The 288,358-nt window shown below is 42.0% G+C and overlaps 2 protein-coding genes and 1 non-coding gene across 5 annotated transcripts; 1 reads left to right on the forward strand and 2 right to left on the reverse strand.

Moving 5' to 3' along the window:
• Positions 1 to 35,010: 35,010 nt before the first annotated feature.
• On the reverse strand, positions 35,011 to 117,830 carry LOC126475329 (transcription factor IIIA-like). 3 transcript variants are annotated; one of them, XR_007586703.1, is made up of 9 exons: positions 117,480 to 117,692; positions 116,524 to 116,857; positions 114,990 to 115,102; positions 114,743 to 114,916; positions 113,659 to 113,813; positions 98,207 to 98,330; positions 95,645 to 95,750; positions 59,123 to 59,249; positions 35,255 to 35,392 (listed from the first exon to the last, which is right to left on the reverse strand). XR_007586703.1 is itself a non-coding variant. In XM_050103116.1 (8 exons), the coding sequence occupies exons 2-8, from the start codon at positions 116,755 to 116,757 to the stop codon at positions 35,156 to 35,158; spliced, it is 1,143 nt and encodes a 380-aa protein (XP_049959073.1). In that variant the 5' UTR covers positions 116,758 to 116,857; positions 117,709 to 117,830; the 3' UTR covers positions 35,011 to 35,155. The 3 variants fall into 3 exon arrangements, 2 of the variants coding, with proteins under 2 accessions (XP_049959073.1, XP_049959072.1); XM_050103116.1 differs by lacking the exons at positions 59,123 to 59,249; positions 117,480 to 117,692 and adding an exon at positions 117,709 to 117,830 and having other exon boundaries at positions 35,011 to 35,392; XM_050103115.1 differs by lacking the exon at positions 59,123 to 59,249 and having other exon boundaries at positions 35,011 to 35,392; positions 117,480 to 117,693.
• Positions 117,831 to 118,259: 429 nt separating this feature from the next.
• On the forward strand, positions 118,260 to 224,096 carry LOC126475330 (mitochondrial amidoxime reducing component 2). Its single transcript, XM_050103117.1, has 7 exons — positions 118,260 to 118,408; positions 178,459 to 178,734; positions 204,814 to 204,990; positions 205,477 to 205,675; positions 213,979 to 214,196; positions 219,083 to 219,157; positions 223,619 to 224,096. Exons 2-7 carry the CDS (start codon positions 178,460 to 178,462, stop codon positions 223,743 to 223,745), a joined length of 1,071 nt encoding a protein of 356 aa, XP_049959074.1. The 5' UTR covers positions 118,260 to 118,408; position 178,459; the 3' UTR covers positions 223,746 to 224,096.
• Trnat-ugu (transfer RNA threonine (anticodon UGU)) lies at positions 211,350 to 211,424 on the reverse strand. Its single transcript has one exon. It is a non-coding gene; the product is annotated as a tRNA-Thr (tRNA).
• Positions 224,097 to 288,358: the final 64,262 nt, after the last annotated feature.

The following is a 288,358-nucleotide window of genomic DNA, read 5'->3' on the forward strand; positions in this document are numbered from 1 at the left end:
TCCATTTGTGTCTCAATCGTATTATATGAGAGAAGTTTTTCTAAACTGAAATTAATAAAAAAATTGTCCCCGCTCTACGATGAATCAGAAATGACTAGCCAACTTTCCACTTTATCAGCTGAAAGAAAAGTTTCAAATGAAATAGATTTCAACGATGTTACTGAGAATTTCAGTGAAATAAAGGCATGATGATGTGTAGAATAATAATACCAATAATAACTACTGTCTCGTACTAAAGTTACAAAACAAACTGATATTACAACCGTTCAGGCTTTGTTTGTAGACAAACAAAATAGAAGGTAATTTGTTTATTCGGTTCTTTATTATTTCTTTGCAATCTACTTGATGGTTACTGCGCTAACTGTAGTGCTTGGTGTCGTCGTCTTCTTCCCCCCCCCCCCCCTCCCCACATCCGCCACACACTGTTGTCAAAAAGATTTTTTTCCCACGCATTTAAGTTTACCTTTGCATTAGCAAGTTGACCTGAGTTGTCTAACGAGGAACAGATGGAGCCTGAACAGCTTTATCGTGTGTTCCCTTTTTTCTGGCGAGTTAATTCCATTGATTATGAAGACAGAGTGAGCCTAAATAACCGTCTTCAGTTCCTAACAATTACAAACAATCTGTAACCACAAAGGGAAACCTAAATAAAATAGATAACCGTCATTCCCACTCAGGCTCGAGTCTAGAGGTGGGGGTGGAAGGGGGGGGGGGCAAACCAGGGTATCTGCCCCGGGCGAGAATTTCAGGGGCCCCAAATTCATATTCTTAAAAGAAAAAAAAAGTCTTTACACAAAGTGCCTAGCATCCAGCGCACGTTGGTTTATCGATTATTCATGTTATTTTGAAACGCATCCCAGCCGGTTTTTGAACACATTCTAAGTTGATTTCTGATCGAATCAAAAGTTGATTTTTGGATGTGTGCATAGTCTTTATGAAGTCTATGCCAGTGAAATCTCCGTCGCATCTAGAAATAAAAAACTTCCCCACAGCCAAAAGGGGACAGGGCTATATAAGTTGAGCTGAATAAACCCTCACAGGTGAATGCCTATCACTTTCTGATTGCGTGGTTGATTGGGTGTGCGAATGATCAGCGTTGTAATGATTATTAGTGAAATCCATAAATTCAGACTACCAGAGTGGAAATAAACAACAGAAATAATAGGTAAGAAAGATTACATATTATCTTCTTGATGTAACCAAGAAAATGAAATTTTGATAGAAAATTGTTTGAAAGATCTCTGCACTACCAAAGGTACAGTCACCGGTTAGCAGCCACTTTAAGCTCTATTCTCGAAATATCACGGAAAACGCCTTGTACGAACACATAATAACACCTAACTGGAGAATAAACGCGGTATAACTGTACCTGTGGCTCTGGCAGGGTTAGTGGATGTAACTGGGGAATAAGTTTTGACAATGGCAGGAATAGCTACCAAGCTAGTGATGACAATATTGTTTATTAGAGAGAGGAAGGAGAAGAAAGAGGGACATGACACAAGTTATATGAAAGAATATGACGATTCCAAATTTACACAAAAATTTCGTACTACTATCTTTCAATCCCATGATCATTGAGAAATCGGAGCGTATGAATGAATTGTGAAACTATTTCCCAACATAAAACGTTTTGCATGTAGTAGGTGTAATAGGCATTTGATATTGGTACTTCCTGAATTATGTTCTGACTTGTTATTTATGTAAATGATGTACATAAAAATGAGCAATTGTGCTGAAACAGTCTCGCTTATTTTGACGTGTGCTACAACAACTTCTATATTAGACAGGCCTATTTCTTTTTATCTAGCAGACAGTGACAAAATAGACGTAATCAAATCGAGAAACCACACCAGTCTTGGGTACTACTCGTATAAACAGCGAACAGCATCAAAGGTAGCCCTTAATAGGTTGAACCGTTTTTATTTTATGCTGCACGTAGTTTTGAAAATGTTTCTCAAGAAAAACTTGTTTAAAGTTCAGTGCAATCTTTTGGATGTATTTTTAATTCAGTCTGCATGAATATATATTTTTGATGCCGCTGAATACAAAATAGATAATTCAATATGGCGGATCAAAAATCATGTTTTGACCGAAAAAAGATTCGTTACTTGTGTTTAGTCCATAATTCCAGCACCGTATAGCAATGCTTCCTCTAACTCGGATTGTACCTGGAGAGCATATCCCCAGTTCTTCTTGGCGAGAAAAGCCGATCTGGCTGAGCTGGATATGCTGCGTTCCGTAGCCTGCACACGTTGTTTACCTTGTTCGGCGAATATGTTTGCATGCATACTCCAGTGTAAATCATCTTGTGAATGTGTGTCCCAGCACGACAACTCTTCTACCTGAGCCGGGCTTTCCAGCTGAGAGCGCCCCACGGAATCCATGACACTGCTTCGAACAATGGGCTGTAGAAACTTGTAACACACGGATCAAAAACTTTTTCGACCCAAAATTCTAGACACCTGAACCTGTCGAAAAGTCGAATTTCCGATCACTTTGAATGGAAACCTGGCCTTAAGTTGCGTTTGCCCTTGTATGCCTAGTCAATGTGCATCTGTGCTTGCCTCAAAAGCAAGTAGAGGCAAATGTATACAGGGTGGTCCATTGATAGTGACCGGGCCAAATATCTCAAGAAATAAGCATCAAACAAAAAAATTACAAAGAACGAAACTCGTCTAGCTTGAAGGGGGAAACCTGATGGCGCTATGGTTGGCTCTCTAGATGGCGCTGCTACAGGTCAAACGGATATCAATTGCGTTTTTTAAAATAGGAACCCCCATGTTTTATTACATATTCGTGTATTACATAAAGAAATATGAATGTTTTAGTCGGACCACCTTTTTCGCTTTGTGACAGATGGCGCTGTAATAGTCACAAACGTAGAAGTACGCAGCATCACGTAACATTCCGCCAGTGCAGACGGTATTTGCTTCGCGATACATTACCCGTGTTAAAATGGACCGTTTACCAATTGCGGAAAAGGTCAATATCGTGTTGATGTATGGCTTTCGTGATCAAAATGCCCAACGGGCATGTGGTATGTATGCTGCTCGGTATCCTGGGCATCATCCAATGTGTCCGGACCGTTCGCCAGATAGTTACGTTATTTAAGGAAACCAGAAGTGTTCAGCCACCATCTCCGGCGGTACTCCGCAAGGATACCGCCCTTCAATTGTGCCATTCCATCACTAATCGAAGCGCTAGGTTTCAGGTGCCAGCCAGCCAGCCAGCCAGCCAGCCAGCCAGCCAGCGGTCCAGCCAAGAAGCAGCAGCAGCAGCAGTCGTCCCGGCCAGCGGCAGTGGTTCCGGCCAGCAGCAGCGGTCCAGCCGACAGCAGCCAGCCAGCCAGCCCGCCCTCCAGCAGCAGCAGCAGCCAGCCAGCCAGCCCTCCAGCAGCAGCCAGCCAGCCCTCTAGCAGCAGCAGCGGTCCATCCAGCAGGCCTTCCAGCAGCAGCAGCAGCACCGGCAGCGGCCCCGTCCACGGCAGCAGCAGCATTCCTGCCACCCGTCATCGAGTCAGCGCCAGCGCCAGCAGTGTGGGACTCTGGTCTTCGTCCGTCTTCATCTTCCTCCGTCTTCGTCTTCATCCGTCATCGTCTGTCCCCAGCTTTTGTCCTTTCTTTTTCATTCTGTGCGGTTTTGCTTCCCCCTGTCGTCATGTCTGCCCCCACCACCACTAGCACCACTACCACCACAGCCATAGTTTATACTTCCCCCTCCGCCGCCATCACCACCATAACATGGTGTGCCCAGTCACATCCCCCTCCTTCCATCCCACCTCTTCTCACTCTCCCTTCGCCCTCGCTCTTTGTCGCCCCCTCTCCAGCTTCTTCCTCCCGGTCCTCTCCCTCTGATCCTTTCCCCCCACTCCCCCAGCCTGTCACTGCAGCTCCAGCTAGGGTGGTGGCCCGTCGGGCCACTGTCCATGCCCAACTCTCCCTATCGCCTTCGCCATCACCGCCGCCACCGTCACCGTCGCCGTCGCCTTCACCGTCACCATCTCTGGCGCCGACTGCTGCGTCCATGCTGGGACCTGTCCCTTCCCACCACCTCCCTATAGCCCCCGTCCCTCATATCACCACCCGCCCTTCTGCCGCCGTTAAACGCCCTAGTGGCACCACCACCCCCTCCGCTCCCAAAAAGGCCCCGCCCCGTCCTCCTTCCCCCCCGCAGGGTGCCATGGATGTCTCCCCACCTGGCCCTGCTCCCTCCGCCTCCTCCTCCTCCTCCTCCCCCACCTCTTTATACAAATACCTCCTCTCCCGTCCCGATCCTTCCCTTCTTGAGGCTCGGAATCTCTCCCTCCTCCTCCGCCAACACTTCTCTGGTGCCCCCATCTCTCTCCTCACTCCCAGACGGGATTCCGTTCTCATCTCCTCCCCCAGCCCAACCCTCCATACTGCCATCCTCTCCCGCCTCCCCATCACCCGTTTTGGCCCCAACGCCTCCCTCACCCCTGCTCCTTCTCCATCTCCTACCCCCCCAACTCCAACCCCTGCATCGCCCACCGACCCTCACCGCCGTGATCACTCGGCTCAGTCCATCAATCACGGAGGAGGAGGTGTTGGCAGAGCTCAAGGTGCATCCCACGCTGGACGTGCGAGCGGTCCACCGCATTTTCAACTCGGCCGGCCCCACCCGCCTTATGCGGGTTTTCTCTGAGGACGCCCCCTCCATTGACCGTCTCCTGAAGGAGGGTGCCCTCCTCTTCAACCAGCGCTACAAGGTCGACCCCTCTCGTTCCCCTCCTCAATCCCTGTGCTGCCAGAGGTGTCTGCGCTATAACGCACACCCAACAGCTGAGTGCCACGAGGCTCCCACCTGCCCACATTGTGGGAAAGCGCACTTCCTCCAGCAGTGCCCTAACCTTCAATCCCCTCCATCCTGCAATACCTGCAATCTCCCCAACAGCTGAGTGCCGCGAGGCCCCCACCTGCCCACATTGTAGGAAAGCGCACTTCCTCCAGCAGTGCCCTAACCTTCAATCCCCTCCCTCCTGCAATACCTGCAATCTCCCCCATCCCACCTACTCCCAAAAGTGTAAACTCCGACCCCCTCCGACCCTTCCTGAACTCACCGTACCTGTCCGTCCTCTGGACGCCCCCACCCCTCCTGGCAATTCCCTTCGTCCCTCCCCCACACCGCTAAGGACATCATCAGGTTCCTCACCATCGTCCTTCAGAATGTTCATCCCATTCAGCGCCCCCACACCCTCCAACAGATCTCCCTCGCCGCCCGTTCCATTTTCCAACTCAAAATGCACGCCACCTACTCCAACAACCAGGCCCATTTCACCTTCTCCCATCTTGACACCCTCGTCTAAATCCCTGTCATGGCGCGACAGCAACGTATCCTTTTCAACAATATCCGCTCCCTTCCCGCCAACAAGAACCTCTTCCTGCACACCCTTGCCACCCACCATGTGGATGCCTTCCTCCTCAATGAAACCTTCCTCCAACCCCACCACTCCATCCACACTTCGCCCTATCTCCTCCACCGCTCCGATAATCCCCTCCCAATTGCGCGTGGCGGAGTTGCCATTGGTCACCACCGCCAGATCCCCGTTCGGCTCCAACCTCTCCTTCCCGACCCCACCGAACACCTGATCCTTAGTCTCTTTTTCCCCGGCCTTACCATTACCTGCGCCACCATCTATGTCCGCCCCAACACCCCTGTTCCCTTCGACTGCCTCTCCCACATTGACCGCACCTTCTCCTCCTACGTGATCGCCGCCGACCTCAATATCCACAGTCGTTCCGCTGCCCAGTTACGGCTGTGGCACTGGTTCCTCTCCTTCCTTCAAGGCGACCTCATCCCCATCCCCCAGCACACCCGTCCCAAATCCAACTCCACTCCCGATGTTATGCTCTCCTCCCTCAACCTCCTTGGCCGCATAGCGGTGGATGTCCTGGAGCCTATTGGTAGCGACCATCTCCCTGTCCTCCTCACCGTATCAGACGGTCGTCGCCCCCGCCCCGACCCTCGTAATGATCCTCCCCATAAATACGTCCATGACTATTCCCGTGCCAACTGGAATGCCTACCGGGATACCCTCTCCACCCGGGTCAGTAGCCACCCTTTCACCTACCACAACCCCGACAATGTCACGCATGCTGCCTCCTTTCTCCAGCAGACCTTGTCTGAGGCCGTGGAGGCCCACGTCCCTACTGTCGCCATCCAGCCCCACCATCCTACCTTACCCCCACAGGCCGTCCTCGTCGTCCGTGAATCCCGCCGTCTCTACCGTGCCTTCCTCCGCACGCGTGACCCGGACACACTATGACGCCACCGGCAACTCTAGCGACACATTCGTAATTTGCTCGCGGCTAAGAAACGCAGGGAGTGGCGACAGACATGCACTCGTTTAAATGCTACCCTAACTATCAACTCGTCCAAGTTCTGGTTAGCCTTCCGTCGCCTTACCAGAACTAAACCCTCCCCATACTATCCTCTTCTTCATGATGATCACCCCTTCCCTGACACCCTTAGTAAGGCCAATCACTTTGCCTCCTACCTCTCCAATGTATTTTCCATCCCCGATGATCCCCAGTTCGATTACTCCCTCTTCCTGGATATCCGCGATTGAACTGACACCTCTGTCCCTCCCCTCGCTCCTGGTTTCCAGTACTTGGACAACATTGCACACACGGAACTCAATGCCCCTATCACTACACAGGATCTCATTGCTACACTCCGCACCAAACGCAACTCCGCTCCTGGTCACGATCGTGTCACCTACCGTCACCTTCGTGAAGCTCCTGTCTCTTTCCTCTCCACCCTGGCCAGGCTCTACAATGTAGTCCTGTCCACTGGTTACTACTCCGACCTGTGGAAAACTTCCCGTATACTCATGTTCCTTAAACCTGGCAAACCGCCGTCCGCCGTCTCCTCATACCGTCCCATCAGCCTTACCTCGGTCTTCAGCGAGGTCCTGGAATCTATCCTCACCCGACGCACCCACCAGCATCTCTGCCAGCACCGCCTCCTTCCCGTTATGCAGTGTGGCTTTCGGCCGTCCTTCTCTTCCGACGACCTTCTCCTTCACCTCACCCATCTCCTTTCCGACCAGCTTAATTCCCGTCACTCCGCAATATTCCTCTCCCTGGACCTCGAACATGCATATGACCGCATATGGCATTCCGGTCTCCTCTTCAAGCTCCAAACCTTCGCCCTTCCCATTAACTATGTCCATCTGATCAGCTCCTTTCTCTCCCGCCGTCCTTCCTATGTCACCATCCATAACACAGATTCCTACATCTTTTTCCCCTCCGCCGGTGTGCCCCAAGGCTCTGTCCTCTCCCCCCTTCTGTACCTTTTGTACACGGCGGACATGCCACCGTCGTCACCCCCCGTCCACCTTCTCCAGTTTGCCGATGACACCGCCTTCCTTGCCCTTGCCCCACCCTACAGCGCTCCCAACACCTTCTCCACTCCCATCTTGACCGGTTCACCGCTTGGTGCAACCAGTGGTTGCTCAAGGTCAATCCCTCCAAAACCCAGGCGATCATTGTAGACAAAATCACCCCTTCCTTCCGCCTCCTTGATTTCTATATCACCATCTATGGCCGTCCTATCGCCCTCACTCCCACCCTTTAGTACCTTGGTGTCACCCTCGACCGTCGCCTCTCCTGGACTCCCCACCTACGGACAATCCAAGCCAAGGCACGCTCCCGACTCAGTCTCCTCAAGCTCCTCTCCAGCCGTACGTGGGGTCTGGACCCCTCCACCATCCTCCACACCTATAAATCCCTCATTCGGCCTATCCTTTGTTACGCCCATCCGGCTTGGATCTCCGCCCCCCCTACCTTTTATAAATCCCTCCAAATCCTTCAAAGCCATGCTCTCCGCCTCGCCTATCGCATCCGTCTCCCCTCCCCCACGCGGATCCTGTACGATCTCATCCCCTTCCCCCACCTCCTCCTTTTCCTTGAAAGGATACGGATCCTGTACACCTCCCGTAAACTCGATCCTCCTCACCCACTAGTCTCCCCGATCCTCTCCAACCCCCGCCCGCTGCCGCGCCTGTATTCCCACATCCCACCCAGTCTCCATCTCTCCACCCTCCATACCCTCTCCCAAGGTGGCTTCCGTCAGATCCCCCTCCCTGATGATGTCCTCCTCCCCTCCATCTACCCCTCCTATCAACTTTGACCCTGCCCCACCCCCCACTTCCGGTGTCCTTTCCTTTAGGCACCCTCCCTCCCTTCTCTTCCCTTCCCTTCTCTTTCCTTTTCCCCCGTCCCCTCCCTCCACCCCTCTTCCCCCGGGCTTCCCCTCCCGCTTCCTCCCTCCCCCTAACTCCCCTGCCCGTGGCATCTCTGCTCTCCCCTCTCGCTCTCCCACTCCCCTTCCTCCTCCTCCTCCTCTCTTGGCAGGTCCCCGGACTCGCACACGCATAGTGAACATTCGCGCGCCGGAGATCATCGCCATCAGTGTCTCGTGTGTGTGCCTTTGTTTTGTGTTTAGCGTTCTTTCGCAGTTACACCTCCACTGTTCACATGTGCCGTCGCAGTCCTCCGTGTTATGTGCTTCGTGTCAAGTGTTAGTGCTTTTATCGTCCAGCGTGAACGGCTTCATGTTTATTGTTTTTTGTCTCTATCTTTTTTGCCCGCCATTTTCATTGTATTGTCTGTGTCACCTATATATCATATGATTGTACCACTTAAGGCTGAAGAGCGGCGTAATATGCTGCTGACAGCCCGCCTGTATGAGGTGCTTAAAATTACAATAAAGAAGAAAAAAAGTTCAGCCACATGTGAAACGTCAACCACGACCTGCAACAAATCATGATGCCCAAGTAGGTGTTTTAGCTGCTGTCGCGGCTAATCGGCACATCAGTAGCAGACACATTGCGCGAGGACCGGGAATCTCAAAAACGTTGGTGTTGAGAATTATACATCAACATCGATTGCACCCGTACCATATTTCTATGCACCAGGAATTGCATAGCGACGACTTTGAACGTCATGTACAGTTCTGCCACTGGGCACAAGGGTAATGACGGGACGATGACTGATTTTTTCCACACGTTCTATTTAGCGTCGAAGCATCATTCACCAACAGCAGTAAAGTAAACCGGCATAATACGCACTACCGGGCAACGGAAAATCCAAGATGGTTGCGACAAGTGGAACATCAGCGACCTTGGCGGGTTAATGTACGGTGCGGCATTATGGGAGGAAGGATAATTGGCCCCCATTTTATCAATGTCCATCTAAATGGTGCTATGTATGCTGATTTCCTACATAATGTTGTACCGATGTTATTACAAGATGTTTCACAGCATGACAGAATGACGATGTACTTCCACCTTGATGGAGGTCCGGCACATAGCCCGCGTGCGGTTGAAGCGGTATTGAATAGCATATTTCTTGACAGGTGGATTGGTCGTCGAAGCACGTTCACCGGATCTGACAACCCCGGATTTCTTTCTGTGGAGAAGTTGAAGGATATTTGCTATCGTGATCCACCAACAACGCCTGACAACATGTGTCAGCGCATTGTTAATGCATGTGCGAACATTACGGAAGGCGAGCTACTTGCTGTTGAGAGGAATGTCGTTAGGCCTACACGTATTGCCAAATGCATTGAGATTGATGGACATCATTTTGAGCATTTATTGCATTAATGTGGTATTTACAAGTAATCACGATGTAACAGCATGCATTCTCAGAAATGATAAGTTCACTAAGGTACATGTATCACATTGGAACAACCAAAATAAAAAGTTCAAACGTACCTACGTTCTGTATTTTAATTTAAAAAACCTACCTGTTACCAACTGTTCATCTAAAATTGTGAGCCAAATTGTGAGCCATATGTTTGTGACTATTACAGCGCCATCTGTCACAAAGCGAAAAAAGTGGCCGAATTAAACCTTCATATTTCATTATGTACTACACGAATATGTAATAAAAAATGGGGGTTTCTATTTAAAAAAAACGCAGTCGATATCCGTTTGACCTATGGCAGCGCCATCTAGAGGGCTAACCATAGCGCCATCTGGTTTCCCCCTTCAAGCTAGACAAGTTTCGTTCTTTGTAGTTTTTTCGTTCGACGCTTATTTCGTGAGATATTTGGCCTGGCCACGATCAATGGACCACCCTGTATATTGGTGCATGCCTCTTTTTCAATATGTTCACAAGAGTGATCCCATTCACACCTACAGAGGAACACGCACGCTATTTACAGTGATCAAGGTGCAGCTGCAGGTTAAATGCACCTGTGTGGCCGGGCTGCAGGAGGCAGCCAAGTGTGCAGGCAGTGTATAGCCAACGAGGCTGCAGCATAAACCTGGCCTGTCTACAGACAGGCTGAGGACCATCTAACACTACTTACAAGGTGTGGTGAGCGTACTGTAAGACCTTCAGTACACACACCATCAGATTATTTGACTTGTCGCTCTAACGATGTAGGCGAGTGTCAGCAATATGTCTCGTGGTCTTATCGTGGCATGTTTATCTTCTGCCGTTAGGTCAGACGATAGAAATGCCACTTGCACACTTAGAGTAGCAGAGTGACAGTGACCAAACTTGACAATCTGAAGTTCCTTTGGTATTGGTACGTTAATCTTATTCTCACATATATCTCTTATACTGGACAAAAGTGTCTATACATTTGTCTTCATGGCTATGTACAGGAATATGGTAATCTTGTTAGGCGCAAACTGAAACTTGACTATAGACTGGTACAGACAAATGTAGAACTCGTACAGACTGGTGCAGACAAATGCAGACTGACTGATCGGAGGGCTGTACACTCGTTATAATACCTCGCGTGTTCATGTATCACTGCACGAGTGTGATCCGCGAGGAGAAAAGGTTCTACGTTAGCAGCAATCTCATTGGCTGCGTTACATATTAATACGTGGATCGGCGGAAGCAGAATTTGGTCTGTCTCTATGGCAGCATCATCTCGTAGTGCGGAGACGGACGAGCGCTGCGCCTGCGCTGTTGTGCTTAGCAGGGCGCCTCCGGCTCCAAAAGCCCATATAGATGATGTTTCATTGAATGGTTTGCATGCTGACACTTGTTGATCTGCAGCAATTTGCTGAAGGATTGCACTTCTGTCACACTGAGTGATTCTCTTCAGTGTCTTTGTCCCGTTCTTGCAGGATCTTTTTCCAGCCACAGCGATGTCGGAGATTTGATGTTATACCAGATTCCCGATATTCATGGTACACTCGTGAAATGGCCATACGGGAAAATCCCCACTTCATCGTTACCTCGCAGATGCTGTGTCGCATCACTCGTGTGCTGACTATAACACCACGTTCAAACTCACTTAAATCTTGATGACTTGCCGTTGTAGCAGCAGTAACAACAACTGCGCCAGACACTTGTCTTACATAAGCGTTGCCAACTGCAACGCCATGCTCTGCCTGTTTACATATCATCTGTATTTGAATGCGCATGCCTATACCAGTTTCTCTGGCACTTCAGTGTATCCGCTCTCGCCGACACAAACCATTTATGAAACAAAGCAGCTCATAAAGGAAACAGGGTGGTATCGATACATCAAGGGCCCAATAGCCACACCTCTTCTTCAACACGTATTCTTCAGAAGAATGAACAGCCCTGGATCTATGGCTTTCCGAACCGAGGCAAAACTTGATAGTGGAGCCCCCCCCCCCTCCTCCCCCTCGCACGTTTGAGGTGGACGTCAAAAATTGAGAAAAAATCGATTTTTCAAATATATGCTCATTTTATAGCGTGCATCTTTCTGAAGAGTATGATATATAAAACATATATATTCGAGGAAATATAAGTCATATTGTTCGGTCTTAAGTCTGCCAATATACAGTACTACGCATCTTCACACAGCATTCTTCCATCGTACATCACTGTATCTCGCTCTGTGAAATTCAAATGTGTATATTTTGTAATGGATGCCATCAAAGCTATATTTATGACAGTGGAAATTAAAATGTCCTGTGGAGTCTCTCCTGCTCCCAGTCGGCCAGATTGACATATTAGTCCCCTTGAAAAAATCTTACAATGACTACTGGGTGGGATTATTTGTGTGAGAGAGAATAAGAACTCTTCAGAAAATTTGCACTCTCTATTGCCTGTTAGCCAATAACTTGCTCTTTTGTGTGAGGTAAAATTAAATATGGGAAACATAAAACCAGTAAAGACAAGACACAAGCAAGACAGTACACATTTCTTCAACCCTTAGGTCCCACCTTTTTTTCTATCTAATCTTGCTACAGCTTTACACAGCGAGCTTTCCTTTCTGTGAAAGAATCTATTATCTCATCAAAGTTCGTCAAGCGTTTTGCTGCATGAAAAATCAAAATGTTCAACCTATTAATGTCTACCTTTGAGCACCAAAAAGTAAACATTTTTCTTGGGAGCTTATACGTATAACATATGAAATTTGTTAATATTAACAATTTTTTGTAAAGTCATAAAGAGTGAAACAAACCCTCCAAAAAAGAACTCAGAATTCGCACCATATCGTTAAATTTAAGATTACTTCATTGTGGTTAGGTACAAGCTCACATAAATTTAATGTTGTATCGACTGATGCTATCCATCTTTGATTCCAAATAACCTCTGAGGCCTGAGGGGCTACAACGCACGCATTCTGCGTACCTCAAACTTGCAAACCGATGATCAAACCGTAACTACGGCGCCATTTTCTTGTGTAGAAGATCGATCATAATCCCTAAAGAGATCCCCTCTTTGTCTTTTCACTGTTTCAAAAAAAATTTCCAAAACTTTGCCCATTTTTTGCTCATTTGAATGAGAATGTGGCCTTAAGCATGTAAATTACTATTACCAGAGCGTAGAAGTTGAACATTATAAATACTGGATTTTTTCGTCAGTAATTACATCTATATAATTAAATTTTACAGAATGTACGCTACAAATATGTCAGTTTCCAAGCATTTGTCAGTTTCCAAGCAGAGCAGGGTTCTCGTTTTGCCACCCCAGGCCTCCGACAGACCTATTCTGCCACTGTTGTTAAATCAACAATTCAGTAAATTAAGTACACATTTCACGCTTCATAGACTCAGTGACTGATATCAGATCACGCGACCCAATCATTTTCCTATTCTTTCGGTGCATCTGCTGCTATTGCTACAAGGGAAGTCGTGTCAACCGGAAGAATCAATTACCGTTTAGTGCATCACAAGACAAAAAATACGACCCGACGAAACCAGAAACTCGAACAAATGTATTAGGATGTACTATTAGGATGTACTAAAAACTGGATTTCAGTCTGAAGACTGTTTCACTTTTATTCCTTATAAGCAGACAATTTTTTTGAAGCAAGGGTTCGTTAAAAGCGAGAAGGAATAACATTGTTCTTATGGGAGTTTCAAGAGCACCGACAGAAAAATTCGTTAAAAGCTGTATTTCCTTAAAAGCGGATTTGTTAATTTGGGGTTTTAATGAATAAGAAATGCCGAAGTCCTGCATATCATGGTAATAATAGGACTGCTGAGTTTGTCAAATAATAATAATCACAGATACATATTATAAATAGTATCCATCATATTACAATTCTTTATTCCATTATGATGGATTCATATAGTATTAGTCATAAATGCATATTACTTCAAAATGTGAAACTATTATTTGCATATGAAATTATTTGAATGCAAACGATATGGTAGAACCTTCAACACAGAAGCTATCACTGGAATGCTCATGTATCTGAAGTAACCACAGTCAAGTATTGCAAAGTATTTCTACCAAGTAAAAATGTTAATCAATCAATGTTTACATAGAACAAACTAAAATATGTTGAATTTAGAGAGATACATGTCAAGGTTTGATGTTAATAAATGCGAGGACTAGGACTGAATTATTCTTTTAAAATACATAATAATACAAGAGTAGTATACTTCTCATATGCAGCATATTGTAACGGTGACAACATGACAAAACCTGTTCTTTACTGAATACCTTTCTAAACATTTGTGTTCCATTAAATTCATTACTTTTTCAGAAATTATTTTATAATGACAGAACTTTTTGCACATCATCAGAGAACATAATCTCCTCACATATTTTCTACTTTAAAATTGGTTCTCTGGTTTAATTTCATTTTGAGCAACCCCCTAACAATTTAATAAAATCTCTTCTCCAAGAAATTTAACACTTAATTCCAGTGTACCAAAATTTATCTGTATATGACCAAGTGCTCACCTCTTATAGTTTTCAAACTTACATGTGGTCTCAAAAATCTCCTAACTGTCAGACTTTCACAGTAAAATGCACTTCAGATAAAACACAAAAGTTGTTAAAGTTTGAAATCTCACCTTAGTATTCTCTTCTCATAACAAAATCCTTATATATAAACTTGTAGCCTTCTGCAGGTGAAAAATACGTCCACAACCTGCCTTACAATTGAAATAAATGGTTGTAGCTCTGCCATAAGTTGCATTGACATGCATCTTTTTTTAATTTCTTAATGGTGACTAGTTTTGGACACCTGTGTCCATTTTCAAACCATCTGTAAGTGTGACAAATACAGGCGATAGCCCATGTACAAAAACTGTCCCTGTAGTGGTCAAAGCAGTACTATGCCCAACTCAGCAAAAATACAACACACAGGACGAACATCAGAGAACTCTTTATTTATGTCTGTCTTATGTGGTGTATTTTACTGTTGTTGAACTGGCCATAGTACTGTTGGTCACTGCACAAGCAGTTCTTGTACACAGGCAATCACCTGTATTAAGGACAGTTTGGAAATGGACACATGTGTCTGAAATTAATCACCATCAAGAAATTTTAAAAAAAAATGTACGTCTCAAAGCAACTTATGATGGAGCTACAACCATTTATTTCAAAATCCTTATTAATGCTTCCATTAAAATGACCATATTCCATTGCTGACTACAGATCTTGAAAATGACAGTGGTGAACAAACAAGTCTGATTTCCTTCCTTTTCACTTACAAATATAGCACAATAGTTTCCTAAATACACTCCTGGAAATTGAAATAAGAACACCGTGAATTCATTGTCCCAGGAAGGGGAAACTTTATTGACACATTCCTGGGGTCAGATACATCACATGATCACACTGACAGAACCACAGGCACATAGACACAGGCAACAGAGCATGCACAATGTCGGCACTAGTACAGTGTATATCCACCTTTCGCAGCAATGCAGGCTGCTATTCCCCCATGGAGACGATCGTAGAGATGCTGGATGTAGTCCTGTGGAACGGCTTGCCATGCCATTTCCACCTGGCGCCTCAGTTGGACCAGCGTTCGTGCTGGACGTGCAGACCGCGTGAGACGACGCTTCATCCAGTCCCAAACATGCTCAATGGGGGACAGATCCGGAGATCTTGCTGGCCAGGGTAGTTGACTTACACCTTCTAGAGCACGTTGGGTGGCACGGGATACATGCGGACGTGCATTGTCCTGTTGGAACAGCAAGTTCCCTTGCCGGTCTAGGAATGGTAGAACGATGGGTTCGATGACGGTTTGGATGCACCGTGCACTATTCAGTGTCCCCTCGACGATCACCAGTGGTGTACGGCCAGTGTAGGAGATCGCTCCCCACACCATGTTGCCGGGTGTTGGCCCTGTGTGCCTCGCTCGTATGCAGTCCTGATTGTGGCGCTCACCTGCACGGCGCCAAACACGCATGCGACCATCATTGGCACCAAGGCAGAAGCGACTCTCATCGCTGAAGACGACACGTCTCCATTCGTCCCTCCATTCACACCTGTCGCGACACCACTGGAGGCGGGCTGCACGATGTTGGGGCGTGAGCGGAAGATGGCCTAACGGTGTGCAGGACCGTAGCCCAGCTTCATGGAGACGGTTGCGAATGGTCCTCGCCGATACCCCAGGAGCAACAGTGTCCCTAATTTGCTGGGAAGTGGCGGTGCGGTCCCCTACGGCACTGCGTAGGATCCTACGGTCTTGGCGTGCATCCGTGCGTCGCTGCGGTCCGGTCCCAGGTCGACGGGCACGTGCACCTTCCGCCGACCACTGGCGACAACATCGATGTACTGTGGAGACCTCACGCCCCACGTGTTGAGCAATTCGGCAGTACGTCCACCCGGCCTCCCGCATGCCCACTATACGCCCTCGCTCAAAGTCCGTCAACTGCACATACGGTTCACGTCCACGCTGTCGCGGCATGCTACCAGTGTTAAAGACTGCGATGGAGCTCCGTATGCCACGGCAAACTGGCTGACACTGACGGCGGCGGTGCACAAATGCTGCGCAGCTAGCGCCATTCGACGGCCAACACCGCGGTTCCTGGTGTGTCCGCTGTGCCGTGCGTGTGATCATTGCTTGTACAGCCCTCTCGCAGTGTCCGGAGCAAGTATGGTGGGTCTGACACACCGGTGTCAATGTGTTCTTTTTTCCATTTCCAGGAGTGTAGATCGAAGAATTTATGTTTATGCAATCTCCATAAAACCGGGCACCACAGAAAGTTGAATTATATCTAATGTCATTAGTTGCAAAAAGATCTTTCCCCTAAAGCAGCCAAATAACATAGCTTCTCAAATGCAATTCTTCTTCACTGAGCAAGCATAAATATAAACATATCTTTCAATCATAGCAGTGAAAAGTACCTTTAGTGCAACCATGTTTCAAATATTCTCAGATTCAACCAATTAGACTCAAACTACATTGCAGAAGCATAAGAAACTTTTTCCCTCTTCGGGAAATAATAGATTATTCATTGATAGTGCTGTGAAACTATACTTGAAAAACTCTAGTACATGTACACCTAGCATCCAATGAATAAGGATAGCATGAAAGTAGAAGATAACTTGAAAGACTTGCAGAATAGTCAGAGAATGAATGGGGCTCTGGAAACAGAATTTTTTTAAGCAAAATACATGTTAGCTCACGGCTCTGTGTTCACCAGTCACATAGTATACAAATGGGCATATAACCACCTGGAGTCCTTGAAGTGATCGTGTAGATAAATCACCATTATTTTCGAAATCATCTGCTTCTTCTTTTTACGTAAATTTGTTTCACTGCATTTGTTTTGAATTGACATTACACATACACATTGTTAGTGCAGGTGTGATTTCAAGGCTGCTAGAGTGTGTATGAACAGTTAGCAGACATTTTACATCAGTGTAAAATTGTCTCTTAAAAGGCTGAAACAGTTAACAATGACTCTGTAGCCAAGCTATATGTAACTATGTACAGTCTCAGCGAGAGTAAGCAAAATCCAAGGAATAAAGAGCACTGATGCTGCAGCATCATCTGTGGCAGCACGCCCAATTCCACTTGACAAGCCCAATGACAACAAACAGCAGATGGCGGCAAATGACTATGATGTGTCATTACATTAGCCCCTATGGTGGAAGCAAAGCACCATCTCTGAAACATGCAGCAAAACGCATATGCCATCCAAGCTGGTTGTGCATGCTGTTTGTGGAATTAAGTCGAATAGCTGTTGAGCTTGCAGTTGCAGTCATGTGAGGTCGTGGTTGCAGTACTGGCACGGATATATGAAGCTGTTCTCTTGAAACACTGGCCAGTCAAAATTGTATGACAGATGTATGCTAGTTTGAAATGGTCAGTGAAGAGTTGTGGTCTTGCCATTGATGGAAGTATCTAATGTCCATGCACTTCTTTGTAACGCACTGTGTGAGCTTGTGTATGGAGTTTGTGGAGAAGATTTCACACTGTCTGTTCATTGTGTTACCTGTGAACAGTTGCCCCCGTCGTGCTACACGTAACAGGTTGTTGTACAGTGTCTGCAACCTTGATGGAGATGAAAACAAGAGATGCGCTCACACAAGTGATGTAGAAAGTCTGGCTAATCATGCAAAGTGGACTGCAGAGAATCAGTGTTGTTAAATTTGCCCAGAAGCCGTGTTGGTTCGCCAAGAACCAGTTCTGCCGATGAAATGTCTGGTTTATACGCATTTATAGACCAAGTAACACAATCGGTAGAGCAGTTGCCCAAGTTGTGTCCTGGAACATGAGAGCAGCTTTGAGCAAACAGTACGACTGCTTTAACAGACCATTGCTTGCTGGGTTGTAACGTGCAGTTTTATGGTGGACGTACCCGCAGAAAATTGCAATGTTGGTGTATGGCTCTGATTCACTTTGTTATGTGCTATGAGCAACCAAATCTTGATAACCATGTGTACATGAAAGCGGAGGCTAATGTTTCCATGGAGATGTTGCCCAATGGTAGTGCCTCCGGCCATTGAGTGAAATGATCTATGATAGTCAATAGGTATTGCTGAGCATCCGCTGGATGTGACGGACCCACTGCGCTGAGATATACATGCACGAAATGTGAGACTATGTCGGAGAATTTGCCCACTGGTGCAAGTATGTGATGAGACACTTTGCTGTATTTGCGTGGCATACAGGTGCTCATCCTCTAGTGGCAGTCCTCCTCCATTCCCAATCAGACAAAGTGCTTAAACTGCACGTGGAACATCACATTGACTCTCTGATATGAAGCAAGTTCTGTAAATTGTCAAAATCTTACTTGCGAAACTGAGCAACCAGGAATGACCGGTATCTTCCATTCAAGATGTCACGATATATTTTAACATCTGCACCAGGGATGCAAATGAATTGCAACTTTAATGCTGAGCTGGTACCTTTCAGGATAGTGTGAAGGTCTAGGTCAGTCCATTGCACCTGGGCAACTGCATTGAAAGCAATGGGGCTCAAAACGCTGTTGACTCATGAAAGGCAGTTGGCTATCATTTTGTCCATACCACAGATGTGGCTGATTTTGGCAGCAAACTGCATGATAAATTCCAGATTATTATATTATCGTGATGAACAGTTGCTGCTATTTCACTTGAATGCATTGATTAACAGTTTATGGTCCACACAGACAGTGAAATCTCTCGTTTCTGTGACCAAAAATGGATGATGGCTTCATGCATGGCGAGACGTTATCGGCTGTAAGTACTCCACTTTCGTTGTGACAGCAACAGTTTATGAGAATAAAAGGCTAACATTTGCCACGAATCATCTGCTTGTTGTTGTAATACTGCACCTATAGCTGTTAGGTTGGCATCAACAACTATTGCTAAGGCTGCTTCAAGTGTAGGATGTGTCAGGAGTGCAGGGTTTGTCAACTTTGTCAAATGGCATCAAAAGTGGAGCTCATGGCCTCAGCTCACTGCACCGCAGAGTTTCCCTTAACATTTGGACTAGAATATGCTGCAGTTAACACTTCTTGTAGTTCTGCTGCCTGCAGTGGATGCCAGTGATAAAAATTTAGCATCCTTAGAAACTGACATTGCTCCTTGACAGGGCTTAGCTTCTGTATTCTGATCTGACTCCGACCGGTCCTCACCGGTGGCCAACCCAGTTACTGCTCACACTTACGCTAACCCCTCACCTGTAGTCGAGTGGGAGGTCGCCCCAGGGCGAAGCAGGTGGCAAAAGACTTCCCAGGCGGCAGCACGTAAGGCCTCCCCAGTTTTTCTGACAAACAGGTTCCAGGTGCTGTCTGTGGCCGACATTGTCGCTGAGCCAGATGCTGTCGCCTGTCCTGTTTCAGAGGAAACCACTCAGCCTGCAAGATCCAGGAAATCGAAGAGGGTGGAATTATTGGTAGTTGGGAGCTCCAACGGTAGGCGCATTATGGGGCCCCTTAGGGACTTGGCTGACAAGAAGGGTAAGAAAACCAATGTGCACTCCATGAGGATACTGGGTGGAATCATTCCAGATGTAGAAAGGGTCCTCCCAGATGCCATGAAGAGCACAGGGTGCAGCCAACTGCAGGTGGTTCCTCACGTTGGTACCAATGATATGTATTACTTTGGATCTGAAGAGATTCTTTCTGGTTTCGAGCAGCTAACAGAAGTGGCAAAGGCTGCCAGTCTTGCTTGCAAGATGAAAGCAGAGCTGACCATTTGTAGCTTAGTCGACAGGGCCAATTGCGGACCTCTGGTATAGAGCCAAGTGGAGTCCCTGAATCAGAGGCTCAGACGGTTCTGCGACCGTGTAGGCTGCAGATTCCTCGACTTGCCCCAAAGGGTGGTTGGGTTTCGTGCTCCATTGAATAGGTCAGGTGTTCACTATACGCAGGAGGCGGCTACACAGGTAGCAGGGACTGTGTGGCGTGGACTGGACGGCTTTTTAGGTTAGAGTGTCTCGGAAAAACACAAGAAGGGCTTCAGTCACATAGGGAGCAGGCTGAACACAGGAAGAACGTAGAGACAGGATCATTGGTATAACAGTTGTAAATTGTCGTAGCTGGGTTGGGAAAGTACCAGAGCTCTAAGCGCTAATAGAAAGCACTCATGCTCAAGTTGTTAAAGGCACTGAAAGCTGGCTAAAGCTGGATATGAGCTCAGCCGAAATTTTTGCGAAGAACCTAATGGTGTTCCGAAAGGATAGGCTAAACAAGGTTGGCGGTGACGTGTTTGTTTGCTGTCAGAAGTAGTTTAACTTGTCGCGAAATTGAAGTAGATACTTCCTGTGAGTTAATATGGGCAGACGTCATTGTTGGCAACCGGAGTAAAATAATAATTGGATCCTTTTACCGACCTCCCAATTCAGATGATACAGTTGCTGAAAGGTTCAAAGAAAACTTGAGTTTGATTTCAAACACGTACCCGACTCATACGATAATAGTTGGTGGTGACTTTAATTTACCCTCGATATGTTGGCGGAAATACATGTTTAATTTCGGAGGTACGCATGAAATATCATCCGAAATTGTGCGATTTGGTGCCTACTCGATACTGTAGGGACATTCGTGCTTTTATTAATATGCACAATATTATGCAGCACCTGCTTCGGAGCTCCAGGGGACCTAGTTAGAGCAGTAAATCGGCATAATAAAGATATGTAATTACAGTCCTTCTCTTGCATCAGTTTGCACCGTTACAGTTGTGCTATGACGAAACCCAGTTGTACTCACACGTCACCCTGTTCACTAATCGGGAATTCGTCACATCTGGCATAAACTGGCAGTACACCAGGAAATCCGCACCAATGGTTAGCTCTGAGACATCACTGACATTTAAGTCCCAGATCAAAGCATGGCAACATCATATATTCAATTCTACATGCTGAGTATGTCGATACTGTGGAACTGTTTTAGCAACCGACAAGCAGAAAGTTTTCAGTGGGCAACAGCGATGCACCAAGGTCAATGACAGTATCCTCAAATTGGAACCTGTATCTACTAGACGTTTTAGTCCTCACCTGTCACAAATAAATAGGAGCTGTGATTCTGTCCACCAGCTGAGTGCACCTAAGATCAACTGTTGCTGGCATTTGAGAACAAACACAGACTTGTGCACTTGTGTGCCTGTTTGCCAAACTTTCAATGATACCGACGTACAGATCGTTCTGGGTTAGAAGACGAGATGTTATTCGAGGATTTGCTCCTGGATCTGCGCAATAACATCATCCGTCCTTGCTGAGCATTTGTTGGATGTGGTCTTCTCATGAAATGGCTACTCTTCGGATGAGCTCAGATTTCAGTTTCCTATAACGTTTCTGCCACAGGCATTGCAGTTGTAATATCTTGAACTTCCTCGGTATATTGATGGTCAAGTTGGCTCGCTACCAAGAAAAACTTCATTGAATCATTGGTAATTCCTACATAATGAAAATTACATTACGGGACTGTGGGGCAAGAATAGTGGCAAACATATGACTAATCACGATTCTCTGGATTCTTCTTGCATCTTGTAATTGTCATCTTGCATACTTCTTTAAACTTGGATCACTACAGGGTCACCAGTTTATGTGCACCTGTGATTAGGACTGCTTGACTTTGTTAGGTGTGTTATCTTGTAAGTCTGCTAGCATGTGTCAGTTTATCCACTCTCTGAATTATGTAGAACAATAACTTTATTTATGAGAAAAGTGAACAAATGCATTCAGCTCATTTATAAACAGTTAGGCACCGTTCATATCAAGGCGATATAAGATAAGTGATACATCATAAGAGATAAGTGATACATTGTAAAAGACATACGATACGTGAAATGCACGGACAGATACTTGAAATCTAAAGGGAGGTGACAGAAAATGTTCACAGCGGTGCAACATTTCGGAAATGACATATCTCCCCCACTGCCACTTGCTGGTCTTTGCTGCGATTAGTAGCGTGCAATATTTCGAGCTGTTAACATGATGGGAAGAAGAGAAGACAATTCTGTACTTATTTCATTAATTTATTGAAAGCTCATCAGTGCATCTGAAATTATTCCATTGCCACATACAGTAAGGGCCAAAATGCGTGAAGCTGTTGAGGCCAATACTGCCGAAATTTCAGCACTAAAAAAGTCTGTGTCTGAATACGAGAAAAAGGCACGAGAGTTGGAAGTGAAACTATCTGCCGCAACAGACGTGCTAGAACAGTACCAAAGGCGAAATAGTCTACAACTGTTTGGAGTAGCAGAAAATAAGAAAGAAGACACAGACAACCTGCTTATAGAGGTTGCGCATGAAAAATTAGGTGTTGAAGTGACCAAGGCAGACATTGACAGGAGCCATCGGGTGGGACGAAAACTACCAGGTGCTACCAAACCTCGTCCAATAATAATTAAATTTGTCTCGTACCGAAAAAGGGCAGAGATCTTTACCCAGAAGAAGTAGTTAGCAAGGACAGGACTTACAATAAGGGAAGATCTGACACACGAACGGCTAAAGATTTTAAACAGTGCCATATCCCATTTCGGTCTTCAGAATGTGTGGACTCAGGATGGCAGAGTAATCATTAAGACAGCAGCTGGAAAGAAGACAGTCACAAACATGACAGAACTGAATAGTATTAAGTGAAGCTACTCGAGCCAAAAGTGCAAACTTAACACCATTTGCAAATTGTAACAGCCCCATACTCAGATATAGTCTTGTAATTGTATTAACTTTTTAATTATACCCATATTTGTAACTTTCTACTAATTGTTTTTGTAACTGCATTAACTTTTCACTATTTTTTTGTGTCTGTAGCTCTAACCATTACTTAATTTTAGTTACTGCTAATACTTTTTTCATTTTCTCAGTTTATTCTCTTCCATTCTGTAATAGTTCTATTGCAATTATTAGTCTCTCCTTTAGTTCATTAATCACCCATCTCTTCGGTTTAAATTGTTCATAACAAAAATCATCATCAATATCACTTTAGCAAATTTCAATCTAATTGTAACTTCCTACGATAATCACTACCAGTATCACTTTAGTAAATTTCAATTTAATTCTAGCTTCCTACGATAATCTATTAATTATTAAGCTTACTTCTCTCTGCTGGCAGCATCGGCCTCTTAAATAACTCCCCTTTCCCTTATCTCCACCCTAACCTGTTTCGAATACGCTAATTACATTTCTCCTCTTACGACATAGGATACACAGTGACACACAGCCGTCACTATTTTGGTCATATTCTCCTTGCACCGAATACCACTACTCCATTTTCTATACTCGCGCAACCTCAGGAAATCTCTTGCAGTCGCCTTTCTTTCGGCACTCGCGGAGTCACAAACAGGGCGCACAAAATCTCGGACACCCCTGTGTTATGTCACTTGGCGGAAGCACCGGCCAGTGCCCCTCGCGGCAGGTAGTGTCTAACAAAGGGACAAACCAGTCTGCCACCCTACTTCAGGCTGCTCAGCGGAACGCGTCAGAGCTTTTAGCAGCTCACTGCAACATCCAGTCTTTACCTACACATTACGAAGAACTTAGCCTCCTCTTCAACCAACTAAACTACCACGTAATCCTCTTATCCTAAACGTGGTTGAAACCACACATATCCTCTGCATCTATTCATCTCCCAGGGTACACATTTCTTAGGGCAGACAGATCAAAAAAGCGAGGTGGCGGGGTCGGCGCATATATACGAACAGATCTCAAAACGAAAGTTTTATGTACGTCAAATCCTGCTGAAGAAAAAGAGGCTGAATTGATGTTCATTGAAATAAATAAACAAAGTCGGAAATTCTTGACTGGCGTCGTGTACAAGCCGCTAAAAATAAACTCAATAAGTTCCTTCCAATCGGAATTACATTCACTTCAGTGTCAATACGAACATGTCATCGTAATGGGTGACTTGAACATAGACCTGCTAAGAGACACTCCCTCCGCAATAAACCTAAGAAGACTGTTTAGTTGCAATAGCATGAACATCTTCCATTACAACCTACACATCATACGGCGCACAGTCATACTCTTATAGACGTAATCGCAACAAAACAGACTAACAAAGTAAGAGATGTTGGTCAAACATCGGCCCCTGGCCTCTCAGCACACGATGTGATATTCCTGGCCTACTCTGTTCAGCCCCCAAGGATCAAATCGCGTTACATAACTTGTAGGAACATGAAACGTATTGACCCTGACGCTCTAACAGCCGATTGCTTAGAAATTTCATGGCATCAAATAATCAGAGAACCTACAATCGACGGCAAAATTAATGAACTTGGTGATAAACTCACTGCCCTATATGACAAACATGCACCTGTGCGCACAATCCGTGTAAGAAAATCTCCTGCTCCATGGCTGACAGCTGAATTACGTCAAATGATGACTAATAGGGATGCTGCCCACAGGCGTTTCAAGGCAGATCCGAAAGCCGAGCGTTTCAAAGAATATAGAAAGCTACGGAACAGAGTGAAACAATGCATTCGCAATGCTAAAATCAGGCACGCTCGCTCCCTTGTATGCAGCGATCTGACGCCCACGACTCAATGGAAGAATCTCCGTAGCTTGGGGATCGGAAAGGCAAAATCGGAAACTACTTTTCATGTGTCAGCTAACGAATTAAATGAATTCTTCTCTGCACCTCTGAATACCAGCACGGCTGATAATTACCGTCCACAAGAATCCCCAAACAGGATAACTAACAACGATACCTTCCATCTAAAACATGTAACAACAAACACGGCAAGAAAAGCAACAATGAGAATCTCTTCTGATGCAATAGGCAACGACAGTATTGGTATAACCATGATTAAGAATGCTGCCGATATCTTAGTACCTGTCTTAACTGACATATTTAATTTTTCCCTCGTGAACGGAATATACCCCACTGCATGGAAAAGAAGCATAATTCGACCCATCCCTAAGATCGAAAACCCGCAACTGCTTAGTGATTACTGACCAATTAGCATACTGCCTGCTGTTTCCAAAGCACTTGAATATATTGTTCATGACCAAATCACTGAACACTTGCATGAATTCAGCCTATATGAAAAATTTCAATCCGGTTTCTGCAAACATCACAGCACATACACTGCTCTAATTAAAGTAACTGATGACCTGAAATATACCATCGACAATCTAAAGGCAACAATATTGACGCTACTGGACTTCAGCAAAGCTTTTGACACTGTTAACTTTGACATATTGCTCAGAAAAATGCAACAGCTTAATTTCTCTGATAGTGCAATGAGATGGTTTGAAAGCTACTTAAAAGACAGACAGCAATGTGTTGTCTGCGTAAATGAAAAATCTTCCTGGAAACATGTTTCCTCGGGAGTGCCACAAGGATCAGTCTTAGGACCACTTTTGTTTTCTTTATATGTCAACGATATTTCGTCGGTTCTGTCCTCCTGTAAATATCATTTCTATGCCGATGACCTCCAGCTCTACCTAAGTGTCAGACCTGAAGATGTAAACACTGCAATCGCTCAGATGAATGATGATCTGTCTTCAGTAGTGACATGGGCGAAAAACCTGGGGCTTAAACTAAATGCAAAAAAGACGCAAGTAATCTTAATGGCCCATCAGAAATTAATAAGTTCAGATTTCCGCGAACGGCTACCTCCTATTCTGCTCGACAGTACTCCAATGCCATATCAGAAAACAGTGAAGAACTTGGGTGTAACTTTGGATGAGCATCTCAACTGGGCGGAGAATACAGTCGCAGTGTGCCGAAAGACGTCTGCTTGTCTCTATGCTCTCAAAAAGTTTCGGAACATATTTCCACAGGACTTGAAATGCCAGCTCGTGCAAGCACTCGTTCTACCGAACCTCCACTATTGTGATGTGATTCAACAAGGCACGAGTAGTGAAAACAAAAGACGGCTAGAGCTAACCATGAACGCCTGTGCGCGTTACACCTGCAACATTCACCGATATGATCATGTTAGTGCTTCATACTCCGAGCTAGGGTGGCTGCGGCCGGACAAATTGCATGACTACCACACTCTATGTCTACTTCACTGACTCCTCGTCGCGCCAGCACCCCAGTATCTTGCTTCAGAGATTAAAAACCTGTCATGCCATCATAATCGAAACACGAGGTCACTCTTATTTGGTATCCTAACAGTGCCCATTCACAAAACAAAAACTTTTGCAAACTCCTTCTCAGTTGCCGCTGTCCGCCTCTGGAACAAACTGCCCCTTACCTTGCGCAAAATTCAATCTCCTGCTGCTTTTAAGAAGAATTTGAAGCATTTCTCACTATGATCCTCGTAAAGTTCTCCACAAAATTAATGTACCAGGCCAATCCTCTCATCTGTCAAATAGCAAAGCTAGCGTCTCCTATCTTGCTCCTGAGATGCCTTCCTCTTCATCTGTCTCTATTAGCCACACAATCTTATTTTCCTTTATATTTCCTTAATTATGTTTCATCATGTCTCTCTATTCTTCTCCTCCCTTCACCATGAGTCTCCCTCATACTCCCCGCTGCCAGCACTATCTAAAATTTGTCTTTTCAATAATGTCTAATTATAACAGTACTTATGATCTACGAATATAAACTCTATATGTAGTTATTTTTCCAGGTGTACCTTTCTAATTGTTTATTTCACTTTTTGTACTAGATGTAGTTTAACATGTCTACTAAAACATATGAATGTAAAGTAAGTAGAATGCCTGGTTAGATGTAAGAGAGGGCCTGATTGCCCTAATCTTGCCAGGTTAAATAAACCAATAAATAAATACAGTAAGAGTGATGTGATGAGTACCACATGGAGGAAAATTTCATCAGAAATAAAAGACAAAGGTAAGTGGATTTGCTTATTTATTTATTTATTATGTAAAAGACAAGTATGTAATTAAATTGTAATATTATTAACTCATATTGTAAAAATTTTGAAATGCTCTCACAAAATAAGTAATTCAGTTATATTTCAAAGATTAATTATAATTTAATTTAACATAATTGTCATTTACAAAAATGCTGCTTCAAATTAAATTTTCATTAACTAGATAAATTTAAGAATTTAACATTATGTTAAATTAACAAATGGTGCTCTATAATGAAGTAGGCCCAACTGTTTTATTTTAAATTTTCATATTTTTTTATGTTAATTTGAACTGTTTACAGGTATATAAAGAATTTGTTGTACTAAATGGCTGGATCTTGTAAACTTAAGCATCTCCATTGTGTAGGGATTGCACCAGCTGGTTTCAGGAAGTATTCACCTATTTATTTTGTAAGCGATTTTCTTCCTTCAAATTGTTGCTTTGACTGAACGCACTGTTATCTGGTAATGCTGGTATCATGGCACACTTATTAAATTGTTGTGGAAAATATGGTTGCCCTTCTCGTCAGCGTATAAAATTATGAAGCACGCATGCTGCCTTAATAGTCTGCACAGTGTTACTTTTGCTGGTATAAATTGGTTGGTCAAATAGACAAAATTTTGAAGTTAGCATTCCAAAGCTGCATTTCACACTTTTTCTGCCTCTTGCCAGTCGAAAGTTGAATGTTCTTCTTGCATCATTTAAAACTCTTTTTGGAAAGACCCACATTATATTATGCTGGAGAGGGAATGCTTCATCTGCCACAAAGTAGGACCGAAAAGGATTGTCATTTGCCTCTCCTGGCAAGGGAGTTGCTTTGGGTAATCTCAATTTATTACTGTGCAATAATTCTCTGAGTGTTGATTTGCGGAACACAGCACAGTCACTATTCCATCCGTAGTCTCCAACTTCTATTGCGGTGGACATTCTATCTGCGTCAGACAAAGCCATTAGAACTATTGAAAAGAATCCTTTATAATTATAGTTTGTGGACCCAGTATTTGGGGAACACTGAATGTGGAAATGTTTCCCATTGAGGGAACCAATACAGTTAGGTAAATTCCATAACTCATAACATTTTGATATTTGCTTCCAAGTTTCCTCAATTGTAAGTGAGAACATATAGCAGCACAAGTCAAATGAACAATGTAACTGACAGTTGATTTACATCTGTAAAATTGCAAGGAAAGATCCTGAAAACTGCTTCCAGTAGATACCTGAAAAAGTTACCAAAATTGTGTGTCTTCATTTTCAACAAGTTTGACACTACAATAAAAACGAAATAAGAACTATAACGTATATATTAACAAAATTGAGGGTTTTAAATCATAAATAGTCGGATAAGTCTCACTGTGTTTTCATATGTATAAACAACATTGTTTTTTCATTTTATTAAACAACATTTTTAAGTAAATCCCACTGATGTTTACTTTTTAAAATCTTGTTTCAGGAAAGAACTGTTGAGAGCGATGGAAGAATATCAGAATAGCACATGTGCATTCGCTGAGACCACCAAAGTCTGGTGCTAGCCAGAATTAAAAGAAAACTTATTACTTGACTAAGCATTTAGCTTTTCTGCAATTTTTTTTGAAAGGGGGAAAATATGTCTGGCAATCCTCACGTTGAAGATACAGCAGTAGAGGAGTGCAATATTTCTCAAAACGATGAAAGCGACATTTGTTGAAGAGGATAAAGCTTCTTCTATGCAATTACTTGAAAAACCCGCTCGTAAAAACTCAAGTGAAGCACACAAAAAATGAAAGAGACATGAAAAACTGTGTTAATAAAACTGACCAAGATGCTGAACAGCATTTTCTTCTTTCTCTTTTACCTGATATGAAAAATCTTAACATGCATCGGAGGGAGATTTTCAAAATACAAACACTGTCTCTTTTACATAAGTTGTTGGAAGAGGACGAATAAGGGAATGTAGAATCCAATGTTTCAGTTGGTTCCGGTCCTTCTACTTGGAGTTCGTCACCCCATCATGACATCTTACAAACTCAGCCTAACATGAGCAATATTGCAACGACTTCGGGATTCAATCTCATTATCTCACTGCTACAAGAAAGTGAAACTAATTGGGACAATTTGTAAAATATTATAAACCATTATAAAAATAAAACTGCTCAATTTCATTAATAATACTGTTTACATATATTTCTATTTACCTTATACTAATCAGAACTTTTTCATCTGGAAAAATAGCCTTCCTGAAGTGTGTATCTTTATTTCGGAGGGTTTGTGACACCAGGCACTTCAGGAAATAGAAGTTTTCACGATTTATCTGATAAAACTCCCAGAGATTTGATTCACGTAGAGACAGCTCTTGAGAAACAACAGCTGAGATGTGGTACACGTTGGTAATATTGTAGGGACGTACCCAGTATTTCCTTTTTCTCATCCTACACCTGAACCAATAAGCCACTATGTCGTCTTCCTCACTTGAGCTCATATCTGTAACTGAAGTAGCGAGACTTGCGTTCACACCACATATTGCCCATGTCACGCCGATATATCGCTCGCCGTCATGAACCTTCCTAGCATTATATTTCTTACTACATATCATTTATCTTATGTTGCCTTAGTATGAATGACGCCTTAGGAGACTTTTACATCAGTATAGAACTGACTCAAAACACTGAAACAGTTAACGATGTATTAGTAGTCAGTCTATATGTAACTATGTAAGTTTCTCCGAGAGTAAGCACAAAGCAAGGAATAAAGAGCACCGCTACTGCAACAAAATCTGTAGTGTCACGTGCAATCCCAGTTGACAAACATGACGACAACAAACAGCAGATGATGATGATGAGTCACTACAGCATCAAAAAACTACAAAAATGGATTGGAGGATGCCTTCAACTACGTAGCTACTATTCAGTTTTGCACCTCAGAAATCCATACCACTTTTAGTTTCCCACCGTTAACATTCTTTGATTTTTTTTATTCTGTAAGACAAATTAACATTTTCATTGCAGTTTACATTTGAAATAACATTCTCTTTTATAGTGAGAGTTAAGTTTACAAATCCCACAGTACCTTAAGTTGAAAATTGTTCCATTTATACATTTGCCAAAGGTTTGCATTTACTTAAATATTTTCCTTTTGGATCTAATTTCTGGTATTTTAATTTCTTTTCAGTAGATTTATTTCTACTTTTGTTGACATTTGAAACTACGGGTACAACATTGATACTATGTCTAATTTCATTTGTGACATACGTAACAGTTTGTTGACAAACATCCACTGTTGCCAACCCTTCTACATTGCAAATTAAATTCTTGGTATCTTCCAACAAAATTTCATTCTCTATAATATGAATATTTTCAACTTTTATTTATTTGATCTAATTCTACATTTACAATATTATTTTCGACAACACTACCCTGTGCATCCAAGTGTTTCTGCTCTGGCTTTACCGCATGTTCTTTTTCTAATTCTGCAACATGATTGTTGAGGTTTTGATATCTCATTTCTCAAACTATTTACTTTATTGTTAACAGTATCAAATTTACAGCCCAATCACTGTCCTAACTGTTGATGCCTCATTTTTTTAACTGTTTGCTATAAACTGTTATTTAGTTTGTTGTTCCCTTGAATTTTACAACCCAAGACTTTATTCTGATTACTTAAATCATTCCTTTGTTTGTCCATTTTTTTCGTCAAAAAGCTTCGTGAGTTAACAGAATAAATTACTATAAAAATGGCATACAAACTGATAAGGTTAAAAACTGATTAGGTTCTTCAGTCTTATTTCTCATATTGAACACTTTTTCCTACCACACCAATTAAGTGATGTTTGGTTTGTGGGGCACTCAAATGCACAGTCATCAGAGCCCAAACACACCAATTAAAAAAATAAATAAAACATTAACTAAAAAATCCACAGTTCTTCATCGTGGGCAAAAAAGATACCTACTGTAGTACTTACATTTTCTATGTGCAGTAGCAGACACAGTTGTCTTCTAACGAGTTACAGTAATCATTTTTAGCGAAACACTGCTACGGGGGTAACACATACAGAATACATTGCCAAGCCTTCCAAAATCTCTCGTGGGCAATCTGGCAGAGTTTGAGACTGAAATGAACTATTTGTTAGGAAACTCCTAACTCACTGAAGATTATCTTCATACAGACTATTATAATCGATGTTTTATTTTGGATTATACAATGAAGTGTCAAAAGTCATGGGATAGTGACATGCACATATTCAGATTGAATTATTATTATGTTTAGAAGATATAAAAGCGCAGTGCATCGGCAGAGCTATTATTTGTACTCAGGTAATTCACATAGAAAGTTTTCTGATGTGTGATTATGGCAGCATGACGGGAATGAACTAAATTTGAACACAGAATTCTTGATGGAGCAAGACTCATGTGGCATTCCATTTCAGAAATTGTAAGCAAATTCAGTGTCAAGAGTGTGCTGAGAATACCGAATTTCAGGCATCACATCTCGCCATGGACAATGCAGTGGCCAATGGCCTCCACCTAATGACCGAATGCAGCAGCGTTTGCACACAGTTGTCAGCACTAACTGACAAGTGAAACTGCGTGAAATCACTACCAAAATCAATGTGGGACTTAACGACTGTTTCTGTAAGAGTGGCGCAGCGAAATTTGGCATTCATGGGCTATAGTAGCAGGTGACTAATGCAAATTCCTTTGCAAACAGCACATCATCTGTAGTCTCTCTCTCCTGCACTTGTTACCATACTGGCTGGCTGTACGTGACATGAAAACCACAGCCTTGGTAAGAGCTGATGGTAGCGTTCCAGTGCTGCACAGACCCCATGAAGCAATGGACCCAAGTTGTCAACAAGGCAGTGTGCCACCTGGTGGTGGCTCTGTAATGGTGTGTTTACTTGGAATGGACTGGGTCCTCTGGTACAACTCAACCGATTGTTGTCTGGAAATGATTATGTTCAGCTATTTGGAGACCATTTGCACCCATTCACGTACTTCATGTTTCCACACAATGATGGAATTGTTATGGATGACAATGCGCAATGTTAATGAAACTCAATTGTTTTGCAACTTGCGTGAAAAAGTCTGGATAATTTAAGTGAATGGTTTGGGCAACCAGACTGCCCAACATGAATCCCATCAAACATGCATGGGACATAATTGGGAGGTCGGTTCATGCACAAAATCTTGAACTGGCAACATAGCTCAATATTTCTGCAAGGAGCTTCTAACGACTTTTTGCATCCATGCCATGTTAAGCTGCTGCACTATGCCCGGCATAAGGAGTGCTGTCAGGATATTAGGAGATACCTCATGACCTCTGTCACTTCTGTGTAATTATTATTCCCATTGTAATCAGATTTTAATAACATTTTTGTGTTTGACTTACTTCTACGCTTCAGAGACCCCTCTCTGTGGGAATGCAATTCATCTGAGGAAAACTCCTATTTAAGGTAAAGACTATTTGTCCCCCCTGTGATTCATTAAGGGGAGTACATACGTCCTATACCCACAGTGTTAAATTTGCAATATTGATGACCCATTATCTCAGAACCTGTGACAGATAGAGATCTGAAATTTTTGGGATTTATAGTACCACTCCTTATCTGATTACTAAACCAGAATCAAAATGTACAGAGAAATAATTAGCTGGTTATGATTTTTTAAAAATGTGGCTCAATATTTTCTTTTAAAAGTCCATTAGATGTAGAGATTTTTTTGGGAGGTTCAGTAGCTGCAGTATACTAAGTGGTAACATAGTGTAAAATTAGAGATATGTATCTGTAATAGTTCCTGAGATACTGGGGCAAATAATTTTAAAAATGCCATTTCTGGCAAATCAAGTTCAAACATTTTGATATTAACTTACACATGGAGGCATGCAAGCTTCTAGAAACAGGCATGCCCATAATCAGCATTATCTGGATCCTGTTCTTGTCTATCCTGCAAACCTGGAAGCTTCCTTCTTTTCCTGCCTCTTGCTTCTTTAGTCATTTCCTCTGCTGCACGCTGGGCTTTCATGATCCTAAGTCAATCCATTCGCTGAAAGGCTTTCAGTGTGTAGGCACCTGGAGTGATATCAAGTTCCTCTAGTACCCCAATTCTTCCTTTTATACCATCATTAAACATTATCACAGCATCACAAACACCCAAGCATAGAGTTTTCCTTCCTACAAAGACATTTTTTGGTATATGTGTCCAAATTACATTATTGAAAGACTCATTCGGGTTTTGTGTTGGATCATGGACACATTTGGAAAGAAGGTCAGGATGAACTAATTCTCTATATGTTGGTTTAATAGCTTCCATCACTGCAGGTGGTATGTTATTTTTGTGCCTAAATTGTTCCTCGCTACCCGCTGCCTGAGCTTTGTGGTACTTGCACCATGAATCAGCACCAGGTGGACAAAGACCATGTATAGGTGTATCATCAGTGGAAGATTTGTGGAAGAATGTAGCCCACACTGCTCGTTTCATCCCTTGTAGGTCATGTGTATTGTTTCTTACTGCCATTCCATAATAATGCTGGAGTTCATCAATGTTTTTGTCTGTAAGTCTTCCTTTAGCATTTAGAGTCTTTCCATCTCATAACGTCTCTTTTCTCCTTTTGTCTACTTCAATTTTCGGAGATGTGTTCCTGTCCGTTTTTGAATGTGGCCCACACATTCAATCTTAACAATCTGCTTATTACCATAAGGTTGGCTTTCCACTAATGATTTGTAAGCTTTTGAATCACCATCCCCCAAGTACTCAGTGTAACACACACCTCTCTCCTGTTGTGAATGTCTGAACATAGAAACAACTGCAGTAGCCTCCATACCCCCACTAGTTCCCTAATAATTCTTAGCACAATTTGTTTTATGTCTTTCACTTGTTTCATCAACTGATTTACACTGATGACAGTATGTAGTTAGCACTTCAACGTCTAAAACTTTACCTGTGTCAACACTAGTGACAGTTCCAACTGCATTTTTTGATGTGTGACCCCTCTTCTGCCATGTGCCATCAACTGCCACAGATAAGTCTGTTGTGTTATTTAATTCTACTGCTTCTTTAGCAGCAGCTTTCATAGAAGCAACAGCAACAGATTTGACACATTCACCAATTACTTCTGTGTACTTACTTGATCTGGTTGGTGGGTTTGGCAAGTTCAGCGTTGCACATAATACTTCAGCTGCAGTCAATCCTTTCCAAATGCACCTCATTCCATACAGGAATCTAACATTGCTCTCAAACAAGTTATTCTTGCACTTTTCGGAAGTCCAAAATGATGTCGAGAGCCTGCAAACTTCGCACTGAATATCAAGTTTGTTAGCCAGTCCAGTCCTTGCAGATGAGTCCTCAAGAGATGCTAATTTGCCCACCACAAACCTTACATGCCACAGCATCTTGCAAAACTTGTCCTAACACACTCAAATCTAAAAGAACATAACCTAAACTACTTTGATCTTTGCCAATAAATAAATCCTCATGGTCTCCAAGTTTCCTCTCCAAAGCACTAGTAAGCGTGTCCTTATCATGGGTATGTGAAAAACCAATTTCAGGATCAACACTGGATTCAGATTTTGTGATATGCTGATTTCCATGGAAACATCGCTTCTTAAAACAACCCTCTCTTTTCGCCATGTTGAAAAGAGGTATAAGAGTGTAGAATAACACACCAAACCACAAAGTTTTTGGTTCAAAACTTATGAAACACGACAACCACAAAGTAAATAAACAAAATGCATGTGCTATACCGCCATTTCTGTTTACACAGTGCATCCAACCTCTTAACACAAACATTAACATGATTTCAAGGAATAAATAGCTGAAAACCACAGCCTTCTAGATTGAATAGTTCAAGAGATAGAGATACTTAGGCAAGTCAGTGCAGAATGACCAGATAGTTTTACACACACACTATTAACTTTGAAATGATAAAAACTACACTTTCAATTGGAATTTTTCGACAAATAATGCATCAAATTATTCAGGAGAGATCAAATATTAATAAGAGATAATAATCCGAAAATGTCACTTTTTGACCAATTCCGCCATACGTACTCCCCTTAAGATGGGACTGACTGTTATGTAAGCAACAGGTATATCATTCAGATATCAAATGACTAGCACAACACCGACATAAGGTACCATTACTTTACTTCCTTATTTCACGATGTTACAAACATTTGTAAATACGGGTGCTTTACACTACTTGAATGACAATACAGTTCCAAGAATCATTATTACTAATGTTAATCAGACCTCTACAGGTAGAAAATAAATCTTTAACTATTGCAGGTAGGAATGTTATCGGAGGTAGCTGGAGCATTAAGCTCGCATGTTAATAGTCTTCCCTCCACCAGGTCCCTTTCCTCAGAAAATTCTAAGCGAAGACCAGAGAGCTTCACAGCCATCGATCTCTTATGGCGACCTACATCACAACGTTTCTTTCGTGGCCTTTTCCGTTTGGTTGGCATTGGTCCTTTTGGATTGTGCAGCTTAAGGTGAGCCCGCAGAGTAGTCTGAAGCAAAAATACAAAATTCACAAAATATGAACTGTCATGTTAGAGCTCTACAAAACTAGCAATGTATGTTTTGATTCACATCATGCATATGCAATAAGTTATCACCAGGACCTTAAACTGTTATGTACAAGATGTCGCAACTAACCAACAGGAAGAATATGATTAACAGTTGTGAAGTTATAGGTACTCATATTATGAACAGAGAAATAGAGAATTTAATTCTTACCATTTCAAGAAGCAAAGATATCTCTACAATTTAGACAAACTTGCCGAAAGTTTAGCTCATGGAAAACAAAAGCCAAAACAATGGCTCATAATAGTACACACACCAGACTACACATCATATCCATTTCCCTGCTGCATTCTTTATATTTTATTATATAATTACCACTTTATGGTAAAGCATATGACTGCAGCATGCTGCTGAAATGGAACAAACTAGTTTGTTTAAAACAATATTAATGAAAAACATGAAATAAGAACTGAGTTTAACAAAAATTACATTCTTACTCTACCACTGAAACAGTTACTAGCATTGTCCTACACGACTAAAGCATTTAGCTCCGCAAAACGGAATATTTTAAAAATACGATCAGAAGACATGCACTTCTGTTTTCAGTTAACCAAGTAAACACCATACAATCAAACATCACTCAAGATACCTACAATGAAATTTACCTCCTTCATAAAATAGGGAGTGAAGTCAATAACGGCAATCTTCCTTTACCTTTTACACATAAACCAAACATAATTTCTCTCTCTGCAAAGTCTGTGAAGTACCGCTATTGTCTCAGTCTTCCTCATGTCAAGATCGTCCATATAATTTTCGTATCATTATTATCCATTTGCCATAAGCTGGCATGTCATCTTCAAGTTGCTTAAGTAAATGAAACCCATTTTTTTAATTAAAACTAGTGTAGATACTTTTTTTTCATGGATAAAACAGTTCAACTTTTGAATACTTAAAACCAAAATAATTAATATGCTGCAGGCCAATGAGTAATGTTTCAGATACCCCTTGAAGCCTTTTGCAGTAGCATAACTAGATAAAACAAAATTGATTTTCAAACCTTATCAACTGAGATAAAATTTTAGATTTTTATAGCTCTTGTTGCCATCATCCTTTTCAAAGTGGGACAAGTTACGCTACCTCTTATGAGTGTAAAGGTGTCAGGTAACTTCTCTTCCCACCAACCTTTAACTGTCAAACATTTTTCTCTCTTTCTGTTGGGCGCCCAAAACTGCCCCCCCCCCCCCCCCAACTCCCTCCCTCGAAAGTGCTATTTTAAGTGTTATCTCTGTTCACCGCAGACATTTTTGACTCACGATCGAATCGTGGCTGTTACTTTTATAATAGAATCTCAATATATAGTTGCCTGGATCAAGATCCTTGTCACCCCAAATAACATTCTGTAGGTATACTCTAGACAACGTTCTGCCATGGCTGTCTTGTTTAGTCCACTTCGTTTTATATGGCGCCTGTATGCAGCGAAGTGCTCAGTGACTGTGCAGATGGCGAGTGAAAACCTTAATGCTTTTTAAATAAAATGAACATTTACACCTTTACTCTTCATTTCTACACAATTATTTCCCAACATAGTCACCATGGTAACGAACACATTTCTCCTCGTAAGTGACTAGTTTGTTGATTCCGTCAACTGTAGAATTGATTTTGTTGATGGAGCCACAACCTCTCCTCTGCTTGAACTCATCACTGTCAAAGTGAAGTCCTCGAAGGTGTTCCTTAAGTTTTGCAAACAGATGAAAGTAGGATGGAGCCAAGTTGGGACGTATGGATGATGATCGATGACAATGAACCCCAGGCATATGACTGCTGTAGATGTCACATGACTGCTGTCGATGTTGCAGCACTAGTGTGTAGTCTGGCACTGTCATGCTGAAGGAGATTGTGCTCTTGTGTGGACAAACTCATGGAATTCATGCTTTCAGTTTTCTGAGGTTCTCGCAGTACCTTGGCACGAATTCCAAATGCGCCACACCTTGAACATCCCAGAAAACTGTGAGCATGAGTTTGCCTACTGATTGCATGATCTTGACCTTTTTTTGGCATTGGTTATCCTTTGTGGTGGAATTCCAATGGTGCACTGATGTTGCTACAATGACAACCATATACACCTTTCATTCTTCTACGAATTCAATGACATTTTCTGTAGGTAGAAACTCAGCTACAGCACACCTTTTTTCACAAATAGACAGTTATATTATACAATGCCACGTTACACACTACAATTGGGAGCTCACTAACAGCGTAGGGTTGCAACGTGCATCAGCAAAGTGGGAGAGTTAATAAAGTAATATGCATGACATACAATACACCAGGTACCAACAACAGAATAAAAACTTCGGAGGCATTACCTTCCAGCACACTCTCATAGCCACCATAAAATCTGCATTAATGGACCCACTGTTAAGGAAATCCCACTTTTAAGCAATATTTCCATCAGTCCCAGCAAAACTTCCATAAGAACAATTTTATTCCTCCCCAGTTTTACATAAATTCTGTTTTCAAGAAATAAACTTGAAATATTCTACAAATTAAAATCCAATTTTTATGCAGTTTCTAATATGTCTAATGTGTGTCACATTTATGTTGGTTTCACACAGATTGAACATACAGCTTGTTGTGTGATTGCAGTATATTGAAATATATTTTTGTTGGTTGACATATACCTAGATTGCAGTTTTTTGTTCGATAACTAATTCCCTCGTAGTGACACCAGAAATGAAGTGAATGAATTAAGAGATTTTGTCCTGCCCAACATGGAGGTTTGGTTATGTGATCAGACATCACAGTGACTGAGTGCTATCAAATTTATCAGTTTTACTTTTTTGGAGTTGGGGCCTGCAAACAGAGAAAGCTTACAATTCAGCAAAAGCCGACTATCATTCACGATGTAGAAGGCAATCTTAATATAAAACTTTCTGACATGTACAAAATATTTTTTAAAATGGTTTCAAGGAATGAGAAATGGCAACAGCCTTACTATAAGCGGAAACGTACTGCAAGATGACTTGTGAAAGTGCCCTAAACGATAGGTGATAAAAATTTCAGTGTGTCGAACGGCTGGTCAGATCACTAAAAAAAGTTATATTTTAGAGCGTAATGGAGAAAATGAGGCTGTGGACATAAAATGTGTAAACTATTGGAAAAACATTGTACTGTCATGATTAATATAAAGTTATGAGCCCATATATATTTTCAACACAGATGGAATTGGTGTCTTATAATTTACTTCCTGCAAAAGCATATCCCCTCCAGGGAGAAAAATGCCATGGAGATAAAAAAAAAAGAAGAAAGAATGACTGCATAGCTGCGTGATGGAAGGGAAATGTTTGTTGCCTCCACTAAGAGCAAAATTTAGAACTGTCATGTGTTTCAAAAATATTATAACACTGGCTTGTATTTAAAAAGTACAACAGCAATGCCTGAATGATTTCAGAAATCTTTACATGGTATCACAATAATTTAGATGACAAGATGGGAGCAACAGGAAGGAAAATAATACTTATCATCCACTCCACTGATACCCCGTACATACGAAGGAAACACCAAATCTGAGGGACGTAAAGGTTGTGTTCCTTCCTCTGAACAGCACAAGCCATCTGCAGCCTCCAGACCTAGGCATAATACCTTCTGTTAAAGCCAATACAGAGTTGCAGCTGTGCAAAAGTCAATTAAATTTCTTGTGTGGAATGAAGTGATTAAGACTGAACAATGCAAATTTTGTTTCAGCCTGGAACTGTGCAACAAGACTGACTGTGTGCAGTTGTTTCACAGTTGGTAAATCAGTTGCTGTTGAAGATGCCCTTCTTGCAAAAGAAGAATGCAACATTCCAGGACTGTTTCTTGTGCCGACTATGTTCGCCCTGAGATGAATGTAACTGAGATGTGTGAAGGAACATGGAGACACAGGAGGGGGCTGCGAAAGTGGTGACAACAATGAAGAAGAAGAAGAAGAAGAAGAAGAAGAAGAAGAAGAAGAAGAAGAAATGGAGGAGGAGGAGAGGAGATGTTGCATCAAGTTTTGTAGCTGCTGGACCAGGAACTGACAAATCAGAAACTACTTTTTCTCTTTTAATGCAGACAAATCAATTCTAATTAATATCAACCAACTGGAGCAACAACTCTTCTTCATAAAAAATATTAAAGGATGTGTTCTGTGAAATTGTGTGTGTGTGTGTGTGTGTGTGTGTGTGTGTGTGTGTGTGTGTGATGTGTTTTTGCTGCATGGCCTCACTTGCACTGTGTTTCTAGGGTGTTAGGTGCGGTGACTTCCGTATGTTGCACTGGGTTTCATCACCCTGTGCAGTTGCTCTGAGTTTTTCATTTTAAAGCTCCTCTAGAAATGAGTTATTGCTCAGACAAATACACAGGTACATCAATATCGTTTCATGGCTAAATGTTACATCTTTCCTGTAGTTTTAGAAGCCTATGACAAAACCAACATGTCACTTTGGATTCACCTCAGTAACTTAGTGTTCTTTCTTTCTTACTCTTTCACAACATCAGTTGTCCTCCATATATTCATCATTGTAACAACTCTACAAAAGGATGAAGCTATCTGCAATACTGCTTTTACACATCAGCAGTCGTTGGGAACCACAGCAGTAACTTTTGCACTACTCATTTGTTGCTTCCGTTTTGGATGTCTTTGATAATTTTATGTATGATTTGTTTCATTTACTATGTCAAACTGAATGCTTGAGGGCAGATTTCCTGCCTGTGAGTCGACACACTGGGTAAACACTGACTGTGGCACATCTCCATCCAGTTTAACACCCTGTCAAACGGTTTCTTTAATTTTTATTAACTTCCTGTGCATTCGCAATGGACAACTGTCTGCCAAAACACTCTAGAAATGGAAAATTTAAACCCTTCTTGTTTGTTTGTGATGCACAGTAACTTTTCTGCAAGCAAATTTCCAGGGAAGACTGGAGGACTCTTTGGAAGTTTGGCATTATATCCTATGATTATAAACCAAATAAAATTTCTCTATGTGACTTCCAAAACAAGACAATCAAGGTTTCCAAACACTACTTTTTGTTGGTGTTCAAATAATATTGGTGTATTGGGAAAAGGCAATTATACATAAATTTTGTTTCAGTGACACACTAAACACTGTGCTTTTAATTCTTGTACTTCACGTACTAAATAGATATTAGAGCATCTGAAATTTGTAAAGTTTTTTTTTGTTTGTGATTGCAGTAATTCATCTGAGACACTTCAAAGTCAGAATCTCAAAGTGCTTGAACATTTTTCACATCTTCTGTATGTATTTCTCATCCTTCTTTTGGATCCACACTTTGGACCGACCACTATCAAAGTTAAAAAAATATTTTTATTTTGTTTTTCTTTTCTTTTTTGTTTTGTTTTTCATTTAGCTGTAGAGACATGTCAATGTAATGTCATCCTTCCCATGCAGTTATCTGTGGTTAATAATTTTTTTAATTATATGATAAGCCTCAAAACACTGCACAATGCACAGTGGTATATTGCATGTTCTGCTTTTGTAGGTTGTTTCTCAATGCACTTTCTGTTTTGAACAATTAGTGCATCTATGTGTTGGCATACCCTTCTTTGAGTGATTACTCTCTGTAACACTTATAAAATTCTCCAAGGTAAATCATAGAGGATTCTTATTGTCAAAGTGCCTTCCATTGCTTTCCACTTTTCTGTGGAATTTCTCTTACCAGAGAATTGCTATGGCATTTTTTTGTCCTGTTACTGCTCGATGGAGAGCATGAGAATTTAAAAAGCACAGGTTGACGACATGGAACCTTTTATACCACTTCAAAGTCTTCTGCACTGATTCAGCTGAACTCGATAGCATATCAGTACAGTCAAATGTTCCCATACTCAGATTATATACTGTAACACACTGAAAAAGAGAGAGAGAGAGAGAGAGAGAGAGAGAGAGAGAGAGAGAAGAAGAAGAAGAAAACTCAGTCTTCTACATCTGAAAAATGTCTGCAGTTTCAGAAGTGATTACAGCCACACTTCTCTTTATCATATCACTTCAGGGCAAGTGTTATATTAGTGGAATTAAAACAGAGTTTCTCCTCTTCTCAGTTTGTCCCGTAGTTTTGGCATATTGTGCCTGGTCCTGCAAAAAGTACAAAATGTGGCCATTCTGTGGTTACAAAGGTCCAGAGTCAAATACCAATTTTAATGTAAAGAGTATGTCTTGGTTTCAAATATGGTTTCATGTGTTTTGCCCCTATGACACCAAGTTTCACCAAATTGTACTATCCAATTTCTGTGGTTGTAGCTCTATACACAACAAAATCTAAGACATAACCAATCTGGCAGCCACACAGCACAAATGTTTTTATTCCAAATCAATTTCTTTCCTTTAAACAACAATAAGCTTTTGTCAATGCAGAGCTTTTGATGCAGATAAATCACACTCTGGGACATTCTGAGAACTTTATCTACAATATTTCTAATTTTGTGTAACCTGTATCCTTTGTTGCTGGGAGCATTGTTGCAAAAGTGAAGCATTTTCAAGATTAAAAGGAAACTGTCTCTGTGCATAATTTCGCTGGAAACTGAAATTTTCAGACTTTTCCACATGAGCCACAAGCAGACAAATAGCAATGAAGGAATGGAATTTCTCATATCCCATTTCTTTCCAGCTTGACATTCGAGAACACACAGATTTTGGCGTATTTGCCTTGGTGTATAAATAACATCTGTGCGTTTTATCTGCAACAGATTTTATTAAATTTTCTATTGAAAATATCAGGAAAAATAATAAAATGCTGAAATTTTGCTCTAATCCACACTTGCATTATGAAGCTGAATTGTCGAACGCATGCACAAATGCACGAAAATCACTCTCCTTCCAGTCACGCACATCTCTAAAGCATCCACTTGTTCCAAATATTTTGCTTTCACCATCAGAAACTTCAGATTCTGAACAACTTTCATCTCTTGTAGAAAGAGGCTGATGTTTTGCATCAGATGACGTACACAGTTCAGGTCTTTTGAGCAGTAATCACTTTCTGAGTGTTCCTTCTCGCAATCGTTTCCAATTAGAATCTCCAAGATTTCCTTCTCTGTACAACCATAATGGCATGCCATTTTCTTTGTCAGAAATACAGGTGAAAACAGCAACACAAATAAGAGCACAGCAGCATGTGCACACAGGCCGAATGTTTGGCAGGTAAAGTGCCTTGCAAGTTAACAAATCCAGAACAGGACGTCTGGCAGCACAAACGATTCAGCAAGGTGTTTGTAAACACATCTAGAGCACCTTACAGATGGTGCATGTAAATATGTCCATAGGGATTGGGGACACTAGCAGCTGCACGTGTTAATACGCCTAGAGCAGTATGAGGGTTAATAAAAACCCCTGTTTAAGGAAGAAACATTTAGGCCACCACAAGTTCACTAAAAAGGGGTTTTCCTGTGTGTTCCATGCTACATGCTCCAGCCATTACTTTCTTCAATAACTGGCAACAATGGGGTAAGCACCACACCAGACCACTGTTTCCGCTTCTAATTTTCCTACAAACATTTGTACACTCAGATGAATACTGCTGCCCTTCTTAAAATATTACTTACCGCATCCGTCTTTTGCCACCCATTACGAGCACTGCAGTAGGAAAGTGCCCTCACCATACTTTAACATGAAAATCGATAATGTAAGTTCTACACACACCCTAAAGCACATGCTACACATAGACATTATATGGTGACACTACTAGCTGGAGCATCCCACAGATACCTGCTTCTTGACACTGTGCATTGCCCCAACATCCACCTTCTTATGCACATGCTACTATAGCATATTCAAAGCGGTAGCTTGGCCTCCATCCCTACTATACATTTGATGTTGCGAGTGTACACTGTTAATACGATTCACGAACTGCTGCAGAGCAGCTTCTACCCAACATACAAAATTGTTTTGTCACACTTAATTGTAAGTGTACTGTGATGAACATTATGAAATGAAAGATGGCACTGTGGTGGGCTCTCCACTGTTGCTGGCCATGTGAATTTCTTTATGGCACATTTCAAGGAACAAGCTTTCAACTGTGTGATCTTAGGCTTTTCGGCAAATTAACTGTTTGTACTGTTCTCGGGGTCTCCTGCCAGGTGCAGTCATTTTCAAACCATGATATTTCGACAGCGTTCCTTGCCGTCATCTTCAGGTGATACATGCAGACAGAGTGTCTCCGCTGAATCTCCTCCCCTTTATACCCTGATCGCTCCCCACCCCTTCCCCCGCGTCATGCCGCACGCAGCGCTGCGTGGAGTGGTGGCAGGGAGGGGCGGGCTGCTGGCCGTGAACTGTGGACCATCAGATGTCTTGTGGCCTTCGTCGGGCTTGGAAGTCGCTTTGGGTCGGCACTGAACTTTTAGTTGGATGAGTGCTGGGTCTCAGGCTTTGCTGAGGTTTAACCCGGCGTTGAACCTCGAGGTGCTGCACCCCCAGGGCTCTATGGGTTACCAAAGGTGCACCAAAAGGATGTTCCTTTGCACCCTATCGTCAGCAACATAGGCGCTCCAATATACCAGCTCGCCAAATATTTAACGGCGGAATTAAGCCCTCACATCGGGAAATGTCAGCATCACATCACTCCACGCAGCGTGTGGCATGATGCGGGGGAAGGGGTGGGGAGCGATCAGAGTATAAAGGGGAGGAGATTCAGCGGAGACGCTCAGGCTGCAGGTATCAGCTGAAGATGACAAGGAACGCTGTTGAAATATCATGGTTTGAAAACGACTGCACCCAGCTGGAGACCCAAGAACAGTGCAAACAAGCTTTCAACTCTTCACTGCTTTGGCCACTTTTTTTTTGTCAAGTATGCTTATTATATTGTTAATATCACTTCACAATGAATTAGTATACGGCTACATATTGGGATCCTATTATAAAAAAATTAAAAAACAACTAAGTTTCAATCACGGAGCAGTAAATTCAACTGAGAAGAGGTGTCCCCCTAGTAGGGTGCGGGGAGGTGGGCTTTGGACAGCAAACAGAAACAGTGGAAAATCCCTGACCATTACAATCACTGGCAACAGCTGTTTAAATTATGACTTTGGCCTTTCATACATGCTACAATTATTACACCTGTGGCAGACTGCTTGCTTAATATTCCTCCTCTTGCATAATCCAAACTACCTCTGGAATGTTCTGCACCCTGGCACCTAGCATGTGTAAATGGTACATATTGCCTTTCCCGTCAGTCTGAAGTCTAAGCTCCTGAGGACGATGGCAACGATAGCTATTGAAAATCTGATAATTTTTTCACAACTGGTGTGACTTTAAAAAAGAACATCTTACTCAATGTTTGAGATGGTTTGATTACTTGTGAGCCTTGTCATGTATACATTTGTTTTATGTTTGAACAATTACACTGACAAAAACAGAAAGTGTTGTACCTTGAAAACTTCAACCGAATGCTACCTAACCGACACTCCAGTATTCCCAAGCTTGTGGCATATGTTGGTCACAATTTCACCCTTGTGCGAACACAAAAAGAAAGGAGGGTTGCTCCAACTGGCTGTGATGAATAAACTGATAATAGCAGGTGATAACTGGGCGGACGTTACAGGCAGATCACCACCATGAACTGTCAGTAACAGATTACTGGAACCTGGGTTGAGGTCTCAAGTTGTGATGTGTTATTTGCTACTGACACCAAACCACAGGCAACAGAGATTTCGATGGTGTAGAGCGAGAGTCAAGTGGAACATTGCATGGCAGCGATTCCTGAGACCCATATATCTCCAAATTCTGGAATCACTGTCTGGGGACCTAGATATGACAACTTGACTGATTTTATAATTACTGAAGGAGTCTGAATGCTTACTAATATGTGGCAGGTATGGTAAACCCTGTTGTCATACCTTCATGACCAAGCTACTAAATGGTATATTCCAGTACAATTGTGCGAAACCCTACACAACAGTACATGCCACAAACACCTTAAGAAATGACATTGCTGGTGATGGATTGGAGTTGACCTCGTGGCTAAAGATAATGTGTACATGTCACACCAGCGTCAGAGGGCTTTCCTCTTGTCACTACTGCTGCTGTTCTCCCCTTGCTAAATGCCACTATCATTTGTTGCAGCACAGGAATCCAGGATTCATTTTAGTTCAGGCTTTCCTCTTTCTTGCTGAAGCTCCGGCACATTTGTGGCTTCTCTGAAAAACTTTTTATGACATAGTCAGTCTCACACAGCACGTGCTCCACCACGGCTGATTTCTCCACCTGCAATATCATTTATTTTCAGTGATCCTGGTGTTGATGGCTTGTCCAGTCTCTTCCACAGACGTTTCTACACATATAGGATACATGATATATTCCCGACATTTCAAGTGTCCCTTTTGTTTTTTGCTGATTTGATAATCTTGGTCAGCTTGTACATAGTCCTTACACTGTACCTGTGCAATATATGGCTGATTCTGTCTATCATCCTGGGGACATATGGCAGAAAGGCCATACCCGACATTCCTTCTTTTCAACTGTCACTGTGCTGAGTCTCAGATTTTGTGACACTTCTTACGCAACTGCTGGGTGCATCCACTGCTCCTCAGGACACTCCAGATATTGCTTCCCCAGTCCGTGGTGCTGCAGCTCAAATTTTCATCTTGTGTGTATTACAAGGGTATTAATTATTCCTCTTTTCTGGGTTGAGTAATGATTTTACAGTTTCTGCAGGTGTCAGTCCACATGCGTTGGGTTACGACACACACTATGTCCCTGGTTCTCACCATTCCTCACAACCATCACATCTAGAAAAGGTAGCTGTTGGTCCTTTTCTACCTCCGTAATAGATTTTATTTCGAAATGGAGACCATTCAGGTTTCTTAGGAAGTCACCAAGCTGCACCTCACTGTGGTCCCAGACATCGAGTAGCTCTGACATTCCTCTGTTACAGCTTAGATTACCAAGGTGCTAAGTACAGTGCCTATCTTGTGAAGTGCACTGGAACTGTGAAGAAATTGGCCACCAATGAACTAAGTGGAGTATCCCTGGGCAATACCTTACAGCCCTACATAGAAATCAACATTTCACATGAAGTTGCTAGTGTTAAGATTAAAAAGCTTGGTGGTGATGTGCTAGAAATAGAACCTGATGCTCCAGAAAAATCATTGAGTGGCACTCTGAAAAACAAGGAAACACCACCAAAGCTTAGCAGTACGCAGTTGAGTCCAAGTTTTAGTTTATTCAACTTCTCAATGAAATCTCCTGAGTCTCTTATGTATGGTCAGTCTTTTCCACTGCTGAAGCAAAGGAAGAGGATATTAATGTCAACGCCCCGTCGACAACAAGGTCATCAGAGATAGAGCAGAAGCTCGGATTAGGGATGGGTGGGGAAGAAAATCAGCTGTGTCTTTTCAAAGGAGCCATCCCGGCATTTGCCTTAAGTGAGCTGAAGCAGAGGGACCAGGTGTTTTGCCAGTATAGATGTGCTGGTTTTGAGAAACAGAGAGATACAAGATGCGACACAGAGTAGCAGTACGTACTTTAACAGTTGCATTAGAAACTATTATGAAACCCTAACACTTGCAAAGTGTCACTTCAGAAGAGCAATCCACTGGACAGAATTGACCATATCTTGAGCAAACAAATTTCCCAAGAAGATCTAAGAATGTGACAGATCAACAAAGGACAAAAGGAGCACACTTGGAATGTCTGGAATATACTACATATCCTGTAAATGTGAAAAAGTTTATATGGGAATGACTGGGCAATTAATCAACACCACGATCATTGAACATGAATGATACTGCAGGGTGGGACAGGTGGAGAAATCAGCCTTGGTGGAGTACATGCTGCGCGAGACTAACTGCATAATAAAATTCACTGACATGGAAGTTCTTGCTGCTGAGTAGAGCTATGTCATGTCTGCTTGTTCAGAGAAGCCACAGAAATCCACTAATATGACAAAACCTTCAGCAAGAAAGAGGAAAGAATCATTACATGGGTCCTGGATTTTCACACTGCAACGAATGACTGTTGCAGGTAGCAAGGGGAGAACAACAGCGGCAGTGGCCAGGGAAAGCCCTTACAAGGGAATGGTCCAAAACAACATGTTGAAATGTGCCCTGAAAATTTTTATATCGGAAGGATACACCAAAAGAAAGTCCCTCTCATAATATCAACTGCTAAGACACACTGCAGGTATTTTAGAAAAAAGAAAAAAAAAAAAAAAAAATGTTGAAACCTGCTAAATTCGTAGTTCACCAGTGGAAGGTCAATTCTACACCCCCTACCAGAGCTGTAGCATGGCAGACATATATCCTTTGTTGATGGAGGCACATCAACAAACAGATAACATCACTAGGCATGATCGTAATTTGTAAAGCGAATTACGAGTTTCGTTGCTAGTTTTCTTTGAAAAAATTGTCCGCAGTAATTGTTCACTCTAATCTGCTACACATTTAGTATTCACAATAATCACCAGTTGCTTTTGCAGTAGCATAAATGTTAACAATTGAGACTGAATTAATATTCACTGTGTTTAATGCTTAATGCTAAGCAAATGAGCAAAACTAGTTTTGCTTCGTAAAATCTGATTATGAACTCTACAAATGGAAGACAGACTTACACAAAGTAATAAAATGAAACATGCAAAACTGTGAAAGCAATACTATTCGAAAAATTTACTGCACAGTGTGGCCACAAAGTACCTTTACTTCTATTAATAACCAACATAACCCCCAAACATGAATGAATAACATGAAAAACAGTTCGTGTGGAGTTTTCTTAAGATATGAATCATGTAGGGTTGCTCATCAGAGGCAATGCATCTTTACAAATGGAGATCTACGAGATTGGACCTTCCGAATTACAACTTAAGTGAACATTGCTGATTTCAAGTCGTCTTCAACCTGGTTAATGAGATTCAAGAAATCATACAGTCTAGGAAGTTGCAAAACAACAAAATTTACTTCAAGTAAAACTGTAGAGGAAATTCCATTAACTCGTAGCTGACATGAAGATGAAGCTTGCTGTTATCCTCACATCTGCTGTGCCTAGTGTCGATCAGTCAGGTTTCACGAAAGAACTTTGAGCAAACCACACTTTCTCATTTAGAGGTTTGAGAGGGGGGGGGGGGGGGGGGGGCTCAAACAAACCACAGTCTGATGTGCAACTGATTAATGGTACAACACTTTCATATACAACAATGACAATGGAAAGTATGAGTGGGTTACTGTTTCTGCTTTATATCTGTCTCCACGGGCATCATGACACATTACAACATAAAAAAAGAGAGAGTTTTAGAAGCAAAAGTCTTATAATCGACATCACAATCTGGAAAATAGGAAAGAATAATTTATAACATGTGATTCGAAACAGTTTCCAACCAGTTGCACACATTAATTAATTGCTTTTGCTGCCACTCTTGGCCTTGACATGACGATATCTTTCTTTCAGGATGAAGATGAAAAGACGGTTGATATAATTCGGATTCCACATGACTTTCGATAATGAAGTTTCTCGACTTTGGAAATTACTTTTAACGAAATTTTCAGACAGTACAATTTACAATAGTTCCACATCATTTGGGTTTATAAGAAAAACAGTGTTCTTAAATTTTAGTCATTTGTGCTTTATCAGTTTACATTGGCAAATTTTATGAATTTCTATAAGTATGTTCGGTATGCACCACAATAAGCAAAGCAATGGTTGCGACTATTTCTTACTCCACCATAATTCTATCTCAACAAAGCTAGTAATTACTGCTACATGTCTGAAAGCATTAATTTTTATTTTGTCAGGTGTGAAGCATAAGATTGGTTGGTTAGTTTAAAAGGGGAGGAAAGGAACCAAACTGCGAGGCCATTGGTCCCTTGTTCCCAGGGGAACAATTACCCAAGGGAAGGCAGAAACCAAAGGCTATGCACGGCACATTAACAGGAGAAAGGAAGAACCAGAAGACCAAGGGCAGGACAACAAATACTACAGTGGACAAAACAGGACAAGAAAACCACAGAGGTGCAAGAAACGGGGAGACGAGATAAAAAACAAGAAATCAGATTACCATGGCTGGCTGACCATGAGAATAAAAAAGGAGAAGCCAGTCAATCTGCAACAAATTAAAACCTCCACACTAAAAGCCCTAGAGTGAAGGACACAGAGGGACAAAGGACGTGCGCTGTAACTCAGATTAACTGATAAAACCCACCCTCACGAATAAAACGCAAACTAAAGCTGCTGCTGAGGCATTGTCGCCCAACACCGCAAGTAGGGTGCTGGGAAAGTTAAAAGTCCGCCACAGAGTGGCTAAAACTGGGCAGTCCAGAAAGAGGACAACGACTGTCATTTGGGAACCACAACGGCACAGAGGTAGGTTCTCGCAACAGAGGATAACCATGTGTGAGCCACATATGGCCAATGCGGAGCCGACAAAGGACAACCAATTTCCTGCGAGAAGCCCGCAGGGAAGACTTCCACACATCCACAGTCTCCTTAATGATATGGAGTTTGTTGTGCATACTGTTATGCCACTCTGTCTCCCAAAGCCGAAAAACCTTGCGGCGTTAAGACAGAGCACAGGTCAGTTTCAGAGATGCCAATCTCCAGGAGTGGTTTCTGCACAGCCTGTTTGGCCTGCCTGTCAGCAAGTTCATTACCTGGGATTCTGATGTGTCCTGCGGTCCACACAAACACCACTAAACGACTGGACTGTTCCAGGGCAGAGATAGCCTCCTGGATGTTCACTACCAAAGAATGGTGAGGGTAGCACTGGTCGATAGCTTGTAAGCTGCTCAGGGAGTCCAAACAGAGAAGGAACGACTCACCAGAACAGGAATATATATACTGAGGTGGACGAGATATGGCCACAAGCTCTGCAGTGAACACACCGCAGCCAGCATGCAAGGAATGCTGTTCAATATGGCCTCTCTGGACACAGGCGAAGCCAACATTGCCATCAGCCAACGACTACTCGCTGTAAACAACTCCAGGGTCCCAGAACATGTCAAGAATCGAGACGAAATGACAGCAGATAGTAGCGGGGTAACAGAGTCCTTAGGGCCACGAAAAAGGTCCAGACGAAGCTTCAGCCAAGGTGTACACCATGGAGGTGTACGTGAATGGACCTCAAGTACAGGTGGTAAACGGAAGGACTCCAGTTCGCATAGAAGGGATCGAATGCGAAACACAATCGTGAGCCCTGACCTGGGCCGCTGATGTGGGAGATGAACTTCTGAAGGTGCGAAAAGGAGACGGTAATTTGGATGCTGAAGAGAACTACGAATCTGTGCAACATAACTGGTGAGCAGTTGCGCACGTTGGATCCGCAATGGAGGGACTCCTGCCTCCACTGGGACACTGATCACGGGACTCGTTCTAAAAGCTCCCGTAGCTAGGCGAACGCCACAATGGTGCACTGGGTCGAGTAAACGCAATGCTGAGGGCGCCGCCGAACTGTAAAGCACGCTCCCATAATCAAGGCAGGCGTAGAGCTGCAGCAGCGTAGAGCGATCTGCACCCCAGTTGGTGTTGCTCAGGCAGCAGAGAGCACTGGGGTGCTGACAGCACTCCCACTTAAGCTGACGAAGGTGAGGTAGCCAAGTCAACAGTGAATGGATTATCATTAAGATAAAGTTTAGGTTCCGGATGAACAGTACGACGCCTACAGAAGTGCATGACAGAAGACTTCGCAGCTGAAAACCGGAGGCCATGGGCTAGAGCCCATGACTGCGCATTGTGAATGGCTCCCTGTAGGTGCCACTAAGCAACACCAGTACTGGAGAAGCAACATGAAATGCAGAAGTCATCCGCATACAGAGAAGGGGAGACCGACGGTCCTACAGCTGCTGCTAGGCCATTATTGGCCACTAAAAATAGAGATACACTCAATACAGAGCCCTGTGGAACACCATTCTCCTGAAAATAGGGGGGGGGGGGGGGAACTATGGGAGGCACCATCTTGGACACAGAAAGTATGGAGCTACAAGAAGTTTTGGATAAAAATTGGGAGGGGGACCCGGAGACCTCACTCGTACAATGTGGCAAGGATATGTCGTTACCAGGTCATGTCGTATGCTTTACATAAGTAAAATTGGCAACCAGGTGATGACATCTGGAAAAGGCAGTTCGGATGGCAGACTTGAGGGACACAAGATTATTAGTGGTAGAGCGACCCTGGTGGAAGCCACTCTGACATGGAGCCAGTAGGCCACATGACTCCAATCCAACTGCCGACACACCATATCTTCCAGCAGCTTACAGACAACGTTGGTGAGACTGATGAGCTGACAGCTATCCACATGAAATGGATTTTTACTGGGTTTTAGCACTGGAATGATGCAATGGAAAGACGCCATCGTACCAGATCCGGTTGAAAATGATGATGAGATACCACTTGTAGTCAGATGAGAGATGATTAATCATCTGACTGTGGATCCGATCTGACCCAGGAGCAGTGTCAGGGCAATGTCCAAGGGCACTGCAGAGCTCCCACACTCTAAACGGGGCGTTATAGGGTTCACTGTGGCGTGTATTGAATGAGAGGACTTTCTCTTCCACCAGTCGTTTGAGAGTGCGAAAGGCTGGGGGGTAATACTCCAACGCAGAGGCTCGAGCATAGTGCTCAGCAAACTGCTCGACAATCGCGTTTCCATCCGTAGAGAGCACGCCATTGATGTTAATGCCATGGACACCTGTTGGGGTCTGGTACCCATAAAGACATCTGATCTTCGTCCAGACTTGGGAAGGTGACGTATGGCACCAAATGGTCGACACACACTTCTCCCAACACACCTGTTTCCGTCATTTTATAAGCAGACAAACGCGGGCACAGAGCAGCTTAAATGCTGTTAGGTGCTCGAGGGAAGAGTGCCGCTTATGTCGCTGTAGAGCTCGTCGACACTCTTTATTTGCCTGAGCAACTTCTGGCGACCACCATGGGACTGTCATTTGCCAGGGACACCCTAGAGAATGAGGGATCATGTTTTCCCCCGCAAAAATTATCGTTTAAGTGACCTCTTCAAACACAACATCGATGGCACCATGTGGGGGAGATTCAACGGTGACAGCAGAGGTGAAGGCTACACAGTCTGCCTTGTTTAAAGCCCATCTGGGTAGGCGTCCATGGGCATTACACCGGGAGAGTGACAGAAAGATGGGGAAGTGGTCACTACCAAACAGGTCATCATGTGCTCTCCAGTGGATAGATACTTGAAGTCCTGGGCTGCAAATCAATGGACAAGTAACTACCATGGAGTCACACTGAAATGTGTGGGGGGGCTCCAGCATTTGAGAGGCAGAGGTCTAGTTGGGACAGTAAATTTTCAACATATCTCCACAGCCAGTAAGCATGGTGCTACCCCACAAGAGGTTATGGTAGTTAAAATCTTCCAAAAGTAGGAAAGGTTTAGGGAGTTGATCAGTCAGTGCAGCCAATACATTCAGGGGTACCGGACCATCTGGAGGGAGATATACATCGCAGACAGTTATTTTCTGCGTCGTCGGTATCTTAACAGCCACAGCTTCTAGAGGGGTTTGAAAGGGCACAGGTTTACAGCATACTGAGTTCAGGACAGACACAAACTCCACCTGACACTATTGTATTCACTACGGTTCTTGTAATATCCCTTATAGATGCGGAGGGCAGGGGTCCACATTGCTGGGAACCATATTTCCAGGAGGGCAATGCAGAAAGCAGGTGTAAAGCTTAACAGTTGTCGTAGCTGGATAAAACCACCGCAATTCTACAGGATGATGATGTGTTCATGAGACTGGGAAGACATGAAACACTCAATGAGGCTGTCTACGCCTTAGGGTCACCGACTTATTTCCTGAACAGGCTATATCCATTGTTTCTGAGGGTCTGGGGAGATCTAGGTCCCCAGCGGATGCCAGAATCTTCACTGCATCTTCAGACGCAGAGCTTGTAGGCAGTGGTGGTGTGGGTGCCACCGCAATTCCCTTGATCTGGGGGTCTTCTTTCTCGGTTTCTCTGGCTAGGAGGGCTTCACTGATTCAGTTTCCGGGACTGAGGATGATCATGAAGCTCTACGACCAGCTGCTTTTGAGCACTTCAGCCACTGGCGGGTGTCATCTTTCCCACTAGCAGAAACCTAGGAATGGTGTGACCCAAGGGACCCTTTCCTAGTCAGAGGAGCCGAAGAAAACTTACGCTTCTCTGGCTGAGAAGTGGGGACAGGTGTCCCCAATGGTTGGGGGTCCAGTGCTCCTGAGGTAGGTGGTGCCGGAGCAACAGGAAAGGAAGTGCTCCCCAACGTCTAGGGGGCAGGTGTAGTCTTCCAACTCTGAGAGCTGATTGGAACTCGTGCAACTGATGGGGCTACAACTGTTCTCATAGCGGCAGCATAAGAGGAGGTCATAGCCACAGGATGTAGGCGTTCAAATTTCCTCTTGGCCTCAGTGTAGGTCAGTCAGTCCACAGTCTTTTATTTCATGATTTTCGTTTCTAGCTGTAAAATCCTGTGGTCTGCTGGGCAAAAGGAATGATGCTCTCCGCAGTTGACACAGATGGGAGGCGGGGAACATGGAGTATTGGGATGGGATGGACATCCACAATCTTGACATGTGATGCTGGAAGTACAGCGGGAAGACACATGGTCGAACTTCCAGCACTTAAAGCACTGCATTGGAGGAGGAACATATGGCTTTACATCATATGAGTAGACCATCACCTTGACCTTCTCAGGTAATGTGTCACCCTCAAAGGCCAAAATGAAGGCAACCTGATTCTCTCTCAAACCCAATGGATGCGCCAGACGAAATGAACTCCTCGTTGCCCTAAGTTGGCACAGCTCGTTGTCAGACTGCAAAAGAAGGTCCCTGTGAAATATGATACCCTGGAACATATTTAAGCTCTTATGGGGCGTGATGGTTACAGAAACATCCCCCAGTTTGTTACAAGAGAGTAATGTCTATGACTGGGCAGAGGATGCTTTTTTTTATCAAGACTAACCCTGACCGCATTTTGGGCAAGCCCTCCACCTCCCCAAACTTGTCATCTAAATGCTCTACAAAAATCTGAGGCTTCATTGAGGCAAAGGAGTCCCTATCAGCTGTCGTATATACGATGTGCCGGGACAGATAAGGTTCGCTGCCATCCTTAGACTGGCATTCCTCCAATGGTGTGGCCAGGGAGGGGAATGATTTAGGATCATAATTCCTTGCATTGTACTGAGACTTGGAAAGCTTAGAAACTGCTGGCGTTTCATCACCAGCAAATGAAGATGTGGTACACTTCAACACGCATCATCCGCTCTGATGCTACCCACTCCGACCAGTGGCCCTCCCCACGGGCACCACCCAGCTGCAGCAAAGGCCAGCTGGGAGGATGGCCATTGCCAGAGTCCCGATGCCCCATGGTGACGGGCATCTACACCTTGGCATACGTTGGGACTTAACAGCGCAGGCACCAGCACAGCAATCGCTGTGTAGTCAGGGGGCCTACAACCAACAGGGTACATGGCAGCCCCACCACAATGGACTGGCTACCATGCTGGATATGAGGTGCAAAGAATTCCATGGTCGTCGTCGGCACAGAAAACTACACTGCATAGTGGGTGGAGGAAATCGCACCCAGGAAGGTGCCCTGGCTCAAGAGATGGAGGATGAGCGGGACTGCAAAGCCACGATGAGAAAGTGGGCTAAAGATCTCAATGCATGATGGACACGATGCACCACGTAAGGCGCCCTTCCCCAATTGGCTCCCTCTTCGGGAAAAATTTGAGAAATGGAGGTCAAACCCTACAGGGGACCATCACATACAAGCCAAAACATGTGAGACTCCTTTTAGTTGCCTCTTATGACAGGCAGGAATAGCTCAGGGCTATTCTAACCCCTGGTCCCGCAGGGACAGTGCTGTAAGGAAAATGTTTGTTTTTGTCTTTCAAATGACACTTCACTTTACTGTGACAACTGTGAGGACTAAACAAGGAACATTTTCATTGTTACTAAAATATACATTATTCAAAAATTATTGTAAGAACTGTGCTACAGGACTTGTAATAAAATTAAAGACATGACTGATGCAAGTAGTCTGCACTGTAATGTCAAACACTGCCTTGATATGCTTTCTTCTGTTAGTTACTTTTGTCCAAATTACACATGCAACAATTTAGCTGTCGATACGAACTGCCTCTTTCCAAAACAGCAATGATATGTGACATTTTTTGTACAGTTCAGGTGCTTCAAATTTGCTTGTGTCACTCTGGATATTAGCACTATGCACTGCTATGCACTCTTCAAAGCCAATCACATACTAGGCAGGAAGGGCCATACAAACCTGTCATTAAGTGGTTCTTTGTATAACAAGAATGAGCAACTTCACACACACACACACACACACACACACACACACACACACACACACACAGACACAAGATTCTGTTCTGACAGTACATTTCTTTCGTTGTATTCTTCCTGCATAAAAATTTCTGGGGGGGGGGGGGGGGGGGGGGTGGTTTCAACATGTCTGACTGGACCATTCCCTTGTCAGATGTTAGTGCAATAGGTACACACAATCTCTGGCAGCAAGCTCGACACCAGTCCACCACCAACAACGGAGCATGAAGCTTTGACAAAGCCAGCCACTTGTGCTGGTTCAAAAATGGTTCAAATGGCTCTGAGCACTATGGGACTTAACATCTATGGTCATCAGTCCCCCAGAACTTAGAACTACTTAAACCTAACTAACCTAAGACATCACACAACACCCAGTCATCACGAGGCAGAGAAGATCCCTGACCCCGCCGGGAATCGAACCCGGGAACCCGGGCGTGGGAAGCGAGAATGCTACCGCACGACCACGAGCTGCGGACACTTGTGCTGGCTGAAGAACCTTAGGCAAAAGGAAATGGATAATATGTCAAAAAGTGTCCACAAAAGCCTCCACAATTTTGTCTTTGAGGAATGTTTGGAACCACAATTGGCCTGCCTAGTCCAAGGATTTGTCACTAAGAACTGATACAACATGTATTTCTGGCATGACAAGAAATTCCTCGGGATGATGTTTGGAGACTCTCTGCTTCCTTACCATGAAGAATACAACAGTGTATATGTTCCAGGGAGGAGCAGTAACACTTTGTACTGATGATGGCAGGCATCAGTTGCGAATGGAATGAAAGTTTAGGCATTTAATACACATTATGCGATTAACATCTTGACAAAGTTTGATAAATATCAGATTGGTCTTCAGTTAGTTATGTTATTTGTTCCATACATCATTAGAATTATTCTTCTATCGAAATGATGTGTAACAAGCCAGTTTACAGTGTATGAGTAATTGACCAGTGTTAACATTAATGAGCAAATTATTTTTTTTATCCTACTCATGCAACTAAACTTAAAAGAACAATTTTTCCCCCATGGTGCAACATTATTCGTATCAACTTATTATTCTCATTCTTCTACAGTGTATTGTGTACTATTTTTGCTACTTCCTTCAATGATTCTCACTTAACAGTATGGAGCAAGTTTTGCATGAAAAGGTAGTATATTCATTACACCGCATTGCCGTGTGTCTGTACCAATATGTTAGCAGCATATTCTCTCTCTGCAGTAAACTAGCTTTTACATACAAAACAACTCGTGAAAAGTATAGCTCGTAACAGTTTATGTGGAAAAAGCTTCTTTCTTTTCTATTCATCCACAGCTTCAGAACAAAACTCGTTTCAAATGTTCTTGCACTTCACTGTGATGTGTACATCAAAATGCTAACCACAATTATAGTGAAACCATGAAAATGTTACTCAACATTGGCAACATAAGAAAAAACAAGCTTCCTTCTCAAACGACTTGTAAAAATGTTCATTTGGAATTTATGAATTGTTGGATATTCCAAAATTCATTGTTAAAATTTGTGAATTCTTATGGTTCGTCTATGTTACAAGCACTTTTCATATACTGGGAAATGACAAAAGAAATAACCAAAGTTGACAGACACATCTCACAATGTTGTGTGTATAAACACAAGAGGTCTCTGATGAAACATACAGAAAGCTAATACATTTTGTAAATTTTTCTTCTTCACTGGACAGAGCTTTTTTTCACCCCTGGCTGGCCTTTAGGCCTAGAATGTGAAGGATGAGATGACTTGGTCACTGATCTGAAAGTCTTCTGCATTCAATTTGAATGACTGTTCTGTTTATGATACATTGCCTAACACAAAAGTACTAGATTCGGTATCTTCGAAACTGAACGTATCAGCGATAAAATACAGGAAGCAATAGGTTCTTTACAATTTGAACAAAAACAAGACTACAGTTATAAAGAGTTGAAGGATTTCAGTGACTTGTATAGTGTGCAAATTGCTATGAAAACCAAAGACAAATCTCAAAAGAAAATTAAAGTTCAAGGAGAAAAAACAAAAATGTTGTGGTTAGCCGACGACACTGTAATTCCACCAGTGACAGCCGAGGACTTTGAATGCCAGTTGAACAGAAAGGATAGGTTTTAGATGAGATGACCACCAATGAAAGTAAAACGAGGGTAATGGAATGTAATCAAAGTAAATCACTGAGCGAGATGTGCATAGTGGACTCGCCTTCGGGAGGAGGACGGCTCAAACTGATCCCTTCTGGCCATCCAGTTTTAGGTTATTTGTGATTACCTTAAATAACCTCAAGAAAATGCCATAACAGTTCCTTTTGCACATTCTTGGAACATTCTGAGCTTGTGTTCCATCTCTAAAGATCTATACGTTAATGGGATATTAAATCCTATCTTTCATCTTTCCTCCCTTTTCAAAGTAAAGTGAATGTACAGATGAAGAACAGACTAGCATGGACAGTTGCATCAAATCAGTCTTTCAACTGAAGACGAAATCATCTTGTAAAAAGTATCTACGTTGCTTGAGGTAGTATCAGCAATATAGCTTTATTTCAATGCAGTTTGTAACTTTTTTTTATCTGAAAATTTAATAATTTATATATTATCACCAATAGGTTGCAAACATGTTATGATTCCTTCATGAGGTTTCATATTTTTCACAACACTATTCTTGGAGCTTTTGCATGTCCGCACTCTGGACATAACACTAATAAGAAGGTTGTCTTATAACCCTGGTCTCCAACAAAGAGCGTTCAGAAAACTAGGTTATTCATCAACAAACGCAGATTAATCTCAAGGGAAAAAAAAGACACCAATCAACTAATCAGTCAGGAGCAGGTATGCATGTTATTCATTTTGGTCATCAGATAACAAGAAAGGAAGGATGATTACAGTTTAACATCCTATCGATGATGAAGTTATCAGAGACACAGTAAAAGCTCAATTTGGGGAGGGTAATGAGCCGAACTCTTTCAAAGGAACCTTGCTAGTGTTCACTCTAAGAGTTGCAAGGAAATAATCGAAAACCTACATGTTGATTGCCGTCAGAAGATTTGGGCCACAATACTCCCGAATAAAAATGCAGCGTCTTAGTGATGCACTGCATCATTCAGTGATATTAGACAACAAACTGGCTTCTGAAAACATACACGCAAACTATGCTCAGTAAGCAGATGTCCTATCCTTTTAATGTTTGTCTTGATATAGACCATTTCTCATCAGTCAAACACAACTCTAACAATACTTAACAATTACGATAACAGTACTCCTTAAAAATTAATTAAAAAAGTGCTTAACCCTTGTGCTAACACACAATCCATCAATTATTCATATCAGCATATTAAATATGGCCTAAAACAATATATAATGCCAACAACATGTGGTTTTTCCTATCAGAAAAGGAAATTTGTTATTAACCACATACCATGCATCTGGACTTCGGTGATCTCACGGGAACCGGCAGTGTCGCATGGTTATATTGTGGCCACAAATATCTTAACTGTCAAATTCTTGTCTGTAAAAATGTAGGCCATCACCATTTTTCACACCATCTAGTTAACATAAAAGTGATTTAGTACTATACAAAACAAAATTGTAGATAAAAATAGCAATAAATAATAAACATACAGACATAAACTGATCAACCAAAATATCAAACATCTGTGTAATAGCATGGCGATACTCCTTTGGCATTATGAGCAATTAGCTATGACACAGATTTTAAGAGTGCTTTACTATGTGGTTGAAAGAACATAATGCTGAATCTTCACACAAAGGTCAAAACATGTAACAGAGTATTGGCAAGTTTTCACCAATAGGCTTCAATATTGTATTCACTAACATTCAGAGTGTGTGTGAAGAGGTTGGGAATACTATATGCTGCTTACTATGCTTCTGAATACTTATGCCTTCCCCAGCATTTTAATACAGTCCGCATGATGAATGTTTTACACTATTGAATGTAATATGTATGTCCAAATCCTTCACATCCACTACCAGTTTCTGTGTGGTTAGAACAATTCCAGCAGTCTTGCCATTTCTGTGTCTCTATAAGCCACTTTTGAATGGCAGGGGAGTGTTTGGCTTTATTTAAATGTTGGCACCTGAGAACAAAGCCACACAAATACAGCGCCATCTATGGATTGTTTATAAAGCTATAGAAATCACTGTTTTTGTTTGGTAGTTATAAGGCTGTGAGTGAAAGCAAACAACAATGGCTTTGAAAACTGTTGCTCCCACTAGTTCTAAAGTTTGTGCTGTAATTTAATGTTTGCATCTGGTATGGTCTAGGGCTGCTTAATCTTGTCAGTAGTTTGCCTACAAAGGGTACTCAATATTTTAATTATCACCTAAAAATATAAAGTTACATTTTTTTATTTATGCTGGTACATGTTTGCAAAAAATGGCTCTGAGCACTATGCGACTTAACTTCCGAGGTCATCAGTCACCTAGAACTTAGAACTAGTTAAACCTAACTAACCTAAGGACATCACACACATCCATGCCCGAGGCAGGATTCGAACCTGCGACTGTAGCGGTCGCTCGGTTCCAGACTGCAGCGCCTAGAACTGCACGGCCACTCCGGCCGGTTACGTGTTTGCAGTCCTGGTACACAGTAAAATCTCTGAGCCATAGTACTGTAACACGCAATTACAGGAGAGAAAACAAACAGAACAGCCCACTGATGAAGTTGATCATACTCTGATGATTTATTTTCAGAGCAGTGGAAATATTGCAGAAGTATCAGGTCAATACAGATGGCTACAGGCATCACCTGGATTGCCCTGACGCATATACAACATTTTGCCTGCTGTGAATACCTGCGGGGTACTCCATTTTATCAATGGTTGGTGCTATTTTGTTTTGGCTCATCTAGTAGCATGTTACAGTACTATGGCTCAGAGACTTCAGTGTGTACCAGGACTGCAGTCATGTACCAGCATAAAAAAAAAATAAATTATGTAACTTTATTTTTTGAAGTGATAACTGAAACTATGACTACCTCTTTGATCCAGTATACAGACTGATGAAACTGTAAGACAAATGGACCTAAAACTATAATCTGATGAATTACTGGTGTTCCGACTGCTCCATCAGCTACATGATTTTACATTTAACAACTTCTACTCTACATAAATTTTACAGAAAAGCTCTGAAGTGTGTGCAAAATGGGTACCAAAGAAGACCAAAGAGTGTGAACTGGGTGAGAACTTTTTACCACTGTTGAGAAGATGAGAAAGATGAGGTTTTGACACACACACACACACACACACACACACACACACACACACACACACACACACACACACAGTGCTGCCTGAATGCAAAATGCTGATACTTGCAACACTGTGATGACTGAAAGCACAATGCTGGGACTGCAGTTTCACGATAGCCAGGGATGAAGGGTCATGTCAGATGGAGTGGGATGGGAAGAAAAGATAAGTGGGGAGCAGAAGGGAGAGTTGAAGAAGGGAGGCAAAACCTTGGAGAGAGGCAGCAGATGTGTGAGATAAGAATACAGGAAGAGGAGGAGGAGGAGGAGGTGGTGGTGGTGGTGGTGGTGGTTTGTGGGGGCACTCAACATCAAGGTCATCAGTGCCCGGACATGTTCCCAATGTTTCCAGTTTCAATCTCGCCACTTCCCGTATGATGATGAGGACAACACAGACACTCAGTCCCAGGGCGGAGAAAATCACCGATCCAGCCGGGAATTGAATCCTGGACCCCGTGATCCAGAGCCAGCAACGCTAGCCACTAGACTCCGAGCTGCGGATGGAATACAGTAGGGAGAAGCAGCAGATGTATGGAAGAACCAGCAAGTGCATGAGGTAAGAATGAGATGTCTTGGCACTAGAACTGGTGAGTTTGTATAGCACATAATGACGACGACATGGAGGAGTGGGTTAGGACTGGATGACAAAACAGAGGAAACAAAGACTGTTGGGAAGAGGGTGTGGGCGTAGGGGGTGCGTGGGACTAAGGCCAGGAGGACTATGGGAATGATCGATGTGCTGCAAGGGTAACTCCCATCTACACAGTTCAGGAAGTCTGCTGCTGAAGTGAAGAATCCAGATGGAACGCATTTTGAAGCAACCATTTAAGACCACATTTATTACACTGCCCAGCAACCCACACCACATCCAGGTCCATCCATATACCACGACCACTACCACCCCCTGTCTGTTAAAGAGATTTGTGCAAGACCTGTACCATCATCACTCTAGTGCAACTTACTCTTGTGTCACCACAAGCTTATCCTATCCCATCATAGACAAGACCACCTTTGAAAACAGCCACGTCATGCAACAGTTCTGCTGCAATTTCTGCATAGCATTTCAAATGGACATGACCACTGACCAACTCTCCACCAGAATGAATGGCCACACCAAACTGTAGCCAAAAACACAGTTGACCATCCAGTGGCAGAACATGCTGGTGGGCACAACATGCTTGGTTTTAATGGCTGTTGCACCCACACCATCTTAGTCACAGTTTCTACCTTTTCTGTTCTAACAGCTGCTTCCAACCCACCCCCACTCATCGTCGTCATCCTGCACTGCATAAACTCACCAGTTCCAGCACCTGTGTATCACATTCCTATCCTGTTGTGATGTATCATGCAGTGTAACTTGCTATGACAGTGCGAGAGAGAGAGAGAGAGAGAGAGAGAGAGAGAGAGACAGACACACAAAAATATTGCATAGCAATCTGATTGCTATGCAAAAGAGCCCTATAGAATATTTCTCCGTACTTTGGTTATCACTTTCAGCTCAACACGCTATCTGCAGCAGCTGGAGCAGATTTCTACAACAGCGGAAGCATGTAATCGCTATCAGTTTCACACATCGCCCTGTGTACGCTGTATGTATTTACCCACAACAGTGAACATACAGTTACTCACACACATAGAAAGACAATACAAGGTGGTGTGGGAAACATTTCAGTATAAAGGTCCTGTAGAGCTAAATAGTAATTAGCCTAGTAGCAGTAGTAAACAAATTTATTTTTTTTTTTCAAAGGAGCCTTTATACTGTGCACCTGCTGCCTTACTGCAGGCCATCAGACACAAATTCCCAACTTTCCCTTCCATTCTCCACCTCCTTTTTCACCTTCCCCCACTACCTGACAACTCCTTACCCTAATTGTGTGTGTGTGTGTGTGTGTGTAAGGGTTGGGTAGGGCGGGGCGGAAGTTCACACGCATGCTTGAAAGGGGATTGGTCCAAATGCTAGCGATGTTTTCATTCTTCTTTGTGCACTTGTTGGCACTCCATATGTCTGCTATTTGGTAAGTTGTTATCTTTATCACTTAATTATTTACATTCTGCTAGAACTTTCCATTCCATACCTATGAAATTGAGACATTTCATCCAATACTGTCACTATGGGAAACTGTCCTTCCAAACACCCCACTACACACTCTGCAGACATGTGAGATAACAGAACTATTTCTCTATGGCTTTGATATCTGTTTTGGCATACTTCAAACTGCATGGCCTAAGAATATTCATTCTGAAATAAGAGGAACTCACAATGTTCTGGGTAACCACTGCACATAACGATAAGTACAAGCAAAATGTTCAAGCTGACTGAAATACTGCATTAATGATTTATTTTAGAAAGTAACTGGAGAAGCTAAAAAATAAAAATTAACAATCAAATACACAGATGTTACACATAAAAACTTTAAGAGATAGTAAAAAGAAGGTAACTTAACATATAAATACTGTACAGCTGACCTGAAAAATGAAATCATGTGGATGCAAAGAACACATGTGGCAACAAAACAATCATTTTCAGTATTTAATCAATTATTTCTCAAAACATTAACCCTTTTTTAGCTGCTTGTTTAAACTTTGGGCCACAATATCAGTTGACTGGAGTATTCCATGGTTTTCGTGTTTAATTCATAGCTTTATGAGTGACTTAATTATTTCAATTTTGTTATATGTGTACTTGTCTTATTTTTAGGCCAAACTGAGTGACTCTGGCGAAACTGCTCTTACAATCAGCTGTGTCCACTTGTTAATACCAAATTAAATTTTTATTAAATAAAAAAGAATCTGTGTGAGCATGGGTGTTCTCACTTAAATACACTCCTGGAAATTGAAATAAGAACACCGTGAATTCATTGTCCCAGGAAGGGGAAACTTTATTGACACATTCCTGGGGTCAGATACATCACATGATCACACTGACAACCACAGGCACATAGACACAGGCAACAGAGCATGCACAATGTCGGCACTAGTACAGTGTATATCCACCTTTCGCAGCAATGCAGGCTGCTATTCTCCCATGGAGACGATCGTAGAGATGCTGGATGTAGTCCTGTGGAACGGCTTGCCATGCCATTTCCACCTGGCGCCTCAGTTGGACCAGCGTTCGTGCTGGACGTGCAGACCGCGTGAGACGACGCTTCATCCAGTCCCAAACATGCTCAATGCGGGACAGATCCGGAGATCTTGCTGGCCAGGGTAGTTGACTTACACCTTCTAGAGCACATTGGATGGCACGGGATACATGCGGACGTGCATTGTCCTGTTGGAACAGCAAGTTCCCTTGCCGGTCTAGGAATGGTAGAACGATGGGTTCGATGACGGTTTGGATGTACCGTGCACTATTCAGTGTCCCCTCGACGATCACCAGTGGTGTACGGCCAGTGTAGGAGATCGCTCCCCACACCATGATGCCGGGTGTTGGCCCTGTGTGCCTCGGTCGTATGCAGTCCTGATTGTGGCGCTCACCTGCACGGCGCCAAACACGCATACGACCATCATTGGCACCAAGGCAGAAGCGACTCTCATCGCTGAAGACGACACGTCTCCATTCGTCCCTCCATTCACGCCTGTCGCGACACCACTGGAGGCGGGCTGCACGATGTTGGGGCGTGAGCGGAAGACGGCCTAACGGTGTGCGGGACCGTAGCCCAGCTTCATGGAGACGGTTGCGAATGGTCCTCGCCGATACCCCAGGAGCAACAGTGTCCCTAATTTGCTGGGAAGTGGCGGTGCGGTCCCCTACGGCACTGCGTAGGATCCTACGGTCTTGGCGTGCATCCGTGCGTCGCTGCGGTCCGGTCCCAGGTCGACGGGCACGTGCACCTTCCGCCGACCACTGGCGACAACATCAATGTACTGTGGAGACCTCACGCCCCACGTGTTGAGCAATTCGGCGGTACGTCCACCCGGCCTCTCGCATGCCCACTATACGCCCTCGCTCAAAGTCCGTCAACTGCACATACGGTTCACGTCCACGCTGTCGCGGCATGCTACCAGTGTTAAAGACTGCGATGGAGCTCCGTATGCCACGGCAAACTGGCTGACACCGACGGCGGCGGTGCACAAATGCTGCACAGCTAGCGCCATTCGACGGCCAACACCGCGGTTCCTGGTGTGTCCGCTGTGCCGTGCGTGTGATCATTGCTTGTACAGCCCTCTCGCAGTGTCCGGAGCAAGTATGGTGGGTCTGACACACCGGTGTCAATGTGTTCTTTTTTCCATTTCCAGGAGTGTATATTGAGTTACTGTCAGGTGAGACAATGACCGAACATAGGTTTATACCAATTGTGTTCACTTGTTCCCTAAATCTTGTTCCTAAGTTTGTGTCTGGGTAACATATATCCACACAAAGAAAACAATTTTTTTTGGGTTTAATAATTCTGAAAGAAGATTTTGCACATTCTTTTAACATTCTTCATAAATCCAACAAATTTAACTGCATCGTACCTCCTGAAACGACAAAGCTCAAAAGGAATGTAACTTTTGGTTATGTATTAATACGGCAACTAACTACACACTTGATATCAAAATCACCAAGCCACAACAGTCAACGGAAAAATTGCAGAGTAATAGTTATGAATTCATTATAGTTACAAATTGGTTGGAAATAAAATAAAATCAAGAGTCGTGTGACAATGACCAAAGTACACAGTTTCTTATTTTATCATATACAAAGCAAAAGGGGGGAATGTACAATAACAGTGTAGGAAAAGACAGATTCCTACATGTCCTAAAGAAGACACATTAAGTTGCAGACAGGTACAACTAAATGACACTTATACAAAGCCCTCAGCCGCAGCATCCATCAGCAACCCCCCCCCCCCACCCCCCCCCACACACACCATTCATACACACAAGCAACCACACCTCATGCACACATGACTGTCAACTCCAGCATCTAGGGTCAGAATGCAACTACCACATGGCAAACATGCAGCAATCTGGAAGGGGTGGGGTAGTAGTGTATGGGTCGTGAGAGTGACGAATGCTGTCTGGCGGAGTGTGCATGGACTAGGACGCCAAGAAGTGCAGCATCAGGAGGATGTGAGGCATGGAAGTGCAGAAATGAGAGGCGAAAAATAAGACGAGTGGGGAAAGGTGGGTGGGTGCGCTGGCAGAGGGCAGTACATAAACAGAATTGGGGACGAGAATGAGGAGGAGATGACAGCACAAAGGGGGTGGAAACTGTTGAGTGGATAGTGTGGGGACAGTATGTTACTGTAGGGCAAAGTAGACAACCCTGTAGCACAACATGCAGCTAAACATAACATACTTTATTTCAATGGCAGCTTAGCTGCCCGAGCCATATGGATCCTTCATTCCACCGCCAACTTTTCTGAACTGCGCAGATGTGAGTTATTCTTACAACACATTCTCCGCTCCTGTAATTATCCTAGCCTCAACCTATGGTAACATACTGTCCCCACACCCTTCACCCAACAGTCCCCACACCCTCTGTAATATCACCTCCTCCCCATTCTCATCTCCCAACCTTTTTATTTGCTGCCCTCTGCCAACGTGCCCAACCATCTTTCCCTGCTCCTCTTCCTTTTAGGTCCTTTTTTCCCCACCTCCCTGCCCCACAACCTCCTGATGCTGCACTTATTGACATACTAATTGCTGCACACTCCCCACCTGTCCACTATTATCCCTCCCATTCCCTGTCCCTTCCACATTGCTGCTTGCCTCCCATGTGACGGCTGCATTCTGTCCCAAGATACTAGAGTAGGTAGTCATGTGTATGAGGTGTGCTTGCTTGTGTGCATTTGTATTTTGCTGATGGAGGCTGCGGCCAAAGGCTTTATGTAAGTGTCTTAATTGTGACTGTCCGCAACGGAGTTTATCTTCTTTATGGTAAGTAGCAGTCTGTGTTCTCCTACATTTTTTATATTTCTACCTGGAGTTTTACATACAATTAAGTTTCACATTGCAGAGAATGTTAAAATCCCAGATGTTTAACCCTTTTTGAAATGTCATCAATTATTTCCCACATCTGGTGCCTATAAAACAGTGTATGGTGACTATTAGCTGAGGTACTCTAGACAGATAGGTAAATGAACACCCTGTAGAACAGATGTCAAGTTGCAGAAAGGCACAACAAAAAGACTACAACACAATTAGCTTTCGGCCAACAAGGCCTTTGTCAAAGTTAGACAACATACACATACACATGTACACACTCATGCTAATGCAACTCACACATGTGACCACATTCTCTGGCAGCTGTAGCCAGACTGCAAGCAGCAGGACATCATAGGAGAGGCAATCCGGTGGGGTAAGGAGGAGGCTGGGGCGGGGGCAGGGAGGGAAGGGGGAGGGATAGCAGGATAGGGATGGGGGACAGTAAAGTGCTGCCGGGGAGTGAGCAAGGATGAAGTGGAGAGTGAGGCAGCTAGGAGCAGTCGGGAGGTTAGACGGAGGGTGGGGGAGAGAGGCGGAGTTTAGCAGCAAATAAGAGATGTAAAATGACTGGGTGCATTGGTGGAAAAGAGGGCTGTGTAGTGCTGGAATGGGAACAGGGAAGGTGCTAGTGGGTTAGGACAGTGACTAACAAAGGTTGAGACCAGAACGGTTATGGGAATATTGAATATATTGCAGAGAGAGTTCACATATATGCAATTCAGAAAAGCTGGTGTTGGGGGGGAAGGATCCAGTTGGCACAGGCTGTAAAGCAGTCACTGAAATGAAGAACATCGTCTTGGGCAGCACGCTCAGCAACAGGGTGGTCATTCATGCGGACAGACAGCTTATTGGTTGCCATGCCCACATAGAATGCAGCACCATGGTTGCAGCTTAGCTTGTACATCACTGACTAGTTTCACAGGTAGTCCTGCCTTTGATGGGATAGATGAGGTTTGTAACAGAACTGGTGTAGGTGGTGATGGTAGGATGTATGGGACAGGTCTTGCATCTAGGCCTATTAGAGTGATATGAGCCATGGGGTACAGGGTTGGGAGTAGGGGTGGTGTAGGGATGGATGAGGATATTGTGTAGGTTTGGTGGGCGTTGGAATACCAGAGTAATTACGAGCTGTAAAGGAATGGGTGAGACCCTTGGTATTTTTTGAGAGGGACTGCTCATCACTACAGATGTGGTGGTCGTAGGTGGCTCTGCTGTATGGAAGGGAGTTCTTGGTATGGTATGGGTAGCAGCTGTTGAAGTTGAGGTATTGCCGGTGGTTGGTAGGTTTGATATGGACAGAGGTGCTGATACAGCCATCTCTGCAGTGGAGGGCAACAATGAGGAAGGTGGTTTGATGTGTTGAGTAGACCTGGTTAAGTGAATGGGGGAGAACATATCGACGTTCTGGAGGAATATAGACAGGTTGTCCTCACCCTTGATCTAGATCATGAAGATGTCATCAATTAGTCTAACCCAGGTGTGGAGTTTGGGATTCTGGGTGTTTAGGAAGGACTCCTATTGATGGCCCATGAACAGGTTGGCATCTGATGGTGGCAGGTGGGTGCCCATTGCCGTACCCCGGATCTGTTTGTAGGTAATGCCTTCAAAGGAAAAGTAATTGTGAGCGAAGATATACAGGGTTATTACAAATGATTGAAGCGATTTCACAGTTCTACAATAACTTAATTATTTGAGATATTTTCACAATGCTTTGCACACATACAAAAACTCAAAAAGTTTTTTTAGGCATTCACAAATGTACGCTATGGGCCCATTTAGTGATTCGGCAGACATCAAGCCGATAATCAAGTTCCTCCCACACTCGGCGCAGCATGTCCCCATCAATGAGTTCGAAAGCATTGTTGATGCGAGCTCGCAGTTCTGGCACGTTTCTTGGTAGAGGAGGTTTAAACACTGAATCTTTCACATAACCCCACAGAAAGAAATCGCATGGGGTTAAGTCGGGAGAGCGTGGAGGCCATGACATGAATTGCTGATCGTGATCTCCACCACGACCGATCCAACGGTTTTCCAATCTCCTGTTCAAGAAATGCCGAACATCATGATGGAAGTACGGTGGAGCACCATCCTGTTGAAAGATGAAGTCGGCGCTGTCGGTCTCCAGTTGTGGCATGAGCCAATTTTCCAGCATGTCCAGATACACGTGTCCTGTAACGTTTTTTTCGCAGAAGAAAAAGGGGCCGTAAACTTTAAACCGTGAGATTGCACAAAGCACGTTAACTTTTGGTGAATTGCGAATTTGCTGCACGAATGAGTGAGGATTCTCTACCGCCCAGATTCGCACATTGTGTCTGTTCACTTCACCATTAAGAAAAAAATGTTGCTTCATCACTGAAAACAAGTTTCGCACTGAACGCATCCTCTTCCATGAGCTGTTGCAACCGCGCCAAAAATTCAAAGCGTTTGACTTTGTCATCGGGTGTCAGGGCTTGTAGCAATTGTAAACGGTAAGGCTTCTGCTTTAGCCTTTTCGGTAAGATTTTCCAAACCGTCGGCTGTGGTACGTTTAGCTCCCTGCTTGCTTTATTTGTCGACTTCCGCGGGCTACACGTGAAACTTGCCCGCACGCGTTCAACCGTTTCTTCGCTCACTGCAGGCCGACCGTTGATTTCCCCTTACAGAGGCATCCAGAAGCTTTAAACTGCGCATACCATCGCCGAATGGAGTTATCACTTGGTGGATCTTTGTTGAACTTCGTCCTGAAGTGTCGTTGCACTGTTATGACTGACTGATGTGAGTGCATTTCAAGCACGACATACGCTTTCTCGGCTCCTGTCGCCGTTTTATCTCACTGCGCTCTCGAGCACTCTGGCGGCAGAAACCTGAAGTGCGGCTTCAGCCAAACAAAACTTTATGAGTTTTTCTACGTATCTGTAGTGTGTCGTGACCATATGTCAATGAATGGAGCTACAGTGAATTTATGAAATCGCTTCAATCATTTGTAGTAGCCCTGTAGTTGGTCATGGTGACTAGGAAGGAGGTGGTTGGTTTGGAATCCGTCACGCATTGGGAAAGGTAGTGTTCAATAGCAGTAACGCCATGGGTATTGGGGATGTTAGTGTAAAGGGAAGTGGCATCAATAGCAAAGAGCAGGGCACCGTGTGGTAAAGGGACAGGAACTGTAGAGAGACTGTGGAGGAAATGGTTGGTATCATTTATTTAGGAGGGCAGGTTACGGGTAAAAGGTTGAAGGTTTTGGGATACAAAAGCAGAGATTCTCTTAGCGTGGGCACAGTAACTTGCCAAAATGGGGCATACGGATGTTTGGGTTTACGGACTTTAGGAAGCACGTAGAAGGTAGGAGTGCTGGGAGGTGAGGAGAGAGATGGACTCGTGGGAGAGGTTCTGGATGGGCCATGACCAACTATATCTTCATCCACAATTATTTTTCCTTTGGAGGCATTAACTAAAAACAAATCTGGGGTACAGCTATGGGCACCGTGCTATGCAAACTTATTCATGGGCCATCTAGAGGAATCCTTCCTAAACACCCAGAATCCCAAATGCCTCATCTGGTTCAGATTCAATGATGACATCTTCATGATATCGATCGAGGGCGAGGGCATCCTATCCACATTCCTCCAGAATCTCGACACCTTTTCCCCCATCTGGTCCTACTGAACCCAACCAAGTCACCTTCCTCGATGTTGACTTCCACCACGAAGATGGTTGTATCAGTATTCTGTCCATGTCAAACCTACCAACCACCTGCAATAACTTCACTTTGACAGGTGCCACCCATTCCACACCAGAAAGTCCCTTCCATACAGCTGAGCCACCTGTTGCCATCACATCTGTAGTGACAAGCGATCTCTTTCGAAATATACCAAGGGTCTCATGAGGCCTTTACAGATCGTAATTACCCTCCCAACCTTGTACAAAAACATCTCCAATGCCTTATCTTTCCAGTCTCCCAACAACTCCCAAAGCACCACTGTCTGGCCACAGAGGAGCATTCTCCTTGTGACTCAGTACCACCCTGGACTGGGATAACTGAATTACATTCTCCACCAGGGAATTATCTCATTGTGCCCTAAAATCAGAATCCTTCCTACTCCTACAACAGCGGTATTCCACAGCCCAACGACCCGACACAATACCGTCATCCATCCCTCTACAACTCCAGCTGCCAATCCCTTGCCTCATAGCTCATATCCCTGTAATATACCTAGATGCAAGACCTGTCCCATCCATCCTCACCACCACCACCACCACCACCACCACCACCACCACCACCACCACCACCACCACCTATTCCAGTCTGGTCACAAACAACACCCATCCCATCATAGGCAAGGTTACCTGTGAAATAAGTCATGTGATTTACAAATAAAGCTGCAATCACAGTGCTGCATTCTACATGGGCAAGACAACCAACAAGCTGTCTGTCCACATTTATGGCCACCTACAAACTGTGGCCAAGAAATAACTGGACCACCCTGTTACTGAGCACGCCACCCAAACGAACGTCCTGCATTTCAATGACTGCTTCACAGCCATCTGGATCCTTTTCACCAACTACAGCTTACCCACTAGACCCTTCCTTGTTCCCATTCCAGTACTACACAGCCCTCTATTCCACCAACGCACAAAGTCTTTTTACTTCTCTCCTTTTGGCTAAACCCCCCCCCCCCCCCTCTGCTGCTTCTTTTTTTCTTTTCCTTTTTCTTCTTACCCGTCCTCCATCTAACCTGTATGCTCCCAGCAGCACTGTAATATCACCCACCCCTTCCCTGGTATCTCTCCCCCTCTCCACCCCAGCCTCCTCATTATCCCCACTAGTTGCCTCTCCCATAATGTCCTGCTGCTCGCAGTCTGGTTCCAGCTGCCAGAGACTGTGGTCATGAGTATGTGCGAGTTGCATTTCCGTGAGTGTGTGTATCTTGTATAATTTGGACAAAGGCCTTGTTGGCCGAAAGCTAATTGTGTGACAGTCTCTTTGTTTTGCCTTTCTGCTACTCAGTCTCTCTGCTGTATGGTGGGTAGCAACTATCCTTTTCATTATTATTATTATTCTGTTACATTCCATCCTGGATTTTCTGTTGTTTAATTTAGCCTGATGGCTTTTCTTCCATCCCAACACAGGGCTGTTTTACTTTGTTACTATTTTCTAATGCATTACTAAGTGTCCTTCCTTCTCTCTCTTCTTTTCTGTGTATCTCTTGTCACCTCACAAACTGCACTGCATGTTCTACTAATGAGCCACACTGTATCAATCATCTTGGCCACACACAACAGACCACAAGACCATGCCGATTGTTCATGAAGCATCATTTGTCCCATATTAGACATGCCAATATTATTAATCCTACGCCTTCATATAGATCACTCTCTTGGTGTCACCTATGTGTGTTTTCGTATGTTTTTTCCAGCACCCTTCCTGTGCCAGAAGAACTTTTATCTCATGCTAACAACCCTTCCCCACCCCCATTACTTCCCCCCTCTATTCCAGTTCCCACCCACTAATTTTGCCAAACCAAGCTCTTCTGCTGTCCCCCCATTAGTCACTTACCCACCCACAGGCCTGCAACACACATTACACATATTTTTGTTTTTCATTTAATCTCTTTGTGACATCACACCAATTTCAGTTGGTTTTTACCTTTCACTATTTGCCTACTCCCTAAGATTTCATCCTTTTCCCCCTTATTTCATCCTTTTTTTTCCTTTTGTATTTCTTCCCACGTGTTTGAGTGTATTTTTGCAAATTTTTTCATATGTAATTCTACAGCATTTACATATTTTTTCCACCATCATGGATCCTTGCTCCTTCTGTCTGTATCAACACAGAAAAGTTTCCTTGTCCCTAGCCAGAACCCAGTGCCACATACTGTTTCTGCATCGTTGCTTGGCTTAAGGAATCTCCCCCCCCCCCCCCCCCCCCAAATGACCTTACCATCAAATAACCAATCTCTGGCTGCCACTCTTCCTTCCACAATGACCTCCATCTGTTTAGATTCCGCCAAACCTTAGCCCTCACCAACATAGTCCTGTAAAACCATATCAATCAGTCCCAAACCTCCTTGCAATACCTTCTCTCCATTATTAAAATTCTCCTGCTATGCAATCCCAAATTCCTGGATCCCATAACACACACAAACTCTTGCCCTCCAGGAACTAGAGCAACATGCACAATGCCACCTCAAAAAACTCTCCAACCTGCTCACTTCCTAGTCCTACCTTGGACTACCACTGTCCACCACCTCTACAACAACCTCCAAACTTCCTCCTCGTCCCCTCAGAGCTGACACACCCTGTCTCGCAGACTTAAATTCATCCACCTATAAACACTGCCACAGTGACCCCATTCCAGAAATCCAGCACGATCTCGTCTCTACTCAACCACTAGGGTCATCCCCAAACCTCTTGCTGGAGTCTCTCTCTTTCCACACCCATACCATTACACGCACTCCGACCTTCTACATGCTTCCTAAAAGTCCATAAACCCTACCACCCAGGATGCCCCATTGTGGCCAGTTACTGTGCTCCCACTGAGAATCTCTGCTCTCTTAGACCAACACCTTCAGCCTATTACTCGCAACCTACCCTCCTACATAAAAGATACCATCCATTTCCTCTACTGAATCTCCACAGTTCCTATCCCTTTACCACAAGGTGCCATGCTCTTCACTATTGATGCCACCTCCATTTACACTAACACCCCCAATGCCATGGCCTTACTGCCATTGAATAATTCTTTTGCCAATGCCCGACAGATTACAAAGGCCAACGAAGGAAAAACTTTTTTGCTGAAAATACCTTATTCTTATATTTTTCAGGGTGGGAAATCCAAATACGATACTTAAAAAACTGTATCACCCACCATTACTTCGCATTTTACAGTTAAATTTATTAAATTAAGCCATTTTTAAAGAATTTAACAGCTTTTATATAGTTAAAGTAATTTAAAAAGGAGGTGTAATGAATGTAGATGATGTTGGTAGCACTGCTGAAAAAACATTTGCTGGCAAAAAAGGTCAATTCTATTTTTGCATTAATAGATGATGTTTTGTTTACTGTCAACCTAACCTCACTTTCCTGTTTCCTGTACATACGCTCAGTACAATGTCTAATCGTGGTTGTAAAAACTCGCTGACAGTTTCTGTTATATTTGTGCTGAATTTGTGATTAAAAAACACCAAAGAAACATTACAGACTTTGTGAAAAAGGTTTAGTTATCATACTTTGGATCTAAAGTTGGTGATCAAGATAAATCTTGGGCGCCACATAACATATGTTATGTGTGTGTTGAAGATCTGAGAAAACCGTCCAAAAAGGAGGAAAAACCCTTTAGATTTTCTGTTCCTATGATATGGAGGCAGCCAAGAAATCATTCCGATGATTGCTACTTTTGCAGTGTTGATATTACTGGTCATAATTCGGAAAACATGAAGGTAATAAGCTACCCCAACCTTCTGTCCACCATCTGACCAGTAGGGCATGGTGTAGATTTGCTGGTTCCTGAACCACCAGATGATTTAAATTCTATTCCACAGAAGTATTTTCTGATGTACAATCTGATTTAGATGAACCAGATGATGATGATGATGAATTCTATGGTAATACAGGAAGTCTGAGCCCAAATTCTTTACTCAGACCGAGCTTAATGATTTGGTTAAGGATCTGGGCTTAACGAAAGAAAAAGGTGAATTGCTTTGCTCTAGATTAAAAGAAAAGAACTTATTGGCAGTCGGAACCAGCATATACATGTATAGAAGAGAGAGAGAGAGAGAGAGAGAGAGAGAGAGAGAGAGAGAGAGAGAGAGCAGCAATTTTCCAAGTTTTTTCAACAGGAAGGTGATTTAGTGTACTGCTCAGACAATCCCAGTCTGACGAATGAGTTTGGTATTGAATACTAATGGTTCAAATGGCTCTGAGCACTATGGGACTCAACTGCTGAGGTCATTAGTCCCCTAGAACTTAGAACTAGTTAAACCTAACTAACCTAAGGACATCACAAACATCCATGCCCGAGGCAGGATTCGAACCTGTGACCGTAGCGGTCTTGCGGTTCCAGACTGCAGCGCCTTTAACCGCACGGCCACTTCGGCCGGCTATTGAATACAAAAAGGACGACTAGAGGCTGTTTATTGATTCATTCAAAACTGGTTTAAAGGCGGTTTTATTACACAATGGTAACATGTATGCATCTATACCTGTTGGACATTCTGCACATATGAAAGAAAGCTATGAAAACCTAGAAATAGTGCTAAATAAAATATGCTATTCTGCTCATGGTTGGATGATATGTGGCAATCTAAAATCAACATGCATGCTACTTGGTCAGCAAGGTCGCTTTATTCAAATTTCCATGTTTCTTGGGTGAATGGGACAGTAGTGCTAGGGATCAACACTGGTGCAGAAAGAACGGGCCTGTGAGGGAGTCTTTAAAACCTGGTGAGAAGAACATTCTACGCAAAAACCTTGTAGATCCAAAAAAAAGTACTACTACCATCTTTACATATAAAGTTATGTCTAATGAAACAGTTCGTAAAGGCTTTGTCTAAAGATGGGCCATGTTTTAAGTATCTCTGCCAAATGTTTCCACACCTTTCAAAAGCTAAACTAAAAGAAGGTGTCTTTGTTGGACCTGACATTAGAAAACTGATGTTTGAGGTTAACTTTGAATTCACAATGACCTTAAATGAGAAAGAAGCACGGGTATCGTTCAAGTAAGTCATGACATAGTTCTTAGGACATGAAAAAGACCTAGAACATGTTTCTATTATAGCTAGAATGTTAAAAAAGTTTCAAACTTTGGGATGTTTAATGAGCCTAAGAGTTCATGTTTCAAACAGTCACCTTGTGGACAATATGAGATATGATAGTGAGGAGCAAGGAGAGCGTTTTCACCAGGACACTAAACTGATGGAAAAACGCTACCAAGGCTGCTGAAACAACAACATGATGGGGGACTACTGTTGGTCACTTCACTGACAAGTTCAGCAAATAACTCATCATAGAAAAATTATATATAAAATCAAAGATTTCCCCTCTCCTTCCCTCTTTCCTGATGAGGCAACAGTTTGTTGCGAAAGCTTGAATTTTGTGTGTATGTTTGTGTTTGTTTGTGTGTCTATCGACCTGCCAGCGCTTTCGTTCGGTAAGTCACCTCATCTTTGATTTTATATATAATTTTTCCCACGTGGACTGTTTCCTTCTATTATATTGTCATCATAGAAAAAGCTACACAAGACGCTTCAAAGAAAAAAGAGAAAGAAACCAATTCCAGCTGACAAGTGAAACCTCTATTAACATATATCATTGTTTTAAGTAGTTTACTGTAAATACAAACCATGCATATGTCGTAACAAAGTGTTTCATTCATTTCCCTATTTACCTTACAGCATAGGATTTTAAAATTATATAACAAAAAGCATACTGATCGAAAACAAGGTGTGATAAGAAAGCACAACAACCCCTAAGGTTACATTTGGATTTAGCTCATAAAAATGTATAAAGATCAGCTATCAAAGTAAAAAAGTTTTTCAAAAAAAAAATTTTCGTTGGCCTGTGTTAGAAACCAACTACCTCCTTCCCAGTCGCCATGACCAACTATATCTCATCCACAATTACTTTTCCTTTGAAGGCATTATCTTCAAACAAATCCGGGCTACACCTATGGGCACCCGCAATGGCACCATCCTATGCCAATCCATTCATGGACCATCAAGTGGAATCTTTCCTAAACACCCAGAATCCCAATCCCCTCACATGGTTCAGATTCACTGATGACATCTTCATCTCAAGGGTGAGGACACCCCATTCACTTTCCTACAAAACCTTGACACCTTGTCCCCCATTCGCTTCATCCATTCCTTCTCAATCCACTAAGCCACCTTCCTTGTTGTTGACCTCCACCTCAAACACGGCTTCATCAGTACCTACCAACCACTAGCAATACCTTCATTTCAACAGCTGTCACCCATTCCGTACCATGAAATCCCTTCTCTACAGCCGAGCCAACCATGGCTGTCGCATCTTTACTGACAAGTGGTCGTTCTCAAAATATACCACGGGTCTCGCTGAGGCCTTTACAGATCGTAATTACTCTCCTAACCTCGTACAAAAACAGGTCCCATGCCTTCTCTTTCCAGTACCCAACACCTCCTATAGCCCAACCGTCCAGCCACACAGAAACATTCTCCTTGTAACTCAATACCAACAGGATTTGAGCAACTGAATTACGTTCTAGGCAGGGTTTTGAATACCTCTTGTCGTGCCCACTGTCCTTCCTACTGCTCACACAGTGGGTTCCACCACCCACCGAACCTACACAATATGCCCTTCCATCCCCACACAGCCCCTGCTCCCAACCCCTTGCCTCATAGCTCACATCCCTGTAATAGACCTAGTTGCAAGACCTGTCCCATACTTCTTCCCACCACCACCTACTCCAGTTATACCACTGAAGGCAGGACTACCTGTGAAACCAGTCATGTGATCTACAAGCTAAGCTGCAATCACTGTGCTGCATTCTGCCTGGCAATGACAACCAATAAACTGTCTGTTTACATGAATGGCCACCGACAAACTGCGGCCAAGAAACCACTGGACCACCCAGTTGCTGAGCACGCTGTCCAACATGATATTCTTAATTTCCATGACTGCTTCAGAGCCTATGCCATCTGGAATCTTCCCACTAACACCAGCTTTTCTGAACTGTGCAGGTGTGACCCTCCATATAACACAGCCTGCATTTCTGTAGCCATCCAGGACTCAACCTTCGTCAAGTCATTGTCCTTACCCACTAACCCCTTCCCTGGTCTCATTCCAGCAATACACAGCCCTATATTCCACCAACACACCCAGTCTTTTTACTTCTCTCCTTTTCCACTAACTCCCCCCTCTCTTCCGTCTAATCTCCCAACTGCACCTAGCTGCCCCAATCTCTATGTCATCCCTGCATGCTCCCAGCAGCACTTTAGCATCACCCACCCCTACCCTGCTGTTCCTCCCTCTCCCTGGCCCTGCTTTCTCTATATCCCCACTCGGTTGCCTCTCCCATAATGCCCAGCTGCTCATAGTTTGGCTCCAGCTGCCAGAGAGTGTGGTCGTGTGTGTGGTCAAGTTGCATTTGCATGTGTGTGTGCATGTGTGTATGTGTGTATGTTGTCTAATTTTGACAAAAGTCTGAATATAATAGAGGGAAACATTCCACGTGGGAAAAATATATCTAAAAACAAAGATGATGTGACTTACCAAACGAAAGTGCTGGCAGGTCGATAGACACACAAACAAACACAAACATACACACAAAATTCAAGATTTCGCAACAAACGTTTGCTTCATCAGGAAAGAGGGAAGGAGAGGGAAAGACGAAAGGATGTGGGTTTTAAGGGAGAGGGTAAGGAGTCATTCCAATCCCGGGAGCAGAAAGACTTACCTTGGGGGGAAAAAAGGACAGGTATACACTCGCGCACGTGTGTGTGTGTGTGTGTGTGTGTGTGTGTGTGGGTGGGCACACACACACACACACACACACACACACCACACCACACACACACATATATATATCCACCCGCACATACACAGACACAAGCAGACATTTGTAAAGGCAAAAAGTTTGAGCAGAGATGTCAGTCGAGGCGGAAGTACAGAGGCAAAGATGTTGTTGACAGACAGGTGAGGTATGAGCGGCGGCAAATTGAAATTAGCGGAGATTAAGGCCTGGCGGATAACAAGAAGAGAGGATATACTGAAGGGCAAGATCCCATCTCTGGAGTTCTGACAGGTTGGTGTTGACCTCCACCTGTCCAATGGCCAACTTCACACGTCCGTCCACATCAAACCCACCAACAAGCAACAGTACCTCCATTATGACAGCTGCCACCCATTCCACATCAAACGGTCCCTTCCCTACAGCCTAGGTCTTCGTGGCAAATGAATCTGCTCCAGTCTGGAATCCCTGAACCATTACACCAACAACCTGACAACAGCTTTCGCATCCCGCAACTACCCTCCCGACCTGGTACAGAAGCAAATAACCAGAGCCACTTCCTCATCCCCTCAAACCCAGAACCTCCCACAAAAGAACCCCAAAAGTGCCCCACTTGTGACAGGATACTTTCCGGGACTGGATCAGACTCTGAATGTGGCTCTCCAGCAGGGATACGACTTCCTCAAATCCTGCTCTGAAATGAGATCCATCCTTCATGAAATCCTCCCCACTCCACCAAGAGTGTCTTTTCGCCGTCCACCTAACCTTCGTAACCTCTTAGTTCATCCCTATGAAATCCCCAAACCACCTTCCCTACCCTCTGGCTCCTACCCTTATAACCGGCCCCGGTGTAAAACCTGTCCCATGCACCCTCCCACCACCACCTACTCCAGTCCTGTAACTCGGAAGGTGTACACGATCAAAGGCAGAGCCACGTGTGAAAGCACCCACGTGATTTACCGACTGACATGCCTACACTGTGAAGCTTTCTATGTGGGAATGACCAGCAACAAACTGTCCATTCGCATGAACGGACACAGGCAGACAGTGTTTGTTGGTAATGAGGATCACCCTGTGGCTAAACATGCCTTGGTGCACGGCCAGCACATCTTGGCACAGTGTTACACCGTCCGGGTTATCTGGATACTTCCCACCAACACCAACCTGTCAGAACTCCGGAGATGGGAACTTGCCCTTCAGTATATCCTCTCTTCTCGTTATCCGCCAGGTCTCAATCTCCGCTAATTTCAATTTGCCGCCGCTCATACCTCACCTGTCTTTCAACAACATCTTTGCCTCTGTACTTCTGCCTCGACTGACATCTCTGCCCAAACGTTTTGCCTATACAAATGTCCGCTTGTGTCTGTGTATGTGCGGATGGATATGTGTGTGTGTGTGTGTGTGTGTGTGTGTGTGTGTGTGTGTGTGTGTGGGCGCGCGCGTGCGAGCGAGTGTATACCTGTCCCTTTTTCCCCCTAAGGTAAGTCTTTCTGCTCCCGGGATTGGAATGACTCCTTACCCTCTCCCTTAAAACCCACATCCTTTCGTCTTTCCCTTTCCTTCCCTCTTTCCAGATGAAGCAACCGTTTGTTGCGAAAGCTAGAATTTTGTGAGTATGTTTGTGTGTCTATCGACCTGCCAGCACTTTCGTTTGGTAAGTCACATCATCTTTGTTTTTAGATATATTTTGACAAAAGCTAATTGTGTGACGGTCCTTTTATTGTGCCTGTCTGCAACTCAGCATCTCCGCTATATGGTGAGTAGCAACTGTCCTTTTTTGTTATATTGTTACATTCCATCCTGGATTTTCCATTGTTTAACAATTGAACACATGTGACATAAATCAATTGCCTCCAGTGAGTAACATCTCAAGCAAACGGTTCTTTGTTGATTTATCTACAGTGGTGTCCAAAATTATAGCAACAAACCGCTACATCCCTGTGTTCGCTATGGAAGATGGCACACTGGACAATGGAGAACCATGCTAATGACAACGTCACGGCACCTACGAAATGGTGTAGTGTTTACCGGGTAGTCCCACATCCACTGTTGCTGTGTACACAGTCAAGGACAGTGCAATATGGCCCTTATTGTCAGAGAACTGCTGTATGTGTACCTCTGACACCTTCAGAGAAGCGAACATCTAGAGTGTAGTCATAAACACAAGGCCTGCATTGCTGCCAGATGTGATCACACCCCAAATTTGGTACATTAACCGACTGTCAGGATGTGTGTGCAAATTTGTTAAATTGAGAGGGGGCGGGGGGAGGAGCCTAACATTTTCGTCTACCATTATGCATGCTGTAGATGTTTATGTTCTGTATTCCTTACATTATTTCTACTTTACTATCACCTGTTCATACTGTTTTGTGGCAAAATAAGTGCAACTTTACAAAATTTTCATTTGTTGCTTTAATTTTGGACACCATTGTAGTTGCAAATCAGTTTAAACAATGGAAAGTCCAGGATGGAATAACAACAATATCATGAAAATATAGAGTGCTACTCACCACAGAGAGCAGATACTGAGTAGAAGATAGGAACAATGGAAACCCTGCCATATGTATTTGATTTCGGCCAAACAGCCTTTTTCTGTAGTACAATATACATACATATTTACAGAAGCACAATGCACTTGCAGACATACACATGACCATTGTCCTTGGCTGCTGTGGCCAGACTGAGTGGTAATTGCACCTGATGGGAGCAGCACACTTGTGATGGGGGTAAGCAAGCAGCATGGGGTGGGGAGTGTGAATAGCAGCGTGTGGAGGGGAAAGGTGTAGTGCTCCTCGCAGGAGCGTGCTGGGATGTTATAGAGACAAGTAAGGCAGCTTGGTGCAGTAACTCAGAGTTTGGGAGAAAATGAGGGGGGGGGGGGGGGGGGCAGAAAAGGAGAGAAGTAGAGGAGGGGAAAAGGACTAATGGGTGTACTGGGTTGTGCTGGAGTGGGAGCAGGGAAGGGGATTGGTAAGTGGTGGATAGGGAATCACGAAGGCTGGGGCCGTGGAGGTTACGAGAATTTAGAATATATGGCAGGGAGAGTTCCCATCTTTGCAATCCAGAAAAGATGGCATTAGTAGGAAGAATCCAGATGGCATAGGCATCAAGCAATCATTGAAGTGAAGCACATTACGGTGGGCAGTATGTTGGGTACTGAGTGGTCCAGCTGTCTCTTGGCCACAGTTTGTCACTGGCATTTCATGCGATGAGATAGCCTATTAAACGTCATGCCCACGTGGAAAGCAGCACAGTGGTTGGAGCTTAGTTTGTAGATCACTTTGCTTCTTTCACAGGTGGTGGTGGTGGTGGTGGTGGTGGTGGTGGTGGGTAGTGTTTAACGTCCCATCGACAACAAGGTCATTAGAGACGGAGCGCAAGCTTGGGTTAGGGAAGGATTGGGAAGGAAATCGGCCGTGCCCTTTCAAAGGAACCATCCCGGCATTTACCTGAAACGATTTAGGGAAATCACGGAAAACCTAAATCAGGATGGCCGGAGACGGGATTGAACAGTCGTCCTCCCGAATGAGAGTCCAGTATGCTAACCACTGCGCCACCTCGCTCGGTCTTTCACAGGTAGCCTTGACTTTGATGGGATATGCGATTTCTGCAGCCTGACTGGAACAGGTGGTGATGAGTGCATGTATGGGACAGGTGTTGCATCTAGGTCTATTTCAAGGATATAAGCCATGATGTGAAGGGCTGGAGGCAGAGGTGGTATATTAATTGACAAGGATACTGTATAAGTTTGGTCGGTGGCAGACCATCACTGGGAGGGATGGGAAGGGTAAGGGATAGAATATTTCTCATTTTAGGGCACAAGAAGAGGTATTCAAAACCATGCAGACAATGTAATTCTATTGCTCCAGTCTTAGGTGGTAATGAGTCACGAGTTGAGTTCTCCTTTGTGGCCAGGTGGTGAGTACATGGGAGGGGTAGATGACTGCAGAGATAAGGCCTGGAAAGTCTGTTTCTGTGGAAGGTTGGGTGGGTGATTCCCATTTGTGAAAGTCTCAGTGAGACCCTTGGCATATCTGGAGAGGGTTGCAGGTAAGTTTGATATGGATGGAGGCACTGACGCAGCTATCCTTGAGTTGGAGGTCAATATCGAGAAGACTTCTTGGGTTGAGGAGGACCTGGGAGAAAGTGTTAAGGTTCTGGAAAAATGTGAATAGGCTGTCCTCATCATTTGCGAAGATCACAAAGATATCATCAAACAATCTGAACCAGGTGAGGGGTTTGGGATTCTGGGTGTTAGGAAGGATTCCTCAAGATGACCCATAAATAGGTTGGCATAGGATTGTGCCATGTGGATGTCCATCGCTGTTCCATGGATTCGTTTGTAGGTGATGCCTTCAAAGGAGAAGTAATTGTGGGTGAAGATATAGTTGGTCATGGTGACCAGGAAGGAGTTTTTTTGGGTGATTATAGCTGAGGTAATATGTGGGCTGCTGTTATCATATGACAGCAAAATTTGGTATGTACGATTTGCGCTGCGGGAGGGGGGGGGGGGGGGGGGGTGGAGCTCCAATTTTAGCCACTTGGTGCAAATCTAGTGCTGCAAATGCAAGACAGATGTATAGAAATGTGAAATGTTTCCATATGTAATGGATTATGAACGGGACACGTGAGCAGTTTAACAGAACCCCAAATTTGGCAGTGCTGTGTACTCACTGCACCATGTAGGGTAAAATGTGCCTTGTCACTCGATAGAATATTGCCCGACCACATGTCATCAACCTCAATCTGTGCCAGAAAGCAAATTCAAACGGTTGCTGCAGAACAAGAGGTTCCAGTTGCTGCATTATATGTATCTTGTATGGCTACCAGTGTAATGCAGACTGCAGAACTTGTGCTGTTGACCACAGGATGAACAAATATAGTGACACTGAATGAGCACTAGCACTAACCAGCTGCATGGTCATTTACAGCTACAGCAACCTCATCAATAACGTCCACCGGGCTAGGAAGCCTTCATCTACCACATTCCACACCAAGCTCACCTGTGTGTTTTCGACGTTCATTATCATCACCTTTAAATCATGCAGCACTCTAATTGCTGCCATTCATTCACATAAATCAGTTTCAGTAACAGACCACAGCCCACGGTCTCTCTTCTTGACAGCCGTACTACTGTTTACTCATGTTATTCTGTATCACCACCCTCAATTACTTCTGCTTTGAAGGTACCAACTACAAAAAAATCCATGAACTATCTAGTGGAATCCTTCCAAAACACCAAGAATCCCAAAGCCCACACCTGGTTCAGATTCACTGATAACATCTTCACGATCTGGACTAAGAGTGTGGACACCCTATCCACATTCCTCCAGAACTTTAACACTTTCTCCCCAGTTCACTTCACCTGGTCCTCCACAACTCAACATGCAACCTCCCCCTCTCCCTAAACTGCCTACTGCACCTACGAGCCCTACTGTACCCACCATATCCCTGCATGCTCCTACAAGAAGTACTACACCTTCCCCCACACCACCCTGTACCTCCCTTCACGCCCCAAGTCACCTCCTTATCCCCACCACCAGACAGCTGCTCCAATCACTTACAGTTACGACTCAGTCCAGCCATGCTTCTGCTTCAGGAGGAGGCTGTTTGATATAAAGCTAAAATATATAGCAGTCCTTTTGTTGTGCCTGTCTTCGATACAACATCTCCTCTATGTGGTGAGTAGCAATCTGTAATTTGTTCTCTTCATAATATTGTTGAAAATCAGTTTAGGTGCTGCCGGCTTGGTTCAGTGATCTGGAAGCACTGAAATTCTTACATATCATGCAGTTTCCTGTCAGGATGGCAATGAAGAAACAGATTTATGGAACAGATAGTTTACTGAAAATTGCTCGAATCATTGTGAACTTAAATTTACTCACGTTGAATACCAAAAGTGCTTATTCAGACAGGTTTTATTTTTAACATGTAGCAGTGATGTGACATTGCAATATTCTAATTCACTATTCTCTTATACACTGATAAGCCCGAACATTATGACCACTGACCAATTATCAATATAAAACCACCCAGGCGATAGCAGTGTCACCTGGCGAGGAATGACCGCCAATCACAAACAATGGGGGAAGCCGCACAGTCTATCTGAGTTTGATCAGGAGCAGATTGTGATGGCCCAGAGATTTAGCACAAGCATTTCGGGAATAGCACAACTTGTCAAAAACAAGCATTTCGGGAATAGCACAACTTGTCAAAAACAAGCATTTCGGGAACGGCACAACTTGTCAAGTGTTCGAGGAATGCTGTGATGAGTGTCACCTTCAAAATGTGGCGAAGCCAAGGTGAAACCATGTCCAGATGTGGGGTTGGGCAGCCACCCCTCTATACAGACATCAGACACCTTAGGCTGGGCAGGCTGGTAACACACGACAGGCAAAGAACTGTGGTGGAACTAACATCGGATTTCAATGCTGGGCAGAGTACAAATGTGTCTGAACACATGGTGCACTGAACACACTGATGATAGGTCCCCGCAGCCAATGACCCATGCATTTGTCAATGTTAACACCATGACATCGGCAACTACGACAGAAACAGGCATGTGACCATTGGCACTGGACGATGGTGCAGTGGCGCATCGTTGCATGGTCTGATGAATCCAAATACCTTATTCAACATGCCAATAGGACGGTGGAAATCGGTCATTTTCCAGGGGAACAGCTCCTTGACACCTGTACTGCGGGACAGATAGAAACTGGCAGTAACTATATTATGCTCTGGGAATATTCATGTGGGCATCCATGGGTCCAGTGGAGCTTGTACAAGGCATCATGATGGCCAAGGAGTATCGTACACTAGTTGCAGACCACATAACCACCTCATGACGATCGTATTTTCTGGTGGTAGTGGCATTTTTCAAGAAGGTAATGCACCATATCACAAGGCCAGGAGTGTTATGGAGTGGTTAGAGTAACACAGTGGCGAGTTCCAATTGATGTGTTGGCCCCCTCAATTCACCAGATCTGAACCCAATCGAACACATCTGGGATGTGACTGAATGTGGCATCAGAGCTCATTGTGAACTAGGAGGTGTGTGTGTGTGTGTGTGTGTGTGTGTGTGTGTGTGTGTGTGTGTGTGTGTGTGTGTGTGCGTGCGTGCGCGTGTGTGTTTGTTTTGCTTTAGGGTGCAAAAAAACTGGGGTCATACGCGCCTAAGTCCGAACTATAGAACACGAAGACGGAGGAGTTAAAAGAAACGTCTATAAGTCAGTCCCAATTGACATAATAGAAGACAACTAAAAACTGGCACGTGGAAAAAGGGCTAAAAAAGACGGTATACAGAAATGGAGGTCCAAAACTAAAATTAAATGGCCTTCACCATATTGCTTTGGCAGATAAAAAGTAAAATGCGGTTGACGGCCAGTGTGCCATTTGCTAAAATGGCCAATAAATCAGATGGCAAATCCAAGCGGGAAAGTAAACGGTTAAAAAATGGGCATTCCATCAGGAAGTGGCAGGCAGTTAAAACTTGCGCACAATGTGTATAAAGTAGTGGGGTAGCACCACTTAGCAAATAACGATGGTTTAAAAGGTAGTGCCCAATACACAGCTTAGTTAAAATGACCTCCTCCAGGCAGGAGAGCCAAAAGGAGATCGTCCAAGCAACTGGGCGAGGTTAGAGCTTATCCCATGATAGAGGACCATTGGCAATGCCAAAGGGACACCACCTCCTGACAGACGGCAACACATAGCTCATTGGACGGAATGTAAGTACTCGTGGGCTGAGGTATGAGGACTGCAGCCTTGTTTCCTGGCAGACTGACCTGACCAGGAACCCACAGAAACATCACACTGGCTCCACCACGAGTGAGCAAGCGACAGTTTTCCTGGACCCGCTGCACTAAGGGATGGGTGGTGTACAGCACACAGACTTTGAAGGGAGCTGAGTGAGTGTGAGCAGAGGACACAATTGAAAACGCTATGTCACCGGATGTACTCCGCGGGCCGATACAAGGCAAAAAGCTCAGCTATAAATACTGAGCAGAGTGCCGCAAGCCGATATCTAAAGACACAGATGCCAATGACGAAGACACACCCGACCCCACAGTCAGTCCGAGAGCCATCAGTGTATACAAAGGTACTATCATGAAGTTCCATGTGAAGGTCGTGAAACTGAAGGCCATAGACCGAGGCTGCAGTAGTATCCTTAAGAAGCGAATGAGGGCCAAGGTTAACATGGACAACTTCACGAAGCCAAGGTGGTGAAGGTTCACACCCACCGGGAAAGTTGTAGGTAGTGTGAGGTTTAGCCGCTGTAGTATGAGCCAGAAGCGGACTCCAGGAGGTTCTTTCCACAGTAAAATGTTCAGTTTGAGTTAAAAAGTTACATGGAGAATTACCTGGCAGTGGCAAATTCTATTTTATTGTAATACTGCTTATTTAAAAGCTGAAGCTGTTGTGTGTGTGTGTGTGTGTGTGTGTGTGTGTGTGTGTGTGTGTGTGTGTGAGAGAGAGAGAGAGAGAGAGAGAGAGAGAGAGAGAGAGAGAGAGAGAGAGATCATTTCTTCTCAGAAAGCTCCCACTGAAAATCAACAGTACCAAATATCCCAGACAAAAATACCTGGAAATTTGAATCACATCATATGCACATACACATCCTAATAATAATTGGCTGAAAACATATGACATTAAAACTAGCAGTTCCACAAAATACTTGAAAAAGTACTTTTATCACCTGTAACCCTTTCAGTTTTTACACTTTCACCATAATCTCTAGTTGTTCCAATAGATTTGAATTCCCATCTTTATGTTGCATATACAAGATTGTAACAACTTCTTTAAATCCCAAGGAATGGTGGTCAATTTCGTATCTGAACATTGCTACAGCTGATTTTTTTAAAGTTATTAATCCAAAATCTGTGTTAACCGTATCTTGTTTTTGAGGCAGTTACCTTTGAAATATGTAAGAATTAGCACTTCTGCATTATGAGGGGTTGTGCCAACATATTAGTTTACAAGTTACAGCCTGAACTTCTGAAATGATGGCTAGATGGATTCCTTTGCAGGAACAAATTTGGTGTTGTAGCATGTAGGATGTGTTGAATATGAAGAGGATACATCAACGCTGAATCTGCGGTCAATTTTTCAACTACACAACAGAAGGTGCATTATCCCATCCATATAAAGTCAAATGGCTGCAGCACCTCAGTAGTGATGTTTTGTGGTTGAAACAGTAGTTACAATTTTGTTCTCATAATTATCAACAGATAGCAGGGGCATATTGTCATTGTGGTTGAAAAACAACATCAAGAAATCCTGATGACTCCTAATGAACTGAATGTCTTTGGCAGTAGTAGACAGGTAGTGTTAATGTTAAATAAATTTTGCCTATTGTCATCCTTCCTTGATGCTTTATTCCCAGGAATATGTACGTGTCATTTCAAAATTCAAAGTTGATAGGCATGACATAAATATATTTCAATTACACTGTTATGCCTGTTCCACTTCACAATGAATTAAATACAGCCAATAAAACTAGTGCTGAGATGTTATGTTCACGTAATATGCCCATCATCTGTGACACATTACATACTCTGACCTACTGCCTCATTTGCTCCCACTTTATGGCATGGTTCCAATAATTTGCGATTAAGTTGCACTTATTTATTAAACACGTCATAGTAAGAAGTAATTAACTGATATTCATTCTTTGTTAGGGTATTTGTTTCCAAAATGGGTTACATTAGCATCATATCCTCCCTACTGAAACAGACACCAACTAAATGAGGCATATATACAAATTCTGGTAGAAATTGCTCAGATTTTCATTACTATGTTTCCGAATATATGCGAGAGGTACAGATTCACCATGGACAATGGGGCAGCCAATGTGTTTGTAATTCATTTCATTCTGTGTGGTTCAGAGTGGGAATTCGATGATACCAGTGATGTTATGAATGACAAACGAGAAGATTCGGTCATTGATAATGACCCTGCAAATTCTTTCACAATTGTGATTCTCAGTCAGACAGTGACTAGGGATCTGAAGCTCAACAATGATACAAGGGTAAAATTTCAATTGTGTATAGGAGAGACAAAATAATACTGAAACTACATTTTCAGTTCACTAAATATTCCAGTAATTGGTGGTTTATTACAAAATTAGTGACAAAAATCTTGCCATGTCTGTTAAGTTCTTATTAATAAAAATATACACATCAAAAAAAGTTTCAATTCACCTCAGTTCAGAGTGTTCCAGAACATGTACAGAAAATTGGAATAGAGATAAACATAAACATCATTTATGCCCTTTTATTGCTCATGAAAACCACACATTGCATGTTGTACCACCACACAGTGAGACCTTCAGAGGTGGTGGTCCAGATTGCTGTACACACCGGTACCTCTAATACCCAGTAGCATGTCTTCTTGCATTGATGCATGCTTGTATTCGTCGCGGCATACTATCCGCAAGTTCATCAAGGCACTGTTGGTCCAGATTGTCCCACTCCTCAATGGCAATTCGGCGTAGGTCCATCAAAGTGGTTGGTGGGTCACGTTGTCCATAACAGCCCTTTTCAATCTATCTCAGGCATGTTCGAAAAGGTTCATGTCTGTAGAACATGCTGGCCACTCTAGTCGAGAGATGTCGTTATCCTGAAGGAAGTCATTCACAAGATGTGCACTATGGTGGCGCAAACTGTTGTCCATGGAGACAAAAGCCTTGCCAATATGGTTGCACTATCAGTCGGAGGACGGCATTCAAGAATCATACAGCGGTTTCGGCGTCTTCCATGACCACCAATGGCGTACGTCAGCCCCACATAATGCCACCTCAAAACAGCAGGGAACCTCCACCTTGCTACACTCACTGGACGGTGTGTCTAAGGTTTTCAGCCTGACTGGGTTGCGTCCAAGTATGTCTCCAACGATTGTCTGGTTGAAGGAATATGCAACACTCATCGGTGATGAGAACGTGATGCCAATCCTGAGCAGTCCATTCGGCATGTTGATGGGCCCATCTGTACCATGCTGCATGGTGTTGTGGTTGCAAAGCTGAACCTTGCCATGGACGTCGGGAGTGAAGTTGTGCACATTGCAACCTATTGTGCACAGTTTTAGTCATAACACAATGTCCTGTGGCTGCACAAAAGCATTACTGAACATGGTGGATTTGCTGTCAGGGTTCCTCCAAGCCATAATCCGTAGGTAGCAGTCATCCCCTGCAGTAGTAGCCCTTGGGCGGCCCGAGCAAGGCATGTCATCAACGGTTCCTGTTGATCTGTATCTCCTCCATGTCCAAACAACATCACTTTGGTTCACTCCGAGACACCTGGACACTTCCCTTGTTGAGAGCCCTTCCTGGCACAAAGTAACACTGTGGACAAGATCGAACGGTGGTATTGACTGTCTAGGCATGGTTGAACTATAGACAACATGAGCTGTGTACATCCTTCCTGGTGGACTGACTGGGGTTGATCCGCTGTCGGACCCCCTTCGTCTAATAGGCATGGTTGATTACATCTTTTGGCAGGTTTAGTGACTGTGTCTGTGATACAATATCCACAGTCAACGTCTATCTTCAGGAGTTCTGGAAACCAGGGTGATGCAAAACTTTTTTTTGATGTGTTACATTCCACAATATCAATTACAAGGTCAACTTGTGTCCTGCTACTGCTGTAGAAATTCCTTTAAAAGCCACTTGAAGAAGCAAAACCAAAACAGGGTTTGGTAAAAAAAAATTTCAAAATGGACATACTTTTATGATACACTGCAGACAACTGTAACTTTTAATGATAACAAAAGAGATCTGTTTACAATGTGCACATATGTTCTAGATACTCCTTCATTAGTCATTCTTAATAATACAACTGTCACGCCTTCCTCAACAGATTGTTACCTCTTTGTAAGTGAACAGAATGATTGTGGTCAAAAAACTAAGCACAAAATATTCAAGTAAAGTATATTTCGTAAAAATTCAGTTTTTGTTTCTTTATGTGAGAACGTATGTTTCCCTGTTTCCATATATAAGTAGTAATCTAGTAAGGTATTGCATTTACATGATTATCACACGATTATAAGATGATGTTTTTTCCCAAATTCATCATTTGAAAAATGTGGGGGTTGTGTTGTATTCACAGATTAAGCTACTGTTGCAGAGTTCAACATTGTTAATATGGGAGTCGTCTTACATTTATGGATGAATCTTTGGGAACTGGCGTCATGTGCAGATTTATTTTGAAGAATTTGAAAGGACAGGGATGGGTAAATGATACATTTTATCAGGCTTGAAACATCCCAATACACCAAAGCACTCGATACAGTATCGACCTCGCTCGAATTATCATGTGACATTTTTGACTTGGACAGCACTAGCACAGGATAGTATTAACTACCCACTACAATAATTTATTGCTCGGCTTAAAATTTGACAATTTTGTGACATACAGGACGGAATAGCATTGAGTTCCATCATCTTATAAACTCTTTCTGCATGTGAACCGGTTGAAACAGAAGGTTTCATAAATGTACTAGTATGGTATCATACACAAACATTTATGACGCTATTTAACTAAAGTTAACACTCAAGGGCAAAAATGCTACAGCAAAAAGACCACCACCAAACCAGCATTTTATTTGGTTATGAGAGCCTGCTGTGACAATTTACCAAGCGAGTTGCAAATGAGAATTTCAGTTGTTGTTCACCTATTAGAATACCGGATAAAAACGTTACCAGCTTTAGAAGATAATTGTGACATTCAGTGAAACATGGAAGAAAATTAATCCAGTTTATCACAAAAATAAATTACAGTGGCAGGACCTGTCACGGAGGCAGCACCAACAGACGTCACTAGAACATGAGATGAGCGAAAGTTCGTGAACTGGACTGAATCATAATTGCAATCTTTTTTTTTTATGTATTGGTTGCTGTTGTTATATATGACCTGCATCCTAGAAGATATTGCAGCCTGTGTTTCGCAGTTGATCATTCACAGCACTATGGAAGGATTTGAGGGAGAACAGTGACACCAGCTTGGCTGAGAACTATGAGTGCAGGGACGGGAGTGGTGTGTGTACAGAAAATTTTGTAGTTCTGCCAACAATGGGAATCTATACCGCATACTTTGGCTTTCCACAAACTTCTGTGACATTTATACTGGAATTAGCCTGAATCCATTTGTAGCTGGAATTGAACTGACTTTAAAATTGGACAATTACTCAACAAAAGTAGATGTTTCCGCAGAAGACAGTGAATGTCTAGATAGAGGCCAGTGGCATATTTAACGTGTTTGGTGCTGTAATGTTTCTGATGTTCACTTTTGAGGTTATGTCGGGAATGAAGAAGGATGTGCCAGCTGCTGGTTCTACACAGGCAACAAGAGAGCAGCGGGCAGACAACATTTTGGCAACAAGAGACAATGTCACGTTCTCACATCAGTATAGAAGCGAAATCTTGCTATGTTTTTGGGAGAGGGAGCAGCTGTGTTCTCAGGCCGTACCGTAACCACAACCTCAGAAATCACAACATATTAGGCAAAACAGCCAAATACTTGCAACAACAAAGATAAATTTAATATCTGTGCTATTCGGATATTAACAGTTATTCAAAGTAATGATACTGTAGCTAACAACCTTAGTAAGCAAAAAAGTTTGTGAAGATGAAAATTAATGAAGGCCATTTCATTTTTTTAATTTGATTTCTTCTTGCGTTATCAAAATTTAGACAATTAATAAATAGCATGACGTTAGAACATAGTGTTAACTTTTTAGACAGATACTTTATATCAGTAAAACAATATGTAATTCTGATTAATCAGAAAAGTTAATTTTTCCCCCCCCCCCCAAATAGCTTCTTAAAAATCGGGGAGGTCATCTTGCATTCAGGATCATCCTATACTCAAGTAAATACAATACTATCTCCTGCTTTTAACTGAAGGGACGTTATTCTCTATAATGGACCTTTTGATGACTTGCACCATGCTGGATATTCTGTGTTTTCAGGGAGACCGAAAGTGACCAACAAAACCAAGAAAAAGGTACTGCAGCAACTCCTTGCACTCAGTTATGCTGGCAGTCCCTGTCAGCAGTGGCAGCATTATCCCCAGTACAGTTCCATCAATTCAAAACGTATGAAATAGTCTTCAGCTTTGGAGCATCAAGTACGTGCTCAAGACAGGGAGATGAACTTCCTGCATGTTGCTGGTTGCAGAGTACACTGGATATACGAGGTGAGTCACATAACATTACTGCTGGATATATTTTGTAAACCACATCAGATACTGACAAATCGATTCCACAGACCAAACGTGAGGAGAGGGGCTAGTGTAATTGGTTAATACAAACCATAAAAAAATTCACGGATGAATGTTTTTTTTAACACAAACCTACGTTTTTTTTAATGGAACCGCGTTAGTTTTGTTAGCACATCTGAACATATAAACAAATACGTAATCAGTGCCGTTTGTTGCATTGTAAAATGTTAATTACATCCGGAGATATTGTAACCTAAAGTTGACGCTTGAGTACCACTCCTCCGCTGTTCGATCGTGTGTATCGGAGAGCACCGAATTACGTAGGGATCCAAAGGGAACGGTGATGGACCTTAGGTACGGAAGAGACTGGAACAGCACATTACGTCCACATGATAACACCTTTTTTTTGGTCTTTTTCACTGACGCACATGTACATTACCATGAGGGGTGAGGTACACATACACACGTGATTTCCATTTTCAATTACGGAGTGGAATAGAGTGTGTCCCGACATGTCAGGCCAATACATGTTCAATGTGGTGGCCATCATTTGCTGCACACAATTGCAATCTCTGGCGTAATGAATGTCATACACGCCGCAGTACATCTGGTGTAATGTCGCCGCAGGCTGCCACAATACGTTGTTTCATATCCTCTGGGGTTGTAGGCACATCACGGTACACATTCTCCTTTAACGTACCCCACAGAAAGAAGTCCAGAGGCGTAAGATCAGGAGAACGGGCTGGCCAATTTATGCATCCTCCACGTCCTATGAAACGCCCGTCGAACATCCTGTCAAGGGTCAGCCTAGTGTTAATTGCGGAAAGTGCAGGTGCACCATCATGCTGATACCACATACGTCGGCGCGTTCCCAGTGGGACATTTTCGAGCAACATTGGCAGATCATTCTGTAGAAACGCGATGATGTTGCAGCTGTTTGAGCCCCTGCAATGAAGTGAGGACCAATGAGGTGGTCGCCAATGATTCCGCACCATACATTTACAGTCCACGGTCGCTGTTGCTCTACCTGTCCGAGCCAGTGAGGATTGTCCACGGACCAGTAATGCATGTTCCGTAGATTCACTGCCCCGTGGTTTGTGAAACCCGCTTCATCGGTAAACAGGTAGAACTGCAACGCATTCTCTGTTAATGCCCATTGACAGAATTGCACTCGATGATTAAAGTCATCACCATGTAATTGCTGATGTAGCGACACATGAAACGGGTGAAAGCGGTGACGATGCAGTATGCACATGACACTACTTTGACTCAGTCCACCGGCTCTCGCAGTGTCCCGTGTACTCGTGTGGGTTCATGGCAACAGCAGCTTAACACACCAACTGCACCCACTTCTACTGTGATGGGCCTGTTACGGACCTGTTTGCGTGCTACGACAATACCTGTTGCATACAGTTGGCGGTAGATGTTTTGCAGTTTGCGGCACGTTGGATGCTCTCTGTCAGGGTACCGTTCTGCATACACCCTGCAGGCTTCAGCTGCATTTCGTAGACACTCGCCATAGATGAGTATCATCTCCGCCTTTTCAGAGTTCGAATGCATCATGGTCACATTTCCTACAACACTACACTATCAGACGTCTGGTAACACGGTGTACTACAGTTGGTCTGCGTGCGGAGACGAATGCAGAATAACAATAGCAGCAAGCACTACATGCGGACACTGCGACAGCTAGACCAAACCGCAACAGTGCACTACAGCCACACTCGTAAACACGGTCGTCATCGTAAACATGTCCCTGCAGATGCTGCTCGCCGACCGTGGCCCGTGTTTGTTACAACACGCAACTGAACGTCGGAGGTTTCAAGCGTCAACTTTAGGTTACAATATCTACTGATGTAATTAACATTTTACAATGCAACAAATGGCACTGATTACGTATTTGTTTATATGTTCAGATGTGCTAACAAAACTAACGTGGTTCCATTTTAAAAAACGTAGGTTTGTGTTGAACATACTTCCGTGCATTTTTGTATGGTTTGTATTAAACAATTACACTAGCCCCTCTCCTCACGTTTGGTCTGTGGAATCGGTTCGTCAGTATTTGATATGGTTTACGAAATATATCCAGCAGTAACGTTAAGTGACTCACCCTGTATAATTCCAGGGAAAACATACTAGTCACCATTTCAGAACATGTAACTTTTAATAAAACATAACTTCAGCAGACCGCATACAAGATTTCTCCTCCATGTCACAAGCATGGCTACTAAACATTATGACAACTCAACTTGGGATTTACTACTTATGGGCCTCCTCGTATTTGTGAAGTACGTGGAACAGATATCATTAGAATGTAATAATTTTAACAGAGACCAGTACATACATAGTAGGGCAGAGGAACAGGTTCTGGATGCTGAAGAAAGTTAAGGACGACTTGATGGCTATGAGCAGCATTGAATGTAGTACTGACTCTTTGCATTCTGCAATGACATGTGGACCTGCAGCAAGCTACAGCTGCTGATTACCAATAAATTTGCCTTCCCATGCAGATATAATTTCCATCTACCTATGGACTGTTCTTAATTTTTCTGCTTCACACACAAAATGGGGGATTGCCCAGGTAATTTATTTAATTTGAAATGGCTTGGAAAGTGAGATTTTTATTTACATTGAAGGATTTCTTTGAATGTAAAAACCTGTAAAATTTGTGCTGATGAAATTTATGAATCTGCAAACACAGTGATAATACAAATAATTAGTGTCTTCCAAGTACATGGTATTATTTAGAAGTATTCAGTAATAATAGAAGCAGTCAGAATTAAAAGCAGCCATTATTTTTAAGAATTTTTCCAGTGGAGAACCATAGGACTAATGATATATGTATCATAAACTGAAGTATTCTGAACATAAAGTTCATGTAAATATAGAGGATGATTGATAGGTCATCATAGTCATCATCATCATCATCATCATCATGTTTTCTGCTATATTAGCAGATCCTTTGCCTCTCCATTTTCTGCGATCCATTGCTTCCTTCTTAAGGCTGCTGTATGTTGTACCGTCCATCACATCATCCAGTATCTGATTGATAGGTATAAGGAACCAAATGAATCCATTTGTACAGTATACCTGACTACTTAGTTGTCTTCCACAGCCAGGATGCAAGCACGGATAATTCTTCTTATCATGACATGCGTGGATATGGTGGTCCAGGTTCTTCTTTTCAAAATAGTACCTGTGCAATTTAAATTGTAAAATGTTTTTATTAAAACAAATTTTTATGAAGAATTTAGACAGTAATACAGAAGTTTCTTAGCAGATAAGCAATTCACTCAAAGATAAAAAAACATTGTTCAATTATATGGAAAAACCAACATAACATCAAAGCTTCATAATTGTACTTTGTAGTTATATAATCAGTTCCACATAAAGGAAACCTCATTAGTGTCAACTACAACAAAGAGATTAAAAAAAAAAAAAAAAAAAAATAAGTGAAATACCCCAAAATTTAATCCAAATTGGTCAGTCCAACAAACAGAGTCTTTCTTAAGTTCTTGATCCATACATATCAGAATGTCAGTATTCTAAGAGACGGGACAGGGGGAGTAGAGGGGGGGGGGGGGGGGAATAGGCACAAATTGGATGTCACAATTCATTGTTGTGTCCACTTTCTAATAAACTTGACTTACACACACACACACACACACACACACACACACACACACACACACACACACACACACACACATTGTGGTTACAAATAAACTATTTAAGAATCACCCTGTTAGTCTAAAAAGTTTCGAGACTGGATTAATAAAATATAGAGAAACGTTAAGGTGATGATATTAAAACATTTCAGGGGCCCTGCATAGTCTTTCTCCAATTGATTAGAATGTATAAAATGTTCGTACTATCACGTAAAAATGCCAGGAAAGACCTTCTTTGGTATGTTGTTCACTCATGCATCACATTCGCACTTTCTTCGATCTTGGGGAACCACTCCCATCAATTTGTCATGCAGTCATGTTTTATAATTTATTACAACAAGAGAAAACAATTTTATTGATATCAGTATTCAACACAGTCACTCTGCTTTTCAATGTACTTGGTAAACCACTGCGAACCTATCTGACACCCTCTGAAAAAGTGGTGTTCACTAGAAAAGTGAATTAGGAGGAGAAATATAGACATAAACTGTGCTCAAACTGCAAACAGTAAAAACATGCAGTCGTGAGTTATGCCTGGTCCTTGGCCTGTTCTGTCTCAAGTCATATGTAAACAAATGGCCTCGACACACAGAGAAAATACATTGGAGCATGAAACACAGAGTTGAATCAATGGCCTCAAAGCATATTTAAGTGGACCGAACAGATGAAAATCTGATTGGGTGAGACTGAGATAGTAAGCAAATTGCTCCCACACCTTGGAACAAGAAGAGTTTGAGCAGAGTGGGCAGCAGTATGTGGACCTTCCAATAATCGACCTTTAGTTTATTGTGAATTGCACGCTTCAGTTTGTTTAGCAGCATATCACTGTAACATTTACTGTTAACCTCTTTTCCAGGTAATGTTCCAGGATTGGTCACCCTGAGTCCCAAAATCTGCAAGCATAACTTTTCCTGCAGATGACAGTCTCTTGAATTTCTTTCTGACTGGAGATGCAAGGTGCTTCCATTCCATGCCCTGGCATTCACTCTGTCGTGCAAAGTAATGAATTCGTCTGTCAGAAATGTTTCACCTTTGTTAGCATGACAGTCCAGTAGGTGCTGACAGATTTTCACATGGTTATGTCTATGCACTTCGTCTGATTGTTTTGGAACCCATCTTGCATAGACTTTGTGAAAGTTGAGCCTGTTATGCACGATTTCATATGCAGAAACATGACTAACCTGCATGTGGTTTCCCAAATCACCAACAATCAGACTCAATACAGAGACTTGTTGAATATTGGCATCAATTTTTGCCATAGCTGAACATATTGCTCTTCGTATTCCTCGCGCTCATTTGACCACTTTCATCTATTAAGTCCATAGGTAAACACTTCTCTGTGGCAAAATATTGTCTCTCTACTGTACTGAAAGTTTTTTATGACTTGCTGCTCCTGGGACATCTTCAGACCACAAAAAAACTGATTATGGAACAATGTTTGTCTATGGTGCAAACAGACAGTGGTGTGGCCATCTTTATGTCACAGTACAGACTGATTTAATAACACTGCAGTGTACCACAGGTGAAGACAATGGTCCCATTTAGCACCAGGTTAGTGCACAAAACCATACAGCCAACCTAATGACAATCAGGGAAAAATTGCAGATAGTTATTTACTTATCTCCAAATCTCATCACCTGTGATGATTTTTCTGAGAAAAGAATTTTCCACTTTTTCTATTTCAATTAATTGTGGCAGGATAGTTTTGTGAGATTCATGATATGCAGGATAAACTTCACAAACATATTTCTCTTCTTCAAAATATTTTTGAGAATAAACACTTGTCTGCGAGGTGTTTAGTTCACTGCTCCACTGTAGAAGTCATTTATACACCAGGAAAGGAATGAAATAAGTCTCGGAACTTTTTGGACAGATGGCATATAATTACTATTCCCCAGATTTGTATGAATAAATAGATGTGTAATTTCAATCCCAAATTACAATATTGCTTTCTGCAGTGAGAGAAATCTGTGAAGCTACTTACCTGCCACAATTGTTGTAAGGGCAATAGATCACTTCACGTTCACTTGGATCTTGATGTACCATCACATGTGAACGGAGGCGTGTCTTATTGTAGAATACTCTTCCACAATGATCACAGACGTATTCTGGAAAGGTAACAACAAGAACCTATCTTCCACACTTTTCAAAATTACTCGATATGGAAATTTGTTTTCAAATTCTGGAATGCTACTGCAACAGTCACAACAATTGCTTTAAAAAGCACCACTTAACCTTAAAATAAACCAGCAGACACCTTGTTTGAAGAATCTACTTGCATCTCTAACACACAAAATCCACATAGGCAATTTGTCTTTCAAACTTGATGATAATCTCACACACACACACACACACACACACACACACACACACACACACACACATTACGCTAAGTTATTCCATCCAACTGAAACTGTATGTCTTAAAAGGATAGTGGCATCAATGGGTTGTCAACAGAAAACTCCTTTTCCCCAGCATATTCCTCTCTCATATGACCTTGAGGACACTGAATGTCAATGTAATGAGAGAAGAAGCATGCTCAGTGCTGACTGGATGAGGTGCAAAGAAGGGATTTTTTTTTTAATTTTCATTGAAACATTTGATAGGTATAATGGAAACAGGACTAATATTTTTGGAAGTACATGAATACTTAACACAACACCTGATTTGGTAAAACAATTTCTCAACAAGAAGGGACTCAAAGAGAACATGAAATGTAAAGAACTGACTAACAACAATAATAGAAAGTCCTTTAAGTAGGAATACCCTTTCACAATTTAGAACTGGCAAATAAAACTAAATTCCCATCCCCCATGAAAACAGTTGGGTGTCTCTTCAATAAGACAAGAATAATGCCAAAAAAAATAGAAGCAGTAGGAACTTTAAAGATGCTCCTACGAACATAGCAGTTCTAACAAACATTTTTGACCAAAACTGGCAACACCCACAATTTTACTGCATTCATCATCAAGCAAAACATGGTAACAGTGAAAGACCCACAAGAAGAACAGCAGTCCACACAAATTAACACCAATAACCAGAACTTTCAAACAGGAACATACACCTGACAGAAATGAAAAACATTACAACAAAATCAGCATACTTCCAACCGAACAAAACAGCCACTGACATAACAGGTGAAGTAAACCATCTTTTCACTCAGAGTAAAAATAATAAACCACTACTTATAGTAGGAGACAAATTGCAGAACAGATATACAAAACTATTCGGAAGGATATTCCTCTGGAAATAAGTATCCAAGGAGAATGGCAAAAAGCATAAAGAAAGAAGTAACAGGCACTTTCGAGAACAACAGGCACCAGAAAAATTGGAAGCAAAATCAGACAGCATAAAACAAACTGAAATGCAAAAGAAGAGCGAAGAAAATGACCCAACACTGAGTGTTACAGGCTAAGGATAGCTGTACTAGAAAGCCTACACCAACTAAAATGGTGAATAGAGAACACAGCTCTCCTAAGACTTATGTCGAAAAACAATATAAGAAAATTCTAAAGGAAAAGAAGAGAACATTTTGGGAAAGAGAAGGAAAGAAACTAGTGGAGGAAGCCACATGAGACCCATATACTGCCCTAAGCCCCAGAAAATCAACCAAAACACATTACACCAATATGAAAGAATGAGAGACGCACTTCGACGACATACTGAACAAGGAAGGACTAAAAGGACGACCAGAGGACAAACAGGAGGTATTGCCACATACAACTACAGAATGGGTCCCATTGGCCACAAAAGAGGTCAGTAAATATTCAAAAAATGCAGCCCGAGTACGAATGCCAATCTGCACTAAACTCTACAATAAGTACATAGAAACAGCCTCCATTCCATAACAGTGCATACAACCGACAATAAAGGTGCTATATTAAAGGGAGACCCATTAAGTCCTCTGTTACTTATTCTTGCAGCAGAAGAAGATGTAAGAATACCCAAAGGGAGGATGTAACATCATACCCATACGGAGACAATACTGTAATAGGCTCAAAGGACATTGTAAAACTACACTAAGCAATAAACAACATGGAAGATTGTTGCACTGAATGCGGCTTCAAAATAAATGTGGCAAAAACAGAAATGATGGTGCTCACAAATGGTGCAAGAGAATCTGCATCAGCTGAGATCTTCATAAGGGAGGGAAATCTGAAAATTGTACCAGACCTGACGTAAGTGGGGTCCAACACAAGTGCAAAATGTTTCACAGAACATGTGACAGAGAAACTAACGCAAGCAATAATGACTATCCGTGAAATAATCCACATTAGACGCCTCATCCCAGAAACAGCAATTCCATTATTCAGAGCCAAAATCTCACCAATACTGCTGTTCACCATAGAAATCATCAGACAACATCTCACAGTGAAAAGCCTAGCGACATTATGAAGAGTAAAGATGACCTACTCAAAGAAAGCAACTGGAGTGTCTAAAACAACGCAATCTAGATTTGTATACCTCCAAGTGAGGGAATTGTTCCTCACTGAGCACCTATGGACAAACCTGATGCATCGGAAAAATCTACTAAAAACACTGAAGGAAAAAAGAGAAGACATAACCCCAGAAGTTTACAGTACAGGCACCCTGATTGACCGAACATGGACAAAGGAAAACGTAAAGACGAGACATGTGTTTACTAGAGTGGCAGTCTGTGGTTTCCACCACCTTACTTGCAATAACATGTCATATCATAAACCAAATGAAATGTGAGAGTGTAAACTGTGTCATCAAATATGTAAACATTACCATACAGAACTCTGTACGAAAAGGACATGGTCAATAAGTGGATATGCAAACCGCAACATGTACTTTGAACTCTTATGGCTAGTTGGCTGAAATAAATTATTACTTTTTTTTTCCATATCTTCCAAATGAGATGTTTGGCCACCAAAAAAGTTACAGAGAAACAATATGTCCAAATCATTGTGACCAAAGTCTTTTAAGTATTTTTGGAATGCGTTATGGATGTTGTGTATGTTACACGTGCCGAAATCAATCAAGCTTTTTTCCCCTAACAGGGTCAGGGACTCATTCATAAGATGATTCAGAGGTTTGTTAACATTGGGTCCATCATAACGTATCATCTACATCCATGGTTGAAATTTTATGGACACCTAATAAGAATGGTTGAAAACCACTGAAAAAAGATCTTCAAGTACATCATATCATTACAGTTTACCTCTAAGTAGGTAGAAGCGGTCAAAAGATATGCGAAAGAAACTGATATTACACTAGTGATGATCCAAAACAGAAGAATTCAGAAGCAGAGTCAAAAGCATCAATTCAATTAGAGAGAAACCAGTTAAAATGAGATTCATATATTACATTTCCTAGAAGGAGAAAGAGGAGGTTCTAGGAAGAGGGGAAAACTAAGCTCAAAAATCCTTAATTTTTATGTTGTCTGTTATTGGCCAAACTCAGAAGAAAGAAGAAAAATAAAACTGACTTTACAGACCAAAATTTAAAAATACTGACTGAAGTTGGTCAATCTGGAAAATACCGACTTTTTTTTAGGTCTAATGATTTTACAGCCCATTTTTCATCTCTGCAACTGGTTCAAATACAGTGTACAGTACAGCTCCCTTTTTAGGTGCAGCTCATGAAGTTCATTTAAATGAGCCACTTTTTATGATAATACTTGTTCACTATATCATTACCCCGAACACTGTTGCATTAGACTGCAGTTCTGTGATATAGTTGGGCAACATTGCTGATGTTCAAGCTGTTGTTGATGGGCAAACTGAGTTGTCCACGAAGTGTGGAGAATATTTCGCATTGCAGGGTAATATCTATCTCTGTATTTGTTCATCTCTCCCGTCCTCTCAATGACAGTATTACACCCAGGTGCCTGAGTGAAAACAGTATTGTTTCACATTTGTTTGAATGTTTGTGCATGTATATATAGTCATATGTTTTTTAGTTCTTTGTCGTTGTGTGCAGCAATGGAAAAAGTGGACAAATGAAAGACTTACAAATTTAATAATGTGGCTCATCCCTGACCAGAGGTATGGGAAGATGAAAATAATCTACACAAAAATTACAATCTGAAAAAACAATTGGCAAGCTGTTGCTGATGAGCTTGAAATCACACTTTGATGAAGCATACAAAAAGTTCTGACATCTTTGAACCTATGCCAAATGTGAGGCAAAAAAGTGTATGTGGCTCTTCATCCACATGGTTTGAATGCTGTCAGTTCAGGGTGTATACATGGACAAGGAAAAAAAAAATTCCCAGATTTCCAGTTACAAATACACTTTTTCCATGTTAAGTGACAGTATACTTTTCCTTGGAACAGTAAAACTTATCAATCCTTTGAATGGTTATGGTTTTATATGGCGGCATACAATTTCCCAACCCTTTCGTAAACAAAACTCAGAAGGAGGGGGGGGGGGGGGGGGGGGTGATTGCAACACTTTGGAAAGATCTTTGATGTGCAGCACCACATACACTGCACATTTTCGTATTACGAAAGTATAAATTAAAATTGTACCAAACACCGCACGTTACTTCCTGAAACATTGAAATCAAGATTGTGATGCGCCTTTGTAAGCCAGTCATAGCTCATGTGACGTGACCTTGCCAGCCGATACAGCGGATATTAAGAGCACAGGACACGTGATATAGTCAGCCAGTAGCATTATCACTGCTAAGTAGCATGAACACACAAACAGAAAAAGTTAATGGTTTAGATTAATATACATAGTGTTGCTACAAGAAAAGCAAGCCTTTCACATATAATATTGGTAAATTATTCAAAATGACAGTCACAATTGCATTATTTATTTTCCCGCCTACTTGTTTCATAACTATCATAGTTACCAACCGTGCACAAGCAGGGTGACGACTCCAGCGAGCGACCAATGGTGTAAATTGCCCTGAAGATGACCCCATTGCGGGATGAAACCGGTTGGCGGCAAAATAAATAATGCGATTGTGACAGTCATTTTGAATAATTGATTATAAGTAAATTAATCGCTGTTTATCTCCATACAACTATGTTGTCTAAAAATTTATAATATTGGTCTTGACAATTAATAAGCTGCAAGAGAAGCTAAACTTTCAAGTATAATGTTGATCTTTTTTGCGCGTACTACACTTCAAGATACATCACACGAATGTGCCAGTAAAATTTCTAATAATTACATAAATGTCTGATCATCTGGGCTTGAAATTTTCTGAATGGTTGTTCTCAAAGAATTGATTTTTAAATTAGAGTCAAACGCTCTGCGAGTTAAGAAATTCGTTGCACATTCTCACATGTAGTTCATCTTGTGTAAAAGGAAATTTACTTCCAAAGTAACACTTTTCAATCAATCATTCGCAATATTTTGCTGCAATGTGTTAGAAAGAGCTTTGTTTCAGCAGTTGCCATAGAGTGCCAGATAACAAGCGTCACCATGCTTGCGCAGCTACGATGACCCAGGAAGCCCGTATGTTTGTACGTGTAAAACATTAAAAGATCTTACATTATGTCGTAAAAGAAACAAGACATCAGAGGATACTGCAAGAGCATCGAAATTTCGTGAACCATACTAACATGCATAATTCAGCTTAAAGTGCCCATTCATATGTCCAGATTCAGTTGTCAATTTTCTTGTAGTACCAGTACCATATTATGTCATTTTTGGTACTTTATTATGGCATAATGCCATATGTGCTAGAAGATGAAACCATGCCCTTTTGAAATGCAGCGAACAGTTGAAACTAGCCAACAGTGTGGAATTAAACACTTTGTTTCAAATACATTGACTGCCTCAGCGGAAAAGATTAATAAAAGCCAAATTCCTTTAGTAAATTGTCTAAAATAACTTCATTGTTTTACTAGGCAATTAATTCTTCGCTGAAATTGCCGCCCGGGGCAGATATCCTGGTTTGCTCCCAGTGAATATGGCAGCTTGCGTGTGCCAGTAAAATTTTTCTGGGTAGCATCTTACTGCGTGCTGCTACTGCTTATTCAGCTAACAACCACTCTTTTGTATCCAGTAGCGGGAGAAGGTACTACACATGCGCGACTCAACCGCGCACGCGCAAGCCCATGCACCTGCTTCCAACTGCTCACAATGAATCTAATGTAAACAGTTGTGATGTTAGTTGGCTGGTTTAAAATGGGGAGGGGGAGTCCAAACTGCGAGGCCATTAGACCCTTGTTCAAAGTAGAACAATTACCCATGGGGAAAGAAGAAAACAAAGAAGACGTATGGCACAATAACAGGAGAAAGGAGGAACCAGAAGAGACAGAAGGACAGCAAACACTACAATGGACAAAACAGGACAAGAAAACCACAGACAGGTGCAAGAAACTGGGAGAAGAGATTAAAAACAAGAAAGCAGATTACCATGGCTGGCTGACCATGAGAATAAAAAAGGAGAAGCCAGCCAATCTGCAACACATTAAAACCTCCACCCTAAAAGCCCTACGGTGGAGAACAAAGAGGGACAAAGGACATGCGCCAAAACTCAGACCAAATGATAAAACCCACCCTCACAAATAAAATGTAAAACTAAAGCTGCTGTTGAGGCATTGTCGCCCAACACCGCAGGTAGGGTGCTGGGAAAGTTCAAAGTCCGCCACAGAGCGGCTAAAACCGGGCAGTCCAGAAAGAGGAGGATGACTGTCATTTGGGAGCCACAGCGACACTGAGGTGGGTCCTCGCGACGGAGGAGGTAACCATGTGTGAGCCACATATGGCCAATGCAGAGCCGACAAAGGACAACCAATTCCCTGCGAAAAGCCCGCAGGAAAGACTTCCACACATTTGCTTTCTCCTTAATGACACTGAGTTTGTTGTGTATACTGTTATGCCACTCCATCTCCGAAAGCCAAAAAACCTTGCGGCGTAAGACAGAGTGCAGGTCAGTTTCAGAGATGCCGATCCCCAGGAGTAGCTTCCGTATAGCCCGTTTGGCCAGCCAGTACATTGCCTGGGATTCCAATGTGTCCTGGAGTCCACACAACCACCACTAAATGACTGGAGCGTTCCAGGAGAGAGATGGCCTCCTGGATTATCGCTACCAAAGGATGGTGAGGGTAGCACCGGTCGATAGCTTGTAAGCTGCTCAGGGAGTACGAACAGAGAAGAAACGACTCAGCAGAACAGAAACGGAAGTACTGAAGTGCACGAGATACGGCCACATGCTCTGCAGTGAGAACACCGCAGCCAGCATGCAAGGAATGCTGTTCAATATGGCCTATATGGACATATGAGAAGCCAACATTTCCATCGGCCATCGCCTCGTCACTATAAACAATTTCAGGGCCCCAGAACATGTCAAGAATCGAGACAAAGTGACAGCGGAGAGTAGCGGGGTTAACGGAGTCCTTAGGGCCATGCAAAAGGTCCAGACGAAGCTTTGGACAAGGTGTACACCATGGAGGTGTACATGAATGGACCTCAAGTAGAGGGAAGGACTCCAGTTCAGAGAGGAGGGATCGAACGCAAAACACAATCGTAAGCCCTGACCGGGCCGCCGATGCAGGAGATGTACTGCCGCGGGTGGGGAAAGGAGACGGAATTTGGATGCTCAGGAGAACTGCGAAAGTGTGCCGCATAACTGTCTAACATTTGTGTACATTGGATGCGCAATGGAGGGACTCCAGCCTCAACCACGACACTGATCACCGAATTCATTCTAAAAGCTTCCGTCGCTAGGCGAACACCACAGTGGTGCACTGGGTTGAGTAAACGCAATGCTGAGGGTGCCACTGAACTGTAAACCAGACTCCCATAGTCAAGGAGGGATTGAATAAGGGCTCTGTAGAGCTGCAGCAGCGTACAGCCATCTGCACCCCAGTTGGTGTTGCTCAGGCAGTGGAGAGTACTGAGGTGCTGACAGCACTCCCGCTTAAGCTGACAAAGGTGAAGTAGCCAAATCAATCGGCTGTTGGAAACCAGTCCTAAGAATTGATAAGTCTCCACTACAGTGAGCAGATCGTCATTAAGATAAAGTTCAGGTTCTGGATGAATGGTATGATGCCGACAGAAGTGCATGACACACGACTTTGCGGCTGAAAACTGCAAGCCTTGGACTACAGTCACTTACTACATCCTATGAATGACTCCCTGTAGGCAGCACTAAGAAACTCCAGTACTGGAGGAGCAATATGAAATGCAGAAGTCATTCGCATAAAGAGAAGGAGAGGCTGACGGCCCTACAGCTGCTGCTAGGCCATTAATGGCCACTAAAAATAGAGATACACTCAATACGGAGCCCTGGAGAATGACATTCTCCTGAATATGGGGGGAACTATGGGAGGCACCAATTTGGACACGGAAAGTACGGAGCAACAGGAAGTCTTTGATAAAAATTGGGAGCAGGCCTCGAAGATCTCACTCGTATAATGTGGCAAGGATATGATGTGGCCAGGTCTTGTCATACACTTTTCGTAAATCAAAAAAGATGGCAACCAGGTATAAAAGGCTGTTCAAGATGGCAGACTCAAGGGACACAAGATTAACAGTGATAGAGCAACCCTGGCGGAAGCTGCCCTGACATGGAGCCAGTAGGCCACATGACTCCATCCCAACTGCTGACACACCATATCTTCCAGCAGCTTACAGAGAATGTTGGTGAGGCTGATGCGCCGATAGCTATCCACATCAAGCGAATTTATACCGGGTTTTAACACTGGAATGATGGTGCTCTACAGCCATTGCAATGGAAAGACGCCATTGCACCAGATCCGGTTGAAAATGATGATGAGATACCGCTTGCAGTCAGACGGGAGATGTTAAATCATCTGACTGTGGATCCGTCCGGCCCAGGAGCTGTGCCGGCCCACTATGCAACGGTGCTGAGGAGCTCCCACTCTATAAATGGGGCATTATAGGGTTCACTAAGGCATGTATTGAACGAGAGGACTTTTCTTTCCATCTGCCGTTTGAGGGCGCGAAAGGCTGGAAGGTAGTTCACCGACACAGAGGCTCAAGCATAGTGCTCAGAAAAGTGCTAGACAATCACGTTTGCGTCTGAAGAGAGCACACCATTGATATTATTGCCAGGGACACCTGTTGGGGTCTGGTACCCAAGAAGACATCTGTCCAGACTTGAGAAGGTGACGTATGGCGGCACCCAATGGTCGACACGCACTTCTCCCAATACGCCTGTTTCTGTCGTTTTATAAGCAGGCGAACATGGGCACAGATCTGCCTAAATGCTATTAGGTGCTCGAGGGGAGGGTGCCACTTATGTCGCTGTAATGCTCACCGACACTCTTTAATTGTCTCGGTGATTTCCAGTGACCACCAGGGGACTGTCTTTCACCATGGGGCACCCTATAGAACGGGGGACCGTGTTTTCGCTGCAGAAATTAGCGTTAAAGTGACCTGCTCAATCACAATATTGATGGCACCATGTGGGGGAGATTCAACGGCGACAGCAGAGGTGAAAGCTTCCCAGTCTGCCTTGTTTAAAGCCCATCTGGGATGGTGTCTGTGGGCATTACGCCGGGGTTAGTGACAGGAAGGTGGGGAAGTAGTCACTACCACATGGGGCGTCATGTGCTCTCCAGGGATAGAAGGGAGAAGTCCTGGGCTGAATATTGATAAATCAATGGCCGAGTAACTACCATGAACCACACTAAAATGTGTGGCGGCCTCAGTATTTAAGATTCAGAGGTTGAGTTGGGACAGTAAATTTACAACATTTCTGCCATGGTCAATAAGCATGGTGCTACCCCACAAGGGGGTTATGGGCGTTATCATCTCCCAAAAGTAGGAAAGGTTTAGGAAGTTAATCAATCACCACAGCCAATATGTTCAAGGGTACCGCACCATCTGGAGGGAGATATACGTTGCAGACAGTTATTTCCTGCGTCGTCCATATCCTGACAGCCACAGCTTCAAGAGCAGCTCGAGTGGGCACAGGTTCACAACATAAACAGTTCAGGACATACTCCACCTGACACACTATTATTTTTGCTACGGTTCTTGTAATATCCCCTGTAGCCGCGAAGGGCATGGATCTGCACTGTCGGGAACCAGGTTTCCTGGAGGGCAATGCAGAAAGCAGGTGTTAAGCTGAACAGTTGCTGCAGCTCAGCCAGTTGGTGGGAAAAACTGCCACAATTCCAGTGGAAGATGATGGGATCGTGAGACCGGGAATGCATGAAACACTCAATGAGGCAGTCTACACCTCACGGTCACCAACTTATTTTCTGAACAGGCTACATCCATAATGTCTGATGGTCGGGTGAGATCTAGATCCTCAGCAGATGCCAGAATCTTCACTTCATCCTCAGACGCAGAGCTTGTAGGCAGTGGTGGTGTGGGTGCCACCGCAATTCCCTTGGTCTTGGGGGTCTTCTTTCTGGATTTCTCTTGCTTATCCGTGGGTTTCTCTGGCTTGAAGGGCTTCACTGATTCAGTCTCCGGGACTGAGAATGATCGTGAAGCTGTACAACCAGCTGCTTTTGGGCACTTCAGCCACTGGCGGGTGTCATCTTTCCCACTAGCAGAAACCTGGGAAGGGAGTGACCCAAGGGACCCCTTCCTAGCAAGAGGAGCCAAAGAAAACTTATGCTTCTCTGGCTGAGAAATGAGGACTGGTGTCCCAGATGGTTGGGAGGGGGGGGGGGGGGGGGGCACTAGTGCTCCTGAGGTGGGTGGTGCAGGAGCAGCAGGTAGGGAAGTGCCCCCCACCATCTAGGGGGCAGGTGTAGTCTTCTGGCTCTGAGAGCTGATTGGAACTCACAGAACTGACAGGGCTTCAATTGTTCTCGTAGTGGCAGCATAAGAGGAGGTCATAGCCACAGGATGTAGGCACTCAAATTTCCTCTGGCCCCAGTGTAAGTCAGTCGGGCCATGGTCTTTTATTTCACAATTTTCGTTTCTCGCTGTAAAATACTGCAGTGTGGTGAGCAAGGGGAATGATGCTCTCCACAGTTGAAACAGATCAGAGGCGGGGCACATGGAAGATTAGGAGAGGATGGACATCCACAATCTCGACATGTGATGCTGGAAGTAGAGCAGGAAGACACATGGCCAAACTTCCAGCACTTAAAGCAGCACATAGGGGGAGGGATATATGGCTTGACATCATAGCAGTAGACCATTACTTTGACCTTCTCAGGAAAAGTGTCACCCTCAGATGCCATCATGAAGGCACTGGTGGCAACCTCATTATCTCTCTGACCCCGATGAACGTGCCGGACAAAATGAACTTTTGGTCTTTCTAAGTTGGCGTGCAGCTCGTCAGACTGCAAAAGAAGGTCCCTGTGGAATATAATACCCTGGACCATATTTAAGCTCTCATGAGGCTTGATGGTAATGGAAACATCCCCTAGCTTGTCACAAGACAGTAATGCCTGTGACTGGGCAGAGGATGCCTTTTTATCAAGACTTACCCTGACCGTAATTTGGACAAGCCCTACACCTCGCCAAACTTGTCATCTAAATGCTCCACAAAAATCTGACGCTTCATTGAGACAAAGGAGCCCCCATCAGCTCTCATATATACGACGTGCTGGGGCAGATAAGGCTCGCTGCCATCCTTAGACTGGCATTCCTCCAATGGTGTGGCCAGGGAGGGGAATGATTTAGGATCATTTTCCTTGCATTGTACTGAGACTTGGAACACTGAAGAGTCTGCTGGCATTTCATCACCAGCAATTGATGACTTGGTACGCTTCATCGCACGTTATCCCACATGATGCCACCCACTCCAACCAGGGGCCCTCCCCAAGGGCGTCACGCAGCTGCAGCAAAGGCCTCCTGGCAGGATGGCCATTTCTGGGAATCCCGATGCCCCAGGGTCACGGGCATCTACTCCTTGGCATATGTGGGGAGTTAACGGTGCAGGCATCAGCAGAGCTATCCCTGTGTAGTCAAGGGGCTACAACCAACGGGGTACATGGCGGCCCCATCACAACGGACTGGCTACAGTGCTGGATATGCGGTGCAAAGAATTTAATGGTCATCGTTGGCACAGAGAACGACACTGCATAGCAAGTGGAGGAAATCGCACCCAGGAAGGTGTCCTCATTCAAAGGATGGAGGATGAGAGGAACTGCAATACCATGATGAGAAAGTAGGCAAAACATCTCAATGCATGATGGATAAGGTGCACCATGGAAGGCACCTTTTGCCAATTGGCTCCATCTTCGGGAAAATTTTGAAAAATGGAGGTCAAACCATACACATAAAGCCAGGAATACCTTGGGCCTATTCTAACCCCTGTTCTAACTCAGGCCTGTCACGCTCGTCAGAGGCAATTTGTTGTTATGAAGCATTGCATAGTCTTCGTAAAGCCTTTGGCACATTTTGCTGCTGGCAGATGCTAGTATGAGCACTGTGTGTTGTTGTACATGGCACATTACCTTTCCAACTTAAGTTTTATTTTAGTTTTTTTTCCTCTCACTAACGTTTTATTGCTCCAGTAGCGGTATACAGTAATATCCTTTTTTAGAGTATTATTTCTTAGCAGTTAAAATTACAAAAATTTTACTGAAAACTATATTAAAAAAATCCCGTTATTCTGCAAAATTCCTGGGTTTTTCCTGGTTTTCTCCCAGATAAAAAAATTCCCACGATTTCCCTGGATCTTCCAGGTCATTTACACTAAGTTTCATACAATACTGAGAAATATCTGAAGTAGGAATTTATGGTATTACCTGTGGTGGGGGGGGGGGGGGATGCAACTTTTCTTGATGAAGTACTTCTACCAAAGCATTATGCGCTCTTGATACCACAAAGGTTGTAGGAGGGGAGGAGGGGGAGGAGGAGGAGACTGGTGTTTAACGTCCCATCAACAATGAGGTTATTAGAGTCAGAGCACTAACTTGCATTATGCAAGGATGCTGATGGAAAGCAGCAGCGCCCTTTCAAAGGAACCATCCCTGCATTTGCCTTATGCAATTTAGGGAAATCACAGAAAACCCAAATCAGAACAGCTCGGCGCATGTTTGAACCACTGTTCTCCCGAATGTGAGTCCAATATGCTAACCATTCCAAGAAGTTTACTGATGAATAGTTAACTTTGATGTGGTACAAAAAACTTTTGTATGTATCGCCAACAGCTAAAAACCAGAGCATTATCACCAGTCAGGTTGTAATTGGTATACCCTGCCTTCTATTTGTATTAGTTTTAGCATTTCTTGGACCAGTTACTTGTATAAGAAATTCAAAATCATTTTTCGACAGTCTGGTAGGATTCCAGAACAGCATCAATACATTAGTTAAATTATCAACAGCATTCCACTTACTGGAAAAAACGACATATCCACAAAGCCCAATTTCTCTTGGTATTTATAACTTGATTTCTTGTGTTATTTGAAAGCAGTACAGCCACTCTTACTTCCACCAGGTCTCATCCTTCCATTTGTCCATTTTCTGGCAATAGTGTAGCCATTTGTAATTACTTCTCCACCAAAAATGTGGCACCACAAACACTGCTGGGTGTGGGCGGTTGTAATGTTAGAGCACACGTAACTGCAATTTGTGTGGCCACAATGTTGTCAGACAACATTATTGTGATGCATTGTTGGCAATATGCAATCTTTATAGCCTAAGTGAAAGACCCATACAGTGTGCTTCCACTCTTCTTCGACAACAGCTCAACTGTTCCCGACACTGCCCTGGCCCAGGCATGGATGAAGCAGCCTCCACCTCCTCACGACTTCAACAATGCCTTGGATTCCTGACCTGCCTTCCTCGCATGGATGTAACACTTCAAAACCTCTGCATTCCGTAGCACTCATCCAAAGGCTTGTCTCCTGCCTTCCTCCAGCTCCTCTGCCGTCAGCAGTTCCACCTCCTGCACTGACTGCTCGGGCTCCAACACCCTTGCCAGCTCTACTCCCAGGCCCCCCCAGCTTCAGGACCCCCAGCCCACCCTTACGCCCCCTCCATCAGACCCTCTCTTTTACTTCCTTTGCTTTCAACACCTGATCACTCCGTGAACTCTCCTCCGTCTGAGGGTTGTGTCACTCCGCTGATCTCAGCATGTCCCCTGCTGAGAGATTACGCTACCTTCCTGCCCGTTGTTGATGCTCAGTCCACACCCTTGGCACCCTCCCCCCTCTCCCAGGACTCTTCCCCTCTGTGTGTAGGTCACACTCACGTCAGGCTCTTGCTTTCTTCTCTGACAGGTGACTTCACAGTGCATGTCGTGTGCATTACAGGACCCCACACTGCACCACCCAGAACTGGTTGCTCTCCAGGAAGTCTCCATTTCTGACTGTTTCCTGTGGCATCAAGGACCTTCTGCTCTGCATAGAATGCCTGCCTTTTCTCATAAGGAAAAACTCCACGGGACACCAGCTGAGCTCACCCAGAATTCTTGTTCTACGGTCTTGAAAGCTTTGCTGCTCCTTCTTGACCACAATACCTTATGGTGCTTCTTTGACCAGACACACCCCTCCCCCCTTTCCCTCTTTGTGGCTGCCTCTGTGCCACTAACCACTGGCCCTGCCTCCAGTACCAGGCTTCTGCTGTTGCTTGTACCCATACCTGGGTCTGCCATCCTGCTCTGGGATGCCTTTGCTCTACAGAAAGCACTACTCTCTTTGTGATGGCTCTGTCATCTCTTCTTTGGGGAAGAATGGTCGCAGTATTCTCAGCTGCGGCCTACTTCACAGCTGCAGGTCACACACCACTATTTCTCCACCATCTCCTCATCAATAAAAAGGGATACTGTACCTTGTGCTTTGGCTATGCCCCTCCCACCAACCACACAGCAGTTTACCAAAAGTTGCTGCCCTTCCCATACATCAGTAACATGAATGTGGGGTGGGACGCCACACTTCCAGCAGCCGCACCAGTACCACATGGCGCTATGCTTGCCGCATGTAGCACTGTTGTTGTCGGCACTGTCTCACCTACACGAGGCATATGCCACTGCCCTGCTTTCCTGGCACTCTTTCACTGGACAGCTTTACAGGATGCTGCCTGGCCAGTCTCCAAGCAGTTGACATAGAGACTTCAGAGTTCTCTGGACTTCACACACACACACACACACACACACACACACACACACACACACACACACACACACACACACACACACACAATTTGGCTAGTTATTACTTTTACTCCTAAATTATGGCACAATAAAATGCAATTAAGACTAAATGATGTTGTCCATTTGACAGAATGATACAATCTGTTTGAAAAAGAAGACTATATTAGGCTTCATTATCTAGAACTCAGTGAGCATAATTGATGTGAGAGTTTCACTATCATAACATTTCATAGACAAGAGTAATAACATTTTCAGGTTTTAATCCTTCAGAAATTTTACAGTTTATTAGAAGATAAACAACTGGAACAAACACGGAAAAGGATAGAGACACTGGAATTACAATGTAATGTGAAGACCTGCTTGCACATTATGAACAACTGAATCTACAACTGTGGAATAACATTCTTTCTAAATTGATTAGACTAAAAATTCTGATCAGAATTGCTCTGTTTTTACGTAAAACTTTGGCATACCTTTTGGGTGCTCAAGTGCCACATGTTTTCGAAGCTGTGTCCATGTTTCAAAAACCTGCCTACATTCACCATTGGAACATGTGTGTTGTTTATGACATCGCATGTGCCTGTTGAGATCCCCAATTTTCAGAAATCCTGCATTACATATCGTGCATCTGTAAGGACCAGTGCCAATTTAAAACTATACAAACAGAACATAAAAGAATGAAATGCTTGCTTATTAGCAAAATTATACAAAAATCAATAACTTCTGGAAGTATTTGTGCATCTTTCTTTATTAAACTCAGTGGTCTAAATGATGGAATAAATAATAAATTTCATACCTCTGTAATCTGATTTTCCTCACTAGGAGTTGAAGCATATAAGTTTTCAAGCAGCACAAAAAAACGTACATTGGTCACATTACACTACAATAATTTCAACCTGTCAACTAACAAGAAATCAAGAGTAAAACTGTGAGCCAACTGGCACTGGAGCCAATGGAATAGGGAACTTTACTGTATTCCAGGGTTCCATAGCTTCAGTGATATCAAAGAGTGCAGAATTACCTTTCTACCAGTGGCAGAGGAAAAAATAAAATATAACAACAACAACAAAACACAACAACCTGACAAATTTTCACATTTAACTATCTCATGTAGAATCCATTACATGTCATGACAGTTCTTTTTCAAACCCCATCAAGAACTAATATCAACTTTGCCCAATGACACCACCACCTCCTCCTCCTCCTGACTTTTCACTGAGTATCTGCCTTTTTTTATTATTATTATTCTTTACATTTCCTAAGGACATGTGCATCCATATTCCAGTAGTAGAATGAAAATTATAGGAAGAGAAATAGGCAAAATTCATTATCAAAAATTCCTGTAAAACATCTCACACCTTTATGTCCATTTGGATAGGTTACTAAAAGAATCTGAATTTAAATAAATCTAGTTTATCCACCTAATCTCACAATGTAACAGTTTAATGTGAAATACATGGTTAAATGTGGAAAAATTGAAAAGAAACTTAAACCCTTTACAGTGTAACTAGTAACTAAACTAGAATGCATATTAATGGTTAGAAAATTGGTACTAACTGAATAGGTGGCACACCAGTGTGCTCATACATATGTGCTTTAAGCTGACTGTGCTTCCGGAAACTCTCCACACAAACAGTGCATTTAAAAGCTTTTGGTTCATGTTTTGACTTGAAATGCTTGTTTATGTTCCATTGGCTTTTCATCTTAGCCTCGCATCCTGGGAATGGGCATCTGCAACACCACAGTGACTTTTGTTATACAGCAATATTACAACAGTAGGAATATATTCTGAAACTCCAATTACCTGAACAAAATTTCTAGTTCTTTGCGCTGATGGGTGTTCGCTATGTGCCTCCTGAGATGGCTGTTAGTAGTGTATGCTTTGTCACAACCATCAAAACTGCATTTGTATGGAAGCTGTGAAATAATTTCACAATTAATATCATTTTAAATAACTAACTTAACAGAATATCACAATGCAATGAGTAAAAATGCCACTATTTTTGCCACAAACGGGTAACCACAAAGTACCTTCTACATTTGTGGTGGGTGCCAATTTTTTACCTGTGTATTCAGTATGTTTACAAATTCAGTTATTCTGCTCAGGAACGAAGAAGATACATGTACATGCTCTTTTAAATAAACCAAAGGTAAAATTTTGATTATAATGTCTGCCTAATTGCAATTTTCATGCCTCTCACCCACATTCTGCAAATCTAGAGTTGAGGGTCGCAGCAGAGGGGGGAGGGGGGGGGGGTGCTGGAATGGAATCATTTACTTTCTGCACCATGTTAATTGCAATTACTACAAATGCCAGGTGGCCAACATAGGCCTAGAGGACCATATTCGATACTAGTCATTGGCTTTGACCAGTGATGTAATGCTAAGGGCTGCTGCGATGTCACATTTTGGTGTGTATTTTCAGTTTGGTAATAGCTGATGAAGCAAATGAATATGGAAGCAAAAAACCTGATTGTTGTGACAAGACTGATACCACAGATATCACATTACAGTCACCACGCTGTTTATGACATTCGTTACACGTTTCCAACATTACTGGTCAAAGTTGACATCTACCATGGAATATTCCTCTTTATCCTCTGACAATGTATGAGTTTTGGCCAGTCACAAAGTTTTTGTGTATATTTACAAATATATTTGATGAAGTATTTTGTCACTAACTGTGACTAATGGCGCACACTGGGTACTTCCAGTTGCTTATTCAGTAGCATTCAAGAAAAAACTAATGAAGAGCTAATGAAAACTTGTCACACAGCTTAAAAGGACACACAGAAAACCACTAGTTAAGAAATTATATGTAATAACAGTATAACTACATATGTACTCTACAAAGCACTATGAAATCCGCGCATGATTGAAATAGGAAGTTCGAGTAATAGTGGTGGTATTCGATAAAATATCAGGTAACCGTAACTAATAAGTCATGCAATGGTATACTTTTATTGTGGCCCAGAATGAAAACCAACAGCAGCAATTTATTCAACACTATATTTAGTGCAGCAATCCTGAATTCTTCAATGGACAGAATAGTGTTTTTTACACTAACAAGTGGCCACAACCAAGCTCTCAGCATTACTTTTCTCTGCACACAAGGAATTAACTTTTTCCCCATAGGATGGTAATTATTTCAGTCTTCTGTCCTGTATAGGTGTTTACTTTGTTTCTCAGGCAGCCTACGTTCAATAGACCTTCAGGTTGCACAATTTAACTAAGGACACACAGAACATTTGTAAATCATTATTTGCTAAATGAAAGAACGACTCAAACTGCATAGTCTACATGAAATTGTATTTGCAGCAAAATAATTTAGAACCTACCTCCCCAGTATGCGTAGACAGGTGGGCAGCCAGGCGCCATGGCCTACTGAACTCTTTGTTGCACCCAGGATAGTGGCAAGTGTGCTGTTTTTTTGTAGGACTTGAGTCATCTTCAGAGTCTGACACTACTACCTTCACAAATGCACTGGTATCATACCTTTTAGCATCAGTGTAATCCACATTGTCTCCTGTCTCTGTGGCGGATGTTTCGCCCGATTCTGAGCTGTGACCCATTGAATTTACGAAATGAACCCAGAAAGGGAAAGTATCACAAAAAACTACTAGTTCCTCGTTTATCTCAATAATACATTATCTTCAGAAAAATTCAGGCTTCCTGAAAATAAGGCAATTGTTTATTACAGTACATTAAGCATTTAATAAGCACACACATCTTCCATCCACATAATGTAATGGAATGTCAGGAGTTGCAAAGCTTAAACTTTCTTGACACTTAGAAGGAACTTACTCTCAGATATTTGTAGGCTATACATCATGTTATTCGATGTAATGTTACTCAAACAGTTTTAAAGGAATAAGACAGCCATAAAAATTTCAAAATAAATGTGAGAGAAATTTTATCCTTGATCCGAAGGTACACCAGTTTCTACAGCTAGAGTAACTGCATAAACTATTTTTGCCTGTACTGTTACTTACGACAAATTACAGCCCGAAGATATTTCTTCTATACGTGGGGCTAAAAATGAATTAGTGATGTTACGAAATTTCTCAATTAATCCATACCGTTATTTTCTACATGCGAAGTGCTCTCAATGCGTGTGTAGAATTCCAATTAAAACTCGGGTAAACAAAGCGTGTAACACTACTTCACGAATATCAAAATTTATAAGTTAATAAACTCGTTCCACACTGCGTTATTAGGGTTCCATTCAAATACTTATAATCTTTTTAAACACTTACATATTACCTGCGGTATAATATTGTTAAATTCTACTTACGGCAACGGCGGTTTCATTCTGGGAATTATGTGACGTTTACATTAATGGAAATATTTTGTTATGAAATGTTCGCTTTACGATGATAATTAATTTACTCAACGGACAGAACATACAGTCATACAACAACCCGTCAACCACACACAAGCAACAACATTAATAATTTACTTCCTGACAGGGTCGTTGCCAACATCACAACACTACGCCGCCAGAGTAGTAAGTAAAATTTTACCCAAATTATTGAACAAATACTGCAAAATATAGAGCATAAGTTGAATGGAAAGCACTCTTTGCCGTGTGCTTCACACTTTCACAGTGGTACACATAATACGGAATTTACGGAACGGGTGAGGGTCCACTAAAGTTGGCACCCTGCGTCAGCGTCTTACTAAAACAAGATGGCGACTAGTTATGAAGGACAAGTAAGCAAAGAGCCAATGACGGAAGAGCAAATTGAAGGTGTGAGTCTTCCGTGAGCGGGGAGTTATTTCGGCCGTCCTCGATTGCTGCCAACATTACACGCATACTTAACACGAACACAAAGAAAAGTAAAGCAATAATTTACTGTGGTTAAATAGAATGCATTTTCGAATAATGTTAAATTGCAAGTATTTTAGGTATACTTATCGGTATATAATATGCCTTAATATTTTCAATATAAACTAATTTATTTGGAAGTATGAAAGTATATAACTTGAGGATAGCATTTACAGTGTCGAGATTATTTTTTCCTGTAAAAGAAATTACTTCCCATATATTTTTTTTAAAAAAAGTAAGTTGTAACGTTGTTGACTCGGAACTTAGTAAGCTAATATTTTGACCAGCGTAGTGGGTATCTGCTCCATATTATCGTCACAACAAGCAAAAAGCGCCTTATTTTCGTATTACATTGAACGAGTGAGGTTGTACCGGTTCTTGAATACCCTCGTAAGGTGAGCATTACAGTGTTGAAAAACTATGTAGTAGGTGTTGACAAGTTCTGTTTACCAAATTATTTTGCTTGTCGTATCATGTCTTCGCGTAGATATTCTACCAGTAGAAGCATAATTATTTGCTAAAGTGCAAGTGTTAATGTACCGGTACAATAAAATAACTGCTGGTAAGTGCTACAATGAATTCGTGTATAAGCCGATGCACGTCTCGTACAGCAAGCGTAAATAACAAAATGCAGTTGGTATTACCGTACAGAGACGAAAATTATTACAGAATTTGTTGGCGAATATTCTTTGTCCTACAATACTTTTGCGTGTTTGGACCGAACAAGAAAAATAAAGAATGTTATGACCAAATAATATTTTTAGGCGACAACCAATAGCAGAAATGCAGTATGTCGTAGGAAACATGACAGAGTGCCGTGTTATAAATTCTTACTTACCTGACAGATTTGAACAATAAACCTTTCACATGTAACACCTGATCGAACGCGGGAATAACATCCGTATTACACTCAATTATTGTGCACATCAAAATAACAAAGCTTCATAACTAGAGTATTTGGCGCACTTCCTGAACAGTAATAGCGTTCAGTTTCTCTCTCGCCCCTGATAGCGAACAACACCTCGTTATGAAGCTCCGTTATTCTGTTTTGCAGAATAGTTGTGACTGATACGAAGTGAAATGATTAAGCTCCACGCTTTTCCGACTTGTGGATTATGAAACCTAATATACGTGTCTGTATTATACATACGATCTGTTGGTAGTATTAATGTATGTATAATACGTACCACTCGTTCCAAATGATATTAGCATAAATTTTCGTTTTCATTTGTTCCGAAATGCATCTGATTTTGGAAATCTAGTAATAATTTAGACAGTTCTTATCCAAATCTGCGAAAGTGAAGTGAGCAGTGCATTGTTATGCAATCGTTCGTGATGTGCAGTTCCGTCGATATATATCATGGACTAACTTAGGCAAAGTCTGCTCTCAAAGCCTATTTACTGCTATTACTTGTTTTTTAAGTTATGCAGAGCTTGGGATCTCGGGTGACGGCACGCCGCTAACACTGCCGCTTCCCTCTGCACTGGTCACTGCAGTCGACAATCAGTTATTGTATTCGAGCCGTAAAAACTAAAATGGTTTCAGAAGAGACTATAGGTGTATAAAAAATAGAAACCACTTTGTGGCTGGTTACTCTATACCATCAACAATTTCAGTTAAGAATCTCTTTGGACGTATTAACCTCTTATTGGCCACTCATTAATAAAAAATAAAATAATGCGTTCCACTGCTCCAGTGTTCGTTCAACAGTTGAAAGAAATGAAAGCCAACGAGTCTGCGCTGGATGTAGTATTTTATGTGCTTTAAAGTACATATATTTTTAAAATTGAGCTAGCTGACATTGCCGTTTGCAACTTACTTTTAAGTAATTATACACATGTCTTGCAAGTTCCTCTCATCGACAAGGAAGTGCTTTGCAACCGTCATTAGCACACAAGTGAAATGAATGAGAAATGCATTTTGATAATATGATTCTAGGGAGAAACTCTCTCTAGTCGACAGGGTACCGAATTTTGCTTCCCTACCATAGCATTTGCACCATCTGAGTCAAAACCAACGACGTTTTTTAATGGAATGTTATGTTGTATTAACGGTAGAGTGAGTTCTTCATACAGGTAGCCGCAGTTACATCAATTACGGGCATATCATTATTTCAGTTAAACTGAAGAATCTTCTCAATATTTGGCTTTAAAGTCTGTTGTAATAGCAGACAACAGTGCAATGACCATGCAGTATCGGTACTTTCATCTGCCACAATGAAGAATTTGACTTTTTGGATAATAAAATCATTTTATGAGAAGGTGCTGCAGCATATCTTAAAACAACCGTGCTTTTGTTCCTTTTCACAAGAAGATTTTGTGCTATCTTAGAATCAGAAAACGCAATTTTTAACATAGCTGTCAGCTAGGAATGCGGCAATTTTAAGCTCCGCTCCTGCAACGCAATTTTAAGCAAAGCTCCAGCGTTCCTGTGCCTTTAGACTAAAACTTTGCAAAAGTTAAGCTGATCTTTGCTGTGGTACCACTCATTTTCTTGATTGTATGTGTTTTTTGATACAGTTAGAGTAGCTACTATAGAATAATTACAGTGTTTGCATTTTGCCGTACAGCAATTATTAAGGGTGTCGCTTCCATGAACGATATGGTGGGTCCTCCTCCAATGCATTGCATTACCGTATTGTTGAAGCCTGTGCTGAGGTGTCTTAGTTTTTAGTTAACCCACGTCTTTGGGTCTTCTTTTCTTTGGTGTAGAAACACCGCATATCTTTCATCACTACCGAACATTACACTCGCTTAATAAATTACACAAATTAACACAAGATACCATATGCTATATGATACGGCGTGCTACGTGCGTCGCAGATACAGTATGTTTCTTTCTTTAATTTTTGTACACAAGGATTAACACATTGCAGTACTGATTCGTTGGGTGCACAGGGAACACTCAATATTCCACAGGATGCAGTTTACCTACCTGCTAGATTTGTTCTTCGTACAGTTCTCAAACGTCGACAGAACACAATAAAAGTTGGGATTGCTGGAAATTACAGATGCGAGAGAAACTTGGGGAGAGGATGAATATTACCGAAAATCCGTTCTTAGAGGGGGAACTTTCGCTGATATTTTCGATGCCAAATACAGCCTCTGCTCAAATTCTTTCGAAATAGGTGCAAATAACGGCAGCCATTTGTAAAAATGTGTCGTACTGTGACTGGTGGTGTTAGAACGACATGGGCAAAAGATGAAAGCTACCGCACGACGCTGACAGCAGTTAAGTACCAAAACTCGAAATCTAGACTGTAAGAAACAACTTGTGCTACACGAATCTCGTACAGGAAGTGTGTTGATAACTGATGATAAAATAGTGTTTTCTACCCATAGTGAAAAATTTCATTGTTAGGTGTAGTTTGACTCGAAACCAATCTTATTGTAGTTAAGTAAAATACGAAACCAAGTTCTACGTCTATAAACCTTGTCTTCTTATGAATAAAAAAATTGACACATTAACTAATTCAGGAGAGTAACATGGTTACGACATTGGTTCACGACAGAGGAGTGAATACGCAAGTAACCAGCAGTAGAAATACAAAATATCAAAGCACTGTGGCTGACCTAAGTGACTACAATGTTCGAATTAGGTATGAGAAAAAAAAATGAAAACGGAACGTATTTAAGAAAGTTTAGAATTTATTAATAGATAAATCACTTCCACGAAGATAGGCTGGTTGTCTTTCTGTGAGGTAGTAGGCCGAGAGTCATGTATCGAACATGGTTATGAGTCTTCAGTCATTTTCTTCTGTCTGGGGACCACAGCCTCGATAAATCCGGAGGAGGACAACATTCCACCACTCTGTATTTCAGATTACTTTATTCTGGTATACTAGTTTCTGGTACACCCTGTTCTGAAATGTATCTATAGCAACAGATATGACTACATCGTCGACTCGTTAAAAAATCACGTGCCAAGTTTATTTGTGCTTAGCATTGCCGTCAGTGTTGATCATCTTGTAATACACTTGTATATGGAACTGACACATGTGTATGACCGAGCGAAATAATCGGGCTGACTTAAAATTTTCCTTGTCACTGTCATACAAATGCGTCAGTTCCATGTACAAGTGTGTTTTATAGCTATGCATTACAAGATGATAAACACTGACGACTGTGGTATGCACAAATACCCATGGCACGCGATTGTTTGACGAGGCAAGAACGATGTATCCACATCTGTGGCTATAGATGCATTCGAGAATGGGTAGTGCCTGGAACTAATGCCTTCCTAAGCGTCGCTTACACACTGTAAACTGATAGCAGAAAACTGAGAAATTTCATAAAATTATCTGCCTCCGTAGCAGAGGTCATTAATACACGTCTGCTGTTGCGCTCCAGCTGAGACTAACCATCGGCCACAATTGACTCGCTACGATGCGTGGCGCAAAACCAAGGAAGAGATTGGACGCAGCGCATCCGATGTGGACTCTAAACTCCATCGCTAAGGGCGTTGCTAAGCAACAACGAACAAGTCCCGCGCAGTGTTCGTACATCTGAGGAAGTGGTTCTTCGTGCGCTCTCTATTTGGGCGTGTTTCTCTCTACCGAACCAAAATGATACGTTAGTGTACTGACGTGAAATATGTAATTTAATTTACATTCTATTTCAAAGTGAGTTTAGAGTGGAATTATCACAAAACGTAAACTTAATAGATCTGTACCGAGAACTATCGGAATTGTGGAATGCGAAATATGATTATCACATAAAATAAAAAAAAAAAACATGATCACACTCTTGAGTGCAACCTTACTCGATAAAATTCTGAACCACCGGTCCCCCCCCCCCCCCCCCCCCCCCCAATCACCTCTGACCCACTCACGTCTGTATCATCACATTGGGTAACCCAGTCTTCCCATCAAGGAAGACATCAGATTTGACTCTTTGGAGGAATTTGTTAGTAACTTTACTTGGAAAGTATGGCTAAGCAGGAATGGCTAGAGAACAAATCTGAGGATGTAGCAGCATATATCGTTGTTGTTGTTGTTGTCTTCAGTCCTGAGACTGGTTCGATGTAGCTCTCCATGCTACTCTATCATGTGCAAGCTTCTTCATCTCCCAGTAACTACTGCAACCTACATTCTTCTGAATCTGTTTAGTGTATTCATCTCTTGATCTCCCTCTACGATTTTTACCCTCCACACTGCCCTCCAATATCAAATTGGTGATCCCTTCAGGCCTCAGAACATGTCCTACCAACCGATCCCTTCTTCTAGTCAGGTTGTGCCACAAACGTCTCCCCAATCCTAATCAATACCTCCTCATTAGTTATGTGATCTACCCATCTGATCTTCAGCATTCTTCTGTAGCACCACATTTCGAAAGCTTCTATTCTCTTCTTGTCCAAACTATTTATCGTCCACGTTTCACTTCCATACATGACTACACTCCATACAAATACTTTCACAAACGACTTCCTGACTCTTAAATCATTACTCGATGTTAACAAATTTCTCTTCTTCAGAAACGCTTTCCTTTCCATTGCCAGTCTACATTTTATATCCTCTCGACTTCGACCATCATCAGTTATCTTGCAAGGGGCAAGATAGATGCCCCTTACAGGAAAGTTAACGAGACCTTTGGAGTAAACAGAACCAACTGTATGAATATCAAGAGCTCAGAGGGAAAACCAATCCTAAGCAAAGACCGGAAAAGCAGAAAGGTGGAAGGAGTATATAGAGGGTCTACACAAAGGTTATGTACTTGAGGGCAGTGTTATGGAAGTGGAAGAAGACTTAGCTGAAGATGAGATGGGAAATATGATACTGCGTGAAGAATTTGACGGACCCCTGAAAGACCTGTGTCGAACAAGGGGCCGGGAATAGACAAAATTCTGCTAGAACTATTGATAGCCTTGGGAGAGCCAGCCATGACAAAACTGTTCCATCTGCTGAGCAAGATTTATGAGACAGACAAAATACTCCCAGACTTCAAGAAGAATATAATAATTCCAACTCCAAAGAAAGCTGTTGCTGACATGTGTGAGAATTACCGAACTATCAGTTTGATAAGTCACGGCTCCAAAATACTAACACGAATTCTAGACAAACGAATGGAAAAACTGGTATAAGTCGACCTTGGGGAAGATCGGTTTGGATTCCATAGAAATATATAAAGATGCAAGCATTACTGACTTTACGAGTTATCTTAGAAGAGAGGTTAAGGAAAGACAAACATACATTTATAGCATTTGTAGACTTAGAGAAAACTTTTGAAAATGTTGACTGGAATACTCTTTCAAATTCTGAAGGTGGCAGGAGTAAAATACAAGGAGCGGAAGGCTATTTGTGATTTGTACAGAAACCAGATGGCAGTTATAAAGACTCGAAAGGGAAGCAGTGGGTGGGAAGGGAATGAGACAGGGTTGTAGCCCATCCCCAATGTTACTCAATCCGTATATTGAACATATAGTAAAGGAAACAAAAGAAAAATGTGGTTAGGAATTAAAATCCAGGGAGAAGAATAAAAACCTGGAGGTTTGCCGATGACGTTGTAATTCTGTCAGACAGAGCAAAGTTCTTGGAAGAGCAGTTGGATGAAATAAAATGTCGTGTGGCTAGGGCCACCCGTCGGGTAGACTGGTCCCCTGGTGCAAGTCTTTTGAGTTGACGCCACTTCGGAGACTTGCGCGTCGATGGGGATGAGATGATGAGGAGAAGGAGAAGGAGGACAACACAACATCCATTCCCTGAGCGGAGAAAATCTCCGACCCAGCCTGGAAGCGAACCCGGGCGCAGTTGGACGGAATGGACCGAGTCGTGAAAGGAGGATATAAGATGAACACCAACGAAAGCAAAACAAGGATAATGGAATACAGTCGAATTAAATCAGATGATGCTGAAGGAATTAGATTAGGAAATAAGGCACTTAAAGTAGTAGATGAGTTTTGCTGCTTGGGCAGCAAAATAACTGGTGACAGTCGAAGTAGAGATGATATAAAATGTAGACTGTTGATAGCAAGGAAAGAATTTTTGGAAACGAGAAATTTCTTAACATCTAGTGTAGATTGAAGTGTCAGAAGTCTTTTCAGAAAGTATATTTATGGTAGTGAAACATGGACGATAAACAGTTTAGACAAGAAGAGCATAGAAGCTTTTGAAAATGTGGTGCTACAGAAGAATGCTGAAGACCATGTAAATAATGAGAAGGTACTGAACAGAATTGAGGAGAAGAGGAATTTGTGATACAGTCTGACTAGAAGAAGGGTTCGGTTTCTAGGACACATTCTGAGACATCAAGGGATCACCAGTTTAGTACTGGAGGGAAGCGTGAGGGTAAAAATCGTAGAGGGTTACCAAGAGATGAATACCCTAAGCAGATTCAAAAGGATGTAGGTTGCAGTAGTTAAACAGAGGTGAAGAGGGTTGCACAGGATAGGGTAGCATGGAGAGCTGCATCAAACCATTCTTTGGATTGAAGACCACAACAACAGAAACAACAAGCATTATTGGTAATCAAAGAAATTTGAAATAAAGATTACATATTTTTTCAGTGCATCATTAAGAGTCCAGCACACTTCAGGAATACTCGTTGAGAGCCTTTACTTGGATCTGTGAAGAGATACATTAAACTGATAACAAAATTAAAAAGAAACAACAATAAAGGAGAATATTAGGCTGCTAAGATCGCGCGTTTTAATTAAAAATAAAAATATTACAACACGTAATCTTGGCTGCAAGCCATTCTTATTTACCAAATATGAGATCGCTCCCAGCAAGATGCGCAACTTAGATAAAAAATAGTGTTATTGCCATTCTCTCTTTAGAACGTACTGCATCTCTATAATTGGTATCTCGATTCTTTATTACTGGTCCAGTCGTTCCACGATGTGTAATAAAAATATCCAAACTCTGCATTACTATTGTCATCCAACTTCTGATTGGTTTTATGCTGCGCTACACGAAATCATCTCGTGCGCCAATGTTGTTATCTCCCGAGTGGAGGCCACGACGTTGGGATCACGGTTTTACTACAAACTTTGTACACCTTTTGTACGCCATTAAAACAACATAATGTGCTAGTAGTAAGGTGCAGTACTCAGGTACTTCCGAGAAAATCGCAAAAGAACGTTTACGTGTCTATTGTGTAACTGATGTATCTGTGCATAGGGGGCCGGAGATTAGAGTTCATTGTGATCAAGTGGCGAGTCGTAGTAGCGAAGTCGGTAAGGTAACGAACTGCCGAATCAGAGGTCCTGTACTGCTGGGTCTGAAAATATTCTGTAATTAAAAAAACTGAGTTAATGGATCAACGACGAACTGAAACGTGTCTTGCGCGTCCGCCCCGAGCAGATGCAACGAACTAAAACGAATAAAATGAGATTAAGAATAAAAAATTGGTTACCGCTCGAGCTTCGTAGAATGAAAAGTATAAGAGGCGATAGTTCAGATCCCGTTGAAACCTTCATTTTTGTAATAAAAGTGTAAATTCTGTGATATCAAAGAAATTGCACGTACACTATCCGTTCTTCCTCCATTAGCAACGCCCCACCGCTACGCGAGTTAGATGCCAAATGGGGCCTGCCTCTGTGCCTGCAACTCGAAGCGTCGAGGTGCAAAACAGTTCCGGGTACCTTACCAGATTACGTGTGTAAGGGATTTCGCAAATCACGACAGGCATACATTTCCAGGAAAACTATGCGTTTATTCATTTACATGTCGATAGTTATAAATAGGTTTGTTCCAATAATTTAATTAAAAATAGTGTGTAGTCAAATAACATGAAATTCACTATACGCAAATAGATGTATTTTTTAATTATTTTACCTCTAAAATGTCATACAAATTAAATAATATCACCACTGATGGAAAAACACATTAAAATTTACTACATACAGGTTCGTCGTTCGAAGCTCAAACGTTAACCACTTGATCACCATGAACTCAAGCATTTGGCATCCACTTACAGATACATCCGTTATATAACAGATACGTAAAACTTCTCTTGCGATTTTCTCGGAATCGCTAGAGTAGAGCACCCTCCTGCTTGCTTATTGTCTTATTTTAATGGCCTACTAAAGGTGTACAAAGTTTGAAGTAAATCTGTGATCCCAACGTTGTGGCCTCCCCTTGAAAGAGTAGCACATACGCCAGACGTCCTCCATTATTTGTATGATGTATTCCAGTCGCTGTCTCCCCTAGAAGAGACTCCTGCCTTCTACAGGTCCCTCTAGTACCATTTAAGTTAACCCTGATACGTGAACACAGGGCTACCCTCCCGTCCCTTCTTCTTGTCAATGTTTTCTACACGTTTCTCACCGCACTGATTCTGCAGAGAACCTCCTCATATCGTGTCAAGCCACCATACTTTCTTGTTTCTTTTCTCGTTTCCCACAGTCAGTGATTAATTTTTGTAAAATGCCATACTTGAAACGTCCATCCTCAGAAATTTGTCCCTCAAATTAAGGGAATTGATGTTAGTGGGCTTCATTTGATCAGAAACACCCTCTTTACCTGTGATGGTCTGCTCTTTAATGACCTCCTTGGTTCGTCCGTCGTGCGGTTACATTGCTTCCAATACAGCAGAAGTTCTTCACTTTGTCTATTTCGTGGTCCCAGTTCTGACGGTTAAGTTTCTCACTAATCTCATTTCTGTCTACTCCTGGTTACTTTCGCCTTACTTCGGTTTACTCTTAATCCATATTCTGTGGTTAATTGACCGTTCATTCGATTCAGCATGTCCTCGCTTTCAGTGAGGACAGCCACGTCAATCTTACCATTGATATCCTACTGATCAATAACGATATATAAATTGCTTAATATATTTTCGCCATATATCTTTCGGCTTTTCAGCACTGGTGTCTTCCACAGGCGACGTTTTCTGTGGTTTTCCACCATCAGATGATAAACAAGTATGAACACAACACTTCCAATTTTTCATTGTGTAGTCGTGCATTTATACTGACGCGCGCACCAACGAAGACAACTCCATTCTTCGCTGCTCCGTTCAAAGAAAATGGCTCTGAGCACTATGGGACTTAACATATGAGGTCATCAGTCCCCGAGAACTTAGAACTACTTAAACCTAACTAACTTAAGGACATCGCCCACATCCAGGTCCGAGGCAGGATTCGAACCGGCAACCGTAGCGGTAGCGCGGTTCCAGACTGAAGCGCCTAGAACCGCTCGGTCACAAAGGCCGGTGTCGCTGCTCCGTGTCGCACGTTTGTGTGCGGCGCGGCGCGTCCGGTGTGGACCCGGCTTTAGCAAGACACCGTCAGATTACCTGTTCAAAAAGAAGGGAAAATGCGGATAGTAAAATACGGGGGAACTAAATTATTGATCACACTTCTTTACAGAACTGTACACTCTTGAATTATACAAGGGGGACTCTTAGATAAACATCTTGATACCATTGAAGAGGAGTTCCGCATTACGCAAAACGAAACAGTAAAAGTGCCCTTAATAAGGCGGAATTTCTCTCCAATTATATTTGCAAGCACTGGAAGAAGAACTGCAACATTCACAAGAGGATTATCTTGGTGTGAATTGATGTGTCCCTAGAGAATGTTACTTCAACAGGTTGAAATTATTACAAATTCCAAAAATACTTACAACCAGGGCCCTATTAGGAATGTATAGACACCTAGGCCGAACCTGTGCTGCAGGCTCTAAAAGGAAAAAAAAATTGTCAGTTAACCCACAAAAATTTGTTTTAGTGAACTCTGATTAGTAGCACATGTTGTTGTTGTCTTCAGTCTTGAGACTGGTTTGATGCAGCTCTCCATGCTACTCTATCAACGCACCGTTTATGGTTTATTATTTAATTTTGTACAGTGTTGCTATACAACTTATGAACTGATGGCATTTAAAGTCTTTGTTTTTATGTCTGTTAGTAACACATCTTTTTGCAGTGATAGCCTTACTTTGGTGCTGCTCTTATTCTTGTAATTGTAAATACAAAAAATATTTTTGATATTGGTAGTTTCTTAAATATGTTTGTTTACTTGACTTTGCTATTTTCGCTAGGACGTTACGATGTAGTAAGCTATCGACAGCCGGCCGGTGTGGCCGAGCGGTTCTAGGCGCTTCAGTCTGGAACCGCGCGACCGCTACTGTCTCAAAAATTCAAATGTGTGTGAAATCTTACGGGACTTAACTGCTAAGGTCATCAGTCCCTAAGCTTACACAGTACTTAACCTAAATTATCCTTATGACAAACACACACACATCCATGTCCGAGGGAGGACTCGAACCTCCGCTGGGATCAACCGCACAGTCCATGACTGCAGCGCCTTAGACCCCTCGGGCTATGGTCGCAGGTTTGATTCCTACCTCGGGCATGGATGTATGTGATATCCTTACGTTAGTTAGGTTTAAGTAGTTCTAAGTTCTAGGGGACTGATGACCTCAGATGTTACGTCCCATAGTGCTCAGAGCCTTGTGAACAAGCTATCAACAGGCGCTTTGGATCTTAAGACACCTTGCACGTTTCCCGCAATATCTCGTTAACTAATAAATTTATGTAAGATTGGTTGTCGCAAGCTTGAGGGACTCCAGAATATGGCGATAGCAAGTAACGATTTTATGGGTCTGTTTAATGTTAAGTATGTAAGCGAGAAAAAGTTTATAAAGGTTTGAAACTATGCTTAAAGGTTGCTGGATGAAAACACACTGAGGTGACAGTTCGTTGGATAGCTCCTAATATCGTGTCGGACCTCCTTTGCCCTGGCGTAGTGCAGCAAGTCGACGTGGCATTGACTCAGCAAGTCGTTTGGAAGCCTCCTGCAGAAATATTGGGCCATGCTGCCTCTATAGCCGTCCACAACTGCGAAAGTGTTGTTGGTGTCCCATAAATGTTCGAAGGGTTCATCTGGGTGGCCCAATCATTCCCTCAAATTGTCAATAATGTTCTTTAAAAGAAATCAAGAACAATTGTGGCGCAGAGAAATGGTGCATTGTCATCCAAAAAAATCATCGTTGTTTGAAATCCGTGAATGGCTGGAAATGGTTTCCAAGTAGCCGAACATAACTACTTCCTGTCTATCATCGTTTCTGTAGACCAGAGGAACCAGTCGATTCCGTGTAAACACAGCTCACACCATTATGGAACCACCACCAGCTTGCACAGTGCCTTGTTGACGCCCTGGTTCCAAGGCTTCGTGGGGTCTGCGCCACACTTGAACCTTACTATCAGCTCTTACCAACAGAAATCGGAACTCATCTGATCAGGCCATAGTTGACCAGCTGTCTTGGGTCCAACCGATATGGTCACGAGCCCAGGAGAGGGGCGGCAGGTGATGTGGTGTCAGCAAAGGCAGTCGAGTCGGACATGTGCTCACATAGCCCGTTAACGCCAGATTTTGCCGCTCTGCCCTAATGGACACATTGCTTTGTGCGTTTTAGGCAGTGTTGTCTGTTAGCTGTGGTCTACGCAAACGACGCTGCTCTCGGTCGTTAAGTGGAGGCCGTCGGCCACTGCCCTATCCATGGTGAGATGTAACGCCTGAAATTTAGTTTTCTTGGCACACTCATGACACTGTGGATTTCGTAATATTGAATTCTGTAACTATTTCCGAGATGTAATGTTCGATGAGTCTAGCTCCAGCAGCCGTTCGTGTTCATAGTCAGTTAATTCCCTCCGTGCTCCCAAAATAACGCTGGAAACCCTTTCACACGAATCACCTGAGTACCAATGACAGTTCCACCAGTGCACTGCCCTTTTATATCTTGCCCACGCGACCGCCATATGTATAGATACATATCGTTATCCCTCAAATAATGTCACCTTAGTGTACACGGCAGTCATGAAGAGTAGCACCACCCTGAATGATCTAATCAATCCACGGCAGACTAGCTGGGTATGTTGCAGACTATCAGGTATGCCAGTAGTTAGTTTAGCAAGGTCAGCCACGCACTATGTGGGTGGGGCCATGACTTAGTGCCTGTCATTTGGTATGAGAGTGTCTCAAACAGCCATGTTGGCTAGCACAATAATGGGTAACGTCACTAGCGCATCATATGCGCCTTCACTATACGCAGGTGACATGTTCGAAAGCAGGGTGTCCAGTTATACTAGTTAATGAGAGGCCGCAACGTGGGGCTGCGGAAGTTTCTTCTGTCCTATCGTCGTATGGCGCGCCACAATGCTCGTACTCACATCACCATTATCCGTTGGTGGCGGCAATAAATACGGGAAGGCACATATGCACGACATGGAGGATCTGGATGTCAGATACGCATCCCAAGGAAGGAAGACCAACGGATTGTCCGCCTTTTTGGGGGCCATCAGCAGGCTGTCCTGCCTTGTAGGCAACATTCCGTAAACGCAAGTATCATTGGCAGGCAGTTGCATGGCACACGGCTCGCCGCACTTCGACCATTACAACGCCTGCTACTCGCACCCATGCAGTGTCACGTTCGACTCACCTGGTGTCGGCGACGACCCTGTACACTAGTGGTGGATCACGGGTAGTGACTGTTGCCGCTTATGACATGGAGGCGACTACCGCGGGGCCCATGTCTGGAGCCGCAATGGAGAGCGCGCCGAGGAATGGTTTGTGGTCTCCCTTCACACATCCCGCCAGCCTGGCATGATGGTGTTGGGAGCGATATCGTATAGTGCCCATTCGTCTTTTACTAATTCTAACAGGTTCTATTACAGCTGCACGGAGCAAGGAGAAGGTCCTGCAACTGCTGGTTCTGCCGTTCATTAATGCAAACGCTCACGCTGTATTTCAGCAGGATAATGCTTGTCCTTATATACAGGGTGACAATTATTGAACTATGTGAAAAAAACGTAAATTAGTTACTAACTATGGCGTGCACGCGCTTATTTAACATGAAAACGTCACTACAGATATTCCGATTTAGGTTATGGCATGTTCGATATGCGTGCCATCACTGGCAATGATGTAGCGTAGACGACGAGAAATTCTGCATGACCCAATGATGTGTCGGAACATCGGTTCTGTCGATGACCTCCTGAAAAGCTGTTTTCAGTTCCGCAATGGTTTTGGGGCTATTGCTGTACATCTTGTCTTTAATATAGCCCCACGTAAAGGAGTCGCATGTATTCAGAAGTGGAGAATATGGCGGCCAATCGAGGCCCATGCCAGTGGTCTCTGGGTGCCCCAGAACCAGAAGGCGGTCCCTAAACCCTCCAGGACGTCAAATACTCTCCTGGTTCGACGGGATCGAGCTCCGTCTTTCATTAACCATATCTTGTCGAAATCAGGGTCACTTAGGATAATGGGGATGAAATCATCTTCCGAAACCTTCACCTACCGTTCGGTAGTCACAGTGCCATCTAGGAATATCGCACCAGTTATTCCGTGACTGGACATTGCACACCACTAAAGTCACCCATTGGGATTAAAGGGACTTCTCGATCGCGAAATGCTAATTCTCAGTCTCCCACATGCGCCAATTTTGCTTATTGACGAAACCATGCATGCGCGTACTAATTCCCATCATACTCCACTACCAACGGTGCAGTTTGAACGTCTTAACGCAAACCGTTCACATTATGACGATTTTATTTCATACAATTCAATAACAGTGGCCCTGTAAGTGCCACCTCCCGAATTTGCCTTGCAATGGTGGGTCTTCCGCCATGGCCAGCTGCATCGCCCGATCGCTCCCCTATCGGTGTGTTTGTGTTTTTGTGTGTGTGTGTGGGGGGGGGGGGGGGGGGGCGGCGAGCGAGGTGGCTGAAGCACACTAGACTCGCATCTGAAGGACGACGGTTCAAACCCACATCCGGCCATACAGATTTAGTTGTACTGTGATTTCCCTAAATCGCTCCAGGCAAATGCTGGGATGGCACCTTTGAAAGGGCACCGTCGATTTTCTTTCCTATCCTTGACACAATCCGAGCTTGTGGCGCATCTCTAACGACTCCGATGTCGGCGGGACGTTAAACCCAATCTTGCTTCCTTCCTTTGGGGGCGGGGGAGGCATGATGCGTGCCATCAGGACTTCTCCTTCACCCACCAGTGTGCGAGAATGGCGCGCTCACGTGCAAGCGGTAGGGGAAGGAGTATCACAGGACAACATCCGAGGCCTGTAACACTCCATTCTGCAACATTTGGACGCTTGTATTCACAACCATGGGGAAACGACACGATTGTAACACACAGGTTTTGTGGCATTGTAGCGCAATAAATGTTGGTTCTTGAAACTAGAAACTGTAATCATTTCGTATCTGTGGTCCTATCTACGTGCGCAGCAGTAATCATTGCAGTCCGCCTTGTCCTGTGTGCAGATCTTTTTACGATGACAAGTGTAGTCTGGGCAATTTGCGCTCCGTTTTAACCAAAATCAAGGTTTTACACATCTAAATGTCGACGATATCGAATCTTCTGAACCATGTGTCTTAAAGTGATACAGTTATGCAGGTATATTCAGTGGTATATGTTAATACTGCCTGCAAATTGTGTTGTAAATAGTCGCTAATAAAGAAGTAATAAATTAAAACGTGACGTCTAATGCGGAAGTTTTACTGCAAGAACAGGGAATAAGTAATTTATAAGCGATAAGCTTGTTTCCTATTATCGCTTTGTGTGTTTGTGTGTAGGGGGGGGGAGGGGAAGGGGGGGGGGGAGAGAGGAGAGTCAGCTAGGAAACCTTCCGCAAAGGTTTGAAATTATGCGCAAAGTTTATTGGAAATCGCTAATTGCTCCCATTTTGAAATAATGTAGGAATGAAGTTCGGGTATTGTTTGCGCGCCATCAGTTATGCTACCTCAAGACACACACATTTTCTTATGGTGGTACTCTTTCAACGTAAGATTACACCTCTTAATGAGAAGATTATGACAGCATTTTTGAATTCGTTCGTTGATTACGCTGAAAAGAAGTCGGATTTCCGGGAAATCGAGCTCACTTCAAACCCCCAAAATCCCGTCACGGTATTTCGAAAACCTTAATGATCTTGTTAATTGAGATGCCGCACATCTGACCAGGTGTCGCTGGGAAATTTACACGAGGGACTGCAATGTGTGAGAAATTAATACTAACTAAATTCGTATCGGTTATCCATTGACAAATTCGACCGAATAAGCACATACGGGATAATTACGTTCAAGCCATTTACGATTATGAGATCCCGCATCACAGTATTAAAAGAAACAGGTTTTTTCATTTTAAATTATTGTGGTATGGGCTTCTTCGTGTTGTAGACTCCTAGGCTCCAGTGTAGTAAATTTGTGTATAAATACGACACTGCCCAGTCTTATTGTTAAATGAACGAAGTGATTTCCGCAACAAAATCTTTTCTCGAAGCATTGTCTTATGTGTTATTAGGTCTCTTCAACTTCTTTTTGTCTCTTTCTTTTCTGTGGCATCTTTCTCTACCGGCTAGCACTTGTCTAATAATAGCTTGACGGAACGGATGCTCCACTCTGGGTGTGAAGTGTGCGCTTGCGACAGCCAGCAACAAGTTTGTCAGTCGCGGATTGTGTCTCCGAGAGGGTTCTCGTAATTTAACCCGACCCAAAAAAAAACCACGCGGTTAAAAAATCCGCCAAAATACGATAAAACAAACTATAATTATAAAATTTAATTAACAATACAAAATGTTAGTCTTCAACAAATTAGAGGCACCATATTTAGTGAAGGCAACTATTTACTTCTACATGAATTTATTTTGTTGATATTGTGTTTTAACCTTTCTTGCAGTATAAGAAACACAGCGAAATAACATTTACTGTTCCTGAAAAAAATTTACCTTGCTGTAGAATCTTAATGATAGTAAACTAGACCTTACTACTTTTCGGAAGCATGCAGAAATTTATAGAACTTCATTAATTTCTCGTTCCCTTTTTTCCTCTCTCGTGAATTGTTTCTTGTTTTTGACCAAACAGTGCCGATGGTGGAGAACATTCTCTCAGTGGATGCAGTGCTGATAGTTTAATGTTTCAAAGGGGGTTGATTTGTGGAGATCTGTTTAGTAGAAAGTAGGTTCGGGCCGCTCTTGCTGAGGTATTTTTCACGAGATAAACTATAGTTATCTCCCGTATTTAATTGTATTCTTTAAGTCCACAAATAATCAGCTAGCTCTTTCAAGATATCCTCAGGCATTGGAAGAACTCAGATACAAATGTCATTATTATTATTATTAATAAACTTTTTAACATGGCTCAAGCACGGTTGTAGTTGAAATTATTTGCATGCTGCGTAAGCAAATGTGGTAGTTGGTCCAACTAAGATTATATTACTGTTGTGCACGTACTTGAGACACTGCTTTCTCCCAGGACTGCACTTCAGCTGAAATGAAATAATTTAATGCTGGGGCGCTCCTCTGCAACGTGGTGCTGTGAAAGAGAATCTGTAAACTGAAATGCGCGTTTTGCGGCCGTTAGCCACGGAAGCGTGTAGATTTTCTTCCCCGTAGTACTAAAAGCAAAGGATTTGACACAGGGAGAGGCAGTTATACAAATGATAACATGTACTGTCATTTAACAATAATAATATATATTCTGAAGCCGATTGAATGAAATGTTAGTACTTTAACAACGGACCTGAGTACAGAGCTGTTAATCGAATGACGGCCACAAGGAAAGGGGGGGGGGGAGAGAGAGAGAGAGAGAGAGAGAGAGAGAGAGAGAGAGAGAGAGAGAGAGATAATAGTACGTCTGTTACCTTTATACCAATTAGGACAATGATTATACTCCAGGCTAGGACATCGTACCACAGTATGGTAAAAAAGAGGAACTAATAATGTAGTTCTAAAAATGGGTTAGTGTTCTGAATAAATTAATCAAAAGAATTTCAGGTGAATTATTTAATCAATCCAGAAAAATCCAATAAAACTCATAAAATACCAATTTTACCCTGTAGGTTGGGTGTTTCTTAAAAATACCCGGTTTCTCTCAACCCTGTCATGCTGGCGCCATGTTTTCTAGGGTATGTCATATTTTCAACAACGGTACCTACTTTTTTTTTTTTTTTACTAATTTCCACTTTCAAGTCTTCCTGTCACAATCTGTTTTATACTGTGAATACTTTCAATCTTATATCTGCGATTTACGACTTACCAACTTCGCACTACTACGTAGTTAACTGTAGCCTTCAGCTGGGATAATTAGAGCATAAGTATTTTGGCATCGTGAGCAGGTCTCCCGGCATGTTCAGTCGACGAGTTACTACATAACGAGCAAGATAGCCATTGTTCCTCGTAGCTTAGGCAGTACTTCTACACTACGTTAAGATGCACTCCCCACACAACTCGCGAGAAAATAGTGCGCGGGAGAAGAAAACTCTTTTCTAAGCAGGCCACTCAGCCTTGCCCCAGGGTCTGTTAGTCAATAGTGTCTTACGACTCTTGTTTTATTTGTAATATTATATCTATTACCAGTCTTTGCATTAAGGACGCACTTGGCTAGTACAATCGCATCGATACCTGGTCTTCAAATTACAGTTTGATGCGAATCCTGGCGGCAGGTTGACAATAAAGAAACTGTATAGCTGTGTATTTCAGCGAAAGTAGAATTTTAAATAAATGTTCTATCTTTTGTCTCTAAGTGCAGTCACGTCATGTAAATCCGTGATAAAGGTAATTCATAAAAATCTGAACTTTCCGAAACCATTAAGATAGAGGACGTCAGTAATAAGGCTGTTACAGTAACGATGACAACAAGTTTTTCCGTATCAGATTCCGCAGGCACCAGTCTATGAACACTTTCATTTTTCATCGAGGCTGCGTTGTGGTACGTCGTTTACTCAAACGATGAGTTGATGTCGCTAAGCCTTCAGGTGCATGCCCCAAGAGCTAGGAGCCCTGTAGTTAAATGACCAGGTAAAATTATGAATTATGAGTAACCGCTTGAAAAATGCTCATTGCCGAAATCAGATGATTCGTGTAAAATAAATGGCTGTGATCATAATACAGCCAATTTGGAGAATGGAAGTGTCTTCAACAGTGACTACTATTGTTGAAAGAAATGTTGAACAAGTTAGGGGATATTCCCTTAACAACTGTGAAAGTATGCAAATTGCAGAGTATCTAAGGAGTCAGAATCAAATACGCAGCCCTGGGTACGAAGAGCTGGAGCCCAAAAGGATGAAATAGAGAAACATTAGTCATGTATGCCGTTTTCAGTTGGAAGACTCATCTGATCCAGATCATTGCGCTAGTCTGTCCTGTGTGAATACCTTTATCTCTGCATAATTACTGCAGCCGACTTCCTTGTGAACCCGCTTGCTGCAGTCGAGCATTGGTCTTCAAAAAAAAAAATGGTTCAAATGGCTCTAAGCACTATGGGACTTAACATCTGAGGTCATCAGTCCCCTAGAACTTAGAACTACTTAAACCTAACCAACCTAAGGACATCACACACATCCATGCCCGAGGCAGGATTCGAACCTGCGACCGTAGCAGTCGCGCGGTTCCGGACTGAGCGCCTAGAACCGCAAGACCACCGCCGCCGGCGGAGCGTATGGTGAATTGCCGTTTAGCTTGGTGGCTGGAGTCCCGCAGTCTTTTAACACCTGCCCAATGGAGTTTCCGAAAGCATCGTTCTGCAATTGACAATCTTGTTTCTCTCTCCACTTATATCATGAACAATTTTCTCCGGAAACGCCAAACAGTAGCAATACTTTTTGATCTGGAGAGAGCATACGATACCTGTTGGAGGACAGGCATCCTCCGCACACTGTTCTCTTGGGGCTTTCGAGGTCGGCTGCCACTATTTCTTCGCGAATTTATGGCAGAGCGCACATTTAGAGTGCGGGTGAACACTACGATCTCCCGTACTTTCTCCCAAGAAAACGGGGTACCCCAGGGCTCCGTGCTAAGTGTTGTACTGTTTGCCATTGCCATAAATCCAATTATTGACTGTCTCCTTCCCGATGTCTCGGGCTCCCTCTTTGTGGACGATTTTGCGATCTACTACAGCTCTCAACGGACCAGCCTTCTTGAACGACGTCTTCAAGGCTGTCTCGGCCGCCTCCACTCTTGGAGCATCGAAACAGGCTTCCGCTTTTCTCCCAGTAAGACCGTTTGTGTTAATTTTGGCGACGTACGGAGTTTCTTCCACCCTCCTTAGATCTAGGACCTGTCAACCTTCCGTTTTCGGACGTCGCTAAATTCTTGGGTCTTATGTTTGACAGAAAACTGTGTTGGTCCTCCCACGTTTCCTATCTTTCGGCTCGCTGTCTGCGATCCCTCAACACCCTCCGTGTCCTGAATGGTACCTCCTGGGGAGCGGACAGAGTGGTCCTTCTCCGCCTCTATCGCGCCTTAGTGCGCTCGAAATTGGACTATGGAAGCATAGTTTACTCCTCTGCTCGGCCGTCTATTCTTCGTCGTCTCGACTCTATCCACCACCGTGGATTACGTTTAGTGTCTGGAGCTTTTTACACCAGCCCTGTGGAAAGCCTTTATGCTGAGACTGCTGAACCTCCGCTGTCCAGTCGGCGAGCTATCCTTCTGAGTCGTTATGCTAGCCATCTGTCTTCCATGCCTGCTAATCCAGCCCATGACATTTTTTTCGACGCCCCCTTGGATGTAGGGTATGCAGCCCGCCCCTCCACCCTACTACCACCGGGAGTCCGCTTCCGTCAACTGCTCCATTCTCTTTCCTTCCGCTTTCCTAAAACCTTCTTGACAACTTGGGGTACAGCACCGCCTTGGCTCCGTCCCCGGATCTGCCTGTTCCGTGACCTTTGTCAATTTCCCAAGGATGGTACCCTTCACTTGTTTATCATCGGGCATTTGCTGCTCTATGTGCACAAATGAAGGAAGCCACATTTATTTACACTGATGGCTCGAAAACATCGTTAGGTGTAGGGAGTGCCTATATTGTTGGCGACACCCCAAATCAATTTCGGCTTCCCGACCAGTGTTCGGTTTATACTGCGGAGCTTTATGCAGTTCTCCAGGCTGTCCACTACATCCGCCGCCATCAGCGGATACAGTATGTTATCTGCTCAGATTCTCGCAGCTCTCTCCTCAGTCTCCAAGCTCTTTACCCTGTCCACCCTCTGGTCCACCGGATTCAGGACTGTCTGCGCTTGCTCCACCTGGGGGGCGTCTCGTTGGCGTTCCTCTGGCTCCCGGGACACGTTGGTATCTGTGGAAATGAGGCGGCCGATATAGCGGCCAAGGCTGCAGTCTCTATTCTTCGGCCAGCTATTCAATCGATTCCCTTCACCGATCTACAGAGCGTTTTAAGTCGTCGAGTTGTTCTTTTATGGCACGCACATTGGTCGACACTTCCCCATAATAAATTGCGGGACGTGAAAGCTCTTCCTTGTGCTTGGACCTCTTCCTCCCGAACGCGTCGTCGGGAGGAGGTAATTTTAACTAGACTCCGGATAGGGCACTGTCTTTTTAGCCATCGACATCTTTTAAGCGGCGATCCTCCCCCACTCTGTCCCCACTGCTCTCAGCTGTGGACGGTAAGACACCTTTTAATTGAGTGCCCCTATTTTACTCCGTTACGCGCCCGTCTACAGCTGTCGCCTGATATATCGTCAATTTTAGCAGATGACACGCGCTCGGCCGATCGCGTTCTCGAGTTTATTAGTGCCAGTGAAATGACGTCAGTCATTTGAAGCTTTTTTTTTTTTTTTTTTTTTTTTTTTTTTGGGGACTACCAACCCCTTTCTGTAGTGGATTTTTAAGCCTTCCTTCTGCTTTTAGTTTCTCCAATTTTTGAGTTTCGTTCCCATTTCTGCTGGTTTCCATTTTCAGTTTTTACTGTTTCCTAAGTCACGGACCGGGCGCTAATGACCATAGCAGTTTTGCGCCCTCAAACCAAAAAAAAAAAGCAGCGCGGTACAGATGGGCCCAACAACATTCCGAATGGACCGCTCAGGATTGTCATCACGTTCTCTTCACCGGTGAGTGTCTCATATGCCTTCAACCAGACAATCGTCGGTGATGTGGTTGGAGGCAACCCGGCCAGGCTGAACGCCTTAGACAAACTGTCCAGCGAGTGCAGCAAGGTGGAGGTTGCCTGCGGTTTGGGGTGGCATTATGTGGGGCCGACGTACGCCGCTGGTGGTCATGGAAGGCTCCGTAACGGCTGTACGATCCGTGAATGCCATCCTCCGACCGATAGTGCAACCATATCGGCAGCATATTGGCGAGGCATTCGTCTTCATGGACAATTCGCGCCCCCATCGTGCACATCTTGTGAATGACTTCCTTCAGTATAACGACATCGCTTGACTACAGTAGCCAGCATGTTCTCCAGACATGAACCGTATCGAAGATGTCTGGGATAGATTGAAAAGGACTGTTTATGGACGTCGTGGCCCACCAACCACTTTGAGGGATCTACGCCGAATCGCCGTTGAGGAGTGGGTCAATCTGGACCAACAGTGCCTTGATGAACTTGTGGATAGTACACCACGCCAAATACAGGCATGCATCAGTGCAAGAGGAGGTGCTACTGGGCATTAGAGGTACCGGTGTGTAGAGCAATCTGGACCACCACCTCTGAAGGTCTCGCTGTATGGTGGTACAACACGCAGTGTGTAGTTTTCATTAGCAATAAAAATGACGGAAATAATGTTTATGTTGATCTCTATTCCAATTTTCTGTACAGGTTCTGTAACTCTCGAAACCGAGCTGATGCAAAACTTTTTTTGCGTGTGTATAAATGACGTTGAGGATAACCTCACAATCTCTGTGAGGCTGGCAGCGGATGATGCTGTTGAATACAGGAAGACCGCAAAGTCAAAAGATTGTAGCGAAATGCACGGACCCGGCAGCTGACCCTGGACGTAAAGAAATACAGGGTGAGTTAGGAGGAAAGGTACATGCTTTGAGGAGTGATAATTTTTGTTATTCTGAAAAAGAAACTTCGTGTGGACTTATGCCCTATTCCGAATGGTTTCCGAGATAGAATACACTTAATGTCACTTTTGTACGTTTTTCTTGAATAACTCGAAAACCGCATCCTTCAGTGAAAACGTGTCGCAGTACAAAATTGAACTATATTAAACTTCCTACAAAAAAGATCCTATTCCTTTTTCCCCCACTAGAACTAATGGTTTGTGCGAAGAGAGCGCGAGAATGTTGAAAAACTCGCTCGACGTAGTGCGCTGCAACTTGCGTAGTTTTTGTAGCCAATTTAAGGTAGTTTCCCGACAGGATAGACCACAAGTATCCCGTATCAACTTGCTCTACACCTCTGTAGTGTATTGTAAACAGTGACAATGTTTGACAGTACAGAAAAGACACTTGTGGCCTATTAAGTCGGGTAACTACCTTAAATTGGCCTACAAAAACTACGTAAGCTACAGCGCATGCGCGTCGAGCGAGTTTTTCAACATTCTCTCACTCTTTTCACATAAACCATTAGTTCTAGAGAAAAAAAATTGGAACATTTTTGTAGGAGATTTAATATAGTTTAATTTTGTACTGCGACACGTTTTCCTTTGAGGATGCCGTTTTCGAGTTATCAAAGAGAAGCGTACAAAAGTGATATTAATTGTGTTGTATCTCGGAAACCATTCGGAATAAGGCATACGTCCATATGAAGTTTTTTGCTCAGAATCACTAATACTATCACCCCTCAAAGCATGTACCTATTCTCTTGACTCACCCTGTATATGTTTTTAGTTACTTACGAACGATGGACGTTGTAGTGTGGACCGTGTCAGAAAGAAACATAGAACGTATACTGCATGACAAAAACTATCCAGAAGGGGAGCAGGAACAAATGAAACTTCACTTGTAACAGGGCATGTGACGTTATTTCAGTGAACGCAAAATAGTCAAATATACAAGGAACTTCGCAGTAGGAACCCACTTACCAGTATGTTTGCACCTCCTCTGGCCTAGATGCATGCTCCGATTCCGGTGGGAAGCTTGTCTTAAAGCCCTCTTCTGAGGCCTGGCCCACGGCTGTTGTAACTGGTCTTTGCTGTCCTGGATACTGGCACTGGAACAGATGTATCCGAGCTGGTTCCACACATTTGTCAGGGGCAGATCTAGGGATCTTGCTGCCAACAACAGTACCACATCACGCAGACAGTTCGTAGGGATACGTGCCATGTGTGGACGAGAATTTCATTGTTATTTTCAGGAAAGAGGCAGCACGATAGTACCGCATAAGAGGTAGCAGGTGAGGACGCAGGCTGCGCGTGACGTACCGCTGCGCTGGCTGAGTTCTCCTGAACACTGTTGTTGTTGTTGTTGTTGTTGTTGTGGTCTTCAGTCCTGAGACTGGTTTGATGCAGCTCTCCATGATACTCTTATCATCTGCAAGCTTCTTCATCTCCCAGTACTTACTGCAACCTACATCCTTCTGAATCTGCTTAGTGTATTCATCTCTTGGTCTCCCTCTACGATTTTTACCCTCCACGCTGCCCTCCAGTACTAAATTGGTGATTCCTTGATGCCTCAGAACATGTACTACCCAACCGGTCCCTTCTTCTAGTCAAGCTGTGCCACAAATTCCTCTTCTCCCCAATTCTATTCAATACCTCCTCATTAGTTATGTGGTCTACCCATCTAATCTTCAGCATTCTTCTGTAGCACCACAATTCGAAAGCTTCTATTCTCTTCTTGTCGAAACTATTTATCGTCCATGTTTCACTTCCATACATGGCTACACTCCATTCAAATACTTTCAGAAACCACTTACTGACACTTAAATCAATACTTGATGTTAACAAATTTCTCTTCTTCAGAAACGGTTTCCTTGCCATTGCTAGTCTACATTTTATATCCTCTCTACTTCGACCATCATCAGTTATTTTGCTCCCCAAATAGCGAAACTCCTTTACTACTTTAAGTGTCTCATTTCCTAACCTAATTCCCTCAGCATCACCCGACTTAATTCGACTACATTCCATTATCCTTGTTTTGATTTTGTTGTTGTTCATCTTATATCCTCCTTTCAAAACACTGTCCATTCCGTTCAACTGCTCTTCCAAGTCCTTTGCTGTCTCTGACAGAATTACAGTGTCACCGGCAAACCGCAAAGTTTTTATTTCTTCTCCATGGCTTTTAATACCTACACCAAATTTTTCTTTTGTTTCCTTTACTGCTTGCTCAATATACAGATTGAATAGCATCGGGGAGAGGCTACAACCCTGTCTCACTCCCTTCCCAACTGCTGCTACCCTTTCATGTCCCTCGACTCTTATAACTGCCATCTGGTTTCTGTACAAATTTTAAATAGCCTTTCGCTCCCTGTATTTTATCCCTGCCACCTTCAGAATTTGAAAGAGAGTATTCCAATCAACATTGTCAAAAGCTTTCTCTAAGTCTACAAATGCTAGAAGCGTAGGTTTGCCTTTTCTTAATCTTTCTTCTAAGATAAGTCGTAACGTCAGTATTGCCTCACGTGTTCCAACATTTCTACGGAATCCAAACTGATCTTCCCCGAGATCGGCTTCTACCAGTTTTTCCATTCGTCTGTAAAGAATTCGCGTTAGTATTTTGAAGCTGTGACTTACTAAACTGATAGTTCGCTAATTTTCACATCTGACAACACCTGCTTCCTTTGGGATTGGAATTATTATATTCTTCTTGAAGTCTGAGGGTATTTTGCCTGTTTCATACATCTTGCTCACCAGATGGTAGTTTTGTCAGGACTGGCTCACCCAAGGCCGTCAGTAGTTCTAATGGAATGTTGTCTACTCCCGGGGCCTTGTTTCGACTCAGGTCTTTCAGTGCTCTGTCAAACTCTTCACGCGGTATCGTATCTCCCATTTCATCTACATCATTTCATCTTCATCTACATCCTCTTCCATTTCCATAATATTGTCCTCAAGTACATCGCCCTTGTATAGACCCTCTATATACTCCTTCCACCTTTCTGCTTTCCCTTCTTTGCTTAGAACTGAGTTTCCATCTGAGCTCTTGATATTCATACAAATGGTTCTCCTTTGTCCAAGGGTCTCTCTAATTTTCCTGTAGGCAGTATCTATCTTGCCCCCTAGTGAGATAAGCCTCTACATCCTTACATTTGTCCTCTAGCCATCCCTGCTTAGCCATTTTGCACTTCCTGTCGATCTCATTTTTGAGACGTTTGTATTCCTTTTTGCCTGTTTCATTTACTGCATTTTTATTACCAGCCGTGATATGCAAGTATACCCGATGCTCCCCACACCGTGAAGCCAGGAATAACGTCGCTTTGCCTCTCCAAAGTATTGAAAGAATGGGACCTGTCCCAGGTCGCCGCCATACTCGGAGACGTTATTCATCTGGATAGTGCATAACGACGATTCTTTGCTCAACCCACTGCGTCGCCATTCGTCAGTGGTCCATGCATTCCAGTCACGACTCCATCGAAACACAGCCGTTTGTGTCGTGCTGTTAACGGCAACCTACGCACGGGAAGGTAATTCCATAGTCCGGCTGTTGCTGGTCTCTTACTAATGGCGCAGCACGACAGAGAATGTTGCAGGGAGTCAGCTACTTGTTCTCGGATGGCAGGCGCAGATGTGACGGGGCTACGATGTGCCTGGTGCACAATACAGCGGTGGGTAGGCGTGGTCGTCCAGAACATTGACGAGTTTTCCTGCCCTCACGTTCGCAGGCAATCCAAGATCGGGGCACTGTCATATCGAACCCTCCACAAATCTGTGTATTGCACGACTCGACCAGCTAGCCAAGTGTAAACACAAGAGGGGGGCCGCTTTCATACTCTTCAGAATGCTTTCTCATACGAATACGCGACAACTTCACATACTTTACAGTGATTACATCTAACGTTGTTAACGCCCGTTACACGGGTGTTTGGCAATTGCCGTTACGAACTTCCACGAGTTGTGGATTGGAGAGAGTACATACCGGGTGATGAAAAAGTCAGTATAAATTTGTAAACTTAATAAATCACGGAATAATGTAGATAGAGGTAAAAATTTACGCACATGCTTGGAATGACATGGGGGTTTTACTAGAACAAAAAAAAAGTTGACAAAATGTCCGACAGATGGCGCTGGACACCAAAACGTCAATGACTGCGCATGACAATCGTGTATAAAAGGAGCTGTAATGAGAGAGAGAGAATCAGATGCGCCCGCAGTCGCAGCATGTTGACGTTACCTGAAAAGGCGCTTTTAGTGATGCTGTATTATCAGAATGGAGAATGTGCTGGTTCAGCGTTACGATCCTACCGCCATAGGAGGGGATTCGAACGGGTAAAGATTCGTTGACAAATGCAGCTGTGGCAAGAATGATTTTGGAGTTCGAAGCCACGGGTTGTTTGGACGATAGACCCCGTAGTGGCCGACCGAGCACAAGGCGTAATGCTGCTGAGACAGTTCAGGAAGAAATGGAGACTGTAGCGGGTTCGTCTATGCAGTCGCACGTCTCACCGGCATTCCATACACTACTGTTTGGTTGGCACTTAGGCGTACCCTCCGATGTTATCCGTACAAAATCCATCGGCATCATGAACTTACCTGGCGATTTAGTGAAGCGGAGGACATTTGCGGTGTGGGCGTTTCAAAAGATGGCGGAAGATGACGATTGGTTGAGCAACGTGTTGTGAACCCATGAAGCTCATTTCACGCTCCGATGGTCTGTCAACGCCCACAACTGCAGAATTTGGGCTATCGAAAATTCTAGAACTGTCGTGGAAACTCCATTGCACGACGAGAAAGTCACGGTATACGTTGGATTTAAATCTATCGTTATCGGGCCTTTTTTCTTCGAGGAAATGCGTGATTCTGGTTTTGTAACTGCTACCGTGACGGGTGCGAGGTACGCCGATATGTTACAGAATCGCATCATCCCCAGCCTGGCTGATGAACACCTGCTGGAACGAACGACGTTTTTGCAGGATGGCCCTCCACCCCATATTTCTAGACGCGTGAAATATCTCTTGCGCGCGTCGTTTGGTGATGATCATGTGCTCAGCCGCCACTTACGTCATGTTGGGCCTCCCAGGTCCCCAGACCTCAGTCCGTGCGATTATTGGCTTTGGGGTTACCTGAAGTCGCAAGTGTATGGTGATAGAATGGTTCAAATGGCTCTGAGCACTATGGGACTTATCATCTGAGGTCATCAGTGCCCTAGACTTAGAACTACTTAAACATAACTAACCTAAGGACATCACACATATCCATGCCCGAGGCAGGATTCGAACCTGCGACCGTAGCAGTCACGCGGTTCCAGACTGTAGCGCCTAGAACCGCTCGGCCACCCCGGCCGGCCATCGTGATCGATCGACATCTCTAGGGAAGCTGAAACACAACATCCGACGCCAATGCCTCACCAAAACTCCGGACATGCTTTACAGTGCTGTTCACATTATTCCTCGACTACAGGTATTGTTGAGGAATGATGGTGGACATATTGAGCATTTCGTGTAAAGAACATCATCATTGCTTTGTCTTACTTTGTCATGCTAATTATTGCTATTCTGATCAGAGAAGCGCCATCTGTCGGACATTTTTTGAACTTTTGTATTTTTTTTTTAGTTCTAATAAAACCCCATGTAATTCCAAGCATCTGTGTCAATTTGTACCTCTATCTACATTATTCCGTGATTTATTCAGTTTTCAAATTTATACTGACTTTTTGATCACCTGGTATTTTGAATAGGAGTCCATGTCCGGAAACGTACCGTTGGCGTTCTACAACGGTTTCATTTCGGATGTGTAACGTGTCCATATCTGCTTAAGGAAAGAGAAAAAGCTTGTCCTGGTATGCCGTAGTGTAACAGGGTGAAGTGTACTACGTCAGATGGTCACCTGATGTCACTTAAAATCTGCCTTGCTTTGAGACCTCTTCAATACCTGTTGCAGCTCCGATACAGTAAACATAGTTTGGTGCACGTTTTCGGAATACACAGCCATGCTCCTTGTCTATGATGAAGCTCGAGATAACGGAAGAGCCGCTAGTCGGCCGTAGTACGAACGTTTTCCACAGCGTAGCACTCCACGCACAAACTTTTTGCCGAAGCTATGCGAGCGGCTCCGTGAAACAAGTACCTTCACCGTGAGTAGGCAGAACTTTAGTGCTACACGGCAACGCCGCACGCCCGAATTCGAATGTGTACAGCATCGCTTTGAAGAGAACCCGTCAACGAGCACTTGTGCGTGCAATAGGTGTTAGTGACAGTATCGTCTGAAGCATTCTGCTTCAGTAACAATTAAATCCGTGCCACTTACTAAGGGCACACGCCATGGGTCCACCCGATTTTCCACAACGCGTTGGCTGCTGCACGTGGTTCCACCACCGCTACATCAATAAACGCCTTTTTCCATGTAGAATTCTGTTTACAGAAGAGGTCAGCGATTTCAGCGCAGGTTTGGTATTAACGTGTGGGCAGGTAATTTTGACGGTCGTGTGATTGAGCCATATTTCCTTCCACTCGGCTAACTCGTCCTGCGTACTTGATCTTCCTACAAAACATATTGGACCCTTTCTTGGAAGCTGTGCCGCTGAATGCCCGTCAGGAAATGTGGTTTCAGCGTGATGCACCACCTCACATTTCGTGTGCGGTTAGGAAAGATCTCAACAGATGATATGGTGGAAGATGGATTGCTCGAGATGGTCCAACCGCGTGGCCGCCTTGATGGCCTGTGAACTACTTTTTGTGGAGTCATATGCAAAGTTTAATTTATGGGACAGAGACAGAGAGAGAGAGAGAGAGAGAGAGAGAGTGTGTGTGTGTGTGTGTGTGTGTGTGTGTGTGTGTGTGTGTGTGTGTGTGTGTGTGTGTGTGTGTGTGTGTGTTTGTGGGGGGGGGGGGGGGGGGGGTTGCTGGCTCTCTAGTTCTGGCCGCTGCACTATAAATTAGAGGCACCAGGTGGGATGGAGAGTGTGTACCAGAACGTGCTTCGTGGGTATAATGTCTGTAACAACGTTCGTGGTCGCCATATCGAGCCGCTGTTATCATACATCAATACTGTTCTGTACGTACAATATGGCGAGTTCTTTTTTGTTTTGGAATAATGTAATCGCATAATGTTTAATTGTTAATACAAACAAAGGCGCTAAAGTGATAAAGGGATGTTTCGTTGTTTCCTTTCTAATTGTGACCTGCGTCGCGCCTAATTCAGTTCCTGAAGCGGAAGTGGATGAATTAGGTCCTAGAAGTTTGTAACGGGAATTTCGGAACACCCTGTATACCCTACCAGGCTTCGTAACAACATTAAATACGAAGAACAGTAATGCACTCTGGTGCCCGTTCTCCTATCACAGAGAATTGCAACTCTTATCATTTACAAGGTCGTTCTGAAATCTGTTAAGGATTTTTAAATAAAACAAACTTTATTGACTTTCTACATCTTTGTTATTCATATCCACATATTTTCCCAAGGTATTCGCCCAGCAGAATGTTTGATGGCGCCACACACCTCCATGTGTGAACCAACTCCTCGAATTCGAAACTCGAGTACAGAACGTTGTTTCTCACACGCTGACAGTTAAGTTACACATCGTCATACTGGAGCCATCTAGCGGCACAGGGTTTCAACTTGCGCCAGCGAAGCGGGAAAGTCGATCAAGCATGTAATACCTCAACCCATATTGAAAACAGAATAAAAAAATCGGAGGCATTACTTTTCAGCAAACCCTCGTACATACCTAAGGGAAAAATGTAGTAGATATGCTAGGTGCACGTGCGAAACAGTTGAATTACCTACGGACTACGGGAGGACACACGATTACCACACAGTACAGCATTTGGCAGTTAACGTGGATAATTCCATTATTTGCAAGTCATAAAAGATACTTCAGACGAGTAATGTCAAACATTTATAAATGGCTAATAACGCATTTATTTTCTAACGCAGTGCTTGGTAAACTTCAGTTTAGTTTAGTAATGTCATGTTCCGTAGATCATTTTCACGATTATTTTATCGATATGATGTGGAACAAGTTAGATTACAAGATATATATACACCCATGAATAGTGCTAATATTAATATTACTGAAATTTTTAGTTATACACATGAAACTACATTTTTTACCAGTTTTGAAACAGAACCGTATTCTTATTACTTTGATAAAAATCTTTCAGAACATGCTGCAGTCGCTCGATACTGCAGTGTATCTCGTTCGCAGAAAGATACCCGCAATACTGCAATTTCGGTAGTCTTCCGTGCACAGTGACAAATATGTTGTCAGGCTCGCAGTTTCTGAGTTGACTGAGATGTTTCCTTTACGTCTTCATTAATCGTTTAAATTGTTGCAGTCGACGTCCAGTTTAAGTCTAGACGTATAGTTTAACAAAGTAATGTAATCATTTTCGTAAAAGTCTAACTAATATGTGATCTATTATAGTGAACAGTGCATAACAAACTGAAAGACATACGTTGCCTGCAGATAGTAGCTGCAGTGATATTCTTGTAGTGTGTTTGGAGAGTCACAGTTCAATCTTTCTCATTGATTAATGACATAGTTTCTTGTCTCATCACGTCAATACGCGGTCAGTAATGAAGTTCTGTTTATTATCTACGTGTACATTAGGTAAAGCCAGTATGTAATATGAGACTCTAGTGCAGATAGTCATAATGGAAATACACATCCCATTACCTATGTAGATAATAAACTCATAACACAAAAACTGTACAGGGCCTTTTTTACTACATTATTTGTAGTGTGCGTGGTGTGTTGACATCATCAGTACAGGAAGAGTGCTCACTAGGAACAGTAAAACAGCACTAAGCAAGAAAAAAACGAGGGCTAGAACTGTCTACAACGTCTTGAGAAAATATGTCAGCCAAGTGCTGCAAAGAATTGAAAATCTGTTTACATTTCGGGCCACCGAAGGCGCTTCAGTAAACTGGGGTGAAACTTTCATGACAAATCATAAATTGTATCTGTTTGATTGCAGATAGACATAACATCAAAATCATTAACAGAACACAACCATATATTCATTGCTCATATATGATCTCGTTTGAGTATCCCCTGTTACTACACTTCCAAAATATAATGCTTATTGCAGCATGGAAACCATTATTGCGGAACGCACGCAGCAAGGAAGGCTGTAGGAAGTGCAGCTCTAAATTAGAAAGACGCATCCGAAGCCAGGCCTTTGCATGCGATAAGCAAGCCAATGCGATAACCCTGAGACACGTAGGTCAAAGCTGGGCTCGGCGCCAACACAAACGGCCTTCACAACCAATCGTCTGCTCTGTCACGAGGAGCGACGGAGAAAGCGACCAGCAGCCGTACCGAGTAACACGGCTGGAAGTTAAAGCATTAGTTATTTGGTGTTGCCCATTCCAACGGTAAGAAGATTACTGCATTCAGGTTAAACTGCTCCGCACTGAGTACAAATTACGAAGCGTAAATTATGCAAAAAAAAAAAAAAAAAGTCAACTTCGCGGCGCTACGGACGCCAAAAGAAATTAAATTACGTGTTAACTTGTCGATACACCATTGGTACGCAATGTTAACGTTTCGAATGCTTGTACAACTCAGGCACGATATTATTGCACTTGGCCATTACCGAACCACACGGTGACGCTACAGTAAACAAGTACAGTGTTGAATGAGAAAAACACATCGCGCTACCAGCGCTTTAAGGTCAGTTGTGCGTATAATATCAACCCCGATTGCGCTCTGACTCACAATAAACCGACCGAAACGCCCTCAGTACCAGATGGAATAATTTTGTGGTCGACTAATAGGTCTTGTAGTGCGGTGTGGAGATACACAGTAATCTCTCTTGCTTACTTACGAAACTACAGAGTCTCAACGTGACAACAATAATAGAGTGAAAATGATTCAACTGACTTAAAGCAGACTACACACACACACACACACACACACACACACACACACACACACACGAAGCAAATGCTGAGTTTTGTATTTGAAATCATTTGCACATTTGTATCTGGTGTATTTAAAGCAATTCAAAATCGAATCACTAAAAGCAACTGAAATCTTTAAAGAAGGTCTGTAAGCGACAATCGGTTACTGGCAAAATCAAGTTTCCTCAGAATTAACGTAAAACTGCTGGGCGCAATTCCCAAGAGATGTGGGGAAGTGTGTAGAAATGTGTTACGCGTGTATGAAATGTGTCGAGTGTCCCTCCTAGGAGACGTCAGGCGCAGTTTCTCTGATGTTTCGCTAGATACATGCAATTTCTTTTCTCCACTGTGTATCTGGAGTCAACCCAAACAAATACTGCGCATCACTTCTTTCATACGAGGTCCATTGTCGACGGAAAGCTTCGGTTTGTTTCCCGTTACGAACAAATTGATGTTTAAAGCGGAATTTTACATGCCAGTTCGATAGAGCGGTCCCAGAGGTCCAGTGCGATATTCGTTTTCTCGATATGCAGTAACAGGGACAGCAGAACACGAACAATAACCAGTATTTCAGCAGCGATGTCCTCACTTTCGCCCATGCTGAGTGCCACCGCCATGCAGTAGCACTGCTCAAGAGGAGGATACGCCAGGTGCCATCACCCAATTTCGGTCAGTGGCACAGCAGTCGAAATAAGCGAGTACGTGTCTCAGCTAATCCGTAGATAATCAACCGTTTCTGAAAAAATGACGGTCAAAGTTTACAAGGTAGTTCGAGGTACTTAACGTGCCTTTTACCGCTCAGTGTCCTCAGACGAAATGCTATCTCAGTAGTGTTGAGGTTTCTTCATTTTGCACCCTCTGTTCGAAACCCGATTATTATTTATTTTATTTGTATTGTTTTCATTTATCTACCTTCATCTGTAATAGGTTGCTACTCGAATGTTTCCTATCAAATGAGGGGATACAAGGGCATTATATTAATTGTAAAATTACAGCTAGCTTTCACCACAAGTGTCACACATTTATTGTATGTAACATATGTGTATATAATATATGTATGTATGCTATGTTCAGGAGTGACAATCTTTTTAAATTCTCGTATTTATTATTGTTATTATTCAGGTATGGACCCCATACAGGACCACGCAAGGTAGAATTAATCAATGTCGCTTTTGATGGTTGGCCTTCCTTCGTGTCCAAATTTGTTTAATCTTTTCAGAATGAAGTCTCTTTCTTTCATCAGGCCATGGTGTTCCAGTCCGTTTTCTAATTTCTCTCTGACCAACTTTCCAATCAACTATCTTTTGTCTGAATGAAATAAATTCTTATATTTTATTCATACGTTTAAACTTCAGGAAGATTTGATGCCTTCCCTTGGATGATAGCGACCGTAGAAACTTTCGAAAGACAGATATCCCGACCACCACGAGCATCGCGCAATGCCACGTTTGCCTCAGTGACATTCCTTCGTCTGAATCTCACTCTGGAAAGAAACATCGTTAACATTGGTGGAGATTTTGCGCATTGGCAATAATTTCGCGGCAAACCGTTTATTGAGATTACTACAGGTATTAGATCGAAGACAATTTCAAATAATTTTTTTTAATTTTTGTTTGTTTTTTTTTTTAATTCATTCATCCAACTTACAATTAGTGGACCAATAAAGACAGCATTATATCAGTAAACACTGGAAGACATTCGTGTAATAATCTTCTACAGGCACGAGTATACAGTGTAATCCATTGATCGTGACCGGGTCAAATATCTCACGAAGTAAACGTCAAACGAAAAAACTACAAAGAACGAAACTTATCTAGCTTGAAGGGGCAAACCAGATGGCGCTATGGTTGGCCCGCTAGATGGCGCTGCCATAGGTCAAACATCATTAGAGTTCCAACCAGATTACAGATTCGAGAAACCTACAACATGTTTAATAGGTTCCACGTTGGCTATGAAGTATATCGTGCGAAATGATAAGCAGAAATTGTGGCTTATCAGTAGCTGCCCTGTCCGGGCACCTCTCAGGTTGGAACAGGGAATGAGGTAGGTAAATCACAGCTATCTCACACGAATCCTCCAACTTCTACCGAAAGTTGGCTTACAGTGTATAGCTGCTGATATAAATTACCAAGATACTGACGAAATAGGTCACATTACTGCGGCAGCTTCTTTAATAGCACAATGTGCGTCACACACATTTTACTTTTAGCGTATTCGAGATCTATAATAACGAATGAAGCTGTAGAACTTTCCAAATAATGTAGTCGCTGTTCAGTAGACAAAATAGTGTTCCTATTTAAAAACAAAATCTTTTTCCCTTCACTTTGTGCTTTACTAAACCTAACTTTGCGTTAAACACCGTGGCCGCGAATAGTTCTATGTACGCAATAGGTTGCGACAGAGACCTGCAATTCTGCATATTCCGCTGACAGTACGAACGCTTTGAACTGGTTTCAAATTATTGAAAAAAGGTAATGTAGAAAGTCTTCATAAAATCTGACCAATATTCTCTTTAGATTTTTTTCTAGCAAAAATATTAATATAGCCCAGTTTGAGATGTGTCACTTGCGTTGTAGATATGAATAAATAATGGTATTACACTACTGGCCATTAAAATTGCTACACCATGAAGATGACATGCTACAGACGCGAAATTTAACCGACTGGAAGAAGATGCTGTGATAAGCAAATGATTAGCTTTTCAGAGCATTCACGCAAGGTTGCCGTTGGTGGCGACACCTACAACGTGCTAACATGAGGAAAGTTTCCAACCGATTACTCATACACAAACAGCAGTTGACCGGCCCTGCCTGGTGAAACGTTGTTGTGATGCCTCGTGTAAGGAGGAGAAATGCGTACCATCACGTTGCCGACTTTGATAAAGGTCGGATTGTAGCCTATCGCGATTACGGTTTATCGTATCGCGACAGTGCTACTCGCGTTGGTCGAGATCCAGTGACTGTTAGCAGAATATGGAATCGGCGGGTTCAGGAGGGTAATACGGAACACCGTGCTGGATCCCAACGGCCTCGTATCACTAGCAGTCGAGATGACAGGCATCTTATCCGCATGGCTGTAACGGATCGTGCAGCCATGTCTCTATCCCTGAGTCAACAGATGGGGACGTTTGCAAGACAACAACCATCTGCACAAACAGTTCGACGCTGCGTCACAGACAGGAGCGCTTGCGATGGTACACTCAACGACGAACCTGGGTGCACGAACGGCAAAACGTCATTTTTTTCGGATGAATCCAGGTTCTGTTTACAGCATCATATGCTCGCATCCGTGTTTGGTGACATCGCGGTGAACGCACATTGTAAGCGTGTATTAATCATTGCCATACTGGCGTATCACCCGGCCTGTTGGTATGGGGTGCCATTGGTTACACGTCTCGGTCACCTCTTGTTCGCACTGACGGCACTTGGAACAGTGGACGTTACATTTCAGATGTGTTACGATTCGTGGCTCTAACCTTCATTCGGTCCCTGCGAAACCCTACGTTTCAGCAGGATAATGCACGATCGCATGTTGCAGGTCCTGTACGGGTCTTTCTGGATACATAAAATGTTCGACTGCTGCCCTAGCCAGCACATTCTCCAGATCTCTCACCAATTGAAAACGTGTGGTCAATGGTGGCCGAGCAGCTGGCTAGTCACAATACGCCAGTCACTACTCTTGATGAACTGTGGTATCGTGTTGAAGCTGCATGGGCAGCTGTACCTGTACAGCTGCCCATGCCCATGGCCCTGTTTGACTCAATGCCCAGGCGAAACAAGGCCGTTATTACGGCCAGAGGTGGTTCTTCTGGGTACTGATTTCTCAGGATGTATGCATCCAAATTGCGTGAAAATGTAATCACATGTCAGTTCTAGTATAATATATTTGTCCAATGAACACCCGTTTATCATCTGCATTTCTTCTTGATGTAGCAATTTTAATGACCAGTAGTGTACAGTGTGATTCAAAAAGAATACCACAACCTTAGGAATTTAAAACTCTGCAACGACAAAAGGCAGAGCTAAGCGCTATCTGTCGGCGAATTAAGGGAGCTATAAAGTTTCATTTAGTTGTACATTTGTTCGCCATTTCAGCCAATAAAGTTTTTGGTCCCTTTTTCTTCGAAGGTGCTACTGTAACTGGACTACAGTATCTGGAGATGTTAGAGAATTGGCTGTTCCCTCAGCTCGAATAAGAAGCACGACAATTCATATTTCAGCAGGATGGAGCGCCACCACATTGGCACTTATCTGTACGTAACTACCTGAACGTCAACTACCCGAGGCGATGGATCGGCCGCCAGGCAGCCCGTGACAGAGCACTTCATCACTGGCCTCCAAGAAGCCCTGATCTTACCCCCTGCGATTTTTTCTTATGGGGGTATGTTAAGGATATGGTGTTTCGGCCACCTCTCCCAGCCACCATTGATGATTTGAAACGAGAAATAACAGCAGCTATCCAAACTGTTACGCCTGATATGCTACAGAGAGTGTGGAACGAGTTGGAGTATCGGGTTGATATTGCTTGTGTGTCTGGAGGGGGCCATATTGAACATCTCTGAACTTGTTTTTGAGTGAAAAAAAACCTTTTTAAATACTCTTTGTAATGATATATAACAGAAGGTTATATTATGTTTCTTTCATTAAATACACATTTTTAAAGTTTTGGTATTCTTTTTGAATCACCCTGTATTTTAGTAGTTGTGTCAAACATCGCCCATTCCAAATTTCAGCCTCGCTTCTTTTAAATGCGAGTAGAGTGGTTTAACCACTATGCCACCTCTCTCGGTTAGATAGCAGAGTCTGGCTCGATAAATGAGCTTTTGCCCAACGTACAGATCAGTGACCAATTTTTATTTAGAAATTGTTAGTGTTAGCGTATAGGGCAAAAGGACACTCTGCGGTTGCGATACTAATTTTTTTCAGTTAAAAACAACTAAATGTAATGAAATGTAAAGTGACTTTCTTCATGTCAGTGCAATAAATTTTCTGCAGGGGAACCATGGAACCCTCAGCCTACCGCATTCACTCATCACCACATCTGTCTGATATAATTATCTGTATCATTTAAGATCTCTTCTTTTCTTAAAGGTTCTCGTGTAATAAAACTACCCCATGTCCCATTGTGTCATAAACTGATTACAGTTAAGTTAAATAAATTGTTAAATGTTTGAAGTCTATAACATATATTCAGCCAGCCACTGTACAGTGCGTGGGGGAGGGATCAGCAGAAGCTCATGGGCTACGCTCCCTTACTTTCAGTGTAGTGAATAGGCTGGTCACTGGGATGAGGCGTGAACTTGTTGGTACTGACGATTCGTCTCCTAATGCTATGGACACGCCTTTAAGAAGTCCCCATAGTCCAGAAACCAGGTATGGCACAGTCTGAAGAGAGCACGGGAACAAAGCCGTTGGCGAAATTTTTTTCCAAATTTTGGGAAGAGTTCGGCTTAAATTGGTGTATAATCGTAGATCCACGCATGTCAGATGCTACCTGACAACCAAAATTTGTAACCATGCACTGGTGAGGAGCAAAATGAAGGAAAAACCGTGAAATTTGATATATTTGAGCACAATTTGATGTTATACACAATCTGAACAACTGCCGCTACATAGAAACTGGTGCAAGTTTTCAGAGTATTCAAATGGTTCTGAGCACTATGGGACTCAACTGCTGAGGTCATTAGACCCCTAGAACTTAGAACTAGTTAAACCTAACTAACCTAAGGACATCACAAACATCCATGCCCGAGGCAGGATTCGAACCTGCGACCGTAGCGGTCTTGCGGTTCCAGACTGCAGCGCCTTTAACCTCACGGCCACTTCGGCCGGCTTTCAGAGTATTGCAAGTTGTAAATTACAACAGAATAATGGCAGACCTCGTTTCGGAAGGAATGTACAATCTCTTCGAAGTGCCACAGGTCCACCGTTTCCCAGGATCGATATTCGACTGGCATGCCGCAGATCGAACCTATTTGTTGTATAGATTATCGGCAACTTGTGTTTCGCAATGCTTCTACAACCTCCGTTGAGAATTTGTTTATAAAAGCGTGGAGGTTCCCCAGGAACATAACCAGGTCCTCTTCTATTTCATGTCACGGATTATACGAGTAAGTGCTATATTTGGAGCTGCTAGAGCCTTCACGGTATACCGAATTTGTGTCGAAGAACACAGTTTTGTAATCATACCTACCTAATGTACGGTATAAATTTCATTTGTCACTTATATACCTCTCAGTGTTGCTGGGGGGGGGGGGGGGGGGGGGAATACATGGCGCCGTAATCGTCTTGACGTAAATGGGGTCGGCTATAAATGACGGCTGCGGTCTGAATTGCACATTACACCATCCGTACTGTCCAGTGTGCATGACTGCACAAGTTGAGTAGTCAATAGATGTGGCATTGTTAGGTAAGCCCGTCCACCACGGCAAAGTCGTACCGCATCGGATGGGAAAAATCGGTTTTTAATTGCCCTGGGGCCATAAACTGCATAAAAAGCAAAATGACACCGGTTTTTACTTGTCATGGAGTTAGACCGCATAAAAAGCAAAATGACATGTCCACAACAATGACAAGTGTCTCGGGAGTCACGTTCAGAATTCTTTGCGCAATGCGTACCTTCAATTCAGTTCAATCACTTCTGTAATTGGAGCACTGAACATTACATCTTGCGGATAGTCCCGCAGCAATTAGTGACAGGATTAAGATCAGGTGATCTGGACGGCCAGGCGTAGGGAAATGACAGCTGATAAATCTAGAATATCTGAAACGCCTCTGCAGCAGCCGCTTACTGGCTGTGGAATGTGCGAAGGAACGCCATCTTGCATAAAAATGATCCTATCCACGCTGTCGAATGGTGGAATGACGTTGGTGCGCCAAAGATTCTCACAGTTTTTACCAGTGACGGTGTAGGTAACAGGATCAGCTGGACTCAACTCCTCGAAAAAATATTGCTCTACGATAAACGATGCCGTCAACCCGCACCACACAGTCACATGTGCAGAATGAAAAGTATAACCGGTTGATGCGCGTGTGCATTTTCTGCTGCCCGTATTCTGCAATTCTGCGTATTGACATGTCCTCGGAGATGGAAATGGGCTTCTTCTGTCAACTGTAAGTTCCAAGACTTTTCATTGTCCACTTCCATACGAGCAAGAAATTCCAGAGCGCCTGCTTTCGGCAGTAGGAAGCAACTATTGAACTTTGGTGGTCTTGTATGGATAGCAGTGCAGGATGCTTCTTAGGATTTTATGCACCGTGCTCGCAGGCATGTCCAGCGTTCGTTCAATTCTCCTTGCACCGCAAGCTTACGCGCCACCGCTCAATTCCTCCTGCGGTACTGTGGCCACGTCTTCGACAGACACCGTATCAGCTGCTTGCTTCCCTCTGCCACTCTGCACTTCGAAGGAACCTGCCTTTTCGAATTTTGTAATCATTTTCTCCAGAGCCTTATCAACACCAGACCAATGCTCGGAACTTGTGCAGGGCGACTGGAGCACGGTCAGCGTTCTCGTAGAGCTTTACCAGCAGCGCGCGATATTTCATGGAAACGGTCAGCCGCGTGCTGCGCTTTTCTTGGTATGCGTATCCTGATGCTTACAGCGTCACCTGTGGGCCTAATTTTCGTTAATTTGTTTGTTCTCAGACGTTTCCCCTTGCGCTAATAATATGCTGTTTAAATTTGACTTCATTCTGACCAATGGTTCTCTTTCTACAGCGTTTGGAACTGGAACTTTAGTTATGGACATCTTATACAGGGCTATTACAAATGATTGAAGCGATTTCATAAATTCACTGTAGGTCCATTCATTGACATATGGTCACGGCACACTACAGATACGTAGAAAAACTCATAAAGTTTTGTTCGGCTGAAGCCGCACTTCAGGTTTCTGCCGCCAGAGCGCAGTGAGAGAAAATGGGAACAGGAGCCGAGAAAGCATATGTTGTGCTTGAAATGCACTCGCATCAGTCAGTCATAACAGTGCAACGACACTTCAGGACAAAGTTCAACAAAGATCCACCAACTGCTAACTCCATTCGGCGATGGTATGCGCAGTTTAAAGCTTCTGGATGCCTCTGTAAGGGGAAATCAAAGGGTCGGCCTGCAGTGAGCGAAGAAACGGTTGAACGCGTGCGGGCAAGTTTCACGCGTAGCCCGCGGAAGTCGACGAATAAAGCAAGCAAGGAGCTAAACGTACCACAGCCAACGGTTTGGAAAATCTTACGGAAAAGGCTAAAGCAGAAGCCTTACCGTTTACAATTGCTACAAGCCCTGACACCCGATGACAAAGTCAAACGCTTTGAATTTTCGGCGCGGTGGAGATCATGACCAGCAATTCATGTCATGGCCTCCACGCTCTCCCGAGTTAACCCCATGCGATTTCTTTCTGTGGAGTTATGTGAAAGATTCAGTGTTTAAACCTCCTCTACCAAGAAACGTGCCAGAACTGTGAGCTCGCATCAACGATGCTTCCCAACTCATTGATGGGGACATGCTGCGCCGAGTGTGGGAGGAACTTGGTTATCGGCTTAATGTCTGCCGAATCACCAAAGGGGCATATATCGAACATTTGTGAGTGCCTAAAAAAACTTTTTGAGTTTTTGTATGTGTGTGCAAAGCATTGTGAAAATATCTCAAATAATAAAGTTGTTGTAGAGCTGTGAAATCGCTTCAATCATTTGTAATAACCTTGTATATTATGCGCTACAAATCATCAGTTACATACCCCACGATTTTTCCCTGTATTTTGATAGTGTGGGGCTTCATTTGCGAGTCATCGTGCCGGTAACCAAGTCTATTACCAATGTTCGCGTGACATGTAGGATAACTTCAACTTTTATCGCGGATGATAGATACTTCTCAGCCCAGTAAGACAAGCGTGTGAGGGGGAAAAAAAAGAACAAATTAAATGGGACCACTGAAATAAGATTTTTGTCGTTCCATGTTCTTAACGGGAGCTATTTGTGACAGTCTGAGTAACGTGCTTCAGATATGGTGCTTGTGTACTAGAGGCGGTGTCCACATTACGATAACTACATCAGTTCTTATCTAGGCGAGCGCTATGTTTGTAGCTGCACAGCATGGGTACTTGAGAGGCAGTTACATGTTACGACAGTTAATCAAAGCAAGTACATAAAGAGTCAAGGTTTTCTGATGTAACTGCTAGATATCTAGAGAATGATACGTTAAAGAGAATTACACCGTTGGAAGGCGGGTCTAATCTTAATTTATCAGTACTAGATAATGCAGATGCGTGAGAAACATGGGGCGAAAAACAACTGTTAGCCCTAGCGTGGCGGCTGTGGTGTGTCAAGTTCTTGGCATTGTACCGGACATCTACAGCAATATTTCTACGGCCTGGCCGCCCAATTCCTGTGAAGCCCAAAAACTGCAGAGCTGTAGCCTGAGATGGGCGTTCGATAGTATCGCGTATGGGTTCAGTGTAGTGAATACCCGGCGAAAGTGCTAGTTTGATAGATCAAGCACGCTACAGCCTCACTTTTAATCTGCCAGAATTACGTCCATAAAGCTCGTTTTGACTCAGAAACGCCGACTGCTATATTTACTTGCAATATGGTTGGTGACGGCTAGGTACGAATATTTCCTGACCGGATTCGAACAATATCTTAGGAACTGCAACTGCAACTAATCCACCTAAAAGGGTCGTGACACACTCAGTATTTATTGCGCAATAATATTGTGTCAATAAATTAGGCGGAAATGCGAGGCCAAGAACGGAATAGTATTATTGTGCAAGACTTATTGCATACCCGGGACACTTCAGTTAAAAATGCTGTCTTACAAGGGAAACACCCCATCGCACCCCGTTCAAGAAACTCCCCATCGCACCCCCCTTTAGTGGTAAGATGGCTCAGTGCACAGCCTGTCAAAAAATGAACACAGACCATGCATGAAAACAGGAAGATGGTGCGCTAAACTACGAAAAAAGAACAAAATAGAAACAGTGTACGGTCCAAGCTTAAGACGTGAAACATCGAGCGCATTTGCATAGCCACGGCATTGTGGTTATATGGTCACGGTGTTGGACTGCGACGGGGGAGATCTGTGTTCAAATCTCCCTCGTGCCCATTTTTTTCCGCAGAATTATGAACTGTCCATCCTGACATTGATGTCTGTTCGGTGTATTCAGATATGTGTTTGTGTCGTGATGTAACGTCCGTTCGAAACAGCGAGGCGTAACGAAGGGGCCTCCAGACGTATTTGTTCTACACAGGTACGACATGTCACGACTCTTACGTCCCGTTTTGGAAGTTGTAATTCTTGACTTCCTTCCCTATAACATAGTTCACCCCTATTGACTTGTTGTTTTCTTTTCTGTCAGAGTTCTGTGCGGCATCTCGCCTGCTCTCACTATTCATCACAAAAATGGTTCAAATGGCTCTGAGCACTATGGGACTCAACTGCTGAGGTCATTTGTCCCCTAGAACTTAGAACTAGTTAAACCTAACTAACCTAAGGACATCACACACATCCATGCCCGAGGCAGGATTCGAACCTGCGACCGTAGCGGTCTCGCGGGTCCAGACTGCAGCGCCAGAACCGCGGGGCCACTTTGGCCGGCTATTCATCACAGTTCCTTACAATGGTAACATGTTCTTAACAAACGACTCATGTTGTATAATCATTGTATAGTGTGACAGTTGCCAGGAGAACAAACATGTCAGTGAGCGGACAGACAGTTCATAAATTTGTGAAAAAAAATGGGACACGAGAGAGATTTGAACACGGATCTCCCGCTGTGCAGTCCAACATCGTTACGACCGAACCACGATGCCGTGGTTCTCGTAATTCTCTCGATGTTGCACATCTTTAGCTTGCACCGTTCAGTGTTTCTATTTTGTATTTTTTCCCCACAGTTTAGCACACTTTCTTCTTGTTTTCATGCTTGACCTTTGTTCAGTTCTTGACGGGCTATCTACTGGGACATTTTTCACTAAATCTAAGGGGATGCGATGGGGAGTTTCCTTGTTAGTAGCGAACAATCGGCGCTCGACGATGCGGAACTCGTATTGTTGCGATTGCAATTGCAACGTACTGGAAATAGAAAAGCGGGAGGAAGCAGCGAAGGGCGAAAAGTGGCTTGGAAGGCGTCCTACACACCGCCATATCACCAAACTAGAGAACTTGCAGTAGAGCTAGATGACTATCGAAGTTTTTCAAAGGATGAACGAGGAATTTTTCAACAAATTGGTGAACTTCGTTACACCGTATTTACACAAGATGCGGTTTATATACTCGTCGGATTTAGCTTTCCACAGTGCTGGAAGCGATCTATAAACCTGAAAAAGTGAGATACGTTATTGTAGAGGACCGGTAGGTGGTACTGTTAGTTATGTCTCCAATAAATAGTTGAAGATTTTGAAACGAGCATATAAAGTTTTGCCGTACTATTTCCTACACTTAAACATTTTTCCGAATTTGTCAACAGGCAGTTACTGAATAAGAAATCAAACCAATGTCCTGCATGTCCTTCAGCAGGTGATTCCTTTTCATCTGTTTCCCGATGTATTCATATTCAAATGGCGTCGCTGTACCGGTTGTTTACACGTCCGAAAATGACGAGGTCTCTGTGGGAACTGCCGTGTATTGCGCAATATCATCCTTACTCGGTACAACATATTGATCGGGTGTCAATATTTTTAAACCTCGACGGTCTCCTTCAGTATATTCCACAAACTGTCAATATCGCAATCATACAGTCAGTGCTGGCCTTTGTGGCCGAGCGGTTCGAGGCGCTACAGTCTGGAACCGCGCGGCCGCTACGGTCGCAGGTTCGAATCCTGCCTCGGGCATGGATGTGTGTGATGTCCTTTGGTTAGTTAGGTTTAAGTAGTTCTAAGTCCTAGGGGAATGATGACCTCAGAAGTTAAGTCCCATTTGAACTTTACAGTCAGTTTTATTGTGCAATAAGTATTGAGCATCTAAGGGCTCCGTAAGAGTGATTGAATGTTTCCTGTGAGAGAGTGGAATGAGCTGGTAAATACGGAGGTGGTAAAGCAAAAGTAAAGTTCTTCCCAATACCAGGGTTTACTAGGTATGGTCTTGTTGGTATGCTCGTGCCCTTCTCCGACCTCTCTACTGACATAACCCAGCCAGTTACGGGGAAACCTTAAAGTAAGGTGGACTCGAAACTTAACATTTTGTTCATTAAACTAATTTTTGCCGGAGTTGAAAGAAGCCGTCAGTCAGAAAAAGTCCTGGGTTCTTTTAGTTTGTAATCTGGCAGTTACCTGCCGAGACACTACCCACCCTCTGAAATTATTCTCAGAAAATTCTGGACAGGGAACCTGCTGGACGCCAGGTCATGAAGGAAAAAAAAAATAAAAAAGAATATTGCGATTGGGGGAGAACTAAGGTGTCTATTGATTTATAGGTGCCCCTGCAACTGGGAGGTTTGAGTGAGTACTAAGGCCGGAGAAAGGAAAAGACATAACAATAGTACCAAGCATAGTAAATCACTGTGATACTCAAACCAACCTTTGTGTTCAGGCAAGAATTACTGTTACTTAATTTGACTTCAATTCTAAATTTCCACAGCGGCTGTCCGTTAAAAATCCTGTTTTCCAAACAAGTTGCACAATCACGTCAGAAACTTTTCAGCAGTAAAGAAATAATGACTCAGTAGTATCACGACCAAAAAATCTTCAGATAACAGTGAGGTTTTCGCACTCTGTTTCTACGAAATCCGAATAGAACAACTCATCACAAAAGGTGTGCCAGTACATTTTAAAGTAAGTCTAATTATGTGTCAGACACAAAAAAGAACAGACTAGAGCTTCGAATTTCTATACTTACAAATTACGCTGGCAAGCCAAAACATAACGAAAATCTGCTTAATAGCATGTTGAAGCATCTTTGGTATCTAACACAGTATCTGTTCTGCGTGGCACCGATTGGACAAGTCCTTGGTAAGTTTCCGGAGATATCTGGCACTTGATGTCTACACACGTATCACGTAATTCCCGTAAACTACGGGCCGGTTGTTTGTGGGCATAGGTGTGGCACCATGTGGTGTCCCATGTGTGTTTCCCTGGATTCATATCATATGAAATTGGTTGCCAAAACATCAAACTAAGTTTATGGTCATGCTCCTCAAATCGCCATAGCACGACTCTGGTCGTGTGACACGGACAGCTACCTGCAGCAAGATGCCACTGCTGTCTAGGAGGACATAAGGCATAAATGAGTGTAAGTGGCCCGTAAAAATGTACGTAGTCCATAGCTGTCGTGATGCTTTGGATACCACAAGTCTCACGGAAGCTCAGGTGAATATCCTCCCGTCGCACAATACAGCACCACCGGCCTTTGTCCGCAGAGCAGTGAATGTTTCGAGTAGCCGTTCGCCAGGAAGACGACGCATCCGGTAATGGCTATCGACCAGTGGCAACAAGAAATGTGATTCATCCGACCAGGCGACATTTTCCTATTGATCCATGGATCAATTTCGATTATCCTGTACCAATTGCAGATGGCTCAAATGGCTCTGAGCACTATGGGACTTATCTTCTGAGGTCATCAGTTCCCTAGAACTTGAAGTACTTAAACCTAATTAACCTAAGGACATCACACACATCCATGCTCGAGGCAGGATTCGAACCTGCGACCGTAGCGGTCGCGCGGTTCCAGACTGTAGCGCCTAGAACCGCTCGGCCACCCCGGCCGGCAACCAATTGCAATCTTAGTTAAAGATATCATTGGGTTAACACGGCAACACGTGGAGATCACCTGTTGGGGAGGCTCGTGTCCAGCAGCGTGTGCTGAATTGTGTGTCCCGAAACAGCACTGTTCTCTGTCGTCTGATTTTTCTGATCGCTGCCTACCCTGATTCAATATAGGAACACAAGGGAAGCCATTGGTCTGCCCGCCGTCTCGCCACATTGCAGCTGAAGCGCCTTTGGCTGCACAAGGGTACAGCTGGTTAACCCACTGGCCTAGATGCAACAGTGCCCCACGCTTTTAGGGAAACCATACCACAAAAAATTTGCTTCTTCTCACTTGCAGCTTTATATGTCAGCTTCGTGGGGAAGTGCTTTTCATTTCGTTAGTGGTCCTAGTTATTGTATTATTTCACAATTAAGAACTCATTGCAATTAAAATGAGGGGTCGCTATGATTTTGCATTGGGCGCATGTTAGATCATACATAGCTGCCAATGAAATTTAGGTTATATGTTGAATTATTTTTTACTTCGGAATAGGTCCACATGTAACTCAAGAAAGTGGTTTGTTTGTGGCTCATTCACTTCTGCCCACATGTGCTGCAGTCGAGCGAAAGAGAATGATTCCAAACATCTATTTTATTTCCTAAATGTTTAGAGATATGGAAACGAAGTTTTGGTATGACTGCACGCAAAGAAGAGAGTATTTTGCCGTATGGTTGGCATGCGGCACTTTCTTATCTACCTTCATATACGAGTAACTACGAACTTTTCAATGGAATAACGTAATTTTTAGGGATCATCGATAGCTGGTGAAACGAGCGTCAAAGTGGCTTCGCAGCAACATAAGTTCATAAATTGCATGTTTATTTTTAAACCAGGTATGTTGTTTTTCATATGCTTCTGTCCTCCTTTTTTCGCTTAATAAACCATTGTTTCAAAATTCTTTCTCAACTGCAACTGCGCTGGCGTGTTTGTGAGGTGACTTTGTATAAATTCCGCTGTGTTTTGACAAAAGAAGCAAATGCAAGAACAAAAATGTAGGATTTTTTAGTCAAAAATCGCCTTTGATGACTGGAGAAGAAGAAGGACAAGAAGTCTGCGGCAATTAACTCCTTTTGTTTCCTTTCACGAAAGTCAGTGGTTGTGCTGAGGTGGGTAACCCAGTTCCCGTCAAATCACTGAAGTTAAGCACCGTAGGGTGTGGCCAGTACTTGGATGGGTAACTCTCTGGATATGCCACGCATTTCTGACAATCTTCCCTTTGCCTGTGTGGCAGAAGGGACCGTGAAGGGATGATGACACAAAGTCCCTATCACCAGTCTGTGCATCAGTCTCGTGCATTAAATCCCAAGCCTCTCCACAGTGCCTCATGAAGTGAAGGCATGTAACACTGTTGATGGTGGTTGGTCAGTCGGGTGGGGACATTAAGCTTGATGGCCTCGTTGGTGCTCTTCAGTATTAGTAGGCTGCACAGGTTTCGTTCTCTCCCTTTTCGCATGATCTCACACACACACACACACACACACACACACACACACACACACACATATTTACAGTCTCATACAGTTCACATATACTTGCAAACATATTTCTCATACTTGGCGAAGGAAATGTGCCTGAAGCGTGAGGGCTAGGGAAAACCTTTCCACTTAGGTAGCTGAACCTGTTCTCCAGGGTCTCCCAGCCATTCATGTCGTTCGACTTTACTTGTAGCTCGAGGAAAAATCATGAGTTGTGAGTTTCATTGCAATTCATTCTAATTTCGCACAGTGTGTTCCTGAAATGTGAATATCACAATAACTATGACCATTAACGAAACGGTACGCCTTTCACCAGCTATACTGCAAGCAACGAAAAAATCAAATTTTTGTAACCAAATAGCTTCTGTAAAATCGTGTGAGAAAGATTCCTTGCAGCTGGCATGAACACCCCTCGATTGTATCAGTGCAGCTGGCGCTGACAGGCACTGCTTCGTACATTATGGCTTGCCGACAAAGGTTCAAAGGGCTCTGAGCACTATGGGACTTAACATCTGTGGTCGTAAGTCCCCTAGAACTTAGAACTACTTAAACCTAACTAACCTAAGGACATCACACACACCCATGCCCGAGGCAGGATTCGAACCTGCGACCGTAGCACTCCCGCGGTTCCGGACTGCAGCGCCAGAACCGCTAGACCACCGCAGCCGGCGCTTGCCGACAGGCACGTGTCCACACCAGTTGGCGTTACATGACTGTCACTGTGCGCAGTTGCATTACGTAACACAGTGATTTTCTCAGTGCTGGTTCAAGCCGCCTTCAACTAAGCAAGTAACCTACTTTCTTTGTGTGTGCGCTCAGAGGGCCACATAGACAGGCGGACGAGTTTGCTGACCTGCCTGCCTAGTGGGTCTGCCCTGACCCTTTCTTCTGTGTGTGCTTGAAGGGGTTGTGATCAGGTGCGTCGGTTTGAGCGGCAGACCTCTGACTGCTCTCCCTCATGGCTACCTGCCAGCCTACAATCCTTCAACGCAGGAGGTAGGGTCTGCTGAACAGTTGCCGGTGTCTACACAGACAGACAGGTTGGAGTTAGACGATGGATCAGTTGGTGTTTGAATTGTGCCTGTACAAGTGGGCAAGCTTCCAGTCTCCAGGCTCTGTAAGGAGCTGTGAATATTCTTTGTCATATACTAGTGATTTTTACCATCCTTAAACAACTTGTAGGCATGTGCATGTGAGAAAGGGTGGAAGAAAGAGAGAAAGAACAATGTGATAAAACACAACCAATGAAGATCAGGGACGTGAGCGAGTGGCACGACCGGTCTCTGTGACCGAGCGGTTCTAGGCGCTTCATTCCGGAACCCCGCTGCTGCTACGGTCGCAGGTTCGAATCTTGCGTCGGGCATGTACATGTGTGATGTCCTTAGGTTAGTTAGGTTTAAGTAGTTCTAAGTGTAGGGGACTGATGACCTCAGATGTTAAGTCCCATAGTGCTTAGAGCCATTTGAACCATTTTTGAGTGGCACGACAAAATCTTTGCAGTCAAATTAGTGGAAAAAACGAAACAAAAATAACCAACTGCCCAAAGAGCAAGAGCCTTTCAGGGTGCATTCTCTTTGCAGCTATGTTTATTTGAAATTACAGGTTCTTTTTTACCTCGGTATGGGAACCGTAATGCTGTCACCAGTGTAGTGTCGACAGACGCCATAGGCAGACATTGGCAAAATTACAACATCGGAACAGAAGCAGTTAGTGAAGCATATTGACTTTTACGAGTCTGTAACCGAAGAGCTTGTCTCGCCATGTATCTTCTCCAAAGCTACAACTAAATAGAACTGTCTCACGAAGTACTCCCTACCCTTGGTATCTTTTTTTCAAAAAATGGTTCAAATGGCTCTGAGCGCTATGGGACTCAACATTTTAGGTCAGAAGTCCCCTAGAACTTAGAACTACTTAAACCTAACTAACCTAAGGACATCACACACACCCATGCCCGAGACAGGATTCGAACCTGCGACCGTAGCAGTCCCGCGGATCCGGACTGTAGCGCCAGAACCGCACGGCCAGGTATCTTTTTTCCCTGTGGCATATTGTCATTGGTTTTTTCATTGTACAATGGTGAGTGGCGTTGCGGGCACGTAACGTTGTAAAGAACGTAGATAATCGCAGCACTGGCGACTGAAGAATCATTATAGTGGCGATACGGTCCGCGAATGGGAAGTAGACATAAGCGAATTTGGCAAAGCCCACATTGTGCCCCGCCACCTGGAAATGAGCATTTAGGAAACAGCGAAGTTGGTCATCTGTCAGGCAACTACTATGGTTGAAGGACGATGATACCAGGGACAGACAGGCTGTTGGAAGCCTCACCGCAGATCGTGGATGTCGGAGACTTACTCGCTCAGTAAAGCGAGATACGCGGCGATCTGTGGGAGATACGACTACACAGAACAAAGCCGATGCCGACTTAAGTGTTTTGGAACACGCCGTTTAGCACACGTTGTTGAATGGGAATCCGCAGCAGACGATTCCTACGTCTTTGCGTGTTGATCCAATGACACCTACAATTACGACTGTAGTGGGCACGGGATAATTGAGACTAGATCGTGCATCAGTGGAGACGTGTCGGCTGTTGGGATTCTTGTTTCAGCATGTCGGTGGCCATATCCTAATACGCGTCATCGGGCAAATGGATGCTCGAAATATGCACCGCACTGCGGAGGCAAACAGGTGAGGGAAAGATATTCACTAGGGCTTCCGTAGGATCTGTGGTAGTAACAGAAGCACCATTACAGATACGAATTACATGAACCATTCTGTGAGATCTCTTCATGCTTGATGTCTTCCTACACGGCGAAGGCATCTTCCTGCAAGATAACTGTCGGTGTCACAAGGTCAGAATCGGGCTGCAGTGGTTTGAGGAGCATAATAGTGAACTCGCGATGATCTCTAGACTACGAAATTTGCCTGATGTGGCCCCAGTGGAACACATCAGGGACGCTATTAGACATCAGTTCTACTCACTCAAACCACCGGCCCTTTAACTTGCGGGAGCGTCTCGACCTGTGCGCAGACCTCTGGTGCTACATACACCGGGAAACCTACCAAGAACTTGTCGAATGCATCGTACACAGAATCGCTGCTGTATTGCATTCCAAAGGTGAACCGACTTGCCATTAAGCAGTGTCTCACGATGATGATTTGGTTCATTGGAGGAGGGGGGGGGGGGTGATGCTACAATTTCATGGCTTGCACTACATCATCTTGTGTGTCCACCAAATAAATTCCCACAGAGACACAACTCGGTCGGCATTTCCAGGATTAGCAGCACGTGCTTCTGTCAGTGGGCAATTACTTCTCATATTCGCAGTTTTGTGTTGTGGGAAGACAGAATTGCTACAAACTGATTCAGTAACGTCGGGATTACTTTGAATTCTCTCTTCCAGTATAGTTTGTGATATAATTCAAGGCTAGTTGTACCTTGTATGTTCTGTTGATTAACAAAATAATATAAGCGAAATAAATTTCTTTTTTCGAAGGGCGTTTTTCATGTATGTCCCCACTTTTTCGTTACATTGCAGTTAGTTCATATTAGTTTACTCATTAATTGTATAACTTGCTCCTACATACGTTCTGAGTTCCTTTTGCCGGAGTAGTCAGCTAAAATAACTACACAATGTGTAATGACTGTTAGAAGCAACGTATGCAAGTGTGTTTTCCAGAGGTCTAATTGGCCCAGTAACATATGGCCCTGTAGTATCGGGGACCAAGTGGTGGTGTAAGGAAGTGTAGCTGAATTAAACTGGTTAATGCCAAGGAACTAGGTTAGGAGATGAGAACTAAAAGTATGAGATGACTGTTATTATTATTATTATTTATTATTATTATTATTATTTGGGCAGCAATACGGCTGACAAGAAAAGTGAAAAGCGTATAAATGCAGACTGGCTGTAGCAAGTAAAACTTCGCAGAAAAGGGAAATACGTTATCACTAAATATAATTGTAACTATTGGGATGTCTTTTGTGAAAGTATTGGAGTTTAGCGTTATGTGGCAGAGAAACATGGGCGATAAACAATATGGACAAAAAGAGAATAGAAGCTTTTTGAAATCTGGTGTTTTAGAATGCTGAACGTTAGATGGTAGATCATTTAACTAATGAACAGGCAATGAATCGAAAAGGGGAGGGAGGAGCTGTGTGATACAACTTTACTACAGGAAGAGGTAGGGTGATAAAACACATCGTGAGGCATCAAGTAGTTAATTTGGTAATGGATGGAGTGTAGCGGGATAATAGTTGTAGAGGGAGACCAAGGATGGCCACAGTAAGCAGAGTTCAAAAGTGCATAGGTTGCAATAGTTACGCAGAGAGGGAGATAGACGAGAAACCAGACTTTGGACGTAAGACGACAACGGCATTAGGGAAGTAGCGGATCTTCGTCGAGTGCACTTAACCCGATTAACTGTGGCGCTTGTCCAAAGCGTCCTTGTCAGAAATTATCAAGTTTGCCCTATAAGCGACCACAGGGGTTGGCGGAGTTGCAAAAAATATGTTTCTCAAGACACAGCCGCATATGCAGCTAAAAATACAGGCACATAGATCGGAATATTTAACGACAGTGCGCCTGGATCACATGTACTCGTTTTCCTCTTTGCGTTTCTTCCATCTCGCTGCAACCACCAATTATAAGTCAGTCTTGTAATTGTTTAACTGACTGTGGGTTGGGGGAGCATACACGTAATGGGGACCACAAGTATCTGGTAAAGATCCGAACTTATAGGACCATGAAGCACACAAAAGTAGGCAGCACTGTCGCTTACGACGCTTTCGTAAGTGCATGGCGAGCACGAGGCCTCAACGCAATGCAACATTTGCTTCCTTTCTTGTGCTACTGTCTCCCATCAATGGCTATCCTTACTTCTCTTTCTTTCTCATGGTGACACCCTTCTATGTTGACCAAGCTATTTCCCTAGGCTCTACTTTCTTTCACCGGCATCTTCATTCATTTCCCATACGTCACTTTCCAGCATAAGTAATTTTGGTTCCCTTCTAAGTTTGAAATCTATTTTCAAATTTTTTTCTGTTGTGTGCATCGACTGATGAAGAACACCTTAAACAGTGCCTACTGCCTGTAGTGTTGACGATCCTTTAAGTACAGCAACTGCATAGAATTATGTATGCACGAAGCCAATCCAATGGGGTTCGGTCAGTACCTGTATAACCCTTTTGGTAGAGCCGCCTGATGACTGACGTGCTAGCTCCTCACGCGTGCCAAGAAGTAAACGCTTATCTTCCATAGGGCAACTGGACTTTTTGCAGTGGCCGTCGTGTCAATTCCCTTCGCTGAGGCTACCGGGAGAGCCAGTGATCAGTGTAGATGGCAACATGCCGGTCGTTACTCACACGAAACGTTTCAGATTGAGCCGACACAATGGCCATTCTGATTTGGCCGTCTCAACAGACAGGTTAGATTTCAGTATGGACAGCTACAATCTTACTGCTTTCCTCACCGTGGCTACACCAGGGGAAGGACAAGTCGAACTACTGGAAGTGAAACAATTTACTCATTACCTTGTGTGTAGTAGAACAAAAGGAGGTACTTTCACGACGACAAAACCATTGTATTTTGTGAAGCTCATAGAAGACAAATTTGAAGAAGTTGACAGATTGAGAAAAATGCGCGGTGTATCACTATTGATGAAGGCCTCTAGTGCTACACAGTCTCAAGCTCTTCGGGTATGTGATGACTGGGTGGGATACGAATGACTGTTGCCCCACATAAAACTTTGAATATGGTGCAAGGAGTTTTCTTTCAGAGACCTTCACTCCAGATAGAAGAGGAAGTACTATCTAATCTCGAATAGGGAGTTGCACATTTTGTCTGACACATGCAGTAAATGAATAAATAAATAAATCCCAAGGGTAAGTAAACTGATAAAGGCACTTTCATCTTATGCTTTCAAGGGAATGTCATCCCAGAAAAAAAAGTTAGTTCTGGCGTACAGGTATGATGTTAAACCGTATGTTTCACCGTCCATGAGGTGTTTCCAATGTTTCAGCTTTGGCCATATGTCATCCCGCTGCATGGCAGATCCAAAATGCGGAAAATGTAGACGAATGTAAGCCTTGTGAACAACCGCCTTTGTGTGTCGACTGTAGTCAATGGTAACCTCCACATTCACTGGTTTGCTCAGTATTTAAAAAAAGAAAAGACAAGAATATAATCACTTGACTACCTGTTATACACTGAGGCAATAAGAAAAATGAATCCCTGCATCTGTACACTTGGTGACCAATACTTAAAAGTAACTGCTGTCCACGCCCCTCCAAACACTGTTTTTTCCAAAACAGAGGTATCATCGCCCTCCAGTCTTGTGGTCCCCACCACACCATCTTTGGGAATCACTTCAACACCCAGTTGGAGAAGCTACTGTAGCCTATGGGTCCCAGTGCTGCTAACTCATCTGTCCCCAAGCTTACAGTGGATAAGTTCTTGCAAGAATCTTGACAACCAAAACTCGCGAAAGAGTTGGAGGAGGAGAAAGTTGCTCCAATGACTGTGGAGGTGTCAGGTCCCCCTACACCATCGGATTCTGTACAAACATTCGTTGATGTTGCCCCTCCTGTACTGGTGACAGTGGTCCTGGGACTTGATCACTCCTCATGGCCCATTCACAGCTAACCAGTGCCTGAACTCCAACTAATTCCCTTTTACTCTGCAGTTTATATCGCCCATCAAGATACTCACTTCACTGATGACAAGTCTCCAAAGCTTCGTGGTTATTGTGTATTCTATTGGTATATTACTGGGCCAAGGAAAGCAACGGGAGTGTTCAGTACACTGATTTACATAGATGTCGTCACTGAGTGATTTCCCTCTTCACAACACTAGAAGCAATAGTGATGATAATACAAATCCCAGCGATCACCATGTGTTACATTTTAACATTTACTTGCCTCCAGCCAGAGCACTTACTTCCTTTGAGATAACCACCTTAAGCCAACAGCTGCCTAACCTCTCTTTTTCTCCTACTTGGGGTTTTCAGTGTGGACCACCCCTTGTGGGGAAGTAACACTTGGTCCGGTAGGGGCCACCTGATAAATCAGCTTCTTTCCTATCTTGATCTGTGTGGCCTCGATGATAGCGCTTCCACCAATTTCAGCGCCGCTCATTGCTTCATTTTGGCTATAGATCTTATGATCTCTTCCCCCAGTTCCTGACTTCGCTACATTGGTTGCTCCACAGTGGACTTCGTGTCAGTGATCACTTCTCGGTCATTCTGTCGCTTCCTTCTTAACGTTCAACGAACAATTATCACGATGGTTTATCAAAGAGCCAGTTGGCACTTATGTATGTCAGCTGCCACCTCCACCCCCGCTGTCAGATGGCTTCGACGAGGTAGTGGGAAACGTCTCTAACGCTATCACCCCCACTGCTGTTTGTCTTTCTAAAGGCATGTTCTGCTGCCAGCCAGTCTCTTGGTGGACCAAAGACGTTGCAGCTATTACTCAGTATCATTTTAGGGCCCTGCAATGTCTCGAGTGGCATCCTGCATGGTCCACCCTCCTCACTTTTAAATGAGTCTGCACTAGGGCTCTATATTTAATTAAGTGCAGTAAGAAGGAATGCTGAAAGCGCTATGTCTCCTCCTTGAGAATGTACACTCCTTCCACCCAGGTGTGGGCCGAAACCCATAGCCTTTTATGGTGCCAAACATCAGAAACTGTTCTGGGTCTCGTCCTTTACAGTTATCTCGGAGTACAACGCGACCAACTTTCCAACATTGTCAGCATCCTCTCCTTAGCCAGCTACCTCTCTAACACAAAATGACAAGTTGAGTACATCCCTCCTATATCTCACCCCCGCCCCTGCCAAGCTGAGTTGTGTAATGGACCTTTCACTGATGGGAAATGCTTCAGGCTCTTGCCTTGTCCTACATTTCAGCCCCAGGCCATGATTCAATTCGTAATCAGATAATCCAACATGTTAATCTTGCTCAAAGGGTACATCTGCTCAGGATATTTTACTTTGCTTGCCTCAGAGGTGTCTTCCCTTCACATTGGAGACATAATACCATTTTCCCAATTATCAAGCCAGGCAACAATCTAATGTCAATCGACAGCTACCCATTGATTATCCCAACCACCGTGTTCTGCATTGCTTGTAAGGATGATTGCCAACAGATTGATATGTTCTCGAATCTCTGGATCGTCTTGTCCCTCTATTAGTATGGTTTCTGGGAGGGACGATCCGCAACTGACCATCTAGTTAGGTTGGAAACAGCAGACTAACCGGCTTTCTCTAAATTGAAACACCTTGTTGCAGTTTTCTGACCAAATTATGCACACAACATCGCATGTTATTTACCCTCCACTATTGGGGCTTCTGAGGCTCCCTAGCGAGGGTTTTCTTTTCTTTTTTTTTCTTCCAGTTTTTAACCCACCGAGTGTTCTGCTCTCCACAGGTTCAAGAGAAAGTATCTCACAAGTTTCTGTGCTGAGTGTCACCCTCTTCCTTACCACCATCAGTAGGCTAGTGGCTTCTATTGGGTCACCGGTAATTCCTGAACTATATGTCAACGACTTTTGCATTTCATAAAGCTTCCCACTCACTAGTGTCGGCTGATACCAGCCAGCTGTAAAGTGCCATCTGAAGTGTCTCTGCTTGGATCCTTTCCCAAGGTTTCTAATTCTCTTTCGAAGTGCAAGTCATGAATTTCTGTCATAATACCAGAGTCCATCCTGACCCAGAAGTGTTCTTCGGTATCCAGCACGTGTAGGATGTCCCACAGCCCGTTTTTAGGGCCTCTGATAAAAATGGCAATTTGATGCCCCATATTTGACAACTAAAGCCTAGCTGCATGCAGGAACTTCATGCTCTCTGCTTCCTTCAGCCTGAGGGGCATAGACATCCTGGCACCTGCCCTTGGCTGGGATTATCAGTTGGCAGTTGGAAAGCACCTTGCGACTCTCTGCGGGAACCTCTACCGAGCCTTCTTAGAATTAACATCTCTGTTTTCCCACAATCCTCCCCTCTCGACCCCGCCATATGTGGTTGGTATCCAGGCCACAAATTAGGACCAATCTATTTCAGGGCCCTAAAGTTTCATTTGCAGCCACAACCTTTTAGCGCCTATTGCCTTCAAATCTCCAAGAGTATGAGGGTGCTGCCATTATTTACACGAGTGGCCCTGAAACCATGGATAGGAAGGGATATGCTGTTACGTCTCCCTCTTCTCAGGAGCAACATTTGTTCTCGGGAACAGGCAGTGTTCCTAGGGCAGAGCTGATAGCCATTAACAGAGCCCTACATTTTATTAAAAATCTCTCTTGACCACGTTTTAATTTGCAGTGACTCAGTGAGCAGTGGTTGGTGTTGGAACAACGTCTCCTGCTATGTGGTAGGTCTGGGGGCGCTCGACCCTATCCATTTTTGTAGCTCCCTCTTTCATCCACCTTTTACTCTGTCTTAATTGCTAGTAGGAGCGGTTTACATCTTTCTCTGCTGCAACCTATTTTCCGTTTTAAGAGCAGCACTCTGTTGAATAGTGGGTACTCTTAAACGCCACTATAGTGGCTCTAGGGTGGGACAGGTTTCGTCACATTTAGAGCCCCAAGGACATCCAACTGGAAGGCATTCTTTGCTAACAGCTGTCTTCACTCTTAATAGGGTTGGCAGGCATAGGACGCGCGTGGGGTTTCTGTCGCCATGGATTGAGCACTGGAAGACACCTCATCTGCTCTTACGTATGTGTAAATTATTTGTTAGTTCTGGCATCAGTATTGCCTTCAGTGCCTCGATTTTACCGCTCCTGTGTACTTTCATAGTCGGAACACGTTTCTGGCGAACTTTACTAACGCCAGACGAACTGTCCCAGGGCTGAGGAACTGATGGCGCCCCCCCCCACCCCCAAGTAACCAACAATCTCTTTTAGTAATACAATAATCACAAACTGTAACACTTCACAGTGGTTTGTTTGCAATACGTTGCGCCCTACCCTGAGGTCACAGAAGTCGTGAGATACCTCCTAAAATCGTGTCAGAACTCCTTTTACCTGACATAGTGCAACGAATTTCACAATAATGGACGGCTATGGAAGCAGCACGGCTCAATGTTTCTGCAAGGGACTTTCAATGACTGGTGGTGGTCTGGGTGGTGCGATCTGACCCATGTCGTCGTGTTTTACGGCCCTCAGTGAACCATTCTGCACACACCCGTTGCACTGTCAAAACGCTTGGTCCTGCACGAGCAGCAATTTTCTGGATACTGAACGTAACAATTTCTAGTCAGTGACGGGTTCAGTTGGACCAGAGGACCTACTCCTGAATTTGAAAGAGGACGCATTATGGGCATGAGAGAATGTGATAAATCTATCCAGAAAATTGCTGCTCTTGCAGGTCCAAGCGTTTTGACAGTGCAACGGGTGTGTGCAGACTGGTTCACTGAGGGCCGTAAAACACGACGACAAGGGTCAGATCGCACCACCCAACCACCACCACCACCACCACCACCACCACCACCTGAGGTGATAGACACCTCACTCTAATAGCATTACAGGACAGATCTGCGTCCTCCTCGGCTCTGTGCAACTGTGGGAACAGTGAAATTTACGGTATGTTAATCAGGGTTGACAATCCGTCGCCGTTTATTACGACACGGCAGTTCTCGCCTACCTTTGACGAACGTGCAGAAACGTGCTAGGTGACAATGGTGTATGCAACGACGTCACTGTGGTCAGCTATCGCATCAGATAGTGTTTTCGGACGAATCCAAGTTCTGTGTGTTTGAAAATGATATCCGCTGTTTGGTTCACCACAGACAGGGGGAGTGGCATCTTAGTGACTGCATTCGCACAAGACATGCAGCGCCAATTCTAGGCACACAGCTGGTGCGTGTCCAGGGCACTATGACCTACGTGAATGACATCTAGGGCCCAGTCATACCCTTTCTGCGCAACACTCCAGACGCCATTTTTTCAGCAAGCCAATGGACAACCGCATGTTAGTGCACGAACACGTGCCCGTGTGGTGTCACAGAATGTCAGCCTTTTGCCCTGGCTCGCCTCACCAGACTTGTCGCCAATTGAAAATGTTTACAAGCACAGGCGTAAAAAAAAAATTACGAAGGATTGCCCAGAAAGTAATGCACCACATTTTTTCATCAATAATTCTTTATTGAACATACGACAAATACACACTCGAAAGAAAGGTGTTTTATCTACACCCTATTTTTCCATGTAATCTCCATCCCATTCTGTGGTCTTCCTCCAGCGTGAAACAAGGGCGTGTATGCTCTGTCGGTATCAGTCCTTGTCTTGGTGGCGGAGCCAGTGGTTCACTTGTGGATCACCACCTCATCGCCCACAAAATGGCTTCTTCCACGAATAGCATCCTTTAATGGCCGAAACATGTGGAAGTCCGAGGGGGCTAGGTCAGGGCTGTCAGGTGTGACAGGATGGTCTCCCCGACCGCTGCAAATCGTTGAGCTCCGCCGAACTGTCTTCTGATAACTTCACCCGCCGTGCCTAGCGACTAATTGTACTTCTGTCGACAGCAGATGCTCCATAGACTTTGCACATGCGTTTGTGAATATGCCCCAAAGTTTCTTTCTCTGCAGTGAGAAATTCAATGACTGCACGTTGCTTGTAACGTACATCACCTACAGACGTCATTTTTAAACTGCCCTGGAGCTATGCTATCTGTCGGAAGTGACGGAAACTTGGCGCGCTCACTCAGGAGACGTCAAATAATATATATGTATTGTTTCGCATTCGTATCATTGTTTTCGGCTGAGAAAAAAAATGCGGTGCATTGCTTTCTGGGCAACCCTCGTATTATTGTTCTTTCTTATACCCAGTAGAATGTTAATCATGTAAGAAGGTAATAGTTCCCTGTTATTGATAGGTGCGAAATTGTTCATGAATAACAGAAATGTGTTTAATACGCTCAAGGAAGGACTGAAGCGATGTTCGATAAGTTTTGTGGGTTTTTAATTTTTTATTCAGGAAATGGCTATTTTAGCGCATTATGATAAATCTTTTTTTTTATATATTTACCAAAACATCTCTGTTTCACGTAGAAAATCAACAATTTTCGAATAAAACTTTAATTGAATATTGACAATTTCAATTTCGCTATAAATGATGTTTATATATCTCGTAGGCTACGCGACACTGTCTGTTCTGCCAGATTCTAGACGTTTCACTGCTTACCGTTTGGTAGGGTAATCGAGTAAGACACTGATCACAAACACAGGCAAAGTGATCGAAGTTGGGTAGCACCCGATGGGTATTCAATGTTCCTAATGTATAAGTAACGCGGCTGTGATCTTAACTGATCAAAGCTACTAGCAAAATTGCAGTAGTCTACACTTATTTATGACAGTCCCAAGTAGCCTAGGGTAGTTTCACAACTCTAGTTGTGGTGCATACTCTGTCGCTGACTGCTTTGTTTCAATTAGGACGCGGCAAACTCTGCGGATTCCAATTATTTGTGACTGGAAGCGCAGTTACAAGCTGGGAGTCGTGCATAATACACAAGACTGCCTTGCACAGGTGTACATAGCAAAATCTGTGGAACACAATATTCACCATCCGGGCATTGTCTAACAGCTCTCGGCTGTACGTTGAGGCTGATTTGCTCCGTTGTTGGCAGCATGGCTCTGCCCCTACCGGCGGTGAGAGGCGGCGTGGCCCCCTGGTTGGCGCTCTGCGTGGCGTGCGTGGCTGCGCTGGGGGCGGCGTGGATGACGCAGCGGCGCAGGCGCCAGCAACCGCCCCGAAAGTGGAAGAGCGTGGGCAAGCTGTCCGCAATCACCATCTACCCGCTCAAGTCCGGCCGCGGCATCAGCCTCAAGGAGGCCGACTGCACGGAGAGGGGGATTGCCGAGCCGGCGTCCGCTCGCGACGGTGTCTTCAGGCTCAGGGACAGGTAAGGCACACTCCTATACGGCCAGGACGCCTGGCACTAGCTGAGGTGCATTTTTATGGTCGTAAGTATAATATTAAAGCTCCACAGGAAGAATAATAATTTGTTGTTGTGGTCTTCAGTCCTGAGACTGCTTTGATGCAGCTCTCCATGCTACTCCATCCTGTGCAAGCTTCTTCATCTCCCAGTACCTACAACAACCTACATCCTTCTGAACCTGCTTAGTGTATTCATCTCTTGGTCTCCCTCTACGATTTTTACCCTCCACTCTGCCCTCCAATACTAAATTGGTGATCCCTTGATGCCTCAAAGTCCTACCAACCTATCCCTTCTTATAGACAAGTTGTGCCACAAATTTCTCTTCTCCCCAATTCTATTCAATACCTCCTCATTAATTACTATTAAAAACAGTTTTGATCACGATTTATTTTACAAGGTGACCGGTTTCTGTTGGAGAACAGAAAGGGGTTCCTACTCAATGGTCTGAAGATGACCACAGTAGTGGTCGAAACCGGTCACCTTGTAAAATAAATCGTGATCAAGACTGTTTTTAATAGTAATTATTTACAAGACATTGATCACTGCTGTTCCCATAATGCATTCAAAAGTACCTCCTCATTAGTTATATGTTCTACCCACCTAATCTTCAGCATTCTTCTGTAGCACCACATTTCGAAAGCTTCTATTCTCTTCTTGTCGAAACTATTTATCGTCCATGTTTCACTTTCATACATGACTACACTCCATACAAATACTATCAGAAAAGACTTCCTGACACTTAAATCTATACTCGATGTTAACAAATTTCTCTTCTTCAGAAACGCTTTCCTTGCCATTGCCAGTTTACATTTTATATCCTCTCTACTTCGATCATCATCAGTTATTGTGCTTACCACTTTAAGTGTCTCATTCCCTAATCTAATTCCCTCAGCATCACCCGACTTAATTCGACTACGTTCCATTATCCTCGTTTTGCTTTTGATGATGTTCATCTTATATCCTCCTTTCAAGACACTGTCCATTCCGTTCAACTGCTCTTCCATGTCCTTTGCTGTCTCCGACAGAATTACAAGGTCATCAGCGAACCTCAATTTTCATTTCTTCTCCGTGGATTTTACTACCTACTCCGAATTTTTCTTTTGTTTACTTTACTGCTTGCTCAATATACAGATTGAATAACATCGGGGAGAGGCTACAACCCTGTCTCACACCCTTCCCAACCACTGCTTCCCTTTCATGTCCGGCGACTCTTATAACTGCCATCTGGTTTCTGTACAAATAATAATTTAAGAACTAGAAATAGTAGTAGTAAAAGTAACAAATACTCTGACGACAAGAAAAATCGCAACACCAACAAGGATTTGTGCGACATAAACGAAGTATGGTAGGCATGTATCTGAATCTGAATGATGTCTCTTAAAATTTCGCGCTAGTCGCATAAGAGTGGCACTAATAGCGCCATATGAGGATGCCAATCAGGTTTACTTTAAACACATGCTGTAACGGTCGTGAGCGTTAGCTACCTTTGAGATTGGATATGATGAATTGATGTTAATGGCCGGCCGCGGTGGATGAGCGGTTCTAGGCGCTTCAGTCTGGAACCGCGCGGCTGCTGCGGTCGCAGGTTCGAATCCTGCCTCGGGCATGGATGTGTGTGATGTCCTTGGGTTAGTTAGGTTTAAGTAGTTCTAAGTCTAGGGGACTGATGACCTCAGATGTTAGGTCCCATAGTGCTTAGAGCTATTTGAACCATTTTTTTGTCGTTGATGTTAATGAATGTTCTAATGCGACAAAGACGCCATTATCAACACCTCACTGAGGTAGGAGGAATTCATGTAATAGGGCTACGAGAAGCTGGGTATTCCTTCTACGATATTGCAGAAAGAGTTGGCAGGAATGTAGCCATTGTACATGATTGCTGGCAGCGGTGATCACGACAATGTACAGTCGCCAAAAGGCAGTGTTCCGGACGGCCACGTGGCACTACAGAAAGGTAAGACCATCGTTTTCGGCGTATGGCTCTGGCGCATCGTAATGCATTTGCAGCAGCAATTTGAGCAGCAGTTGGCACCAAAGTGATACAATAAACTGTTACAAATTGGCTACCGGTACTTCGAAGACAGCTCTGAGCCAGACCCCCGCCATTTGAGACTTCTGTGGTGACAAGCGAAAGCTCATTGGAGTGCAGGGTGGAGGTCTATTGTTTTGTCATGAATGATGGTTCTGCCTAGGTGCCAGTGATGTCCATGTGTTGGTTAGGAGGAGGCCAGTTGAGGGCTTATAGCCCACCCGTCTGCTGTGAGTGCTAGACACACTGGACTTACACCTGGAGTTGTGGTCTAGGGTTGGATTTGGTATGAAAGCAGGAACACTCTCGTGGTTATTCCTCACACCCTGGCTGCCAATTTGTACGTCAGTCTGGTGATTCGTTCTATTCTGCTGCACTTCACGAACAGCTTTCCAGCAGGTGTTTTCCAATCCAAGATACTCTACGCAGTGTCGACATGTTGCCTTGGACTGCTGGATCGCCAGATCTGTCTCCAATCGAGCGCATATGGGACATTATCGGATGACAGCTCCAACGTCGTCCGCAAACAGCACCTGTGCTGACCGACCAAGTGCAACAGGCGTGGAACTCCATGCCACGAACTGACATCCGGCACCTGTCCGACAGAATGCATGCATGTTTGCATGCTTGCATTCAACATTCTGGCGGTTGCACCAGTTATTAATGTACCAAAATTTCACATTTGCAGTGGCTTATCTTGCGCTTAGGGGCAACGGCCTTGCCGCAGTGGATACACCGGTCCGCGTGAGACCACCGAAGTTAAGCGCTGGGTGACGTGGTCGGCACTTGGATGGGTGACTATCCAGGCCGCCGTGCACTGTTGCCATTTTTTCGGGGTGCACTCAGCCTCGTGATGCCAATTGAGGAGCTACTCGACCGACTAGTAGCGGTTTCGGTCAAGAATACCATCATAACGACCGGGAGAGCGGTATGCTGACCCCACGCCCCTCCTATCCGCATTCTCCACTGAGGATGACACGGCGGTCGGTTGGTCCCGGTAGCCCACTCGTGGCCTGAAGACGAAGTGCTTATTCTTTTTTTTTTTGTTTTTTGTTGTTTTTTTATCTTGCGCTTACATTAACCTGTGATCTCGCAGTTTTAATCAGTTAAATGTGTTACCTAGACAAATGTATTCCCGAAATTTCATTACTCTACATTCGTTATTTTTTGGCTTTGCATATTTTCCGCCATTGTATGTCTCTGTTCGCGGAGCTGTCGACGTATGTAGGTAATATGATCGGGGAGCGGAGTGGTTCGTTCGACTGACACTGAAATGTAGTCAGAGTGAATTAAAGCGTTCGTTAGTGTGGCCTAGAAGTTGAAATATGTTAGTCCTTTGAAATGCAATCGCTGATAGCTAAAAAATAAAGTCGTTGTCATTAATACCTAACAGAATTTTACCTATAATTTGGTGCTATCTCAAGCCCGTTCTGTTTATCGAGAATTGGGTTGCACGAGAAAGTTTCGTAAATTCTAACACCAGAACTTCACATTTGCGCCGGAGACCGAAATTCCCCTATTTAAGCGAGCAGGACGTACATTTTTTGAAACTGGCGAATGGTCGACGCTATAAATGAATGGAAAAAGAAGTGGGAACAACCGTATTTTAATGTATGTGGGAACATTATGAAAGCAATAGGTCTCACAGAGCACGACAGACACGTGCGCGTGTATTTAGATGTTCGTGTATGAATGTGCGCAAGTGAGAAGATTTTCCTGAACACTTGGGTGTGAACGTTCTGAGATAGATATTGTGTCGTGGCATAAGACAGTTACATCTCGAGGTCAAAGAGAGAGAAGATTCCCCCGCTCCACCCCCCCCCCCACCCCCCCTCTACTGCAAGGTTAACAGACTTCTGCACTGTGGCTTTTGCGTCGAATACTGCTCTTTGGCTCTGATAGAAAGATGAGTTGAATTGCTGTCACACTTTCATGTTGCGTTTACCTGCTGGAAGTTCAGCTGCAATATTGCAATTTTTTCTGTCAGAAATATGACGATATTTACTGATCAAGCAGAACCTTTCCAAACAGACAGGCTCTCAATAATTACTAGGGCAACAGGGTCAGTCGTTGTTTGGATACCAGTTGCGTTTATGTTTTCGACAGTTTCGGAAAACGTCAGAACGGACGTAAAACAAAACTGACAAATAACTCATTTTATCAGACAACCACCGTTAGCATGCAAGTGAATTTTGAGCAACAGAAATTAACGCCACAGATTATGCGTGTTAGTGTGATTCTGATTAGGTGGTAGCACTTGTCACCGTATTCTAAGCGCGGAATTTACATATTTAGCATGCATTTAGCACACCGAATTGAACTGCCATTGTCAGAAACTAGAGCACCTGTAACATTATGAGTATCAAAACATTAACATCAACTGTCGATTCATAACGCTTCGAAGGATAAGAGAGGTATACAGAGTCACACTGTTGATTATCCTTCATCGTTTTTTCCATCAGTCTTCTGACTGGTTATGATGCGGCCCGCCACGAATTCATCATCTCAGGGCAGCACTTGCAACTTAAGCAGTGGAATGTGAAAATCATGTGGAGTGTGGTAAGACTCCCCTAGACCCAGCTTGCAGAGTCTTTTGGAAGACCATAAGTTTGTATAAGAGCTGAACTTTGTAGAAAGCACAGCTCCAGACCTCTGCTACGTCGAGTTAACCAAGACGCATCCATAAGACTAGCTGCTACCCCTGACTGAAAAATATAACCCGATGTAAAAGAACAATTTCCTTATTATTTAAATATTCAAAATTCGCTCTGATAGTTTACGTTCTGTTACACAGTACTGAAAAATATATTTTAATCCATCTTGTGGAGCGACTGCACCTCAAAGCCTGTAACTACGATCTGCGAGTATAGGGACATTAATTCGGATAAACTGGCCAGTATGCACGAACAGTTGTGGAAGTACCTGCATGCTGGCTGATCAGCTTACATTTCATGCATGCTACTGAGTTACAGCCTAGGTGATCACTCTTCGGTGGATTGGGTAACGTCGGCCTTATACCCATTGAGGGACACCCCCCTCCCCCCCCCCCCCCCCCCCCCCCCCTCGTGGCTATCACATCCGTGTTCGTTCAACTGTTTTACTAGTACCACAAGGGTATGGGAAGCAATCAGTGTGATTCCTGGAACACGTGGCTGTTCGCCAATAACTGTTTTGTTGCAGCAGCGGTGTCGTGCGACGACGTTAGACCTATCGTCGTGGTATTATTGTGTAATACTCTACCATTCTCTGATATCGATAGATAGAAGCGGTTGGATCTTTGGTTACAAAAACAGTTATGGATATAGTTTCCATTCACGACAAATGACACCTAATACAATCTGTTAAAGGAGCTAGAGGAAGAGAGAAAATAAATCGTGGCTCTGTTATTTTCACAATAAATAAAGAGAGACCGCGCGGAGTGGTCGCGCGGTTTGAGGCGTCAAGTCACGGATTGCACGGCCTCTCCCGCCGGAGGCTTGATTCCTCCCTCGGGCGTGTGTGTGTGTGTGTGTGTGTGTGTGTGTGTGTGTGTGTGTGTGTGTGTGTGTGATTCTTAGCACAAGATAGTTTAAGTAGTGTAGCGACCGATGACCTCAGCAGTTTGGTCCTTTAGGAATTCACACACATTTGAACATTTGAAATAAAGCTAGAGGAAGGGGAAAAAATAATCCTCGTGACTGTATTTATTGTGAAAATCTAACAAGATTATTCTGGCTTGAAAAAAAAAAAAAAAAAAGTTTCATCGGATTACCTACCTCCAATGAGGTGAATACCGGGATATTTTTGAAAGGTTAAACTGTGGTGAACTTAATGTCAAAAATTTGTGATACGCCATAATTTCTTAGGGACCATTATAAAGTGACACACATCAGAATATATGCGTAAAAAAATAACCGAATTCTGTAGCTGAACAGTCTTGAAACATACAGAGAGAGGGGGGGAGGGGGACGAGTTGGTATCAGTTCAAATGGCTCTGAGCACTATGGGACTCAACTGCTGAGGTCATTAGTCCCCTAGAAATTAGAACTAGTTAAACCTAACTAACCTAAGGACATCACAAACCTCCATGCCCGAGGCAGGATTCGAACCTGCGACCGTAGCGGTCTTGCGGTTCCAGACTGCAGCGCCTTTAACCGCACGGCCACTTCGGCCGGCTTGGTATCAGTCAAATATATCAAATACTATAACCATCTGGAATAGTATGAAGCACATGCCTTCAACTTGCTACGCCGTTACACATAGGCGTGAATATATAGTTTAAAGGTTTTCTTCCTCGTCGTTGTCATATCTGGCTGTACGTTCCATCTTCAGTGACCTCGTCGTAGACTGGATTAAGAACAAATCTTCATTCATTCTTTTTTTCCTTCGAATTGAGACTGCTTTGTGTTATTGCCTGAATGTTTGCTAACTAAAAGGATTTGTTTTCGTTTGGTACACTTGAAAACGCTGGAGCAAGCCAGATCTAAACGTGCCGTGAAATTCTCAGTCACTCTCACTCACTCACATGCTTACTCACTCGTCACGTAAACTGATCATGCTCAGATAAGTAGCAGCGAGAATATTAAAGAATATCCAGAACTCCTCTGGCCACTACCATATAATAAAAAAAAAGTTTCTCTCTCCCTCGTATCTGGAATCGTCAATCTTTTCAAATCAGCAGTCTGCTCTTCACACTTCGTTTCTGTTTTGTGGTTGCTGATAATTCTCTTTAACGTGTAATTCCATCAAGTTTCAGGTGACATTTGAAATAATGTACGAGACATCAGCATTTTTGTCAACTCGGCACTATGCTGAGCAAAATGAAAAGTGCGAGCTCGCTTCTGGCTTGCGTCCACTCGCTACTGCTGCTACCAGAGCAAGACCCTACTTCTTAATTTTTTTTACTCCACTGCTCGGTGCCAAATGAAAATGAGTCGGCAGCAGATACAAATTTGCCCAAGTGAGCGTTTAATCGGTATAAAAAGAAGCATGAACAAAAAAATAATACAGAAAACTTTCCATACATCTTCCAAAGTGTAAGTGCTGTTTTGTCGCAGCCGGGAAATACCAGACCACTGATAGGCCGGTGGCATCTGCTGTGCTGTAGTATGCTTAGATTCAGGGCTATATTTGAAGCAGCTGGGTGCAGATTGTGTTTTTATACGCAGTTGATTGCAGGATCAAATGAGTGGAAGGTAGAGTAGATGCTGATGAGACAAGGCGCTGTTCTCGACGAATTGAAGTAGCTATTTGTGGTGGTTCCCCTTTCGGTCACCCAGAGGACACGGCGCTTTTCACGAAGAGGGCATGCTCTGATTTACATCGATCACTACCCTGGAAGGAGTACCCGCCAGTTCCGGAGTCTGTTCGACAGATTGAGTCGAAAAAGGGCAGCTACTGGTTTACAGTCTCGTCTGCCGTTTATTGTATGAGTAGATATATGTGTTGTTCCATTTTAAGACACATCCTCCATCGGATCCTTTCCCCCCTCCCCCCCCTTTGTTTTTCCTCTCCTTCCTCCCCTTTTTTTCTTTTCCCATCATCTGTCCAGTTTCCCTCCACCTGCTCTCGGCTGTGGTCTGTCATATTTGCCAACCTTTTAGTGCAGTGTTTCACGTGAATGTTCCTTGTTTGTCTTTCCAAAGTGTTGCGAACAGAAACCATGCTGCCGCTGGGTGTGAATTTTATGTCTTTCGCGAACAGAAACCAGACTGTCGCCGTGTTTTTTTTTTAATTGTCTATTATTTTACCTGTCTGCTTCATATGTATTTTACTAGCATCATCATCCCTTTGTTCGATGTATTTAAGTTCCACGGTTTTTTTTTCTCGCCATGTTACCATTCAAGTCTCCGATTTTATCGCCTGTTTTTATTCTTTATTATCTTCATCTTTTTAAAACAAAGTCTGTAGGCTGAATAGCGGCATACTAAGCTGCTGTCAGCCCGCCCACTTCGGGGGGAATCGAAACTCAATAAAGAGGGAAAAAAAAGACATATTGCATTTCATTGGGGCTGACTTATTTTCTCTATAAATAGTCATTCACATTTCTTGTATTGGTATTTCTCCCGTCAACAGTATAAAATTGTAACCATATGTTTGCAAAGAATGAATAAATTTGAATATGGCATGGTTGGGCTTAAATGGGTCAGTTAAAATTGCGACGTTTAACTATGATCCTATCTTAGCAGTGTTATCACCTGATAGTTTGATGCCGGCCTAGTGGCCGAGCGGTTGGAACCGCGCAACCGCTACGGTCGCAGGTTCGAATCCTGCCTCGGACATGCATGTGTGTGTGATGTCCTTAGGTTAAGTCGTTCTAGGGGACTGATGACCTCAGATGTTAAGTCCCATAGTGCTCAGAGCCATTTTTTTAATAGTTTAATAAAGTCATTATAAACAGCGCTGTTGTGCTCCACAAAATTCCAGTCTCAATCATCATAAACATAAACGTTGTGTGTGCGCAAGCAGTCATAACAGCGTTATCCGAGTGCGGAAGATATCTTTCTTATTATTGAATTAACATTTTAATTCTGGAAGGAGCTGGTATTTCTCTGCGGGCGCCATTTCCTGAGTTACTGTGTCATGTATGTATAAAATATGGACAAGAGAAAGATGGAACGTTGTTTGAAGAAAGACTTTTCGGTGTAAAAGCATCTCCCGTTTTTGGTACGTTGGACATTTGCACCGTATATGCAACTTACGGCGATGGTCTACGTTCTTCCGAGATGGGGGACTGGCCAAGATTTCCCAAACCCGAGTTTGACATATCGTGCGTAAATTCAACTAGAACTGCTCAGACACTTCACAATCTATGTTCCTTCAATTAAGACCGTTCTCTTTCCTTCTCTACGAGCATCTCCAATCCTGCAGGTCTAATAAGTCTGGAAAAAGAGTACTCACGATTTTTTGTAAATAATGTTTATTTCGAAAATTGGAAATGTTAGTTTTTAAGAGATTCGTCGGTATCCACTGGAAATGGAAGTAAAAGTGCACCGAAATGATCATAATTATGCACTGTAAAACAGCGTTTCCGCTTCATCTCGTGCATGACTGTATGGTAACCAAATTCAACTTTTAATAGCGGCGATACGACTTTAAATACGAAACGTTTCTTATAAGTAAGAAATAAGGCTTCGTAGATCGCGTTTCTCATGACTGAGGTTGGTAATGCTAAACAATATTGATAGTCTGCTAATGTCGATCATAGTAGCATTACGCCGTGATGAAACACACTGAGCGCTGTCCGATTAAAACCTCTTCTTGGGAGAACGTGTCGCTGCACTAATTTTGTACTCGGTAATGAAATGTTTCAGACCGCCATATTGAACTAATAACAGAGCCGTTGTTGCGAACAGTTAGAGGTTTTTCTCTTTGAGCTTTCTTTGACTTTTTGTACAACATGGTTGGAAAGCCAACCGAAAGAAAACTTCATTAGTTATCCCTGCTCAGCTTTGGCATTTGTACGTCGCTGGAAGAGATACGACTTCTGTGTTTTTAAATTCCCATGGGGGCTTCGATTTGCACACAGCAAAGAGTATTAACATGCGGCCTCTAGCGGCATTTGCACACACCATTAACGTGATAGTCTTTTTGAGGTTTCCTTCCTGAAATTTTTTATTTCATCCAATACAGAAGTTTTATTGGGAGTTCACGCGTAAGGCCTAGTTCGTCGATTTTGGCATATAAATCTTGAATAAACTGAGAAACTTAAGTCTGGTCAGCTGCAAGAGACTAATGCCATGCCGCTTCTTAAGTCGAACATCGTTCCTAGCCAATGGAATGTACAGTATATTACGAAAAGTCGGCTTAAGGCCACATTGTAATGTAACATACCCTGGCATATCATTAAAACGTTCTCCAAGTTAAAGCTTTTTGTTGTATTTAATGAAACTAATTTTTTACAGTTTTTCTGCAGGTCATTTCAACAATAGTGAGAAGTAAGAGTCGTTAAGTTTGCATGCTATCAAATGTTTGTAATGTAGTTTGTTTATGAAATAATATTAATACGCCTTAGTAACCATGCTAACGTGCTACACTTCTCACTTTAATAACTGTTGCAACGTGTACTGATAGATTCATCGATTTTGTACCGTACATTATTTATTTCGTATGTGAAACACAAACTGTTCTAGAACAGCCTTCATCCCTCTTTGTGGCAGCTTTCAGTAATTGCATTCGTGACTATAGTTAATGCAAACGAAACATGGCAGCTGCGGATACGACGGAAATAGTCTGGGTAGGAAAGACAGTGAAATCGCACAATACATTCTACATCTTTAGGCTGGACGAAATGAAGGATGATGTCGATGAAAGAAGAGGAAGAGGGGAAGCAGGAGGAAATTGATTGATCTAACAGATTTTTATGAGGTATCCATTGAAACTCTTAGAACTCGCAGAAGGCGACCTGAAAGTTACTCTAATTTTGTATTAGAGGAAGTTCGGGCTAAAATCTAAGGTACAGCCACACGTCTAAAAGACATTACCGGCACAAAACAAAACTAGAGATAGTGTGACACTTTAGACTAATATTTTGTTAACTGCATCAGATCCTGCAAGCGTTGGTCGCATTGATTATCATATCACTCAGTCGTGTTCAGGATGCAAGAAAATGTGATGACTGATAAGGAGGCAGAATGAAGACGAAACTACTAACGAACGTCGCTGAAACAGACGCAATCAAGGTAGAGGTTGCTACTTGACTGTCTACCGAATCGGACCTACTAAAATTTTTTACTGGAATGCTAGTTAAATAATTCTGTGAGATCGCATTTAGCTACTGATCACCCCCGCTCCTCCTCCCTCAGTTGGACAAAATTACTAGCCCACAGTGACCTAAACCTAGAACTTAAGACTCAGTAGCCTTTTTTATTTAATTATTGACACAATCCTTTGGTCTCTGTTAATACATTATGGACTGTGGACAACGGCTGGCATGTATTTCTTGATACAATAATTTACCAACAGCCGTATGTATTGTAGAAATTTCTTTTGTGAACTTCTTATATACTACCAGTTTCGGCGCTACACTGATGCCATCTTCAGGCGCCACACGTCATAGTCATAAAATCGCTATACACGGAAGGAGCCATATAAGTGGATCCGTGAATCAAAAAGCTATGCAACAGCTCTTGGTGGCCAGGCGACACAGACTGGGGCGGTTTGCAAACCGGAACTGGTAGCATATAAGAAGTTCATAAAATAAATTTCTACAATACATACGGCTGTTGGTAAATTATTGTATACAGAAAAACAATCTTTTGGTGGCTGGTCTACGAACTCTTATTGCTGACGCGAGGATTTCTGCCTTTTTTTCTTTTTTTGCGACGGAAAGGGAAAATGTGTCGGCACATGTGAATAAACTGAACGAAATACATGTAAATCAACTTCTTCGTGATAATTACGTACGAAGTATGTTTAATCAAAAACCTAAAGAGCATGCTTGAACTTGAGAATGTGTGAACTAGTCAAGAGATAAGTGGGATGTTTTGGCTAACGCATAGCCAAACAACTAACAAGTAACCTGCTGACGCAAGAGATAGGGCCTGGGAGATGTTTGCTACGTCACTCTCTCTGAGAGAAGTTCTTCGTCAGGAAGAACGGTGGCTGCTCGGCCGTATTACGCAATGTCTTGTTTGCAGACGCTAGGACGCGCTTTCGCTCGCATGCTTAGCGAGTGCTTAAGCACTATTAACGACTATACATTTTCTTCGTCCCCGCTTGCCTTGCCCCGCTTGTATATTGTTTAGACTTTACCAGTAAACCGAGATTCTTTACAGGAATCGAACTCCCACGTATAAAGCAGCATCAGACGTCTGATGACTTTATGCTTGAGTTAATGTGTTGAACATGTGACGTTAAGCATGTAAGCGAGGAAGCTTAAAAAAGTTTGAAGCTATGTTTAAACTTGATTGGTTATCCCTAAGTTCTCTCATTACCAAACACTAGTTGAATACAGTCTCGATATTTGCGGCCGTTGAGTAGTATTGGATGTCGTGAACCGGATTGGTCTTCTAATAGATTCCCGCACTGCGTAGCGGTAGGACTGGTGCCACTGTTGCTTTCATGCTCTTGCATCATCTTAGTGTTACGAACCGTAACTACGGATTGCATCACAATTTCCAAGTGAGTCTAAGAGTTAGATAAACACTCTTATCATAACTTTGTGCTTGTTGGCGCCCGTAACTACTTAGGCGCTGTGTATTGGCGATCGTAATGACTTCCTGTTTGTGAAAAGCGATTTTCAGAGTAAATAAACTGCGGCTCAAGTCAACTATTCTCAGCCATGTTTTGTAAAAATATACATCAAGCAATTGACAACCGAATCCAAAACGGTGAACAAACCTTAAGAGGTTCTGAAGAGTCTAATTATCCTGCTTAGTAACAAACACAAAAATTTGTGCACATTACCAGTTAATAACAAGATAGGTAGGTATGCAGCCCAAGGTTTCATTCCACAATGGCATTGTTGGTTCTTGATGAGCCCTGAAACAAACCATCCAGAAAGTGTCAAGTATTTGATGGTGTGCTTTTATTTCAGTATGTGTGCCGCTTAGTGACCTCGCGTTTGCATTGGGTCTCGTAAAATTGAAAAATCTGGGAAGTGAGGTTCCATTTCTATGCATCCCCCATTCGTTGTTTTCATTGGCATGACTATAATCTGTGCGTAGTGTAAGCACAAGTGAGTTGCCTTGGCTAATTTTAGATGACTGAGCAAAAGAGGAAACGAAATCCAACTCCTTTAGGAAATGCAGTCATATACCTGTTCCTTGGGCTTTCCTAGTGAGCAGAGCATCTACCCTCACTGGGAATGATGAGCTGTTGAAGTGTTGAGGAATCTATAGATTCGGAAGCAGGCATCCCAGACATCAAGAACAAAGTGCACACATTCGTACTTCTCGATGAAACCCAGTTGGCAGTAAATGATATGCTTCCTCAATATTGGAGAAAGTTCAATATTTGCCGCCACCACCACCACCCCTTTCATTTTGCTACCACTCTTGTGAATGGTTCAATACAGACCACCACAAATTCCTCCCCTATGCCAACCTCTTCATCCTACAACCCTCAGACATGGCCGACCATTTCGACTCATATTTGGCAGGTCACTTGTGTACAACCTAAAATGAAAACTCAACAGCCGCCCCACTCCCCTTGCCAGTTCTTTGGGACAACTGTCCCTAAAGTTCATGATGCGCAGTTGATTCAGAACTGACAGGAAAACTGTACGCAACAATTTTCCAGAGTTGCACAGCGTGTGAAACCATTAGTTCATGTCTACCAGGAACTGCAACAAGGGTCATTTTTCTCGGTATGGGATGAAATACGTCGAATGTTCATATTCACAACATTCTTGTAGTAATCTGAATTGTTTCCATACATCGAAACTTAAATTTTCACACTTTCCTGTTCCATGTAGTTTGGAAAATTTATTTGCCTACCTTGGTATTGTTTCTCACTGATTTACTTATGTCTGTAATCTTCCTATTAATATAAATTTGCAGTGGAAAGCAACACAAATAGGAAAAGAAATGCATTTGCAACTCGAACATATGTTCTCTGCTCCCTACCCAGCTTTTGTTGCACAGAATTTACTATTTGAGTCACATATGTGGTAATCGAAAAAGTTTCTTACCTCGATTTCTAGGAGTGTATGCCTTTGCGGACCCTATATATGTCAAAGGAAAAATGCTCGATAACGAGGCCAGTAGAGGTGATGGAGCCATTCATTTGAAATAATAGTTTATCATACTATCCTGTTACTACTTGGAAAGGAGAACAGTTTTCACAATGTCTCCACCACTAGTAACCTGAACTCTATGGCAGCGAGAAGACAGCCATAAAAAAATTGATTAACGTTGCTACAGAATACCACAGAAGTCTTTTTGACTGGAGAGCCTGTCATTGTTTTAGATGACACAGTAAGCTAACACAATAAGAAACAGAATAAAGTATCAGCATCATATTCAGATATTTAGATCAAACAGCAGCATTTTGCCAGTTGTGTTGTTGTTGTTGTTGTTGTTGTTGTTGTTGTTGTTGTTGTTGTGTCTTCAGTCCTGAGACTGGTTTGATGCAGCTCTCCATGCTACTCTATCCTGTGCAAGCTTTTTCATCTCCCAGTACCTACGGCAACCTACATCCTTCTGAATCTGCTTAGTGTATTGATCTCTTGGTCTCCCTCTACGATTTTTACCCTCCACGCTGCCCTCCAATGCTAAATTTGTGATCCCTTGATGCCTCAAAACATGTCCTACCAACCGATCCCTTCTTCTAGTCAAGTTGTGCCACAAACTTCTCTTCTCCCCAATCCTATTCAATACCTTCTCATTAGTTACGTGATCTACCCACCTTATCTTCAGCATTCTTCTGTAGCACCACATTTCAAAAGCTTCTATTCTCTTCTTGTCCAAACTGGTTATCGTCCATGTTTCACTTCCATACATGGCTACACTCCATACAAATACTTTCAGAAACAAATTCCTGACACTTAAATCTATACTCGATGTTAACAAATTTCTCTTCTTCAGAAACGATTTCCTTGCCATTGCCAGTCTACATTTTATATCCTCTCTACTTCGACCATCATCAGTTATTTTGCTCCCAAAATAGCAAAACTCCTTTACTACTTTAATTGTCTCATTTCCTAATCTAATCCCCTCAGCATCACCCGACTTAATCAGACTACATTCCATTATCCTCGTTCTGCTTTTGTTGATGTTCATCTTATACCCTCCTTTCGTGACACTGTCCATTCCGTTCAACTGCTCTTCCAAATCCTTTGCTGTCTCTGACAGAATTACAATGTCATCGGGGGAACCTCAAAGTTTTTATTTCTTCTCCATGGATTTTAATACCTATTCCAAATGTTTTTGTTGTTTCTTTTACTGCTTGCTCAATATACAGATTGAATAACATCGGGGAGAGGCTACAACCCTGTCTCACTACTTTCCCAACCACTGCTTCCCTTTCATGCCCCTCGACTCTTATAATTGCCATCTGGTTTCTGTACAAATTGTAAATAGGCTTTCGCTCCCTGTATTTTACCCCTGCCACCTTCAGAATTTGAAAGAGAGTATTCCAGTTAATGTAGTCAAAAGCTTTCTCTAAGTCTACAAATGCTAGAAACGTAGGTTTGCCTTTTCTTAATCTTTCTTCTAAGATAAGTCGTAAGGTTAGTATTGCCTCACGTGTTCAACATTTCTACGGATTCCAAACTGATCTTCCCCAAGGTCCGCTTCTACCAGTTTTTCCATTCGTCTGTAAAGAATTCGCGTTAGTATTTTGCAGCTGTGACTTATTAAACTGATAGTTTGGTAATTTTCACATCTGTCAACACCTGCTTTCTTTGGGATTGGAATTATTATATTCTTCTTGAAGTCTGTGGGTATTTCGCCTGTCTCATACATCTTGCTCACCAGATGGCAGAGTTTTGTCATGACTGGCTCTCCCAAGGCCATCAGTAGTTCTAATGGAATCTTGTCTACTCCCGGGGCCTTGTTTCGACTCAGGTCTTTCAGTGCTGTGTCAAACTCTTCACGCAGTATCTTATCTCCCATTTCATCTTCATCTACATCCTCTTCCATTTCCATAATATTGTCCTCAAGTACATCGCCCTTGTATAGACCCTCTATATACTCCTTCCACCTTTCTGATTTTCCTTCTTTGCTTAGAACTGGGTTGCCATCTGAGCTCTTGATATTCATACAAGTGGTTCTCTTCTCTCCAAAGGTCTCTTTAATTTTCCTGTAGGCAGTATCTATCTTACCCCTAGTGAGACAAGCCTCTACATCCTTACATTTGTCCTCTAGCCAACCCTGCTTAGCCATTTTGCACTTCCTGTCGATCTCATTTTTGAGACGTTTGTATTCCTTTTTGCCTGCTTCATTTACTGCATTTTTATATTTTCTCCTTTCATCAATTAAATTCAATATTTCTTCTGTTACCCAAGGATTTCTATTAGCCTTCGTGTTTTTACCTACTTGATCCTCTGCTGCCTTCACTACTTCATCCCTCAGAGCTACCCATTCTTCTTCTACTGTATTTCTTTCCCCCATTCCTGTCAGTTGTTCCCTTATGCTCTCCCTGAAACTCTGTACAACCTCTGGTTCTTTCAGTTTATCCAGGTCCCATCTCCTTAAATTCCCGCCTTTTTGCAGTTTCTTCAGTTTCAATCTGCAGTTCATAACCAATAGTTTGTGGTCAGAATCCACATCTGCCCCTGGAAATGTCTTACAATTTAAAACCTGGTTCCTAAATCTCTGACTTACCATTATGTAATCTATCTGATACCTTTTAGTATCTCCAGGATTCTTCCAGGTATACAACCTTCTTTCATGATTCTTGAACCAAGTGTTAGCTATGATTAAGTTATGCTCTGTGCAAAATTCTACAAGGCGGCTTCCTCTTTCATTTCTTCCCCCCAATCCATATTCACCTACTATGTTTCCTTCTCTCCCTTTTCCTACTGACGAATTCCAGTCACCCATGACTATTAAATTTTCGTCTCCCTTTACTGCCTGAATAATTTCTTTTATCTCGTCATACATTTCATCAATTTCTTCATCATCTGCAGAGCTAGTTGGCATATAAACTTGTAGTACTGTAGTAGGCATGGGCTTTGTGTCTATCTTGGCCACAATAATGCGTTCACTATGCTGTTTGTAGTAGCTGACCCGCACTCCTATTTTTTTTATTCATTATTAAACCTACTCCTGCATTACCCCTATTTGATTTTGTGTTTATAACCCTGTAGTCACCTGACCAAAAGTCTTGTTCCTCCTGCCACCGAACTTCACTAATTCCCACTATATCTAACTTTAACCTATCCCTTTCCCTTTTTAAATTTTCTAACCTACCTGCCTGATTAAGGGATCTGACATTCCACGCTCCGATCCGTAGAATGCCAGTTTTCTTTCTCCTGATAACGACGTCCTCTTGAGTAGTCCCCGCCCGGAGATCGGAATGGGGGACTATTTTACCTCCGGAATATTTTACCCAAGAGGACGCCATCATCATGTAATCATACAGTAAAGCTATATGTCCTCGGGAGAAATTACGGCTGTAGTTTCCCCTTGCTTTCAGCTGTTCGCAGTACCAGCACAGCAAGGCCGTTTTGGTTAATGTTACAAAGCCAGATCAGTCAATCATCCAGACTGTTGCCCCTGCAACTACTGAAAAGGCTGCTGCCCCTCTTCAGGAGCCACATGTTTGTCTGGCCTCTCAACAGATACCCCTCCGTTGTGGTTGCACCTACGGTACGGCCATCTGTATCGCTGAGGCACGCAAGCGTCCCCACCAACGGCAAGGTCCATGGTTCATGGGGGGGATTTTGCCAGTGCTGTGTCTTAAAGAAATAATTAAGACAAGATAAAGTAGGAAATGAGGAGGTTCTCCAAAGAGTCGGTGAGGAGAGAAACATACTGAACACATGACATGAAGATGGGACAGGATCACAGGTGTTGATAGAAATTTATCATAGAGGGGGCATGATCCTAAAATTTCCATTTTTGATCTCACTGACTGGGTGTTCAAGAACTAAATTTGACAGAAAGTGTACTACACCTGTTGTACTATATGTCAAACAACTCAATATTTTTAAAGGTACGTTACATTGATACCTAAAAGGTGAATGTACTTCATTAATATATGAGGAGCTACTTTTCAAAACACATTATGTCCGTCCCAAAAAGTAAATTTTTCAGGAGAAGCAAAAAACATATACCACAAAAAAATATTTGATTAATTTCTAAGAATTTTGCACCGTATACTCAGGTAGGGCTGTTGATCAAAATGTGCTTAATACAAGGAAACTGCTTTTTATACTTTCAAGCTATGAACACTTTAGTGATGTACAAAATGCGTTTTGTTAGGTTCTCTTGGAAATCTGCGTTTTGATGTAAGCTATTTTGGACATAATGTGTTCTGATTAATTTTCAGTGACAGAGAACTGGTAAAAATACTTTTTAATGTTTGAAAATACATTTTTTAGCATTCAGTAGAACATTTTTGCACCAGAAGTAGGAACAAAAATGAAAATGTGCTTCATTTGCAATAACAAAGTCCACAATATTTTTCCCAAAATAGGTCCTCTACTAAACAATTACAAATAGTATCTTGGGCAATAAGTTGGTCACACATAGTCTGAGTGAAAAATTCAAGTACTTCATTTTATCTCCAGTTGTTTCCACATCTGAGGCTTAGTAGTTTTTCCACATCATCTTTCTTTTCTTGTTTCAACTGCATCAGTGATGACACTTTAGAGATAGTTGATACTTTGTTCAAGTTGTGTCCACATGTACCTAATGGCAAAAGTGCTTTGAAGGATCATTAAAATAGGTGATGTGCGTTTTGATTTTAACATCAGTTACCCTTTCACCAACCACATATTTCTTCAGATGGAACCTTTTCAGATCACTGGTCCCATCTGCAGGCCTCAAAATTGTACTTAGTTCCTTGAAATCAAATGTTTCCCAGTCTTTCCCTAAAATCCTTGTTTTGCCCACTTCTGCATAGACATCCTGGTACGTGTTTGGATTCAATATTTCTGAAATTTTAAGAAGTTTTTTTCTACTTGTCCACATACTTTGTCAGGAGGCCAAAAGGAATGTCCTTGAACTGGAAAGCAGAGAAGTGCATCAGTCACATGCACTATAGATTCTTTGAATAACGAGAAAGCAACTGCATGAATAACATGCTGATTTTTGTTTTGTTCAGCACACCCATTCACGAACAATCTGAGAAAAGTGACAGATGTGTCAATGGTCAATTTCTTTAAGAAATTGATGATGCCCAAGGAAATTTCTTGTGACCCTCTACCTGCCTACATTTCATTCCAAACGTATAATTTAGGTTCTTCACCTGCCACATTTGTTGCACAAAAGCAGTACAGAGATATGTCTTGCATAGTATGCCCCACCAGTAGGTTGTACCTGCTGTAAATCAAAGGCAAATGTCAGGTTACAGTAATACATTTACTTCATTAATTTGTGAAAAACTAGCGTTTAATTTATGTGACCCCAAGTTCAATCATTTGCTTATTATCTGTGTTGATGTCTGTAGCAGGTTTCATTTGGTGATACTTTCTATGGCAGAAGCTACAGGTATCACTTGCTGGAATTCCAAAACATAGATAAAATTTTTTATTAAATATTTTTGTATGAAAAATTTTCTTCACTTTCAGATCCGATGTGACTGAACTGTTTTACATGAGGAAAAAGTTTGTTTATACTCAGGTCACTTGGCAGATAACGGTGATGGCTCTTACTTTTGGAGTAGTGACTCTTCCTTTTTTGCACTATACTTTCCAGCTTCCTGGTCTCCTCCTCTCTTGTCAAGTACTCATTCACCTGTTTTTAAGGTCATAAGTGATGGTATGCACTCTTCTTTGACCAATGCCAAAAAGCTTAATGAAGAAAGCAGCACACACAGGAACCCTACCACCTTTTGGATAAACCTGAAAAGCAGTAAAGGTAGCAATTACAATATTATTCCTGTAACCCGTTTTATCAGAGTAATAAATCATTTTTTTCCTTACATAATACTGCAGTGATAGAGCAGTTGGTTTATTTTTTGGATAATTCCATACTCTCCTGCACTTAGGACTGCTCACATTAAGAAGGAAGGAAAGCTTTTTTATCTTGTTCCTTTTCGTCTGGTTTAGCAAACACTTCCCTTATTTTGTGTAGATTGTTAACAGGAATAGAGTAGCAAAAGCGTCCTACTTTATGCTGGCAAGGAGGTTTGAAACTCATGAGATGAGGATCCTTATCCTGATATCTGACAATAAAAAATTACAAGAGAAATAATTATACAGGTAAGTACAAAAAGATTAATTTGTATAGCTTTACAATAACAGTAATTTTATTACCCTTTACTCTTTCTTACCTGTTTCTATATTTTAATTCCCTTTTTGATTTGCTCTTCATTCGTTTTCTCATTCTATGATTCATTTCCTCTCTGATAGTCACACATTCACTCACTATAATACTCTCCATCTTAGCACAACAACATTTTTACATCTGACTTCTATAAGTCCAAGATACCAAATGATAAACATAGCTTAATAAAACAAAATGAAGGCAATTGTTGGACCTAATGCAGTTTGATTCAATCATACTAGAGGACAAAATGCTATTTGTTGCATCTGCTACTTTCCAGCACTCTTTTTGAGGGTGTTGAAATGCATATAGACACAATCTGATTGCAGGAGCGTGTAGAGCGGGTAATAAAATACCAGATTTCATATCAAACTCAATTTTGTCCATGTGTTTTGAAAAGTTGCTCCTCATATGTAAAACACATCTTTTTGTATTGTCAGTGTGAACAGAAATCCCTCCTTTATGGTTTAACAATATGAAGTTACATCCTCCAAATTATTAAATCCAGTACCTCCAAGTTAGAAAATGAACCTAGAAATATTTACAAAAGAAATTTTTGTTTGTATAACAATTCAGTTTGTTTAATGCAGAAAATTTAAAACATGCAACACAAAAAAGGTCTGCAGACTTGAGGAAAACCTGTTGGTTACTAACAAGAGCGACCAGCAGGAATGCCAATGATTAATGATTTTGAAATTGCCGAAAATGCAATGCAATGGATATAAACTTTTAAAATGTTCTGTACTACCATCTATAACACTTTGTCTGCTTACAAAACTGCACAACATAACACGCAAATTGAGTTATTGAGTTATTTTCATACTTCTTATTTTTCGAGGTTGACTAGCATAATTCAAGTTCAATAAAATGAATTTTCCAAGCTACATTTTTTCAACTGTTTGGTTGGGGGATGGGGGGGGGGGGGATAAACCAGAGCTTCTGTAAATATCGTTAGTAAACAACCATGGTTTGAAAAGTGATGGATGAGTTATGTTCATCAAATGCCAAAATTGCTACTTAAATAACTTTTTCCTGGGGAGTGGGGAGGAAATATGGTATGAAGTAATGTAGGTAAGGCTCATAACTTCAAGGTGGAATCAGGTTCTGGTAGAAATTCATATTGTGTGTTGCAGTGTAGCATCTTGACATATCTTACGTGTGAGTCATGAATCAGGAAACCCAGAAATTTTTATTGGAATCTTCCTTGGGCCAGTGTAGGTTACTACTTTTGTGATACTTATTCTCTGTACACTTACCAGCATAATACATGATTTCTTTGTGTAATGATGAGGATGGAAGCAAATATAATTGTGGCAGATATACTCCCATATGTATGTTTGCTATTAATGGATTATAGTGAAGACCAGACTACTAATTTTTCTCTGATAAAATGAAGAGTGAGGGGATACTCGAGAACTTAGTGGAGAATTTGCCTCCAAAGGGTAATATATAAATTGATCTACAAAGCTTTTAAGCTAAAGATAGATAAATCTAATGAAATCAGTGGCACTCTCAGAGATGTTCATGGTACCTTAAAGAATCGTTCTGTTGACATAAAATATGAAAAAAAATGAGCATAATGTGAGTTATTTGTTAATTATTATAAGTTTCTTTATGGCGAATTTATTCAATATCAGATGTTTCTGTGCTTAGGCTAAGCATCATTACATTTTACACATGGATGTTTCCAATTATATTTCAGCATTTTAATTGTTTTTAAATCTCATTATTAAAAGAAATCATTGTATTTAGTAATATAGAGTGTCTTGACAGGATGCTGTATTTGTACTCTACCATACTGCACCCTTCTAATCAGTATTTTTCAAACATTGCTTTATTTGTTGATTCTGTATATTCCTTTCTTCACTGATTCTATGGGAACCTCAGTTCTTATCTTATTAGTCAATTTTATTATTATTATTTCCTTCACTCTCTCAGACGTTAAGTCCGGTTAAAAATGGAGTGACACAGACCTTGATCAAGCGTCACTTCCTTTTAACTGTACGGTATGTGTTATATTGCATTTAGGAACTTTCGGGTAATTGAACATGTATCAATAATTACGGATTTCTGTAGCTGTATATATATGTTTGGATGTAGCTGTATTGCATTGATGTATTGGTGGATATTGTGTGGTATGACTCCTGTAGTTGATAGTATAATTGGTATGATGTCAACTTTATCCTGATGCCACATGTCTTTGACTTCCTCAGCCAGTTGGATGTATTTTTCAATTTTTCCTCCTGTTTTCTTTTGTATATTTGTTGTATTGGGTATAGATATTTCGATTAGTTGTGTTAATTTCTTCTTTTTATTGGTGAGTATGATGTCAGGTTTGTTATGTGGCGTTGTTTTATCTGTTATAATGGTTCTGTTTCAGTATAGTTTGTATTCATCATTCTCCAGTACATTTTGTGGTGTATACTTGTATGTAGGAACGTGTTGTTTTAAAAGTTTATGTTGTAAGGCAAGCTGTTGATGTATTATTTTTGCAACATTGTCATGTCTTCTGGGGTATTCTGTATTTGCTAGTATTGTACATCCGCTTGTGATGTGATCTACTGTTTCTATTTGTTGTTTACAAAGTCTGCATTTATCCGTTGTGGTATTGGGATCTTTAATAATATGCTTGCTGTAATACCTGGTGTTTATTGTTTGATCCTGTATTGCAATCATGAATCCTTCTGTCTCACTGTATATATTGCCTTTTCTTAGCCATGTGTTGGATGCGTCTTGATCGATGTGTGGCTGTGTTAGATGATACGGGTGCTTGCCATGCAGTGTTTTCTTTTTCCAATTTACTTTCTTCATGTCTGTTGATGTTATGTGATCTAAAGGGTTGTAGAAGTGGTTATGAAATTGCAGTGGTGTAGCCGATGTATTTATATGAGTGATTGCCTTGTGCATTTTGCTTGTTTCTGCTCGTTCTAGAAAGAATTTTCTTAAATTGTCTACCTGTCCATAATGTAGGTTTTTTATGTCGATAAATCCCCTTCCTCCTTCCTTTCTGCTTAATGTGAATCTTTCTGTTGCTGAATGTATGTGATGTATTCTATATTTGTGGCATTGTGATCGTGTAAGTGTATTGAGTGCTTCTAGGTCTGTGTTACTCCATTTCACTACTCCAAATGAGTAGGTCAATATTGGTATGGCATAGGTATTTATAGCTTTTGTCTTGTTTCTTGCTGTCAATTCTGTTTTCAGTATTTTTGTTAGTCTTTGTCTATATTTTTCTTTTAGTTCTTCTTTGATATTTGTACTATCTATTCCTATTTTTTGCCTGTATCCTAGATATTTATAGGCATCCGTTTTTTCCATCGCTTCTATGCAGTCGCTGTGGTTATCCAATATGTAATCTTCTTGTTTAGTGTGTTTTCCCTTGACTATGCTATTTTTCTTACATTTGTCTGTTCCAAAAGCCATACTTATATCATTGCTGAATCCTTCTGTTATCTTTAGTAATTGGTTGAGTTGTTGATTTGTTGCTGCCAGTAGTTTTAGATCATCCATGTATAGCAAATGTGTGATTTTGTGTGGGTATGTTCCAGTAATATTGTATCCATAATTTGTATTATTTAGCATGTTGGATAGTGGGTTCAGAGCAAGGCAGAACCAGAAAGGACTTAATGAGTCTCCTTGGTATATTCCACGCTTAATCTGTATTGGCTGTGATGTGATATTATTTGAATTTGTTTGGATATTAAGTGTGGTTTTCCAATTTTTCATTACTATGTTTAGGAACTGTATCAATTTAGGATCTACTTTGTATATTTCCAATATTTGTAGTAACCATGAGTGGGGTACACTATCAAAAGCTTTTTGGTAATCAATGTATGCGTAGTGTAGCGACCTTTGTTTAGTTTTAGCTTGATATGTCACCTCTGTATCTATTATCAGTTGCTCTTTACATCCTCGTGCTCCTTTGCAACAGCCTTTTTGTTCTTCATTTATAATTTTGTTCTGTGTTGTATGTGTCATTAATTTCTGTTTAATGACTGAAGTTAATATTCTGTATATTGTTAGTAGGCATGTTATGGGGCGATATTTAGCTGGGTTCGCTGTGTCTGCTTGATCTTTAGGTTTCAGATATGTTATTCCGTGTGTAAGTGTATCAGGGAATGTGTATGGGTCTGCAATGTAACTGTTAAATAATTTAGTTAGATGTGAATGTGTTGAGGTGAACTTCTTTAACCAGAAATTTGCTATTTTATCATTTCCAGGGGCTTTCCAATTGTGAGTAGAATTAATTGCTTGGGTGACTTCATGTTGCAAAATTATCACTTCAGGCATTTGAGGTATCATCTTGTATGTGTCTGTTTCTGCTTGTATCCACCGTGCATGCCTGTTATGTTGTACCGGGTTTGACCATACGTTGCTCCAGAAGTGTTCCATGTCTGTTATGTTTGGTGGATTGTTTATTTTAATGTGTGTGTTATCTATTGTCTGGTAAAATTTCTTTTGGTTTGTGTTGAATGTTTGGTTTTGTTTCCTTCTATTTTCACTTTTTTTGTATCTTCTGAGTCGTTTGGCTAATGCTTGTAATTTCTGCTTCTTTTCGTCTAATTGCTCTGTCGCTTCTTGTTGTGAGATTTTTACCTAACTTTTTTCGTTTTTTTTTCCGAGATTTCATTTCTTATAAATTGTGTTAGCTGTCTGATGTCTTTTCTCAGTTTTTCTATTTTGATCTGTAGCCTGTGTTGCCATGCTGGTTTTGTGGGTTTCTTCTGTGTGTTGGTTGGTTCTGATCTCTGCCTAGTGTGTATATTTAGTGTAGTGAGTGCTCCTATATAAACCAGTAGTTGTAACTCTTCCATAGTTGTGTTTTCATTTATTTTGTTGTGTATGATTGTGTTGATAGTTTTTATTGTTGTTTCAACTTGTGGGTTATTTGGTGGTCTACGCAAGAATGGTCTAATGTCTGTATTTGTGTCTTTGTATTCTATATATGTTAGCTGAAATTTTTCTTGTATATCTAACATCTGTGTCACTTCGTGTTCTATTTGTGCTTGTTCTGGTGGCTGTCTTAAGATTTCGTTTTCCTCTGATTGTTTAATTGGTGCATGTTGTTCTTTGTTTGTTTGCTCTGGGATGTTTGAGTCCATTACTGTATTTTCTTCTTCTTCTGAATGCACATTATTTTGTTCCAGTATTTGTTGTACTTGTTGTTTGATATTTTCTAATTCTGACTGGGGTATCCTGTTATTTTTTATTATTACACGGATCTGATCAGCTAATCGTTGTTCTGTTAAAAATTTTAATTCTGGGTATCTGGTAATAAATGTTGTGTATACTTGTGATCTGTATCCAGTTGTGTTGGTTCCTAGGTTTGTTGCTTGGTAATAACAGAACATGAGGTGTCGATTAACTTCATCTGACCATCTCATCCTCTGTCTTTGTTTTCCTTGTAGGGTGGTTGCAGGAAGCATATCCTGCAAAACACCTCTATTTGGATTTAAATCATTTTCCAGTTGGCTAGCAGTGTCGTTACCATTGTGGGCGGGCATAGGGTTCAAGCGTCGTCCCCGACCATGACGGCGCTTGTCCGAGGCTTCTTTAGTTCTGTCCTGAACCAACTAATCACACTAAAAGGGGGTTAGCCCTATTAGTGGTATGTTCTTTTCGTCGCCTTTTACGACTGGCAGAACATACCGGAGGCCGATTCTTTTATATAGATTCTTTTATTATTATTATTATTATTATTATTATTATTATTATTATTATTATTATTATTATTATTAATATTAATATTACATTAGGAATACACTTATGATTATTAAGTGCTCTTTTTGCATATTTTCTTTCCAAATGTGATCAATTTGCCTGTCATCTACAGAGTTAAATCTCAAAGGTTAAGGCATACAAATAGTTGTGTAGGTGTTGTAATCTTATGGGGATTGATTATAATTACTGGAAAAAATAGAATGAATGGTGTGTTCTGAGAGAGTAAGAGACTGCTAAAATATTGAAACAATGGCATGTGCCTTTTTAGGATATGATTTTACATTGTTTCTAATGTTTTTCGTGCTACAGTTGCTCTTGTTTTATCAAGCAGTAGGTTTCTATTTTCACAGAGATCTTATTGTTTTTTTTCAATAGACAAATAATTTTTATTGCAGTAAAATAAATAAAATAAATCACAAATCTTACTTCAATTTTCAGGACATTAATAGTATATGATCCCAACAATGGCATGTTCATTACTGGGCGGAAAATACCTCGTATTTTGCTTATAGAAGTCAGAGCTGATGGACCCAATTCTGTGGTGTTTTCTACTCCAGAAGGAGATACCTTGAAAGTTGAACTGCCACGGGACAAAAGTAATCTGAAAGAAGTAACGTGAGTAACAGGATTTTGTATTCTTAAATTTAATGTGTTGTTAAAGTATAAGAAATAAAATAACAAAATGAAGTTTTTGTTTCTAGATTCATTGACGATTTATTCCACTTTATTGTCATGTATTATCTATTCTGAAATAAGGAATAATTGAGGTATCCGTTTTCAGAGCTTGTTAAATTTTACAGTGGCTCAGAAATTTTTGCAGAAAGCTTCTCTTTAGGTTCCATGACCATTAAATTTCATCAGTTCTAGATTCAGGGAGTGTGAAGAAAGTCACTGATTCTCTAAATGAATGTTGTTGTTGTTGTTGTTATTGTTGTTGTTTACCAAGTGACTTCAGAATCTGGCACACGTACACAACATTTTTGTTTTCCCACAATTTCCTGTTTGGGCAGCTATATCTGACTGTTATTCACCCTTGTAGCATATGATATAATAGATGCAAATTTACTTGCATGAGAAAAATGCAGTTTTCCTATTACACAGGATGTGGAAACAAGAAAAACTGTGGACTGTTGATTGTGGAGATGAAGCTGCTGCATGGTTTTCAAATCAGCTTACCAAGAAGCCTTCAGGCCTGCGGCTTGGCTATGACCTAGATAACAAAGTTGGTCTCAGGACAGTGGATGTTGGTCCTCTTGAAATATATAGAAAAGTTTATCCAATGCTTACATCCAAAGACATGGTTTGTATTTCGAAACATTTTGATTTATAATTGACCCAAAATACAAATTTTATTAAAGAAATAATTCTATCTAAGTAACAAAATATGTATTTTATTCTCTGAAAAAAAAGTTTTCTGAAAGGGGTAAAATTTGTTATGGGAGTGCATGTTTATTATTTTAGCACTAACATGGAGTTTTGCCATAGACTACAGTTTTACATAAACGAATTGCTGTTCTGTATAATCACTAATGTCAAACGGACCATTAATTCAGTATTGGTAACAGGATATTGTACGTAAGTGATATTTGTCAGTCAGGTGTTCTTTTCTGCTACTGCTCCCTCAAACTTTTATATTGCTCCAGTCAGAGAAGATGCATTTATCACAGATGTTCTGAAAATGTTAATTACATAAAATATTTTACAGACACAATAGTTAGTCTTTGGTCTCACCAGTCAGTCTCCTCCATCTTCAGTCCATGTATTTTTCTCGAGCTAGTACCATTGTACTCATATCCTCTCTGATCTGTCAGTCCTTCTCATTGTTGTTTCCCCTTTGGTCTGTTACCTCTGATGTCTTCCATCACCTTCATAATTATCTGCCCTTCTTGATGATTTATGTGTCCATCTCACTTAAGTCTCCTATCTTTAATTGCTGTCACAGTGTCCATTGAGTTATACAACTACTGCAGTTCATGGATTTTTCTTGTCATTCAGTCATCTCCATCCTTCCCTGGTCAAAAAATCTGTCTCAAAATAGCATTCTTAAAAGTAAGGAGTTTTCTTTCTATGTTTTTGGCCCAAGACCAAGTATTTGCTCCATATAGTCACACCTTGATCAGATTTTCAAAAGTGGTGCACAGATTGGCCACTAGCTTTAAATATTAAAAAAATGTAATAGTGTACTCTTCACTAAAGACAGAAATGTATCCTAAGACTACAATATCAATGAATCATAGTTGGAATCACACTGTTACAATTACCTTGGTGTAAAGATTTTGGGGTTATGAACAGTGGCATCTTGTGAACAAATGTGGGAGTTGTGCTGTTCTTTTGATCACCAAATTGTAGTGGGGATGGGGGAGGGAGGGACAAGCACATAGACTTCCATGGGAAGGGCAGTGCTGAGGGGGAGCAGTTGCTCAGGTACTGACGACATGTGTTTTGTCACAATCAGCTGCCTTGGTAAAAAATGGCTCATGGAAGTACAGTCAAACATCACTCAGCAATCACATCCCATATTGAGTAGAACAAAGTGTTAAAAATTGACTCATTTGATGAGCAATGTTTCAGGTGATGAATCTGTTCAGTCATTTATTTCAGTTCTTAATAACCATTACAAAAGTCACATTCTGACCTACATCGGCCTTTTTGACTACTGTAAATGGACAATGTCACGTGCTCTCCTACCACTTGCTGTTTTATAAGATAACCCCTTATTCAAAATTGTCATAAAGAAAACAAAAGTGTTAGAGATCTGAATTTATTTTCAATAAATACTTTGTTCCCAATACTATGAGTCATGATTCATAAATACATATTTCTGAGCTTTCTTTCATTTTTTTTTTTTTTTTTTTTTTTATGTTAACTGTCTTGAGAAATGATAAAGTGAAAGGACTGCTAACTGTTATTTGTGACATTAATGCATGAAATTCTTACTGTCAAAATATTTGTACTTGAAAATTAGAGAATCTGAAAGTTTTTTGTTGTTTAGAAATTTTCTCCAAAACCCTCATTCTAAATGTTTTAAAAATTTCATGGTATGTTAGTTGGTCATTGCACTTGGGGGAATACTTTTCCGTACAAAATGTGAGAAATCTTTTAGGTAGGCCTAGCTCTACTCTCAAGGTCAAAAAATCATGGACACTTAAATTTTTAAATCAATCACTGATTTTAAGTAATGTCATGCAACACTGGTATTTCTTAATCAAAATAATTACTTTACAACATTACAAGTGAGTGGGGAAACAATTCATAGTTTTGTTTGAAACATTTTATAACAAAAATTAGATACAGAATATTTATATCCATTTTTCTTTTTGTGATATTACTCACAAATTATTATAGTCTTCTGTTGTGATTTTTACTTCTTCATGACTTCCCATGAAATAAAATTGCCTACAATGTAACAGTCAACACTGCACTGTCGAAAAGAGGTTGTTTTTTTTTTTTCCCCATCTGCTTCCCATTGAACTTCTATAGTCGAGCTGAATTTGCTCAAAGACAAGGATGATTCAACAAGAACAGAATTTGGGAAATGGGAACTGCACACTGATCTTTTGGTTATGGTCATTTGATAGCATTAGCAGGACCATGAGGAGCTATAAAGGAGATTGTTTTTGCTGCTAATGAAAGTCACTTATTATCTGTCCCACCCATCGCTGATTATTGTACACACAAGAAATGAAGTGGCTCACAACAAAATCTTCTGACTTATACTGTGGTCTCTGTATTTCACACACAGTTAAGTCTGCATTTCACGGAGAACCGTTCTTGCAATGTATGTGCCACTCCAGAATGCAACCCAGTAGTGACTTGATTAAATTCCTACCATAGGCTTCATAGCGGACCATTCTCCGCTCTTTGTTAAATGGAATTTCCTTAATTCACTTTAATTTAGAATTGAGTTTCATGTTTGTTACTTATGTTGATATGGTGTGTACAAATTCAGCAGCATCTCTTATAGCATTAACAGCTTCATGCCGGAGTTAAGTCTTGTTACAAGATGTTTACAGAGACCTCCTATCCCATGCAATTTTTTCATGACCTGTTGCTGAAAATATGCATTTTTTGTCTTAATTCCTGTATTGCAGTGTTGAAAGTGGTTTTTAAAATGAGATGCTCCACCATCACTCGCATGCATATGTTTAGGAAATGAATGGCCTCTAGATGCTATGTCATCAATTATCATGCCGACAGCATAGCATCCATGTGCACCGTCATGAATGAGATAATCACTGACAATAGCAAAACAGTGTGATGTTCCAAAGAAGTGAGCAACACATGTGAATATTGATACCTGTGATGTGTGCCAGTGGTAACTTTGAATTTCGTTCTGCAAGGCAACAGACCAGTTCCCAGAAAAGTCAAAATGAAAAACTAATGTGTCGGTATTCTGGTATGTGGTTGATTTTACTCCAGCTATCGCCTGTCTCTGAATCCTCTGGATATGAAAGTGAGCTATTCCTTTCATGATCCAATACCTAACCTTTGTTACAAACTTCTCTGGCCCTACTGTTTTCTTCACCAACTCTCCTCCCTCCCACAATGCATAAGTTGTGTTAGTGTCAGTATCCTGAAGGTGCAATGCTTCAACAGTTATCACTTCAGCACTAGGACACATTGCACACTCCTTCAACCAACATTTATCTTGCAGCTTTTAACATACATGCAAAAGCATGAGATCCATCTCTGTGTATTTCATCCCTGTGACATTGCTTATGGCGAAACAAACAAAAATTTCAAATTAGTACAGTAAATATATATGCATACTTCCTTCGCTGGCTGGCATTTTACCCATTTTAGTTCTAAGGATTGGAGTTTTGTGAGACCAGTTCTTAAATGTGAGTTCTCCTTTTTCTTTAGGTGATATGCATCTCATATTGACCTTTTCGTATATCTTTTTACCTTTTTAACTTTTTTGCCATTTTCACTAACTGAGATACATCAGATTGGTTAGAACTTTGCCTGCTGCAGTCTCTGTCATCACTTAGGTAATGTTACAGAGCAACAGTAAGTGTATCATCTTGCAACGGATGCCCATCATAAGAATCTGGCCATGCCCAAATACCTTTCTCATTGTAACTCTCCAGGCTTTCCCAGTGATTTAATAACATCTTGGGTTGTTGGGTGTTCTGCTTGGTATCAGCATCATACTTACACTCAAACCTGGGCCTTGAGGAGATTAGAATTATTATTTATTACTAATATTAGTAAACTCCCATCCTTATATTTACGTTTTTATAAGGCAAAATTAGAAATTTCATGATATCTCGTAAAAATTGCCAGTTTCACTTTATCTCTGAAAAAACTTATAATTTCGTGTTATTTTTCAAAATTTTCTTGTCCCTACCCATACCAAATAGGGCTAATAGGGGATATTGAGAATATACAAAGAAAGACAGTGGGTGACCCACATAATAGCATCAAGGGAATCCTGGAAAACCTGAACTGGCAGATGCTGCATGTATGAGGAAAGCAGTGGAAAAGAAAATCTCAAATGGTACAAGACAGATGCTACCTGTCTGTCAAATGCGATTAAATGAGGAACCCAGGAAAACATAGTAGCCTTCTTACATAATTTTCCATAAGGACCACAAAGATAAAAACTAAAGAGAAATTCTTCAAAGGGAAACTTCAGTATGTTATTAGGGCAACTCTAAAAATTTTCAAAAATCAATGGAGGAATAATTTCAAACAAATTAGAATGATTTTATTGTCTTTCAGAATATTCGTCTGTAACATAAATACATTTTTGCATTCGATGAAACCAGCCTTAATGCAATGCTGTCATTCTTCCTGACACACATCAGAAACCAGGTTTTCTTGATGTTCCACAATTTCAGCTGATGACAAAAAGGTCATTCCACACATTTTTTTCCTTTAATTTTTCAAAACAAAAAGAAATTATAAGATGTTAGGTTAGTCCTGTGTTATGGAAGGTCTATGCTGCTGACCTTAACTGAATGATTACTATTGTTCTATGCGATAATGTGTTGTCATGATGAAAATTGCTTTTCCTTTTGGGTGTTTTTCACAAACTGTCTCAAAAATTTATGGTAAATAGGTGTTTGTGTTCTGATCACCAGTAACACTATGTCTGTCTTATAATACTATAGTAGCACTATGGCCAGTTTCAGAAAAAAAGTAGCAGCCATCTTCATACCAGAACTGAAAGTTTGTTGGGCTTCTGTAGACTTAGGTTCTGTTCAAAAGACCCTGTGAACTGACTGACTTATCTTTCCAAGATTGTAAGTCAGTGCATAGGTATTTCTGAGCAGGAGTCAGTTTATGTGGAATCCATTGACAACAAAATTTTCTCACATGTAACTGCTGATGTAAAATGTTTTGGGTTTGACTCATACCAATATTCATTGTCATCCAAATAACTTAACAAGATGTATGTTGCTCTTCTTCAAACACTACTCAAACAGTGGCAATATTTTCATCTGTAGCAGCAGATCTTCAGTGTCGTTCATGAAATTTGTCACTAGGAAAGAACAGATACCTTCAGAAGTCACTGCACTAAATGTAAATTGTTACCTAAGGTGGGGCTTCTTTACCAAATGCATTTTGAAGCTGATCTTCACATTGTTTAGTCATTAATGAGTATTACCAACCATAAAAAAATTATACCCCAGATTTTGAGTTGGATCTCATGGCAAGTTATCACTTTGCATGAGATCCAGCTGAAACACATTTTATAGCATAAATTTTGAAAATATGTAAATGTACAATCCCATTTCTGTTTCTTGTTATGCCAAACTAAAAGTTACACATCAGATATTATGTTGTAACTCATGAGATGAGAGATATATTCCATGTATATAACTATATATGACGGTAGTATCTGTTCCCGAAAGAACGGTTACCGTGGATGACCATGCAGCTTTGCTAGAAATGAAATGATAATTAAATAGACACCCTAGCTGCAAGCAGGCGTTGATACACTTCATTGGGGACATGTTGAAAATGTGTGCCCCGACCGGGACTCGAACCCGGGATCTCCTGCTTACATGGCAGACGCTCTATCCATCTGAGCCACCGCGGGCACAGAGGATAGTGCGTCTGCAGGGACTTATCCCTTGCACGCTCCCCGTGAGATGCACATTCCCAACATGTCCCTGTCAGTCCTGTTCGGTATGGGTCTCTCACACTTCAGCAATATTCTAGAACCAGTCACCCAAGTGATTTGTAAGCAGTCTCCTTTGTAGACCGATTGCACTTCCTCATTATTCTACCAATCAGCCGAAGTTAACACCTGCTTTATCCTTGGCCTGAGCCTATGTGATCATCCCATTTCATATCCCTACAAAGCGCTGCACCCAGATGTTTGTACAAGTTGGTCGGTCACAACAGTGACTCATTGATATTATAGTCATAGGATACTACATTTTTTCAGGTTTGTTTTTTGTGATAGTGGTGAGTGAGTATGATGGACATGAGGGGCACTAAATAGTAGTGAATGACAAGGTGGGAATTCGGATCAGACGGGAAGCATACTCAGATAGCCAAAGCAGTTAAGGTGACCATTCGTATAAAGTGGGGAATCTTGGTTAGAGTCCCAGTCCAGCACAAATTTTGTCACCATTGAATTCATTGCAATGCCCAGTTACAGCTGAGGTCAGAATTTCAGAACACACTCATCTTTTCTTTGTTGTTGTGTTTACAATGCTAGTTCCATTCTGGTTATTAGCATTCTAGAATATTTTACACAAAACATGCTGGATCTTAAACCAAATACTGTACCATTTCTCATTATGCACGTACAATTGTTAATCTCAAAAGGCTTGAGCCACTAAACCTGGTACCCATTTAGTTCATAACTTCTCATTATGTTGTGTATCCCTGAATTCTTTAACTAACAAGTTTCCTTTTTTGACACTTCCACTTATTACCTTTTGTCAAGATTACCTTATTTTTAATAAACACAATAATCAATATAACTCAACTCACTAAGATTCTGTCTACCTCCTTCTGTGTGCATTTCCAGATTCTACTTTCATCTGATCAGAACAACAATAATTAGCATAACAAAGTAAGATAAAGCAAAGATGATGTTCTTTACAGGAAATGCTCAATATGTCCACCATCATTCCTCAACAATAGCTGTAGTTGAGGAATAATGTTGTGAACAGCACTGTAAAGCGTGTCAGCAAAGCCAATAATTGCATGGACTAAGGTCTGGGGACCTGGGAGGCCAAGCATGACGAAAGTGGCAGCTGAACACACGATCATCACCAAGTGATGGGCGCAAGAGATCTTTCGCACATCTAGCAATGTGTGTTTTTATTCATTTATAAAACCCCATGTCATTCCAAGCATGTGTGTCAATTTTTACCTCTCTATCTACATTATTCCGTGGCTTATTAAATTTTCAAATTTATACTGACTTTTTGATCACCCGGTACATTTACACAGGTGTGTTACTATTCACACAGTTTTAGCATTAATCAATCTTTTGTTGAGGCAGATAAATAATGACAATTTTTCTGCATATTTCATCCACTTTAAACAATGAATGCTGTTGTATACTTTCTGCAGATGAGCAACAGTGTTACCCTTGGGACACAGATCATGTCGCAAAACAGTGTCCATTTTTGTACTTCTAATTTTTAGTAATTTCAGCTTTAACAGTGAGTGCACATGTAATAAGAACAAGTCAACAGATAAAATAATGAGTATCACATGTGTACTCAAAGAAAAATGTGTGATTAGAATTGCTAATTAATACTAATAATTGCATAGAGAGTTTCTTATGCATTCAATTTATTAGGTAATTCTTGGTGTTTTAATATTTCTTTTTCACTATGTATATCTTAAGCATATTTGGGAAACTTGTAAGACATTCTGTAAGTTTTTGGCGAGACTTCTAATTGACATAACTGAGGTCTTTTTCAAGCATTGTTAATTGGTGGTGAATTCTTCTTAACTGATGTCTTCTGTGAATTGCTGTTGTGGACAGTTGCATTTTTCCATTCTGAACTTTATTATGTGAACAGTATTATTGTTTCAAGTAGGTGTGTGTAGAGAGTGAAGTCATGACTAAAAGAATTACTCATGGACAATTGATACACATCTAATAAACAAGAAAAATGTTCAGAATTATGCATGTTTTCACATTTATTCAGTATTTTCGCCATAATTTCTCTGCTTTGGTTACACTGTATGTCCATATACTTTTCCTGTGTTTGATTGTGATGATCACTTTCTATGTAAGAATGACAGATTCATAATTGTGTTAGTCAGTAAAAGTACTGTGATTAAAGAATCTTGACAGAATTACAAACACAAAATTAAGTCCCTCATTCTTTCACAAAAATTGTATCATGAAGTAGTCTCACAACAGTCGTGATATGTGTGAACAGTGATCAGCAACCTAATAGTAGGTATACTAGTGTACATATAACAATATTTGCTGTGCAGAGTTAATTAAATGAACTGGTTTGCAAGTTTGTTACACATAGAACTGAATGAAAATATATGAACAACTGTCTGAATATTATTCTATTTAAATGTTGATCATCTTCCACAATAACATCAGAAGTCATTAACTTACTTCTAAAAATCCTTCCAGTGTGTCAGCTGATTAATATTTCTTTTCAGGGCATGTATACTGACTTTTCAAGCTACATGCTGATGACAGAATCATCATTAGAGGATCTGAGAGAAAAAGTCCCGGCAGAAGTGGCTCCCTCTTTGACAATTCGCCAGTTCCGACCAACCTTCGTTGTCAGTGGCACAGCACCATATGAAGAAGACAACTTGGGATGGATACGAATAGGTGAAAATGTTATTCTGAAAGATGTGAAACCATGTACCAGGTAAGACTTCTGTAGTTACTGTAAGAAATAGTTTTTATCATTCATTTGTTCGTAGTGTGAGTGCTCCCCCCCCCCCCACCCCCCCCCCCACCCCCCACCCCCCACCCCCCACCTCTCTCTCTCTCTCTCTCTCTCTCTCTCTCTCTCTCTCTCTCTCTCTCTCTCTCTCTCTCTCTCTCTCTCTCTCTCTCTCTCTCTCTCTTGTGTATATATCCCCCCCCTCTCCTTGGGGTGAGTAGTTGTATCAGCGGGCTAAGTAAGGGGAGAGAGGAGCAGAGTATGTGAGGAAAATTAGGGAAGGTTACCTGATGGCTGGGAGAGAGGGGCAGCAGGTGCTCAGCGTAGGAATGTGGGCCCAGTAAATTCATTCAGGCCACAGGCAAGGGAAATTGTGTGTATCACATGATGTGGAGAAATGGATAAGGAAGGGGAGCTAGAACAGAGGAAGAGGGTGACTGTGAAGAAGAAGAAGAAGAAGAAGAAGAAGAAGAAGAAGAAGAAGGTGTTCATGTGGAATGAGTGAAAAAAGTCGTGGGGCAGTGAATCCAGCAGTGAAAGAATTTTCCACTTCTATTAGATTTTATAAATTAAATATTGCAAGATCAAAAGTTAAAAGAATGTCTGTAGCATTTGCAAGTACAGACAGTAAAAGGTCAAATAAAATGCCTCTGTTGCCCCCTATGAATGTAGGACATCAGAGTTTGAAGGTGGATTATAACACCCATATGAATAAGATAAGCCCACATTTCAGACAAAGATTTGATACTTGTGAAAGTAGTAAAAAAAAAAAATTGACCTTGAAACGAACTAATATGGATTTGCCACCCAGGTGAATAGTTACACTTTAGAGGGAACAGTTTGTCATCTTGTTTACATACACTTTTATCTATTCCCTGTACTGAGGTGTAAAATATGTAATTAGTATTTCTTTTATTGTGATTTGTCTAATGTGTGCTAGTGATACTCTTGCAGTGCCCAGTTTAGATCACAAAAGTAATTTGTTAACAATTTGGTGAATTCAGAATAACAGTGAAAAAATGCTGTGTGTTTAATAAGAGTTACTGATCAAATGAATTCTCCAGAACTATGAAAGAAAATAATTGTAATTAACACAGCTTGTATAATTACGGCAGGAACTGTTGAAAGGTGAGGCTGAAAATAATCACTTGACTGAACCGCAATCCGCCAAAGTAGAAATTAATAGTAGTAAATGGGTATAAATATACTCAGATCCCAAGCTGGCTCAGTTGTAACATAATCAGTCCAAAGAATAAGCAGTGTAGTCCAGAATCATTGTCAGTAGCCATGGAGAGGAATGCATAGAACAGAACTGAAAGTGGATCTGTGGCCATTTGGCCTTAAAATGGCTGACTGATGGCCTGCTTGTGGGCTGGAGATGCTATGGTTATCATGGCTTGCAGTGAGCGTGCCAGATGTAGGTGTAATGAGGCATTTGAGAGTACTGATGTATCTAGTGGGATTACAAGAGACACAAAAAAGGAAATAATCATTTAGTGTGTTTGTTTAGATTTGTGCACTGCAGTCACGTGTGGCACACTGTTTTGAGCCACAACAGACACCTGCATTCCAGTGACTCTCCAACACCAATTAACCTTTCATACAAACATAATCTTACACAATATAGACGTATTGCACACTTACAGCTGCAAAATAAACCTTATCTATATTCACTGGGAAACTCCACTTATCAACACATCTGAATGAATGTGACCAATGATCTTCGTAAGCACTGTGGCGAGGACAAAAACAGAAAATTCTCTTCTACAGATTGTGCAAACTAAAACTGGCCCTGAAAATATTTACAATAAGACTGATGCAGGATTGATTCTTAATTAAAATCACAGATGATCTGGAAATGGCCACAGCTTATATCAATACAGAGCTATTTCGCCACCAAGTTTTTCTTTACAGACTTTGCTTGGGGCTTTGCAAAAACTCTTCCAAATCTTACAGAAACACACACACACACACACACACACACACAAATTTTCCATAAATTGTGGTTCGCATAATACTCAACAATGAACACACCATTTTATTGTGAGCACCATTTTGTGTTGCATTCAGCTGGTCACTAAAACGTGTGACCATTTTCCCAAACTGTCCCATAACTGATGTAAGACCTGAAATAAAATACAAATCAATTAGGGATAAATTAGTGCCCATAGACAAATGAAATATGAAACAGTACTAGTGATTGCCAGTACTCAACGAAGTAGATTACAATTTCCTGTGTCGAACTGCTTGTACAACTAAATAAGAAGCCTCTACAGAAGCATTTTGCACTCAGCTGTAAGTGAGGGGATGTGCCAAGGGTCATAAACCAGCCGGAAGACTGCAAAGTAAAATTCATGGAAGACACATAAGCAATAAACAGTGGCAGTTGGTGAGACTGGCCTGTGCTTTGAGGCAAGCCATGTTGTACACTGGATGCACTAAACTCGCAATATAATTATATCTCCAGATTTTGCCAGGAAAGTGGAGTCTGTTTTAAGAATCTGTATACATGCCATTTTTTGCACCATCCCTGAAAAGCACTGTTTCGGACAGAATGGCAGTCAGTCAGAATTTCTCGAAATACACGGATCACTAAGATAACACCTGGGAGTGGAGTGGGAAGAGGAAAGTTCAGTACACCCTTAGAGAATGTGTGACACAGCCACTACATTTGGGCCGCTGCAAAAACAGAATGTTTAATGAAATGAAAAAACAGCTACCACTAGTTAACCTAAAAAAAATTAGGAGTGGTAGTAAGAAACACGGCAGTCCTTACAGAGGTCCACCTGCGTTAATTGGCCTGTGAATGTAGACAAAGACAGGGAGAGAAAACGACAAAGTTTTTAGCACCAAATGTAACGAGTTTTGTAACTGATTAACCATAATTCTCACTGGTCAGCTCTTCGAATATTTATTGTTCAGCCAATCAAAATTAGCAGATGTCAGAAAACATAGAGAACCAAATCTTCCTTGTTGGAAGCAGTTACTGGCTAGACAAGTGCCTTCTCAGGCAGACTGCACTTCGGCAGCAAGTGGCTTATATCCAGCCAAGTTGAACTTAGTCACAGGATCTGTATCAAAAACTTCTGACTGATTCCACAGCCACTTCACCAACCAGTATAGCGAGATCCGGCTGCAAATTGTAGGGACAGTCGAGCACTTTTAATGATGTTCAGTGATTGCCGTCTTCAGTTTGAAGATGTGCTTACAGCTAGAATTTAAACATGCTTTCGACTTCAGTTATATAAGCAAATGTGTGCCTTTCTATGTGCTTTCTATATTTATACTCTAACTTTCGGTAATCACAGTACAACTCCTGCAAATAATAATGTTTATCCAGATACACATCCATTTTACTCACACCCCAGATCCCATGCCTAAGTGCCAAGGCTCTGGATTATTATTGTCAATGATTGTTTAACCATTTATTTTACATTTCTACATAATAAATTAACTAAGATTTTTGTTACTTTTGTAGATGATCAAACTTCTTTATCATTGTTTTGGTGAGGAGCATTTTAATTATGTCAGACTGACAGGGCCACTTGAATGTCTCCGATTAAAGATTCACATTTTAAACTGCCACCACCCAAAAACCACAACTGACCACTTAATGTCTACTCCTCTCACTCAGTCAAACATAATAAAACAGAAAAGAGCTCAGGACAGAGTAGGCAGGAGAAGAGCATGTGCAAGCGTGTGACAGCTTCCAGTTGGTGCATTGTAATTGTGATTACCACCATTTTTACTGGTGGACAGTCGTCCTGTTCATCAACAAGGGTCATTTCCATATCACACTCAAAATATTTTCCAGGTCAGTTTTATTTTGCACATAGGCTGTAGTTAAGATTATGACCAGGTATAATTAATTAGTTTTAAGAGATAAGGACACAATTAGTGTTGACTGAATCACACAATTCCATATGTGAAAAAAATGTGTTTGTTATTATACTTATTACTAAATGCAGCATTTTACTGTGGTCTTATTGGAACAACTGTTTTAGGGCATAAGCTTTCAAAAATTTGCCTGTAATGTTACCAATACTATGTTGAATACTCTGTCTTGAATAAATTTGAAGTTTTGACCATGGTTGCTGCATTCTTAAGACAGCTTGGAGGGAGGCCCCTGCAACCAAGGCTAAAAGTGTTCTGTTCAGTGACAGTTATTTTATGAGATGTGAGACTGTATCCAGAAAACTTTATGTTGAAGGTGAATGTTGATTTTACACGTGAGATAGCAAATGAGGAATTTTAAATGCTTCTGTGCTTAATAATGTTGATGAGCATTAGGTGATGAATATAGTGGACTGTGACATAAGGGTGTAGACAGTGACATATGGAGGTTTGGATTGGTCCAGGGGAGCATGTACAGATAGCCAAAGTGGTTAAGGTGATCACTCGTGATAAGCAGGAAATCTGGGTTTGAGTTGCACTCCACTGCAGATTTTCACACGTCACTGATGGGTATAGTACTGCTGTACCTAATAAAATTGATTTCAAAGAATTCACAATCAGCAAACAAATTTTGAATTTTTTGTGCAGCTGTGGGCTGTCAACAATGTCTTTTCTTTCAGATAAGCATGTAAGTTCATCTGTAAAATGTAGGTTTTAAACTTCTGGTGCCTACATCTGATAATCGTAAGTGATTCATTGTAGAAATTATTGTCTTGCTTGGGATTTGAATATTGGTCCACACCCTTTAATGGTAAACTATTGCTTCCCAGCATTGTATTTTTTTTAGCAGGGTGTTATAATGTTCAGTTGTTTTCTTGGTCAGAAATGTCAATAAGTTAAAAAATTGTTAAGTTGAAATATAATTGTATTGTTACATTGTGACATATGCTTAACAGTTGCTTTGAACATTGCAGGTGTGTTATGACAACTGTCCACCCAGACACAGTTAAGAAGTTTGATGATTTAGAGCCTTTGAGGACCTTGAGAAAGTAAGAAAAACAATATCTTAATATTTTATTTTATTTATTTATTTATTTATTTATTTATTTATTTATTTATTTATTTATTTATTTATTTATTTATTAGAAGGAACTGACTATATTTAATTTGTGACATACAAAATTCAGAATGACAGCTGGTCTTAGATTATGGCTTTGGATTTTGTAATGCAGTGTACAACATTTGAATATCTGGGCTAAGAAATTGCTTGACTAATACATGCTTCTAATGACACTTATTAAGGTTCCAATAGATTTCTTCTTAAAATACTTGGAAAGTAAATTTCTGATTTTTCTTCAAAACTGCTTGTGAAACAGATTTGCTCAGTGCAAGTTATATATGGAGAATCCAAGGCTCCTGAAGCCCGACAGCATACTAAAAATTATGATGTTGGCCGAGAGTTATAAAAGAAAGTGAAATAATCTCCGTTGACATTGTGCCATCTATTTGTTTAGTGTTAACACAGCAGTAGTCTTACAGTAACTTTAACAGAATTGTTTCCTGAGAGAGATGGTGCTGTAGTTATTACCCATTTTTTTGTTCAAAATCTCTGATGCCTTATCCTCATCTAGATTTCTTACAATTTTGCTGCAGGGTGATGTCCAATGTGGTTCCTACAGTAGAGGCATGGCTGATTCTTCTTGCCATTCACATCCATCCAAGCTAGTGAAAAATACTGAATGATGTTGAGGGTCATCACTGATGGAGCTCTAGAGCTCTTTTCCTTCTTAAATAGTGTAAAATATTAGGTCCTAACCATCCATGTGTGCTAACCTAGCTTGCCTTCGTAGTCATGCTAGTGAGTGGAGTAGCACTGCAGTAGGTACCACACTGGACTCTCATTCGGAAGGATGGCACAGTTCAAATACGTCTGGCCATCCTGATTTAGGTTTTCTGCAGTTTCCCTAAATTGCTTAAGGCAAATGCCTGGATGGTCCCTTTGAAAGGGCATGACCACTTTCCTTCTCCATTGTTCCCTAATCTAAACTTGTGCTCTGCTTTAATGAACTCATTATCGACAAGACATTAAATAGTCGTCTCCTCCTCCTCCTCCTCCTCCTCCTCCTCCTCCTCCTCCTCCTCCTTTTTAGTTGCCTCAGCCAGTTTCCAGCTGCACGGGAAAGGGAGTTTTCCCTAATCTTAAATGGTGGTGGTCTGACCCAACTAGGTAGATTTGAAGGACAAGTATTTTCAAAGCTCTATCAGTGACACCATCATACATCGCAGAAAAAGTTCGAAATACCCAGCAAGGAGGCAGCACCTTACAGAAGAGCTGAGGCATTAGCAGGAGAGCCAATGAGAAACCCTACATTCTGCTCCACATTCTGTTTGGCTGAAAAGCCTATATGTTAAATAATTTTGTGAAGCAGTTTGGAACTTGTAAAATGGGGGAGTTGGCCAGCAGAAATCAGAAAGAAGTAACAGCATTTTCATTGCGTATGGTACAGGGTGATCTTTCATGATCGCCCAAGTTACTTACTGCTAAACAGAAGCCTGACAGAATCCAAACTGTGTTCCCAGATGTGAGCGTGGAATTCTGCTTAGGATCTTTCTGTTTTTCCTCAGTGTGTTGCGGTTCAGCAAGTGTGGACTTGTTGGGTAAAGAGAGAGACCTCAGATCAGAGTGTTGAGCCATTAGCTACTTGTAGGTGGTGTGTGACACATTTGGCTAGGGTCCATTTATGTCAATAAATGTAATTTGTTTCCATGCTGATTTGGGATTAATGTATTGCATGACTCTTTCCTTATTCACTTTGAACTATGTCCCAGTTGTGTTGTGTGATTATGAGCAATAATTGCTAATAGCCACTTGAAGGTGGTGTATGGAACCGTTAGTGGTGAACGTTTTCCAGTACAGTGATCAGACTTTGGAATTTTCCTTGGAACTAGTTAAATAGCTACTGGGCTTTTTGTTATTGATTTTTAGTAGTGAAGTTCAACACTGTCTCCCTAGGTTAAGTGAGGCTGGCAACCCTTATTTACATTACTTGATCCAGGAGTTCTTCCATAGTAGAGGTAGCATCCTTTCAGGTTTGACACAAATCATTGCAATCAGTGTACAAAAGAGATTGCTTAAAAATCACTCATCCGACTGATTCTAGAATATTGCTCAAGGGTGAAGCACTCGTACTAGACAGTATTGAATGTATACAGAGAAGGGCAACACAAATGGTCACATGTTTGTTTACTCTGTGGGAGAGTGCACAGAGATACTGAAGGAACTGAACTGGCAGGCTCTTGAAGACAGGTGTAATCTATTCTGAGAAAGTCTATAAAAAAGTTTCAAGCACCGGCTTTAAATGATTACTGTTGGGATATATCACAGCGTCCTATGAATAAGATTTGAGGCATTCAAACACTCATTCTTCCTGTGCTCCATATGTGAATTACACTGGAAGAAACCCTAATAACTGATACAATGGGCCATATTGGTACCTGCTGCCATCCACTTCACAGCGTTTTGCAGTGTGTAGATGTAGATGTAGGTGTAAGTGCAAATGTCTTAAGACAATGCTAAATTAGTCTTTTTCTTGATTCATCAGGGACTGTGTCAACAATAATTGAAAAGAATGGCTGTTTAATTTCACTGATTTCTGTTCTAAAACACAATCATTTAACAGTTGTATCATCTGGTTTTAAATTTGTGGGCTTAAACATTTTGTTTCAGTTTTTTCATTAGGAAGATATGCCATCAGAAGAGGATCATGTCTGTAGAGTAGAAGTATTATGTTTAAGAAATTGCCACTTTGTTTCTTTATTTGATACTCATGATAGCTGTGAAAACCAGTTTGATGTCGAGCTAATATTCTTGTCACATCCATTTGATCATACCCTTCAACAGAAACTGTTTTAATGGTTTTGCCACGTTTTCACATTCTGTAAGTAATGCACACCATTAAATGTGTAGAGCAAGTTTCACATACTTTTTATTTTCTTGCTTAGACCTAGCCAATCATTAATTTGTACATCCTACCATGTATTTCCTCCATCTCCAAATAACCAGCACACAACACAGTATACTGAATTTAGAGCAGGGAATAGCATAATCAAATAATTCCATTTTCTGGCCCATTTTAATATAATTTGATGATAATCACAGCAAAGCAATCTTTTGGTCTTAGTTTCACTGGGGAAATGACCTCGATGGCTTGCATGGCCTGCTGTATATAATTTGTAGTTTAGTCTCTTCATCCAGTTTCTATAGAATAATGTTCTATCAGTGTTAAAAGGTATGTTTTGCTGATCACACTAAAGCTGAGAAGAACACTCTGTTTATGGAGAATTGGCATCTATTTCTGACAGTCAGTTTTCAAATGGTACAGCACCAGAATTTTCACTGATATTCATTATAACAGCTGGTATTCTGTCCCCTATAAACTTGCAAACTGACAGAATCTTCCCCCCCCCCCCCCCCCCCCCAACTGTAATGACTTCCACTTTAAACTTTTAAATCATCAGACTTTCCTCCAATTTCACATTTGTTACTACTTTTAGTATGTGTCTTTTTTGGGCCTTTATCTGTCTTCATTGTTTTTCTAACTTCTTTGTCTAGGCAGTCATTGGAATTATTTCTCTTTTTGATGGATTGACCAAAGAAGAATAAATAAATAAGTAAATTAGAATGTACACTACACTACTGTGTGTCACCCTACAGGAACAGTTACATGGTTTTGGTTCAGGATTCCTCCAGTAATGGCCACATACTCGTAGATGTGGAAGACACATATTACTGAATGTTACTTGGTATTAAGTGTGTAAAGGATGTTCGAATGAAAGATTTTGTTTGGGAGTATCATTCTGCTGTCTAACACTAAAGTATGCCATAACCTTAATTTTGTTGCGTGTATTGCGGCATTAAAGGCAGTGACTGCATTGGAATTACTGGGACTCGAATATATTATTAGTAAGGAGGAACACGCCTTTGATATTATTGTATGTTTTGGATCCAGATTGAGAGCTGAGTGGTAGTTGGAAAAATGTTATTTGGACACTAAAATGTACAGTGGCTCTATTAAATATTGTGCATCCATTTTTATTGACATTGTTCCATATCAACTGCAGTATTTGCACTCTGTGCGTAGGCAACTGAGAAAATAAATATTCTACTGAGAGTGCTCCCCTCCCACACCTACTACAACAGTGAAACTTGAAACTGTCTCTTAGCCATTTTTCCCCCTTGTGTGTCAACAATTTTCCCAATTCAGAGCATGAAGTACTAATGGCCTCAGTCAGTTAGGTTGCACTAGACTGTATGAAAGTGATAGTCATAAATTAAACCTTTCATTGTTGGTATGTTATTTTATGCATTAGTGTATTTCTGTTTTCACTTTCGTGACATAATCATGTACAGTAAAATGTTGTAAGAAACTCACACGATATTCCATTAATTATGTATCATTCTTATTGCCTTGTTGTTACCAAATTTGAAAATATATTGGTTTCTTTTCCAGGTATCGTAAGGTGACCAAAAAGTCAGAACTGGCTATTGAAGGGGAAGCACCAGTACTTGGTCGGTACTTGGGATTGCACCAAGGTGGTTCTGTTAAAATTGGTGATGAGATCTTTGTTCCTGCTTAAAGACAGAGAAATTTCTGCTTGTTGTAGAGTAGAATTAAATAGCAATACATAGAAATGAAACTGATGGGATGTTTGTAAGTTGCCATAAAAATATTTGTGTACAAGGAAATTGCACCTATGAAGACTGGCACTGGTACAATTTTATGGATATTGTCATATTTTTATAAGTTTGTGTTGGATAGAAGTGAATATTCTTTAAACTGAAGAGTGCTTAATTGAAGTCCATTGTATTAAAAGCAGTCCAGAAATTATCTGGCAGCTTGTACACATTTTTATAAAAGAGACTTTTTGAAAGTCTACAAAGATTGTAACCTTGCATTTACAAAATAAATAGACTAAAAATCATATAAATGCAGTATCATTGTAAAAATAAGAGAATCCTCTGTTATCAGGATGACATTTGCTATGAAGGAAAATCCCATAAAAAAAAAAGGGAAATGTTACAAAAGATGCTGTTGTTACCAAAAGTTGATGTTAAGAATTGGCAGGTCACGAGATGTGATGACAGCCTATCCTGGGTGAATGTTAGACAGTCGTGCATTAACATCTCTTCCGAATAACAACACAGCCCCTTAATAGCACTGCATAATGCAAAACTGTGATAGGATATGTTGTGCTGTAGACCTCTTCAAAACTAGGAGCACGTTAATAGTTGGCTGAATCGGATGAAGTTTGAACAGTTTTGTTGTGCTACTGTCAGCCAGTTGTGCAGTGCTGTGGATTTAAATTTACAGTAATCAAAAATTATTCCTTCCCCTATCAATAGTTACAAATTCTTTGACAGTCTGTGAAATTAAGTGGTTTCATTTTCAGCGATATACAGACACCTCTTTCATTTATAATCCATAGGGATTTCAATACAGCTGAATCAGAAATGACAAACTGCCTATTGGCTTCTGTCGTGGGTTCTATGGCTGACATTCATCTGATGATTTTACTGACGTTTCCCCAGCACGAGTGGCTGGCATTGTCAAAGCTTCACCCTCCATTGCTGGTGGTGAACTGGAGCAGAGCTCACGGCAGCAGACTATTGAAAGGTGGCTACACTGAGCCACAGCGCCAGAGATTGCGCCAAAGAGTTTTATTCAGCCGCCTCCACTGGCAGTGCTTGTCGAGATGTGGCAGTAGTCAGTGCTTGTTGAGAAGTAGTAGGAGTCAAGTCGTCGTTGAGATGTCGTCGTAGTGAGTGCTTGTGCAGATCTTGCTGAGAAGATATTGATAGCTGTGCTATTTGTGGCCATGTTGTATGCAGTTGTTTGATGGGCTAGACAGCAGATGTTGTTCAAATGGAGATATTGTAATGATCAGAGTGTTTTTCGTCAATATATATGAAGGTAAAAAAAAATTCCCTTTTTTTTATTATTTCAATGTCTTAAATAATGGATCATTACAGGTTCAGTCAACAAAGCATCTGGCTTGTGTTCTTGTATTAGAATGTAATTCTGGTTTTCTTGCGCAATTATAGTATTTCTATTTTCTTTTAATTACTTCAGTACAAATGGTATTTAAAATTTCTTGTCTTATTGAAGAAGAACCGTGCCAGATGTGTATGTTGAATCACACTTCCACACACAGAACAGTTACACTTGTGCTTTGGTTTCGTACGTTTTATAGTTGCTGGGGACTTAATTAATTAATTAATTGTGTTAACGGAAATTTTCTTTCATTCTTTGTTATTCTATGCAGTCAGATTGCGTACTAAAACTAGTCAGGGCAAACCGTCTATGAGACTTCGTAATCAGTTAGCTACTAAAAAAAAAAAAAAAAAAAAAAAACTTAAAAAGTTCAATTGTTCGTTAATCGTGTTTGAGGGAAGCATTTCGTGTGAATGATATTGTTGGTGATAAAATGTCATTCTGTGTAATTTTCGTATTGTGACGAGTTTTGTATGTTTTGTAAATGATTACACGATCGATGAAAAAGGCAAAAATGATGGATAGTGAGAATTACGAAATTGTTAACATGGCGAACTCGCCAACACAGGAGAACAGTGTGATGAATAATGAAGTTGAAAACAATTTAATAAGTCGGGAAAATAGTCCGGAACCAATTCAAAACTTTTCACAATTAAAAAATTTTCAGAATTCGAGATTAACGACAGAAGACTCTGGAATAGTATCGAACACAGATAGCTTTATGGCTATGCCGAAGGAAGTTGGTTTTGCGGGAAATATTAGGGGTGAAAAGAATTTTGAACCAGTTAATATGGAGCAGTTGATGGGTGTAATATTAAATTTGGGATCTGAATTAAAAACACGGTTAGACTCACAAATAGGAACAATTAAAACAGAGATGGGAACTTTGGGATCTGAAATTAAAACCGAGATGGAAGCAATGGCAACACGGTTAAGCTCCCAAATAGGGACATATTTCAAAAACATGAAAGATGAATCAAACAAAGAAATTAGAGAAGAAGTGCAACCAATTTTGAATGCTCACAATAATAGTTTAATTTCAATAGAAATTAGACAAGAGGAACAGGATAGAGAACAGGAAGAAAGAGATCGCGTGATAGTACAGAAATTTTCAGAGTTAAATGTACAACGTGCACACGATAAGGAAGAAATATTTGAGAGAATCGGGGAACCAGTACCAAATGACAAAATAAATAACCTAACACAACAATATGAACAGTTAACTACTAAATGTGTCAATACCGAAACCCGAGTCGCGACACTTACAGAAGACGTAAATAAACAGAAAGAAAAAATAGGTGATTTATCGGAAAGAGTTGAGGAGATTTCAGATAAATTGACAAGTCTTAGTTTAAATGGGGATAGAGATTCAGATGATACAGCTCCATTACCATTTGCAGAAACTGAAGAGTACCAGAACATAAATAAGCATGTTGAAAAACATGGAGAATTTAATGAACGCGTTAAAAGGGAATTTGAGGCATTGCAAAAGCGAGTCAAACAAATTGAAGGCGAAATTGTAGGAAGACAGCAAAAGAAATTTAGAATCACAAATAGCAGAGGGGTTTGAAGAAAGTAATTTGTTTCATTTACGGGATGCAACAAGAGAGCGCCAGGCGCGTGAACTTGACAATAATCGACATTCGGACTGGAACAGTCGCGGTAGGTCTTTGTCGCCACGAGGCGAAAACTTTGACTATAAACACTTTTTGACTGTTCGGAAATTTAAGATCTTTCGCAATTCCAAGAATGACATACATCCATGCTCATGGTTAGATCAATTTATGTATGCACTTCCGCCAAATTTGCCACTAAGTTACAAACTGAAATTTATGTGCAGCTATTAAAGTCCTCAGGGGATTCGCTACACTAAGTGAATATGTGCCGTAGCGCGCACAGGGCCCCGAGCTGTAGTGGTGCTATTTCCCTTTTAGTTTTCTGCACCGCTGCCTACTCTTTTACTATTCTTTGCATCTGTCAAAACAACTCTTCGACTATCAATCTATCTAGAGAGTCAGTAAACAATAACCGGATATGACTATTTTACCCAAAAGTGATTTCGGAAATTACCATTTGGACTTACTGTATCTTCATCAGCATTCATTCGTAGTTTAAACGAAATTTTACCTGTTTATCTTCATGACAATATTACTTCATATGTTGCCGATATTCTTATTGCTAAACATTCTTGGAGTGAGCACAACAAAATTTTGGATTCATTATTACGTATCTTTGCAAGAGTTGGCATTACAGTGAACTTGGAAAAATCTGAATTTGGTCGTTCTCAGGTGAACTTTCTCGGTCACATTATTTCTACAGAAGGTATTCTTCCTGATCCAGAGAAATTAGACGCTATTACTAATTATGCTGTTCCTACCACAAAACGTGATGTTCGTAGTTTCCTTGGTGTCTGTAATTTTCTTAGACGCTTTGTTAGATTGGACAATTTGGCCACACCTCGTTTATGTGAACTATCTGGAAAGAATTCTAATTGGTGTTGGGATGAGGAAGCTCAGTCAGAATTTGAACAACTTCGTGATGCTTTAGTTGCTGCTCCACTTCTTTCACATCCGGATTTATCTAAAGATTTTTGTTTGGCGACGGACTCATCATACAAAGGCCTAGGTGCACATTTATTTCAAGAGATAGAAGAAAACGGCGTTGTAGTACAGAAAACTATTGCATTTGGAAGTCGTGTTCTCTCTAAATCAGAAAAGAATTATTCGATTACGGAACTTGAAGCCTTGGCTGTTGTATGGGCTTTCACAAAATTTTGCACATTTTTGTTTGGCAGACATACTAAGGTTTACACCGATCATCGAGCTCTGGAATTTCTTGTGTCAACAAAATTAACTCATGGCAGATTGTCACGATGGGCGCTGTATCTACAGGAATTTGATTTTAGTATTGTTTACATACAGGGTTCTTCAAATACTGTTGCTGATGCTTTATCACGTGCACCTGTGGGTTTGAAACAGTGCTGAGGAGGACTGCAAAGAAAACAATTATTGTTTGATGTATATTCAAGGTGTTGCGTTTGAGAATTTTATTTCGTCTTCGCTCCAGGACATCGCTAAGGAGCAAAATAAGGATCCAATCTGGAAGGACATTAAGGAGAAGTGGAGGAGAAAGGAAAGCGTAGTGATTAGACAGCATTATTTAGTTCGCAATGATATTCTTTTTAAACGAAAATCGGTCGACAACTCTGTTTGGTTAGTTTGTATTCCTGATGAGTGGGTTAATAAATTGATTTGGTACACACATTTCAGTTATGCACACTTTGGTCCCAGAAAATGCTTTCATAAATTACGAGAAAATTGCTACTTCAGTAACATGGAGAAACGTATTCGATCTGTTCTTGCCAAATGCAAATTATGTCAAAAGGCTAAGCCGCCAACTATTTCTCACAGAGCACCGTTGTTTCCTATCATTCCAGCAAAATTAAAGGACATGGCTGCAGTCGATTTGTTCGGTCTAGTGGTTCGTTCTACTAATGGTTTTGCGTACATTTTGGTGGTAGTGGAATTGACATCAAAATATGTGTGTTTTACACCTTTACGCAAAGCAACAGCTCGTTCAGTATCTAATGCTTTCATCAAACATTTTCTTAAAGAAGTTGTTCATGTTGATAAGGTTATATCAGATAATGGATCACAGTTTTGCTCTAAAATTTGGCTTCGTACTCTACGGCGTCGCAAGATTAAACCAATTTTCATTTCACTTTTTCACCCTCAATCTAACGCTTCAGAGAGATGGCTGAAGGAAATCAATAAATTGTGTCGACTTCATTGTCATCAGAATCACAGAATGTGGGATCAGTATATTCATTATTTCAAAACATTCTGAATGAACTTCCTAATGACTCAACTTCTTTACCGCCTCTATTGATATTAAAAAACAAAGCACCGACAAATCGCATTTCTGAAATCGTTCCTTTTCCGCCTTCACGGAAACTGCGGCAAAGTTGTCAACCTGGCTCTGCAAAATATTGCATCTGCGGCTGCTAGAAGAGAGAAATCAGCTAAACGTCCTGGTCAGTTGGTCAGAAGGTGTTAATTAAGTCTCATCGTTTGTCTCACAAAGGAAAAGGCTTGTGTCGCAAATTTTTTTCTGCTTTATAACGGTCCATATAGAGTTCGCAAAATTATTCATGATAACACTGTCGAAGTAGAAACTCTTAAATCTCGGCGCTCTAAGGGAATACATCATATATCGAACGTTAAAATTTTTGTGGAATGACATACTTTAGGGAAACTAACAGCTACATGTAAACATGCAGAGAATACAAGGATACCGCGCTGTGTTTTGGCGGCGGCACATACTCAAAGCAACAGTCAAGTCTGCGCGCCGCACAAGGCAGTCGTTGACCGCAAACAATCACCTCCCACGTCACGCGTACCTACAGCTGATCGAGCGCTCGGTGCGAATGCACTGACAGCCGTAAACAAATACACAATGTAATTCCTCCGCATAAATTCAGTATAAAGCTATAGTGACTTGATAAATTATGTTATTAATGTTCAGTATTTTTCAGGATACAGTTGTATAAAATATTTAAGAACTTCAGGTAAATTCTGTGTGTGTCCGACGTTAAGAGGACTTGCTATCGAGAAATTTTCAGGAAGAATGTAATTTCGAAGAAGAAACTAATAAACTAAAAAGGTAACTATTAATTGAGTTTATTTTTCAAGTAACATATTTCCACTTAGGTACGTACTTTAGACGTAATTTGCTGCTCGCGATTACGTGATTCATACTTTTCTATGAATTTACTTGTGAAGCGACGTGCTTGCGTACATTAACTGATTTTGACAATGATTGATTAATGAACAGGGTTGTTACTTGTGTATATTATGCATCGCTTGGCTGCTATGCTCTTTTACTGATGTCACATTTTTTTATTATGTGCCAGCTGTGCTATTTATTTAAATTATAATTGTCACCTGATTAGTTGTGCTGATATGGTTATGTATGTAAGTTATACTTTGTGATTTATCTGCTTGCGCCTTCATGTTTACTTATTAAGATTACATACGAACATTTATTTGCTTATGCTGATATGTTGCTAATGACCTGTTTACTACGTAAGATTTATTTGCTGCTTTGCGTATGGACTGCATATTTACACATTTCTGTTTTGTTGTCATAACTACTCCTCAATTTGGTATATAGAAATGCTCACATACTGTGTATGAACATAGAGTTTAGGTTACACTATGGTATTAATTATAGATCGTTTGCTTGGCAGAGCCTCGTTGTAGGAATTGTGCTGCATCCACTTGTTGACATTCTGTTCTCCACTGGTATATTTACTCGCTATTGCATGTTTTGCTTATGCTCAGTACTTTATATTTTTAAGATAAGAAAATGAACATCTATAATTCGACGAACGACATTGGTACAAGAAACTTCATAGAAGTCACATGAGTTGGAGGTTTTATGGAAGCTGTATAAATTTATGCTAATAGGAAGGAAGCTAACGACATGACATACCAACACTAGGGTTAGCCCATTGACAGTTATTACACTACATTCTTCGTGAGCAATTGAAATACGAAGTGACACTTGACACAAGAAATACTCCACATGTATGTTTCTGATTTGCCATGATTCTTGAAGTGGTGTACACACTGTGAAATATTACGATTTATTCACTCAAAGTCTTATGTGATCTTTCATACTACGTACTCGTACTTACTTACTGAAAGTTATTCAAACTAAAGGCTGTTAGAGGTCATGTATGCATTTCTTTTGTTTAATGATGGACAAGGTAACCAAAATGTATCTTATAATTCATAATGAGTAGAAGATTTGGGTCAGATGGATTACACAGAGGTTGTGTGTGGACACTGTGTCTTCGGATTGCATGGGATGATGAATTGAGGTTTGCACTAGGATTTTATCTGTACTTGTTCGAGGAGACTGACTAGAAGAAAGAGTTGTTACGGAAGTGAAATGATATTGGTGATAACGTTTATATGTGTTGACGTATTGAAGAGGTATTATTGAGGTATTGAGATTATGTGAAGTTGATGATTATTGGAGTTTTAGTGGACAAGAGGTAAGGTAAATGATACTGATGATAAGGTTTATATGTTTAGATGTAAGAGGTATTATTGAAGTATTAAGTTTATGTGATGCTGATGATTATTGGAGTTTTGGTGGATAAGAGGTAAAGTAAGTAAGGAGCATATTTTTTTGTTGGTTTATATGGAACAAGGAGGATGAAGATGGCAGACTAGAACACTCAAGTAGAAGGAAGATTGTCTACACACACTTTTTTAAATCAATAAGCAGTATATACTTTTTTTTTTTTTGGAGAGAGGAAGTAATTGCATATCTTGGCACACTGACAGTTGTTCAGCAACCGTACATTTTGATCTGGCTTGGCAAACATTGGTCTTGACATGATGACTATGACATTGACTAGCTATTATTGACTGTTATACATTGCTGCCACTACTACTTGATACACATGTTGAACATCAAATTTTGACAGAATTGCATTTACACAGTTAACACTATTCAATTACACAGTAGCAATAATGTGGATGAAAGATGAGTGAGTGTGTTTTGTGTGTTTTCCTTTCCTAATCCTAAATAATAGGTCGGTACCAATCTCCTAAATATTATTTTACTTGTTTGTTGTGGCTTGCACTGACACCCATAAATGTTATAGGTTTACTGATATTTGTGTATTTGTAATAGTTAATGACAATTATCTGATATCATTTGTGTGTTTATTATAATTTGTATGTTTAGTGTAAGAGCATTGATAATAATTTTGTAAAAGCAATTGTGTGTGCATTCAAACTGTTGTTCACACCTGCACCTGTTCAACATTGATGTGTGACACTTAGAAATGTTTAATTTCTGCTGATGAACTGTGTGATTAGTGACAGTGAATATTATAGACTGTTACTTGCACTTTTTCTACATGATTGGTGCCACTAGGACATGTTTAATTTCTGCTGATAAACTCTGATGAACAGTGTGATTAGTGATAGTGAATATTATGGACTGCTGTCTGCACCTGTTCAACATTGCTGGGTGCCACTGATGGAACTGCTTCTGCTGAATAATGTCACTTGTTGCTGTCTGCACCTGTTCAACAATGCTGGGTGCCACTAATGGAACTGTTTCTACTGAAATGATGTCACTTGTTGGTGTCTGAACATTGCTGGGTGCCATTGATGGAACTGCTTCTACTGAAATGATGTCATTTGTTGGTGTCTGCACCTATTCAATATTGCTGGGTGCCACTGTTGGAACTGCCTCTACTGAAATGATGTCACTTGTTGCTGTTTGCACCTGTTCAACATTGCTGGGTGCAACTGATGGAACTGCTTCTATTGAAATGATGTCACTTGTCGGTGTCTGCACCTACTCAACATTGCTGGGTGCCACTGTTGGAACTGTTTCTACTGAAATGATGTTACTTCTTGCTGTTTGTACCTGTTGACCATTGCTGGGTGCTACTGCTGGAACTATCAACTACTTGTTTTTTGAATCATTGAAAGCATTTTATGTGAACATTTGTATAAACTGATTTTTTGTGTATTGTGAAACTATTATGTAAAATCACATGTATGAAAGAACTTGTATTGCTTACTGTATTTTATATATTAGGTTATTGAAAGGTCAGTGCAAAGCCAAAATTTTATCTAATTATGTGATATTTACGTATTAATATTATCGTTTATTTTTGTCTGTATTTTTGTGGACGAATTTGGTGGTATTTTCACCACCAATGCTGGCAAAAATACCATCAAATTCTGGCCCGTGGAGGAAGGGCATATGAAAGGTGGCTACACTGAGCCACAGCACCAGAGATTGCGCCAAAGAATTTTATTCAGCCGCCTCCACTGGCAGTGCTTGTCGAGATGTGGCAGTAGTCAGTGCTTGTTGAGAAGTAGTAGGAGTCAAGTCGTTGTTGAGATGTCGTCGTAGTGAGTGCTTGTGCAGATCTTGCTGAGAAGATATTGATAGCTGTGCTATTTGTGGCCATGTTGTATGCAGTTGTTTGATGGGCTAGACAGCAGATGTTGTTCGAATGGAGATATTGTAATGATCAGAGTGCTTTTCATCAATATATATGAAGGTAAAAAAAAAATTCCCTTTTTTTTATTATTTCAATGTCTTAAATAATGCCTCATTACAGGTTCAGTCAACAAAGCATCTGGCTTGTGTTCTTGTATTAGAGTGTAATTCTGGTTTTCTTGCGCAATTATAGTATTTCTATTTTCTTTTAATTACTTCAGTACAAATGGTATTTAAAATTTCTTGTCTTATTGAAGAAGAACCGTGTCAGATGTGTACGTTGAATCACACTTCCACACACAGAACAGTTACACTTGTGCTTTGGTTTCGTACGTTTTATAGTTGCTGGGGACTTAATTAATTAATTAATTAATTGTGTTAACGGAAATTTTCTTTCATTCTTTGTTATTCTATGCAGTCGGATTGCGTACTAAAACTAGTCAGGGCCAACCGTCTATGAGACTTCGTAATCGGACAGTTAGCTACTAAAAAAAAAAAAAAAAAAAAAAAAAAAACTTAAAAAGTATTTGCATTCATTAATATTTAATTAAGCCCCCATGCACTATATGTACCTGGTGTGTCAACATCCGAGGGCTTCTCCGCGGTCGTTTTTGGTGTGGTTCTCCTCTTGCTACCTGCAATGGTCATTCGCTACAGTACCGGAAGCCAGGATCTGTTTACCTTAAGTCTTTCCTCTTTCTTGTTGAAGCTATTCGCATGTTTTTGTATTTATACAGCTTCTATAAACAAGCGGATGCGATAGTGCTTCTCTACAGCCGGAATTTGTGTCGCCGAATTTTATTACGTGGTCAGTCTCTCAGTGTGTGCTCTGCCATGGACGATTTCTCCACCTGCCCCAACCTGCAATCTCACTTACGTTCTCTGATCCTGGTGTTGATTGATCATCCAGTCATTCCGGCATAAGCTTTTCCGCATGTGCATGGTATGCAGTATATTCCTGACATTGCAAGCGGGCTCCTTTTCTCCTTTGCTGATCTAGGACACTCCTTGATCTTCCTTGTCAGTTTGAAAATCGTTTTTACTCTGTGTTTGTGCAATATTCGGCTGATTCTGTTCATCACTCTGGGAATGTATGGCAGAAAGGCCGTACCTGACATTTCTTTTTCTGATTTCTTACTTCGCCGAGTGTTTGACTCTGTTACACTTTCTAATATAATTTGTGGAGTACCCATTGCTCCTCAGAACATTTTCCAGGTGTTGCATTTCATGTCTGAGGTGCTGTAGCTCACACATTCATCCTGCTCGCATTATGAGCATATAATCATGCCTGATAACACATGAATGTCGGCCGAAGAACCAGAGACGGAAGCCAATTGGTAGTTTGTCAACCAGTGGCCATGAAAGCCTTAACAATTTTGTTCATCAGAAATGCCAGTTTGTATTGAAGTTTCAGTTGCACAGTGGAAGCTGCTATTTGTGTGAAGTCTTGTGTTTGTTCTTATTCTGACAAATGTTTCAGATCTTGCATTATAACACATCATGTATGGAGTGGAGGAAAAATGACTGTTTAAATGCCTGTGAATGCATGATAATTAGTCAAATAGTGTGTTTGTGGTCTGTGTGGGAGTGATAAAGAGGTGCTTTGTAGTATATTACTGGACTCCTCACTTAATACTGCTTTGTAAGTAGGCTTTCATGCATGTACCATCAGGCATTTACCATTTTGTTTCTCAGTATTTTTGTGGTTCTCTCCCATGAATTGGACAAACCTTTCCTTTGTAAACTGATTGCTCTTCTAAATAGCACAAGTCTTCAAACATTTCTTAGTGAAAGACTTATGCTACTCTCAAATTTTATTACCCATGTGGAATGACAGGATCATGTAGATAAAATTACACATTCAGAAATCTAATAATGATGCCTCTTTAAAATAGCTATGTCTCATAAATACAGCATTAACAGAACATGTAATTTTAACAGAAAAAAATACATGTAAAAAGTTTAACCTTGTAACCCTAGTGCAATTTCTGAAGTAAAGATTTCCAGTCACGGAGTTTATATGATGACAGCCAGTAGATATAGTGCAATAGTGACAAGTAGCAATTTTTATAGCTTCTCACAACCATAAAGGGCCTTATAAATGCCACTTGTCTCATAAGACTGAGTTAAAGCAAATAACAAGGCACATGATGCTGCATAAATGTCTTGATGTGAAAGATTTACAGTAGGAATGGGAAGGTGGTAACTAAACTGAAATATACAGAAGACAAGGATAAATGGTGGGGTCCAGCACTTTACATTATGTAGGGTGATTCAGCTAAACTGTCACGTAGAATATAGAAGAAAGACACAGTTACCAGAGCAGGATAAACAACAATAACTAATACGTCACACTAAAAGCATGTTTGCTGAGCATACACAAAGTGCCTCAATTTTGTTCCTATTTGTACGTACATGGAATTTCAATATTCAGCAAATAAAATAGTCCCAGAACTTCCTGAAATCAGAAACATTAAATCAGAGCTGGTTTGAGAACATTTTTCCTCACAAGCAATTTATCAGTTGACGCTCCCCTTCTCCTCCCCTTTACCCGCCTACACTTTCATCTGTAGAAGTTTTCGCTACCATTTGTGATACAAATGTACACTAATCCTGCACTTGGATGGTACTGGCATCCCTCACAGCTTGGTGACCCAAGTGGCCACTACTAATTGTACTATGTCCTGCAAGGAAATGTTAAAGGTGTGGTGCCTCTGGTGCTCCTTTTATCTTGGCGCTTCAACTGTTGGCTTGTGTTCCCTTAAACCAGCTCTGCATTAAATTGTGACAAGTATCAGGATGCATAAACTGATCAATGACCCACATGCCGCCCAGCGTAGATGCCTATACCCACTACCCATGGTAAGTGAGGCAAAGGACATGACATTTCTCCTCCTCCTGGCAAAAGAGTGAACCACTGTGTCAGTGTGAATATTGCATTCTGGATTTTGCATTCTGGTCATATTGTCAATCCTAACGGTCACTGCCTTGTTCTAATGGCATTGTTTCCATTTAAACAAAGTGATTGCTCGGGAGGTCTTCATGTTCCTTATAATGGAAGTCCCTGTTGTTGATTTGCACTACAAAATTGACAGGACTTCGTTCAAACGACATGGGTAGTGTCTGCGCTCTTTTTTTTTTTTCCGTTCCCCCCCCCCCCCCCCCCCTCGGTAAAGTAACACCATCTTCGATTTAGTAGGTGTCATTAGCCAAGTGGTGTAGAATCATACTGACCAAATTGGTTCTTTGACAATTTTTCTGGTTACCCGATCTTTCACGCAGTGTAAAAGATACAGACTACATTGCATGTGTTTCATAGTTTGCATGGAGGTGTTTAGTGTTACCATTCACTGTCTTTATCCTGTGTATCTCAGGTCTCCATTAAGGCCAGATATCTTGCTTCTTCAGCTCTAGTGATAAAACTGTTGACTTAATCAACAGAAACAAAGTATCCATTGTTGTTTCAACCTCTCGACCACATATATCAGTAGTAGTCAAGCTGGTTCGTACCTCCCCCTAGTGGGCTAGTGGGTGTTCAGCTTTCATAGTGGGTGGTAGGCAGCAGGGATTTCAAAAACATTTTTATTAGGTTTTCATAAAATTTCTTGCAACAATTTAATTTCAGAAACTAAACTATTTGTATCCCCAAGTGTAAATTTATTTCATGTTATGTAAGTGATACTAAATGGTGCTATTGTGTGGAGGAAAAAAAATTGTATCAACCCAGAATAGCTCGTGCATCTCCCGCACACCACCTAGTTGTAACAGACAAGTTACGTGCGGAATATTTGTGTATAAGGAAGTGGCATCAATGGTTACAAGGATGGTTTCCGGGGGTAACAGATTGGGTAAGGATTCCAGGCGTTTGAGAAAGTGGTTGGTGTCTTTGATAAAGGATGGGAGACTGCATGTAATGGGTTGAAGGTGTTGATCTACGTAGGCAGAGATACGTTCTGTATGTTCTATGAAACCCCCAAACCACCTTCCCTACCCTCTGGCTCCTACCCTTGTAACCGCCCCCGGTGTAAAACCTGTCCCATGCACCCTCCCATCACCACCACCTACTCCAGTCCTGTAACCCGGAAGGTGTACACGATCATAGGCAGAGCCACGTTTGAAAGCACCTATGTGATTTACCAACTGACCTGCATACACTGTGAAGCTTTCTATGTGGGAATGACCAACAACAAACTGTCCATTCGCATGAATGGACACAGGCAGACTGTGTTTGTTGGTAATGAGGATCACCCAGTGGCTAAACATGCCTTGGTGCACGGCCAGCACATCTTGGCACAGTGTTACACCGTCCGGGTTATCTGGATACTTCCCACTAACACCAACCTGTCAGAACTCCGGAGATGGGAACTTGCCCTTCAGTATATCCTCTCTTCTTGTTATCCACCAGGCCTCAACCTCCGCTAATTTCAAGTTGCCGCCACTCATACCTCAACTGTCTTTCAACAACATATTTGCCTCTGTACTTCTGCCTTTACTGACATCTCTGCCGAAACTATTTGCCTTTACAAAGTCTGCTCGTGTCTGTGTATGTGCGGTTGGATATGGGTGTGTGTGTGTGAGTGTATACCTGTCCTTTTTCCCCCCTAAGGTAAGTATTTTCACTCCCGGGATTGGAATGACTCCTTACCCTCTCCCTTAAAACCCACATCCTTACGTCTTTCCCTCTTTCCTGATGAAGCAACCGTTGGTTGCGAAAGCTTGAATTTTGTGTGTATGCTTGTGTGTCTATTGACCTGGAAGCGCTTTTGTTTGGTAAGTCACATCATCTTTGTTTTTAGGTTTTTAGATATGTAATAATACTCTCTTATAAAAGAATTTATTTCAACAGTAATGCATCAGGGTATACAGGAAATTGTAAAAATGTTGCCCCTAACCAGTAGCATTGTAAAGCGACAAATGGAAGAAGTGGCAGTTAACACTGTGGGAAAAAAAGGAAAAAAAAATACATTTAAGCTTTCTTCAAAACTTTGCATTTTCCTTCATAATGGAACTGACAAATGGACTTCATTTTGTTATATTATACACTATAGTTGTGTTAAAAAGCATTTACTTAATATAATACTACGTCAGGTGTTGCGATCAATAATTGATATTGGAATTGTATGTTCTTTGTAGCTTATGACCATGATCTTTGGTCTTCAACAGGTTTTTGGCTGTGGTTGAGTGTAGTTGTTTTTCTAGTTTTGGCAATAAATGTGTGTTTTTGTTACAAATAAACCGTGGAATACTGTGTCATGATTTCGATACTCCAGTGCTAATTAAAAAATCCGCACCTTTTCTTGTACCCAGAGCAGCAAAGGAAGCATCACCTAGACAACAAGAAGCCACGTGGACAACGCAGACTCGGCAGCATCAACAAAGGAGACATCATGGCCAGCTTTACAAAAGTACTATACAGCCATTAGCCACTTCGTAACAGTGTCCTTACGGAGATAACTTTCCAGCATAGTAGAAAGGTTTCATGACACCATGCAGCTGTATGAGTTTGCCACTGTGGATAATAATGCTGTATTGGTGACAAATGTACATTATTTTGATGAAAACACCATATTATGAGAAGAAATGCTATTCACAATAAATATCATTGCATGTACAGCAGGATTATTTACATTTAATACTGTGAAAACATACTTTACAAAAAATAATAATCTTTTAAATTTTATTGTTGTATGAACTACTAATGGAACACAGTCAGTGGTACTTTACTATCATAGATTTACTGCTTGTTTGAAGAAAGAAGTGCTTGGATTCATTGTGTGGTGCACAAACTTATAATAGGTAGACATCTAACAAGGGGAGGCCGCCAATTGTGAAATTCAGATTCAATTCATACTGCGCATGATAAAAGCTCATGGCCAGAGGTGTAATGTGGCAAAGCACCAAGATGCACTTCTCAGCCGTTGTCGAGAAAATCGACAGTTAAAATAAACCGTTGCGGTGAAATAATCTCAACGATTAATAATTATCGACAGCGTTGTGGTGCAGCGGTAAGCGCTCGGGTTCGTAATCCGAAGGTCGCCGGATCGAATCTCGCGCCATGCAAATTTTTTTTTAGTATTTGTTTTTTGTTATTCAAATGTGTCCACACACACACACACACACACACACACACACACACAGATATATATATATATATATATATATATATATATATATATATATATATATATATATATATATATATATATATATATATATATATATATAAAAATTCCCGTCAATCAGTTGCAACAATTATGCATATAATAAGTTGTTGAAGGTCGTTTGTCGTGGAAAAACTGGCGGCTTCGAACATCATTATGTTTTCCGCAAACAAAGTTGTATTTCACAAATGTTATTAATTGTCTTCATAATGTTAACCACGTATAGTTAACGGAAGACGTAGGAACGATATTCCGAACCGAATACGTATAGCATATGTCAAACGTTCGAATTAAAATAGAAACCCCACGAACACAAATTTGCTGTGGCAGGTATGAAATATAAGCTCTGTTACTCGCTTGTTACACTTGTGGGACAGATGTTGAATGGGCCGAAACGAGCCGCCGCATAAAAGCGTAGTTGCCTGCTAACTTCGAAAGAAGGTAGATGCGGTCCCTAGCGCAACTTATAACATCGTCGAAAATCAGTGCGGACGTGAGAGCTTTGGTACACCCTGTTAAACAAACGGAAAAATGGAGGCGGTACAATTGGAGAGCGATCCGCCTTCACCAACATGCATAAGCAATTCATTAATACTTATATATATATAAATTTGAATTACAAAAAACTAATAATAAAAAAAAATTGCATGGCGCGAAATTCGATCCGGCGACCTTCGGATTACAAACCCGAGCGCTTACCGCTGCGCCACGACGCTGTATAGAATTATTAATCGTAGAGAGTATTTCACCGCAACGATTTCTTCTAACTGTCGATTTTCTCGACAACGGCTGAGAAGTGCATCTTGGTGTTTTGCCACATTACACCTCTGGCCATGAGCTTTTATTATGCGCAGTATGAATCGAATCTGAATTTCACAATTGGCGGCCTCCCCTTGTAAGTGCAAGTCTCCATTCATTATTAAATATAATAGTTTGAGACATAAACAAGATCAGGTACAATTAAAAAAAAACAATAGAATTTTTCAATAGCTTTGCCAGGACATTTATGAAGATTTTATCAGGTTTGGTGGCTGCTAAATCGTACATCTTTGGCTTGTTTTGTGTTATTAAAATGATAACCCTCATAAAATTTTTTGAAAGTAATAATGAGACCCATGTGCGTTGACACTTAATGACAGTAAAAAAAAAATAATGCCTTTTCTTTGACACGTTTAATTTTGTCAATTTACTGATTCAAGGAGCTAATAAGTCTTTAGCTTGCAAAAGTACTGTAGTTTTTGACAGATTCGAACTACTTCATTATAATCTATTGAAAAGAGAATTTTATCATGTTTCTAAATTATCATCTATAACGCATGAGATTAAAGGATGTTGATGGTTTCAGTAGGGACTTTCACTGGGTCAAATTGAATGTGGGAAGACTATTTGAAGATATTTTGAAGCTGAAGGTGTGTGACTAAATAGAAAATCCTTTTGCCACAAATACTGAGGAGACTGCTCAAAGTTACCAGGAACTGTTATAAATTAGAAATGAAGAAGAAAGTTACATTAATTAGATAGTGATGGATATAAAAACCTATGGCAAATTGTTTCCTTCCTCATATGTTTTAGAATCACACTTTAGTGCTGTTAATCATATTACAGTCAAAGAATGAAACCCACTGAATATATCTGGGGGAGACCTTCATTTGTTCTTTACAAAAATTATGCCAGATATCCAGAACTTAGTTTACAGCATTAGCCTCAGGGATCTCATTAATAATTTAATAACCTAACAGTAATTTCATCAGACTTCATGCTTATGTTTGCAAAGTATAAATGAAAGATAGTTAACTCTAGTAAGCTGTTTTAAAAATGTATATTCTGCCAAACTTAATGAAAATTTGACATTACAGATTTGAAGATAATTATTATTGTATGCTTGAACTTCCCATAAGTCCATTCATGAATTTTATGCAGTTATTTGCCTATTTTATAAATCACTATTACTATTACTATTATTATGGTGGGAAGCAGTGGTTGGGAAGGGAGTGAGACAGGGTTGTAGCCTACCCTCGATGTTATTCAATCTGTATATTGAGCAAGCAGTAAAGGAAGCAAAAGAAAAATTTTGAGTAGGGATTAAATTTCATGGAGAAGAAATTAAAACTTTGAGGTTTGCCTATGACATTGTAATTCTGTCAGGGATGACAAAGGACTTGGAAGAGCAGTTGAACGGAATGGACAGTGTCCTGAAAGGAGGACAAGATGAACATCAACAAAAGCAAAATGAGGATAATGGAATGTACGAGGGCGGTTCAGAAAGTAACCTCCGATTGGTCACAGTGCGGGTTGTGGGGGGAGTACCGACGCCATCTGTGCGTTCACGCACTCAACAGGTCAGTCAGCATCAAGCCGTGGTCGAGTGAACGTCGTACCTGCGCTAGTTTAGTTTTTGTGGCAGTTTGAAATGTGTGCTGCAATAGAAAACCCCGCCAAATGTGAAGTGCATGCTGTCATAAGGTTTTTTACAGCCAAAGGATATTCTGCAGCAGCTATTCATCGTGAGCTTTGTGCCGTGTACGGACCAAGAGTTATGAGTGAAGGAGTTGTCCGTGAATGGGTACGTTTATTTAAAAGTGGACGAGAAAACGTTCATGATGAAGAGAGGAGTGGTAGACCATCATTGGTGACTGACGAACTCGTTCAGACAGTTGATGCAAAAGTTCGTGAAAATCGACGTTTCTCAATGTCGGAGTTGTCTACTGGTTTTCCACAGATTTCTAAGACTCTCTTGTACGAGATAGTGACAGCAAGATTGGGTTACCGTAAGTTCTGTGCACGATGGGTGCCCAAAATTCTTACCGACCACCACAAAACTCAAAGAATGGCCTCTGCATTAGACTTTCTGTCACGTTATGAGGACGAAGGAGAACCATTGTTAAACAGAATCGTGACCGGTGACGAAACCTGGATTAAGTACGTGAACCCTGAGACAAAAGAACAATCAAAGATGTGGGCACATTGAAATTCGCCTACCAAACCAAGAAAAGCCTCGCAAGATTTTTCTGCCAGAAAACTGATGGCAACGGTGTTTTGGGATGCCAAAGGGGTGTTGTTGGTTGAATTCATGGAACGTGGTACGACCATTAATCAAGACGTGTACTGTGAAACAATAAAAAAGTTACGACGGGCTATACAGAACAAACGCCGTGGTATGCTGACTTCCGGTATCGTTTTTTTGCACGATAACGCCCATCCTCACTCTGCTCGCAGAACAACGGCCCTTCTTGAATCTCCTTCAAGTGGGACGTTATCAACCATCCACCTTACAGCCCAGACCTGGTGCCAAGTGATTATCACCTCTTCATGCATTTGAAGAAATGGCTCGGGTCACAGCGGTTTGATGACGACGAAGAGCTCAAAGATGCGGTCACAGGCTGGCTCCAGGCACAAGCGGGTGATTTTTATGCAGAAGGAATTTCAAAGCTTGCGAAGAGATACGATAAGTGCCTCAATCGCTATGGAGACTATGTAGAAAAATAGTGCAAAGATGTAGTTGTAAGATGTATATATTAAAATATTTTTATTTTACTTGGTGTTTTTTTTTAAATCAACCGGAGGTTACTTTCTGAACGGCCCTCGTAGTTGAATGAAATCAGGCAGTACTGAGGGAATTAGATTAGGAAATGAGACACTTAAAGTAGTAAAGGAGTTTTGGCATTTGGGCAGCAAAATAACTGATGATGGTCAAAGTAGAGAGGATATAAAATGTAGACTGGCAATAGCAAGGAAATCATTTCTGGAGAAGAGATATTTGTTAACATCAAGTATGGATTTAAGTGTCGGGAAGTCTTTTCTGAAAGTATTTGTGTGGAGTGTAGCCATGAATGGAAGTGAAACATGGACGATATATAGTTTAGACAAGAAGAGAATAGAAGCTTTCGAAATGTGGTGCTACAGGGGTATGCTGAAGATTGGATAGGTAGATCATGTAACTAATGAGGAGGTACTGATGACAATTGGGGAGAAGAGGAATTTGTAGCACAATTTGACTAGAAGGCGAGATCAGTTGGTAGGACATATTCTGAGGCATCAAGAGATCACCAATTTAGTACTGAAGCGCAGTGTGGAAGGTAAAAATTATAGAGGGAGGCCAAGAGATGAATACACTAAGCAGATTCAGAAGGATGTAGGTTGCAGCAGGTACTTAAAGATGAACGAGCCTGCACAGGGTAGGGTAGCATGGAGAGCTGCATCAAACCAGTCTCGGGACTGAAGACAACAACAACAACATCATCATTACTATGGAACCAGCTGGTGACTCGAAAATTTTGCTACTAACAGAGATACAAGAATGTGTTGTAGGTATAAGATGGCTGATTACCACCGACATATATGGAAATAATGCATAAGTCATGCAGCATCTTGGATGCTGTTCCAGGACTGGATCAGATGCATTGTGCCATGCTCTGTCATTTGTGCCCTGAAACCAATGGCAAACTCTTACCCTGATCCGATCAGATCTCGTTTGATGGACAGCACAACACTACAGGGAAGAAGGCAATATTAACTCCCTTATGGAAACCACATGAAACATGGTTATCCCTCTCAGTTATTTAGTGAATATGGTTTATCAATTTCAGGTTAATGAAAATAAAACTTGCCTTGCACAAACCTTCCTGGATTTGTTCCAGCACTCTAAATACATTTGTTTACATCAAGAGGAAGAACCAGCCCAATAATCAGTTCTGCATCATAGTGGATTGATGAAGTATGTAGCATTTTTGTTTTGCATGTTGGTTGCTATGGGTTTATTTATCAATTATAATTTTTTTTATTTGTAGTTCACTGTTGCTGTTTGAGTTCACATATTGTAATTTTGTCATTTGTAGGTAGGAAGTGGAGTTTCGGGTGCTAGAAAGTGGAGTGCCAAGTGGAGAAATCAGGACATTTCAGCCATATTCTTCTGTCTAAGTTGAATAGAGGAGTCACAGCAGTTGAGGCAGCCAGAAATGTTTGCATCATGTGTGGGGATATTGCCACTGGACAGAGCATGGCAAGAAATTGGTTTTCTCATCTTAAGGAGGATCATTGACATTAGCGACTCTCCACGTTCAGGAAGACCTCTGGGATTTGAAGATCATCATTTAGATGCATTAATCCATGTCAGTGTACTAAAAAACTGGCAAATGCGAACAACTGGTGTCATTCCACTAGCATGCAACATTTGCATGCAGTGGAGAAGGTTCAAAAATTTGGTGTGTGGTTACCAAATGCTCTAAGCCAAAGTCACAAAAACAAATGGGTGGTCATAGATGCACCTCTGCTTTTTCATCAATTGGCACTTAAACAATACTGACTGTTCCTATCCTGTATCATTACTGATGACGAGAAATAGTTTCTTTATGCTAATGTAGGGGGAAAGAAAGGAATTGTTGAACCCAAACAAAGCAGCAACTCCCATGCAAGTACCTGTGCACATCCACAAGAGATTATGTTATGCATCTGATTGTTTACATAAGGACATGTGGTGTACTACAAGTTGCTTCCCTGAGGTGTAACCATCACTGCTGACATCACAAATGCAACTTGAGAAAAATGACCAGGAAGACTAAGTGAAGTGATGCTACTCCACGATAGTGCCTGCCCACATTCTGCTAGACTGACAAAATAGCATTATACAGGAGTTGGGTTGGGAAGTCATTCAGCACCCACCTTATTCACTCGGTCTTGCACCCTCAGATTTTCACATTCAAGGAACTTCCTTTCTGGATGAAAATGTGCTCTGAACATGACTTGATGAGTTCTTTGCCTCAAAACCATGTGATTTCTAGAGTCGCAGAATCGTAAAGTTACCCCAACATTGGCAGACTGTTGTAAGTAGAGGCAGAGAATATGTTATTGATGACTAAAGTATCCATTATGTGTATCTATTGTGTTTATTATACTTAAGGAAAAATGCTACAATTTTATGCACCAACCCAATAATATCAAACAGCCTGCATGTACTGGTAAGTGGCAATTTAATGGGTGCAGAATTTTGTTTGGCACAGACCTGCTTGTTAGGCTGAAACTAATTCAGATTGACATAAAGTTCTGCCCTACTGAAGTCAGCTACTCCCTTACAACACTACCATCACTTTACTGCTCTGCCAAGTGATATTTGAACATGAATCACCAGGGTAGTTTTGGAACTGCCTTTAATGAAACACATGATTTCTCCAGGACACAAACTACACTAACCCCTCCAGTCCCAACCACACAGCCATCAGTGACAATCTATAGCAACACTGAGCCAGTACACAACTAAATAGTTAGCCTATTCCCACTTACAGACAATTAACTGAGTGGTGATGTATGACACCATACCATTTGTTTCAGATAAAGTCTGTAGATATTGTCACAAACAAAAATATACTTAGAAACAGCTATTAGAATCATTACCTGTGCAAATGTACATTTTCTGACTTATTTCACAGGGAATGAACAAATACAAAGCTCATGATGTAACTAAGGCGGACTGCCACCTGATATATGTCTGGCCTTAATCAAGCCATGACATGTTCCCATCTACACAGTGGTCTGTCAGTCCTACTACATATAATGTTTGAGTCTGCTGTGACATCAGAAAGACCACTGTATCAATTACATTTCTATCTAAACTGTAGCGTCCTATGTCAGTTCCTCCAGTGGAAACTACTTAGGGACACACTATGAAATAATTCTCACTGTATTCTTATAAAATGCATTTTTTGATGGCCTGTTTTTCTTTACCCAGTCAACCATTCCTTGAACTTTTCCATCTGCCAGCTGTCAAGAAATATGTCCTCATAAAATGCCTTAAATTTAGTGTGTGCTTATTCATATCCATACACCGTCACTCTTAAACTTTCTATAAACGTGCTCTTATGTCCATCATGATGGTGTGGTGTCCTTAGGAGTGCCACTGCCATCTTACCTACCTTACATTGATATCTTCCTTTCCCCCTGTGGTCCCAAAAATTCTAATTTCAGTGCTCAATTAAAATTGAAATATCTCTTGGTCTACCCCTTGGATCATGATGCTGTTTTCACCAGACTTACTCTAAAAGAACTTTACTTACATCTACATATCAGTAGCCAGATGCAAAAGCTGCAAACTGCATGATAAGTGAAACTGAGATAATTGCTACAAACTTGTCCCATCCAAACTATTAAAGTTAAAGACTTTATTTCTTTTTTAAAATAAGTAAAAAGATAATTAATTACCACGTGTTAATGGCAGAAATCTGCAATTAAGTTGTATATATTAAAACCTTAAGTGAATTATTGACTTTGCAATTTTTGCACCCAATTTAAGCAATGAGTAGGTTTTGCAAATGTATAGATCCAATGATGAAACTAACATTCGGTTGTAAAAGCTGCTATATAGATGTCTGCCTATTACACAAAACGACCCTCTTCAACTGTCAGCAGTCTCTGTCAGTCAACAGACGAGGTCAGCCTAAACGCTTTTGTGCTGTACGTGTCCCTTCACGTTTCCACTTCACTATCACACCGGAAACAGTGGTCTTAGGGATGTGTAAGAGTGTGGAAATCTTGCACACAGATGTATGACACAAGTGACACCCAATTACCTGACCACATTCGAAGTCTCTGAGTTCCGCAGACTGCCCCATTCTGCTCTCTCACGATGTCTAATGGCTACTGAGGTTGCTGATATGGGGTACCTGGCATTAGGTGGCTGCACAATGCACCTAATATGAAAAACGTATGTTTTTGGGGGTGTCTGGATACTTTTAATTACATAGTGTATATTGCATAATCCAACTGGCACCTGGATGTGGTGCACCATTTGCACCCCTGGGTAGAGTGACCTCTGCTACTCACTCCCATTCAATAGCATGAAGAGATATTTGATACATTAAAGTTCAAAGATGAATGCAAGTAAGTACAGAAATATCTACAAAAAAGATATGTAACTGGTATTCTAATTGTGTCACATTTCTAATTACACCTGTAGCTAATGACAGTATTACAAGAAAAGGTATTCCTGTCGCCATAGTGAATGGAACAGTTTGATGTGTCATGTGAATGGAATGTCATAAGAAGTTATAATGGCAACTGTTGCAACAACTAAGAGCAGAATGGGAAAGAAGCATGATATCAGTGCAATTAATGATCGGCAGATTGTGACAGTGTGACGCAGGAGAAACTCTGAGATCGTACAGGTGCTGGGCTTTTCCAAACATGTCAAGAGTCAAGAGGCTACCATGATTCAGGGAAAATCACTGCTATCTTAGTCAAAGTCTGTCAGATACAATATATTGATGACAGGCACCACAACTGATACCAATGATTGTAATAATGAATAGATAGCCCAGAGTGCATGCAGGAAATCTTTCACCCTTTCGTTACCTGATGACGATAAACGCTTAGCAAACCTGGTATTGAAAATAACCACCAATAGACTCTCCACCCATGGAGAAAGTTCACCTTGGTTGATGAGTGGCACAATATTTTCGTTCATGACTTCAGAAGGGTTCAATTACATCAAAAACCACAGGAGGCAATATGCTCCATTTGCCAAGAGAGCAACTCTGTGGCTTCAGACAGGAATTCTTGTGTGTAAAGTGTTTGCATCAGATGAAAAAGGGCCCGTGGTTTGCCAAGCATGGCTTCTCACACCCAAATGGTACACAAACCTCTTGTTCGATCGTGCATGTCTGTATATTTCCGAGTAGTACCCTGTAGTACATTTTTTCAGTTAAAGTAATTTCCTGTCAAGATTCTGATATTCCATGCTTTTTATATCGTAACCCTACACACTAATGAATCGAAACATTATGTCCACCTGTTTAATAGCATGATGGTCCATCTTTGGAACACAGCTCAGCAGCTTGGCATGGATTTGAGATGTCCTTTGTAGGTTTTCAGGGGTATCTGTCATCAGATGTCTATGCACAGGTCATGTTGATACCCAGTAGTGCCCCAGATGTGTTTCATTTAGCATAGATCAGGCGAATTTGGTGACCAAGATGTCAGCGCGAGTTCATTATCGTGCCCCTCGAACCACTGTAGCACGACTGACATGACACTTATCCTGCTGGAAGATACCATTGGCGACGGGGAAGACACTATGTACAGAGGGATACAGGTGTCTGTAATAGTGTTCATGCAGTCCACTGCTGTCATAGCACCTTCAGTTACTATCAAAGGTCCCATGAAAGAACAGGTCAATGTCCCCCAAAGAATAATACTGCTCTCACTAGCCTGTGGTGCATGTCTCGAGGAGTTCTTTGTCTGACAGTTAATCTAGACGCGACCACCGACCTGGTATAACAAGAAAGGTGAGTTACCTGACCAGATGACACGTTTCCACTGATCCACGATCCAATCTCAAAGATCCTGTGCCCACTGCGATCATAACTGACGTTGCCATTGGGTCAACACTGGAATATGTAGGGGCATTTGTGGCGGAACCCCATGTTCAACAATGGGCGCTGAGCAGTGTGCACCGAAAAACTTGTACCTCTGCCAGAATAGGACTCTGTCGTCAGATCAGTCACAGATCGCCGCATGTCCTGCATTACAGTGCCACAAGCTCCTGACTTCCACGTTTTTGGTGAGGTGTGCACGTCCAACACATTGTCGCCTACTACTCGTGATTTCATCGTCCTGCAACTACTTTCCGTAGGCATGCACGACAGGAGTAAGTGAAAAGCCGACGATCTTCGGCATTTCTGAGATGCTAGTTACCAGACGACGAAACATAATAATCTGACTTTCGTCAAAGTCACTTATATCAGTTGATTTCCCCATTTGTGGCACATTTCATTGCTAGAATGATTCTCCATTTGTCTCTGCTCAGTTTGTATACTTTCCTTACCTCGTTACATGCAAACGATGCCAAAGGCTGCAATGAATATCCCTGTGGACAGTGTTCAAAATAAGCGTAACTACTGAAAATTGCACCAAATTTAAAATACATTTGGTAACTCGGGTTTTAGTGGCAAAAAATCACATAATTTTTGACACTGGTGGCAAAATTTGTGCTGCATATGAATGCAAAGAGATGAGATGAGCGTAGACCCGCACATGGGAGGGGAATGGAACTGGGACCCTGTCGGCTATACACCTGCTCTGGGAGCCTCTTCCATTTCATCCTGTCGAATACACTGTTTCACCCATTGTCCTTTTGGACGTTAGCTCACCACTTAAGTCTGGGTCTTCTCCTTCCTCTTGTTCCATCTATTGTTCTGCAGAATGCAATCTTAGGTACCGGTATTCTCCGTCATTCTTACTAGGTGACCTCACAGGTTCAAACTTCTGTTCTGTAGCACTTCGACGATGTTATACTGTGTCTACAGCTCGTGCAGTTCTTCATTTTCTCTCATCCTCCATTCCATGTTATTTTCATCAACTGCATTTCCGAAAATTTTCCTTAGTATTTTATTTTCAAATATTCACAGTTTTACTTCTTTTTAAATATTAATGCTTCGCAGCCTTTTAGTGTTACCAGCACAATAGTTAATGGCTATAAGCGAATTTGAAATAAATTCTGAGTAATCCTATCCTTAAGATACTGATAGAAGCACAAAATGTTTTGTTAATTGTTGCTAGATGGGCATCTATTTCTGCGTCTGTTCTGTTGTTTTTGCTTGAAAGATTCCGTAAGTACACAAGTACCTGAAGCAGTCAACTTTCTTGAACGTCACTCCATCCGCAGTCAAAGGTGCATCACCTTGGACTTTCTTGCTTATGGCTAGATATTCTGTCTTCGTTTTGTCCACACGTAATCCCGTTTTGTCAGCTTTTCTGTGATAATTTTGCATCATTCTGATGAATTCTGTTTGGGAACTACTTACTAATGATACATCATCTGCATAGGCACGTCTAGTTATGTTCATCCACGCAGCTGGATCCTTTCTGGATTAGTTTCAGTAAACACTCTATCAATCTTCTCTAAGACGAGGTTAAATGGCGGCCTTTTGTCTCTGTCCAGTGTACAACTTCAATTTTTTAGTTTCTCTTACAGGTGGCATTATACGACATAATGCACACACTTTAACAAATCTGATCAATTTTGAGGGTATTTCAAATTCCTTAATCATAAAAGGGGCGTTCAGTAAGTGATGGAATGCATTTTTTATCGGCCAATTTCCGTTGAGAAAATGCAGAATTTGTTGAGGGGCGACGTGAATACGTGCGCTTGAGCCCGTATAGTTTCATGAAGCTCCGATAGGTGGCGGCGCTTTACGTAGCTTTCAAAATGGCATTTGGAATGGAGGTGTGTTCCAAGCATAGAGCTGTCACTGAGTTTCTTTTAGTGGAAAACCAGAGCATCACAGATATTCCCTGGCGCTTTCAGAATGTTTACAGAAGCCTGGCAGTGAACAAAGGCACAGTGTGTCGTTGGGCGAGTCGTCCGTCGTCATCCCAACAAGCTCGATCAAACCTGTCCGATGTCTCGTGTGCTGGCTGGCAGCGCACAGATGTGAAACCTGTAATTGTGGAACGTGTGGACACTCTCATTCGAGGTGATCGACGGTTTACTGTTAAATACCTCGCTAAACAACTGGACGTCTCTGATGGTAGTGCTGACGGTCTTCTGAGACTCTGATGAGGTTATCCTGTTTGATATCCTCCCTAATGGCGCAACTATCAACTTGGAAGTGTATTGTGCTACACTCAGGAAGATAAAGAAACGACTTAAGCGTGTTCGTCGCCACAAAAATGCAAACGAACTTCACCTTCTCCATGACCACTCAGGACCTCCCACAAGTCCGCAGCACACGAGAGCAGCTTACAAACTTCATTCAACTGTCTTCCTCATCCACCCATCAGCATCTGTTTGACGTAATGAAGGATGCACTCCACAGGAAGCAGAGCGTGGGTTAAGGGGGAAGTTATTGATGCAGCAAGACGTTGGCTCCGACGTCGACCAGTAGAGTAGTATCATGTGAGCCTACAGTCACATTGAATGGAGATTATGTTCAAAAATAAAGTTTTGTAGCCAAAAGAGTGGGGAATAGTATGGTCTATCGGAATCCTGAGTAAAGCAACGTGCTTTCAGAAAAAGCATGTTACATTATTGAACGCCCCTCGTATATAGGATATCTACACTCTGGCCATTAAAATTGCTACACCAAGAAGAAATGTAGATGATAAACGGGTATTCATTGGACAAATATACACTCCTGGAAATGGAAAAAAGAACACATTGACACCGGTGTGTCAGACCCACCATACTTGCTCCGGACACTGCGAGAGGGCTGTACAAGCAATGATCACACGCACGGCACAGCGGACACACCAGGAACCGCGGTGTTGGCCGTCGAATGGCGCTAGCTGCGCAGCATTTGTGCACCGCCGCCGTCAGTGTCAGCCAGTTTGCCGTGGCATATGGAGCTCCATCGCAGTCTTTAACACTGGTAGCATGCCGCGACAGCGTGGACGTGAACCGTATGTGCAGTTGACGGACTTTGAGCGAGGGCGTATAGTGGGCATGCGGGAGGCCGGGTGGACGTACCACCGAATTGCTCAACACGTGGGGTGTGAGGTCTCCACAGTACATCGATGTTGTCGCCAGTGGTCGGCCGATGGTGCACGTGCCCGTCGACCTGGGAACGGACCGCAGCGATGCACGGATGCACGCCAAGACCGTAGGATCCTACGCAGTGCCGTAGGGGACCGCACCGCCACTTCCCAGCAAATTAGGGACACAGTTGCTCCTGGGGTATCGGCGAGGACCATTCGCAACCGTCTCCATGAAGCTGGGCTACGGTCCCGCACACCGTTAGGCCGTCTTCCGCTCACGCCCCAACATCGTGCAGCCCGCCTCCAGTGGTGTCGCGACAGGCGTGAATGGAGGGACGAATGGAGACATGTCGTCTTCAGCGATGAGAGTCGCTTCTGCCTTGGTGCCAATGATGGTCGTATGCGTGTTTGGCGCCGTGCAGGTGAGCGCCACAATCAGGACTGCATACGACCGAGGCACACAGGGCCAACACCCGGCATCATGGTGTGGGGAGCGATCTCCTACACTGGCCGTACACCATTGGTGATTGTCGAGGGGACACTGAATAGTGCACGGTACATCCAAACCGTCATCGGACCCCTCGTTCTACCATTCCTAGACCGGCAAGGGAACTTGCTGTTCCAACAGGACAATGCACGTCCGCATGTATCCCGTGCCACCCAACGTGCTCTAGAAGGTGTAAGTCAACTACCCTGGCCAGCAAGATCTCCGGATCTGTCCCCCATTGAGCATGTTTGGGACTGGATGAAGCGTCGTCTCACGCGGTCTGCACGTCCAGCACGAACGCTGGTCCAACTGAGGCGCCAGGTGGAAATGACATGGCAAGCCGTTCTACAGGACTACATCCAGCATCTCTACGATCGTCTCCATGGGAGAATAGCAGCCTGCATTGCTGCGAAAGGTGGATATACACTGTACTAGTGCCGACATTGTGCATGCTCTGTTGCCTGTGTCTATGTGCCTGTGGTTCTGTCAGTGTGATCATGTGATGTATCTGACCCCAGGAATGTGTCAATAAAGTTTCCCCTTCCTGGGACAATGAATTCATGGTGTTCTTATTTCAATTTCCAGGAGTGTATTATACTAGAACTGACATGTGATTACATTTTCACACAATTTGGGTGCATAGATCCTGAGAAATCAGTACCCAGGACAACCACCTCTGGCCGTAATAACGTCCTTGATACGCCTGGTCATTGGGTCAAACGGGGCTTGGATGGCGTATACAGGTACACCTGCCCATGCAGCTTCAACACGACACCACAGTTCATCAAGAGTAGTGACTGGCGTATTGTGACGAGCCAGTTGCTTGGCCACCACTGATCAGATGTTTTCAATTGGTGAGAGATCTGGAGAATGTGCTGGCCAGGGCAGCAGTCGAACATTTTCTGTATCCAGAAAGGCCCGTACAGGAGCTTAAACATGCGGTCGTGCATTATCCTGCTGAAATGTAAGTTTTCGCAGGGATTGAATGAACGGTAGAGCCACGGGTCGTAACACATCTGAAATTTAACGTCCACTGTTCAAAGTGCCGTCAATGCGAACAAGAGGTGACCGAGACGTGTAACCAATGGCACCCCATACCATCACGCCGGGTGATACGCCAGTATGGCGATGATGAACACAAGCTTCCAATGTGCATTCCTGTGGCAGGATTCGAACCTGCGACCGTAGCAGTCACGCGGTTCCGGACTGAAGCGCCTAGAACCGCTCGGCTACCGCGGCCGGCACTAAAGTTATTCTTTGATGTCTTAACACATGTCCTATTCTATTCTGTTGAGAACCTCCTCATTCGTTACCTTACCAGTCCACCTAATTTTCAACATCTATCTATAGAACCACACCTAAAACGCTTTGGTTCTCTTGTTTTCCGGTTTTACCACAGTCCGTGTTTCACTGCCGTAAGTGCTGTTTCTCAAACGTATACTCTCAGAAATGTCTTCCTTAAATGAAGACCTATGTTTGATACGAATAAACTTCTTTTGACCAAGAGTGCCTAGTCTGCTTTTTATTTCCGCGTTGCTTCATCGGTCGTGTGTCACTTTGTTACCAAGGCAACAAAATTACTTCATTTCATGTAATTCGTGCTCACTAATTTTGACGTTAAGTTTATCATTAACTTCATTTTCGCTGCTCCTCATTTCATCGTCTTGCTTCCGTTTACTATCATTTTATATTCTGTACCCATTAGACTGTTCATTCTGTTCAATATGTTGTGTACTTTGTATCCACTTTCACTGAGGGTAGAAATGTCATCAGAGAATCTTATCATTGATATCATTTCACCATGCATTTTAATATCACTCCTGAACCTTTCTTTTATTTTCATCATTGCTTCTTCGGCGTATGGATTGAACAGTAGTGATGAAAGACTATCTCTCTGTCTTATACCTTTTCTTAGTCCTAGAAATTCCTCCTTGCTCTTCCATTCTTACTGTTCCGACTTGGTCCTTGCTCGCACCATTTTACATTGTCGATCGCTTTTTCGACATCGACGATCCTATGAAGGTGTCATGATTTTTCTTAAGTCTCGTCCCCATTTGCAAGCGCAACGTCAGAACTGCTCCTCAGGTGTTTGTACAGTTCCTAGCGGCAAACTGATCGTCATATGACAGATCCTCAATTTTATATGGCTCTTATGAAATGGAGTTACTGGATCAAATCAATAATCGCAAAATGCTCGTATGAGTATGTAAGACTGATCTTGGCGACGCTTCGCAGTTAATGCGAAATAATGTGGTAATAGGAGACAATTGTTATTTCCATTTACAGGTAGAAAGTCTGCATGAAAATGGCTGGCTTTGATATTGCAATCTGAAAGTCATTTCGTTATTTATGTTTACGGTAGCTTCTGTAGTGAACGGGAGGTTCCTGCTTCACCGACTACACTTTCTGTATTGCTGCAAGGCAGGAAGTCTCAACCGTAGGCGTCATTCGCTCCACATCTCCGCGTGCGAGGGATGGCTTCCCTGTTTATATGAGGGTAAGTCAATTATTATCCGCAAAGTAGTTATAAAATTTTTTTGTAATCAAATGGAAAACTCAAAAGAACATCATTTTTCGACATAGTCTCCTTGTGTTTCAACGCACTTAGTCCATCGTTGTACAAGCTTCCTGATGCCCTCATAAAAGAAGGTTCTCGGTTGAGCTGAGAGCCCGGAATTCACCGCTTCTTTTTCACTGCTTCGTCCAAGGCAAATCGACGGCCCCTCTTAGTGCCTGGTTGAGTGGACCAAACAATTGAAGGGGGCAAGATCGGTACTACACTCCTGGAAATGGAAAAAAGAACACAGTGACACCGGTGTGTCAGACCCACCATACTTGCTCCGGACACTGCGAGAGGGCTGTACAAGCAATGATCACACGCACGGCACAGCGGACACACCAGGAACCGCGGTGTTGGCCGTCGAATGGCGCTAGCTGCGCAGCATTTGTGCACCGCCGCCGTCAGTGTCAGCCAGTTTGCCGTGGCATACGGAGCTCCATCGCAGTCTTTAACACTGGTAGCATGCCGCGACAGCGTGGACGTGAACCGTATGTGCAGTTGACGGACTTTGAGCGAGGGCGTATAGTGGGCATGCGGGAGGCCGGGTGGACGTACCGCCGAATTGCTCAACACGTGTGGGGCGTGAGGTCTCCACAGTACATCGATGTTGTCGCCAGTGGTCGGCGGAAGGTGCACGTGCCCGTCGACCTGGGACCGGACCGCAGCGACGCACGGATGCACGCCAAGACCGTAGGATCCTACGCAGTGCCGTAGGGGACCGCACCGCCACTTCCCAGCAAATTAGGGACACTGTTGCTCCTGGGGTATCGGCGAGGACCATTCGCAACCGTCTCCATGAAGCTGGGCTACGGTCCTGCACACCGTTAGGCCGTCTTCCGCTCACGCCCCAACATCGTGCGGCCCGCCTCCAGTGGTGTCGCGACAGGCGTGAATGGAGGGACGAATGGAGACGTGTCGTCTTCAGCGATGAGAGTCGCTTCTGCCTTGGTGCCATTGATGGTCGTATGCGTGTTTGGCGCCGTGCAGGTGTGCGCCACAATCAGGACTGCATACGACCGTGGCACACAGGGCCAACACCCGGCATCATGGTGTGGGGAGCGATCTCCTACACTGGCCGTACACCACTGGTGATGGTCGAGGGGACACTGAATAGTGCACGGTACATCCAAACCGTCATCGAAACCATCGTTCTACCATTCCTAGACCGCCAAGGGAACTTGCTGTTCCAACAGGACAATGCACGTCCGCATGTATCCCGTGCCACCCAACGTGCTCTAGAAGGTGTAAGTCAACTACCCTGGCCAGCAAGATCTCCGGATCTGTCCCCCATTGAGCATGTTTGGGCCTGGATGAAGCGTCGTCTCATGTGGTCTGCACGTCCAGCACGAACGCTGGTCCAACTGAGGCGTCAGGTGGAAATGGCATGGCAAGCCGTTCCACAGGACTACATCCAGCATCTCTACGATCGTCTCCATGGGAGAATAGCAGCCTGCATTGCTGCGAAAGGTGGATATACACTGTACTAGTGCCGACATTGTGCATGCTCTGTTGCCTGTGTCTATGTGCCTGTGGTTCTGTCAGTGTGATCATGTGATGTATCTGACCCCAGGAATGTGTCAATAAAGTTTCCCCTTCCTGGGACAATGAATTCACGGTGTTCTTATTTCAATTTCCAGGAGTGTATATGGAGGATGATCCAGTACTTCAAATTTGAGTTTCTGGAGCGTTTCAGCAGTGTGGGCAGCAGTACACAGACGGGCATTGTCGTGCAGCAACACAAGACCAATTGACAGCAATCCTCGGCGTTTGCTTCGAATTGGAGGCTTTAGCCTGGCAGTAAGCGCTGTTTATTGTTGTGCCCATTTCCTCATAATTATCCAGTACTGGATCCTGTGCGTCCCAAAAAACCGTAAGCATCAGTTTTCCTGCGGACGGTTGGGTCTTGAACATTTTCTTGCACAGCGAATTTGGATGTTTCCATTCCACACTGTGCCGTTTACTCTCCGGCTCGTAATGATGGATCCATGTTTCGTCACCAGTAGTGATCCTGTCTAAGAAGTTGTCCCCTTCGTTACCATAGCGATCCAAATGTTATGTCTAAGAGTGTTTGTTTATGCAACTGTGTGAGTTGTATGGGACCCATCTTGCACAAACTTTATGAAACCCAAGTCTGTTGTGAATTATTTAGTAGGCAGAACCGTGACTAATTTGCAGACGATATGCTATTTCGTCAGTAGTTAATCATCTGTCTAAGGGAATCATTTCACGTGAACGCTCATTGATTTCTTAATTTGTGACGGTAAACGGTCGTCCGGCTCCTTCATCGTGCGTAACACTTGTGCGACCATTTCGGAAGTTTTCAATCCATTCGTAGACACTCTATTGTGGCAAAACACTGTTCCCGAAATCCTAAAATCTTCGATGAATTTCAGCCCCTGATACGCATTCCGACCACAAAAAACCAATCACTGAACGTTGGTCTTCTTTGGTGCAAATAAACAGCTGAGCAGCCATGATTAACAGCACGGAAGCGATAACGAAACTAACCTAGCAGCTTGAAAATTGCAAAGATATAACAATAAATAAACACAGCATGCGTCATCAACGTAAAACGAAAGTACTACCAAAATAAATAAAAATATACCTAAATTGCGGATAATAATTGACTTACCCTCGTATAATGCTGGCTCAACGCAAATTCAGATGCATACTTCCGCAACTCGTCTCCAGGGTAGATTTATGACTGGTTATTTTTTATAGTATGGTTTCTCAAAATTGTTCCGCGGAACACTGGTTGGTTCAAATGGCTCTGAACACTATGGGACTCAACTTCTGAGGTCATTAGTCCCCTAGAACTTAGAACTAGTTAAACCTAACTAACCTAAGGACACCACACACATCCATGCCCGAGGCAGAATTCGAACCTGCGACCGTAGTGGTCTCGCGGTTCCAGACTGCAGCGCCTAGAACCGCACGGCCACTTCGGTGGTTTTCTGCAGGAAATGAACAAGTGCTCCGCAAAAACCTGTTGATAAGATAGTGGTTATTTTTCGACATTTTGACGATACTAATCATTTTTTAAAATATTTATTCTGAACTCTGTGAAAGTAGTTAGAATTTAAAACTGAATTAATCACTGAATAAAATAATTTTTTCTCATTTTTTAAAATTTTTATCAACCTTTAAAAATAAAGAAGTCGTTCCATCAAAGTAGCAATAGCCTTCCATCAGAGGAAAAGTTTGTGAACCCCTATTCCATGGCACAAAAAAGAAGGCAACGTGGAACATACTATACGACAGACAGCATCTACAATGCACACTCTGCAAATCACTGTGAACTACGTGGCAAAGGGTACTTCCCACTGTATCGGTTATCAGAACTTCTTTCCTTTCCGTGGACGAAAAAGGTGTGTGAATTCCTAATGGACCAAACTGCTGCGGTCATCGGTCCCTAGACTTACACACTACTTAAACTAACTTAAACTAATTTATGCTAGGCCGGACGCTGTGGTCGAGCGGTTCTAGGCGCATCAGTCTGGAACCGCGCGACCGCTACGGTCGCAGGTTCGAATCCCGCCTCGGGCATGGATGTGTGTGGTGTCCTTAGGTTAATTAGATAATTTGTAAGGGAGCAGGTGGGGATAGTGCTGCTGCTACTAGGTTTAGGGTGATGTTGAGGTGATGTCCACTGCCATGAAGTACATGAGGATTGTGAGACAGTCCAGGGTGAAGAGCGCATGGCCGCAGCAAACGATCTGGAGTCATCAGCCCATATCAGAATGATGACGATGGATGTGACTGCGATGGCAAGGCGTCCACTTGCGGTGTTGGCAAGCACATCATTGCTGTGTCAGGTGGGGGAGTAGCTGCAGGTGCAAGCCCTTGTCTGCATGGAGCCTCCATCTCATCTGTAACGGAAAAACTAACGTATCATGTGTAAAAAAAAAAGGATATTGGCAAATATCTGTAACAGTTCTACTTACCCTTAAAATTATCAGCAACGGAATAAGTCCATGAGCCTCTCATAGTATCATTATTTGCTGTGATTTATTAGAGTACGTTATCCTGCAGATAAATCAAAATATTATGATTGAGTGCGCCTAGAAACGAAGATCCATGACTATCATGAGATGGTCCAGGACGTCGCTGCATTGGCAAACGAGTTGTTGTCATTAGCCAGTACCACATTAATGACAGACTGCATTGTGGTGTTGTTCGCAGGCATGGTGAATATATTGTCGATGCACTGGTCTGGGATGGCAGCCTCATCATCACCATGCTAGATCTAGGTAGTTGTTGTTACAGATGCAAGGCCAAGTCTGCACACGCCCATTATGTCTGCAACAGAAAAGAAGGAGGAGGAGGATTTAATCATCAGATTGCAGCAATAACGAACACACACAAACCTCGAAAAAAAAATCGTCTGAAACACATACCTGTAAGATAACCACAGTCGAACCAGGGGCACATTTCAGCCCCTGATGAACAATCAACATAATAATTTCCATTATACTGCTTCATCTCTGCTGACGCTATTGGCGCTGTAAATATTTCTAGTAGCATATCTCAGACTGGATAGGCTTTTCGCGCCGAAACATCCCATATCTATAGCCGAAAACCACATTCCTTTGTTATTACGACAACAGGAATCGAGTATGCCTATCTCTGGCCACAAGACTTCTAGATGGCATAAAACCACCTCGCGGCTATGCGTTGGCAACACCATCTTCTCTTCCCTCAGTGTTCTTAAATATAGGATTATATCTCAAGGCAGGGGTGTACACTGGTTCATCACGATAGCAGCAGTGGAATGCAACAAACATCCAATGATTTTTTGACGCTTTGAGGATTATAGCACATAGCGACCGTTATCTGCAAGTACTGCCCACGCCTTAGACTCCGCTGAGTTTGTGTGTGTGTGTGTGTGTGTGTGTGTGTGTGTGTGTGTGTGTCTGCACGCGTCCTGTAGTCTGTCATTCTGATGAAAAATAACACAGCCAATCTAGGCTTTGACTCTCAATACACTTACGCATCCCCTATAGTACATACCTCAGAGAGCTTATTTTAGAATAAGTATGCCAACAACTCTAGTTCATGTAATTGGTTTCCACGATAACGAGTTAAAACTATGTAGATAGCCACTATTAAACATATCTTAGTCATATGTAGTATTAGTTCTAAGAACCATGGTGCGTCACAGACAATGGCTAAAATGCATTTCTGCAGCTTTTTTAACACTAATTTCAACATCAACAAGTTCCACTTTATAGCAAGAATGTATCTGTTTATTTCAGAAAATAATAATGCATGGCAGTATAATGTTAAACATTAAAACCACAGGACGAGACAGACGCTCACTGGCCGACAGATAACAATGCAGGACGACCCTGAAATAAAGGCAACGAGGGACCACAAGAGTTCAGCAAAGACAGACCTGACTTTACACACAGTGGCAATGTGAAATGGACAGCATATAGAGATGCCCGTCTATCCAATGTGCATTAACCCTCCTTCAGAACAGTTAACTGTACATGTGTCAAAATCAGTATATTTCCCACAACTGATACTGCCAGAGAAAACAATCGAAAAAATGGTTAAAAGTAAGATAAATGGTTTAAAAAATTTGGCAAATGCAGAGATATAGTATTAGACGCTAATCTAAGTAATGTAGATAAAATGTATACTATCCGTGTTTCCATGGTTCGCGTAGCTCTCTCTGTCGGAGGTTCGAGTCCACCCTCAGGCATCGGTGTATGTGTTGTCCTTAGCGTAAGTTAGTATGTTACGTCTGCCACAGATGGCCCCTGCCAGGCAGACTACACTCAAGACACCCCTGTGTACCACATAACATACACAAACACTTGCAGGCGCAACCAAGAGGAAAACAATTCTTCAAAACAAACAGAACTTGCTAGAGACTAATGCGAACATTTTACTGCAAAGGTCGCCTCACAGATACAGGGCAGGGAAGTTGGAGTACTCCACTGGCCTCCACTGGCTTTATAAGGCCAGCGCAGCAGCAGGACAGCCAGTTCCTCGCCGAGCTAGGACCAGCTCCGACGGACCTCACCGACGCTCTTGATGAATGGTCGTCTACAAGTTTTTTTGTGTGTATATAGTGATTGTTCGAGAAGTGTAGTTCAGATTCAATAAACGACATTATACTGAGTGTTCTACAATACTGAGTATTCTCCATAGTCTAAGTTAGATTACGTAGTGTGTAAGCCTATGAACCGACGGCCTCAGCAGTTTGATCCCATAGGAACTTACCACCATCACTACCAGCACTACCTCTATTGTGCACAGAACCCCCTTTATCTTCTATCTGCAAATTTCTCATGCTTTCATCTGTAATAGCGTGGATATGTGATCCATGTATATAACTTTTCGTTTATGGAATCATACCACTTATTTTATGATTCCAAAGACATGTGACTTGCAACTCGCAGGTAGTGGGAGAGAGTATCAAGGCATTCAAAATCCGAATAAATGACATCACCATTGCCTCACGCACACAGAACTAGTGGAAGTATGAGAATTTCGTCTTGTCACCATGTCTCTCTAGAATGCACCGTCATTCCACTATTACAGCATACTGGATGATATTCGCTCTCTTATATCTGGTCATTATATTAAGAATCTACAGCCCTTATCTACCACATACTTCAATTAATCCATCTGTATAACGCTCTTTTGTTCTTAAGTTCATGTGTGACATCATCTCTGTCTCTTCTCTCTCTCTCTCTCTCTCTCTCTCTCTCTCTCTCTCTCTCCCCTGCCTGCCTTCCTTGTACAAATAACGAAACCCATTTTTTTTTCAAGGGGTCTGCGAGCTCTCTCAAACCTCAGCGCAGATCTCTGTCATTTTTAGAGCAGAAGCTGCTTGCACTAACAGTCCTCAGTCCTCTTCCTTGGTACAAACTTGTAGTTTTCTAAGGACGTATCCTCGAGATCTCCAGACACTTTTATCTGGTACTTACATAACAAATTTAGACCATTTCCTATGTATACATACAGATATTCTGTACGACTGTTTCGTACCCGGATTATACTGTATTTTTTTTACATTTTTTAACGTTAATCTATATTTTTCCACATTTTTATATATTTTCCATATTTCGTTTTCTAAATTTTTCCATACTGCACATATAAATGTACACCGGTATACATGCTCTTATTGCTTGAATTAACAGGCGTGGATTGCTACTTTTACCATTCAACTGTGATACAGTCAGCTTATCTACGAACTGCACTTCTTCCAAATGGCAACCCACATCTGTCAAAACCAAAGCTAAAACACATGTATATACATGGATTGCTACGGAGGTAGAGTGTTGACTTTTTTCTGTTATAAATACGCACATAGCTCACTTATGCTATTCTGGGTGTTGGTTTCCCGCTAGGACCTCCACTATGCGGAGTAGGTTTGGGATAGCATTCGAAAGTCATCCGAAGGTGGATCCACCAGTAATATGCCCAGAATATTATTCATTGATGATTCACCGATGTTAAGTTCAAATGGCTCTGAGCACTATGGGACTTAACTGCTAAGGTCATCAGTCCCCTAGAACTTAGAACTACTTAAACCTAACTAACCTAAGGACATCACACACATCCATGCCCGAGGCAGGATTCGAACCTGCGACCGTAGCAGTCGCGCAGTTCCGGACTGAGCGCCTAGAACCGCTAGACCACCGCGGCCGGCCCGATGTTAAGTCTGGGGTAATGCCTGACAATGGATCCACTGTTGTGCTCAGGATATTGTTCAGGGTGGGTTCACCTGCATTACGTCTGGAATATAGTCTGTACTGTGGCGGTCTATCAACAAGAGCTTTCTACTGTTAACGGCGTGCGCCACTATGCGAAACATCACTGCGTTCTTATAAGTCTTAATAGCTGCGCTGTTGCTCCAGTACAGGTATCACACAACGCACCAGAATTTATATAGTGCAGTGATTTCTAGTTACTTTATCTCGTCGTAGGAAACAACATCTGACTTCACAAAATATTCTAGGCATGGTAAGAGAACCAAAAGTCGCTATGAAAGGAGAAGGATAACTTGTTGGACGCAATGCCGAAGCGTTAATTAAATAACTTGTGTATAGTCACTTCAGACACAGCGTTTACACTAACAAGCAAAGCGGCCTCCTATAGCGGACTTAAATATTTCAGTCAACGTCAGCGCAAGTATATGCAGGCTATCCTTGCGTCATACAACTTTTAGGTAGGCCTGTATTGTAATTCCTTTGATAACAGCACAAACCAGGATAAGATTTCTGGTTTTCGAAATAGAAAGCAACGTTAAAGAGCAAGTCTCAACTTACAAAATAATTCCGTAAATAATATAAACGAGGTCGTTCAGTTGTTCAACTTCCTGACCTTGTCGACTGTCCACAAAATCTCCCTATATAGGTCAGTGATCATAAGCGTATGCTATACTGAATGTATAATTATTCCTTTCGTGAAACTTAATTTCCTACATAAAAAAATATTAGAATTCTTTCCCGTAAAATAAAACTTCTGACATAGTCCAGATAACTCGCAATAAACTAGCTTTCGAAATAAAGTGTTCTCTCAATGTCAGTCGGAAATAATTCTGTCAAAGTATCAGTTATTCAATCCTCTTAAAACAGTCAGTCGCTATCTTTGGATCGTTGCTTTCGATTTTAGGTTTCTAACTGTCACAATATTCATATATCAGCGTTGATAGACCTTGTAATAATTCAAAGAGTTATCTTGAAACACTCTCACTAATTCTCTTTTCAAATAAAAACACAGTAGCCTAATATTGTTTAATCGGATTGAATACTGTCAGTTAATTTTCAAACGAAATCATTATCTTTGTCTTCGAAAAATAAACTCTCCCTTTAAATTTTCGTACTTATCCGTCAGAATAAACCGTTCTATTATTTCACACCAAACTGAATAATACCAATCACTATCACATAATACTCCACAGTTAGCAAGCAGATTTATGTTCCAGCCAGCGTAGCAGCCCTTTTATTCAGTAAACTTAAAGTAATACAGATTTTCGTAGATTTTAAAGTGTGAGTGCTGCGACCAAAGCTAATTAATTTTTTCCCACTATGTGGTAAGAAAAAAACAAGAATCCTAAATGCCACCGTCACCCGTCACTTTTGACCATAAGCGGCTTAGGTGCGTCCACCACACTAGGCCTGGGGGTTCAGGGAGAGGGAACCAGTCGGTAAACGGACACCCAGAATAGCATAACTGAGCTACGTGTTACTATACAGATAACGAGCATGTGCCAACATGTGTCAGCCTACATAGAATATTACTCGCTTCCTTTCGGATGGGGGATGACACACCTAGGACGGGGGAGAGAGGGAGGGAGGTGATCCTGAAACTGGGCTTCTGTGTCCATGTAACCTGACACCAGGAGAATGCTGGGAAGGACAGAGGTTCGCCTGGTGACTTGAAAGTGGCCACGTATGGCCGTTTAACACTACACAAAAGGGACCTCATCAGTGTCCATGAAACCACCCGCGAGTACCAGGCCAGCTGCGTAAGATCAGAAGCGACGTCACCAGAGACCTTGAAAGTGGCCTCGTGCTATCCTACTGTCATATCCTCTCTTGAGTCAAGCTAGCAAACGACTGTTCTAATTGGTCCGTAATACACTGGGTAGTGTCACAGGGATGGAGTTGATATCCGAGCTGGTTCAAGATATGTGCTGTCGGGAACAGATCTGGCGATCTTTCTTGTCATGGGATTACCTCTACATCAACACTGTTCAGAGAGACGTGTGCATTGGGGGACGAGTGCTGTCCTGATGGAAAACGGCACCAAGATTCTGTTGCCCGAAAGGTAACTCATGAGGACGCAATATGTCTTTGACGTTCCATTGTGCCACCAGAGCTCCCTCAAGCACTATCAGCTGTGACCTAAAGTCAAACCCAATCGCTCCCCAAACCATGATATCAGGACTAGCACGGCTGTGCCTCTCCAAAACATTGGAAGGATGTGACCTATCCCTATGTCGCCACCATACTCGCTGTCGAAGGTCATCCGCGATAGTGCAGAATCATGATTCATTGATGAACAAAACTCAGCAGTCATTGCTTCCAGGTAACGAAATCACTGCAAACAGAGCTGTTTGTTTTATGGAGTTAACGACGGGGGCCCACGTGCGGGAGGTCAGTTTCCTTTTCCGGTTGCTGATACTCTGCAACCAATGGTATGGGGTGACCCAAAGTATTTCACGGATTCCACTACTTGTTCTCGAGCAGCAGGCACAGACGTGAAGGGATTACAAAGTGCTTAGCGCACAATAAGGCGAGCCTCCCTTGTCACATGTGGACGACCGGACCCTTGGTGAGTATGCCTGTCCTCACTTTCCCATGCAGTCCAACATCTGGCCACTGTCACATCCGAATGCTCCATTACGCGATTCGACGAACTGGCCAAATGGACACCTACAATGTGGCTCCTGTCAGACTCCGTCAGGTGCTGATAACACTGTCTCAGACAAATACGCGCTATCTCCGTGTCCTTCACAGTGACCACTCAACATCTGACGCTGTTCGTGGCCCTTGTATACCCTGCCAGGTGTGGTAACAATACTAAACAGGAACAACACTAATGCACTCTGGTCACCGTTCTATCACAGAAAATTGCAGGTCTTATCATTTACATAGCCGCCGACGGTGTGTGCATCTACGAAGATACATCTCACCATGTCTTCTGGGTGTTTCGAGTTTTTCGTCAGTCAGTGTAGAATTTCATAGATTTTGTTACGTTTAACAGGAAACAAAATCGTTTAACAAGCAAATATTTCGCTCCTCATACGAAAAAAGTGCTTTCTACAATCGAGACGTAATGCAGATTTCTTGCTTTACTTTTTTTCTTCGTAAAATCGACCGAAGTAAACACTGGTTGCTACTGCTGCTATGATACCGCCAGTCATTGGATACTGCCATTGTCGAAGCACATCAGTCGTTTCTTCTTTCTTGTACTAAAATTGGTGAGTTGTATATCTAAAATAGGGGAATTATCTGTCAGAATAGTTTCCTGTTTTTAGTTTTACAAACACAGATGGAAACAAATCACTATTTCGCTTAAAATAAATGTGCAGCTGCTTAAGATAGCTGACGAAAAACGGAAGGTGGAAAGCCAAATCTGCAAACTGTTCAATATTGGTAACTGAATACTGTGAACGATACTTAAAATTACAGCAATATTTAAGTACAGTATTTGGAGCAACAGATAAAACGTACGGAAACGCCTAGACATGAAACTGTGAGACTGCATTGCTTGTTTGATTCAAACAAGCTAGGTCTCAGAATGCTCCCATATCAAAACATTTATTTGGGGGGGGGGGGGGGGGACAATTTTACCGACAGTGACTACAGATGGATTGCGAACTAAGTTGTCTTCAGTATTTGAATAATACGACGTAAACGACGTCTATAGTGTCGAAAAACTGGCTTATTTTGTCGCAACAGACTTTATTGTTTAGTCAATAATCATGTTAAAGGAGGAAAGTCTCTGCGGAAACAATTTAGGTATTGGTAGTATACGATACAGATGAATCTGAGGAACCAACCTTATTTGTCTCGCAACAGTTCAAAACTACAGTGTTTTAAAAATGTAAGAATATAACCAGCCTAATATATGACTAACAAATAAGCGCAGATGGTGGCCATTCGTGTTCATCTACTGTTCTTAATTTGGCTGTTTTTACGATAAAAGCGGAATGTAGCATTGTAAATATCTGTCCTGCACACTACGATATTAAATAAAAACTACGAAGCATGCGGTTTTGCATCAGAACTCAAAACGGGTTTAACAATCGACATATCACAGCGTTTTAGAAAACGTTAAATTTAACTGCAGAAAGCAATTGTTCCGAAAATATTTACTCATAGTATAGACAAAATATTTCTGCATCAAAATTGTTGGAATCTGCATGGAACTTAATGACTTCGAACATGATTGAAAATTAATTTCGCTACGTGAGATTCTCCAAAGTACCTGTTATTTGATACCTAAAAAAGCAGCGGTACTGAAACTGAGGCAACATTTAACAAAATGTTCTACATTATTAGCTTGTGGAATACCATCACTAGATGAATTTGTCACAGTCGATGATTATGTGTGTACAGTACCGATTACCACAGATGAAGACATTTCGGAGATCGTTCAGTATTCAAAAGATCACATCTGCGTAGATGACGACAACACCGACGATATTGCCAGTGAAATCAACTACATTTCAAATACCATGAAAAGTACCTCTTCTGCCTTAACACAGGAGCATCCATGTTCCTTTTCGACCTATCCCTCTGCACTGCCCAGTTTGCCCATCGTCTCGAGTGGTCCGTTCTCTCTGACACATTTCCCGTGTGCTACCCGTTTGCTGACTTCGACTCCACCTGCGTGCACACCCAAATGGCATCTTACTAAGGCCGGATGGGGGCTTTACTCCTCCCTGGCGATCTTCGACGAACAACATTTCCGCAGTTGTAATTACCAGGTGGAATATCTTACAAACGTTATCCTTATCGCCGTAGAACATTCCACGCCTCGCACTACCTCTTTACCACGCAGTGTCCCGGCCCGTTGGTGGACTGACGCACTAGGCGACGCAATTCACACGCGGAGACGTGCTCTCCGCGTTTTTAACCGTCATGCTACGATGGCGAACTGCATTAATTACAAACACATGTGTGCACAGTTTCGTCGCGTTCTTCGGGATAGCTAAAAAGCTAGCTGGATTTTCTTTAGTAGTTCCAGTAGTATTAAATGCTAAATATGAATTACAGTAGAGTATGTTTAGATATAGAATAGGGTGGAAAATTGCTGGTGAGAGGGCCTTTGCTCGATGATATCATTCCGAGCCCTGCCCCTCACACTAGCATCACAACACAATGTATTATTGTAACAAGATCGCATTAATCACTAGATGTTGGATATGGACACACAATATGAGAACTAGTATTTAGTATGAGGCCAAGAGTGGTAAGGCTTGAAGAATGTTCCGAGGTTTTCTTCTCATGGCCTTGTTGGTGTAGGGATACTTAGTAAATATCACTTTTTTTGTATTTTTGAGTTGGTATACTTCAAATTATAATAATTAAAGATTATTTTGTATTATTGATATTTAAAATTATGAGTATGTTTGTTTGTATTTTCTTTTTCTTTGTTAATTATTAAATGCTGCTCAGTTGTTCACTAAAACTGCCTGACACTGTACTTGGTCCGCCTCCACGGGACGGGACACGGGCAACGGCACATCAGTAACTCAAGTTCATATATGTATTAGATCAGTATGTGTAGCTTTGAAGGGATTGATGTGGATTTTCCCTTGTTCTTGATCTTGAGTTACTGATGTGACGTCTAAGAGACCAACTGCAGTATTACAGCCCGCTTTTTTATACAGGCAGCGGGCCTATTTGGCAAGCAGCAAGAAAAAAAAATTCTTTTAACAGTTCCACTCCCTCTCCCGTCGTGTGGGCCAGCCTCCGACGGCTCTCTGGGACCAAGATCCATTCCCCATTTTCCGGTCTGACAGTAGCAGACGATGTCATCATGGACCCTCTTGCTATCTCCAACATCTTGGGCCGCCATTTTGCGGAGATTTCGAGCTCCTGCCACTATAATCCTGCCTTCCTCCATCAGAAACGAGCAGAGGAGGTTCGGACGATACCCCTCTCTTCTCAGAATCGTGAGAGTTTTTACTATGGGGGAGCTAGATGATGCTCTGACTTCATCCAGATACCCCGTCCCAGGGCCAGACCTTGTTCACATTCAGATGTTGGAGCACCTTTCTCTTTCGGGCAAGCACTTTCTGCTTAATACGTACCGCCGCATCTGGGCAGAGGGCACGTTTCCCAGACGCTGGCTTGAAGCCACTGTCCTACCCATACCTAAGCCCGGTAAGGACAAACACCTTCCTTCTACCTATAGCTATCGCCCATTTCTCTCACCAGCTGTGTTTGCAAGGTGATGGAACGAATGATTCATGCCCGGCTGGTATGGTGGCTCGAGTCTCGCTATTTACTAACCACTACACAGCGTGGATTTCGAGCGCGCCGTTCTGCAGTTGACCATCTCGTCACTTTTTTCACCCATGTCATGAATGGTTTTCTGAGGAAACCCAGACTGTGGTCGTGTTTTTGGATTTGGAGAAAGCCTACAACACCTGCTGGAGGACTGGTATCCTCCGTACTCTCTCCACGTGGGGCTTCCGTGGCTGCCTCCCCCGTTTCCTTCAGGAATTTTTAAAAGACCGAATTTTCAAGCTACGTATGGATTCTGCCTTGTCGGACACTTTTATCCAGGAAATGCCTCAGGGTTCCGTTCTGAGCGTCGCCCTCTTTATTATCGCCATTACCCTATAACGAACTGTCTCCCGCCCCACAGTGGAGTACTAGACCCGAAATCTTGGCCAAAATGCGAAAAATTAAAAATTTCCCAAAAATTCTAACAACTATATTTTTTGTTAGCTGACCAACCGGTGGGCTAAAAACCAAATTTTCAGAGGCTTGAAACGTTTCTGGAAGGTCCTAGCTTCAGTCGTAGTAGTGCTTTTTCTGGCGGGTGGCACGTTTATCCATTACGTTATTAGCTTGAATGTAATTTTTTGTGACCACACTAAACGCTTTATTGAAACTGAATCGGTACTAAATGTTAAATAATTGTACTAGCTTATATTTAAAACATGGGTTACTCCAGTTACTTAAATTTCCTAATATCAACAATTGAAGTTTTACTAAACTGTTTTTTATTTCGTCTGTTATTTTCAATAGCAATTTTGAACGTGTGCCCAGCACTGCCCAGCCAGCTTTGAAATGTAGTCGTGATTGGTAAAGTCTTTAGAGACGGATGTAATAATAAAAAAGTCTCCAAATTTCCCCTACGAATTTATATGATTTTTTAAGTAATATACCGTCTAAGCGGGTTTTCTCGAGAAATTCAAGACATTTATGTGTTCTACGAATTGAAATGCCCTTAGAACTAAATATGTAACTTTAATGGCTCAGTTTAGCCTTCAAAACATCAATGATTTACATTTATTTAACTTTTCTAATTGCTAATTATTAATTATTTTAGGAAAGAAATAGAAAAAAAATAATATGAATGCCCAGGAATGCCACACTTGATAAAAATATTTGCTTATAAACTGACTGTGTTATACGTTAATATACGACTAGAAATAAGACGTAAGACCACTTGTAGCTTGTTCTTGTAGTAATTCATTTACTAATTTGTTTTATTTCGTGCTGTCATGTTATCGCCAATCTAATTGAAATATTTGCCCTTATGTCGACTTTAATACATTAAACAAGAACAAATTATAACTCTGAGCAAATTAGGCGTGTGACATATCTTTTTGTCGAGCTCTTTGTTACAAGCAACAGTTGTATAGTACAAGCTGGATGCTGGCAAAGTTTCGTTGTCACAGTGTAAAAGAATAAAGATTGTGTAAAAGAGTGTGAAATGATATACCAATTGGCCATCAGAATGGAACGAGGCAGATGGACACTAACGAAAAAAGCTGTCCATACTGTCGCAGTAAGTAAAGAACTAAATTTGCATCCATATCGACAGATAAACAATAGTCGTGGCGATACATTAAAGAGTGTTCCATCTTTTTGTCACAGAGCCAGCACCCAGCATCATGTAGAAATAGTGATGTAACTGCCAGAAAACCATCTGAAGATGAAACTGAAAAGGTTCGAAAACCGGTTCATGGAATAAGATATATACTATTAAAAAAAGTGACTGACTGCAGTTTTAGGTATTTACATTCAATTAACAGTCACAGGTTCTAAAATATCCGTAGTGGATAACCTTAATCTTAAGATAAAATTGAACAATTCATCGAAAATTTAATGCCATAAAAGACACAGCAAAAAATAACACATTTTTAATCAAAACCAACATACAAAAGCAAATACAATCTAAGACAAAAAGAAGGCGCACCACGAAGGAGTTATGCAAATTGGTCGCAAATTGATATGCACACAGGTACCGACGGAATTTGCACGTTCGTTAACTTTGGGGGCCGATGGAAGAATGTGTGACGCTGCAGCGCAGTTTCGTCGCGCATCTGGCAAAGACAGTAAACAGATGACATGTCTGTACCAGGGCACAAAATCTTTGAGAATTTCATTCGGTGTACTTAGCTGGACAGTAACTATGCATAGCAGCCAGACGCGAGAGCAGTATACGCAGACGTTCGCATTTGAGAGATGACGAGTAGTTGGGCTCAAAAAAGCCGGTTGGAGTAATCGGCGAATTGTTCGACATCTGAATAGGAGCGATGCAACTATTCAAAGATGTCGGCACAAAAGGGCGGACCATGGCCGAAGACAGCGTCTAGAAGGAAGCGGTCGACCTAGAGAGGAGCCCGTGAGAACCGAGCAATCGTCCGAGAGGCTTTCAGAGCCCATGATTCATCATTACCATCGATCCGACGTGCAACTCGTCCTTCAGTGACCACAATGGCCACTAACAGGCGGCTCACGAAAGGAGGCTGAGCTCAAGGCGCCCCTTGGGCCGACTGCCATTGACCTCTAAACACCATCAAGCCGGTTTGCAATGTTGTCAGGCACATTCAGCCTGGAATCTCATTGGCTAGAGTAGAATTACCTTCTCTGAGGAGTCCCGCTTCGAACTGAGCCCCAGTGACCAGTGAAGACTTCTCTGGAGACTCCCCGAACAGCAGCACGTTATCAGCCTGGCTGTCGCCCGCTGTACTGTCGGACAACCAGGAGTGATGGTCTGGGGCGCCATTTTATTTCATAGCAGGACCCCTCTGGATGTCATCAGCGGCACCCTTACAACACAACGGTATGTCGACGGTATTCTACGCCCCATTATGTTGCCATTCGTGGCCAGCCATTCTGGGCTCGCATTTCATTAGGATAACACCCGCCCATACACGACGAGATTTTCTACTGCTTCCGTGCTTGCGAGCCCTACCTTGGCCAGTAAGGTCACCGGAGGCCCGCGCGGTTACCCGATCGGTCTAACGCACGGCTTTCCGGAGCGGGAAGGAGCGCCTGGTCCCCGGCACGAATCCCCCCGGCGATCTTGTGTCGAGGTCCAGTGAGCTGGCCAGTCTGTGGATGATTTTTAGGAGGTTTTTTATTTGCCTCGGCGAATGCAGGCTGGTTCCCCTTATTCCGTCTCAGCTAAACTATGCCGACGATTGCTGCGCAAACAAGTTCTCCACGTACGCATACACCACCATTACTCTACCACGCAAATATAGAGGTTACACTCATCTGTTTTTATACGTTCCCTGGGGAGGAGGGGGGGGGGGGGGGGGGAAGGAGGAGGGGTCGACCGGGGGCCGAACCGCACAATAACCCTGGGTTCGGTGTGGGGCGGCGGAGGGGTGAAGTGGACTGCGGTAGTTGTCATGGGGTTGTGGACCACTATGGCTGCGGCAGGGACGGAGCCTCTCCATCGTTTCTAGGTCCCCAGTTAACATACAACATACTAGGTCATCGGATCTCTCTCCAATTGATGAGAACTTCTGGAACATTGTGAGCAGGGCTCTCCAGTCAGCTCGACATTTTGACGATGTAACACCCCGATTGAACAGTATTTGCCACGATATTCCTCAGGAGGATATCGGACAACTCTGTCAACCAGTTCCAAGCCGAATAACTGCTTGTATAAGTCCCAGGGGTGGATCAACGCTTTACTGACTTGCTAATTTTGTGATGATCTTTCTCTTGAATAAATAATATAATTCTTCTGAAATTGTAATCATTTGTTTGTCTGTACATGTACATCACATTTACCGACTTCCGTCCCATTCGGGTAATTCCTTCGGGGTGCGTCGTTTTTTGTTCTTTTTGTCTTGGAATGTACGTGCAGGAAATGGTATTACTGTCCTGTTATAATATTTTAAGGGATCGAATACGCGAAAGCTGGCCGAAGTGGCCGTGCGGTTAAAGGCGCTGCAGTCTGGAACCGCAAGACCGCTACGGTCGCAGGTTCGAATCCTGCCTCGGGCATGGATGTTTGTGATGTCCTTAGGTTAGTTAGGTTTAACTAGTTCTAAGTTCTAGGGGACTAATGACCTCAGCAGTTGAGTCCCATAGTGCTCAGAGCCATTTGAACCATTTTTGAATACGCGAAAAAATAGTTTCGGTCCCCTCAGTCTCGCATTAAGTGTTTTTCACTGTATTTGGAAGATGATTCTCGGTTTCTACATTTGCCTTACAACGAAGTATTACCTCCCGATAATCTTGGTCAGAACTAGAGTCTTGGAACTATATTTAATATCCATATATTCCATTATCTTATCCTATATTATTATATTACCATGTAGTTATTGCACAGAGGAAATTTAATCTTCAGCTTTATTAAACACTTTTAATTATCCAAGTAAAAAATTAAACTTGATAAATCTTGCCCTCGACTCTTTTCGAAAACTACGGCCTTGTGACCTAAAACTTTATGGACGCAATTTGCGAGACTGTACTGCTTAACTTTCTTGTGAGTTCACTTTACCTGGAACCAAGTACACTCATGCTCATAAATTAAGGATATGCTGATACGTGTGAAACAACACTCCGGTGGGCGGTTTTCGGTTTTAAATCACCTCGTGGTATGACTATGCGGTGCATTTGACCTGCGCTCGTCGCACGGTGACGCTGGCAGCAGTTCACAAACGCAGAGGTGTGTTGGTGCATGTCAGAGTATGGTGCAGCGAGTAAGTGTGCAGACGTTTTCAGACGTTCTAACGGTGACTGTGTGTTGAAAATGGCTCAACGAACACATATTGATGACGTTATGAGGGGTAGAATACTAGGGCGACTGGAGGCTGGTCAAACACAGCAGGTCGTAGCACGACCCCTCCGTGTGCCACAAAGTGTGATCTAACGATTATGGCAACGATTTCAGCAGACAGGAAACGTGTCCAGGCGCTACAGTACGGAACGTCCACAGTGTACAACACCACAAGAAGACCGATATCTCACCATCAATGCCCGCAGGCGGCGACGGAGTACTGCAGCCTGGACCTTACCGCAGCCACTGGAACTGTTGTCTCCAGACACACAGTCTACAGACGACTGAACAGACATGGTTTATTCGCAGAGAGACCTGCAAGGTGCATTTCACTGACCCCTGGTCACAGGAGAGCCCGTAAAGCCTGGTGTCAAGAACACAGTACATGGTGACTGGAACAGTGGTCCCAGGTTATGTTCACGGAGCAGTCCAGGTATAGTCTGAACAGTGATTCTCGCCGGGTTTTCATCTGGCGTGAACCAGGAACCAGACACCAACCCCTTAATGTCCTTGAAAGGGACCTTTATGGAGGTTGTGGTTTGATGATGTGGGGTGGGATTATGATTGGTGCACGTAAACCCCTGCATGTCTTTGACAGAGGAACTGTAACAGGTCGGGTGCATCGAGACGTCATTTGCACCAGTATGTCCGCCTTTTCAGGGGTGCAGTGAGTCCCACCTTCCTCCTGCTGGATGATAACGCACGGCCCCACCGAGCTGCCATCGTGGAGGAGTACCTTGAAACAGGAGATATCAGGCGAATGGAGTGGCCTGCCTGTTCTCCAGACATAAACCCCATCGAGCACGTCTGGGATGCTCTCGGCGACGTATCGCTGCACGTCTTCAAACCCCTACGACACTTCAGGAGCTCCGTCAGGCACTGGTGCAAGAATGGAAGGCTATACCCCAGCAGCTGCTCGACCACCTGATCCAGAGTATGCCAACCCGTTGTGCGGCCTGTGTACGTGTACATGGTGATCATATCCGATATTGATGTCGGGGTACATGCGCATGAAACAGTGGCGTTTTGTAGCACATATGTTTCGGGACGTTTTTCTCAACTTATCACCAATACCGTGGACTTACAGATCTGTGTCGTGTGCGTTCCGTATGTGCCTATGCTATTAGCGCCAGTTTTGTGTAGTGCCATGTTGTGTGGCACTATATTCTGCAATTATCCTTAATTTATGAGCATGAGTGAAGTTTATCACGCTAGACTTTGTCCCGTACGAGGTCGCAGTATTCTGCTGCCTTGACTGACAATAAACTACAAAAATACAAATTCCAGGCTGCATATATGTCCTCCGCCACCATTCCTTGCAGAGGTGCTATTCTAATAATGGGAAAACCTTTACGCATGAGAGTTCAGAACCTCAACGTTTAAGGCGAGTGATAAAGGAAATCTGGATATTGGACGTAAAGTCCAGTCCTGTTTCCGGATCTTCAGCCGTGTTTTACCGTGTGACATGTTTCACCGTAACTATGGCAGTTAATTTCCGCGTCGCCAAAAGTTTAAAATCGCTGGGTTTCTGTGCTGGATCGCAGAAGACGACATGCAGAAAGTTTTGAACGATATAAGGAACGAAAGCGCAAGTGGTTACCGCACTACCAATCTCAAAGCAAATTAGAAGTACACGACCAGTTTATCTCAGAGGTTTTAATCTAGTTAATCGAATATTATTTCAAAATTTTAAGTTTTAGCTATTTTTCTGCTTTCGTAGATCGAGCTACATCCCAGGCGACGCACCGCATTTACGAAACAAACGCGTTCTGTTTCTCTTGTACACTCTTATTAGATGAAGAAATTCAGCGAAGCGACGTTCCTAAGAAGGACATACAGTTACAGCATCCAGACAGTTTATTACAGACATTGTTCTTTGCCAAAAGTGAGACAGCAGCGGCAGTAAAGAAGCGCCTTCCAGCAACAATTACGAGCTTGGAAAGACAAATTAAACTCAATAAAGGGGCTAAGTCCCTCTAATTAAGTGTTGGGAGTCGTGAAGGGTCCTGAACTTCCTCCTACGTTTTTTGCTACTGCATTGTGGCACCGCCAGGAAATTTACGATGCATTCAGACTTGAGAACAACTTACAACGATGGACACGGAAATTCCTTCTCGAACCTACTTTCTATAAGTACGTTAGAAAAGGAACTTTTGCAAGAGGTAAAGACTTTACCAAAGACATAGTGAACTACCGACGTCTGGGACGCAGGAATATCATACTTTCAAAACTTGTGCGTGTGTGTGTGTGTGTGTGTGTGTGTGTGTGTGTGTGAGAGAGAGAGAGAGAGAGAGAGAGAGAGCGAGAGAGAGAGAGAGAAAGGGGAATATGCGCTACAGTCTATAAAGGAAAGGTATTACGAATTACTGAATGTTACACAAAATTTGACGGGGAGGGGGTGGTTCTGAAACTTGTAAACACTGTGATTAAAATTTTTGAAAGAAACGTTTAATTATATTACGCTCATTGAAGTGAGATCAAAGGTTTCCAAAGTTCTTGTATAAATTCGACGAACGGGACATTACAGCCGGAATAATATTAAAAAGCCACACATAAAAACGCTGTAGCTGTATTTCTCTTGGACCTATAACCTGTTATGCTCCTGTATTAAAAATATTATTCTTGAATTACAATTTATGCCAGGAAATTTTGCGTCTAAATTATAATTATGCCAAGAAATTTGCGTCTAAGATTTCTATTTCGCTTTAGGTGCGGAGTTCTGAATTTATTACACAAGTAAAACAGTGCCAAAATTTTTAGTCAGCTACGGATAGGTCACGTCAGCAAATGACATAGAACATTGAACAAGATATTTATATATTAATGAAGGCTACAATAAGGCAAAAAATGCTCTGCACAACTGATCCGACTGAAACATATCCAGTACAAATGTCATATACAACGAAACCTTCGCTGAAGTTCATGTGGAAGGTTATCCGAAGTGATACATCGATTGCAAGAATTCCTAATGTGCCATATGCCCAAGACTATTGTTGTCGCCAATCATATCAAATCGAAGATCCGTATTTGATTTCCATCGTGTTGCACAGATTTAATCGGCTGTGACGAGGACTCGAACTGTCCTATTGTGAGAAATAATAATATAAGAGGAAACGAAGTAAGTTGGCAGAACGCAAAGATATGTGTATACAGATGTGAGTTTGATCATATGGAGACTCTTTCGGCGTGCGCTCTACAGAAATATGCACGTTTGTCGTGGCTACATCGGTTGTCTATGTGATGATGATCTCAATAGAATACATTTAAATCCACACACAAAGTAGCGACGAACATAATTATACCAACGTGAGAGCAGTCTGTTGATGCCGTCGCTGCAGAATGTTCGACTTTATTAAAGGAGTCACAACCTCACCACTGATTGCACTGCTTCATCACTATGAAAGTGAAGTCCTCGAAGGTTCCTTAACTTTTGGAAACAGATGAAAATTGGATGGGGTCGAGTCGCGACTGTATGGTGGTTGATCGATGACAGTGAACCCAAGGCACTGGATTGTTGCAGATGTCGCAGTCTCGTGTGTGGTCTGGTATTGTCATGCTGAAAGAGAGGGTGCTCCACCTGTGGACCAACTCTTCGAATTCGAAACTCGATTACGACACGCTGTTTCTCACGCGACAACATAGATAGTTACGTTACACACTGCCTTGTTATTCGCTGCAGTTCTACGCTCTCTATCGGCAGAGTGCTGTAAATGTGTAAACATGCAGAATGAAGATACAGAATGTTAATAACCCATGCTTTTTTTGAAAAAAGCTCTTTAAGAGCTTTCAAGAGATAAAAAATCTGAGGCACTATTTTTCAGCTTGCCCTCGTACAAAATGAGGAAGCATTATGGAAAATTGTCGAGGTGGTAAGCGGGAAATGCACTAAGAAGACCAGGATCACATAGAATCGAAAAGAGCAATAAAGGGGATAAGTTGTAGGGAAAGAGAGGATAAGCTGAGAATTCAAACAGGCAAAAGATGGTTGACAAAAAAGTATGAACGACTGCTCAGTTGTCATTAAAACAGATTTTCTATGATGGATATATTGATATGAACTCATTAAAACGATGCCAAGAACAGAGAGAGACACGAAATTTTATATACTGTTTTATAGAAAAGGATAAAACGAAAAACAAATATATTTTAATGGCCTTATTTGAGGGAAGAATTAATTTTCTCACTCATAACAAATGTAAAAAGAAAACATAAACACTAATATAAAATGAAAGAAACACGTCGTCGAAAACTAAATTTGAATGAAGCAGTGATGGACAGAAGTAAACACAGCGATTCTAAGACTACGTACTGAGGTCGAAAAAGAAATCTCATACTGAGCATTAAAACTCAGAGGACAGGTCAGCATCGTATTTAGTAGACACTGTGGACATGTTAAGACGGATTTGATGAGCACATTCGGCCAAATAACTGAACATTTACAAGACTGTGTTGCAAAGATGCGGCAGAGCGTGTGGCCTTCAGACGATTTGCTCAACACACTAAGAATGTGGAATGTTAGCTGTGTATTAGTGTTGGCATCTGTGATCCAAGGGAAGTGGACTCTTCTGCCATTCCCGTTCCGAACGGCAGCGCGTACAGACTCACATTAGGTCCACGACATCACACGACCGGCCACTAGAGATCAGAAAGTGACACCGCCACAAATTAGGGCCACTGTTGAAATCATCCTTTCAGCTACGACCAACAATTGGTGATCCATAGGAGAGAGGTATATATATATATATATATATATATATATATATATATATATATATATATATAGAAACACGTATGTAACGTAGCAGCGATGGTGAGGCATGATAAAATCTTTGACCAGAGAGCCTTTTATCGTGATTAGTCTGCGCTTGACCGCGCGAGTGTTACGAGCAGTACTCTGTCAGTACTCTGTCGGTAGCAGTAGCTCAGTTCAGTTGCATCCAGTAGTCGGTCGGTAGTAGTCGTGCAGTACAGTTGCGAGCAGTCTGTCAGTGGGCAGTCTGTGAGCAGAGCAGTATGTCGGTAGTAGCAGCGCAGTGCAGTTGTGTGTGAGGAGTCGGCGAGCGTCGACATGGCATTCTGGTCAAGATACAGGACGAGGTATATTATTTTTAAATGCGCTCAGCTAATAATGTAAATTAATTGTAACTAATTTGTGCAATAATCGCCCCAATAATAATTTTGATTTCAAAGCAATTTTTTACAAAAGAAGCATTTAATTGAACCAATGATTTCCTTCCATTTCCCTTAAAGTAAAGTTTCAGTTAAATTTAAAAAAAAATAATATTTTTTGCAATGCATTTCCTCCAAGCCGTGGCCAGCAATAAGAGCAGAAATTTGACATGCAGTTATATTGAGGTAAGAAATTAATTCTGATTTTTTTCACAGGGCCAAAGACCGATATTTCGGTTTAATTGAGTTATCATTATTACTGAAGTTTGATTAGCATTGAATTGTCTCTCATTATTTTTGTGGGAGCTTACACCTTGAGTCAGATTGCGAATTTCACATTTTTATTGTCATTAAAGTTAATTGCTAGGGAGGTTACGTTTGGCTCCCATTTCTATTAAATATTGTCCTTTAAAAATTCTCCGGAAAAGTTACACTTGGCGACACCCAGTCCAGGATCGAATTTCGTTGAGAGTCTTTTGAAAAACAGTCAGATATCTGCTCTTATTTGCTTAGATATAATTAGAATTTGGCGCAACGCTTTTACTAATCTTGTGACTTTCTTTCTACAGGTCAACGGCAATTCGTTGCTCTGTTGTATTTGTGTGTTGTTTTTGCATTGTGCTTATTTGTTTTGTGAATAATTTTGACTATTGTAAAAATGCCGCGAAAGACTGTGAATAGTGTATCGCGAGGTATTATGAATGAAACTACCAACTCAAACAACTTTACCGATAGGACATGTGACACGCAGTGTAATGATGACAATCCTGCGTTCACTAACAATCAGTGCATTCCAACCACTAATGATGACTTTTGTCTTAATGATGAACAAATGAACTCGATTGTGTCTTGTGTTGATTTGACGACAATTGATGACGCGGAGCGGTCTATTGTAATGAGCGCTGCCAAGCCTAACACAACCGGTTTGGAAAATTCAAGTAACGTACCGACAAATTTTTCGAATGAAAATGGTCAATGTACTGAAAATTCGACGGATTCATTTAACGCGACAATTGCAGGTACACAATCAAACAGCACAGATAATGGAGTAGATAATGTTACTTTGGATCAATTTATGGCAGTAATGCTACAGTTTAGGAACGAACTTAGTGAAGATTTCAAACAACAATTTAGTGAGCAGGACAAAAAATTTAATAAAATTAATGAAAAACTTGACAATAATGAAGAAAATCTCAAACAACTTAGTGAACAGATCAAACAAGATAACGAAACACTCAAACAACAACTTGATGAAAGTTTCGACAACCATTTCAAACAACTTAGCGAAACAATTGATAAAAGTTTCGAACTCACAAACGAAAAACAAGACGACCTTAAAGAACAGAACAAACAAGTTAGTGAGCAGATTACAGCTGTTACCGTGCAATGTCGGGACAATAAAGAACAATTACGTGAGGATACTGAGGCTTGTGCTAATAACAGTAATGAAGAAGTTGGCACTGTTGCACAAGAATTAAGTAGCACACGTGTAGACACAACAGAATCACATAAAGACGAGATTAATGCAGTTACCGAACAATGTTCAGCAAACGAAACACAGATACACGAAATTAATGCAATCACTGAACAATGCCCTAAAAACGCAGTACAGATTCGCGACGAAGTTAATTTAGAATCAGTGGAAGTTTCACACACTCCGAATACGGAAGTTGATGAGAAATTTGCACGACAGATCAACCAAATTGACGAAAGTGTTACAGTAACAGAGTTGAAAATTATTTCAGTCACCAATACGTCACAGAACCCGCCACGTTGCGAGCATTTGTCAGAGTCACGCAGCGTGTATAATGTGAACAATTTACAGAGACTACGCGAATTAAAATCCGAAAAGCTACGCGACTTAAAATCTGAAAAGCTACGCAACTTGAAGTACGAAATGACACAGACAAACAGATTCACACACAAACCTGAACGTGTTTTCAAATTCAATGACGAGAACGTAGATTACGAGCAATTTTTATCCGCAAGAAAATGTAAAGAATTTAATAATGACAGAACACAGGTACACGCTTTGAGCTGTATACGACAATTTGTTTTTATGCTTTCACCGCTATTACGTGTAATGCAGAAACTAGCTTTGAACCTGATGCGACAATTTGCTATTGCATTTTCATCAGAATTGCCTATAATGCAGAAATTTGAATTAGCACGGATACAACAATTTGCCTTTGGAATTTTACCGCCATTGCCTGCAACGCAAAAGCTAAAATTTATTTGCAGTGCGTAAAAGACCTCAGGGGATTCATTACGCTTTAATGAATATGTGCCGTAGCGTGCATAGGGCCCCGAGCTGTAGTAGTGCTGTTTCATCTTTAGTTTTCTGCACTGCTGCCTTCTCTTCTACTATCCTTTATATCTATCAAAACTGCTCTTTAACTATTGCTCTATCTAGAATTAAGAGTATGTAATGAAAACCCGATATGACAAATCTTTTACCGAATGTGACAATTTTCAGTAGGCACTCCCGTAATGACAACTACCGCCGTAGTTTTAATTACAGATAAAATCGTAATCATCAGTATGTGTAGAATTATTAGTAACAGGAACCACATTTTTGTAACAATAGATGTTTTTCACCACAACAGCATGAAAGTCAACCGCTTAGCATACCTAACCAACAATGCAGTCTACAAGGTCAACCAAACTTTAATATTTCGCCGCGTGCACGTATAGTCCCAGATCCAACAAATAGTAACGCACAGCAGCAAGGAAATAGCTACGTACAGAAAACTCAGTATTTCAATTCCTATCGCAATGAACCGTATAGGAATGACTATTGCGACAGACGTAAAAATAATGAGCACAATTATCAGCGTACATTTAATAACAGTCTATCTTATCAGCAGCAAGAACATTAGCAACAACAAATAATCATGAATGAACCAGGCAATAGGTGTCATCTATAGCGTAACACGTCAGTAAGAAATAACAGAGCAGTTCAAATAGTCGAAATGCCACAGCATCCTCCCGTAAATAATAGCACGTACGACAGAATTTGACCAGACACAGTACAGATTGCATATTCCAGTAATGTAAGCAATAATTTAGACACGCAGAATCTCGTTCACGAAAATGTTATTAATTTTGACGCCATCCGACACGCGTTTGCATTAAAGACAGAATCACGACGTATGTAGACGACATTCTTATCGCAGAAGCTAACTGGTCTGAACACAATCTGATTCTTGAACAAATGTTACAAACTTTTCGTGCACAAGGACTTACAGTTAATCTTAGTAAATCGCACTTTGGCAATACTTCCATAAAATTTCTGGGACACGTAATTTCAGCAGAAGGCATTGCACCTGATCCGAAAAAAACTTCAAGCTCTACGTGACATTACTGTTCCTACGACGAAGAAGCAATTACGCAGTTTTTTGGGCTTAATTAACTTTTTTCGTAAATTTATTCATCACTCTGCTTTAGACACACCCAAATTTTGCCAATTAACAGGTAAAAACAGTATTTGGTCTTGGGATAAGCAAGCACATTCTGAATTTATGAACCTGAAACATGCTCTGTTGAATGCACCACTTTTATCGCACCCAGATCTTACCAGAAATTTTTCCATTGCCACCGACAGTTCTAACACGGCTTTAGGCGTACATATTTTCCAGGAAATTGAAGAAGATGGCTCTACAGTAATTAAAAACATCGCATTTGCAAGCCGCATTTTGTCACCTGCTGAGCGAAATTATTCTGTTACAGAACTTGAAACATTATGTGTTGTATGGGCTTTTACGAGATTTCGGCATTTTCTTTATGGCAGACATACCACCGTTTACAGAGACCACAGAGCGATACAATTTTTACTTTCGGCTAAATTCACTCACGACAGATTAAGCAGATGGAAACTTTATTTACAAGAATTTAATTTTACAATAGTTCACATTCCCGGCACACAAAATGTTATAGCAGACGCACTATCGCGTTCTCTGAGCAACAAACAGCAAGACGTAGCAACCAACTTCTGCAAAGCAAATTTCAGTGTCATGTACATTCAGCAAGTTGCATTTGAAAACTTTATTTCATCGTCATTACAGGACATAGCACAAGAACAAAATAAAGACAACGTGTGGAAAGAAATTAAACACCTTTGGCAAGATAGGAATAATGTTACGATTAGAAACCATTACACTGTACGCAATGACATTCTGTTTCGCCGCTCTCATCCTGACAGCAACAATTGGTTATTATGCATTCCTGACGAACTGGTTAACAAATTAATCTGGTACACTCATTTAAGTTACGCACATTACGGAACAAGAAAATGTTTTCTTATACTGAGACAGAACTGTTATTTTACCAACATGGAGAAACGTATACGACGAGTTTTAGCGTCTTGTAAAATTTGCCAGAAAGCTAAATCAGACACCACTTCACATATTCCTCCTTTATATCCAATTGTACCTGTTAAATTAAAACATATGGCCGCTGTAGACATTTTTGGTCCAATTCCGAGAACTAACAGAGGTTTTTGCTACATCTTTGTCGCTGTTGAGCTCACTTCAAAATTTGTTACTTTTACTCCGTTACGCAAAGCTACTGCTAAAACTGTTTCGAAAGCATTTGTAAAACATTTTCTATTTCGTGTAGGGCATGTGATGAAAGTAATTTCTGACAATGGATCTCAATTTCGTTGTGGCATATGGACACGCATGTTACGAGCTAGAAACATTTCTCCGATTTATATATCCAAGTACCATGCTTCTTCGAACCCTTGTGAACGGTTAATGAAAGAAATTGGTAAGCTGTGCCGAATATACTGCCACAAAAGACATATTGATTGGGATACACACATACTCTCATTCCAAGATGTAATTAATTCCATTCCAAATGAATCCACTATGCTATCTCCGTCTGTTATACTGAAAAACGTTGAACCACCAAACAAAATTAAAGAATTAGTAAACTTCCCTAAATGTCGTCGACTAAGACACCACGAAATAATTGACATTGCGCTGAACAACATCAAACGTGCCGCAGAGCGCCGGAGAAGTCAGCAAAAACAGGTTTGTACACGCCGCGACTTTCACGTTGGACAGAAGATATTAGTGCGTACACACTATTTATCCAACAAAATAAAAGGTAGGTGCAGTAAATTTGAACTTCTATACGCAGGTCCATATCGGATTCGCAGCATTCCTCATCCCAATGTTGTACACGTCGAAACTCTGAGAACTAGAAAATCGAAAGGCAACCACCATTGGTCAAATATTAAACCCTTTATTGAATGAAGACACTTTATGATTCGACACACTATGATGCCATTTACTAATTTTTTTATGACTACTTATGCAATTATATTCACATGACTAATTACTGATGATTATCGTATTTTTTCTTGGCAAGTGCCCGACAAGGTAAGGTTAGCAGGTCGCTTTTCTTGTCGTTACACATCAGACCGTGCACATTTTCCATTTTTTTTTTGTGTATATGATTGTATTCCAGTTTTGTTTATATGCACTGTGAAATAGTTAAGGTATAACACACCAGTTGATTTTGACATTCTTTTTGCCCTATGACATCTCAAGATCGTGACTGTTTTTTGCTGCTGCATTGTATTATTCTGTGTACATTTTTGCATCTGAACACTGTCAATGTCTTTGACATATTACGTTTTCTGTCATGTTATGCTGTATGGTTAATTATGTCACCATAAACCAGTCATTATTTAGTGGTTATATGATTTAAATGCAAGACATTAATCTTTGTTCATCAACTTCAGAAAGAAATGATGCGTGAAAGAAATAAATTCAACAGAAATGGGAATTTCACCTACGGAATAAACGAAAGAAGATGCAATAACTTTATGAGGAAGAGTAAATGGATCAGGATTAACAAGCATTAACAAGAATATACTATTCTCATCATAGAATAGCAGTCTTAACTAATTTTTCTTTCAGAATACAAGGCGATTGATGCAGGCTGTCTGACAGAACTACACATCTTAGTTTTAGTGATGAAATATGCTAGAGATAAGGAATAGTTGTGTAATGAGTAATGAAGTGATTTTTTTGCAGATGATAATGAATGCTGATGAATAATGATGAAGGATATGCTGTTATGAATAATGAAGTTTTTCTTTATAGGTGATGATAATAATGAAGTTATGATAATATGGATAATGAAGTGATTGATAATGAAGTTTTTTTTCTTTACAGATGAGGATAATGTTGAAGTTATGTATTTATGCTATGTAGTTATTTAAGTATTTGTTGCAGTTTGCTTTGACAGCAGGTGTTATATTGCATAGTAGGATGACGGAAAGTTTTGGAAAGGACAGCTATGGAACACATTTTTATACACATTTCACTACCTGTTAATTCGAAGTTCACTGCTTTTCAGCATAGTATGTGTTTCTTCTTTCAGGTCAATAATCCATTTTGTATTTTTTTTCCAGGAGAAGCTTTTCATGATACTTACTAAACCTGTTACTTATTATACCTGTTCTAGTACTTGCATTTTTATTTTTTTACCCATTTGTGTCTATCATTTATAAATGTGATCACATATACTGCCTTGTTACATAACCTTGCTACAGCTGACTCATGACGAATGACGTTACCTATCCTCATTTGCAGCAATAGGTCAAACGCAAATAGTGTTATGCCTCAGCAATTAATTATCGATCCCAACGCAATGCATTGCTAACAAAAAAAAAAAGTATTACCAGTCCCACATAATGTCACTAGTTTATGATAATTCTGAATAATACTGATTAGCTCTGAATAGTATGTCACTTGAGTAATGACTTCTTAATGAGGCAAAAAAAAAAAATATAAAATAATGCTTTGTAACTGGCTAATAACTGCCACTGTTTATTGTAATGAGACTACTTATAATGCCCGTGATTATTAATGATATGACTGTAATTAACTGATTTTTAATAATGACTTCTTAATGATCCAAATAATACTGAATGATGAACAATGTTTTATTCTATTCAATACTTGCTGGCCACTGAGTGCCAATAATTAATGTCACTAAATGAATTACATTATTAATTATGCCATTAATTAGCTCCTGTTTTCAATGATGAGTTTTCATGTTCTATTACTGGCCACTGAGTGCCAATAATTAATGTCACTAAATGAATTATGTTATTAGTTATGCCATTAATTAGCTCTTGTTTTCAATGTTGACTTTTCATGTTTTGGCAAATGGCCAATGAGTGCCAATAATTTGTATCACTCAATGTATTATGTTAATGCTAGGCCAATAATTGACTCTCCTTTTCAATTAAGACGTCTGATGAACATTATTCTGTCATACTAAATATGCTTTGTAACTGGCCAAGGACTGCCACTGTTTATTGTAATACGATTACCCATGATGCCAATAATTTAATTTTATGAACATTACTCTGTAATACTAAATACATGGTACAGAAATGTTCAATAACTAGGCTATGAATGCTGCAAACTACTACTGTAATTCTCAATATTATGTGACTTAATGTCCTTCACCTTATGAGCTAACTACCCTGAATTACTGGAATGTCGATTTGTCCTGTCCATCCTCATGATCATGGAGCACTATATTTGGTTTTTGCACTAATTCTACGTTGGTGTGCCTTGTAAGAGCGTGGTGTTGACACGACATGCTGTTCACCACCGTGAGCGATGAAGACGTTATTATGGTCGCACTGTTTGGTGTACCTAGTGTACTGCCAAAATGAAAACATGGAACATTACTACGACAGTTCAGTGTCTTGGGTACGCTGATAAATTCTGATGGGAAAAGGACTTCAAATTGTGTCACTTGGTGTTGTACTTCTGTGGAAAGATATGGACTTTCAGAACAGCTGTGTGCAATCTAAAGTGCTACAACCATGATGCAATCCTTCCCTTTCCTATCCTAATAATGAAAATCATATTTTGCTAACATCATTTATGTTCATGGGTTATACATTTTTTTTCGATTTGCTGAACTCCAGTGCGAGTACACTTATGTCACTTGTCGACATGATTTTTTTCCATTATGTTTATTTGTTGTGAAAATGCTAAAGACATTTTTTCGATTTGTTCTGAAGTACAGTATATGTGCACTCTTGTCTTTTATATTGTATATACATTTTTATTTTAATGATATGTTCTGAACTACAGTGCATATGCACTTATGTTATGTGTTAATATGTTTTCTACTGAACTTCAGTGCCTGTGCACTTTTCTCATTTTTCAATATGATTTGTACTCATTCTGTATGTTCAATACTTCAGTGCGTATGCACTTATGTCATTTGTTACTCATTTATATACATTTCGTCATTTGCTGATATGTTCTCAACTGCAGTGCATGTGCACTCATGTCACTTGTCAACATGATTTTTTGCCATTCTGCTTATTTGTTCTGAATATGCTAAAGAATTTTTTCAGTGCGTATGCACTCTGTTATCTGTCAAATAATTTGTATATACATTTTTCTGATTTGCTACTATGTTTTGTACTCACATTTTGTCTTTGTCTGATATTTTGTACTTGATGCGTGTGCACCACATTTAATTTATGTACTACATTTGAATATTCTGTAAATTGTAAAAATTTCTTGCGATGGCAAGTCCAAATGACTCACCAGCGCTGCCAAATTTTTGCCCCCCCAGTGGAGGGTTATGAAACACGTATGTAACGTAGCAGCGATGGTGAGGCATGATAAAATCTTTGACCAGAGAGCCTTTTATCGTGGTTAGTCTGCGCTTGCCGCGCGAGTGTTACGAGCAGTACTCTGTCAGTACTCTGTCGGTAGCAGTAGCTCAGTTCAGTTGCATCCAGTAGTCGGTCGGTAGTAGTCGTGCAGTACAGTTGCGAGCAGTCTGTCAGTGGGCAGTCTGTGAGCAGGGCAGTATGTCGGTAGTAGCAGCGCAGTGCAGTTGTGTGTGAGGAGTCAGCGAGCGTCGACATGGCATTCTGGTCAAGATACAGGACGAGGTATATTATTTTTAAATGCGCTCAGCTAATAATGTAAATTAATTGTAACTAATTTGTGCAATAATCGCCCCAATAATAATTTTGATTTCAAAGCAATTTTTTACAAAAGAAGCATTTAATTGAACCAATGATTTCCTTCCATTTTCCTTAAAGTAAAGTTTCAGTTAAATTAATAAAAAAAAAATAATATTTTTTGCAATGCATTTCCTCCAAGCCGTGGCCAGCAATAAGAGCAGAAATTTGACATGCAGTTATACTGAGGTAAGAAATTAATTCTGATTTTTTTTCACAGGGCCAAAGACCAATATTTCGGTTTAATTGAGTTATCATTATTACTGAAGTTTGATTAGCATTGAATTGTCTCTCATTATTTTTGTGGGAGCTTACACCTTGAGTCAGATTGCGAATTTCACATTTTTATTGTCATTAAAGTTAATTGCTAGGGAGGTTACGTTTGGCTCCCATTTCTATTAAATATTGTCCTTTAAAAATTCTCCGGAAAAGTTACACTTGGCGACAACCAGTCCAGGATCGAATTTCGTTGAGAGTCTTTTGAAAAACAGTCAGATATCTGCTCTTATTTGCTTAGATATAATTAGAATTTGGCGCAACGCTTTTACTAATCTCAAACCAGTAA

Source organism: Schistocerca serialis, chromosome 4, assembly GCF_023864345.2.
Source record: "Schistocerca serialis cubense isolate TAMUIC-IGC-003099 chromosome 4, iqSchSeri2.2, whole genome shotgun sequence".
Lineage (NCBI taxonomy): Eukaryota > Metazoa > Arthropoda > Insecta > Orthoptera > Acrididae > Schistocerca > Schistocerca serialis.

Bases quoted from the DNA above. Each gene is read 5' to 3' on its own strand.
- LOC126475329 (XM_050103116.1), bottom strand. From the start codon at position 116,757: ATGGGTCACAGCTCAGAATCGGGCGAAACATCCGCCACAGAGACAGGA. The intron at 113,814-114,742 runs GTTAGTACCAAT...TGGTCCTTACAG, and splicing joins ACTGGTGTGCCACCTATTCA to ATGCACGATATGTAATGCAG. The intron at 35,393-95,644 runs GTATACTGTACA...TTTTTGCTTCAG, and splicing joins GAAGACAACTAAGTAGTCAG to ACTACTCTGCGGGCTCACCT.
- LOC126475330 (XM_050103117.1), top strand. From the start codon at position 178,460: ATGGCTCTGCCCCTACCGGCGGTGAGAGGCGGCGTGGCCCCCTGGTTG. The intron at 178,735-204,813 runs GTAAGGCACACT...TTCAATTTTCAG, and splicing joins GTCTTCAGGCTCAGGGACAG to GACATTAATAGTATATGATC. The intron at 205,676-213,978 runs GTTTGTATTTCG...ATTTCTTTTCAG, and splicing joins TGCTTACATCCAAAGACATG to GGCATGTATACTGACTTTTC.